The 256,967-nt window shown below is 39.7% G+C and overlaps 5 protein-coding genes across 15 annotated transcripts; 2 read left to right on the top strand and 3 right to left on the bottom strand.

Moving 5' to 3' along the window:
• Window positions 1-14,242: 14,242 nt before the first annotated feature.
• On the top strand, window positions 14,243-29,132 carry LOC120754954 (leucine-zipper-like transcriptional regulator 1). 5 transcript variants are annotated; one of them, XM_040069330.2, is made up of 8 exons: window positions 14,243-14,576; window positions 21,370-21,624; window positions 22,381-22,460; window positions 23,218-23,296; window positions 24,809-24,855; window positions 25,619-25,739; window positions 26,647-26,833; window positions 27,170-29,132. In XM_040069330.2, exons 2-8 carry the CDS (start codon window positions 21,462-21,464, stop codon window positions 27,834-27,836), a joined length of 1,344 nt encoding a protein of 447 aa, XP_039925264.1. In that variant the 5' UTR covers window positions 14,243-14,576; window positions 21,370-21,461; the 3' UTR covers window positions 27,837-29,132. The 5 variants fall into 5 exon arrangements, with proteins under 5 accessions (XP_039925264.1, XP_058277289.1, XP_039925265.1 ...); XM_058421306.1 differs by lacking the exon at window positions 14,243-14,576 and adding an exon at window positions 18,281-20,268; XM_040069331.2 differs by lacking the exon at window positions 14,243-14,576 and having other exon boundaries at window positions 18,281-21,624.
• A 4,774-nt stretch (window positions 29,133-33,906) lies between these two features.
• EPB41L5 (erythrocyte membrane protein band 4.1 like 5) lies at window positions 33,907-86,627 on the bottom strand. 5 transcript variants are annotated; one of them, XM_040069411.1, is made up of 26 exons: window positions 86,499-86,627; window positions 85,329-85,513; window positions 74,981-75,085; window positions 70,217-70,259; window positions 69,034-69,112; window positions 66,506-66,550; window positions 66,138-66,190; window positions 63,469-63,589; window positions 62,976-63,063; window positions 62,279-62,367; window positions 62,036-62,105; window positions 61,194-61,363; window positions 60,643-60,749; window positions 59,942-59,969; window positions 57,652-57,694; window positions 57,248-57,363; window positions 47,689-47,855; window positions 47,214-47,308; window positions 42,101-42,229; window positions 41,489-41,550; window positions 40,728-40,838; window positions 40,076-40,169; window positions 39,088-39,165; window positions 38,242-38,283; window positions 37,745-37,878; window positions 33,907-37,086 (listed from the first exon to the last, which is right to left on the bottom strand). In XM_040069411.1, the coding sequence occupies exons 2-26, from the start codon at window positions 85,506-85,508 to the stop codon at window positions 37,029-37,031; spliced, it is 2,307 nt and encodes a 768-aa protein (XP_039925345.1). In that variant the 5' UTR covers window positions 85,509-85,513; window positions 86,499-86,627; the 3' UTR covers window positions 33,907-37,028. The 5 variants fall into 5 exon arrangements, with proteins under 5 accessions (XP_039925345.1, XP_039925344.1, XP_039925346.1 ...); XM_040069410.1 differs by lacking the exon at window positions 86,499-86,627 and adding an exon at window positions 86,327-86,441; XM_040069412.1 differs by lacking the exon at window positions 86,499-86,627 and adding an exon at window positions 86,314-86,367.
• Window positions 86,628-90,365: 3,738 nt separating this feature from the next.
• PTPN4 (protein tyrosine phosphatase non-receptor type 4) lies at window positions 90,366-198,517 on the bottom strand. Of its 3 annotated transcripts, none has more exons than XM_040069395.1 (28): window positions 198,408-198,517; window positions 157,494-157,648; window positions 151,045-151,152; window positions 150,151-150,193; window positions 149,976-150,054; window positions 146,267-146,311; window positions 145,970-146,022; window positions 143,839-143,959; window positions 142,681-142,768; window positions 142,110-142,151; window positions 141,670-141,758; window positions 136,248-136,311; window positions 129,956-130,128; window positions 126,270-126,338; window positions 119,490-119,624; window positions 118,123-118,281; window positions 113,476-113,635; window positions 110,877-110,960; window positions 110,735-110,791; window positions 109,284-109,440; window positions 107,612-107,778; window positions 106,219-106,309; window positions 106,071-106,132; window positions 105,136-105,282; window positions 102,721-102,849; window positions 101,156-101,304; window positions 97,996-98,131; window positions 90,366-95,540 (listed from the first exon to the last, which is right to left on the bottom strand). In XM_040069395.1, the coding sequence occupies exons 1-28, from the start codon at window positions 198,418-198,420 to the stop codon at window positions 95,454-95,456; spliced, it is 2,862 nt and encodes a 953-aa protein (XP_039925329.1). In that variant the 5' UTR covers window positions 198,421-198,517; the 3' UTR covers window positions 90,366-95,453. The 3 variants fall into 3 exon arrangements, with proteins under 3 accessions (XP_039925329.1, XP_039925328.1, XP_058277298.1); XM_040069394.1 differs by lacking the exon at window positions 198,408-198,517 and adding an exon at window positions 169,853-169,952; XM_058421315.1 differs by lacking the exons at window positions 142,110-142,151; window positions 198,408-198,517 and adding an exon at window positions 169,853-169,952.
• On the top strand, window positions 198,438-199,232 carry LOC120755039 (proline-rich protein 2-like). Its single transcript, XM_040069538.1, has one exon. The coding sequence runs from the start codon at window positions 198,438-198,440 to the stop codon at window positions 199,230-199,232; it is 795 nt and encodes a 264-aa protein (XP_039925472.1).
• A 32,678-nt stretch (window positions 199,233-231,910) lies between these two features.
• Window positions 231,911-244,045, bottom strand: TMEM177 (transmembrane protein 177). Its single transcript, XM_040069777.2, has 2 exons — window positions 243,893-244,045; window positions 231,911-232,952 (listed from the first exon to the last, which is right to left on the bottom strand). The coding sequence occupies exon 2, from the start codon at window positions 232,936-232,938 to the stop codon at window positions 231,988-231,990; it is 951 nt and encodes a 316-aa protein (XP_039925711.1). The 5' UTR covers window positions 232,939-232,952; window positions 243,893-244,045; the 3' UTR covers window positions 231,911-231,987.
• Window positions 244,046-256,967: the final 12,922 nt, after the last annotated feature.

The following is a 256,967-nucleotide window of genomic DNA, read 5'->3' on the forward strand; positions in this document are numbered from 1 at the left end:
TCATCCGAGACTCAACATTAAGGCCACCCATGAGTAATATATTATTGTTTATCATCATTTTCAAGCTCCTGTATTGGCTTTTAGTTTAGTTGCTGGGATTTGGAGGACTCTTATCATATTAAGTCAGTTTAGGGATCGGGCATATTATGTTTCACTATTTGTCAGTACCCTTCTACTGAGCTGCACATTAGGGTGTTGCTCTTGCAGCTCTATTGTTAAAGAAGAAATATTTTGCTGCCAGATTCTTTGTTCTATTTGTACCTTTTGTTAATGGACTTCCAATTTCAGGAACTTGTTCAATTTAAGAGGATAGGGAAAGAACAATACTTTATAAAACATTATTCATTAAACAGATGCTGGTATTATCAATGCTCCTTTATCTGATGGTGATGCATCTCCCAAATAAACCAGCAGCAGTAGTAAAATAAACCAGAGCATAGAATAATTTTTTTTCTTCATAAAGATTCTGGGGACTTTTTAACTACTTGTACTCTGGAATGAAGGATCTGGGGGCAATGACTTCCCAAATTGTTTATGAGTTGGAGGAGTGTGATTTAAGATCATTAATACATTCACTTTTGTAGAATTTGGGAAGTTCTTCTAAAAACACTGTGATAGAATTTACAAGTATTTTTTTGTTTCTCTGCTCTCACTTTGATTTTTAGTAGTACTATAAAACCTGTATAGATGATCACCTGGATTCGAGAAGATTTTCTAAAAGACTTTCCTAAAAGACTTGTCACAGCTCTAGACTTGATTTGGACATTTCATGTATTCACACACTGGACTGCAAACCGTACTTTTTAAGTGTTCCTAAGACAAGGGAGCTGGAACTGCTGCTTGCCATGAAGGAGACAGGGGCACCTCTGGAGTGCTCCTACTCTCTGTGGCCCCGAGGGTTAATCTCCAGTGAACATCTGGCTGCAGCACCTGGGCCATTGCCCAGCCCAAGCTCTGAAGAGGTGGGTACTGCCTGCATCATGCTCCTACTCTGAATCTGCAGCAAATAAAACAGATGGTGCCTTGGAATATTCTAGAGAATATTCTAGAGAATATTCTGAAGACAACACACATATTTCTAACCAAGCTTTGAGGTCAAACAGATGAAAAAAGCCTTGGTTAATCACAGACACGTTGGTGTTCATTCTCTTCTTAGTTCTCTGCAGATTTTAACATCTCTTCTGAGTTACTTCAGTGTGAGCATGAAAAACAGAATAACTGTGCACAGCTCTGGGTTTGGGTTTTTTTTTTGTGTGTGTTTTTTGTTTGTTTGTTTGTTTTTGTTTGTTTGTTTGTTTTTTGTTGTTGTATTCCATTTGCTTCTTGCCAGAAAACACTATTTTTCTTGAATTCTTGTGTGTTCTCCCTCTTCCTCTTTTTCCTCAAGATTTAATTAGAATGATGAAATAATTTTGATTAAAATGAATCACTGGAGATAACCTCATCCTTTACCCACTGAAAACAGAGCTTCAAAGTTAGGTCAGGTTGCTTAGCACTTTGCCTGGTCCAGGTGTGCGGAGATACTTCTCCAAGGGTGGGACATTCCAGTCTCCCTGGGCATCCTGTTTAAGGGTTTGACCACCTTCATATGAAGTGTAACTCACGTTCCTCTGTACATATATAAGGCTGGAAGGTTTCCTTACACTAACATACAGCGTCTGGTAGAAAACCTGGATACAGAAGTCATTTAGAGCTTGGGAAAGAGGTGGAAGGTATTTATTGCATGAGGAAATGAGGAAAATCCAAGATTTTACATTTATAGTAGGAGAGACGGTGATGAGCAGGAGTAAAAGGAATCATGGCAGTGAGGGAGAAAAGCAAGGACTGCTTCACAGGTCAGGCAAGGTCATGTGTGGGAGGAGAACTTGGATGATGACTAGGCAGGACCATAACTGAAGTGGTCACCACCCCCAGATTTGGGTACCTCTTACAACCCTAAATAAATCTTCAAGAGTGTGTCATAGCTAAAAATATCTTGCCAGTTCTGGCATGAAGTTGATTGCAGGAGCTTCCAGAGCATTTTGCTCTCTTGGCTCCCTGTGCAATTTCAGTTGGATAGTACACTTCACATTTAAAATAGTGTTGATCTTTTGGTCTGCTGCTGTTCTGTTCCAGAGAAAACTGTCTTTTTGAAGAAAGAGCTACAGGTCCTGCAGCATGCAAACATAGGCAACACATAATATTTATACAGGTCACTGTTTATAGATAACTCCTGTTTCAATCACAGTTAATTCTCTTGAAGACTGCTGGACTAAAAAATGCTTTATAAATATATGCAGATATTCTTCTTCATAACAATACCAAGGAGTTGGAGCAGTGATGAAAAAATTCAATAGTCAGCAATATGAGGTAAAAAACATTTTCCAATACTGATAAAAAGAAGAACAGAAATTGAAGAAGAATTATTTTCCTTTGCTGACTATTTAATTGTTCAGGAAAATACAGTGTGATTGTTAAAACTGCTCTCGGGTGTATAAAGACAGTGCTAGCAGCAATTTCACTTTGCAATAGCAGAATGCAAGGAAGAATATAGATGTGTGAAAAGAGGGAGAAGATCTTTAAGAAGGGTGAGATGACTTTGTGTTCATAAGAACCGAAGCCTAGGTGATTTATAATAGGAAATCACTTTTAGTGATGTAAACATGTTAACTGATGATTTCTCCCAAGACTGTTGCAAAGCAGAGAAGGATTATGCCTTGTTTTGACAGATGGAGAAAAGGCTAAGTTCATACCAGGAACTTTGCCAGCTCCTTTCAAAGTAGTTTCCAAGGAAGATATTTCCCTTCAGAAATCTTGAAACTACAGACATCTATCAAAGCTTCCCTGAGTTACCATGGGAAAACAGAGATGGTCAGAGGTGTTGAAGGTTCTGTCCTGGCCTTTCTGGAGCTCTGACTGGATTCAATCCGAACAAAGAGCAAGCAGAAACAACCTTTCCTATGTGATGACTCACCTTGCCAGAGGAAGATTAGTCAATGGAAATTTGTGTGTGCCTGTGTTAGTCACTAAATATGTACCCATGCCTTCACAGGGCCAGGGGCAAAGCACCAGGGCAATGGGAGTGGAAGCCTGAGTGGAGGAGTCACAGCTTTTTTGCTGTTGGCACTCCAGCATCAACAGAAGTAGGAGCAGAGGAGTCCTAGGCTGATTTCCAGCATTGTAACAGACCTAACGTGTGAAGGATGTCAGGTGCTGAGTCTCAGCTCTGCCATTTACCCTTTCTGCTCACAATCTGTCCAAGGCATACTCCAATCTTTGCCCAAAACATGCTCTTTTCACCTCATCTGAGGTCAGTACAGGACTATTAATTTTTCCTAGCTCTTTTAACAAGGAAAATTATTCACTCTAAAACTCATGTAACTCTAGGTCCATTTCGTACTGCCCTATTAATCAGTAATGTGGTAGCCAGAATCTCTCACAACGGTAAAGGAAGTAGAGATTTAAGAAGTTCTCATTTAATAGATATTCATTGAAAAGCCATTCTGCTTCTTTTTCTTCATTCTGGTCATTGACCACACTTGCATCAGGATAGTTCATATATATATATAGTCAGGTGTACCTTGGCTTTGACATTCTTTCCCAGACGTTTCTGAAATAGAAATAATTATTTGCCAGCTAAACCAACTCCAGTTCACATCTTCCTAATACTAGTTTGAATGTTGCCAGCAACATGGCATATCTATGTTGGCATCCTAAATGTAGCCTTCACTAGAGAACCAAACAGAAACCTTTCAAAGCTCATGGCAACTTCTCTCTACAATGGACTATTGTTGAAACAAATCTGGAGATAAATGGGACCACAACAGCATAACTTTGTGCCTTTTGTTTCACCTAAAACTTTAGGAGTTTAAAATTCAATCACAAATAAAGGCTGCTAATACCTCACTGTAAAATATTTTCGTTAATCTTAATGATTATAAGATCATTCTGCTGTCATATTCTCTCCACTACTCATTAATTGTAGGACATTAATAAAGTTCCTTCTTCCAGTATATCTTGATGAAACAATAACCAATAACCCCCATGAACACAAGCCTGAACCACTGGACCCAGTTTCCAAGCTCCTAATGTGATCTGAGCAACTTTAAAAGAACTGTCCCTATATTGCTTTAAACACACATAGACTGAAAATCCCTTCCTGACCCCTAGCAGAGGGTCTTCAGAGGGGCTCCACATGGAGCTGGGCTGGGAGAGCCCTTTGCTTACTCATTCCTGATTTCCTTAGCTTAACTACCAATGCCTACAAGCTTCTAGTTTAGTCTATTTAGAGGGGAAAAGAGAGAAAACATCCTCTTAGCAAAGGATTTTCTTCATCATCACTCCTTACTCTTAAAAAAAGTTCTCAAGTTACACATCTTTGCAAAATAACAAGTCATTTGTCTTTTCTCAGTCTACTCTCACTCCCATGGCTTCCAGGTTTTATCAGCATTTCAGGTGAGACAAAATGCCTCCTTGTTGCTCTCTGCAGATTATCTGTCTTAATATTTGGCAACGATTTCCTCTCATTTGCAGAGAAGCCTCCCTCTTTATACGTAGGCTGCTTTCCTTAGTTATATGCCCCAGCCGAAATATTCCAGCTCTGTCTGCATCAATGGAATTTGGATTTTTTTGTGAGGTTAGGATGGGAACAAGACACATTCAGAGATTACACCTTTGACTGCCTGACATTGGTCCCTCTGCTTTAGTTATTGCAGGTTGAGAGGTCAAATACTGCTCTGGTCTGAGCACCATAATAGACTTCATCCAGATTTTTAGTACAGACTAGAAAAAGACAGAATGGCAAACCTAGCACAAATGGGCTCACAATACAAAACCAGTGTATAATTCAATGCAGATACTTTTGCTTCTCTTAAGTTCACTCCATCTCTCATAATAAAACCTATTGGGATGACAAGCAGTTACTGGTTAAGATAAGAACAAAAGGGAAAGAGGAAAACATGACTCAGTGGGTTATGTGTTGAAGAAACTCATTATTTCAATATTAAAATAGGAAACACATTGTAGAGAAAGAAAAGGTTCCATTTACTGCTATTCATATTTATTTCTTGTAATTGAAAGCTATCAGATATCATTTAGTCTAAGTAATCGCATCCTGAATTACCATGCATAAAAAAATTTGGTCATTTGGGTGATCAAAATATATATATAAGGCTGTGTTGTGTGATTTCCTTCTGTTTCTTATCCACATATCCTGTATCTCAGCTTCTCCTAATGCAGAAGGATGATGGTGTCCTCCTGAAATTAGGTACTGAATACATTTAACCTGGTACTTTTCAAAGCCAGCCCATCTTTTCAAAGAAAAGCTTTTATTTTCTTTACAAAAATAATAATAATTTTTAAAAAATCACAGATTGTTTGACTCTTAGCTAAAGCAATTACATATATTAAAATTAAAATTTCAACCACTTTAGCTTAATTTTCACTGAACTGTCTACTTCGCACAACGACGTGTCTTTCGGGGCAGAACATCTTCCTTGGCTACGTTCTGTTGAGCCACTAGATGTCCCTCGTTCCCACGAGGAGAGCTCCAGGTAGGCGAGAATCCACGAAGAAAAGCGGGCCTAAGGTGGAACTCGAGCGGGGCAGAAGCGCGTTTGTGTTCACATCATGCAGGAGTTCTCTGTAACAGGTGCTGGTCGTTTGAATCACACCACTGAGTGTGATTCTGAAAGTCACAGCAGTTCCAGATATCGGTGTTCCGAACAGACAATAACAGGAACTGTGTTCAGACAAATTACAAAATCAAGAATCATCGAGGTTGGAAAAGATCATCAAGTGCAGCCTTCAAACAAGTATGACCATGCCCACTAAACCACATCAAAAGGTGCCGTGCCTGCCTGTTTTTTGAACACATCCAGGGATGGTGACTCCACCACTTCCCTGGACAGACTGCTCCAACTTAACAACTCATTCAGTGAAGAAGTTCCTAATAGTCAATCTGAGCCTCCCCTTGCACGAGGAAGTGCATCTATCGCAAATACAAAAATCAGATGAGACTGAAGAAAGCAGATGAAGATAGCACTGAGGAAAATAGACTAGAAACCCGTGCATCACAGGGCAAACTGCATTCCATTCCAAACTGTACATTGACAACAGCATTTTCCATATACGCGTTATTATTTTTTTGCCACTCATGAAGTAAAATGGCATAGTCTCTCTTGGCAGTCAGACTAGATCTTATTTAATGAAAGCATACATTTTCCTGTAGTCTAGTTGGGATTTGGAAGGTTCAGATCACCACAGAGATTTAGATAACTCCAGTCTAGCCAGGGAATGGTCACGTCAGTATCAGCCTATGAATACTGGGCAATATAAGCCAGACGTGGCAGAAATAACAGCATTTGACTTAGACTGGCAATGATGAAAGCAAAGTCAAATGCTGCTCTGGAGGAAACAAAATGTTTCACCAAGTAAATAGCATCAGGAAGCTGCTTGCAACTGCCCATGAGTTGTACAACTCCCTTTTCCCTTCCTGCACCCTATCTGCATTTTGCAAGTTTCCTGACCCCCATCAGTTAATTGATACCATCAGCACTCTGCAAGACCCTGCAACAAAAAATGCTGCATCTCCAATTCTGTTTTGGAAACTCTTCCTCAGATTAGGACTCACTTCCTCAGTATTTTAAATCCACAAAGTGGAAGGGAAAGGTCACATCTAAGGAAAAAAAAAGAAGAAACCCTTCCTCTGGATTAGTTTTGCTTTTTAAGTCATGTGAATGATGCCAAATTATATCCATATAAAAAACAGGCCTCCAATGGCCTGTTGGCTTTTTTAAGTCACCAAAACGTTCATGACAGAAGGTCACGACGTGTCCTTTTCCAGTTGTTTTCAAAACAAGGGTGCTGTCATTTTTCAGTAAGGATACACATAGAGGGTTCTACTAACTCAGTGTACTTGTTACCTAATTTTAATGCCACTGATTGAATGATACAGATTTTCATTGTCAATTAAATATCAGATCATGGTGCACAATCCCAGTGTTATTCATGCTTTTAACGCCTGATTATTTTAGGCAGAGTATAAGCAGCTAAATGCCTTTATGAGTCTTGAGCCTATTCTTAAAAGATGAAGGGGAAACTGTATGCAGTTCTCAACAATGTATTTGTTTGTCCAAGGCATTGTCAAAGCACAGAGAGCTGGGAATGTAAGAAGGTAAACCTACACAATATCCTTCTGGTCTTCTCTACAGTAGGCCTTTGAACTCTTCTTCTGATTCTCCCTCTCAGCTCTTCTCAGACTGACTCCCCTGGAGTGAGTGATGGTTGAAAAGAGGGCCACTGCTGGCCCTCTGATTGCTGCATCCAGTCTGGAGCTATTCAGATCAGAGTCAATAACCGTTGCAACCAATCTATTGTGTACTGGTGACCAGTTTCCACCAGGCCATCTATCAGCAATACCAGAGAGGGTCAAATCCAGAGCCCAGTGGCCAGCAATGTGAAATGTTGTTTTGTTTTCAGTGGGATCTGTATCAGATTGTTATTTCCACTGATGAAAGATAAACTATTTGGGGGCTAATAAATCTTAGAGCTCCACATAACCCCTGGTGTTCTTTCCAATGCTTAATAGCTCTGCTCTCTCCAGTATCTTACTCGGTCTGAAGCTAAATGGATTTTTTTTCACAGGCCAATACACACATTACACAGAATCTCCCTTCCCCTCCTGCTTACTCATGTTGTTGGCCATCTTTTTAATAGGAAACTGAGAACTAAGAAATTGAGAGAACAGAATGACCTATTGAACCAATTTTGCTCCACAGCAGAGCTGACAGGAAAACGGCTGCCTCAGCTCAGAGTTCCAGGAATGGAAAAACAGATGTTTCTTAACTGCAGTTAACAGATGCTATTCCAGCTTGAAACAACATTTTAAAATGCAGATCTCAAGAGTTTATATATTTCCAAAGTATTCAAAGAATGGGAAAGTAGAAATTTCTTGCAAAGTCTTCAAGTAGTGCCAAGCATGCCTTTTTTTTTTTTTTTTTCCCCTTTATTTTCCCAAACTAACTTCTCCAGTTTAGCATTCCTGTGGCTGATGCATGCACCTAAATATGCATTGGTGCCTACACACCTTAGATAATCAGATCAGGTAGATTAACACTGCCACAAAACTTGCATGTGGCCTTGGGCAAATCCCTTGATTTCCCAGGATCTCTGTTCTCTTCTTGTACTACCTAGACCTTGTAACTTTTCCTTGAGAGCATCTCTCTCAACTACAATATCTACAATAGCTAGTACACAGAAACCACAAACAAGAACACAGCCCTGGGGAATTGTCATAAAATAGATTTTAAAAATTAAATTAACTATTTATATAGTTAACTAAATCAACTGTATCAGCTATTCAGTGAATGGCAAGGGTACATAAACTAAAGCGAGTGAGACTCAGGTTCTTTATAGGGGAATTGCAGACTATGCTGTCAACTAGGAATGCTCTCAGTCCCAGCATCAAAGTGTAATGGTGGAAGGGCAGAAATGTGAGAAGACAATAGTTTCCAGCCTTTTCTCTGAATAGATTCAAGTTGCTGTCTTTTTCAGCCATTACAGTCAATTCTTAATTTAGAATTAAAAACCAGGGAGGGAAGGAAAGGCACCCAGAAACATTCTTACCCCGAGCCCATCAGGTTTGCCTTGGAGTACGTTTAGCCCATGGAAGGAACTCTTCTGTCAAGCATCACAGAATTTGTGGGCTATTATTCTCATATTAAAATAGAAAACTGAAGTGACAGCAAGGAATAACCAAAAATATACATTAAAGATCCCAAGTCCATGGAACTGTGCATTTCCCAAGCTTTAGCCCATATTTACACTGTTTCCTTCTTCCAGTTATGCCAAGTAAATCACAAGAGCTGGCTGTGATAAAACACTCTGAGCACTTCCTTCCCTGGCTGAAACCAGAGATATGTTCCTAGCCCCAAAATAGAAGACACCTCGGCTTAAATTGGTTACAGATCTCGTGATAGTTTTGGTGAAAGTGAAGGTAGAGAAGATGACTTTACTGAAGGAATTCTTGAACTTGTCAGATATTCCTAATGTTTAGAGTACTGTGCAGTCTGGTGTTGGGGAACTGAAGCTCTTAATGGGAGAGAGGTGTGACCATCTGTATCAACAGAAAAGAAGCAGAAGCACAAATTTAAGGAAGATATTTCCCTGATGTTCAAATGCACTTGCAGAAATTTCCTGGTGTTCTCCCATACAACACATTGATACACAACAAGCAGAGAGAACGTTAATCTAAACAGATTATCTTTAGTAAAGAGTTATTGTGAATAGGATTCAATTCCACTGGAGAGCTGAAAAAAATCACCACTTTTTAACAATGCATATTTAGTCCAAAATTGATTCCTTTTCAAAAAACCTAAATACTTTCTGCAAAAAATGTTGACTTTTACAGATTGATTATTCTGTGAGGGAAAAAAAAATTCAAAATAAAAGCATAATATTTGGGATTAGAAATTATTGAAACACTCTCTAAACATTTTTAATACATAGACTGGAAACCTTAAAACAAAGACTTCAAATGTTGACTTTCAGAACTAAGGTAACTCCTTGTTTTAAGCCAGCCACAGTAGAACTTTCTTGTACCTTTAAAGAATACTGTGTATAATACAGCATTCTTAAGGGTAAAACCACTGGTTTGTAACAAGGCATTAAAGGTCAGTGATTAGATTTTAGTGTAGATTGTAACAACACTGAAGAACTGACACTGGGTGCTCTTGGTCTTTCATAGCCAGAGCCTCTATTCTTGCTTCTTGTATTTATGTCTCAAATGGTTCAAAACTTTATCAATTGAATTAACAGTCACAATACCCCTTCTCAGCATCTAGTTCATATTCTTGTCCCAGCTATGCTGGTGCAACTCTAAATTAAATGAAATACTTTACATGGAGTAACTCTAAATTTATTATGGTATTCGGAAGATGTCTATGTTTGCAGCCAAATAAAATCACATGTGGTTACAGCCTCTATGGCACAAGATTGCCATCCAGTGGTAATTCCCAAACCTGTATTTGCTGAAGGCATTCCCGGAGAGTTGACCAGCAACCAGTGTTGCTTTTACTTACCAACCTGTTAGCTGCAAATTCAAACTCCTGAGTAGCTATTGCTAGGCTGAGAGGAACATTTCTGTTAAAAACTGGTAACTTACTCCTGAAAAAAAACCAAACCAAGCCAAAACAGCTTTCCATATTGAACTAGTTTAGACAATGAATGTAGATTTTTGCTTCCTTAAGAGCAGGATCATCCTGAAGGGGAAAGCCCCTGGTAGAGCTCTGTTCACCATCCTAACGCTGCATCCCAGCTACTTTTCAGCCCCCTCTGCTGGCATGGCAATAGTCAGATCTGAGAGGAGCACATCAGTGCTCATTGAAGCATCCTTGGACTGAGCTTCACCACCTGCTCTGGAGTGCCCCGTGCAGGGGATGGAGTTGAGACTGTGAGTGATCAAGCTTTGAGGCTGGTTTCATGTGAATACTTATGCACCCAGACATCAATATGGCTACTGGGATCTCTGATCTGCAAAGAACAGGCCCTGAACTCAGACCTTCCTGAATAAATGCTGTGCCTGCTCTAGTAGATCACACAAATGTCTTTTAGAAGGAACAGGTACAGCTGCAGTTGTGAAGACTCAGCCTGACTGGCATCCTTTAGAGGGGTTTGAAGATTACCTCTTGAACTGAGCCTCTCTGGGGAACTGAACAAAGCAACACAAAGCTTTTAGTTCCTGATTGAGCTGAGATATGAAAGAGTGCCAAGCTGCTTAGCCCTGTTGAACTGGTGCAGATTGAGGCACACAGAGAGGCTCTATAGAGTAGAATATAGCTTCTGTATAAACAGGAAACGTGGTTTGGGAATCTAGGTGTGATGCAAGGTCAGACACAGCTCACTGGGGTTTTTCCACAATCTCTGTTTTAGATTTAGGAACTCAAATTCTGCTCCAAACACTTATTTTTTGGACTTGGCCTATGGCAAATAAAATAAATTCTGGTTAAACCCCCATGTATTTCATACCAATTGTACTGATCTACCATATTCTGTTTCACCCTCCCCCCATCTGTAATGTTTTCCTTTGTACTTAACTATCTCTTGCAATGCAGATGTGTAGGAATGATTATGAGTGATTCATGGATTTGTTTGGCCTGATTGCCCACAGATTAAATAATTTCATACAATGTTCCCATTAGCATTACAGGCATTTTGCTTCTAAACAGGAATTAAGTTATCTGGGGTTGTGGAGGCATGGTTGCTGTTAATACTTGCATGGCAGAGCTCATCCCAATCAGCAGCCATTTCTGCCAGGTCTCTTCAGGAGATGTAGAAACAGGAAATACTTTTCTTTCTAGGTAAAATTCCATTTTGATACATCTCTTGCAGTAGCATGTGAAATTAGATGCTGAAGGTTCAGGCTGCTCCTATGAGCAAAACAATGGTGGAGTTTCTCCCTCTGACTTCTGAAAGAGATCAGTGGGGTGCACATAAAACTGAGAATTTCACATTATTTTTATGATCATTTACTTCTACTTCACATTTCACTCTGTTCAAGAATGAAAAAGTATACGCTAAGTACAAATAATCTATTTTACCTAGAATTGGTCTAGCTGAAGTAGTCATATTGAAAATTATATGAAATATTAACAAGGGTGGAAAATATACGCAAACATTTTGCATTGAAGAATAAAGATTCATATGCTGAAAATGAGACTCATTCTCCAGGACTAAAATTGATGTGATTTGACTTATGAATTTAGTGTGGTACAATTGCTTTGAGACAAGGAAAGTCTGAGACTGGTAAATTAGCTCTTTGTAGCAATCATCATATAGATCTGTGGTGGAATGAAACAATTAGTAAATGATGTGTCTTAATTCCACAGCAGGTAAGTCAAGAAAAACAAAAAAGTATCCTCAAATATTTTCAAAGCAGTTTGATTAATTTTCTACTTACGAAACCCATGCTGCAATCCACAATTCATTCAAAATTTAAAAACAAATCAGAAAAAAAAAGCAGAAAAAATAATTCCTCCTTTCAAAACATAGCATAATCCAAATGATTATTATCAGAAACACAGATATTACTTTGTGCCTATGGGATTGATACCGTTTCCTCACATTTGTCCAACAAAATAGAACAAATATTTTGCCAGTCTTTTCTTAGGTAAGCTGCTTTCTCCTAGATAAAATTTTACCGCTAGCTCCTGTACACAGGCAAAGGAAATTATCTTCTTGGAATGTAAGTGCTCTGTCAGTGCAAAAGGCTGCAGTGGGCAGTTGCAGCAACAAGATTAATGACTTGCCGGCAAGAGAAGCTTTGGAGCAAAGGTGCGATACAGACGCAATCACAAATTACGTTTTCTGACACCTTTGCTGGGGCTTTCTAGTCAGGAAAAAAAAAAAATTGATTGTGGGGGTGTCTAAATTTAGTGAAACCTTCATACTCTTCATATTCGATCAGACTAAAAATGAAAAGACAACTGGCAAAATCTCACCCCTCCAGGGTGCAGACCCCAAAGGAAGAGCCAAAGACCAGTGCAGATCTGCCACCTCCTGTTTCTAGTGTGGACAATACAACGACGGAAATAATTAGCTAATCTTTCGTTTAAATAAAGCGTTTGGGGGGAAAGGCTAAAAATAAACACTGATTCATTCCTTGTCAGGGAAGTTTCTTCTGTCAATTATCACATTGTTACTGCTGTTTTTAATCTAGTCAGATGGTGAGATTGGCAATCCTTTCTGCAGGGGCTTCTGGGTGTTATTTTGTGGAGAATCTTACTTGAAGGACTGATTACTGCTTTTATGGGAGCCAGTGGGAGTTTGGCCACAGTCCTTCACGCATGTTAATTTGAGGGACTTCCAAATGTTAGCTAATGATCTCAGAGTTCTTTTTATGAAATATGTGTGGGTTTGTTTTGGGGTTTGGGTTTTGTTGTTGGTGTGTTTTTTGTTTTTTTTTCTTTTAATTCCTAGGAGAACGCAAGTAAGGCTGGACAAAGTGCTGCACTGTAGCTCTGGACTGGCCTCTCAATAACACCTGAGTTCTAGAATGAATAAATTCAGAAACACACATCACTACTACAGTCAGATATATTATACACATTATATTAAAATAAAATGTGTTCATATTATTTATATGGTCCACACCATATGCTTTGCATTGCTGTGGACTGGGTCTATCTGTTGGCCTTCACTTGCAGATACCTAAGAAGTAATTATGCTCTTTCTCTTTTTTTAGGAACAATACTAAGGGGAAAGCAGTAGCCTCCGCCTCAAAGCAGGGAAATATGTCAGCATGGAAAATAGATGCACGTGTGGGTGGGGGAGTTTCATTCCTGTTTTCCGAAGCCTTATGTAGCTGTAAACGAGAAACAGGCGAAAAAGCGAGCCGGTGGCAGCTGAACAGAAAGCCAAGGACACAAGTCCAAGCAAGCGCTGGGGCTGCGGCACAGCGAAAAGCGTGCAAAGGGATCTTTGCGCTAAACGCTGACTTGAAAGGGCTTGGCACGGAGCGCACCAACAAACACCGCTCTCCGTCCTTTCCCTTCCCACCGCCGCTACCGCAGAAAAAAACAACCAAACACCCAAAAAGTTATAGAGATGTTTGTTTCTTGCTGCCTTCAGGCCAGAAACGAGATTTTGCACTTTCCCCACGACTAACAGGGTAGTTAATGACTACGAGACGTTCCCCCCGCAAGGAACGCAGCCCGCAGCACTCCGCGCATCCTCGGCTCGACCTTCCCGCCGCCGCGCCGGTCCGGCCGTGCCCCGGGCGCAGGGACACGGGCGGGACTGGGACAGGACTGGGACAGGACTCGGACCCGCCCGCTCGGCCCCGGGCGCGTCCCCACCCGCGGGACGAGCGGCCCCGGCGGCGCCGCGCAGGCTCCGGGCAGCGGCCGCGCCTCCGCCCGCCCCGGGCTCAGCGCCGGCCCCGCCGCCCGCGGCAGGGGAGGGGAGGGTAAGGCCCGGGGAGGGCTGGGGCGCCCGGCTGCCGCCCCGGGGATGGGGAGGGGTCGCTGTCGAGGGCTCCCGCCAGGCGGGGCCGCGGCTGCGGTCGGGGATCTCCCTCCTGCCCCGCTGGGCCGAGTGCCTGGGGCGGGGGTGCCGAGGGGCGGCGGCGGGGCGCGGCCCGGCTGGGTGCACCCCTGCCGCACGCCGGCTCACCGGACCGCTCGTCCTTCTCTTTTCCTCGCCCGCGTCCCCGTGGGGACAAGCCCAGCCGTGGCGGGGCTCAGAGGAGAGGGCGCTGAGGCCTGCCCGCCAGCGGGGGCACCTGCAGCAGCCGGGGCCAGCCCGGGGCCCGCCGAGGAGCAGCGCCCGAGCTCCGGGGGGAGAAGGGGAGCCGAGCCGAGGCGGTGAGGGCACTGAGCAGAGCTCATGCACGCCCAACAGCCTGGGGAACACCGGCACAGGCTGGCCCTGCCGGACAGCGGAGCCGTGCTACAGCTGTGTGCAGCTGTGCGCAAAGTGCCTTTCGCTCGGAGGTACGAAAAGAAACAAAGCGCGTGAAAGGAAGGAAGCGCCGTCAGCGCTCGGCAGCCAGGAGACCGCTGGGGACAGGGACCTGCCGCTTCCGCGATGCTGCGCAGGAGGTCTGTGGTAGGAACTGCCAGAGCTCTCGCTGCCCGCTTCCAGTTTAGGGGATTCACCACCCTCCTTTTGCTCGTTCCCTTTTCCACAGTCAAAGAGCATAAAGCACAAAATGCCTTCTATCGAGCAAAAGACAAACAAAGAAATGCAACCATCCAAAACCCAAGCCAAAGTGCGTCTGGCTTGGGATGAATACTGGACCATGTCAGCTGGGAGTGAGAATTTTTCAGAAGGCTGGACTCCACTCCAAAACGGACCTTGTCATTTGGAGTCTGAATATGAAAACAGCTTGCAAAAACATTTTTTCAGGCTTCTGACAAAAGAGTTGGTCCTTCTTTTGCTCTGGTATCTAGGCTACATTGTGCAGGCTCATGCATATCACTGATTTTATTCACATGAGTAATTCCATTTGAATTTGGAGCGACAATGCGTATGTGTAAAGTTACTCATATGCTTTCTGTCTCTTTTATATATTGAAATGATGTGGCTTTGGTTTTTTTCCGTTTGATGGTGCAGCCCAGTAACTATTGGCATCAAGGTTATAATGAACCATCGCAGTTATTATTACTCTTTGTCAGCTGACACCTTTGTTTTCCTTGCCAGACTAAAATGGAGCTATTGCTCTCTATGCAATCTATTCCAGCTATGCAATTATGTCATGTTTTTACGCAAACATCTTTCACCTGATGGTGTAAATTCATCTTCCCTATAAAAGATCTTTTTGTACTCAGCTTTTCCTCCAGTCATGACTGCCAGTCATTCCAGTTGTGCCATCTGAGCCTTTCTCACACAAGTCTCTCATGACTTCTCCCATACAGCATAATCTAAATTCATACTGATTCTAACAGGATATCTGGATGTTTTAATATCTGCCAGCTGGAACTTTTTATTATTCTCGTTGCCAAATGCCTTCTCTTTCCTCCTTGATATTTCTTCAAGCTACAGTTTCTGCTATTCTCATAACCTTGTATGTCTTCTCCATCTCATTGTTGCATGTTTGTCTAAGGGCAAAATGTCATGGGGACAAGAAAAACACAAAGTCTACCTTCCATGAAGTGTGGCATTAAGTTTTAAGTGTGACCGAGTGTTTTGTTAGATGCTTCTTTTCCTCAGTCAGGGCATATTAAAGAGCAACCAAGTAAAATTCAATGCAGGCTTTTTGTTTTTAATGGAAGATAATAGCTTTTCACTGATATACTCTCAGCTGTCAGGTATATACTCCAGTACCTTAATTTGTGCTTGAGGAGAGCAGTCAGGCTGAGCAGCCACTGACTCCTTTGTCAACCAGAGTCTTTCTTCCTAACCTAGAAAATTTTCTGAATTAGTGTGAGTAGAGTCTCCCTTAGGAAATAAAGTATTTTGAAGTTACTTCAGCAGCAGGTCACAAGCTGTCAAGAAGATGCATTCAGTCACACCTAAGGACAGATTTATTATATTCAATCTCCAGGGCACCTGCCTGCTGTATCCTGAAAGAATCCAGCTAGTTAGTTTTTGTGAAATCCCCAGATGATGCCTTCTAGGAACACTGAGAACTGCTATTTCTGGGGAAAGGGTGATGACCTGCGCATCGAAATGACCTGCTCCAGCAGTGACAGTACAAATTACTTCCAAGGAAAGGGTGAAAGGCCAAATACATCTTAAGACTGCCCTGCAAACATGGTGGGGATTTCTCATTTCTGTTATCAGAAAGCCTGAGGACCAGGAACTGTGTTTGCTCATATCTAGAAGATGCAAAATCACCTGTTTGTCTCTGGTAATTTCTGAAGAGCCGCCTTGCTGCAGCAACACTTCACAGTCAGGGTGTCCGTTCCATGCAGGTGCTGAGCCCAAACAGAGACTGAGTTCTCCCTATGGGTGGAGTCACCAACAGCACCCTAAATAAGATTTGAAAAGAAGATTAGGTTCCTGAAGTAAATATCCTATTAAGGACCATAAATAGATAAAACCATACACTTATTGATTTTGAGTACAAACTTTTGATCAGACATGGCTGCTGCTGCCCTGGATTTATATATCCATAGCAGGCTATATTTGTGCCACCCATGGATGTGTATTTATGGAAGTCCTTTCTCAGATACTTCATTCAAAATTGAGATGCAGTTAAATGATTAATTGCAAATCTCAATTGTAATTAACAGATTACCTCGGGAGATCTGCTTATCAAAACTATGTATTCTAATTTTTAGTTTATAAAAAAGCCATATTCTTTAAAAAAAAATCCCTATCAAACAACTAACGGAAAAAAGAAAAAAAAAAAAATCCCCAGCAAATGAAATTTTATTTTACTAAGTAAAATTAAGGTGGGAAAATTGCATTAACTTTCACTATACCATAAAACATTTAAATACAGTGGAAAAGGCAATTTCCTGATTCATATGCTAGAAGTGTATATAAAAATATAAAACCCCCAGAAATATTTTAAATACTAAATTTCTTTTTTCCAGATACCTACTCCTTCACCATATTTGGGAAATAGATGAAATATTTCCTGTATTATTTTAAACCAAGTATTTTTGTATTTGTTTACTTACAAATAAGAAATATACCGAGCATACAGAAAATAAAGCTGCATATATTTATATGTATTTAATAAGTTATTTTATTACTACTAAAGAGTTCACTTTGTAACAGATGAAATGGTGCTACAAAACACTAATTACTAAAGGATTTTCATTTCTGGGTGAAAGCCTCTAGAAAAAAACCAAAAGACAGTACATTAATAATGTCAATTTGCAAATTTTAATTTTGGAATGATACGCAAACATAAATTTATAATGAACTTCTGAAATTAAAGCTTTAATATTAATGCGATCTGAATTAAAGAAAAGCAATATCTTGCCTGCAGAGCTCCAGAAACAGGCAGTGAGCTTTTCCCTGGGTGAGGTTCTCGTCTGCTGTGCAGTGAAGGTGCCAATGCCCCCGGTGCTGTGGCACTGCTCTCTCCAGAAGGAGCAGTTACATACAGAGCCTTACAGAGTATAGAAACTGTAATTATATGTGGCTGTTTCAGAAGAGTTGCCCTCTTTAAAATACCTGTTTTTGTCAAAAAGCATTTTGGAGCACTAAGATATAGCACTGATAATGTTTATGAGTACTGCCCTAAACTTGTTAAAATTCAACTAAAAGCCTCTCAGTTTTTCTGTCAGTTTTTTAGCGTGCCTGCTCTAAGCTTTATTCAGACAACCCGGTTGTTATTGTTTTACTTCAATGTACCTCTCTTTCTCCTAAACCCTGAAATCAGGATGGAGCCACGTCTTCTGCTTTGATTTGTCATTTTACAAACCCCTTTCTGTCCTTCAGCTTCTCCCTGTAAGAAGCAATACCTCTTTCTGTTCCCTTCCTTTTGTCTTGACTCCTGCACTTGTAAGCTCAGTCTTGTGATAATTGCATGTTCTACAACATGTGGCAAAGCCTTATTTCAGTTCAGAATACTAATAATACAGAACTGTCACAGACACCCTACGGTCCTAGAGCCATTCACACTTTAAGGTTGAAACTCTGAAGCTGAGCATCTCTGAAAATTACTTCCTGTATTTTGAAAAAAAACAAAAAAAAACCAAACCAAACCATCACCACCACCACCAAAAAAAGAAAAAACAAAACCAAAAACCAAAAAAAAAAAAAAAAAAAAAAAAAAAAAAAAAAAAAAAAAAAACCAAAAAAAAAAAAAAACCCCAAAAAACCAACCACCACACACAAAAAAACCCACCCACCACAGAGATAGTTCAGGTTATGTTGAGTTTAGGAAAAAAAAATAAAATCGCAAACCAGAGGATACTAAATTTATCACACATAGTGAAGCACTGCAAGTAAACATGATATGCTGAAAAAAGTGCTTTTTTTCTCTATTCTAAACAAGTTGGGTTTGTTTCTAAAACTTTGTAAGGGCTTGCAAGTCTCCAGAGTTTCCTCATTCATGCAGGCAGTCCCATTAGAACAAGACTTACAATAAAACCACCTCTAGAGCCAAGGTTTCTAGGATAAGTACAAATGGGAAGATCTGTTATTATTTTTGAAAAGCAGTAAAACATCAAGTTGCCTAGTGAGAAAATGCAGTGTTCTGCCTGGAAAGGTTCAAGGCTTGAGTTCAGAAAACTGGGTCATTAACAAAAAAGTCTTGAAACAGAACAAGATTTCCTACTTGGACCCCTCCCTATTTGAGTGGTTTCATACCTCATTATATTCCAAAAAGCTTGATCATTTTAAAAGTGAAACTTTTCTGAGTTTATTGAAAACAGATGGAAATTCATCAAGGGGCTGAGATAGAAAAAAGCTTTAATGAAGATCTATTTAAGCAATACTTTAAATAAATCAATCATTTGTCTGAGAAACCACATCCATCAGAAATATAAATAATTATATAATGAACACATAAACTACATTTCCTGAAGTAATTCCTGTCTTGCTACATTTCCTGAATTATTTGTATTATGAAACAGTGGTGGGGCACCATTAATTGATACACACTCAGTGCTATAGTTACTGCAATAACTGCAGCTCTCCAGGCCCTCGACTCCGCTCCTCCAGCCCTTTAACAATTGGGATTGATTGCACAGGAGCTATTTTTAGAATGGAATGGCAGAAGACTTTGGAGAGCAGCAGACATTTTTGTGAGTGCTACAGCTGTTTTGGGGAAAAAAAAAAAAAAAAAAAGTTGAATAAAAATGTTCAGAGTTGTCTTTTTGGATTTTTTTTTTTTTTCCCCTGAAGTCAGAGCTTCCTATTGGATAACTGATATTGTATCAAGTTGAAACTGAGGTCAGTGGTGCGTGGCACAGAGGACAAGGCTCGGTGACATTGTTCTCAGAAGAGGAGCAGCTTTTCTTTGGAAATAGGATTGCTAAGGTTGACAGTAGATGAACTCTGCTGGGCTGGGTTCCGTGGATGGGCAATGTAGGAATCAAGTTTGCAGTTTAAAATACAATGATGAAAGGCAAGATTCACGATTGATTTGATGGGGTTATTTCCCCAGCTCTGAAGTGGAGCAGTTAAATGTTTCTTAGGGATTGTAGGTCTGCTTCCAAGAATGCTTTAGCTGAGAACAAGTGGCAAATATCCACAAGGGACAGCTGATGCTCAAAAGGTGTGACTGGGAGGAAACACCCATTCAGTTCATCCCAGTTTGGCCTTTTGTTATCCCATCCTGCTCCCTGCCTTGCAAGAGTTCAGCTGGGCTAGATAAACAACTGGACAGGCCTTTGTTGCTAATCTGGTATATGAAATCAGGGCTGTCATCGTCTCTGAGTTTGTACAATAGGAGGCAAGGCTTGGAAGAAGGAAAACAAGCAGAAATATGTAGGAAGAAGGATAACCAGCTTTATAACTGAGAAAAAACCCCCAAACCGCAAGGGGACAAGCCTGTTTTACCTTTGTAAAGTATTAGTAACCTATCACCCTTTTCAGAGTTAATGGCATCAACAGCAGTAATACCTTGGCACTGTTACACTGCACTGCATCAGCAAATTTGAAGTGTTGTACTAAGGGAGTGACTGTCCCCATTTAGCTGTGGAAGTGAATGATTTGGCTGTGGTTGCTCAGAAGCTTGGCAGAGTTTGGGAGATAATCCCTGTTTCATGCCTTCAGCTGCTTTTCCTTTTTCAATGGGATGCCAGAAAGCATTATGGACTCACACACCGGTAATGTGTCATTACTTCATATCTGCTAATTCCCCTGGACATGAGAAATGCACCCTTGGTAAGTGCCACCCATCTTTGTATTCCTTCAGAGAAAGCATACAAAGAATATACTTCAGTTTCTACAGTAATAGCTTACAATACTGGTTTGCATTAAAAAAGAACAAAAAAAACCCCCCCAAAATTGAAGTTGTTAATCTTGTCTGAATATGCTGCAAGAAATTCTCTAGCATCTTTCTGTCACTGAATATATTCCAGTCTTTAAAAGGGTAAATTTTAGAAATTATTGGATGATAAATTAAGTTAGGTACAATAATTTCATATTAATATGAAATATATAACTTGTTTTATATAAGCTTGTTTTACTGTAATCTCTGTTCTTCCTCAAGGTAAGTGCAACTTGCCCTAAAACTTACACATTACCATTAGGTAAATAACTCTCCCCTGTTGATTTCCATCTGGCTTCTCAATGCAGCTGGAATCTGGCTTCCACTCAAAAGTCTTGGAATTGGGAGACTTTGTCACCTCATTTGGTGACATGCCACCTCAGAGGCATTACCAGCACAAATTCCAAAATTTGGTCTAATGCTGGAGGGGGTTTTGGGGTATGCTTTGTAAAATAATCTGTGTTACAATGAGCCACTGTTTTGAAGAGAATTAATAGAAGAATGTTTTCCTGGTACTTCTGTCTTCACAGAACACAGTGACATCTTGTGGCATGGGGAAGGCTGGTGTCATTTTTTTCCAGATGCACCCTCATTTCATCAGGTTTATGGATGAAAGTCTAAACAAATTCTGGACAACTGCTAATGCATTATTACTTCCATCTGTAATATTCACTCTTTCCAAAGATTTTTTTTAAATACAGGTTTGTCCTAAGTACTGTTTTAGTTGTGAACAAAGACCAAGCCCTGGTATTGTAAATGTGGTGTGTTTGGAGCTTCATTTCAATTCACTGATATTCCTTGGAGAACTTCCAGCTCCAGGAATGTCCCTGTCCCAACCTCACTGATACAAGAATCCGAGTCAGAATTTCAGGTGCTTTACTCACGTTAGTGTCTTATCACAAAGTTGTCCAATGTTGCCTTTGATGGGATTGAAAAGAAAACACAGCGACTTTTTATCATAAGGTGGAGATTTTTCTTTTTTTGTCTTTTTGCAGACCAAACGGGGTTTAGGCCCTGTCCCTGATATTTTGGGTTCCTCCTGTGTCAATTTGCAAGTTGATCCTTGGCTAAGATCCCTGTTATCAGCATGAAGGGAAGAGCTGCCGGCGGTGCGCGGGGAGCGGCGGGCGCGCAGCAGCCGCGTCCCTGTGACCGGTACAAACACGCCTGTGCTGTGTGCACGGGCTTCCTTTATCTCTACGGAGGCCACGGCAGCACCACGCTGAGGGACTTCTGGAGGTACCACACAGGTGAGCTGGCCCCTTCTCTCCCATGTCAGGGTTAAAGCGATCCTGCATCCAGTCATCGTGAAATTGAGGATGCTCTGTACTTAGCAGATTATCCTCATTTAAAGCCTTTCTGTCCCAGGGATGCATAAACTGCTTTTTGTTCATTGGGCAGATGCGGGGTATTTGCTCCTCTTGCAGGTGTCTCCCACAAAGTTTGGATTTCTGTTCAGTTCCTTTTGTTTTGTTTTTTTTTTTTTTCCTCCACCAGAAATACTGAGTCATTTAAAATATCCTGGTTCTAGCAAGGGGTATCAATGCGCTTTCCTGACTCTCTAACAGAGCAATAGTTATGCATAGAGAGGTGCACAAAGGGAACTTGTGAATACAACACCCCGTAGGTTTGTAGTATCAATGCACTATCAAATACAAGCCTTTGTATTTTTTTGACTTGATGCATGGCTTCCCCTGTTCAGTTGTTACTGGAATATACCAGAATTGTGCTGGGGTTCATGCTCATGGAATTGTCGAGTTTTGACGTAGGTAACAATTAAAATACAAGCAGTGACAATTATTATATTTAAATGTAACTATTACTATTACATTTAAATTTGCTAAATAGAAAAATGCATATATTTAGTTTCTGGGAGAACAGAGGAAAGATGACACAACACTTTATTTTAAGCAGCACAGCCACATTCAAAGCCCACCTTTTCACCTTTTCCCTGCTGTTTATTGTGATGAGTGCACCACTGTCTTAACTTCAGCTTTGGTTTATAGTGAAAAATGAATGGGAAATGTTGGATTGCTCAGGAGGTGGCCCAGAAGAACTGGAAGAACATTCAATGGTGGCTTATAAGGTAGTAGACCAAGATTATATTGTCCATATCCTGAGATTTTATTTCCTACCCTACAGTGCAGTAAAATGCCATAGGTTATTATGTACTGAAATACTATGCCCAGAAAGCATTTTTGTGTTGGTGCAGTTCTGGATGTAGCTGAATCTTTCTGAACAGTAATTCAGCTCTGCATCAGCCCCCCTGCTTTCTTCAGTCAGTGCTCAATAAGTAGCAGTAATACCAGATAAAGACCCTGGCAGCACATTCTCTGACTTATCTGTGCAGTTGTAACAGTTGCTCTGAATTCATTTGCATGATCAGCTACGGCATAAAAACATTCACTACAGAACTGGCGTAGAAGAGGGACGGGGGAGTGAAGGAGAGTAAGAATCACAGCCCTGCCTGTGAGGGGAAGACAGAATTTAGGATTTCAGGAGCTGCATCACAATGAAATATTTCTATAAACATGCATAATCCAGTGTTACCTGAGCAATGCCTCAAGAGAGCTGCAGATTCCCAGCCCCAGGCTGACAAGGAAGGAGCGGTTCTGAAATGCCGTCCCTGTTAAACAGCAGAATGTTCTTCAGGGCTTCCCACTGGGAGGGAATAAAGAGAGAATAATTAAAAGTTTGTGGCTTTTGTGGATTAATTGTTAAAAGATCGTCATATTGTTAACTATATTTTGCTGATAGCAACCTTTGCTTTTAAGAATTGCTTTTAAAATTATTTTCATGCTATGTGCCTTCCTGTAAGTGACAAATATTTGTGCATTTTGCAGGGCAGCCTGTATATTTTTGGTGGAATGGTGGATTCTGCTTTCACACAAGCAAAAACTCCTCTCTGGATATATGACACTGGTATGATACACAATAGCCGGTCTTTTCCATGGGACACTCTAAGTCCCTAAGCAGTAATAAATAGTAAGAACCAAACTGTTTTCTGCTGCTTGTAACAGAGCCTTCCCTAAGCTTTACAACAAGTATTGTGTGTAAAACTGTGTGCATATTTCCCCCTCAAAATGAGGCTGTTAAGCTATCAGAGACACGGGTCTTACTTCAATTAGAGAATATTTTATGGGAAAATTTTACGTATTTTAAAGTATTTCCATTCAGAAATTTCAGAATTTCCATTCCTCCCTTTCTCCTTCTGATGTTTACTATTTGATCATAAGACCTGATAATTAATGCATTATTTAATTTTTATTTTTAATGTCACATATGTTTTAAGAACCAAGCTCTCATGGAACAAAGTAGATCAGTAAAGTATATCTCATTTTGTACTTCTACTGAAGAAACACATAAGCTAGAGCAAGAGAAATCAAATATAATTAAATAAAAAGGTGGGAAATTAACATCAACATTTTATAACACGGATTTTTTTTTTTTTTTCTCCAAAGAACAAGCATTTGGGATCTCCTAAGTGTGTATTCTAATAAAAACAGTGCAGCATTTGAATTTAATAGCAATGTCATACACCATGGATTCTCCCTTTGGAAATCCTGTGTACAATAGCGGCTGTAATTTCGATGTCAGATCGGGAGGGGGGAGAGAGAGAGGCTCGGTTCTTTTTGAGACAGTAAATCTTGTGTCCAGACCAAGATTTAAGTTTCCTGGCTTCTTTTGCTACTTCACTATTAACCTTAAGTCAATTGTTTTTTTTCAAACCTCAGTTTCTGAGATAACCTGCTGGAAAAAAGAAAACCCTCAGAACATATTTTAAAGGAGAAAGCATCTTATTACTCACAGTACTTACCAGCAGAAATTGGAAATTAGTTATTCAACACTGGTTTTGTGTCTAGCTGTTTCACAGTTATTTAAAATCTTTTAGCAAGAATAGCTTTATGTCATGCAAGCCTGCACTGGTTTCTCATTGTACCTCTGGTGCTGGGTTACCTGCTATTTCCTCTCCTTCACGGTGATCCCAGATCTGTGATTGCTGGCTGTTATTTGAGGGCTGTTTAAGGGACCTATGAAAAAGAACAAGAAGGAATAAGTCTGCCATAGTAAGGTGTATGTGGTAAGCAGAAGGAGTCATACACCCACAGGGAAATCTGGGATTCCTACAAGTTCAGAAAATGATGAAAATCACAGGTTACGTCTGCAGTATGAAATTTAGCTTTAGGAAACAGGGGTAGCGTGGTACCTGTGTGATTCTGTATCAGATAAGGATAGAGGAAAACTCTTCAAACTGTGTCTCCTGCAAGTGTCTCAGTGCTGCAGTCTTAGCAGGATTTCTTCAGCCTTGTCAGTAGAAAACACCAGGACGAGACTTCCTTGGAAATGAGCTGTGTACTGTGAACAATTGCTGTGGGAGGAGTGTCCTCTTGCGGTGCGGGATCTAAACTGCGCTTTATTAACTCAATCCCCCAGATTCCGCAGGATGGACGGAGAGCTGCAACGAACCAGCAGAGACGGAGGTAAGGAGCCAGGAAGTAGGGAATGTGTGAATCAAATGCCTGTTGCTTTGTTGATTAAACAGATTGCTTTGAAATATGTTCCCCCAAACAGTTCCAATCTCATCTCTTCAGAGACATGTGGCTATACTTTATTTCTTTGCACTTTCAATAACTTAAGGCTTTTTCCTTCTGCAAAACAGTGTTTAAAAATACTGCTCTTAAATTTTAAGTCCTATATAAGAAGTTAAGTCCTCTCCTCTGCTGCTGCTTCTGTTTTTCTGAAATCCTTATCACAAAAACTAATTTTAAATGGAATATTGCAACCATACGTGAAGCCGGTGCTTTTAAAAGTAGGGTTGTGAAAACAGATTGGCAGCCACGCTAATACGTTTTGGAACGTGAAGTGCTGCAGCATTTTTCATTTCTTCAGTGTGAACACGTGGACTCACCAAGTTGCTGCCACTTCTAATTGAAACCTGAGTGGAAGCATTTATGGCTTGGTCTTTTGAGATCTGTTTTGTATCACTACGCATTAAGAATCACTCATTTTTTGCTACTGAAACTTCATCATCACTTCTATACCTTGAAATTACACCCCAAAATTTTTTTAAGATGTGACACAGTTACCACTTTACTTACCTGAGCTTGATGGAGGAGTCAAGAGAAAGTTTGGGACTGCAGGGTCATCTGTGGGGAAAAAAAAAAAAAAAAAGTATATTTCCAAGACAGACATTGCTGCTGATACGACTTTATAGGTTTTTGTCTTATTTTTGAACTATTCTAGAGCTCTGCACCAGCTAACAGAAAAGGTCACAGTGCAGTTGTGTACCATTCCAGCATGTACATCTATGGGGGTTATTTTGGCATCAAAGGCATTTCTCAGGAGTTTTGGGAATTCCAGTTTGGTAAGTTAAAAAAGCAGGATACGGTTTTGATCCAGTGTGAAACAACAGCTGCAGCAGGAGAGCATGGCTTGCTCTGCTAAGAAAATTCTTATCAGTAGAAATGCTCTAAGTTAGTTTTGGCTTCTCTTTGACAACATTTAATGATAAATTGTGTCAATTCAATTAATTGCTGTCTGAAATTAATTAGACTGTTACACTGAAGTAAGTGTTACCATATTTGCCAGTTTTACAGCTGAAAATCAGGGAGATTGTTTGTTTGCTATTCACTAACATTCTTTGAGGATTACTAAATTCTTTCAGATACAGCAGAGACCCTGATTTCAGTCTATAAATGCCATTTTTTGATCCCAAATCGCCAGCTGACCACAGGGAGCCAAACCTGACAGGAGATAGTTTATTAGCATATTCATTACCAGTCTGATTATTGCAAACCAGATTCCCAGAGATTTCCTAAATGCATACCTTGTTACCTGATGGCCATTCTGTCACTATTTTGAAACAAATGATGGGTTCATCTCATCCTTCCCTCCCTCACAGGGACAATAAACATAGACATTAATGAAATAATGTTTTTGTTGACTGATTTTTCCCCTCTAACAGCCAGGAAAGTATCTTTCTGTGTAAGAGTCAATGAACTGACAAAACTGTAGGAAAATTGCTCTGTAAATAAAATTTCCATGGCATCTGTCACACAGCATCTGACATTTTCATTAAAAGTTTATTTCAATACTGATTTTTTTTAAAATGCACTTGTTCAGTGTCAGAATTTAAGCTGTTAACTCATGATAAGCTTAGAGCAAAAAAACCCTTATTCTCCAACTGAGTAGTTACCTCTTGCAGGAAGTAAACCCTTTCTCAAGAAGTCAGGGTAAATTTGATCCATCTATAAGCAGTATTTTTGTTTCAGATACAAGGAAGTGGTTGTGCATCTCCAGCCCCTGTCACAGCAGCGGCCCCGGGGCTCGGCACGGCCACTCGGCAGTGGTTTATCACACAGCCATGTACCTCTTTGGGGGCCTGATGGGGCTCACTGAGCAGAGGGACTTGTGGAGGTGGGACTTTGGCAGCAGCAGCTGGTCCAGCATCAGAACAAGGTAAACTGTTCTATTTGTTACACTAAAGGAGCAGAGAAAGCGAATTCATCTTACTCTTTGATCCTGCGTGCGGGTGGAGAGGGAGACGATGCCCTCTTGGTAATTGTAGGGATTGTTCAGATCAGGATGCAGTGCTGCTGCCATCCCTGGGGCTCCAGTTGGCTTTGCTCAGGAGAGCTGTTGGCAGGGCGTTGATGCAGCTGTCAGCAGTGTAATTTTGATGTCCCAATGCAGCTGTTCAGCAGTCATCCCTCTGAGTCAAAAGGAAAACAAGCTAAAATCAGCGCTAGGTTTCTTGTTGGTCTCCCCTTAACTGCTGGTCTCTCTTACCTTCAGCCAAGGACCTCCTCCGCTGGTGGGTCATGCTTCGATAGTCTGCAGAGACTCTATGCTGATTTTTGGTGGAGGGATTTCAAATTCCAGCCCTAATGATGACCTCTGGAAGTATCATTTCCATACGCAGACATGGAAGAAGCTTACTAGCGCTACAAAGGGAAACTTTTCTCCTAAAATGTATCACTGCATCTTAGGAATTGGTGTGGATTTCCAATCTACCTCAGATTTCACTGATACATTCCCCAGCCACTGCAAGAGGAAGCAGAAGGACCATGCCCAGCCAGTGCCCATCCCGAGGTACTCTGGCTTTTGCAGCTACTTCTGCCCACAGCCCATGGAGCGGAGCAACGCCATCGAAATGAAAACCTTCAGCCTGCCCCTGAAGCCAGCAGGACTCCCTGCCTTCCAGACAACTTCAGAGGCAGGACCAGGCCCAAACAGAGACAGGAGCCATTTGTCCCAGGACAAGCCTCTCCATCTGTTGGCCTGTTCAGGAGAGGCTTTTGCTGCTGCTCAGGCTGTGGGTGAAGAGGCGAGAACGGACTGTGGGTGTGCAGCCACGGGGGGTGAGAGCAGCAGTACCAACACACTGCTGCTCATCGGGGGCAAACCTTTGTCCAGCTTCTCTGAGATATCCTTCAGGCAAATGGAGTTTGATTGCTTGTGATTGCTTTGCTTGCAAAGTGAAGGAATAAATTTCCACCACCGTGGCAGTAGGTGGAAAACCAACTGCTTGCAACTGTCTTCAGCTTCCTATCAGCACGCTGGGGAAAAAAATAATTAAACCTTCTCATACTTGCTGCGAACAGATTTTTTACAATGTTAACAAAACCTGACATATATTTAAGTCACAACTTGCATGTAAGTTGTGATTTCTGAGAGGAGCTTGTTGGAATGCTGCTCTTTTTGTTACTTTTCTCCTGGTCACTTCATACCCTTTCAAATTGCAATGGCTGATGCTGCCTTGAAAATCGGAACTGCAGTAACCCATACCGGCTCCACAAAATGCCACTTCAGGGGCAAATCTTGCTCATTTTGCACTGGCATAAGAAAGAAACACAGGCACATTTGAGGGATTCAATTAGTCTTAATAGCAATGTTCTCTAAGATTTTAAAGGTTTTATATTCTTGAGTTTTCTTTGCACAATGTATTTGAAACATGACATGACCTACGACAAAGGCACCCAACAGACAAATCAGCAACTGAATTCTAGAAGATATTGAAGGATTGTATGTGACCTTGAGGAAGTGAAACAATGACTGCCTCCTGAAAATTGTCAGCAATGAGCATAGGAAGGGCATTATATCTGTAAGAACAAAGGATGTGCCAAATGAGTGTTGGCTTTAATGACTGAACACAGAATCAAAAGGGTATGATTTCCCACAGCAGGGTGGGGATGGAACAGAAAGAGGAGGGCACAAAGCACGGGCTGTTTTGACTGGTAACTCGTGTTTTAGCCACAAAGGGACTTCTGCTTTTCCAACTCCATCTTTCTTTTATCACCCTATGTAATATTTGTTACACATTTCCCCTCTGTACTTGGAAGTCCTGAGTTGATATATGATTTTTCTTTGCTGAAAAGAAAAAGTGCTTGTTTTGAAGGGTAATATTGTCCAGCATTCAAAGCATTTATTTCCACAGAAGTTACTAAATACCAGCCTTCTGACAGAACATCAGCTGTCTGTAAGAGCTGCTGGTATCTGAAATTATCTGAAAGTGTAAGTTAATGCTTCCAAATATTAGAAAAGTTCATTTTAAAAAAGTTTCATAGGAATAACCACTTTCAAGCCATTTACGGATTTCAAGAATATTTACAGATACTTTCATCATCTCTTCACAAGTAACTGTCACATGAATTCAACAGGAAAATTATAGATGGATTTGCAAAAAGCTACTTAGGAGTTATTTGGCCCATCTGTGACCCTTACCTGGAAACAGAGATGATTGTACACTGCCATGTGAATAAAGCCTGCTCCATTTCCTATCACCGTGTGTTCATTTTCACCTTTGAATCTAAAACATGTGTTTGTATGTTCAAACTGAACAAAGAACTTACCTTTCTGACCAAGGAACACAATTCTGCAAGCCCCAGTCATTTCCTTGCATTTCAGCTGGCCTTGACAGCTGCCCAGGCTTTGAATCTCTCCTCCAAGAACAAGAATTTCCCAGTTTGAGGAGGTTTGTTTGGAAGGGACATCAATACAGCGACTGAGCTGAGCATGTACTCAGCACCGCAATCTTAAATCAGCAGCTTGTTTTCCTTGTGCTGACTGACATGTCTGTTTTGGCATTATCCTGAGAGCTGCCGTAACACACAGCCTTTTATCTAGGATTGACGAGGGAAGGAAATTTAACTGGAAAGGGCAACAATAAACCAGTGACGTTTCCAAGTCACGCGAAGGCCTCCTGGCAGGTAGCGGTATCCTGGGGATGTGCAAGAGCCCCAGGAAAATGCCATCCAGCCTCTGCCATTCCTTTCTTCCTGCCCCCTCAAACTCTCTTCCTTTGGCAGCCCCACGAAGGGTTTAACATTTACTCGGAGCCAACGCAGATGGGCCACGAGCCAGCCCGAAGGCAATGGCTTGGCACGGGCAGGAGAAAGCAGCTTGGAGTGTGCCCATCTCCCCTGTTGCCTCCCCTGGGCTCTGCCCGTGTGCCAGGTCGGGTGGGGGCACCGGCACGGTCAGCACCACACCCACTCCCTCACCTAAAAGATGCCAAACCTCCCGAGCTGGCCCTAAGGGCCCCACTGTTCCTGCCCTGTACAGGGCACAGGAGAGCAGGGGCTGGGAAAGGCCTGGCTGTGCAAGGGGAGAGAGCCCTGATCCTGAAGTGGGGCTCTGTGCTACAGCAGCTTTGCTGAAGCCACTGGAGGCTCTTCCTCCCCTTGTGGCCCATTCCCAGCTCTTCAAAAAACAAGGGGGAGCTCAAGCTGGAAGGGGGTTGGGTGTGAAGTGACTGCATCCCACAGATGCCCACAGGAGTGGGCACCTGAATCCACTCGGGGCACGCACAACCCGTATTTCAGGTACCCTCCAGTGTCCAGACCTAGGGACGCAATCCTTGCTCACAGCACTGAGCCACTTCCTGGGTCATATCCCCTTTCAAACCTCAGCCAGTGCTATCAGCAACACTGAAAGTGTTCTTGGAGCACCTCACTCCTCTTTTCCCATTGCAGTCACCTTTACAGAGAGGGAGAAAGAGCCTTTGTGGATGTGCTTATGATATTTCTCTGTAACTGTAGCAGTTAATGAGAATTGATCCCAGGCCCGAGCGAGTGACTAAAAGCTGCTGCCATCTGAAAGCTCAGCAGTGGCCTGCATGAAACAATGAATGGAATTACTCCAGCTAGTGGCAAATATTTAAAAACAACACAAACCACACCATTTTTGGCTGGGACTGAAGGGGCTGCCACTGAAATTGGCTGTTTAGAATGCCCCTGAAAAGGAGGGAACCTTGCACGTACCTGATATGCTCACAGAAATTCAATCCATAGAACAAAAGCAAAAGGATGCAGCACTCTTGGCAACCTCATCTGAGACACAAGATGCGCTGTTGTATCATAAATTGCGTATAGGGGAACAAATTGATCAGTGCTAAACATCTCAACAAACTCATTGCCTTTAACTGACATTTGGTTTTTGAACATTATATGCAATGCATGAATGGCAGAAATATTTTCTTCTAAAATGCAGATATTCAAAGGTTTTTTCAGTTAATAATAGAAAAACCTAAAGGTTTAGTTGTTTTGAGTTGTAAGTGGATTTGAAGAATAATTCAGTGATTTATCACTGGGATCACAGTTTGACCTACAACACAAATTATACCACAAAAGAAATTATTTCCTATGAGCTTAGTCATTAGGATGGAACAATTTCTCTTCCTTTTGATACTTTCCACATAATTTTTGAGAAACAAAGATGATCAAAGGGTTTAGTAGCCCTTTGCTGCCGCCTTTAGCATTTAGCCAAAGTCAGGGCTTGGGAATGAACCGTTTCCTTTAAACAATCACTAGTGCTGCTGTACTTGGATACACAGCCCAGTCCCTTGCTGGAGACAAGAGTGAGGGTGCTCAGTTAACTGGCCTGCACTGGAACCACACGGGGCAGCTCGGGCTCCCCTTCTGGGCACACACTCGGGACTGGTTTTCAAAGGCACTGGACACCTGACAGTCCTCCTGGCCAATCTCAGCTCTGCTAGAAAAAAAGGAATTTCATTCTTTAGCCTCTACCTGCAAGCTCAGGTGCTGTCCTAAGTTATGCTTTAGCTGACAACAAGCTAAGTTTAGAGCAGCAACCCCGTGTCCCAAGTCCCAGCTGACCCACCCCTTAGTGCTGTGCAGGTGTAACACGAGGCTTAAAGATGACTCTGCAAGACTTTTGCACTGACGTGGTGTATTTAAGACAAAACTATAGTATAAACATTCCAAGACTGGGTTGAGTGGACTACAGATCTACTTGTTCCCATGTACAGTTTCAATACAGATCTCAGTGCAGCGCCTAAGACAGTTCATACGTCACCAGTGTTGGAAACAGAAGCAAGAGGGTGCACGTTGTTTTATAAAAAACCCAACAAATAAATTATACATTGAGAGCTATTGCCAAGCTTTACATATAAAAAGTAAAAATACAGTAGTTAGTGCAGCTTTAACAAAACAAATCTAGCTAAAAAAATATTCTTATATACTTTAAAAATAAGTTTGTCCAGTTTATAGGTAAGGGTGGGGTGTGTGTGTTTATAGAGCAGGGTGCTGAAGCCAAGCAGTCAAAAGGAGGTGAATTCTGCAGAGCAATCCTGTGGCTCCCGGCTCTCTGGGTGTGGCAGCGCTGCCAGCACAACACGGAGCCACTCGTGACACAGAGCAGGGCCCTGGCTTTAAGGGGCCGTGCTGAGCACCTGCATCTGCCCCCAGCTCTGCCGGGAGTCACGGGAGCACTGCCCGGAGCCACTGCAGCTCTGCTGGGAGCCACTGCAGCTCTGCCGGGAGCCACTGCAGCTCTGCTGGGAGTGACTGCAGCTCTGCTGGGAGCCACTGCAGCTCTGCTGGGAGCCACTGCAGCTCTGCCGGGAGCCACTGCAGCTCTGCTGGGAGCCACTGCAGCTCTGCCGGGAGCCACTGCAGCTCTGCTGGGAGTCACTGCAGCTCTGCTGGGAGCCACTGCAGCTCTGCCGGGAGCCACTGCAGCTCTGCTGGGAGCCACTGCAGCTCTGCCGGGAGCCACTGCAGCTCTGCCGGGAGCCACTGCAGCTCTGCTGGGAGTGACTGCAGCTCTGCCGGGAGCCACTGCAGCTCTGCCGGGAGCCACTGCAGCTCTGCTGGGAGCCACTGCAGCTCTGCTGGGAGCCACTGCAGCTCTGCCGGGAGTCACTGCAGCACTGCCGGGAGTCACTGCAGCTCTGCCGGGAGTGACTGCAGCTCTGCCGGGAGTCACTGCAGCTCTGCCGGGAGTCACTGCAGCTCTGCCGGGAGCCACTGCAGCTCTGCAGGGAGTCACTGCAGCGCTGCCGGGAGTCACTGCAGCGCTGCCAGGAGCCACTGCAGCTCTGCCGGGAGCCACTGCAGCGCTGCCGGGAGTGACTGCAGCGCTGCCGGGAGTCACTGCAGCGCTGCCGGGAGCCACTGCAGCGCTGCCGGGAGTCACTGCAGCGCTGCCGGGAGTCACTGCAGCGCTGCCGGGAGCCACTGCAGCTCTGCAAGGAGGGCGCTGCACTCCTGTCTGTGCTGCCAACACCTGGAGCAAACACACCCGGATCACACCTGTGTCACTGAAAGGCCATTAGCATATATTGGTCTACTTTTGGTTGAAGTTATGATTGTCCAGCTGCATTTGAAAGCTGTGACATTACAGTGTCTAACAGCTACATATATATATATATATGTATACAGATACTACAACTTCCTAAAACTCAGAAACACTATGTACCCAGGCAGAGCTTTAAATGCTAGCTGGCTGTGGAACAGAGCTGCTATCACTTCACCAGTAGATCTGGATTGTACCAGAATACGTTCACAATGTGATAAATATATCCAGTGCTGTTTGTGAAGGACACACTTATCCCAACAGTGTGTCTTTGCTTCATGAAACGAGAAGGAAGGAGCAGGGTGCAGACAAAGGGAGAGCAGGCAAGGACTGCAGTTTGTACAGAGACCCGCACGTAGCAGCACTGTGCACCTCAGCTGCTCTAACAGGGCTGCAAATTTTCTTGCTGGAGTTGTGTCAGAAATATTGTCCAAAACTGCCTTACATAGCTGTCTTCAACAAAGTTTAGTAAAATTTAAGTTTAAAATCGAACACATCCATGCTAATTCATTAACCATGGTCATTTACAGGTAAGAAGGTAATTTATGCCATATAACTTACCTAATATTAAACTCTATTACCACTGATTTAAAAAAGAGATTCCCTTGATTCTGGTGTAAGAAAGCCTCAACTCCCACATTTTAACGTCCATTTCCTAAGCCTGGAAATGCAGGCAGCACATGCAGATTCTGATGGTCTTAAATGGGCGAGACTGAAATGTATCTCTCTCAGGTTAATCAGTGTGAGATAAGGGCTGGGATGTTGTTATTATAAATACCAAGATTTTTATAAAACCTTTTACTCCACAGAATGTGACTGGAGTAAAATCACTTTTACTTTTAGATCCAATCACTTAGCATTCATTCATTCATTCATTCCTGTCAACTCTTACAGCTTTTAAGTGGGGGGCAGACCTGCCAAAATCCTGACACAGATTCACACAAAAGTTTTATTTATAAATCTCTCTAAATAAATACTGGAAAACAGACTTTAGAAAATACTTGGACACTATAGCCTATCAGTAGTATAGCAATGGTAGGAAAATCCTTTTGTTCTCAGTAAAACACAGGCATTAACTGATACTTTATAACTGCAGGAACTATTACCATTATTTGTTTCACAAAATGCAGGTGATGAGGGATGCTATGTTACCTGTTAGTCAGCCATGTTGTAACTCAGTACCTCTAGCTGCAAAGCAGCACAGTGATGCCAAATTGCAGATGTTCAGATCACAAACCTCTGTCACCTTGGTCTTGCCAGGCTCCCTATATAAGCAATAATTTGGTTAGCTAAGCAAGCTACGTCAAGATGAATTAGTGAATATTTGCTCCAAGTATCAGCTATTGCTGGGTAGAGTTGGGTGTGCAGCCCCAAATCTATTAGATATTGCAGGTTCCCAATTTACCAGCTGAAATGTTGGCATTTTTATGTGAAATTTCAAATATTAGTCCTCTGAAAACTGAGAAAAGCCTCACCCCTTTGAAGTTTCTCTGTGTGTGCACATGTGTAATTACAACATTCCCCTCCAAGCACTGCTATCCTGACCATGCTGAAATAACAGTTGGTTATTTGGAACCATTTAGATTTTAGGGGACACTTTCACCACACGCTATTTGCTTGTTATTTGCTGTGATGGTTTGGGAGGAATCTAAGGATGGTATTCAACACGCAATGCTGGAAAACTGTGAACTTCTGTTATTCCAGTTTTGGGAGGGATTCAAGCTGACAGTTCACAGAGCTCCCGAACCCAACAGGAAGAGCCAAATATCAAACATGCCTAAGAGAATGCTACTGCATTCTGTCTATTTACAAACCCAACACATGTAGCTGGCGAATGCCAGCTCAGCTGCTGAGCAAACAGATGAATAGCAAGTGCCAAGTTTCCACACACAGTCCTGGCTTTGTGCAGGAAGCAGACTGTTGCAGCCATTGCTTCCCTTTTCCTGCAGGAACTTTGCTGGCAACTGCATTATTAATCCCAACTAAGACATTTGATATTCGAATCAGGAGTCATCTATGTTTTAATAAGCAGTAAGGCTCAGACTCAGAAGTATAACAAAAGCCAATACTCAACTGGAAGCAGCAATGGGAGAGCTGAAGGGCTGGGAGCAGGAACCTGTGCCTGTTCCGGGGCAGCGGCTCCGCTCATGCGGCAGTGCGGGAGCGGGACGTGCCCGGGTGCTGCTCCGGGTGCTGGCTGCAGGCGCACCCACGGCACCGGCCACCACTCCTGAAATCCTGGTTCTCGAGGCAGTGGCTGCAAATCACTGCCTGCAGAGTCACTCTGCTATGTCAGTCCTACCAGCTTTCTCCGGTCCCTACATTGCTCTGTTAAGGCCTTGGGGGTTTTGAGAAGTGGCAGCAGGCTATCTAAAATCCACGTGTCTTCTCCCTTAACTCGCATTCAGCATCTTGCAAGGAAGAACGCAAGAGCAACAGCAGCATGAACACCTTGGTCTGAATGTAGCAGTCTTGCTGAGCACAGCTTACTTGCACAACCCATAGTGGCTTGGTCCAAACTTTGTTTACACTGAGACGTGCACACAGCCAATGGGCAGAAATGAAATTGTGCATACAGGTTCCAATTCTCACATTTAAGTTTGTTTCTAAGAACCACATGCATTTAAGTATCTACAAACAGCAGCACTATGGAGAAAACACTCTCCAACCCCAGTGATATGTACAAACCTCTTCCTCAGAAAGAAAGATCACAGTCGTTTCTTCTGTGCTTCCTTGTTAGATGTGGGATTCACCATCTTACTCTGCGTTACTTTTTTCACAGGCTATATCCCCAGGGTCCATGTGATGATACCCAGAGCTCAAATGATCTCTGAACTTATGCACTGTACCCTAGACTTAACCTGAGCACCCAAAGACCTTCACCCGCTCTGTGGAGCGCATGCTCTTTACCTTCCTTCTAAAGAAAAGTGAATTGCTGACAGGAATTTTTCATCCTTTTTTCCTGTTTTCACCCTAGTCTTTCTATTGTTTTTTCCACATATAACTATTAGATGACATTTGGAACAGGATTCAAATTGGTGTTAAGAACTGATCTAGCTGTACCCTCATGCTGCAAAAATACCTGGTAAGTATTCCTAAAGCACAGCGAATGGAAAAAACACCCAGAAACGGCATGAAGAGAAACAGGAAAATTCTTTTCCTTTCTAATCCTAGAAGACAACAACGCTAACCAATAAGTAGCTCCTGAAATAAGCTGCATCCACACCTTCACTGCTTTGGCTTTTAAAACATACCGATCTCTAGTCTAAAATACATGTATTTGAATCATGTAAGAAATGAAATGATCAGTGTCCGGTGTGGGACCTCTGCTGTATCCTGCTAATGCTACAAGCTGTTTGGCATTGGTAATTTGCATTTTCCTGGTTGCAACCAGCAGCAGCTCAAATCCAGTCTACACAGCTGGCCACTGATGGACTAGATTTTTAAGCTTTCCAGGTACTGTAATAGGGTGTGCAAAGATTATTTAGGGGGTTAAGGCCAAAAAGGAGAGTGTGTGTTGGTAAAACAAAGGAAAACCAGAGGGAATAATCACACAGAAGAAAATGTCCTTGGCTGTATGGGACAGTGACCACACGGAGAGCCCTGTGCAGGGCACGGCCACGAGGTGGCCCCCCGAGTTCTCCTCATCCCTGCGACGTTCATTACTCCACAGCCATCGGGGCTCTGTGCTCACACCCACAGCTCTGTGACACCTTCCAGCAGCACCAGAGCCAGCTCAGGGGAAGGGACAATTAACCCAGCACGAGCAGAACACAACTGTTTTCTTTTCCTCAGTTCAGAACTAGCTCCAGTGTGGTTATTTCGCTTCTCCCAAGGGAGATCAAATGTGCATGTGGTTTTACGTCCTGGTTCAGGCTGCAATTCCAGTTAGATTGTGATAAATGTAGAAGTCTCTTCCTGGATCCTGGCAAACCAGTCGGCTGTCTGACTCCCCTTCAGCACGAGTTTGATCCCAAGCAAGTCTTGTGGAAGGATCCCTTGGAGATATGTTAGAAGATTTGAGTTTTTACAAGGTGAGAGTTTCAGACTCCTTCTTCTAGAGCTCAGTGGTGAGTAAACATTTTGTTCTTATTGTAGCATCCTCAGTAACTGGGCTAAAAGGGGGGTAAAAAAATAAGGCTCTGTAAATACACTCCTTCAAAAAGGTCTGCCATGATGGATTACAAGAGAGTATTGCTTCAAAGAGCATTCCTGGCTGTTCCCCTTGTATCTTGATGAGACCAATGGACAAACCTTTCTAATGGACAGCTGCAGAAGAGCAAATTGAATGAAATTTAAAAAATGCAGCAGTAGCACCACTGTCCTTCTTTCTGGTCACTGCAAGACCTGATCATCACTGCCATTATTCTGCCTCACCAGCATGGCAGAATGCAACAGCAAGGGAAAAGGTTTCTACCAGTTTGGTTTTCTGACACACTTAGAGCTTGGAAATAACTGAGGGGCATCCCTCTCCACTCCCACCAATCCTCTGGCAGGAACTGAAACACTGTAGAGACTTCTCAGAAATTTTTCCTGTACCATGACTTTAGTTGAGCATTAGAACACATAAGCAGGTAAGGAAAGGAACTCAAGTGAAATTATAATATACACACATCGGTTTATCTGTGGTATTTCAGGTGCCATAAACTGAGACAGAAGTACAGTTCATTAGGACAGCAAAACAAGGCACTGTGTCTAAATGGCCACTGGAACTATGCTGGTGGAAGCAATCAAAGTGTCCACACAGACTTGTGGAATGAGCTGAGACCTCACCTCACAAGGACTTCGGGTGTCTGCTGGGATGGTGTCAGTGCAGCTGAGGACATCAGGGTCTCCGTGCTGCCTTTCACTGCCTTCAAAGATAAGGCAACATTATTTCCCAAAGGCCCGTTGGAAATCAGTCCCGTCTGAATGGGGAAGAATGAAACGAGAAACTCAAACACCAGCCACGACAACACAAGACAACTTTTCAATATGATTTACTTAATGGCAAAAACTGGATTAATTAAATTCCGGCCTGGGCTTTACTAAATACAAATTCTTTAAGAAATTTTATGGCATTTATCTGCAGTACAATACAGCAAAAATGGATTTTAGCTGATTCATTCCAGTGGAACTCGTTTGCTTTATTTTTGGTCTGGTACATTACTTTATAGACCTTCAAACTATTAAAAATATTTTTATTTTATTATTTAACTTGAACTCCCATTTCTTAATCATGACAAAAGCTTTCATTTCTTCCTTTGTTAAGAAATGGGCAAGTAACTCACTGGCACTATCCACCTCGGTGTTACAATGGGCTGAGAAGACACCTATAAAAAGCAAACAAAAGCTCAATTAAAAGGTTGAAAGTAGCTGAGAACCTGAGAACGTTATCAAAATAGCATTGCCTCCCAAAGCAACACCTCCCCCAAAACAATCTCAGATATTTGCCCCTCGTTAGCCTTTGAACCACGCTAGTGATTAGATGGAGACGTGGCACCCCCTGAGCACAGAGCCAGACACTCACTGAGAGCAGTTTCAACTCAGTGCCCCCTTCCAAAGGAAAGAATTCACCATCTTTTAGTGCTTTGTGGACAACCTTCATCCAGAGCACACTACTGTGAAGAGTTTAAACGTTCTCTTCCTTCTCCTTTTCTCTTGGCACATACAATGTAACTCCACTTTGCCAGCATAGATCATAAGAGATTTCTTTTTTTCTATATAGAAGGCTTGATTAACATTACAAGTTTACTTTTCAAGTATCTGTGTATCTATATTCATACAGACGTAGAGACATGTACATACCTCTTCCCATATAATTTCTGAATTATGTATTAATGAGCCCTTAGGTATCCCAAAAGTGCAAGAAACAGGCTGGCACTTGCAGCTCTACTAAAACTAGAGGACCCAGTGGCACACAGCTTCACTCTTCAGGTTCCTTCATTTCCCCTGCAAAGCTGTAAAGTCTACACCCCTACCCCAGCCACCCTGCAGCTGGAGGCCATGAACAGTGATCCCTGTCCATCACTTCTTTCCACTGCCGCAGATCCAAGCCTGGGAGACAGACACTAAAGAGTTCATGAGTAAAAATCATTGTTAGGCGCAAAGGAAGTTTGGGTTTGAAATACATTTACCCGAGGTGTGGCTTCTGTAAAGTCAATTAGATTCTCTGTCAGTGATGTTAAGGAAACGTCCTGGTCATCTGGAGTGCTCTATGGAATAAATCAGTTTTGAATTGAATTCCCAGTAGTAACCACACAGGTCTACTGAATACTCTAGTGGCTTCCTGAGTTAATGAACACCGTTTTCTATCAGGCCTATTTTTTCAAGTCTTTCCATTTGATCTTTTTTAATAGCCTTTTAATTTCCTTTATTCTCATTAATGTACTGGAAACAACATCATTGCCCTGTAAGCAAGCAGTGAAACTGTCCCTTCCCCTCTGTGAAGGTGGGGTGCTGCACCATCCAGCAGGGTCTGGAGTGGGGTGTTTGAACTTGGTGAAATTTATGATTATTTAGTGAGATCAACTACACAATACTATTCTGGAGGCCCAACAGCTACAGGGCAGGGTGTTTTGGTCATCCAGAACAACCTGTCAGGTGTGCTCAAGTAAAGGCAGCATAGGTCCAATGCTATTGGACTCTGCTTTTCTTTTGGAGAGGGACAAAAACAAAGTTTAATCCCCAAATTTTTGCTCTTCATGGAGTCCAGTAAAAATTACCTTAAGGTAACTTGAATATAACAAATGAGCACCTAAATTTAAACTTTTCCTTCTGTGGTTCTTTTGATGCGAACTGCCTATGTCAGAATTTCATCCCTGGAGTCTCCTTCCTGGAGCATAAAATCGTTGGGATGTAAGGGGCTCCCCGCCAGTGTGAAATAAACAACCAGTTTAGAAAAATACGAGTTATGCCAAGAACCGGTAAGGACACGCAGAAACGGCCTTTGGAAAGATCTGTGCAGTGTCCCTGCCCGCTTCGGAAAGCACTCTCTGGCATTCCCCAGCGCCTGGCATTCACAGAGTTATGAGAGGCATGCAGCAAGGTCTGCTGGGCTTGCCTGGGGGCATCGGCGGCTCAGAACGTGACACAGAAACCCTCCAGGCTGGCAGGTGGTGATACCTTTGAAACAGCAGCCTCCTCAGCTGGAGCCAGATTAGCTGGAATTAGCAGGTCCTCGTGGTTAGAGTCAGCATTGTCCTCATTCAAGGCGTTACTGAAAGGGGAAAACATTCTCATTAGCAGCCGGCCTGGATAGCATGGAACAGGGCTGCTTCCCAGATAGCTCAAAACCTCACACCAGTTCCACGGAGGCACACAAAAGACTGATGTTGATGTTAATGTAAATGTCTTCCAACTACCTCCACAGATTACTGCTCTCTCTCTCAGTTCCAGCTACAGCTGTGTACAGACCCACCAGTACCGACATCTTCTATCTCAAAGGAGTTTCTTCACCCCTTGTGTCTAATTCGCCTGAAGCCTTTCCTGTCATCCTCTTATCTTCCTTTTTAGAGCCCGGGGCAGCAGGATGTCAGGAATCTCGGTCCTTTCAGAAGATGAGAGAGATTCACTTACTGCTTGCAAGAATACTCACCCCGAGGCCTGGCCTACACTGATTAACTGCTGCAACAGTAATTAAAAATGCATCCCTAAACCTGCTTAGTTAGATGTAGCCTAAATGAACAGCAACCGTTCCTCATCTTTTCAGGCCTTTTCATCATAATCTCCATGTGGTCCCCCTACCCCAGAAACACGTTTCTCCAGAAGCACTTACGGAACAAAGGCGTTTGAAGCGGGGATTGCTCTCAGCAGCTCTCTTGGATCTTGAAATACCGGACTGGTTGCTGGGGGACTGCTCTGTGATTTGCCTGACAGGATAATGTTCCTGGCACAGACCAATAAAAAACAAAACACGAAACAGGTACAACCTTCCATGGAAAGCTCTTTATGAATCACTTGTTGCAACACACTTTTGGGACTGCTAATATATATTTTATAGGTACATCTTATTTAAAGTATCACCATCTGCTCTTTGAGGTCTGCCACACGTGCATCTTCACAAATTAATAAGTTAGACAACGTAACCTTTTAAACTTTTTCAATGCCTGCAATCCCACTGGACCCGGCAATTGTTTCATATTTAGCAATTCTCAGGAAATTGTCATTGTCAGGGGTTTGTACACAATTTTTTTTTCTCCGCTAGTGAACACCTACTGTGAACAGACCCCATCCCCTCTCCCCACACTGAAGCTGTTCACATTTCAGAAATAATTACTGATTGAAATTGCTGTTGTAACAATGGTCATCAAGTATGGGAGAATAATGAGCATCTATATTATCTTGCATATAATAAAACTTAGCAGTTATAACCCTGGTTTTCATCTCAAAACCACTTCACACTCATGAGGTTAAGGTACCCTGTGAAAGGTAAAATGCAAAGATGACTGAGCCACCAGCAGACCACACTAAACTGCAGGTTCTCAGTTCTGTAGTGGGGTAACTACACCACACATTTCTTACAAATCTATTCACTACCTGGCAGCAGCCTCCTGAATATTGGAATTCTTGACACTTGTCATGCTGTCATCTTTTCCAACCTGAGAGGAAAAAATTAAGAAAGACATAAATTTCTGATACCTATTTCCATCTTGTGTCAGTTCTGAGATTCACACTGTCTCTATCCCAGCACAAAAACGTGCTGCTCACCTAAAGCTCAGGGAGTTAGAACATCAATTCCATGTGACAATTTTAGTGCAGAAATAAAAATAATTCACCAACAAAGCCAAATCCTTATTTGCTAAGGATTTTACTACAACATGCAAGAAGCCTGATCCTAGTGACAGAATAATTGCTTGATTAGAAAGCAACCTTTGGAGGTTACCTGTCTCAATGACCTCTCACTAGGGCTTGCACATGGTTTTGTCCTGTTACCTACTGAGTATCATGAAGGACAGAAATTCCTCCTTGGGCAACTATTCTAGCACAGGACTATTATCACTGTGAAGAAAGGCTGAGAAGCTGCCTGACTCTGCCTTGGACAAGGCTCTTGGAACACCCTTATCTGCAAGGCACCTTCTCCAACACCAGGCAATTGAAGAGAAATAAAACATTTGAGAGCGTCACAGCTCTGTTCAGCGGAGTGTTTACCTTGTGCACTGCTTCTGCCTGGGCCTTCAAGATATTGCTTTTGAGATCTGCTGGAAGCCACTTCGCTGCTACAATTGGGCTCTCGATTGCATTGTTAAGACATTTATCTGTCAACTTCACCACTTCATCCTAGACATGAAAACATCTTTATCAGAAGCAGTTTCCACACGGACAAGTCTGGGCTGAAGTTTATCAACATCCCTAAATAACAAAGTTTTGAAGCTAGAGGAAAGTCAGAAGATTTATATTGAAATGAAAAAGCAATTTTTTCCTTTATTTTGGAACTCAGTTGCACTGTCACAGCAACACATAAAGTAAAAGAAGCACAATGCTTAAATGTGGATAAGCAAACTGCTGTGCTAAAAATACAGTGTGCAAGAAATGAAATGCATCGTAAAACTGCCTAATTTACAGATAGGAGATCAATATAACAGCCATTATATCATGTCAGGGCAGCCTAAGTAAAAGTTGGTAATTTACTCTCAAATGCAAGTTGGGAAGATTTTTAATTTAAAATCCACTTATAAGTTAGACCAAGAGTTTAATTAATGTGCTACTAACTACCTCTTCCACCACTGATTATATCAGAGCAAATTGGCACCCAGATACATAATGAAAAGAAGTTAAGAATGAGATACCTTTCACTACAGTATATTCCATTATGAGAATTGCATTTCTTAATTATAAAATGTTAATTAAGCATTCAATCTACTAATTGCTATTTGATTAGTGGCAGAAGTTAATTAGCTGAGTGAAAACTAAACCCTGTGACCTTCCTTCTGAGGGTATGACTCAGCAGGGGGAGACAGAGTCCTGCTTTCCTCACCACATGCCGTGGTCTAGGGCAGGCTCTTCCCCAGAGAGAAGAGCTGCAGGACTGCCCGGAGCAGGGACAATCCTGCTGCACTCCTACCTGCACCAACTGCAGCGTGCCCAGGAGGAATGAAGCCCATTGCAGAGAGAGTGAGCAGAGCAGAGTTAAAAAGAGGTGAACACCTGTCCCTCCACAGCTCTCCATCCACTTTCAGCTTTTTACATTCCCTGGAGCCACTGGTGAGAGCTTGTAGTTACTTGGTCTTTAGAGAGGGGGAAAAACATTTCCTTTTTCTGTCTCCCTCTAAATCACCTTTTGGGATATCCAAATAGGAGACTACCTGAAGGAGAATCCATTTTCAAATTTTGACCCCGTCAGCAATGAACTTCACAAAATACCAAGGGTCACTTCAGCTTAAAGAGCTATGAGGACCAACAACCAAGTGCTGCTAATGACTACTGCCAGCAGATATTAAGAGGTGCACCTTCACAAAATTCATTAAGATTAACAATTATTAAACATTTAAGTATTTTTATTTTAGAGAAGCTGCTGGAGTTGCCAAAAGGAATAATTACAACTGAATTATTATTTGTACAGCTGCAGCAGCCAACTGTGATAATCTTTAAGTCTTTACACTAGACCTCACTGAAGCAGATGCCATGTGTGACAGAACCTGTACAGCATTTTGAATGCATTATTCCACTAATACAGTAAATCTGATCATTTTAACTGAGCACAGCAGTACACTGGTGCTTGAAGTACCATTTTATTGTTTAACTTCCTCTCAGCTTCCTCCACCTGAACAATCGATTTAATTAGGTCACTCTAGTCTATTAATGATTAGACTCCCTACTTTTGGAAAGTTCAATACTATCACAGAATATTTTAATTTAATAGAGTAAAAATTTCATACCACCAAGGACATATTTCCCTCAATATTAATGATCCATTTTTTTCAACCCTATTTTGCACTTGAAAAAAAGCATAGGTGTCTTACAGGTTTTTTAAATGAAAAAAAAATGTGTAGCTGGAAAGAAAAGCATCCAGCACCTGCTAATGCCTCAAGATGTCTAATTTACAAGACATTTCAGTTGTTCACACAAAATGGTAGTTGCTGGGGTTTGTCATTATTCTAGCTCATTAGGAATATTTGTTGTTTCCATGGACTAGGCAAACTACACTTGTACTGCATTCTTCAATCAAAACATGGAGTTAGGCAGTGATGCAAAAAGGCAAGGGAAGATTAAAGGCAGTACCAAGGCATGTGATCCCAATCCTTTGTACTTTTGAATTGTGTTCCCGGTACCATTAAAAATCACTTTGTGCAGGAAGATGAAGCCTAATACAGGCACGTTTTGGAGCAACTTCCATTTATTTACGGAGCACAACAAATTCAGAAAAAGTAAACCCTCATGTCCTTGCATTTCTGACTCAGGAGCAGACTTCAAACACGGGCAAACAGGGTGAACCTTTATTGTTCATTTCCCTTCAGAAGCTGATGAAAGCAGAACGTTGGTGTATTTAAAGCTATTTGCTCTCTTTGTCAGATCTAGTCACTGCAGTAGTGAAAGCTGGGAAAGGACAAAGTCGCATTCTTCCATCCCAACAGATTTTGGCAGTGAGCAGCAGAGAAGAAAGAAGCCATTCATTCCCTCGCTTCCTCTTTTTCTCCAGAAGAACAGGAGTAGCTAGATAAATATTTCCCTATCAAAGAAATCAATCAGGATTGATTGATTGATTGCAAGTATAGAATTACATAAAGATGACTGCCCATCTCCGTGCCCTGACAGAAAACACTTAAAGATTTTTAAGTCACAAAGCCAAAGTGAGTTGGCATTGTATCAGTGTCATGAAGTTCAGGATGCAGCTCTGCCTTTGTAAGTAGAAAGATAACACTTTCCCCCAATGCATTTTACCAAAGCTCTTACGCACTGTTAACAGTTCCTACATGTGCTGAAATTCATAATCACACACATTCAGAGAGAATGCTGCAGTACTGCATTCCCTCTGAAATAATAGCAAGCTCCAGGATCTAAACTTACTGCAAGATTTTAGTGCATATATTGCAGTCCCATGCAATTCTGCCAGAAGAAGATACCACAAACACTTCTTTTACTAATAGATTAAGAAGAAAAGTAAGTACAGGAGAAGAGCCCATAGGTATATTTTAAAATAAACACCATAAATGAAAGCTTCTGTGTTTCCTAAAGTAGCCTTCAAAGGCAGGAAAGAAAGTATTTTTAATAATGACTTTTAGGTCACAATTGTAACCTACATGTCTTTGCAATCTGAAGCATTGGGAATTTCAAGTATGCAGAGAGTATCTAATCTTTGTCTATCTTTTTTAAACAAACACTCTCAAGTGACTACTTGGTAAGCTACATCATAGGCAGAAAAGTTTTATTCTATCTCTTCTACCCTAAAAAACTTCCAACGATCTACTCTTACATTTTCCTAATGTAATTTGCACTCCCTTGAAAGCTGAACTGTGTTTTACCCACCTATTGGCATACTGTTGATCATACATAATTCTGTTATGCAAACGTTCTTGCTCTCTAATGAGGTTGCTGTCCCACCAGTATCTCCCACCTCTAAAGTGAACTCAGCACCTCATGTGACAGCAGCTGGATGACCATGACTGTTCTGTATTGGGAGCTGTTTGTTAGATTAGCTCATTACAGGAATCTCAGCTTGCCTATTATAAATCATGATTTTAAATGGATACAGTTTCGGTCCATTCTCTTCAATGAATCAATTAAATGCTTTTCCCCTCTCTGTCTGAACTCAAGTGGAGCTCAACAGGCTAAAATATTCTTAAATAAGTTATATTCATTTGCTCTAGCTTATGTAGAAGCACTGTTTCAGCATGACAGGACCTACAGTCCACTGACTAATCTCCTTAGAGAGCCGGTAATCTTTGTAATGCACTCGCCAAGCAGAGAGGAGCACCAGGCAGCCCTTAAAGGGGACATGAGCCAAGCAGCCTGCAGCACCACCCACAGCAGCAGCCCTCTCTCACATGGAGGTGGAAAACTCTTAGGAGCGGGCTTAGGTCAAACACACACTGCTGAACACCTCTCCTGGCACCTGGTTCTGTTACTATTGAGGGAGCAAGAGAAATCATAGCTGCCTCACTCGAAGTTAGATAAATCCTCAGGCCTCCCTGCAAGGGAGGGTAACCTAAACAGAGATAACACTGCCAGGTGTTTCACTCTCTCTGCTTGCCCAAAACACAAAAATCTCCCAAAGCTTTTACATCAGAGAGAGCAGAGTAATGGAAAACCAAATTTAATTTTTTAAAGCTCATTAAAAAACCCCAGAAGAATATCCTGTCTGGGGGCAGTTGTCTGATAACCAGTGAATCCATCAAAGCTCACTGCTGTTGTAAGGGAGGATCCTGGCCTCTCCACCCCTTCTAGCAACACCATTTATTTTCACTATGGCTCTGGCATTTCTTTGACCCCTTCCCTGAACCTATTTAACTCACTATTTACCAACTTAAAGAGCAAACTAAAAACCTAAAGAAATCCAGCACCTCAACAAAAAGTTCAAAACAAAGGCAGGAAAAAAAATTGTTTGCCAGTTTGTAGATACATTTGTTCACTGAAACCTGCAATGATTCCTGGCGAGGAGAGAGGAGAGGGAAGCTGGTGAAGAAAGAGTGAAGAGGAAGGAGCGAGAAGAGAGCCCACTCACCCTGTTCAGGGTACTTGGGCTTGTACTTTGGCTCAGCTGCCTGTGACGTGCAGCCTGACTTGCTCAGAGAGATTGGAGAGCAGTAAATCAAAACACATCACTGCTCTTTGTGTAAACACAGAGCACTAATACCTACATCAGAGAGAAGGTACAAACTGGTTACTTAACAGGAGGGATGGATCATCAACAAACCGGACTCAAAACAAAATGTCAGAACAACTTTCTCAGAACTGAAAAATGCCAGGAAAGCAGCTCAGCCCTTCCAAAAAGAAGGTGAACCATTCAACACCATGCAGGTAGTAACCTACAGATAAAGACAACTGAGAAACATTTCAAGCATTTATGCCTTTTACTCCCACCGATTTTAGAAAATCTCACCAGGCTGCAGTCTGCACACATGCACCTTAGCCCTCGTCTTTATCTCGCTGCCCTGTCACACATAGGTTTATACATCATAAAGCATTTGTATTTCCCTTACTATCCCCTAGCATTACTCACTCATAGTCTTAGAAGTCTTGCAAACAGATGAAGGCAAGTGGAGGACTTTTCGGAATGATGTGCACAAAATTCAGGACTGTAGCAGGGGGAATGAAGGCCAATTACCTGTACATTTATGTTTACATTGGGTCGCTCAGTGGGCACGGGGCTGCTGCGCTCTGTCTCCAGCTGTTTCAGTTTTAGGAATGTGTCTTCAAATGCTGAAAAAGACAAAAAAGATATAATCTTCCTAACGTTACCATGGAGTTACTTGACTTGTAAATTGCACTATTTGTAAATACCAATTACATAATTTTGATTCTGTGCAAAAAGCACAGGGATGGGGGAATCTACTTGCTCAAGCTCTGGTGCAAATTTCAAGCCCGCAGACTGTGTGCATCAAATCACAGCACTGCACTCCTGGGAGCTCATCTGCCCAACCATCCTCACAGTGAGTGGCTGAACAGAGTTAATCACTTAGATTTGCTGGCACTTTACTGTATACAGTTCTGCATTTTTCTTAAGGAATCAATCTCATATCAACCTAATTATTTAATCCTGATCTCACACATAATAGGGAAAAATCTGTCAGTTTGCTTACGATCGGAGTCTGCTTTCTTTGCAGCAGTTTCCTTCGTGCCAGGAGGAGGGCAATTAACAGCCTCTTCTGAATCTCCTGTTGCCAAGCCAACAACTGGACGGCCCACAGCATCATCCACACAAGTTTCTGGCAACTCTGTGCTGTCTAACAAATCAACAAGAGGTGTGCTGCAAAGGCAGAAAGATGGGCAGAAAGATGCACAATCATGTTACCACTCTTCCTGTAACAAGAAAAAACTTTAACAAATGCAATCTCTTTTTTCAAGCTGTCTTCTGCTGACCAGCCACAATCTAGAAAAACTCTTTCAGGTAACTAACAGACATTGGCTTTCAGCGAGCTTAAGAAACATGAATAAGGGAGCATTTTGTGTCTGTACAAGTGACTTCATAACAGAACAGGTTCATGTTGCCTGCTGTGTCATCACATAGCAGTTGAAAAAGTGAAGAGAGAAGGAGGGAAGTGCTTTTATCCATGAAATATACTTTTTGGAACAAACATTTGAAGTTTTTTTAACAAACTCAAGGTACCCTTTAGGATTTTAACAAGAGAAAAAGAAAAGTTAGGGGGAGGGAAGTTGGTATCACACAAAGCTGTTTGTGCAGCACTTCACCCAGCACTGGTAAGCTGAACAGAGGGCAGAAGGGTGCACTGCACAGGACTGCACTGATGCTTATGGTCAGGCATACCTAGAACCAGTTTCAGTTTTGTTAATTTAGGCAGAGCCATGAATGAAACCTTAGCAGTCACAGTGTTTTAAGAGAACCACAGCATGTACTCTGTGTCCTGTCAGGATCATCTGCTCCACCTCCTTTGGTTTCTGATGGAAATGTCTCCTTTTAATTTTGCCCTATGAACTGTATTTTTGATGAACAAGGAAAAACAATTATAAAACCAAAAATAATATGATGCTTATGTTGTGCAAGCTGTCAGGAATCTCATACACTTCTCTAGAGCTTGGGAACAGCTAAAGCTATCCTAACAGCAAACTAAGAAACACAGAAACCACGGCTGCACAATGCAATGGTTAATCAGAGAGCCTGTGCATACAACTGCAGCTCTACTGCTGCCCAGTTCAATCAACAATCACTCTCACAATTTGGCTGCAATATTGATTTAAGAAGAAAAATCTATCAATCCCTTTTCCAAGCCCTGTTCCAAACAGGAGAACAATGATATCAAGCCCACACCCACCACAACAGAACAGACCCTACCCTTAAGCACAGACAAGAGAAGTTTTCTACTTGACAGTTTAGAGCAGCTTCTCCCTTACCACTACCAGGTTAGTGCCTCATGCCTCTCTCCAGCCCCTGGAACCTGGAAGCAATGCCACAATTGTCACTAGAGAGGCTCCAGGAAAAACTCCTTCCCCTCCAGCTCATGCACACAAAGAATCCTTTCAATGTTAAATATATTTACCTCTGGAACAGATGACAGGGTATCACTGTTCTAGTGCTAATAATGTACGAATCATTTTAAGTAATGTAAGTCAATTAATTGCTGAAAGGCAAATTGAGGTCACTGCCTTGATTCTCTTAAAGCAGTGCAATAAGCTACAGGCAAAGCAAATAATAGGAAAATTTCTCAACCTCCTATGCAGTCTCTCTCTGCATCACTAATGGGAAAAGGCAAAACAGCACACAGTCTTGCAGAGAGGGAATGATGGATACAGAGATTTAATTGTTAGAACTAACAAACAGGAAGAGATGCTCTTCCAATTAAGGCAACAGAGTAAATGAGACTGAATCCCATATACCTGCATTTACCCCCACACAAAGGGATATTTTGAACTTTGCACAGTAATAAGTGCTGGGCTTTATGTCTTTGAATCAACTTCTACTGTCATATTTTAAGAAATAGTCTCTTGGAAATGCTGATAAAAGATACAAGGAGTTCAAACCATATAAATAATTATGAATATAGAAATAATGAGGAGTCGTAGTGCGTGTAAAGGTTTGTCAACCCATTAATAAGTCATTACATGCCCAGGGAGCTCACACAGTTAAGGGAGTAGATACTGCATGACCCCTTCTTTTTGTCTGGCCCATATATTGGTATACATATATATCACACAGCATCCAATGTATAACATGACTGAGAAAGCTCTCTGTTAAAAGTGGTGTGGGTTTTAACTTTCTAGCTGAAAAGCAAAGCAATACCTCATGCTAGTTTGTGAAATACAATCTTCAAAATACAGTAAGCAAGTCCTACAAAAGAGGTTGTTCTCCTGGAAACATTTGATTTCCAACAGCATGAAGTACCATGCGAGCTCATTTATTTTTTCAGACTAGTAGTGACACAGAAGACTCTCTCACATGGACTCTGCAAAGTAGGACAATAGCATGAAATTCTTTGTTAATTTTCTTAGCTTTAGGGCAACCAATGCTGTACGTGAAGGTAAGAAGAATAATTGAGCCTTTTCAAATTATTTTTGCCTAAACAAAAATGCACAATATTAAAAACAAGAACAAAACCCCCCCCACACCACCAAAAAAAAATCTCAAAAAGCAGCTCCCTTTTCTAAGTGAGGAAAGCAAAAGAAAAGTCCTGGGAATTCAAGATCCTACAAATGGAGACAGCTCACACACACTGAGTATCTAATCAAGTAAGTCCCATATTCCAAGAATTCTGCTGTCTCCCATTTGTTTGAAGATAATTCCAAATACTGACATAGCATAATATATACAAGTTAACAACTAGAGGAAAGGAAAGAAAACATGCTTAGGAAAATATGCTGGCTGCAGAACCTTTGGGCATATTAAGGAAAGGCCTGTCACCACAGAAAAACATCCACGTGCTTCCTCATTGCAATTCATAGAGGACATGACCTGTCCCTGTAAAATTGCAGCTTGGTGGTGCTGGTACCAGTGTGATACAATTTCTCTGGCTGCTGTTGAGAGCTGTCACCCATCCTAATAGAGATTAGGATATTAATTCTCCCCAAGTCATGAAGTCTTACCAAAATAATCCCAGCACAGAGGAAAATGGACTCTCAGGATGTATGCAAGAGTCAAAAACATGCAACACATATTATAATGAAATAAACAAGTTCTAAAGGCAGATGGGTTTCAGGCTGCTTCCCCATCCTGAATCTGTCATGGAAAAAATCTGCTACAAAAACCGGAGCCACAGCTTTGATCACCAAACTCGCTGTGAATTCCAGGGCGGTCCATGACCATCAGCGGTGTCACCAGCCCTCAGCCCTGGTGAGACACCCTGGAGTGCTGAGCCTGGCTCTGGGCTTCCCAGGACAAGAGAGACATGGGGCACTGGAAGGAGTGCAGCAAAGGGCCACAGGAACAACAAAGGGTCTGGAGCACCTGAGCTAGGAGGAGAGTCTGACAGCTGGCTCTGTTCAGCCTAGAGGACAAAGCTCAGGAGGATCTCACCAATGTGTACAAAAACCTGATGGAGGGAGTGAAGACCACAGTTAAACTCCTCTCAAGGGGGCCCAGAGAAAGGACAAGAGGCAACGGCCACAAATTGAAATACAGAAAATTCCACTCTAAACCATAAACCTAACCACACGAAAAAAACCTGACTTTTCTTCCTGTGAGGTTGGTGAAACAATTTTCTGGAGAGTTTGAAGTCTCCATCCTCAGATACACAAAACCTGGCTGGCATGGTCTCCAGACTGCCTGATCTCCAGAGGCATCCTCCAACCTCAACAACTCTTTAATTCTGTGACAGCTACACAAAACTCCTCCGACATCCATGGACTCAGCCACTATTTGCAGTGGCCTGACCTCGACAAAAGCACATCTGAACTTAAAATTCTGCAATAAAACAGTGATTTGTTATTGCAGCAGTGTTCTTGCATTTTGAATACAAAACTATCCCAAATTCCTCCATTCAAATGAGTGGCTTCTTCTCCCTCAACTACACAGATGTTATATGATAATGTAAAGTTAAACAACTTATTTTCGTTTGCATATTCTCAATGCAACATTATAAATAAGAAAGAAACGAATGGGTTTGCTTCACTCCAGAAGTTTACAACATCCAGCGTACAAAACCTAAAGCTAAAAAGAGCACAAGAGATTGTTCCAATCAGCTTGGTAGGTGTCACAGACCTTTAGTTTACAGCTTTTTTTTTTTTTTTAAGCAGAGTTGTAAAATAGAGATTCATATTTCATTAGCAAACTCCTTCCCCCATCAGATGCAGGGGCGAGGAGGCGAAAACATCTCAGGCAATATTAAGTTATGTCCTGGCTGACACTTACTTCTTGGTTCTTCAGGTCAGGATAGCTGAAAATGGTTTTTAATTTTTGGGTTCTGTGTCAATTTGAAACATAGTGAAATAATTTGGAAATCATTTAAAGAACTTCTTTATCCTAAAAGCTTAATATAAATTAACTTTAAAAGCCCTCTGTTACAACGTTTCCTCCTTTTTTTAACAGTAAAAGAATATTGCAATTTTAAAGCAACAAACTTCAGAAAACACCATGTGTTCAAGGGTAAAGGTTTGTTCTTCATGTTGTTAAAGGCCCCTGAGAATATCAATGAGCCATGAAGCTGGAGTCTTAACCTCTGACTTAACAATTAACCTCGTGAATCATATGGTAGGACTGGTGTTTATCAGGAAATCTTTCTGCTTCTTTTCAGCTGGACAAGAGAAGCAAAAAAGAAAGAAAAAATTGTAATAAGCAAAAAATTATAATAATAAAAAACTACTCTTTGCCTTTTTGACAGTTCTGATAAATTTATTCTTTAAAAATTGAAAATAATTCTATAACATTTCCAAACAATATTTCTCAGAAGAGGTCTTCTTGAGAAAAAAAGAAAAAAAAGGTTAGTTTTCCGATCAACCATGTATCTTAAGATACTTTTACATGATCATGGTTCAAAAGGAGAGGCAGTTACATCCTCTATTCCTTTTAAGTTTTTGAAACCATATTATAACCCACTAGTAGCATATGTACTTTTATAACAAACATGACTTCTTGCACGGCTCTCAAACCCAGCCAAAAAAAAAAAAAAAAAAAAAAAAAAAAAAAAAAAAAAAGAAAGAAGAATCTTTTGGTCATTAAGAAAAATTTTAACACAATTTAAAAAATATACCTATCTATACGCACACATAGATAGGTATATACTGTTTTTTAAGAAAGACACGTGCGGCTTCTGGTCTATATGTTGTTTATCTTTAAAGACTCAATACCAACAGCACAATCTGCAAGGCCTTCGTAATAAAAGCTTTTGCCCCTCTCTAGTCAGCTCCGGGTCCGTTGTCCTTATGCCGGAGGGAGCTCAGGAGGTCATTTCCCGGCCTCTGGCGGGAGCAGGCCCGAGCTCCGGCGGGGCGCACGTGTCACAGACTGGTGATGGCGGCTGGCACGGCGCCGTGCAGCCCCGCGTTCCTGGCGTTGCGCTCGCGGACGAACGCGGGGCCCGGTCCGTGCGCGGGGCTCCTCGGCGGGGCCCACGCCTCCCACGCGGCTCCACCACGCTGACAGCGGCCGGCGGCGTCGGGGGGCCTGGAGCGGTGGGGAGCGGGAGGGGGACAATTAGTCGACGGGCACGGAGGAGGGAGAGGCTGGAAAAGCGAAGCGGAGGCGAGGACAAGGAGAGCGACGCGAAAAGGAGAGGAAAAGGGAGGCTCTCGCGAGGTGAGCGCTGAAGGGAAGAGGCGTGCGAGCGCACGTGCACACGACGACACCGCCAAATAAACCGCTTTCTGCGCAGCGTCGTGCGCGCTTTTGTACGAGGCTGAATTGACAAGTTAAGCCCTCTCGCGTATATGCTGATTACGCTTCGCAAATGTAAGGCACTTAGTATTTCAAAACGCTTCGCAGAACGAAGCAAGAATCGCATTTTACAGATGGGAGAAAATAATGTGATGGAGGACCAGGCCTTGAGTACACAGCACCTTTTATTTGCAGAAAACGAGTTTAAGTGGCAGCTCTAAATGTACACCTGAAACAAGCATCTATAAGCACGACCAGTTCTCAAAGTGCAGATTTTAAAGCAAATTTTTCAAAAAAAGGAGAAGAAAAATAGAAACTCAGAAAAAGTGAACATTACCGTGCAGGAGCAAACAGTAGAGAAACGAATCATCCACAATTTAGGTTTAATACTACTGAAGAAGTTGCCTGCAGCTATAACGTGCATTAACTTAAGAATTTAGCTGGAAAAGAACCCTTTTAGGAAAGGTCACAATACAAACTAAGATCCCACTTTCTAATCTTGCATATGAAGACATAATGGTTTGTAAGTTTTAAATTTAGAACTCCTAAAAATCAAACCTACAGAAATGCCGTGCACAGTTATGGCCAGTCTTTGCCACAGTTGGCATAAAATCCTCCAAAAGCTAGAAAGAGGAGCAAGGGAGAACACTCATCACTTTAGAAAGTGTTTTGAAAAATATTATGCAGGAGCACCTAGCTAGGAAACTGGAAGGCCTTAGGCACACACCTCTCCAAAGCGGCAGGGATAAGCAATTAACCAAAAACAGCCAAATTTTAAAATACTTTAGAAATGGACAATGATCTGTTAACTGTTGTCTCTACAGCACTAGGGTCCTTCACCAGTATGTTTTAGGAGAGGCTGATAGACGGTATCGTCACATATCAACAAAGTGCACGGAAAATAGCACTTCATAAACTACTGAAGGAAGGGAATTCCTAAAACAAAGGTATTCCTTCAGTGTAATGTAAAAGATTTGACTTAATGAGCCAAATCTAAACAAAGCAGAAGGACTGTTGCTGTTCACATAGAGGGGTCAGACGGCCTTCAGCTCAAATTCCACCTTCTCATGTTCCAGAACAGCCAAGCAGACAGCTCAGTTGGAAAATCACACGTGTTAAGGCAGGCAAGCAGAAAAGCATGCAGGATTCACAACAGTGGTAAATGATTAACATTTGGGGATAGTCCTCCTTTAGAAAAGAGACAGGATTTATACAAAGGTCACCCACATGTAAATTCAGAATTTGGGTTTTTGTGAAATACACTGAGGAAGTGACCCGTGAATACCGAGGGCTCCAATCCCCAACATTTCATTCTTTTATTTTACCATTTCCCTCATGTATGCTGTTAAGGGAAAGCTACATCCCCTAGCAAAAAGAAAAAAAAAATCCCTTACTTATCACACAGTGAGGAAGTAAATATTAAATCTTCGTCTGCTGTCCTAATTTAGCAAAAAAAGAGCTTATTGGGGAAAGACGGAAAGACTAATCTTAGAAAGACACTGGTCACGTTTTAGGTCTTCCAGATTTTCAACTAATAATCTAGTTAATTTTCAGATCCTGCAGACCAGTACAGTTTTCCTGTACTGACAATTGAATGAAGTAAAAAAAAAAACAAACAAACCCAAAAAACCCCAAACCACCACACAAATACTAAAATGCTTTGTATCTGGCAAAGTACTTAGTACAATCTGGCAAAATTGCTGTTGGCAGCTGCAGCATTAACATTTTAAATTAAAGGAAACACTGACATTAGGAAGGGATCTAAGCTGCAAGGTAGCCAATACAAGCATCTGCCAAGCAGAGCACAGAAAGCCAGGAGGTCGGGACCTTACTTCTAAACCCCTTCAATCCAACTATACAAAATCCACAGTCCAGAAGATTTTGGTGTTCTCAACAATCTTTGGCAAGCTCTCTCTAAAAGAAGACTATTTTTCTGACAGAAAGCAAAGATAATTCATGCAGAAACAGGCCAATTAAAGACAGTAGCAGCTGAAAGGAGATCATGTTAGCAGCACCAAGACACCCTTGCAGGCACAATAGCCAAGTCACATCCCCCAGCAATAAATATGTATGTTCTGGCAATTTCATTAACCTAACCCCACTTCCCATCTAGGAAACCAGAATGTAGCTCAAGTCCTGACTCAGCTCCAAACTGTTGTCTTTGTCCTACAGCTGGATTTGCCCTTTATTACAGGCAGTACTGTTTCCAGTGAACACAGTAAAACCAGAAGACAGCTACTTTCAGTAACAATGGCTCAAAGAAACGTAACACAGACACAGTAGAAGCACTGCACTCTCAATTAAAATGCATCAGTTGCCAAGAAGCTTGTTTTCTTTAGGACACACTGTTTTGGGTTACATGCAGGTGTATTTTGCATTCACACCCACTCTTCTATACAAACACTACATCCTGCAGCAGCTGGCATGTAAGCTGAGATTCCTGGACAATGTTAAGACAGACAGGCTCACGTTCTCAATCTAAAAACAGGCATAACAAACCCAAAACTGAGTGGCTATAGAGCCCTCTCTGCTTCAGAACCAAAGCAGCAGGATTTCCGTAAGCAGCAGCAGCCTTGCAAACGTGAGCAGGAACATTAGCACAAATCAGGTACCCAAGAAGAGTTGATCAGGAGCCAAATCAAACATTTCCACCAAAGGAAATACAGCTGTCTAGCACTCATCTTGCAATTAGGCCAAAAGAATAAAAATAAAACCATATTGAGAATGCTGAAGAATAAAGATGCCACCACCTTTCACCCACCACCACGGAAGGAATCGAGCGATCAACAGGATCCCACCATAGACAAGCACAGATTTCAGATACTAGATAAATCAAGGGCAAAAGAAAGAAAAACAGCATTGATCATATGTTCTGATTGAAATGTCAATAAAATGCAACTCAAAGCAGAATTACCATCCCCTTTATCATTCAACATTGATAGTATTAGAAGTCTTCAAATGAATACAATTTACAAAATTGAAGTACTTTTGTCACAGGATCATTAGAAACAGGTATCATCTACTTGTAAGAAATACTGTAGCAAAGCAGATTCATATGCCTGACAATGGGAGAAAGACCCTTTTTCTTGAGGGCTGAAACTGCTTAGGATAAGAGCTTTGGTGTCATTCCATTCCACCATGACTGCTCCTGATGAGTCTAGCAGAAGCCAGAATTTCCCCTCTTGGATAAGCCATAGGCATCGAGAAGCCAAAGAAATTAAGATGAGCTGTGCACAAGTACTGGATTGATATATGCCAGTTTTGGTTTGAAAATAGCTTTGCAATACACAATTAGTTTAAGAAAAGATAAATGACATTTCTCTATCTTCAAACAAATCCTCTTCCTTTTGCGATGCATCTGATCCATAAAACAAATACTCTGATTACATGAAATCAAAGCTCTTATCTTCAGCTTGTGTCATTTTCCTCAAGCTCCCATTCTACCCAAGCTCATGAGCAAAGTCAGCTTGCCTATTTCAGAAGGTTCAAAAGACAATTCACAAAGATACCAGTTTACAAGATTCTGTATTATCCTAAGGATCAAGGTAAGTCCTTGGGCCCCATTTTACCAAGCAAAGGGTTACAAACTTAGGGCAAACAAGAAGGACCCAACTCTCTCCAAGACTTGAAAATTCTACTCTTTCTTAATTCCTTTAGCCCCTAAAGAAATTCTCTTTTGATTGGCAGTGACTAAGCCTGTTGTCCTCACCTCTCCACACGCATTTCATCGGAAGAAATCAGCTGCATCATCCCTAACTTGATTATCAACTTACATTAGAGATAAAAGGATGGCAGCTTATTTAAGTACAGATAAAGGAAAAGCTACTTGAATCATGCATAAGTAAGCAGAATTCATTTCCCAGCAAAGCTGAACATACCACTTCTTATCTTGCTGGCTGGCTCCTGGGCTCCTTGGGAGGTTTTCTATTTCCACTAAGACTGGCGCAGAAGGAACTGCTGTTAGGACAGGTAGGTTTGGCTTGGCATTCCAGCTCTTTGGAGACAGAATATACACAAGTTATTATACACACATTAATGAAATGATGACACATTAAAGTGAACAAAACATATCAATAGTTCTTAAGCACAAAGCTAAAGCAAGATTCCCTTACTTCCCTAGCACTGGATATCTGTGCCCAGTTTTTTTCAGCACTGTACACAGTTAGTAGTCAACTGTAATATTCAATTGGTCAATCACTGGATTTCAAGAGCAAATAACAAAATCTTCAAATCTGTTGAGACACATGAAAATTGCCTTTAGAAAGAATGAAAGAGTCCTTACTTGTGATCCATTAGTTTGGTTGATAATAGCATTGTTTGCAGCACTGAAAGACAAGAAGAGTTTAAAACTGAATCAGATCAACAAACTGCTTTCACAGGCTGGTAGAACTGTAAGGACTTTCAGAAAGAAACAGAGTCTAAGATATTTCCAAAGTATTAATCTCTTTCACAAAATCCTTAAAAACTTCTGCTTTAGGTCAGTTGTCTCATTCTAGGTAACTAAGGGTATGAAGTCACTTCTTCTTTTTTCAAGCTGTAGTTTGTCTGTAACTCACCTGTTCTTAACTATTCCTTTCCTAAACCAGTTTGATTTTAAAAGTCTTCCTAATTCAGCAGTAAGATGTGGCACTTTTAGGGCAAAAATTATATAATTTTAGTTAAAACACCCAGCAAAATCTGACATCGTCAAAAGTTCACCTACATGCTGTAGATGTTATATTTGTTCCCTAACTAGAACCCTCCTGATTTGACGTTTCACATCATAAAAGCTTATCCAAAAAATTAGTTTCTTCTGCATACAACCTCTAATGGACTTAAAAGCAGCTATTCAAATTTACATGCACAGCAAATCAGCACATCATTAATAATAATTTCATGTTATTAAATATTTACTATATTTGATGAATTAAATAAGACCCATATCCCTATTCTTGATAGTTTCTGAACCTGCAAGAGACATTTCACATTTTTAAGAGACTTAAAAGCATTATAGATTTCATGCAAAGCAAACTTTTCCCTCACACTTCCAGCCTTTTAAAAAAAGCTTCCCATCTCCTACGACCTCCTACATTTCTGATTTATTGTCTGGAGAACAGCTATCTAACCTGGCAAACTGACAATTCAAATAGATTTCTGTATTTACTTCAGTGACTCTTCAGAATTATTTTATTTAAAACATCATGTTGTCAACACTGAACAAGCCGCTCCTTGCCTGTTTCCCATTTCACCCTTTCTCTGTCGAGAGAAGGTGGAGGCTACCCCAGAATTAACAGAAATACTAAGGAATGCCTTCTGACTAGCACATTCCCCTGTGCTGGGTTAACACAAAAGGGAACAACATACATCTTTCATGATGCATTTCAATTGGCAACACTGGAGTGTAGAGTTTCAGAAGCGGCATAGCTTGCTGTGGAGACACAACAGTGCCACACCTAAGTGCAGATCAGGAGACTGCAGTCTTATCAGGAGGAGAAACTGCACATGAGGTTTCTCTTCCCACTCTCAGAATGACCTAAGCAACCTGAAACTCGGAGAAGGGCACGACAACACAGCATGACAAGAGCACTAATTAATCAAACAGTCACATTTTGCATGCAGAGGATCTTAATGGCGCCCAGTTTTGAAGAGTATTTTCCCATTGTATAGAAAGAAAAAACAACACAGGAAGTCACACTGCAGCCTTGTCCCCACACTTCCAGACTTCTCCTGCTCTCATGCAAGAATCAGCCCTGCTACTACAGACAGAAAATGCTGGGCTGTATTAAGCCTGTTGTTTTGAAATATTATTTTGGCATTCCTTACCCACTTCACTTAACATCTATGAATATCTACTTTTTTAAAAAACAATTTGGTTTCAACTCACCATTGCAGTATTCGCAAGTTATTAGGGCAAAGGACAGAAACCAGAACCGAATGACCTAAGTTTTTTCACTACCAGGCAGTTCCTTTTAACCTGGTTTCCTCTCTTCCCTTAAGGAAGGGTATGAAAATTATATGATTCAGATACATCTGAGTAATTTACATTGCAACAACAAGTATGAGCCTCTTCGCATCCAGGAAGACTTCTGGTACAGAAATAAAGAACCAAAAGGCTTCCCTTTCAATGCTGATCATGCATAAAAATAAATGCAAGTGTAATAAAGAATATAAGACCATCAACTTATTTCAAAAATATTAATTTTACTGTATTTTCCCTGTCTTTGACCTTCACTGAATGAGGTATTTCAGTCACACAGCTGGAGCAGGCAGACTTCAAGCAGAAGACCTTCTCTCACATTTCTACCTGATCTCTTTACACAGCAGCACATGCACTACAGCTCTTAACCAGCAAGAATCATAGCCAGTAGTAAACAAATGTCTTTGCTAGCTAGTAAGCAAGTCCAGCAAAATTGTCTGTGTGACAGCAACACAGAAGCTTTGCTTTGAACACTAATTTTCATAAAAAGCAAACAAACACAATACCCATGGCAAAACCACAGTTAAGAGGCCAACACCACATCCTCCTTCTACAGATGTGCTCAAGTACAGCCACGCATCAAAGACAGAAATTCAAATACTGGAATGTGTTTTACCTTGTTTCTTCCAGTTTAGCAGTGTATGCTGCAAGAATATAAAGCATTAATTAAAATTTAATTTATAATTAGGTTATCAGTTAAATATTAATTATATGATTAATAAAAATAGCCTAGCACTGCCTGAAAGTAGGCAACCAAAAGACCAACAGTTGCACACATCTCATGTATAATGAGTGAAAAACAAAATCTGTATCAGGAAATAAAATAAAAAATCTGAAGAGCAAACCAAAGCCAGATTTAAGCAAGTATCTGAAAGCAGACACTTGACCTATGCAAGAGTCAGAAATAAGGTATCACAAGGTATCACATGCTGTCAGATCATGACAACCGAGTGCAGCTCCTAACAACAATGAAAAAAATCTCAATGACAAAATTTTTAAACTCAATTCATAAATTTTAAATACTATCATTAATATATCACTGTTTCCTGGGCCCAAGTTTTCCATCTTCATACCAAGACCTACTGTGTAATTTTCTTGGGTGTTTTACCTGGCAGACAAGCTGGTTTGGACATGCTTTGGACACAAGCTTTTTCTGATAAATACATGAGGTCTCCAAAATTAGTCAAAAACCTCTAATTTTGAAAACTCAAGAGAAGGGCAAACAACTACAGGAGAATTCCTACCCAGAATTTTTAAAGGAGATTATTACCTGATTCTCACATTGGATTATGCTTCTCAGAATGGGAGCTCTTTTACCTTTCATTTGTAGTGTTCGTCTTGAGTATCTCTTGCTGGGCCTTCTTTCAAAGGATGCTGATCTCCTGGCTTTGTTGGTCTTTGTGGTTTGATATTCTGTTTTCCCACTAAAAATGCCATGTAAAAGTGCAAAGTAGCAAAATAAATCACTCATTTTTAATGATGGAATAGAGTTAACACCCTAAAAACATCACATTTCTATTTTAAATTCATAGCTTACTATCTCATGTTAGTTCTAATAAACATCCCAAACTTCACACCTCAAAAGACATTTCATAAAAGAGGGTAAGAATTTTAGAAACAATCTCTTCTCCACCCCATTTCCCCAAGACAAATGGCAGAAGCAACGACTTTCTAAACATTACGTTGATGATAAAGGCACGCTTGCCCTTTGCATATTTCTGTGGTCCCAGCGCACGAGTTTTGGGAGAAGCTGAAAATTCTATTAAGTAATATTCCCCAAAGCCACAGAGAAAGCTGCTAATAGGACTAAAACCCAGGAAAGGCAAGGAACGACAGGAGGTGTGTGCCAGAGGACAGAGGACACCGACCTGTATCGGAAGCGAGATCCCAAGCGAATGAAGCCAGACCGACTGGAGCTTTTCTGGACAGGCCCCCGGAGCCTGAAGAAGGCGTGGTGCTCCACTGCACACTTCCACAAGTGTTTGCAGGCTTTGGGATGATCCAGTCTAAAGACAAAAGTGTGCTCCTGCTCCTTTCCCTTAAAGCACACAAAGCATGCTGATGACTTAGAAGGCACTTGGATAAGTCAAAGCTAAAATTCCATGAAAGTCAAATAAAATTTGGTTTTTATGTTACTAACGTATATATTTTAAAAAATGTTTTAGGCAGAAAAATCAACCTTTTCAGAAGCCATAACGAACAACTGTCATATTGTCTAAAGTTGAAAAGGGCTGGAGTCTCCTCTGAATAACTACAAATTAAATACACTATTACAACAGGAAGGTACTTGTTGATGAGGCTAACACGGTTTCACTTCCAAATCTAATCTTCTCAAATGACCAATGCTCACTTTTTAATTGTCTGAGGTGTATGCAATTTCTTCCCTGTAGGAATAATTCTGAAACCTGCTTAAGTAATTCATTCTACTAAATGTGGTATGTGGGTTTTTCTCTTTAAATTTTTTTGCACAATGCACACTGTTTCCAAAGTATCTGCTCTAGTTTCACCAGGCATTCTCTTTGTAAAAAATAGATGACATAAAAGTTTATCTTTTACTTAAGTCCCTTCATTTCCCTCCTCCCCCACAAGTCACAATCAAAAACTTTTCAGGCATCCACATTAATTCTCAAAACTAAAGGAAAGATTAGGAGTATGTAAACTAGTACTGTATAATCAAGACTGAGATTTAACTAAACAGGTATTTATCTACCTGTTCATCATCTTCAACAACAACCAGAGTGAGTTTGTTCTTCTTGAAGTCAAGCCTTGTTATCTTTGGCCTGCAGGATGAACAGAAAGTGCAGGTTACATCTAACTTTCAGTAACTCACTGAGAAAGTACTTCATATTCATGGCGTTCTCACAACCCAAACATTTTTTTTCTTGCTATCATAAAAGAAACAAAAAAAAACCAAAATCAAACCCAGATTTTAGTGTACAATCAGAGAGCTTACCAGAAAAACAAACCAATCTTTGTGTCTCCTTCAAAGACAAGAACTCCTGTAGGTGTTAGTCCCAGGCTGTAATCATTGCCATCTCTTGCCTAATTGGCACAAAATAAAAATTATATTCATTTTGGTGTTTGACCCTCTATCCAATTTACTAGAGTGATTCATGTAGTTTGTTTGCCCAGTGTTATAATTACACACATATCTGCTATCTTATACAACAAAACTCTTGTGTTTTGATGATCTTATACAATGGATTTTTTTCTTGTTTGCAACCCTTCAATAAGGCTGACTAAAGAGGAAAATAAAAGTTTCTTGATTTGTCTGTGTAATAAAGACAACCTTTTGCACTTGCTGCACTTGTGTCTCCACAGATCTATACTTACCTGTAGATCTTCAGCTGCACCCCAGCAAATTAGCATTACTATGATTTTTCACAAAACTCCTAAATACAAACTGTAGTACTTACTTCCACATCAATCATACATTTAACATGGAGCAGATATGCTTGGACTCAAGCTATACCTTCTAGAAATCTTCTACCAAAGAGTGGAATGTTGACACAAAGCCAGATCACTTACTACATAGATTGCATGAGAACAATATTCCTTTTCTTCCCCCCTTAAAGCAGAACCAGTGTTGAAATGCAACACAAAGCTAACATTATCATTTCCAAAGGTCACCATGCTGTGGTTAAACATACCTTGACTATGTGCATGTCTACACCATACATTTCCAGCCACTTAGCTTTGTTTAAGTAGTTAGTTTCAGCCTGTGCTGGAGTTTGCCCCCTGAAATGAAATTTTTGCTGTTAGGTAGATGTCTGAAAAAGCACAGAAAGGAAAAACTGGTATATAAGAGGAAAAGAACTTCCCGAAAGTTTGTGAAAAATTTAAACACCGGTGACACTTGCTCACTTTAATGAAGATCAAGGTCACTTTTTAAAGTTTTAATCTGAAAATGCTGCTGCAAAAATGATTGTGTTTCAAGACTTTGTACCTCATCATTTTACTCAGACCTTTGAAAAGCTTAATTTTTCACATTATATTATTTTACAAAATAGGTCAGAACCATATTAAAATTTTATTTCTGAACAAGGCCACAGAAGAAGTAATCAGCGCTATCTTTTTAACAGATTCTCTTCACAGAAAAATCAGTGCAAACAGTTGGGCAGCATTCACTGGAAGATCTTGTACCTGCATTCCTTCCACTTCTCAAAAACAGCTAATTCCATCTCTTCAGTCTGAGTGGGAACAAACCTGAACTCAGACACCAGCTCAGGGACATGTTCAGCAGGATCATAGTCTCCAAGCTCAGCTACAAAAGAACAACACTGTTAGGCACTGCCCTCAATATACACAGAAGATATTTCTGCATACAGAGAAATTTCTGCACACTTTTCTAGTTAGTTTAAAATACTAATTTTTTTTTTTTTTTTTTTTTTTTTTTTTTTTTTTTTTTTTTTTTTTTCTCTCCTCTAGGTCTCCTTTAACCTTTTTTTGACAGGGAAATTATGGACATTGAACAAATGGTTGCACTGTCTCCACAAAAGCTCTGTATTAATGTTTACAAATTATTACTGACATATTCCTTAAAAAGCTTCCTATAAAGGGAATTTATCACCATCCTTGAAACTCACCTTTTTTCTTTCTTGCAGAGAGTTTTCAACATTTTAATCACAGAAGTATCTACCAAGATGATAGCTGACTAAAGTTACAATGGAATTTTGCCTTAAAGAATTAAAACAGTAACCCCTAAGATTTATAAAAAGCAAAACCAGTTCGGACACTTTTCAAGAAACTATGTGTCCATTCTACAAGTCAGTTTCTGGTTTTATTACTCCATATGGCCCTGTCCTGCTAAAATTACTCTGTGTCAGGGCACAAACATGCAGCTGTTATTTGTTGCTCTCCTTTTCATCTAAGGACATAATAAATGTCCTCCAGCGTCAGTCAAATGGCTCGAGTCCACTGCTGCATGCTCAGAGGGGCAGTAAGAGATGCTATGTAGAAAACATACTGGAACATACCAGTTGAGGGGTGTGCTACATCAAAAACACAACTCCATCTCCCACAGATGCTAACAAGTCCAGTTTTAAAGACAGATAAATATCTAAAATGCTGAAACTGACAATTAGAAACCTTTACAAAAATGTACTGATTTTCAGAGTCACTAAGCACTGGCTCCTCCTACTAATTTCAAGTTGCTTCTTAATGTTCAGCTCACAGTCAAAAAAAATAGGAATAATTCTGTAACTTGGACTTTGTAAGTTTGATACAGGCCAATAATTACTCTGTCTGAAAAATTAAACTACAGATGTTTATGTAGAGAAAAATAGAGACATCTCTGGGAAGACCTGAAGAAGTCAAACAAATGGCAGTATTCCACAGGTACAGAAACGCCACATGATATAAAACTCCATTTCTTGGATTCTGCATGCTGCAAGCATAACAACAGTCTTTTCACCCCCTCCTTTTTCTCTTTTTTTTAAATGCTGACTGAGGAAGTCTGTAGTTCTATAATAATTTACTCCCACTAAAATGCCTGCCTCTGTTGAAAGGAATGCTGTCAAAGCCAGCTTAGGTTCCAGCTGATTTAAATAAAAGTACACAGCTGTCAGACAGTAAGATTAAAGCCCTGCTAGAGGCCTCACTGTGGAGAAAGGAAAGAAAAGACCTTCACAAAAAGAGTGGATATATGGCCTAATTAGATCACTTTGTTCTTCCAAAATCTTATTTACTGCACCTGTATCTTAAGGCTCTAACAATGCTAATATTTTTAACTGCGGAATGTATTCTAACTGTTTTCCTTCCACACAAAAGAGCAGGTTAAAAAGGCAGGTGTCTTCACATTTTAATCCCAACTCTTATACCTACAAATGATTTAGGGCTATTAGCACTTCCTGCATGAAAAGAAGTGTTTTGAAAAATACCTGTAAGAGAACAAATTTCAGTGACTTAGTCCTACCTCATGTAGAATAAGTACAACAGATTCCTAAGATGAATGTGTGGAGAATTTGCGTGGCTCAGACACAAATGGCACATCAATTGGGTTGAATAAGGCCATATATCCATATATCTATATCCTCCAGTAAGGACCCAAAAGCCTACTCTAGCAGGCATTTTTAAAACTTCAGGCCTCCCCTCTTTCTTTTGTGAGCTCCTCTACTTGAAACCATGGGAAACTTCCCATTTGTTAACATCACACCCTCATCCAAACAACATTCTCATCTGGAATCAAAAGTTAAAGACAACCGATGAATAAAATCTGAGATGACTCAAGCACAGTGCTATACAGCTGAAAAAAATGGGTGTGTCACATCTTGTGGCTGAAGAAGGAACTGAAATAACAACAAGGGCGGTTCAACCAGGAATGCTCAAGTACAAGCATGAGACATGGAGCATTAAGATGCTCCTAAAAATAAGATGAAGTCAAAAGCGGGTATTTTAAACACAATGCAAACAAAACCAATTTTGTACCTGATTTGGACAACGAAGACAACACCTGACAGAAACTATAAGATGAAAAAGAAGTGAGCTGTGTTACTAAATCAAAGTAATTCAGGAAGACTGCAGACCTCGTATTTTCTCTGGAAAGTGGACAGATTTGCACAAAAGTGCCTGAGAAGACAACTTTAGGGCAAAGCTGCTTATGTTCAGAACCTCCTTGTTCTGTTTCTTGAGTAATTTTCTGTACATACTCTCAGCACAAGTACAATCAAAAAGATCTGCATTTCACACTGGATCACTAAGTCTGGGCAGTCTATTTTATGGACATAACAAGGACAGGCTTTTTGGAACAGTTAATGAGAGTCTACACAAAACTGTTTGTGCAACTTCACCCTTCCCTTCTTCCACCTACTCACCTTGCATGTTATAAGCTGCCAACTGGACGGCGGTGTCAAAAGGACATTCCAATCTGCCAGAAGAGAAATGCACTGTTAAAACCTGAACTGACACCATTAGCAGACAACTTATGCAACTGACAGTAAGAACCTGCAAATGTCTGGAAAGAAAGAAAAGAAAATGAAAAAGTATTGGTAGATTTTCAGAAAATTAGCAGGAGATAAGCACTACATTATTTTAGCATTCCTCTCCTGATAGTCATGCATAGAAAAGTAGAATTTTAGAGAAAAAAAAAATTACATTAATAAGCAAAACTTATTAATTATCCAAATATAAATGTAATAAATTCTGTGCTAAACACACTGCAATAGTTTAAAAGGCTGCTTACTTTCCACTAAGAATATCCAGTTTCAGCTGCAGAACAAATAAATACCTGTAGGATTAAATAAGAAATAAGTCATTGAGTAACAGTGCTAATGTGTCAACAGGAGTAAATTAGAACCTGACAAATAAAAATGTTTTCTACTCTTAGCATAGGTTTTCAAGATGAAAGAAACTGCACTGTGACCCTTCAAGGTTTTATCAGTCAGGTCTGTGTGTTTTTCAGGCATTTCAAGCGAAGCAAACCCAAAAGTACAAGTTGTTAAAAGCTGAACTACAGTCTTGCAGGAAAAATAAACAGGATACCCAAGCAAATATATTTTTTATTCTCTTCTGATTCTACTTGAGCAAAGAACAACTTGCAACTCTCGCATTTCCTTCATTATGCATACACATACCAATCTCATAAAAGAATGGTTATTTTTACGTCTTGCAAAAAAAAAAAAGTTTCTACTATGGATTGCTTAGTTAAAATCTAACCTGGACTGTGACTCACCTGCAAAGTGACTAAAAATAGACAGCAGCTCGTAGCCTTTTCAACTTGTTTACTCTTCAGAGCCAGCCTTCCTTCACTGCCTTGCATATTCTCTACTCTTTTTGCTTAGAAATGGGGCAAATATTGAATATAAATCCCTTTGATATGCAATAACAATTCTTCTGATCCAATACCCCCGAAGAGCAGCCCCCTTGCTCCATTACGGTACACAGCTTTCCTTAGCAAGAGAAGAGGTCTCATCAAGTACAAAACACTGGCACCCACCACGGTATCCAGTCTGAATTCTAGCACAGATGCCTTACACACAACTTCTGCTTCAATGTGTGCTTGTGTCTCCTCACTTTCATACACAGACACAAAACAGGTGCAGGTGTTTTTCCTACAGACTCCACAGAAGCCCGCAAATACTTTGCCAAACCATTTATTATCCAAGACCTTTTGAACACTAGCCTCTGCATGGGGAATAAATTTGGTTAGTACTGACCCCAGATATGAAAATAAACACAGGCCTCCAGTGTGCAGCGGGTGTGACCAGTCTGTGCTTATCAGCTACATAACCCTACCAAGCAATTCAAGCACTTCCACGCTGTGTTACATGACCACTGGCTGAGAACATGAGCAAGCTGCACCTGTGGAAGCTGAAAGGTAGCTCCAGCTGGGTGTCCTGCTGTCTGAAGGTGGAACCCTGGGAAAGCCCCTGACACTGAGAACTGTAACCCACAGCAAAGCTCCGCTTCCCACTGCTTCTGCTACTTTCAAGGTGTCACACTGTCTCAAGACAGAAGGACAACATGCTGCTCTCCTGTTCTGGGGGATTGGATTAGATTAGCTTAGCAGGCAGACTGTTTAAAAGCCCTCAGGTTTCAGGTCTGCCCTGCTAAAACCTGCACGGCAAGGTCTGACTGGCAGAACTCAAGTCAAAATGGATGAAAACGTTGCACAGTGGTAGATACAGATATAGGTCTGAATTTTGTATACAGTTGCAGGTTTTAAAGGCAGTTAAATGTTTATTCAGGAACATGAATGGGGAGGTAAAACATTCTTCCCAGATCAGCAGGAAAGCATTAAAAAGCAGCAGTTACCACATTATTTTACCACATGTAAATATGAAGCTGCATAGGGTACATATGGCTGGAAGGGGTAATGCTACTATAATCTTCCTGGTAGCACTCCAAGGGATTTGGCTAAAGTGCAGATTGAAGATCCACACAGACATAAATCTGAACTACAAACAAATGCACTTCACACCCTTACAAATGGCTGAGGTATGAAATGTCTACAGCTATCATGAAAACATTAACTTTGTTTACACTCCAAAAGGGATCAGCAGCAGCGGTAAGAACACAAGGAAATGTTGCCTTTTACAACAGATTTATACTCCTGACAGATGGTAGGTTGTGTTCTTTTTCAATGCACCCCTAGTTGTCTCAGCTGAATCGGAAATGCAGCTTTGTGAATGGATTTGTGAAATGCTTTAATCAAGAGGAACCACTGCTCACCTGATACTACAAACCTACACCTACAGTAGTGTCAACTCAGCTCAACATGGCAGTAAAATATTACTTTCCCTTCCCATAAGCTTTTTGAAGACCGTACATGCTACGAAATGCTAACTGAACTTTTTCCAAAGAGAACCTCTAACTTGCAATTCAATGCTTTTCTGCCTGAACACAGGATGACTGCATGCAGTTGAAACTAACAGCTTAAGAAAAATAAAGACAGAGGAATGATGTCTGTTCTCTTCAGTGAAAACCTCTGCCCATCGACTATAAGCTACTCAGATCAGTTGCCAAAATTGCCTAATGAAAAATGGTGCATTAAGTAATTTATAAATATTTAGATCTCTCTGTGTCATAGCACATTTATTTCCACACAGAAAATAGCCCCGTTACAAAAAGAAAACTACATTTACAAAAAGCCAAGTAAGCAAGCAGTTCTAGAGAATTCTGCAAAACATCGGAATTATTTAAATAAATACCACAGAAAACATTTCCCTGGCCTCATTTGGGTCCCCCTCCCACACACAGAATCCCTCTTACCTCGTTAGCTCTTCACGTAGATTGTTGGGCTCTGATGAGTAAAACTTGACACGAAAATGCAGACAATATGGGGGACCAACTGCAAAGCAGAATTCATTCAAGACAGCAGTAACAGTTACTGGATGAGACAGGCTATTTATTTATTACACAGAATCACATCACAAAACTTGACTGAAATTGGTTGGCTATGTTCTATTCGAGGTCTTAAGGCAGGAATTCCTTTATGCCAGGGAAGTCCGTGAAGAACATCAGGGTGAAAGGACACTTAAATATGCACACAAAATAGTTTTATGTGTTACAAGTCAACCCAATGGTCATATCACATTAACTTGATTCTTCCTGCCAAGAGCACTTGAATCTAGATTAATCCCTATATTTAAGGGCTCTATTCATCACCAAGAAAGCTGTGCATCTTGGCTCCACAGTTGACTAAACCTTCAGACACTCTTGTTGGTCTCTGCAATACCTTCCCAGGGCTCTGGGAAATACTCACTGCTGAAAACTTCTATTCCTCAGAAGTTCAGACATGCTTTAAGAGAATTTAAGAGACTCTTCTATGGAAGAATCATCTCTTCTGGAAACCAACGAGTTAATTCAGCAAAAGGGTGGATTAAGTTCTTTAAAAATGTGCATCGCTCTGCTGATTCTTGTATTTGACAGGAGGAATTTTCTCCCTCTGACTGCTTCCAAAACTGCTCTTGTATTAAAACAACACCACAAATCCCTGAAGACTTCCCACAGTGCAGAGCAAGGAAGCTGCTAAACAACATCTTAACCAAGCACACATCACTGCAACGACCAGGCTGCACTGAACCCTTGCACAGCAGGTGAGGACGTGGTGGACTGACACAGATTCAAACATGCAGGACTGCCCCATGCACGAGGCTCCAAGACAAGTTTTCCTATAGCCAGGATAATTCTCTATACCACTAGAACATCTTCAGCTGCCTTGACTCCACTTCAGCTATAATTAATGAGCGCATAACATGTTTAATTAAGAACATTAGAATAAATTAATGAGAGCTACAGAGAGGAAGATGCCATTAAATAATCAGTAGCAGCACGCAGGGCTTTTGTCACTTGCTGCCCTCACAGGACACTGCCCTCCACCACCCATTTCAACTGGCTGTGCTTCCTGTACGTTAAATACAATGTCCCAAGAGAAAATGGAAAGAACACTTACTTTTAACTTGCTTTTTAATGCTTTTTGTGTTGTCCAGCCAATGCTGAAAAATAAATTAATTTCACTGAATCAATAAAGAAATCTCCCAGGAAGAACAAAAAAGGAATTGTTAGTGAATAACAAGTAGTTTGTTAAAACAATCTAATTCAAAACTTTCACAATGCATAGCTCTTTCTGTGCTCACTGAAGATCTTTTTGCTCCAAATTTACAAAATGTCAGTTTTGAACAACAGAAACATCCTGTAGCACCTTATTTAAACCAAATCTTCAGCACTGACTACTTAAAAGAAAAAAAAAAAAATACTAACAAACCACTTTACTAGATTTTCATTCTGTCCAGACAAACACTTAATTCACAGATTAGTAGGTCAGTCAGTGACAATGCGCCAGAGAAGCATAAATCATAGCTAAAGACTCTGGAACTCAGCTGTGTGTGATGTTTACTTGGGGCAGGAAGGGGGGAGACAAAATAAAATATTGTTGGCTTTCAGGCATTTTCTTTAGATGACTCAAGTGCAGTAACAGCAGAGCTGTGTCCCAACCTCAGAGTCAGCTCTAATTCCCAAAAATCTATTCACAGGTGACATTTTAGCAACTGTCACATGGGAGGACAAGTTACTGCCCCACCTACTAATGCTAATTATAAGCTATATACTGGACAAGAAGCCAAAATAATGGCTTGACTTACACTGTGTACAGCAGCATGTGAGAAAAGCTACACTTGGCAGATTGAAACACCTACACCTATACACTGTGCTCCCCAAAATAATTGCACTTAATCGCTCTGCTGAAGAGTTTACACCAGAAGCTAAAGCTGGAAATCCAACACACATCTAGCAGGACAGATCTCCTTCCTAGTGCTGTGTATGGCCAACAGCTCCCTCCTCCAAAGGAGGTGACACCTAAACAGGAAACACAGCACCGTGACCAACATAATTGCATTGACTCAACAGCCAGAGCCAACTACCTGACACACCATGTCATGCACGGTTCACCGTGCCCAGGGAACAACACATCATCAGATCAGTCCCAAATGTCACCTTGCAACTAACACAGATGAACTATATACTTAGCAACACTCCTTTTGTTAAACTGTGTGACATGAAGTTCCCAGTGAGCCCCAAGGAGGACAGAAAAGCAACACGGGTATGAAAAAGAACCAGTATTTTCAGGTTGCACTGCCAAGTGCACATTCCTGCCTCCAGAACAGCCCTGCCTTCTGCGGAGAGCTGAAGTCAGCCTGTAACACAGCCGGGCTGGGACTGATTGCTGTATTAGCTGCAGATGAGAATGTTTAACCATCTGCTGCTGCTGTGCACACAGCTGAGAATGCTCTCATTGCCTATTCAAACTAAGCAGCTACAGAGAGCTATATGAAATGTATCTAATACATTTTAAAAATAAAGCAGGAAGCTTAAGAAGGAATGAAGCAAATATTTACATAAATTTTGCTTACACTACCAGTGAAATGGGAGTTGACCATTTTTTTTTTTTTCTCCAAAGAAATAATATAATCTTTCTTTCCTATTCCATAAACTCACTTGCTGTAAGAGAGAGTTTACTTACTCCTTCCTCCACCAAAAAAAATATAGAAACTACCCAGGTGGAGGTTTGCAGGTGATTTAGATACAGGAATGGCAAGGAGAGCCCCTTCTAGGCTCCAGGGCTGGCTGTGCCCCCCTGTTTCATCTCCCTCCTGTTTTCTCTCATCTCCTCCACATTCCATGGAAGGCAACAGGGAGGCAGGCCCATGACAGGCACGGGTAGCGTTCCACTCTGCTGGGCTCTGACCGCTGCTGCCCACAGGAGCTCTGCTCTGTGGTGAGGTGTGCAAGGGAGAAGGGAAACAGAACTGCTTTTAAGTGGGGGTGGGAATGAAACAAACAAAAAAACCCCAGCCCCAAAGCCTACACATGAATGGACAGACACAGACGTCAAGAAACTCAAGATTTATTCCAAGTGATTAAAATGGAATTCAAGTGGACCTGGAAAAGAAGTTTACTTTCGATGAGGGTTTGCACAGCACAGTCTGTTGCTGAAAATCAGAGATAAACTTTGCTAAACACAAGACAATACAAACAACAGACTGTGCAGAGTACTGGAAGTCCTTACTAAAATAGTTTGCTGCTGCAGAAATTAAAAACAAAACACATACAAAACCCCCTCAAATCCTGACCCATGGCCACCCAGCAACATTTCAAGAAGTTTGGGCAAATGAGCGTTGTTAAATAAGATTTTGAGGCTAAAACTGGTCTCTTCCTGAACAGCAGACTAGAGTGAACACAGAAATCTCATGAAAACAACAATTCTTTTACTTCACTAATTGTTTCAAGAATGTCTTTAAAAAAGCTATTAGTTGAATACTAAAATACAAAATGCCAGCAAGAGTTTGTTATCTGGGTTTCCCCCACTCACCAGGAAATCTTTAACACCCAACTAGTGATTACTTCAGCAGCAGAAAAGAATGAAAAAAAGCAATCCTTCAGTCCTTCACAATAACCTGCTGAAAACTTACTTGTAGTTAAAACAAGTGTGGGATTTCTAAAACTTTTGTATAACTATGTGTTGCTAGTTTGTATCAGTAAAAGTAACTAGCAAATATGGCAATAATCTTAGATTTAAACTGGGTAGCAGAAAGATTATCTCCTTCATAGCCAGCGGACAATTCTGTGTGCAGTAAGGGACTGGATTCTTACACGATTTATCTAGCAGGTCTCCTGAATTATCTTGGACAAGTCACTTGATTAGCGTCTGTTCTTTGTTTTCCAGCTGCAGATTGGGTTTCTGCTAGAACTTGCCAGTTCCTTTTGCAGGAATGGCTGCTATCGCAACAGTTCTTCATTTCTTAAAGCAATTAATTATCTCTGGCTGTTGCATTCTGCTCTTCTGGCAAAATGCAATCTTTTCTGCTTCATTATACATAGTCCATCATTAAGGTCCAGTTTAAACAGATTGTTATCTCTACTCTGCTGCTTTTCAGTCATACACAGTTAAGAAAATTAAGCAAACCAAGTTTGAAATCCCCTGTACCTGGTAGATTGTGCAGTATCAAATATTCTCTGGACTGGCAGTAATAATCTGCTAGACAAAAGCAGGCATGAGCCACTGCTGTGGCAGAAAAGATTAACTCCTAACACATTTCAAGATGAAATGGATTTCCTAGCAGATCAGAAAGAGAAAAAATTATAATATAGGTAATTCTACCAGTTAAAACTAACCCTCTGAATTCTTATGAGATCCTAGAGACAGCAAAATACATCAGAAGCCACATGGCAGAAACTGAGTTAGGATACCTTAACCATAGAGACCATTGTTTTTCCAAAGCAAAAAGATAAATGCAAAGGAGTCCCTCACTATCAATACTCATCATCCTGGAATGCACATGCTGAGGACAGCTAACATGATCTTGAGAAATATAAAATGGTATGCAATAGGCTGTTTTCTCATTTCTGTTGGTATGCATGGTAATGGCATGTTGGTAATGCCATCCATTTGTTAGTGTAATGGTCTTTTTCTCCTTAGTGTTAAATATGTCTGCTCTGCAAGGGCTTTGAGACCACTTTCACTACCAGGAACTACAGACCATCAGCAGCTAATCTCACTGGCCATGAAGTTTGCTTCAGATGCTGAACACCAACGATTTTCTCTGAGGAACACGTTCTCTACAATTACACGCTAAGCATAAAATTCAAGCACAATAATTTTGGAAAGAAGCCATCAGGTTATAAGAGCTTTGGGGTGGAGCACTGTGTCCAAAGCTGTCAGCTTCTTTCAAAGATTCAAGTTTGTAATTTTTTTTTTTTTTTTACTATGTACAAAGTTGCAACAATTAAGACATCACCTTCAAACTGTTCTGGACACAGGCCTTCACAGAAGTAAAGGAATATAAGTCATGGCCTCCATTTTTATATGCTGACCATGAACAATTTAGATATTTAACTCAACTGTCTGTGCTTCCCCTCTGCCATCCTAAGCATGAAATAATTCTGAAGTGGCCTTGAAACACAAAACCAATTAGGTTACACATCTAACAAATAACATTGACAAATGCAGCAGGAAAATGCAGATCTCATTCTACCCGGGGATGTTGGGCTAAGTGAATTCAAGTTTAAGTTCCAGGGATGCAAAACAAAGCCCACAAGTGAAAGAACTGTGGTTGCTTCTGATTTGAAGATCTGTTACATTTTTAGAAACACACCGTAAAACACCAACAAACTTGGACTTGGAAGAACTCAAACGGATACATACAAACACACCCGTATCCTCCTAAAAAATTACAGTTGCAGGTCTGAGCCACAACTAATTTGAAGGAATCAAAGGCATACCCCTCTTCAAGCAGACATTAACAAAGTGACTTTTGCTGACAAGAAAGCTGATGGCATTTGCAAAGGAAAATCTTCTCCTCTCTGTATAGCACACAACAAAAGGGCCAAGCACACATTCTAGTTTTGCTCCTTCCTTTCTGTATCATCAGCACCGAGTTTCTAAATGACACACCAGGCTCTGGGGTCCGACTGGACCAGCCAACCTAGTGACAACAGGAGGTGTGACAGGAACATGTGAAAACAAGAAAGGGAGAGATAACAGCATGGTCATATGTTAGAGTGCTGCAGGTGGAATTACACTTGGGGACACAGAAAAATCACACACCACAGAGCTTCAGCACAAAATTTAATTCACAAAAGGCAGCTTTCTTGTCAGCATTTTTGTCAATATTAGGATTTAACTTTTAGACTCTTGCTTAAAAAGAGCGTAACTACTCACTGCCACTTGTGCTGAATCCATGAACCTTAATCCAAAGTAGTCGCTTTCTATAAGGTCCAGATGATACATGATTTGTTCAAACAGGAGCTGGCCTTTGGCTTTTTTCTGAAAAGATAACAGGATTTAGTACACAGCAGGGAGATTTATTATAGCATCTACCTTTTTCTCTCCACACATTATATTCTAATTCCAAAAATTTAGTTTCTGAAAATATAAGGTGGACACCTTTCTTTCCCTTCCCCTCATATTTCTGATGGTTGTTTTTCTCTAATGTACACCCCACAAGAAACATATAGAATATCCATAAAGAACTTCCATAACCTCCTTTTTTGGAAAATGTCAACACTGACTTGCCCAACAGAGCGCTAAAATGTCATTTTATCATCTTTCTTTTTAGGCTTTCCTTACTCATTGACATTCAATAGAAATGGAAACACAGCCAGCACAATTGCAATAACCAATGTACTGGAAAACTTTAGGAGCCAAGTACAGCAAATTGCTTATGAATTTACTACTGTTTGGTATCTAGGCCAGTTTAGAAGCAGATAGCAAAGCCTACTGAATTAGGAGATAGGAGATAGCATTCCATTAGCAAGTGCTTTTAACAACTACTAGGAAACAGTCTGGGGCAAGCAACTTGAATAAATAGCACTTAGATATCACATTTACAAAACCAAGTTCATAAAACTAACTTCTAGGTGCAAAAAGCCAGCTCATATGCTCATACACAATTGATGAAAAAAACAGCTCTGGCCCCAAGGAAACATCACTTCTACAGCGATGAGCTAAAAAATTAAACAGTTGTTTTTAAAGAGAAGGCACATAAATAGCGCTGAGAAGTTTCTACATAACATATATTTTTCATGCTAAAAGCACCTTTATAACAATAAATGGAAATAATAGCTTAAGAGTTATTATACCTAAGATGCTTATATGTAATTAAATAAGAATTATTAATATATTAATAACTTATTACATCAGAGTAAAGGTCATATTGTTAAAAAAATTAAATGCAAAGAAATGCAGACATTATTTCTGCTTACTCTGCCAGTAGTTTAAGGATTTCTCTATTTCTCTAAAGCCACCATCTTGCAATCTTTTACCTCAATATTTATAAATTCACAACAAAGAAATGGGGTAACTTTCTAAGCATATATTTAGTAAGCAAGTAATTAGCAGATTTAGTACAGCTCTCAAAATTCTGGGCCAGACAAATTTTTGTTCTCAGAAATAATCTGGTTTAATCAGTAAGTAATATCTAAGTAAGTAAAGTTGCATGCCATAATTTTTGCCACCTTCCTCGACCCTGATCAAGTATTTTATATTCAACTGTGCAATCACCATCATTGGTTTACTTGATATATCAGCTAAATCAAACACAACATATCACAGCTCAAAGAAAAAAAAAAAAAAAACAAAAAAGTTTATAAACTGAGTCTGTCTAAGCAAATTCTCAGTTATTTCCTTCCAGGCACTGGGGAGAATATCAGGAATGGAAGGCATCAGGGCCAGCAAGCAACTTCAGAAACACAGAGCATCTACAAAACGTTGTATAATGCAAATACTAAATGTCAACCTCATCAAATTCATTCAAAGTGTTTTCTGTTGGTCTCAGGAAAAAAATACTTCTCAGGCAATAACAGATTTATTAAACACCAGCTCAAATAGAAACCTTAAGGCTAACCATCTATACATACAAACCCATACTTTTCTTCCATTAATTGAGTCTGTAGCCTCAGTCTTGAAAGACCAAGGCATTGGACTGTTGATATTTTTTTCTCAACACAGGATATCTTCTACTTAAACATTAATATAATAATACAAGTGAAATCAATTCAGCACATGCAACAGCAAATCTAGAAAAACGCTCTATGTTGCATGAAACTTTCAGGAGCTTGTCTAAAACCAGTGGAAAATCTCCCCTTACTGAGCAGAACATTTGAGATCCCTCTCAATTCCTTTGTAGGTCATCTTTAAAAAGAGCAATTAAACCAGTTATCTCAGCCAAATTCCCTGCCGGTGACAGAAGCACTTTGACTCCAGCCTGGAATACTACACATATTACCCACGAGCAAAACTTCAATTTCTGCAGTGTCAAATTAGTTTCACAGTGCGTTCGCCATTTCAAAAAATCTCAGCAGAGAACTCGAAGATTAATTGGACCCAGAATGACTAATGTGGGATAAAGTCCCTAAAGAAGCAGTGGAGCAGCTATGGAAAGATCTGCAGGACTTCTGGTTGTTTTCTAACTTAAATCACCAGGGCTGTCAACATGGAATTAATTATGTACTGCTTTGCATATGACTTAAATCACTAGCAGCTGTATTTGGTGCAAGTCAGCAAAAGTGTCACATGTGCTTTACTTACGAAAGTCCTTCCTCTTAAACAAACAGCAACCAAAAATATTAATGGATTGTAACCAGTCAACTTTTATGAATCAAAATGAACTTCTTTGTATTCCATAAAACTGTGCTCTCAAGAGTTTTTAAAGAGCAAAGACACACTTTTATTATATGTTCTTGTGAAAAATTTCCCCTAATTTTCTAATGGCAACATTGGTGCTAATAACATCAAGGTTGTGGGTTCAATCCCGGTATGGGCCATTAAGAGCTAGACTCAATGATACGCTTGGGTTCCTTCCAACTCAGAATATTCTGTGAAAGTGACATTTTCATCCTGCTGCTGTCCCAAGCTCCCTCCCCGCTTTCTTTCCCTTACAGCAGAGCTCAGGTTACACTCAAAGGACAAGTATTTTCAAACTGTTTAATGATGAACTATTAACAACTCCACTCACACGGTTAGTGCTGGTCCTCCCTTCAGGGCACAAATTAAACTTCTCATGGGTTTGTAGTTCAGTAAAACCCGACTACTTGATTTACAGAGTTTGCTATTCTCTCTAGGAAGAAACAGCAAACATCTCACAGCAGGAGAATCAACAAGAGAAAAACGCAAATAAAATATACCATATATATAGGGCAGGACCTCTCCTGGTTTTACCACACTGGATAAAATCACCTTCTGATCACTCCGGCATGAATCACGGGCCCCCCTCCCCCCAAGGAAAGGGATGCTCCCAGCTAATGACATCTCCCGCTGCTCTCAATAACTGCACTTGCTGGCTGTGGTGTTACACAGGCCGGGCTTAGCCCCGGCAGCTCAGCAACAAGGCTGGGTGTTCACCTCGGCGCGCTGGTTTGTCCCTCCACTGCCAGGGTAAGGTGATCCCGAGACATTCTCCTCGGCTCAGGCATTTCAGTCATAGCCTAAAACCTGAAAGGCAGCATTTAGACCCCCTTCTCACGGTCTCGGAGTATCGGCTATCTCATGGACACGCATCCATGGGGTAAGTCACCAGGTGCTCCAAACCCGCCTGATGTCCAAGCCACCTTTGGTACCAGAGCAGCCAGTAAAGACCAGCACTGGAGGAGCAGCACAAGCTCACAGTAACTGGAGAAGAGCTCAGGCTGGGGGAGCACCAGCTGAATGGATCACTTGAAGGTTTTAATCACAGCAAAGTAGTTCTTTTTTTTTCCCAAAAATTGAAAAAAAACCCCAAAAACCAAAGACCAAAATACACACCTAATAAATTTACTACTTAAAATACTTATCAGAAAATAATCTCTCCTGTTTATTTCTTTCTTTGTGAAGAAATGGAGGGCCCTATACAAGAGATGAACTCTGAAAAAAATAGATGAATAAGCATTACCTTCATGGGACTTACTGTTCCTTGTGCCTTTGCAGCTGTACTTTTTGTTCAGATTTCAAATGATCATGTTCATATTTTTATTAACAATAATTAACAGTAGCTGTTGTCTTACAATAGCTACCAAGTGGCAAAAACATCCCTTCCTGGTTTTTGTCAACTCCTCAGGAGGGTTACCATTCATATGCACACGAGCTTCCTTAGAAATACACCATTTACACACACACACACACACAGAAGGAATGGATCCCTATTCAGGATTTACAGCTACCCAGTTGCTAGGATGTCACCTATGCATATTTGCAGACCACAGCAGCACGGAACCAACAGATGAGCCTGTCCATTTTTTTAATGAAGTAAATCCTCTTCTTTGAAACCACAGGTTTCAAATAACTAAGCCATGAGAAAGCTCCAACAGTGAGCTCTAAAGGAAGAAGATTTCATCTCAATATCATGCAAACAGTGTCAATAGTTAACACCATTAACGTTTGCTAGAGAATTGGAGGGTTAAACCCCCTTATCTTTACAAAGGCAGTGTTAGAAGTATACATTATTTGTATCACCCTGATCTTCTTATGGCTTTAAGTACTGACCTACAAATGGAGCTGCTCCTCTCCTCAAGTTCCAAGCATCACTCCCCTACCAATAACTTTTCCAAACTCTACAGTCAATTTTCCTCATTCATCTAAAGACGCCACTAGCAGAAAACACTAGTTCTGCTTCTCTCTCTGGTTTATCCTCACTTTTTGACAACACTGCCATACACACTTATGAATATAAAACCCGCAGGCTGGAAGGCTGGGGAGAATTTCTACCTCCAAAGACACAGCTTATCAATTATTCTATTTACTCAGTGTCTCACAAATACAGGAAAGTAAGCATTTGGGATTAAATATTTTGTTCTTTTATTCTCAGGAGAAAGAAGGCATTTCCCAAAAATCTTCATAACAAAGAAATTATTTTAATATCCATCCTAACTGTATATTCATTAGAGTGCTATGTAGATTTTAATGCACTGTGCCCAGGCTTATTGACCCTATTACATAAGAAGACAAAGACCCAAAATATTCATAGCTGTCAGTATGTCAGTTTGTTTTGTGGAAGTCTGTTTCAATTTCCTGGAAGTTTTTATCTTCCAACTACCAATTTGATTTAACCAGTTTTTTTAATTCTTTCTGATACAGAGTATATCCAAATTGCTTGTTCAGCATTAAGGTTTACAGATTAAATTCCTTTCCCCATTACATTGTCAAACATTTCAGTTTTATTTGGTGTTCCACCTGCAGGTTTCTCATGAGCACTCTGATTAAGAGCACCAGAGATTCGAAAGCCTTTGAGCACTTCTGCAGAGGCAGTTCAGCAGGAAATCAGGACTTCAAATAAAATTCGCTGTGAGTTACGAATGCTAAACTCTCAGGCAACTAAACCAGCCTGCAGCACCAGCCCCAGAAACACTCTGGCAGCACACTGCAGGCCAATTTACTCTGCAAGCAGCACAGACTGCTGCCAGCTGCTCCCTTCCTCCCTCCTTTCCACCAGTGCCAGGGCATGGAGCACTGCACCAAGACTGAAATGCTGGGGGGCAGGCAGTCTGTGCTGCTCACACGGGCACAGCAGCTCCGCATCCCCCGCTCCATCTCCCCACAATTCCAGTCTGGCTCCCCAGGAAGCGCTGGCTAACCCTGCACTATGGCCGGGCCTCTCACACCACACTGACAGCACTTCTGCTTTGGAACACACAGCTCACGACTGATTTTGTCCAGTTCCAGTCCCCTAAAGCTCTTTTAGAAGTTTAAGCGAACACTCAAAAGCACGTCAATATTTTCAGATAGAAGATCACATGGGAAAAAGAGTTTTAATACTAAACTTTAGAGCCTTAGCACACGCATAAAGGGGCATGCTCAAATGTTTATGCTATTACTACTTTTGTCAGCTGAGCTTTATTTTGAAACTTTAGAGGTCAGCCTTGAAAACTAAGAGCACTCATTTTATTTGATGACTGATTTTTTGACATTTTTAGCAGTATTAGATTTTCTTGTTAATCAGCACCCATGCCAGGAACAGCATTATGTATTTCATATTTGAATCCATAAATATTCAGCAAGTGGCCATAAATATTCTACAAGTTTTTTGATACACCAGAGTGGATTACTGAGTAACATCAACTATCACAACGCATCTCTGATCTTGCAGTTGGATCAACACAAATCATCTCTCCCTAAACAAACTCATTGGCAGTCATTAATGATTTCTGCATTCCAGACAGATTTCTTAATTTTGTTTAAAATATCACTACAGATACAGCCTTTTTAATCCCGTTTTTTACTCCAGAAGTCTAAGCTTAGTTCAACCCCACTATTACACACAGCCTGACCTTGTTTTAATACTTCATTATAATAAGGACAAAACCATGTCATTTTGCAACCTCCATATCAAATTTCATGCATGCGTAAGTAAGGGATATTCCAAGATAAAAAACTACTCAGAGAGCATCCATTCTCATAATTTCTGTCTTTCATCCTAAACCACCAGGAAGTTTTTACCTAAAACTTTGCACGTACAGAAACTGGAATACAATTAACACTCCATTATCCATGAGAAGATTATGTAAATTGTGGGTTAGGCAGGGTCAGGTTTTTTCCTGAAACACCGCTGGCTTCCACGAAGTAGAGTTCTGCTTCCATAAGACCCTACGCTTACTATCTGTCTCTCTGGTAAGGCTGACCTTGCTATCCCACAGAAAGCAATCCAGAAATTATAAAAAACGATGCACATCCCAAGTGCATGTATTTACATTATTTATGTTATCATTTCTCCCCCATCTACATTATCTTTTCCCTCTCCCAGTTAATACTGTGGATAGCTCAGAACTTATGAAACAAATATTCAATTTTAAAATTGTTTGACTTTTAAATTCTCTGAAGATCTCTGTTTCTCAAAACAGCACTTTATTTCAAATTCTTGACCAACATTTTTGTTCCCAACTATTTCATAGTTGCTGGTGACCCCAGATAAAAACAGCTTTCAAGTTCCCCCCAACCAACCTGTCTTTCCTCACAAACCACGAGCACCAGGAGAGCCAGTATTCCAGCTGTTGAGGGCTTCCCTTGACAGACAAGAATGGTATGACTGAGCTGATGGAATCTTCAGGTAATAAACCAGGGCTGTTCACGGCTTTTGAGCTCTGGGAATTCCAGAGGTGCAGTGGGGGAAGATGTAGTTTAGTTTTGCATGGGAACAGGATGAAAAGTAAGATAAGGGATGTCAGCAAAACAGAGTTCTTGTCCTCTAACCACTCATACTACTCAGCAAACATTCCACCCATAGATCTTAAACAATTGGAAGAAAAAGCATAAGGTAACTTTTGTCCTAACTTTTGTTACCCTGAATTCAAGCTAACAGAAAAGCAGAATGTGTAATGAGCAGCATCAACAGCAGCATTTATAAACATGTAGTTTATAAAAACTTCTTAAAGATAAACAAAGTAGCAAGCTTCTTAGTGTTTCACTAAGCACATAAGTCTGTAAAAATGGCTGAACACATCTGAAGAAACATAAAGCTTCAAAAGAATGGTAAGAGATGAGGAAAACTACCAGATCAATACACATCTTTAAATATGAGATGAAGCTGTGGGAAAAAAACCCAACAACCTGACACCTTTTGATCTGCCCCAAAAGAACACTGATAACTTGCATTAAGTTCATGCCTCCCATTTGGAACATACCAAGTAAATAGTATACATGACACTGACATTCCTCAGTCATTGATACAGCTAAAAAAGCAGTCGATTCTTGCAAAGAATCCAGTCTATGTACTGTGTGTGACTTCAGCTTTGGTGAAAAGTTCAAGTCAGGCATTTTTCTAATTAAAAACAGAAGACACAAAAAAGCAGAAAGATTAAGTGGCTTGACAGACACCAAAGATAAGATCAGTGGACAAAAAGCAGAGTTACTGCTCAAGTCCTGGCTCTGTGTCTAATACGTTAAATCCCAACTGCACCATTTACAACCTGACCCTTCTGTCAAATTGGCAATATTATTAAAATATCACTCTTTGCTACTTAATGACTCTGAAATGTGTTTGGCTTACATGGCAACGTCCCTTCTGGCTGCTTCTTGTTTTTGCCTTTCCTTTTCACTTTTTCTTAATTAAGGAGAAATTCAGCAATCCCAGGTTCAACTATATCAATGATTGTAAATCCAGAATACTCTTCTCAGTAAAAAATGCACTGTAAGGATACATACAGTGAATAGGATACATGCTCAACAACATTTTGAGCAAACTTAAGCCTGGTATCTATCACCTCTAAATGCTTCTTCACCACATTTGGGGAGGCACATGGGGAACCAGATTGGAGAATCGCTCCAGCTGGAAACTACATAACAAAATTATACCGATTATTTTCAGCCACAGCATTTTCTTGACTTAGCTTGCTGCCTGGCTGCTAAAAAACTGTTTCTTCTGCCAAGGGGTATGAGAAAACAAGGACAAACGCAATAATGAAAGCAACATCTTTTCTTCCTGTGGCAGCAACAACTTATGCCACTGTAAAGTATTTGTGTGGCCATGGATTTTAAAAAGTATGGCATTCATTCGTGCCAAGACAGCCCTTTCTCTGGCTGTGAACTAACCTGTTTGCTAAATGATTCATTCTATTTCTTTTTTTAATAAAACCATTTCACAGTGCTTAGGTAGACAACGTGACTGTGCACAAATGAACTGGCAGACCAGAGGGCACCTCTTTGAGAGAAAGAGTTCATTTTAAAGCAAATTTACTGCCAACAAAGTAATAGTACCAGCCTTGGAAAAGATCTTAGCACAAAGGTTCTCAAAGAAAAGTTTTGTGAAAGAAAAAAAAAATATTCATATGTATTTTTAATTTAAGCTTTCCATTTTAGAAAGTAATGTTGCTTTCCCAGGATTTTGTACCCCCCCCCCACTTCATCCCCTGCCTCCCTTACCCTTTTTTCTTTCCTTTTTAAGAGTCAACCCCAAATTATGAATGACGCAAGTGGAGAAACAAGAATAAACACTCTAGGAAGTCTGAAATGAAACATTTAATTTACTTTTAATTCATTACATTTTAATCACTGAAGAAACTGGTACACGTCAGCCACTGATGATGCACTAATTACCACATCTGGCTACACTGATTTAGCATAATTGGTTACTGTTAGTCATAACTTTGATGTCCACAGTCAAGGATCTATATAAGTTTTTAAAGAAAAAAGTCTGGAGTGAGAAGAGTTTCTTGTAGAAGTAAATAGTTACTACTGCACCCTGGTCTGAGATTTATAGGCCAGGTGGCAGGTTGTGACACCTCCTCAGGTTCAATTTATGCTCCTCCAAGCCTTAGAAATGTTGTTAGAGCTGCCAGGAATTTGCCTACAGAGCTGACTCCAGCTCCAAAGATTACTGTGCTGGTTATGCAGAGACACCAATTTAAACTTGAGTACTTTTTAAGTGTTAACTCTTGCTATAAAGTGTTTGTGGGCATTCCTGGCTTCAAATCAAACATCCTAGGCACTAAGCAGCACTGGATATGTTCATTACGCTGCTTCTGAGATTTACAAATTAATTTTACCACACTCCATAAATGATGATCTGTACAGTCATTTTGCAAATAATGATGCCAAAGAATTTCTCTAACTTTAGATTATTTGGGGTTCAGGATATCACAGGAGTTAACAACACTACTCAGTCAAGCTGACTTCTTTGTACTACCTAAACACTCCATGATTAAAAAAGAAAGGGAAGAAAGAGGTGTGTGGGACAGCCAGTCTTGAAATGGCTTTTCTTTCTAGTCAGCAGCTCCAGCGGGATAACTGTGATTGCAGCCAAAATCCTCTGGAACTAGCCAGGTCTGGAAGATCCACACCTTCCTAACTTCCTAAAGCTCAGCTCTGTGAGCTTAAAACAAGTCACTAACAACTATAACACATGGTAATAGAAAAACAGAGCACATCACTTCTGGTGCTACTGCTCATCCTGTTGGCCAAAAACAGGTATATAATTAGACAAGCAGAGCAGGCACGTGCATATTAAGGAAGCTTTGGAAATGTAAAACAGTGGCTAACACCTCACTCCGAATAAAGCACCATGCTATGAGACAATCCCTACTATATAATCTGCCCTGAGGAGGGGAAGGAAGTAGATTTTTCCTCTTCCCCTCCCCTTTCAAGTTAGCATTAAAAACTGCATCCATTTCTGACACAAAACCAGACCAAACCCAACCCACACAGAAATTCCTGCTAGAACTTTTGCTCATCCCTCCTCTTCAACAAGTTACACCAAGAGGTTCACCTTCTTCGTCAAGATAGATAGCTCACCAAAAAGAAAATCCAATCCACCCAACAGGTTACCCTCTCTAAGATAAGCCTTAGCACAACAATTACATTAAAACATTAGAAAATGGCCAGTGTGTAAGACACGATGACATCAAGCAAAGCACTCTTGAATTTCAGTGAATTCCAAAGTCAACTATCCTTTCAGAATCCTTCTACAAGCAGTAATTTAGAGGACATCAAGTCACAGGGTCGACTGCCAGCAGCAAAGAGCAAAGCCTTCACCTAACTCGCAAACAGCAATCCACATCAGAAAACACAAACCAAGTGTGTTTCAGGAACACACTTGGATCACCCATACCGGTAAGTCCACGCTGACATCTGTCCCGTCCAGCAGCGCCACTCGGCAGGTAATGATGGATTTGGCGTCCCCAGCTGCAGGGATGTGGGTTGCAGCCCTTTGGGCTTCTCTCAGCCTTTCCTTCTCCGCATGCTTACGCATGGACCGGCGTCCCAGCGTGCGGCGGAAAAAGCTCAGCATCTTTGCTACAAAACCCAAGAGAGAAAATAAACAGGGTTAAGTTTTCTATAGAAGAAAACCCCAAAACCAAAACAAACAAACCTCAAACCCAAACAAAGGGGGGGGAAAAAAAGAAAAAAAAAAAAAAAAAAACGCAAAAAAAAAAAAAAAAAAAAAGCGCCTGCAATAAAGTTCTTAGAAAATCCCAGGCTTTGATAAAGAAAAATCAAAAAGTCCAACAGATTTTCACTTTGATTTAAGGACCCACAGTCTTTGGCTGTGAAAGTCTTTGAAAAAAACCCAGCCCAGAACTTTGGCGACCGTTGGGTGACTTTTTGGGACTACACCAAAGTACGCGAAAGGAAAAAACCGGCGATCGTGCAGATCTCCTACTGTTTCTGTGCAATCTTTCATTAATACAAACGCCACCGCGCGTTTCTCCGAGACGGTGATCTTCCACAGCTGGGAAGCAACTAAGCACTTCATACCACCGGCTCCTTTCCTGACTCACACGCTGCACCTCTCCCATCGAAAACAAGCGATAAGCGACCCTTCCCGCCCCAGAGCCGCGCTCACAGCTCTTCGTGCAAGAGCGGCTCCCGCAGGACTGCCGAGCGCCCCTCGGGCACGGCGCTTCCCGTCGCGCTGCACGGCCCACACCCGGAGCTGTGCGGGGACTCAGCCCCGGGCCCGAGGGTCGAGCCCCGGCCCCGCCCGGCGCCTTCCCCGCCCGCTCCGACCCCTGCCCGCGGCGCCCCTGCCCTTATATAACGCCCCGGCCCCGCGGCCCCGCTCCGGGCCCGCCCGGGGACCGCGGCGGCCTCACCTGCCGGGCTCACCTGCGGAGCTGCGGGAGCGTCCCCGCGGCGGCTCCTCCAGGCCCCGGGGGCGGGCGGGGGGCGGTGAGGGAGCCCCGGGAAGGGCCGGGCCGCCGGACATGGCGGAGCGACGTGGGAGGCCCTTAAACGGGCAGCGACGCGCCGGCCGTTCCCTCCCCCCGCGCTCACTCACCTGGCGGCTCCCCCGGCCGCGCTCTCCTGCTCGGTGGCGGCGCGGAGATGGAGGCGGAGGGCGGTGGGAAGGGAGCGCGGCAGGCGGACGGGAGAAGGAACTCTCTGCTTCCCGCCGCGCCGGGAGCCCATCGCCCCTTTAACGGGGCGGGGCCCGCTGGAGAAGGGGCACCCCCCTCTCCCGTGCCAGGTGGTTTCGCCCGGCGGAGGGGCCGCCGCGGGGGGTGGGGGGGCCCGGCGCGGACCACGTGCTGTCCCGGGGGGGTGGGGGCCAGCGCGGAGCCCGGCGCGGCCCCGTGGGGCTCTCCCGGGGACCCTGCCACCCCTGGGGATTGAGCCTTCGGGACGCGTTTCAGATGATTTCTCAAAAGTTCTGGACTTTTTGCTAATGCGGCGTGGAGGTTTCCCCTCTGTGCTGCCCAGCGGGAACTGGAACCTTTAGGCAAACGCGCGCTTAAACCATAAAATTTGTAAGAAAATCGTATCTTTAAACAGTGCCTGAAAGGGCAGCATTATCAGTGTAATAAAGCGGAGTCGTCTACAAACGAACGCTGTTAGCATTTATATACTGAAATAAGGCTACAAAATGCAGTTTGTATTTTCAAGTCCTTCAAACCCAGACGCACAGCCTGTGCTCCACGCTTCCATCGCTTTTCTTATGTGTTACTCCAGCCCCTGGCGACAAGCCCCGCTCCTCGGCAGCAACTACAGAGGGCTGCACTTTACTGCGTTGGTTTTTATTACACAAACATGTGTCCAAGCCAGTATTTGAGGAAAACCTCAGGAAAGGCAATATAAACTCTCCGTGCGTAATGCCAGCTAAGAGTGACAGAGCTCGGAGTAAAGGAGCTCCAGACACCCTCAAACTCCCAGGATAACAGGGATCGTTAATAGTCTGGGACGGCAGATACTTGGGCTAAAGATAACACAGCATTTTTTATGTTCAGCTCTGAATCGCAGGCAGAGACACCCGGTCAGTCCCTGGCAGGCAGAGGAATTGGCATAGCGAAACCCGCATTAACACCTCAGCTCAGTGCCTGAATCGAGCTCCCTTGGTGAAATGCAGAGGAAAATTAAAAACTGCCAGGTAATTGCTCACCCTTTGCCGACAAAGCAACAAGCTGATTTTACTAAATGTCTGTTGACAACAGATCGCTCTCCTGCCGCTGGGAGGAGCAGGGTGAGCTTTGAGGAAAGGTGAGATTCACGTTCATGTGCCTGTTTATTCAGAAAGGTGAATCACAAAACGGGAGGAGGGATTTAGATATCTACTTTTTATCAGAGGAGCAGGGATTATGCTTGCTGTCAGCAGCTTGTCATGAAATACCTGCGGGAGCTTGCAATAAAGTTGCCAAAGAAACCATACAAAATCTTACTATATTTAACATGGAAAAATAACTTATCTTGCGGATTTGCAGATACCTGATGAATTCTCAGTGCAGATCAACTAACCAACGGTTTGCATATCAAAGACGCTTAGTTTGGAGTAGAGTTGTGTCAGGTAAATGGCTGGCTATTAAGTCTATTCTCTACAAATTCACATTCTCCCAAAGACAAAGAATTCAGGGAATTCCCTGATTCTTGGACATTTCTCCTAAATTTTCTAACCATCTTCAACTATTCCTCAAATTGATCTTCTTTCCACCAAGCAATTCACAAGCTCTCATGTTGGCACCAGGATTATTTCCTTCCCATAGCTTCAGTGACACAAAAACTTAGTTGCTCATTTTTTGCAATTTCTACTTCACATCACCCTCTTGCTACTCTTCCTGTGATTACAGTCTCCTCCTTCCTCACTATTTACTACTCACATACAGTCTGAGTATGTACAGCACACATTCAACTGCATTATCTGTCACTTGTCTTATATCCAGTCTTCCTATTCCATTTTAAACAAATCTCCTCCTACTGGAATGCCTCTTCTTACATCTGTTTCTCTCCTTGAAGTGCTCTCCCACTAGTTTATACTTCTGTCCTTCAAATCCAAACACGCTGTCCTCACTTTTAAGTCCTGTATTTATCAGTGGAATTAAGAACATACAGGGGTGTCAGACCCTCATCCCTGATGAGATTTTTGTCTTGTCTCCTAAGTCCTTTCATCATCTTTACCCACTTTTGTTCTGAACATCTCCTCACTTTTTGGCAGCAAATATTTCATCACAAGCTTCCATCTGGAATTTTTATTCTTTGTATCAGTGTTCATCATCCCCTCAGCTTTTTGATGAGATTATCATCTGTACCGAACACCATCTCCAATGCATTCACTGTATAAAAGGTAATTTAAAAGTTATTATTCCATTAGAGCAAATCTTGAAGTGTTTATATTTTTTCAGCCAAGCACCTCAATTCCTGATAATCTGCATCCTATTCTAATGCACAATCCATAGGGATGTATTTATGTCATACAATGTCAAGAAGGAAAATACAAAGGGAACATTATCTGGCATCAGATACATATAAATGTAGCACAGCCAAATCATATGTACAGTAGCAAGAAAATCACAAAAAAAAATAATTAAACTTTAAATTACTAAAGCACATCTTTATTTTGCAATTAAACAATTAAGATCCACAAGTAAACTATATATATATTTTCAAGTCTGTACCTAGACAACTATTTGTCAACTGAAATTAAATATATCCACAAAATATGCATAACAGCATTTTTTCACATAATAGAATGAAATTTTACTTAAGACTAAAACAAGACTTGTTAAATGTTAATTAGCATATTTATCCTGGGAACTGCTGGTTTTCGGTAGAAGTTAGTGTATAATTTTAATGGCAAGAAATTTCATTTATCAAAATGAGGACAAATACATAAGGCCCTTTAAAGCATACAGTAGCTGCAGTGACAAAAGCTGAATTTATTTTCATATTGTCCAGTGTTGACCAATTTCAAGTTTCCATCGTTTTCCATCAACCGTCCTGGCTGCTTAGCCAAGATGGAGTATTTAGGTTGTTGGTTTGTTTTTTTCCCTCCCCCTCATGTGCTTTTAAACAAATTTATAGGCAGAAGTCTACTTATGGGAAGAGCCTTTGCGTCCCCCCAATATTAATAAAGGTACACAGGAGTTAGTCTAAACAACAAAAGAGCTGTTCAACTCTGAGATGATTTACTCCACACTTGCAGTCCATCATTCAGCAGTATGAAACTGAGATGAAATTTGACAACTGAAAGCCACAGCTGGAAATGCAAATTAATCACCAGAAGTAACTGGCAAAAATATTGCCACCATCTGATCGTTAATAATGATCTAAATAATATTCTTGCCTTTGTATTTACACGTAGAATAGCACCTGCTACAAAAAAAAACCCCCAAACCTTACACAAACAGCCCTGCCAAATTGACTGGTTAAAATGGGATCACTGGTAAATGAAGCAAACCAAATGGAAAACAAATCTGGATACACTGGATAAGATAAAACCTTCACCCTCTTACCTTAATTTTCCAGTAAGATTATTATAGGCTGTTACTGTGGTGTCCCATTGTACTGAGATAATTGCACCGGATCATTCCAAGTCTAGTCCTTGTGGATATATTCTAGTTAAAGAATAAAACAGCTTATCGTAAACTGTTTAACCCTTTCACTCATGTCTCAGGCCCCTGGCCTAGGTACAAAAGGGTGACAACTTCCTAAAATTTTGTTGTGCATTATCTTTAGTTATCAAAATTCAAATAAGTTAAAAAAAAAAAAAATACTGATTTCCAGGTAATTGATCTAATGTTAAAAATAATGCTTAGCAGAAACATTTACAGTAAACATAGTTAATTTGCAGCTAGCTGAGAGAGATCACAGAGGTAAATTTACAAGTACCCTGTAAGTTTCTATTTGCACCTTTTTTTTTTCCTTTTTTTTTGTTTTCTTCCCAAATGCAGGCTTCATATTTCTATTAAGACAAGAAAATTGAGATGATACCATTATCTTATTAATACCTATTTTCTGAAAATCCCTCAGAAATACATCAACAAGAAATGGTTGGAACAATAGAAATCATTCGTACCAGGGTATAATCCGAATCATCTCTGTACAGAAACACATTAAGAATCTCTCTCCAAACCCAATTTATTTTGTCCAATAGTTCAGTCAGTAGTAAGCATGAGATAAAGTGCTACTATTCAAACATCAAAACACTTTGAAAAAAATGATCCTTTAAAATGTGTAAGCTTGCTAAATATGAAATACAAGAACCAACAAGCTGCCAGCCAGTCCGTGAACCACCGTTCTTGCTACAGCGGAATAGAATCAGATATTTTTGTGGCTTTTTTAAAATGAAGCTTCTAATCAAAATGTCTACCTTTTTACAACTGAGTATTTCAGCATTTTTTAAAAGGAAGTCATTTATCTCTCCTTTGTTACCACTGAAATCTCAATGAGGAAAACATGCCAAAGCCAATAGCCAGAATTTACAGCTTATGCACCAGATCTCATACTTGTAGCGGGAGAAGCCCTGTGAAAAGGCAGACACCTGTGGGAGTGACAAGCACAGAGGTAAAATCCTGTGAGAAGGAACTGGCCTTCTTTGCAGACTTCTAAACAAAGAAGTGACTAAGTGCAGTGGGATAACAGAGACTGGACAGAACAGTTACACTGAAACAAACCAACCATTTCCTCCTTCTAACCGTTTCCCAATCACCACTAATTATAAATCCCTGCATATTCATGCAAGATCCACAGTTAATCAACGAGTATGTTTTTACCAGATCTTAATACTGGATCCTAGCACTAGAAGTAGCAATGGAAAGAACCTTTTCAGTCTCAAGGCAAAAGATGGGTACTAAAATTGGCAAATACACCCAGCCCAGCCAACTGGGGACCTGAGATGTCAGCTACAAAAAGACTGCAACTGGTATTAGAGGACACTGATACTGGTGGAAGTCCAAATATGCAAAATTTTTATATGGACCATAACCAAATCACTTCTTTTATCCTCAGGGCTGAAGGGCTTGCTGACTGCCTGCGCAGGAGCTCTACAGTCAAAACTACAGCACATGTACTAGACAACCTTCTTTTGCTTGGAAACTGGTGGATCTGTAGAGCTTTTCATGCTCATGTTAATTCCCTGAGCCATCAAACATCACCCACACACCTGCACACACACTGCATAAGCATAAAAATATCACATAATCCAGCTCCACAGCATACCTGGAGCTCCAACATCTCTATGCCAGACCTTCCCTTGTGCCCGTTTCCCTGGGCAGTGCAACTGCAGCACGTCCGCTGCATTTTGGCCCTTCCACAGGTACCACGAAGTTTTTTGGAAGGTCTCCACTGAAAGTTGCCAGCTACACAAGTTCCTTAACAAACTCCTCATGTTTCTTAATGTCCCAACTGCTTTCTCATCCATTCTTTACTAGATGGTGTGCCAGACTGTAATCAGATATTTTGGGAGAAGTGTTATTGCTTTATCTATATGGCATATATGCTTTTGAGATTTAACAGAGAAACATGGAACAAATGTCAGCTAGCATTAAATCTAGTGAGAAAAAAACCCCAGCCACTCACTTTTTCATAACTGGGAGAAAACAGATAAAAATGAAATGCATAAAAGCAGTATTTTACTGCTTAAGACCTATAAGTGATGAAAATACCAAATGCTTTCAAATTCAAGATAAATGAATTTTTCAGCTCTCAGTTATCTGGATATCTAATGCAGTATTTCTCAAAGTGGACTGGCTGACAATCTGTAGGTGGTTTAAAAAACAATATCTGTATCTTATTTCATATTTAGCAAAAACAAAAAATGCTCCCAGAAAACACTCAAAGCCCCCACTAGAGCCCCATGTCTTTTGACAAAAAAAACCCTCAAGCCTTCAAATCCATTTTAAACAAGAGATGGTAGTGGTAGTTTTCAATCTGAACCTAAAAGTATAACCAAATATCTTAACATTTTACATTGGCACAAAATTGTCATAATATTGCTCTTATTTACAACGAAAACTACTTTTTTTTTTTTTTTTTTCTTTCACTGGATTTGTATCATGGAAGTGTTACAAACATACTCCTTCCCACACCCACCCAACATTTTTCCTAATCAAATGGTATGAAAATAATTATTCATAAAATCCAACAGTCATAACACCAATCACATAAAGGTCTATAAGTCATTATGTCTGAAAGATACATTCATGTTTTGTACAGCATGAAACATACAAAAACTTCTTTAAAAAACTCTTAAAGATGATACAGATCTTCATAACCCAAAGTAAAATATTATGCAGTTTTGCTTTTTTTGGCCATATAAAAATATTTAAAAGGCCATTTATACCACAACAGGTAGAAAAATTTAAATGACTGATTTCTGGTGCAGAAAGGCTTCAGTGCTGTTCTCTTTTCCTTTACCTTTAACCTGGCTTTGGAGATGCCAAAAGCCACTGAGTCGCTGATGCCCAATTAATTAAGAATAGGTACTTTGTTCCAATTTTTTCCCCAGTGCAGATAGTTACAAGTCAGTGCAGAGGAAAATTTTGAAGAGACCTATTATTCTTGCCTGTGTCTGTAATCAAAACTGTAATGGCAGATTACAAATAGATTTCACACACTTAATTGTGGTATAAATGGGACTTTTGAACTTGAACTGCTACGGCAATTTTACGCAAGAGTATTTAAATATGTGACATACCAATGCTATATAATGCTCTGTTTCTGATTTCCCTTAGAATAACAGGGCAAATGCTATTTTTGTTTACAACTTAACCATGAAGAAAATTTTTTTTAGTATAATGGATGAATTATTTTACTTTTTGGACATTAAGTGTTGAGTTCAATATAACCTTCTAACTAGACAGCAACTCGGCTAATAACCTCATCACATGGAAGTTAAAGAACGATAAAAAATACTTTTTATTTGTTGCAAATGGCTTAAAATATAACTGAGATTAAAGCTACCATATTACTCTTTTGCAGTTCAGTTCAGATCCAGATATTCTTGTAAAATTTATTTTTCACTGAGGGATAACATTGCCTTAAGCATCAAATCTAGAAATATAAGTAACAGAGCCACAGCCCTCCTAATATTATTTTGTTTTCTAAAAATATTTAAAACTCTCTCTGACATTTGGCATTGTGGTTCTTGCTCATTACTAAGTCATAAGCCAGGATTTCACTTTGCCTGAATCCCTTTTCATTTAATAGTTCATAGCTGATCTGTTTCAAATGTCTATAGAACATAGTATATTATACAATATAATTCTTCAATAGTTAAAAATTATTTAGCGTAGAACTTTCCATTTTAATTCTATGCTATATATATAGCTTACAACAAAATTTAATGGATAAACATTTTCAGGAAACCAATACAATAAATTAAAACCTTTAAATAGAGGGCACAAAGTTATGCTGTCACAGGGCAGTCAAGTAAGTGACTGTTTTTTTCTTACAATATATTACACCGGGTACCTTGCTTCTGACTTGGTTTCTCCTATACTAGAAAAATACTTTAAAATGGGGACACTTATGCATCTTTAGAATGAGCTCAGATACTGTATCAGACAGACATTTCTTACAAATCTTCTACCTATTTAAATAAGAAGCAACCCATACCAACCGGAACAATTTTGCGCAAGCATAACAGAAGGTGACTGGGGTCATTATGAAATTAAATTCTGGGATAACTTCATAGTGTTCTCCTCCCTTCTCCCCTCCAAACAAAGAAAAGAAAAGGCAGACCTGTACGAACATGGCTTGAAATCAACTACAAGGACTTAATGAGTTAGTTAGAAAGTAATGGAATTAAATCACATCTGATTGTAAGTTCAACTTAATTATCAGTGCTATTAAAGAGTTATAGCTAATCGAGAAAAACAGCTATTCTCAACAAGAGGATAAAACAATGTATCAGCTTCTAATGATCTACCAGCATTTCGTAGTAAGATGCTAGTAAGTTACTAGTTGGAAGGAATGTGTCAGATTTTTCTAATAATTACAACACAGCAGCATACAATGCTCATTCGTTAAGTTGGCAGAGGTGCTTTTGCTAGAGAGAGTAGCATACAGGTACTTGTATAAGGAAAAGAGGGAATGGTATTTCCATGACCCCTTGTGGTAACACATTCCAAGCACCAAGGGCCATTTAAAAAATCTGAACCCATTAAGATAAATATGACAGGACAATACCACCCCCATGGAATCATGAGTGCCTTTCACTGGATGTACGCTGTAAGTCTCAAGGCACTTAAGGGGTTAAGACATAACGCATGCACTAGTTCCCATCACATAATCTGAAATCACACGAATCAGAATACACCAGTGTATGACACACAAGCTGTGCCAAAGAAATGCTGTTTATTTATATGTTGGTTTTTAAAATTTTTTATTATTATTTCATACAAGATGCTGGTAAGTGGGCATTATGCAGCTACTGCTGGGTTAACAGACACCAGCTCTCCTCTAACAACCAGCTGGTCTCTAGTAAGGGTGTAGGACAAAGTGTGCTGCATCAGTAGGCAGTGTGTATCTATCTAGTATTGGCAATATTGCTAATGTTGTAAGAAACAAAACTGTGAGAGTCTGTACATAGGAAATAAACCTAGCACTGGAAAAAGACCATGGCTTAGTGTATTTTTTTCATTTGTTTTTCGTTTTAAGAGACATGGGTGTAAAACAGAGTGAAATAATTCCAAGCCTTGTTTGTAGCAATTCAACCAGAAGCGCAGTATATGGCACTACAATGAAATATCGTAGATTACCCTGAACACAATTAGTTCTTTCAGTTTATGGTTTGTTCGGAGCAAATCACGAAAATAAAGTCTTCAAACAGATGAAGGTCAGAAGTTTCAGAGACTGATTTTGTTTCAACGTAAAGTGCAACAGTGCTGAAGTTTTCAAAGTCCTTTGTCAATTCTTTGCTGTACTTCACTATCATTTCCTGCAAGCAGTATTATGGCACAAAGAATGTTGCCAGTTCATTACAGAGGACAAGATTCCTCAATTGATATCATAGGTTTTTTGCTCTTTACTTATGCAGTGATGCTTGTAAAGGTTTAATAAATCCTTCTTCATACACCTTCAAAATAGCTTCACATACGAATCTGTACTGACTCTGAAAAGGAAAATAGATTCAGTAAATTGAAAACAAATGTAACTGAAAAATATCATTTGGAAACAGAAATGGCCTCTAAGATTTCCCCTCCCCATTCTCTTTACAGGCCAAGCTCTGTGCTTCAAAGTTAGTTTAGGAAAAACAATACAAAAGGAACTTCAGATGAGAGCATTTTGCTTCTCAACAGAAGAACAGGATGAATGGCACTTTGAAGTATATTCTGAAAGTCATACCCAAAACCCCAGTATTATTATTACATCACCTATTTAGTAATTTTCTGCTCTTTATTTCCTTGCTGAAATTTCACCCACCTGAGGTTTCCACGCTCTTGAATTTAGAAGCCATAGTTTCAAAGCACTTTTTCATACTTACATTAACTCACCATATTACTGGCCCCTCCCTGTCAGAATCTGATTTAAAAGAAAACTGTTTCATGTTTTAAAAACCCAGAAAACCTGTTTCTTAGTGTTATATAATGTCTAAGTCTTCAATGCATCCAAGTCTAGCACCTACATACACAGAAGTGACTAAGTTTGTTTTATACAAATAATAGTTAAAACCCCCGACTGTAATTACATTAGAATATAATGAAAACAAACCGAAATAAACGCAAAGCGCCACAACTCACATTGCATCCTGCACAGATGCGTCTATGCTGGTTAGAACTCCAGCAGTGGCAGTGTTGTGGAACAGCCCTCTCTGTGCAGCAGGGAGTGATGTCAGATCTTACGAGGGAGCATTGACATCCAGCACCAGAACCATTATTTGCTATCCTGTCACGCTTATATCAAAGTTTCATTTCTCTCATTTGTGTAAAATCCGCCTTTGTGCCCAGCGCCCCCCTGCGGACAGCGAGCGAACCCCTCGGGGCACACGAGCCCAGCTCCAGGGGCCGAAGGAGGAACGGGAACGGCTGAGGTTCGTGGGACCTTAAAAAACCAATTCCTTTAGACCTGCTCCCTCTGATACACTGAACGCCTGCTTTTCACTGAACCTTGGAATATTTTTTTTTCCTAAGAAAAATGAGGAGACCAGACGATATTGAGCACGCTGAAAAAATTCAGTTTTTTAAAACCCTCACCTCTGCAACTCCTACCTTTACTAATAACATTTTCTTCCCCTCTACATATGGTAGAAAGACAGTTACCCATCCTGGAGAACTGTCACAAACAGCAAGAGCCATCCTTGGCTCTTTTTCATGCATCATCACCTTTCTCATCCTTCCTGTGCTACCTGAATACAACTTTTTACTGAAACGTGAGTACTGCAACATGAATTCAGCGGCACTGAATGACTGGTGACCTAGAAATGGAGACACACAGACTTTCTGTCAGCCTTGATACTCCCTAAAGAACAAAAAAGTTTTATTCCAATTTTATCAGAGGAACAGCAGCAGGGACATGAAATTTACTACAGTGAGTAGCTACCTTCAAGAAATTGTGATTTGATACTGGATCTAGTGTCTTTTCTTCAAGATGCTTTCTCTCTAAATGCTGTATACTATGTAGAACTACATCAATTACTCATGATTACTCTTTCAAAAACAAACAAACAAACAAACAAAAACACCACCACCACCACCAACAACAAAGCAACCAAAAAAAAAAACCCCAAAAGTCAACTCTGGAAGTACCCAAAGTTTGGAACAACTGAAAATCCAAGTCTTTTTTCCAACACAACTCTCAACCTTTGCACCCTTTCTAGGTACTTTCTAAACACATAAACTGCTCTTAGAGATAAGCAATACCTGACTGATGCAGTAACAAGTTTCTAAATCTGTTCTAAAACTCTTACAAATCTGAAATATAATACATTAATTCTCTCATAAAACCCAAACATTACAGCTGCATGAAAAATTCTGGTATCTTAAGGTGTATCAAATGCCATGAAAGTCCTCAAATAATCCTTTAGTAAGTTACTCTTCTCAGACTAAGTGCACTTATGATTACTTTGATGCATCTTGTGTAGATTTAACTACACTAATTTTTACAAAAATTATTTCTCTGATAATTTAAGTTATTACAGGGCATTGTTAAGGCTTGTTTTCATTACAACTAAGGCAACATAAAATCACTGAATTTCAACACTGAAGTTTCTTCTTGCATGTCTTGGTTCTTTCTGTGTTTATTTTTTATACTACTGCCATTTCCTAACACTTGGAATCCTGCTGTCTTCTCTGAGCAATTTTTACACTGTTGAAAATTGACTCCTTTTGTCATTATTTGTCTGAAACAGCTGCTGCCGTTTTTTCAAGTTTTTTTCTGTAGAAATTTAAAGAATTGCTCCTTTCCAATAGCCTTAGGAATTTAGTTTTGCAGGGAGCCAAGGCTACAGCTACACTGGGTAAAGGTGATCTACGCAATTTGATCAACAAGTACATTAAAAATCCATCCAATATGACTGGATCACAGGAAATTATTGTTCTGCGACACAGAACAGCAGGGATGATACTCACAGGTGTTTGGATCATCATGGCTCTTTGATCTCTCATGGTTCTGACAATATCTAGAGGATAAACAGGCTGATTGCACTCAATGAGACACATCGCTGTCTCCATCGTGATCAGAACCCCTGTCCGTCCAATCCCAGCACTGGAAAAGCAACAACAAAACAAAGTGGAAAATGAAATCAGGTGTCTGGAGTACAATTCATACTTGAAGACCTTCCTTCTCCTGGATTCTCAGGGTTGTTCACTCTGACCCCCACACACTCGTTGTGTCTGTCTGGAAGCAGCCTCTGCCCCGCCTGAACAGAGCAAAACCCATCAGTACAGAACTGCAGCTCCTTGGAAGAGGAACCGCCTCACCCAGCCATTCCCCCGAGCAGAACTTCCAGAGGTGTTTGGTAAAATCCCATTATAAACCACAAGCACATCTAGAGGGTAACAAAACACGAGCACATGCTGGACACGTTGTGTCAGTTTGACCATCACTGAAATGATGATTTCTGGAATGTTGGGCCAATAAAATCATATTCATGTCCTTCAAGTGATAAATACCTTCCTATTTCCAAGTAAGGAAAAGAACAATTACTAGAAACCTCTGTAGGGTGACAATAAAGATTATTCTCTTGTTATTAAAAAGTACAATGTAGATCTAGATTGTATTGATTGAAAATACGTATCAATCCCTTTCAAGACAAGGAAGTACCATAACATACACATCTCAGAATGACAAAATTATCAAGAGAGCTTAAAGACAAACTCTTTTTTTCCTTAAAAATAAAACAAATCTAAAGATTCATCTACCTTGTTTTATGTACACATATGCCTTTCCAAAAGCAGCAAGCCTTAAAGACTGAATATTTAACCTTGAATTCAATGAACAGTTTCAAATTTTCAATTATTGTTGCACTTTTGAAACAAATGTTTCCCCACATTGGAATACAGGGCCAAATACATATTTTGAAATGCCAGCATTATCCCAACTCATACAATAAATCAAAGCATTTGTATCTAAAGTGATTATTATAAACATTTCAAATTTTGAAAGTTACTTGTTCTGATTTTAAAGAGTTATTTCAGATTAAGTCTGGCTAAACTACTATTTAAATCTTTGTCCAGGAGGTGGCATTAAAACTACTCTATATTTCAGTGATGTCATAAGAATTTTAAGACAAGATGTAAATGTGCTGGTTATATAAAATGATTCAGTAGTGTTTCATATTTCTAGAATTTATACATATAGAACTTAAATGCAGAATGCTTTATCAAATCCAAGCAGGAACAAACAGTAACTGTCAAAGAACCTAATGACTCATTTTATAATTTCAAAAGATTCAGAGGACAGCAACAACAGAAAATGTGATAACTTTCCTCTGACAAGCATAAGGTAGGATAGCTGGTTTCTCCAGCTTAGAGAAAGAAATCACTGACTGATGGGGTAGAACACTGAGACAGGGCATGAAAATCATGGACAGGATGGGTGGTTCTCCATCTCATCTAGAACAAGAATTAGAAACTGTTCAACAAAACTAGTAAGTCCTCATAAAGATAAAAATAATGACATGACACATGACACAACATCAGAAATGAGTGGTTTATGCAGCTTGATATAACAAAACCCTTTCCAACTCCTTAAGGTCTTTGTTGTCTTATAATCTCTGTGGGTTTGAATCATTTTGTTTTTAAATTATCATTGTACAAAATAAAATAATTTTCTATTAGCTACTTGGATTCCTCTCACAAAAGCTGGTGGCTTAGTCCTGAAAACAAATGTTGTTGCACTAATGCCCTGTCCTATTATACTGAAGAGATGTTAAAAATAGAGTGCCTGCACCATATGGAGGAACACCTGGGCTCCTTCTGCTTGACTCCCTGCTGGAATTTGGTTATACTTCCCAACAGCCACCAAGTTGGGCCAATTAAGTAAATTTATGTTCAACTGTGATAGTCCATCTCTTTTCTTCTGTGAAACATAATTTTTTCATACAAGCTTCAATTACACACAGAAGTTACCAGTTTGGAGCTGAGGTGGTGCCTCCTTGAGATGAATGAAACTGTTCCTGCTCTCCAATGCTGTTTTTCCAGTGTTTCTGCAGACTTGCACACTTTATATCATAGAGGGTGTGTATTTGGCTGCCATCTTCATCTTTTCACAACCATATTAACCAAAAATATATCAATAATGGAAGCTGAGAAGCAGTATCAGTGAAGACACTGGCATTCTGGTACTAGCTTCCCTAGTCATCAAGATTCACCCTGACCTGCATAAAACAACTTGAGAGCAGAACTAACACGATTTCTGATACACAAGGTGTATTTTTCTTTCATCTCCTTCAATAAATGTCTAGTTTACTTGTAGTCTTTAAATTTATTTTATCCCTTACACTTCTCTGCTTCTCTCTGAAAAGAACAACATATGCCTGACTCAGGAACACTGACTGGGGAGTATTCAGAATTGAGAAGTCAAATATTATTCACAGAATTGCTCCCAAAGAATTGTGATAGCACATGTTCATTTGAAAACAGCTGGCATTATTCTAGTTTGCTAATTAGGTATTTCAAAATGATTAAGATCTTGAAATTCACTATAGGAATGGAGAATATTAAAAACTATTGCACAATAAAAAAGAAAAGTCGCATTTCATGTATATGTAAAGATCTAAACAAAGTTCTTTTAATTCATGACAAAGGTAAATTGTAGAGAAAAATGTCTCATCTTAATGTATGTATCAAAATACCACACAGTGTAATACTGCAGACTTGAGAGAAAATGTCCTTTAATAATCTTTTAATAAACCACCCACGTTTTCCACTCTGGATCATTTACACAGCTATTCTAGAGCTTTGCAGAACAGGAACCTATTCCTTGTGGTTACCAAGTATCCTTTGCCATTTCCCTGAATTATGGAGATTGTTACCATGAGCATTTAAATCACAAACAGAACAAAACATCCCAGCAAAATGCACAGATCAACCCACGTTGCTATTCAAAACTTTGCTTATTGCAATGTGATTACCACGTTAAATAATTGTTTTATTTCAATGTTGAGCTTTTCTGTCACCCCCAAGCAAATACTATTAAATATTTATTTCAAGAACAAAGCACAGAAAGGTATTTGATGATAAGAAGTTCACTATGATGATTTAATAAAATTGGAAAAAAATTTGATACCTGCAGTGAACAACAACAGGTTCTTCTCTGCCAGCCCTCTTCTTTCGCACAAGACACACAAAATCTAGGAAATCACTGGAATCATCAGGAACCCCATGATCAGGCCACGCTATGTACTGGATTTGGGTCAGCTGGCGGCTTTCCTCTTTCTAATCAGAAACATGAAATTTAATCAAGGGTAATTCAAGTCCCATTTAAAAAAGTGCCAAGAATAATAACAATAAAAAAATCAATAGTACATTTATAGCAACTTGTACCCATAATTAAAGTGGCTTCAGGCAACAAGCAGTGCTTTATTTGTGTTAACCATCGGTCATCCTGAATTTTGTAATTACTCTTTTTTTTTTCTTAAAAGGAAAAAAGGAAATCCACAAATGCTTACATCTTCAACAGGTGAAAAAAATTACAGAGCATATAATAGCAAAGCACTTCAAGGATACCAGCAATTTAACTGAACACTAGATGTGCAAGAAGGTGGTCATATTCTCAACAAACCAAATTTCACAGAACGAGACAAGATCACATTATCAAATGACAGAATGGGGTAGGAAGGGAGATCAGAAATAAAAGCTTTCCATCAGACCCTATGTGACCAGCAGCAGTTTTGGCTTGATCTGCAGCTCCTACACCTACAAGGCACAATGACTTTGTTTTCCACTCGCTCCTGGCCCTTGATCTGGTATCACAAATATAATCAATGGGCCTCTGGTTAAGGGAGGGGACAGCCCGGGCAACCAGAGTCCAATTTCAAAAGAGGAGCTACTGCATTTTGAATAGCCTTCAGGCATAGAATCATTTACAGAGCTTCCATGGCTGATAGCAGATGAGCAATTGTCTCAACAGGACACAGGGCAGGAATTTGAACTGCAAATTGACTAAAAGGCAGCTCTATAAAACCGGCTTCTCAACCGCTAACTCAAGCAGTGAGAAATAAGTATGTGAACTAAATTCCAGATACTCATTTCCAAACATTTCTGAAATTGAAATACTAGCTGGGGAGGTTCTGAAAATTACACGTGGCCTGCAAATCATGCAATGCATGTTCAAAAAGATCCTTGTTTACATGCAGTCATCACTCCAGATTCATCTCTCAGCAGGATTTATCTTCCACCTTCTTGCACATATTGTTCAAGATGGAATTAGTAAGAACTGTTTGCCTCTACAAAGACTTTCAGGTGTGATGATGAAACACCTCTAATGTTTCATGTTCTGAAAACATCAAGGGAATAACAAGTTTCTCAGCTTCTTTTATTGCTCTTTTTCTTTGGCCAGGTTATGAAAGATACCAGTAAAAATTTCTAGGATAATATATCCTTCATGTGATCCAATTAATATGTTTATGAAAAATGAATCTGTGGTATTTTTGCTTACGTAAGGTTATCATTCTATGGACAGGATTTCTCTTAGGAAAGTACATGACAAGGAGTAGTTTTCTAGAGGGCTCTATAAATAAACAGTTCTATTTACATGGCTATGCCATCAAGCTGAAAAGAAAACCTACGGATGTTTTAGGTAGTATACAAGGATTCAGCAGATTGATACATGAAAATATATTAAGATTTTACCTCCAGATTAGTCAATGTCATTTCTCGAAAGACATAAGCAGGATTTCCTTCTTCTGAATGGCAGGTAATCTGAAAATTCCCATATGATGAGCTTCCTGATGGCTCTGGCCAGTACTGATGGCATTTAACCTAAGGTCAACACATTTTCAAAGATGCCTGTGTTTAAATTCAGAGTATTATTTTCATTTTCTCTAGTTTTTATACCTTTGTTTGTTACAGATTATTTTGACCATTTTGTAATCACTATTTATGTACTTACCAAAGAGACTTCATTACCTAATTACTGTTTATGAAATAAGGTATCACAGAGATTTCCTGTTTCTCTTTTCAAGAGGACACATGCACCAGCTCTTGCTATTAGTTTAACTGAAGATGGATGCCTTTAACTTCCATAACAATTTTTTAAAGAGTTTATCTATAAACATTCCATCACTCAAGTGTGACAAAGATGCTGCTTTATAAACATTTCTGACCTCCAAAATCCTAATCTGATCTTCTCAAAGTACATTTATATGGGAAAAGGAAAAAAAAAAAAAAAAAGAAAGAAAGAAACAACAAAAAAGTTGCTAAGCTAATGCAGAAAATAGGGGGATGAAGATGGCAGACTTCAAAGACTCCCAATCAAGTCCTCAAACGCGAATAAAAACTTCAAGCACTACGATTTTCTGCTATATGGTTTAAATGCCTAATTACAGAGGTCATTTCAGCTCAAGTGTACTTTTGCATTTCCAACCCACCTGGCGAATCTTTAAGAGCAGCCAGATTTGCAGACTTCCTGCTCCACTGAGACATCCCGGCATGCAGTGGGATGGTGATGTCAGAAGCCTCATGATCAGCTTTAGAGCAGGGAGTCTGCCTATGGGTATAAGACAGATAAGTCCTTTTATTTCATTATTAAGCAGCTCTCCAAAGAACTCCACAAATACCATTATTGAAGGGGTGGGGGAACCTCAGAGAACTGCTATTGCAAGTCTGTTCTTAGCAGATTTGCAAAGAACACTCAAAGTAAAAGGGCACTTGTACTGAAATTCCCTCTTATCCTGTTTATTTGGGAGCAGGCAGCATCATGCAGACATTAAGTCACTAAAAAATTATTTTAAAACACTGCAAGTTCCCTTCAATTATTTTACTTCTATTCAGAGTCTTGACCTCAGAACAAATACATGGTTATTAAAAAGTCAGAAAATATACAGACAGCTGAACTACAATCCAAGTTGATCAGAAGAGCCACAACCCAGTGTAAATCCATCTTCAAAAGAAATCCTGATATGGAGGAATTCCACTACACTATTGTTCCAGTCATTACTGTCCACACACTTAACCAGCCAGTGCTACTGTGAATGCTCCAGACTAAATCAAGTAACTCTAGAATTACACTGTATGACCACACTCGATTGTTTTGCCTAACTCCAAAGGATAAAACTGCATAAAATCCAAAGCTATTACGGAGAAACTACATGTTAAACCAAAACCAAACAAGCCATAAAACACATCTGAGGCCTTTTACAGCACCATACACAATTATTTTTACTAATTTGAACTCTAATTACTCTATTACTAGTATTCTAACACATTTTATATACAAATTAAAGGACAATGATTATTTCACATGATTAAACAGATCTTTATAGAAGCAGAACAACATTTTATGGAAAAGTTTAGAGTTCAAGTTTTAAGAAAATCCTTGATAAGAGAGCCATCCTGACATGGGATATTAACACTACAAAGCTATGTTAGGCTGCCTAAAAAATTAATCTCACTACATATCAGAGAAGTACACTATGAAAACTGATGCAACTTCCTGGAGTTCCTTCATTTGAAGTTTTGAGAAAAAAAATCCTATGAAGGTAAATTCTAAATGCTTTTTACTTTACAATAACAAATCAAACAAAGCAGACTGAAAGTATTTTAGAAAATACATGAAGAGTTAAGTGCTTTTCAGCACGGAACAAAGTTTAAATATTAGCTGCATTAACAAACCAGAAGGTTTAAAATCTAAGACTCATCATTGCAAAAGAACTAGGAATGCACTGCTCTTATGAAAAACAGTTATGGAATGATAGAACAGTTCTGGTTGGAAGAGATCTTTAAAGGCCATCCAGTCCAACCCCCCTGCAATGAGTCCATCTCCAACTAGATTGAGATGCTCTGAGCCCCATCTAACATGACCTTCAACGTTTCCAGAGATGGACATTCACTACCTCTCTGGGCAACCTGTGCCATTATTTCACCACCTACATTGTATAAATTTCTTCCTTTTATCTACTCTACCTACACTCTTCTAATTTAAAATGACTGCCTCTTATCCCATCATTATATACCATCACAATATATTCCTCTAATCTTTTAAAGGTTAGTCACTAACAGTTTTTTAGGAGATTCTGGAAGTGGTATTTAAGGAAATGTTTTACTTACTCTGCCCCGTTCTACTTGAGTTGTTAACATTACAACCATAGAAGAGCCTTGCTCCCAAGTCATCTGCCAAAAATCAGGACAAGTGTTCGGTAATGGACCTTGACAAGCAATGTACTGGTTTATTATTGTGGAAGAAGGGATTTCCATCTAAGAGAAGACAAAGTCATTATTTCAACTCCTACAGCAAATGGAAGTCAGGCATCAGGCATTTACAGTTTAGTAACTAATTTTTCAAAAAGCATCCATGACATTAATTCTATTTCTTAAAGGCTAGCAAATATGAATTGGCACAGATAAAAATTCATTAAGTGTTTCACATGCAAAATTACTACAAAGATTCAAATACACTTTACAAATGAACTGACAGTCATGTAGTTGCCATAATGAAGATTAATGGTTGAAAAAAGAAATTACAGAGCAGCTGGCAAATAATTCAGGTGCAAATATTTCTTGCTCTGTGGGTTTTTGACACTAGCTTTTAAAACACAGATCTCAGAATTTAATATCTGGGGTTTCTTCATTGAAGTAAGTAGCTGTAATTTTACTGTTACTAACAATGAAAGAAACAAGGTGTAAAAAACTGATGCCAAATTAAACTTTACTGTTGTTGAACACAACTGTCAGAAAAGTAATCAGAAAAGAAGAATTAATTGCTTTGGAGAGGGCTGGCTTCAGTTTGCATTTTTTCACATTAAATGCAGGGCTAGACTTGAATATTTATCAAAAGATGTGCCACCAAACATTAGGAAGTAAATATAGGAAGTAAATATATCTACAGGAAATTTTGAATCGCTGAAACCTCTCTGACTAGAGGTTTAGTAGCCATTCTAGCCTGAACTAGATTTATAAAAAATGGATTTTTTAAATCAATTTTTTTCATTGAAAAATTATAGAATTACCTAATGTCAGAAGCACTTCTAAAAAATACTACTCACATTTATATAATTTGCATTGATGTAATCTTCATTACTTTTTAAAATAACCCGTGTAGCATCATCTGAAAAAAATGTTTAGAAAGATGTTACTTATTTATTAACCACAGTAAAATACTTTTAGAGCACATATACACATAGCAATACTTACAAGGCGAAATGTCTCTGTATCTATTTTTGGAAATGTTTTGAGGTAATCTGGCACAAGACATTGTCATTCCCGGCTTTTTCCTATACAATTGCTAAAAGACAAAGATGATGTTCAGAACATAACAGATGCAATAGACTCACTGCTATATTATTTGCCTAAAAAGAATTTGTTCTAAAAAGATGGAACCAAATTTTGTTTAAAGACAAAGTGAACACTAAATTTGAAGCTTCCATTAGAACACTGATCCAGAGGAAAAGCAGTTATACAAAACCATTGTATAATGGTAAGTGAATTCACTGATACTGTCATTCCACTTGGTCATTTGGGGCAATTTTTTTTTTCCCCCCATATGTCCTGTATTACAATAACTGTAGAGCAAATCCTGGTTACCTTGCACTTTTCCTGCACAAAATTGCCTTTGAGAGGTTCCTACCCTTTCATGCCTTAGTCATGCATTACCACAACCTTTGTGCTACAAAAAATATCAGTGAAACGATCCAGGTTCAAAAAAAGCAGTTTAAAAATCTTTTACACATTGAACCTGCTAGGGAGAATGAAAACTTATATTAAAGCAGAATTTTAAATAACTTGGAAAAATCTGCTCTTTCTAAATATAAAATGAAATTTTACCAAAGCTCTTAAAGACTAGTATATAAAGTATATTTTATAAATATATGCTGCAAAACATAATGTTAGGTCTCCATTTGGTGAGGAATTCGTGACATTTGCACAGCTGTGTTTTACAAACCTACTGTTTCCTGCTGTAACCCACTTGATCTTGATCTCCTGCATTTAAGATGGATATCACCAAAGCACAAGTCAGTGCTGAAGAAAGACCACGGCTATCAACAGCTTAATGCTCCACAGAAAATGCACTACTGGTCTCAACTAAGTCAACAAAAATCAACTATTTCTAAATTACACAGTTACATTAACCTTTAAAATTCGGGCGGGATTTTTCAGTGGTTATTTTGTCTTCTGTCATTGAGAATGCCCACAGAATATCAACAGCCCAGCGTCATTCAGTTTCTACAGCAACTTAGGTATGGAATGAAGGCCTGAGTACAGAACACATAGTTTGGCAGACATTCTTCAGGCTTCATCTTTATGAAAATATTTTATTAGCATGTCCCTGATAACCACACAAAAAGTGTAAGTAATCAATAAAGCTATCTACAAAACTAAAACCTAGGTTTAGGTATTCTTAAGTTTGCATATGCAATACAGGATTGATTTTTTCCTTGGTTATTTTTCCTTTCAGAGTGTAAGACAATTGTTTTGCTAAAGGATGCTGACTGGTCTGAAATTTAACTGAAAATCTGCTCTCTTTAAAATACCTGTTATCCCAAAAGACTTGGAAGTTGCACCCAGCTCCAGGCAATACTGTACTTACATCAAACTGAGCCAAGACAGTTCCAGTGATAAGCCCCTCTGCTAACTGAATCATGGATTCCCTCAGAGCATTATCATCTTGATGGACACCATCAAGTGGAGATTTCTCAGGGATGTACTGAAAATCAGGCTCGCTCTCCAGCTTCTCTTCCACAACATCATAGACAGCTAGAACAAGCAAAGGTGTGAATGCTCAGACTGAAGATGCTGTTTGACTAAAGTTAGCTGTAACTAATAGAAAAAACACCACATTCCTCCTGTAGAAAAATCCACATTTATTAGCACATTGATTTCAGTCCCCATCAGCAAGGACAGGTAGCCTTTACTGATCATGATAATCCATGATAAAAATATTTTTTTCTTTGGTGTAATAGTAATTTTAAGTGAAAGCCCATCACTGACAGCTAAAATTTTGATCAAAACTCACATTATACCCTGCCTTGCCTGATATAACTCTCTAATCTCAGATTCTCACATCATGCCTCTGATGTCATTATATCTTCATTTACATTTTACTTACAAGTCACTTAGAACTCATTTCAGGCTTCAGTAATCAGGGCAAGATATGCAGACCACCTGAGAAAATTGCATTTAATACACGGCATTATAAAGCTATCAATGCTCTATGTGTGTCTTGCCTATAAGCTCAGAAATAATATGCATCTTCTGCTACACATAACAGGCATATGCTGTTCAAAAGCCTGTCTTTAAATTGTATTACAGCACTACAAAGAAGGAAACTGGCAACTCCTCAATTCTACATCTCACAAGTTTTCGTAGATACAAAGATAATCAACACGCAAGGGGAAAGATAGTTTTAGAAAATTTACAAATAAAGCTCATAATTTTGACTGAAAAGAAAGTAAGCACACAAAAGCTGCAAGAGAGCTTACACACAGAATGACAGCACATGTAAGTGGGGAGTGCAAATCACTGAATAAGGGAAAGTTTTTTATGAAGTGGATGAGACATTCTGCTAAAATAGTACCTCAAATTTTGTCTGAAGTAGTACATCAAATTTCAGTTGATCCAATTAAGATCAATATTTTTCATTTTGCTTTTTCCTCTCCAACTCTACTATAGTTAGGAGGTGCAGCAGAATTAAATCCAGTACCCATCTGCTGGCTATGATCCAACAGTGTATTTTGTGAATACACTGCATAAGCTTTTATTTAGACTGCATTTAGCACTTCTACCAAGACTCCTCAAGTAGAAATGTTATCAGTGATTTTGGATTGTGTTAAAAATGTATGGAAGGATTTTGTATATACACTGTATATACCTCCAAAGTCACCCAAACACTGAATATTTGGTGAGGTTTTTTTGTTTGTGTTTGTTTTACATTTTCCTTAAGGGAATAACAATACCCTTATAAAATACACTCAATATCCAGATAGCTTTCTGGACATTTTTATCAATGAGAGTGAGAACAAAATTTAAATTAGCTCTGTTAAAAATATTTGGTGTCTGACCTTTTTATTAGTTTTCAACACTTAGTTATACACAGCTCTTTAGATTATGGGATCAATACACTGTGTTGTCACAATTCCTTTTCAGGGAAGGGAGTAATTTCTTACAGGTTAAACACTTCACGCCAGGACACAAAATGGAGGTTAGAAAATGAGAGCAGGGTGTGGATTTTCATTTTTAATTATGATGCACGAGCCACTCACCATTGGGTCGAACTAGGAGCACAAGTTCCCCTGAGTGTCTCTCACAGCTAGCTTTAATGAACATCACAACTTGGTCGTGGGTGTGCTCTGCTATGTCCCTGCCGTTAATCAGCACAACCTGGTCCCCTTCATTCAAACGAGGGACACACAGATCAGCCTGCAAGGTGGGGGAAAAAACCAAAACCATCTGTAACACAAGCCACTACCAATTTCTTACCTTAAAATAACAACTTAAAGTAACTCTCCTTGGGCTCTCGAATCCTAAGAGCCCTGTTGCTATGGTTGCTGCACTGTGTTCAAGTGATAAATCCAAGTGTTATACAATACACAGGCAGTGCCATTCCCATTTGCAGCTGGGAGGTGACTGGCACTGTAACGTGTCTTTCAGCAGCTGTTACTCTACCCCTCAGCTGATGCAGAGAGCTCCTCTGTTTGAATCACCATTTGTATAGGAAATTAAAAAGCAGGACGTTTTTATCTTTGAAGGGAGGGGAGAAACGTGGCAAAACCGTGTCCAAATCAATTTCACGGGCTTAAATGCTTCAGAGGTCTGAAATACTGCAATGGTAATGGCAAAAACCAAAGCACAACTCCCAGTAATCTCAGAGAGAGGAATCAGGTGTTAAAAACTGTTATTACAATCACAGTCTAAACATTGTTGCAGAAAAGAAAGTGCACAAGCCATTACTAACTATCTTCTTCCTACAGAGCTAATGTTTAAATCCAAAATTATTCAAGTTATTAAATATTTCAGGGATAATAATTAACAAGATACAAGAAAATTATTTTGGCAAACATTTCAATACTTTCAAAGAGCAAAAAAAAGGAAAAAAACCCAGGAAATAAATGGTTAACTCCACTCTAACAGGTATTGCCAGAGCTGACCTCAGCTGAATACCAGGTCAGTGTTTCTGGTAATAAATTGACAAATATTGTGCCTAGGTTGAAGACACTCTTATAGTCACTAAACATCGGTAACAACACGCAATCAGACCTGATGAATGATTCATAATGTCTGGTTTTAATCTACATCTTGGCTTTACTCTGCTACATCTGCCACTAAAGTAAGACATTTGCTATTTCAGTTATTTTTACCACTCTTTCAATATGTAATTTATGTGAAATTACTGAATGTCTATATCTAAAAAAAGCAATAAAGTAGAAGTATTTTTAGGATGGCACAGCTCGAGTACCAGTACATACTGAGCATCTGTAATGCCCTGTAATTTTCAGAAATTAAACTTTGTTTCAGTAGGAAAAAAATACTTTTGAGGATTGAAGAACTTCAAAAACAGCCCCATCAAATTCTTACTGCACGTAATTTGCTTTGTTCTGATAATGTTATAGCAAAAACTAATTTTCATAGGCAGCTATGAAATAATTTATCATTTTCAGTACATCCTTCGAGATACACAGATATTGCTACCAAGTCTGCATTTTTGATAACTTACAGGTGTTCCTGGAGCTACCCTGGATACTATTACTGGCATCTTCTGATCATATCCACCCTTTAAAAACAAAATAGATTAGTAAGGAATCCCAAATATCAGAAAATAACTTTAATAAATGTAAAAGAAATAGATGTACTGTTACCTTTACATTGAAGCCAAACCTTCCATTTTCATCTGGTTTCATTCTGATCATAACAAGATTGTCATGGGGGACACCACCATTAGGCTAATAGACAAAATTATATTATATTAGTATACATTTTGTTCACAGTTAGAGTTTGAGGATATTGTAATCTAATAATTCTGCAGTTTCCTTATCAAATAATTGCTTCTGGACACTTGAGAAATTATCAAGCAAGAACACAAACATCTTGGGTTTGCATAAAAGGGAAAATTACACATGTAAGAGTTTTGGACATAACTAAGTTAAAGTTCTGTTTTGTCAAAGCAAGCTCAAAGTAAGAAAGAACATTAGAAAAGACTAAATGGCTTCAAAACTCTAATAAAATCAGGTTACTAAATGGAAATGTCACAAATTCATTTTAGACCACAGTGAAGAGCTGCAATAAGAATGTAATACAGTGAAAAGGAAGATAATTGAAGGAATCCTTTTGTTTCTATTAACAGCAATATGCCAGCAATAAGCAAGGAAATCCTGGTTCCCTGTCCCTTACTCTGTTTCAGTCTAGTGGAATATGAGGTGTGACATATGTTCTGCACTGATTGTTCAACTCCGAAAATTTTAGCTGCTTTCTTCTTGTTTATTTTTTTTTTTTTTTTTGGATGACAACAACCTTGTTAAAGGAAATGTCAATAAACTGAGGACTACTAGCTCCCTTTTTAGTCTGAAAAATACCAACTTCGTGCCATTGAAGGGATTTTTAGTTGGTTCCCATCTACATATATTTCACAGATTGAACATTAGCTAGTATTACTATAGTTCCTACAAGGAGGATGCAAAGGAATAAAGAAGTGTGTTTCAATGAAGTTTTCAAAGTTATCAGTTACAGAAAAGCAGAAGACTCATACTCAGAAAAATAAAACCTAAGTTGACTCATTAGAAGTTAACTCAGTTGCAGATGTCTTCACTTCTTGGTTAAAACAAAACAGAATTCGCCAGGGCATTCACAGTAATGAAAAAGTGAAAAATTTGGGAAAGTAACAGCACAAGAAATCTTAATGAACAGGAAGGGTCTTAGGAAGCCTGATCATATGCCAATCATTTCAGCCTATGCCCACTGGCACGGGAGTTCAGACAGAATGAACATCAACCAAGTGCTCACCTGCGGTGTTTGGCAGCTTTTGTGCCACTGCATTCCCCAGTCAGAAAGGAAATGGTGATCTCCTGCTTTAAGATTCTATTTTGAGCAGAAGTTTATAATGCAAAATGTGCAGAGAGCACTGTATGCCATCATTAATGTGTTTGACTGAAGGGACTAACCACATCTGTTGTCAAGTACTTTTGACATTCTCAGACTGGATATTTAGGGATTGCAGATGGAGTAAAAAGTTGCCATTCTCACATGTGTCTTACTACCTTTCTACACACACTCTCCGTACATGCAACAGACAAAGGAAATTCAATAGCTTTATAAAGTCAAAATGGTGAGGGGTTTTCTTTAAAATATTTGAGATGGAACAGCAGAAGACTTTAGTGGTGCAGGAGCCTGAATTCCGGTCAGAAAAGCAACTTTGAAACAAAACGACATTCCAAAAATTTCAGCCATGCTCTGTTCCTTCTTCTGCAATCCCCAAAATAAAAAGTCATCAGCAGACCAAATTAGATGTTCAATTACAACAGTGTGCTGCCTTCAGCGAGACTGCATATATGTGTCCCAGTGGAGCACAGCAAACAATCACACTGACAATGCACAGAGAAAAAATAATCTCATTCATGCAGCTGTGTTGGTTTTGCAGAACTAAAAGGAGTTAAAAAAACAAGTGAAAGTTATTTTTGTGAATTTGGTAAAGATAACTGAATACAGGGCAGAAAAACTTGATGACTGAAGTAGTGTTATCTTTCAAAACAGAGCAGTACTTTAATGTGACTCAGGTAAGCACTGGTTGAAGACAAAGCTGTTACAATTTCTGTTTCATCATTTAATTAAACCAAGTTTTTTTTACAACATTCCCAAAACACTCAAAAGCTTTAAACTTTTACTTTTGAGCCTTTTGTTAAAACCGCAGCTACAAAATTAAACAGGGGTTTTATGGGAATCTTAACCTTGTTATAAGGCCTGAGAGAACACCCTAGGTTTACAATTCAGGATGAAAAGAATAAATAAATAAACTAAGGCATTTCCAAACGTCAGTTTGGGGAGGTGACTCGATTTTGAATGCTTGAGGTTGACAAAACTGTTTACAAAGTATTTGCTACATCTGGATGTTTTCCCATCCTGCAATACATTTCTTGTCCCATTTACAGTTCGCACCAGTATAAAAACTAGAACCACTGGAAAACTTTTGGAGGGACAAAAATCACAAAAATGATCCGGGAGGTTTCACCTCAGTCAACACAATCAACTGTCTTACTCATCTCATGCATGCTTGATCATGGAAAAAGAACTTTTGCTCATATTTTTGTATTTGCTGTCACAGGCCCCTTGACAGTCTCTTTCTTGGAAATTCTTATGAGAAATTAAACCAGACTCAAGAAGCTTTTCCTGATAAAAGCACTTATGTAAAATAGGACCATCATTCTGATGAAAAGCAGCATGGTTCAACTGGGTCAAAAAACTTACAGTGGATTTTTCAGGTGATGCAGGAACATCAAATGTTTCATTAATATGGTTATCCAGTTCTTGCTGTGAGTGTGAATGATGAATTTGGTTCCAGCTGTTCTTTTTAAATTGTTTGGGTGGTAATGCTGGAGGCTGCCCATCTATAGGAGTCTCTTGAGATCTAAGTACCGAAACAGAAGTATGAAGTGGAACAATCATGAGATATTGACAGTTCTTTCAGGGTTGCAAATAAACTGAAAACATTAGAAGAAACTCAAGACTTTGAGAGATGACTATCTGTAGGTATTTTTAGAACCTCAAAAATGTAATGCAGTAGAATATATTGGCAGCCTGTGTTTGCACCTGTTGCAGCATTTTTCTTGACAAGTAACTGTACACAGAACCAGCAAGTTCACCTTTTACCCATGACCTTGGTAAAAAAGTTTCAGCATGCATAACCCACTACTTCTGATCTGCAAGCACTCCATTCTAGATTAATAACAATGTTCTCTGTGTTTTTGTATAATATGGAGGATTTCCTTTTGTTAGTCCTCTTGGAATAAAAGCATAAGTGTGTAATTTGTATTACATAAAGATATGATTCATCTTTCATTACATGGATTTATATTCAAGAATTAGGAAGAACATTTGGAAAAGCTCAAAAGGGCAGCGAGCTCACAGTTCCCATAACTTGCTTTGAATGCCAGATTCTAAATACCAGCAGGATATCTCGTCCTCCACAGGCTCCCCATTAAAAGGTGCTATTAAGTAATTTAACGATTTCAGACAACAGCCCATTGATACCAGATCCATAAACCATCAAGAATGAACTCACAGGTTATAGCTAAATCTAAAGAGAATGCTACCACCAAAAATAGGAGTGTCTGTTCTTTCACCCACATCCCTGGCTGCTTCCTTGAAGATCTGGTGCTCCTCCCTTGGCTAAGACAGCTTACACCAAGCAACCAAAAATACTTTTTGGACAAGCCTGGGCCCTCTGGTTTAACTCCGGGCTGGCCACCATGCAGGGAGGGAAGCACACTCCCAGAGGCAAAAGCAGGACACACACTGCTCCTTTGGTTATCAGCAAGCTGGAGTGGTAACTCAGCACACAACTCCCTCCAAAACACACAGCTAGCCACGTGAGCAGCTCTGCTTTATTTTGTAGTCTTGCCTCAGTGAACTGTTAGCAGGGCGAGAGCCTCAGTAGGAGACTGCACTAGGTTTCAAGTTGCTGCAAATCTGAAAACCTAAGGCACACATCAAACTCCATAGCACATAATTTGGCTCTACGCAATTCAAGGAAGGCAGTTCCCAGATACATGTTCAAAAATAATAATTAAAAAAAAGCTGCGAGCAAAACTTAGTATACTGATTTAAAAAAAAAAAAAAAAAAAGAAAAAAAAGTATGAACCTCTTTCAAAAAGCATGAAAACTGGGAAATAGAACACTTCACTTTGAAATGGCAAACATTTTTTGCTTCAGTTAAAAAAAAATTAGTCAATATTCTTAGAAAACAAAAGTGGTAACTTTTTTGTCAGTGTATGAAAGAAAACAGCACATTCGAAAAGATCCCAACAATATTTCCCTCTAGTTTTCTGCTTTATTTCAACTTTCAGAAAATATTTTTTTCATGAAGTGTTAAAAGAAAAAAAATGTACTAATTATTCAGTCTGATGTCTGAAGAACCTCATGTTCAAAACACAGTTGGGAAGAAAAATAGTATTTCTTAACACTTTTCAGTGCAAGTAACAGAAAAAAGAGCACATTTCATTTTTCAAGATAAGCAGCTTTTCTAAATTCATTTTTGTGGAGAGAAAAATATGATGATTGTCAACATTTGCAAAACAAATCTGCAAGGCAGCTATACTCTATTTAGACTTACAAAGGTCACCCAGAGATTTTTAGCTGCTTATGCATTCATTCAAGTCTCGCCAGCACAGATTACTCAGCCTTTTAAGTTATGTATTTTCCTGAAAACAATTACTCCTGAGAGTTTTAAACCAAAGGAAAAAAAAGGAACAGAAAACATGAACAGAAACACAAAAGAAGTTATTCTGATAAAAACAGAAGATGGATCTTATGTTTGACTAGATGTCTGTACATACGTGTCAACAAACACAAATAAATCCCTACCCAACACACAAACTTATAGAAAAGATTTGAAAAGTTACTTAAAGGAGCATTTTACAAGCAGCAATGCGAGTACTGTAATATATTAGCATAATGAATTGTGAGAACTAACAATCAAGCCTTGGGCATAAACTTCACTGCTTTATATTTGCCCAGTCAGCTTTGAATTTCCTTATGAATGCTCAGACAATGGCAGTGAAAGCAGCCTATTTTGCAGGCAAAGCAGCTCTCCGTTACTGAATTCAGCAATTTACATAATAATAAAATAACACACAAACCCCGGCACTGGCAAGCTTTGGGTATTTTTGTTACAGATATCCGGTCTGATCTTTTTAATATATTTAGCAAAAGTTCCATACAAACCCCCATAAATTTAATACACTAAACACTTACCACTGTTTTTGGAATTTGAGGTTATAATTACCTCAGGGAACTACAAGCACTATCTCTCAATTTAGTGTTGAATAGGACGTGGAGATGGAGAAAAGATTTGCAATTAAAGGGTATATTAGCTAAGCCATAATATCTTTCTGAACTGCATGGAAACTGTTAATTTCTTTTGCTATGTTGATTTCAGACTCAAAAAGATCACTGAATATTGCCAGGCAGGTTAGCTCCTCTTTTTCACACATATAAATTTGATCAATAAATAAAAGTTTCTGACAAATTAGCACATGGACTACTAAAATCTTTTCAGCCAGAAAGGTCAAATTGGTTAAGAAACAGCTTTTTGGACTGTAGAACAGTATAGTTTAAAATGATATAGCTAATATGAACTCCTTGTCTCCTATTTTACTTAATAAATGGCAATTCTTGAATCAATAACATCACCTTAAACCTTCAAAAGACCTTAATGGAGTTCATATAGTTTTGAAAGTCAATGTCCTCGCTCTTTAAAGTACCTTATACTAGAGATCTATACTGGGATATTAAATTTTAGTTTTAAGCTTCCAACAAGAGGAAAAAAAACCCAAAACTGAGCCCCTAACAGTTAGTGATGGAAGAGTGATACTTTTTCTGCAGAAAAAATGCGAAAACGTGAAAACGAACAGCCAGAGTTGTACAAAACCACTTCCTGTCTTTCTAAGACTCATTTCTATGGTGACTTAGTCAAGAAATCAAGTACTAAACAAACAAATCCTAAGAACACTCAGGAAGATCTTGTACAACTTCGCTTAAAGGCATATGAATAAAAAAGAGCATTTAAAAGTTGTGCTTTCTTCACTGTATCACTCATTCAGTAAGAGTTCCTCATAACTGACTTCAGCTGGAAGCCCTGGAACAGAAGCAACCTGACCCTGAGTGGCCTTTGGACAACAAAACTCTAATATGAGAAAAGATTCAGGACGGTTCCAGTTCTGAGAGTCCTTTGATGTATGAATATGTTAAAAAGTCCACCAGTAAAAGGAGAATTTACATGACTAGGTCAAATTAATATTACATAACCCTGAAAGTTAAGTAACTAGCTAAGGGTCAATTTGTAACGATTGTAGCCTATTTTAAAAAGCATCATGCGCCATTCTGTAAAAATTTAGAAGTTTTGTATTCTATTTCCCTTCTAACAATTATACATAGTTGTTGAAACTGAAAGTAAACTCAGTCTAAGCAAGGTTTTAAAACTGTGTTTAAACAGCTTCCCAGAGTAATTTTTCCTGAGACGTAGTATTTGTTTATAAACATGTAATTAGGTATGTGCTGTTCTACAGTTCTCCATTGGTTTTGAAACCATGAGCATGCTTTCCCTGCTAACAGAGATCATTATACAAAATTACGAGGGCATATCTGACATTACACTTACAGCTATACAAAGAAGGTATAGTGGCAGTGATAAAATGGTATATATTGCAATATTTTTCCCAATTAATCTGTACTCTGAACCCAGCTTATTGAGTATTTCAGTATCTTTGAATAACTCAATGGGGGTTTTTTTGTTTGTCTTACTTCTGGACCCAATACACAATAATAGTTCTTATTTTGCCCCTTTTATCTTACAATAATTAAGCTTACAGTGTAAAGAATGATCAGCATAATTGGAAAAAAATAAAGCCTGACAGAGCTTTAAAAAATAAACTCTGTAACAATATACCAGGTACACTAGCAATGTCCAAATGCTGTGGTGCCAAAAAGGTAATTTTGGCTACCTAGTTTGAAAAGCTCACTTCTGCGCCTTGACAAAAAGCAACATTTCCAAACTTGGGGGAATTAAAACTTTTCTTCAATTCTATCAAAAATCCACCTTTTGGTTCCACATCCAGACACCGATGGTCACATTAGAGCAAACCCACAGCTTGGGCTGGTAGGGACGGTATTGTAATCCTGAACCTGGAATATGTCAGACACAGGTCTTCACTTCTGCACCATCTAGCTCTTTCTCACAGACCTAGAGTAATACTCCCTAAATAACAACCACCTTTTTGTTAGATCGCCTGGGTCTCCCTGAGCCCACGTTTAACAAGAAATTCCTCAAAGCCAAGATTTCTGACCCCTCTGCAGAAGCCCTGCAGGCTACAGTGGCGTAGTAAGAGCAGAACTCACGGGGATGATTCCAGTATGATGCTGTTGGCCTGGGTGGAGGATGGAGATCTGTGATTTACAAATACTTCACTCGGGGAGCTGTGAACCACATGATCCACCAAATGCCCGACTGACGAGGGTCGTAACCGCGCTCCTTCTTGAGCGAAGGCGGAGTTGCGGCTAGGAGGGAAAGCAGAGCAGTGCAATGTGACGGGAATATTATTGTTAATATACATTTCTGATACCACCCACTAAAATGGGATGCTAAAAAAATTATTTCCTCTCAGCGCAAGCACGTGTTTGTACACAATTACATTAAAATTTCAAAAATCACTGAAACGATTAAGTTGTCAGATCAACATGTACTGAATTTTTTGTAAGTGTTAAACACTAAGGGCTATTTTATAAATTTATTTACTTTTAATTAAAGAAGCCTGGAACTATTATGGTCCAATGAACAAGCTGACAGCCCAGTCAACAAGAAGAAAAATGGATTCCTAAGAAGACAAGTCCTGACTTTGCTCATGGCAGAACTTAACCTGAATTCATTAAAATGAACAATTTATCCCCTGCATCTTCTCCAAGGCATATCATAGGCTTTGCACTGAGAGTCTTATCACTTCTGGAATCCAGAATTTTCCCATTTGAAAACTAGAATGATAATTTAAAAATTCTTTTAAACATGCATGATTAGGTTTGTTATGCTTTAGGCATCATTATTACACATTTTTCAGTAATTTTTAAATGCTACAGGTATTTACAACATTAATCTTGTGAATAATATGCTGCAGAATCTTAAAATCTTGTTTATGTAATACAAAATTGAGTAATACTGACTCTTTAGCAAGTTTCAGCACACTGAGGAAACTGGTCACCTTCCAAAAGAAATCAGGAATGTTTTTTCACTAACTTAAAACAGAAGGCTCTATCATGTGAAAAGAGTGAACATTGAAAGGAAAGGCAGAAAAATTAAGAGGAATAAACCTGCAAGGATTTCCAATTAAGTAATTTTCCCCAAAGTTTTAAAAAGTGATATTAAACAAAATAAATTCTTTTTTAAATATCATGTAGATTTTATCAAAGGGTCTTTTTTTTTTTTTAAACCAAAATAATAACTTAGTTTTAACTGTGCTTGAGAAAACACAAACTCTCAAATTTTGGGTAGCGTGACACATCCTACATTTTTTTATAGGTCAAGTGACAAGCGCCTAAAACTCACCCCTAAAAACTTTTGAAATCTGAAGCTAAGAGTTACAGAGAATCATTTGGCATAGATTTTTTTGAAGCTATTTTTCTACATAACACATTAATCCCTTTACTACACAAGTAGGTCACTGACATTAGAGGTAAGAGTCACTTGTAAGGAGAGCAGATTTGATGCTACTCACTGATTTGGAGTTCCAGGTGGAGACCGTGACGGGAGGCTCTGGGTTTCCAACCTGTCATCAGACAGGGAGTTCCTACTCACTACTTCCCAATCCATCCCACTCATGACCTTCCGTGCCAAGGGTTTACTGGGGGATCTGGAAGAAGAAAGTAAAATGACTAACCAAAACCTGTGTGATGTAAGAGCAAAATTATACAAAACTCACCACAATGTAACTGATCTTCTATCATAGGAAACCAAATGCTATGTAAGAAAGGAAATGGAATAATGCAAAGCTGTATTTACATGGGCAGTTTGTATTTTCTCCATCTACTGTACTTCATTTACTGTACTTTGAAAAGAATGCCATTGAAATAGTAATAAACTACTGCTGGCTGTGAGGGACACAGGCAAGACAGAATCTGAACTCACTAAACTTCTCATGACTCAAAGACAATCTGACTCAAACAGCATAATCATTACGAGATCTGAACTGAAAAAATGTAGAACAAAACCAAACAAACAAGCAAAAAAATAAAACCCCGAAAAACAAAAAACCAAACATCTAAGTAACACAACTGTTTAGCCACCTCAGGAAAAATAAAGCAGTGAAAACATCAGGCCAAAAAAACTCCCTAAGACTTTGAAGAACTGAAACTGAGGTAATCAACAACACGGCAACTGAGTCAGAAAATTTTGGTTAGACATCAGGGATTTCCATCAAGATGATATTCTTTCTCCCAGAATGTGCCTTGTCACTTGTCAGGCAGATGCAACATTATTTAACTATTTAAACTCCTTTCTGGGTAAGAGAACTTCATTTGGTTTTCTGCCAGAAATGTCCTTCAGGTTAAAGGTCATTCTCAGCAGTGCTTTTATACAACAGGAATTCTATTTTCTACTTGCTGCCCTTTCTTGATATTAACAAAACTTTTTCTTCCCATTCTCCAGTCATTCCAGGATGCCTACAATCTCCTGCTGTTTCTTTCACCTATTTCTTAGGCACAAATGAAACCATACTCGTAATCTCTCATGAAATACATTTCCCTTTTATACTGAAAAGCATCAAATGAATCATCCGTGGCTGTTTTTTTCTTAGCATTGCATTGGATGGTTCAGTCATCCTGCAGCTAAACATACCCAGACTTTCGTGGTTTGTTGTTTTCAACTGAAAATTCTTCAGCTAACAACAAAAATACTTTTGAACAATCCATACATGTCCTGTATAATTTGTGTTATTGGGTTTTTACTTTACTTCTACTGCCTTGATGGTGCTACATAGTTCAGATTTCTCCTCTTTTATTAGCCAACCCCCTCTAGTTCCAGTGATACTTCAATCTTTTGTGATAATTTCATTTCCATTTGCCTCCATTTTCTATCACTAAATTCTCAAGCTTTCCACAATGAGGTAACAATATTATTGTATAAGCAGTACAGCTCCATACCCCCATACCAAAAAATAATTTCTGCCTTCACTGTCCTTGTGACACATAGTAACTGTTCTTTACTGTCATCATTATTACTGGTTTACTAAAAGAGCAACTCCAGAGGGGAACTTGGAGAAATTACGGAATTACCTGCACACAAATGACATCCTCTGAAAACGAGAAACTTGGTTACAAATCTATTTTTGCTTCTCAGAGAACTTAAAACTCAATGCAAGTCACCACCTTAATGTTATCAAAAAAGTCTACGACAAAAACCAACCAAACATTATACTGAATAAGCTTCACATACACAAATAAGTAAGATGTCAAACTGTTTGATACTAATGGAGCGGTGGTGTGCTTGTGGAGGGTTTATCCTTATTTTTACCCCATCAAGCAGTTCTAAACATGTATTGCATTCTGCTTTGTTGCCCTAAAGTCTTACTGTGTAACAGCTGACAAATTTCAGACAGTAAGCAAGATGGGCTATTCTAAATAATACTACTCCAGGTGTTATTCCACCTGGGGAAAAAAAAAAAATCTAATAGTATATTGATATTTGAAAAGAGGGAAAATATCAATTAATTCCTCAGGAGGAGCACATCCAATTTCTTAGCATGCTTCATTATATTTAAGGAGTATTAATTTGATTTGAAAAAATAATTTGCTTGGTATCAGATCAATTAAACCAAAATTCCGATTTCAGTAATTTACTTCAAATGCGAGCGACTCAAACCATTTAGGTATCTTTCTTCACAAACATGTGCATGTGAGCAGTTCTGAACAGCTAAAATACCATGAGACTGAAATGGCAGAATTAAAATGCATGTTTAAATGTAGCCTCTCGTTCTTCTTTTATTGATCAGGGCTCTGATTAGCTGGACCCTGCTGACACCCACATCTGTTTGCAGGCAGCAGATGAGCACCAAGAGGCAGCTCTGGCAAGAGGCACATTCTGCTACCACCCAAAGAACAGTCTGAGGGAGAAATACAGAGGAATATAATATAACCAATGCTGAATTAGGTACACACAGGACTGCAGACACTGTTTGCTGACAGACATGTAAGGGCAACTACCGAATCTCATTTCAGTGAAAAAGCCACAAATGGAATGTAGGAGAGTTGGAGAGAGGGCTTTTCTTTATTTAACATGCAACAACAGTAACAGTGCACAATCCTTGCCTGTGTGAAACTAGATAAATTACAAAGAGAGACACAGGAGCATATAGGGTAGGGAGGAAAAAAGAATCCAAGTTTTTCCAAGAATTATACTTTTGACTGCTTTGAAAACCTCCACTGCTTTGTATCTTAAGTATGTACGTAACTATGTTTATGTAAAACTTCCTCAATCTATAAAACAAACGAACACAATTCCCAAACGAGCAAAGAATCAACTTCTTCCCTATGGAAACATCCAATGTCCAAAAACCACTCACCTTTTCTGTGGATAGGGTCTGATCTTTCATAAGTAATACCTCACCACCATGATAAACAGCTGCAGCGTTTATCACCAAAGCTTCGTTTCAATTATTTTATTAACAGCTCTAACCTCAGAGTCCCCACCCACTCATGTTTGTTGCCCCAATTTCCTGTCTTTGCAGAAATTTCAAAGAAAAAATTACCACACTGCAGAACTGAACTTCTTAGTGCTGTGGCTTTTTGATTTTAGTTCTCCTGTCAACACTTCTAAATCTAAAAATAAGTTATTTTATTTAATTAACATTTAAGATTGGTTGTATAATTTGTCCTGTATCTCTGACTTTAACAATATTAAAATAATTTTCTCATGCCAGAGTGCAGCTGAGGAGATGAGAGAAGGGAACTAAGATGTATCAAACATTGAAATTTTGAAATTCTAAATTCCACCTCTGTCTGCTCAGCCTGGATGCTTCTTTTGCACCCAGCACAGGGCACTGATACTTAACCGAATAAGCGATTCTCAGATTTAATTTTGGTGTACTGCAGAGACATTCCTATGAAAGCTGGAAGCATTCCCATCTATCTGAGTAGCAACAGAAACTGAAAACTTTACCTGCCCCAAGTCTTATGAGTTGCAATGTTACATCAAACACACAAAAAAACTCCCCAAACACCCCAAACTGAGTAGCAGGGATGAAATTATATAATGCAACTAAAAAACCCCCATGACATTATATTACCTCAGCTACAGTACAGAAAAGCCTTCAAAGACAGAATTTGTCTGGCATCCCACAGCTGAAGGGCTAAAATCTTGCAGAAGCTGGGAAAGAACAAAGGTGTTGTTTGGGAATACAGGTGGGAATTTAAAGAATAACTTCTGTCCCAAGAAGAAACATAACCTGAAGCCACAGCCTTGCTTTGTATTTTGACAAGGAGTACAGGGAATGCATTTCTCAGCAAAACTGACAAATACTGCTGCAAACCAAGAGGCTCAAACTACACACAAATCTGCAAGGTACATCACACAAATGACATGTGCAATTTAAAACACCTGAGAAAATATTTAATTGACCTGAATAAGTGCTTAGTTGCAGCAAGATTAAATTTTTTTGAAACAGAGTTTGTATTGTAATGACACGGAGTTTGCAGATACAAATGACTGACACCCACTCACTCAAACTCCTCTCAGTCCCGGTGCACACCAGAACTTAACAGCCCTAGAATGTTTTGCAAGAACTCTATAAGAGAAAGGAGTGAACTTTAAGCATTCTCTAAATTCATGACTTGATTGAACCTTTTTTACTCTTATTATCTACTTTTATTAAGTTTCTGGGAATTCTTATGGGGTTTCATGAATTGTGAATATCCTACATTAAGTGAGGCCAAGAGAACAGCTGCTATGAAAATGATTTAAAAACAAACAAACACCACTCCCCCCCAAAAATCTAAACTGCAGCAACAGTCTGAAGAATGATGAACTTAATGATGCACAAAGATTAAGAAAACAGCACCTAATGTATGCAATTTATTACAGAATATATCCTTCACAGTAATAATTCCATTTTTAAAGATTAAATGTAAATGTTTCTATGATTTGGGAAAAAAAAAAATCATCTAATTTTAAAGTAAAATCCTGGGAACAAATAGCTAAGCCTGCTTCCTGTAGGTTGGAATTGCTTGTTTTATTTAAATGGCTGTTAAAAATTTTTATTTCCCTGTCTCATGCTCTGCACCCACGTTCCACTCAGTGTGCAAAGGCCAGATGAGCTGGTCATTACTTGTGGCAATCAACATTTCTCAACTTAGAACAAACAGATCACTCAAGTAACAACTCAGTGTAATTCTCTGTGCTCATTTTCTTACCATGAAATTATTCAAGGGTTTGCTTAGACAGTATTAGTTCAAATAAAGTAGTTTCTAATTAGATACTATTAAGAAATCGAAGAGTAAATCTGGATAACTCTACAAAAAAAAAACCACTGAAAACATTTGTTTAACTGACCTTGAATAAATCTTCCTATGTAATAATAATAATAAAAGCAACAGCAATTATTTAAATTTATGTGCCCACCTGATTCTCAAGAAAGACCTTGAAAAGCAACCAAAAGAAGCCCACTGCCTGAGAGCTTAAAAAGCTGTTCAACACCACCATGACTTTGTCTGATAAAGACACACCATAAAAGAGAAAGGCAGGTGCCAGGAATAAAACCCACATTATACCTGGAAAATCTTAGAAAACAAAATTTATCCTCTGTCTGAATACAGAAGGGCTGACATCCGCTCAGTATATCAACTTGAAATGTACATATTTAGAAGACAAAGAATTAACATTCTTAGATTAAGTTTCTTGAACAACACTGTGTTCTAGAACTGTCTTCTGTTTCAAGCTTTTTTCACTCTTGAAAATATTAAAGGTATTTAAAATTGAAAATACATTAATTGAACATTGTCATGAGGAAGACAGAAGAAGAAGCAGCTAATTTATTAAAAGTCTTTTGAAGTGTATTTGTTACAATACATCATTATTTAATTTCATTTCACTGATATAAACATATATGCCTCAGACATCAGTCATCAACATTTCTTAGAAACTCAAAATATAAATGTTCTGCTTCTTAATAAAAAAGCAACAGTGGAAAATAAAATTCCTGAAGATAGAAGAGCCAAGCATTTTGTTAACTAACCTCCCCCCCCTAGATTTAAGAATATAAGAGCAGTTCCAGCCATGGCTTTTGATTTTATCAACTTCATTGATTTTATCAAACCATATATTAAAAACTAGAAGTGACCCCCAGCAGCACTTGCTGGGTTTTGCTGCAAAGGGAAGAGTGCCATCTACTGCAGAAGAGTTTCTGAAATGATAAAAATATTCCTCAAAACAAAGTATCAGCTCTCCTCCACTCTCCTGACTTGTGGGGAATTGCTAAGTTCAGCGTGCAACAAGAAAAATAGTTTTTATCTGATTCATAGTTGTCAGTTAGTGAAGTAAAGCTCACTTGTCACAGCACTGAGTCTCCTGAGTACTAAAAAGTTGCTCCAAGTACAAATCTAAATTCATTCATATTCCTGAAGTAAATTAAATAGAGTAAAAATATTTTTACCAAAAAAAAAAAAAAAAAAAAGGTTTTATAAAATCTACTTGTTGAACCAGCACGTTACGGAATTTCTGCCCCCAAACCTAGTATGGAGCTGTCTATCCATGATGGGCTGAGGCAAAACCCAAATTACGTTCTAATGCACAGGGGGAAAGAAAGGGTGGAGACAGGGAAGGAAATCAAGGCAGAATTCACCAATGCTCTTAAAAACAGTGTCTGCAGGCACTTGGAAAGGTTGCTGGGCTTACTACTGGAAGTCTGCAAGAATAAATTTGAACTTCAGAGTTCCTTAAGCAGCAAAAAGACACCTTGGATCTCAGTAAAAGTAGAAGCATAAAAAAAAGACAGAACTGCCCGCTCCCCGTAAGGATTCTACTAATGATCAGAGCAAACTGCCAGGTGGATGTAGCAGCTGTTTTACTTTGGCAAAGAGCATCATAATTTCTGAATAAGTAACTAAATTTATGTCTTGAGTCTTCTATTGTAATCACTAAATTCCTCAGGAGCCTGGAATAAAATTAAGTAATATATTCTTGATTAGCCAACCACTCTGTGACCAAATACCTCCAGAAGCAGCTCACTTTTCATAGTAAAATGCCTCAAGGAGTCTAGAGTGATAAAGTAAGACTCACTGTACTTAATCTAAAGGAAATGCATGTGTACAGTTGCAGGTTATTATCACAGACAAAAATACCCATTAACTCAGCATTTGAATGGAGAATTTTAACAGCAGGAGACCATTCTTTGTAATAAAAACAGCACAAAAAGGGCTAATACATCTAACAACAACCTACATAGACTGAAGGCTATTCTGGGTTTTGAAAATAAAGGGGGAAATATTAAAGAATATAAATTACTTACCTTGCAAATACCCTGTCTTTATTTGCTCTTTCTTTACCATACTGCACAGATTGGACCTCTGTTCTCCCACTGGAAAGCAAAACAAAATCAAGCTGCTAAATCCAACATGATTAAATAGCAATTTCTTCTTTAAAGTTGAACCATCTCAACAAAATGCCTAAATTCTGTTTTCAGTCATGCTCAAGCAATTGCTCTAGCTTCACTACAGCATAACCTTAGAAAGTATTTGGTAGAAATGTAGATCTTCCAAATAGATGTTAGATGTAACAAAAGCTTTCCCTTCTGTTTTCTTTTTTATCCAAAGCAGTAAGAAATATCTGCTTGGATCTTTGGGTAACACTTAACACTTAATAATATTTCCTGTTATAGCTACTGTCAAAAACTTACAGTGTCTCTTCCATACTTTTCCTTAACTATTCCTTGAATTGCTAATAACTTAGTTGCTACTTAGCTTAGCAAAATACCACAAAAAATTACATGATAAGCACATTGGGATTGTATTCCTCTATGCAACTTGTCAAAAGTAAGTTTAGATCTTCTTGGAACTTGCTGACTTTTCATGTAAGTCCAGACGTCTTGTGTCAAATCAAAGATTCTTTATAATATTTCATAATTTCTCTGCTAGAAAAAAAGTACAATTTTTGAGTACCTATCAGCAGTTAAGAATTGGTGACAAGACACCAGCAATGCTTGCTCTTGTAGCCCCTTCCCCATTAAGAACTTCAGAACAAGAACAGAGTCTCCTACAGGGATATTTACATTACCAAACCAAAGAATCAGCTATTTCCATGTTCATATTACAGAACTACCAGATGTGTGAAGACCTCAGAAATGGGTCAGCTGGAATCTCAGGAAAATCAGTGAAGGAAAATGCAAAGATTTGCAACTGAAGAGGAATAACCCCATGTACAGGGTGAGTGTCAACTGGCTGGAGAGCAGGTTTGCCCAGCACAGGTGAGAGCACATCTGGAATGCTTGGTGGAGTTCCAGAGCTCTGCAAGTCAAGCAAAGGGCCGCAAAGACAAGTAAGGGTCTGCAGCATCTGATGGGTGGGAAAAGGCTGAGAGAGCTGGGACTGTTCAGCCTCAGGAAGAAAAGGCTCAGGAGGATCAAATGTCAGAAAGGGAAAGTAAAAAATACAGCCAGAGACTTCTGAAGGCAGCCCAGAGATAGGACAAGAGGCAATCAGCACAAACAGAAATATGAGATCTCTTAATCAGGGCAGGCAGCAAAGACAGGGCTACAAAACAACAGTCTCATCACCCACCAAAACAAAACTAAGTTTTTGGTTTGTATATAGTCTAACACTGAAGCAGGTTACTCAGAAATGGCACAGTTTTCCTCTTTGGAGACATTTAAAAGTTGGCTGGATACTCTCCTAAGGCAACATGCTACAGTGGACCCTGTTAGAACAGGGCACTGGACTCAACAGTGTCCAGAGCTGCCCTCCAACCTCTGCCATGCTGTGATTCCAGGGAATTTATCTTTCCAAACCTGCTGCCAGGTAAATTGCTGGGGTTACACATTTTTAACTCCCAACAAGCAGTAAGTTGGGTGTACTTGCCTCTATTCCTTTCCTATAACTCTATCATTGTATTTGTCCTTCTATAACTGCTGCTAATAACTGATTTAAGGTTTTCAGAAAATTGATGTTCCTGCTCTTTTCTCTCTCTGTGTAATTTACTTCGCATTTTTGGGCACTGAACTTGATCTACTATTTTATTGCCTACTTACCCCTCATTGTGAAATACCACCAAAACCTTCTACTGTTGACTTCAGATTTTACTGCAAAACTCTGTATAACTTCAGTGGTAAGTTCCCTCCATTGTGAAGAAGGAACCTACTTGTTTCCCATCTGGTTAAAGGGGATGCTAATACACAGTAAAACTCTTCATGTTTTTTCATGAGTATTTGGTGAGAAATACTAAAAGAACCACTTTGAAAAATCCAATGACAGTGTACAGAAGTCACCTTTGCTCACTAACAGTTTTCTAGATCTCTCTTGGAAGCCTTAAAAAAAAAAAAAGCTTTAACATTTGATGCATAGAAGTATTTTAGACCAATGGAAATAGCTTATGTAACAATTCAATAGTTCAACAACCCCAATTCTTTCAGAAGTGGAGAGAATTCTGTCTAGATCTATCAGTTCTGTATTTTATTGGCTTCCTTTTGATCATAAAAATGTTGGCCGTAAGTCTCTAGTCCAATCTCCTGCTAACACTAGGTCACCCCTGGCCATGACTTTGTCTAGCTGACTTTTGAAAGCCTCCACTAAGAAAAATCCCACAGCCAGTCCAGGTACCTTGTTCCAGCAACACAGTTCTAAAAAAACCACTTTCCCTCATGTCCACCCAGAATCTTCAAGGTGCAATCTCACCTGCCTGTTACCACCACCTTTGGGTCCATCGGTACTGACATTATCCCTGAAGTAGCTTTAGGACTGCTCTGAATTCCCCCTTAGCTTTCTCCTCACCAGATTAAACAAGCCTAGTGCACTTAATCTCTCATTGTGTGCCATGTTACACCTGTTATGCTGCCTCTCAACAAGCTCTCAAACTGCTTGCAGAAATTCCAGCCTTTTGGCTGTTTCAGCAACTTTAATGACCTCCTTCATTTTTATGCAGTTTCCCTTTTCATCTTATGTTAACTTAAGTCGAATGTCATCATCAAAGAGCTATTCTGTAATAGTAACCACAATGATTCAGCTTCAAAATCCTTACAGAAATGGAAAAGCTCCCTGAAATTCTATACAGCAACACCGAGTCAAGCCTCAAACACTGTTCAGGATCATAAAATGCTGTTTCTCAAATGGGTACTGTGAATGCTGGTCAAAAAAACAGATGCTATAAACAGTTAGCCACTGAATTACTTTCCTCTTTATACATCTATGCAATTTACAAGTGTGACAGAAATAGCCTGTTATTGTGTTTTCTAGCTTTTCATCATGTCCCTTTGTACGTCATAGACACTACTGCCATTCTAGATGGATGATTAGTAGTAGCTCTGTTATTCTCTGTTTCAGGCATGATTTAAACTACTGGCATTATGCATTACTTGCAGAGACAGTTAATGCAGTCACTGAACAGATTTTTTATTTTTTTTTTTAAAGTATTAACCAGCAAAACCCAACACCACCCACTCCAGCATTACAGGGATTATAGTTATTGCACAGTCATTCTGTGCACCTCCAAGCTTTTTGCCTATTGTTTTAAGTTCCTCCTTTTCAGTGACTCGTATTTGGTATTTATTTAGGTCTGTTTTGTTGCTGTTGCTGCATGCAGTATCTGAGACTCGACAGTTTTCAAAAACACCAGGTCAAAGACTTTGAAGCTTTGAGACAACATTTTTAAGATAAACATAACCCAGCAGGAGAACAGGCCAAGAAATGCAGCTTGGGAGATAATCTCAGAGCACGAGTGCAATAATGAGCACTAATAATACAGTAATTGTATTTTAAAGCTACCTTAAAAAATAAGTTGCCTTGAAAAATAAGACAGCTTGACATTATTATATATATTGATATTATTGACATTTGAAATTCAGGCCAACTTGGGAGGGGAATAATTGCAGGATTCAAAACCTACTTGAATTATGTTTTGATATAGATTCTGGATAACTCCCTGTATTTATTGATGAGCTGCCTACTCAATCATATTCTCTTCCATATATTTCAAATCAGCACTTACCAGTACCGGAACTTGGAACCCAAAGTGAAATAATGCGCAAAAAAGTTCTTCTGAGGTGGAAGTGGTCTGTCCAAACGGAAGAACGTGTGATGCTCAACACAAGCTTTCCACAAATTCTTACATGCTCGGTAATTCACCATATTGAATCCCAGTAATGTTTCTCTAGATTCATGCTAAAATATGAAAAAAATATAGTTCAGGTAAGAATTAGTCCAAGTTACTTTAGAAACTAACATAAATATTGTTTGCTTTGGGGTGTTTTTTTTTTTTTAATCGTGCTTTTTTTAAGTGATACTGTAATTTTCTATTAACTTTATGTACAACAAAGCCTTTTAAAATACCTTTACAATTTCTTTGAAGAATTTTTTTTTTTGTTCCCCTGGGTTTTTTTTTCTTTTAAAGAGCCTGCTCAAAGGTTAAGTCTGTTTACTTATATACAAACAAGTCTAAAAGGTATGACATAAATGACATGGAAAGAATTCCATGATTTGGGAGCTCAAAGACAATGCACCTCTCTATTCAAAACTACAGTTGAGTAATTGTCACGCACATGTGGCAGTTGGAGATTGGGAACAGGTATTGGGAACAGTTGCTCAAGAGCAACTGACAGTTCCTACTTCTAAAGGATTCATCTGATTCCTGGGAAATGCAAGAAGCAAAATGGCAAAGCAGGCTGAGCTATTCTGCTTGTTCAGAGAACTTGGTAATAACCTCTGTAGGTCTGAAGTATCAGCAGCATTCTTCTTTCTCTTCACAGTACTAAATTCTCCCCAGCATTTTGCAACCTTAACTGATTTCACTTAGTAGTAAAGTCCTTTTCCAAGTTAAGCTTTTGTTGGTCTGCTCATCTTCAGATATGCTGAGAAACCAAGGCAGAGAGACTTGCAATTCCTTCCCCAGTGTTATATTTGGGAACAACATTGTATTTTCGGCCACAGGACAAATTTATGGCAAAATAAAATGGATTTAAAACAAACAGCAAATTTCAAGTATTTATCGATGAAATTTAAGAAATTATATTCAAGAAACTAAATCCTGATATTCAATATTTGATATTACAAAGATTACTTCTGACTCTGTTTTTAATTTCCAAGTATTGCCAACTGTTCCCCATACTTTCTAGACATGTGAACAGAACCATTTAAAGATTAGAAATCAGAAATAAGATAACAGGAATTAAGTCCACTACCTATGCAGTTATAAAACTATGATCAACAATACAGAAGTCAAACAATATAAACAAGGTAGATTATTATTCTGCAAGAGAGCAACTATGTAGAATTATGGACTGCCTTCATCTGGAATGAAACAGTGAAGATTTTAGATTCTAACAACAAGTAATCATGATGCAGCAAATTTTCATGTTCTGTCGGCCTTTTAAACAGTTGGGAAAGAAAATTTGACAAGTTATATGAGCTGGTGATCATGCATTTTAATGTCACTCAAAGTATTATAATTATGGGTTGGGGAAAAAAACCTAAAACCTGCTGTTTCCCCTAGTTTGTATTCCAGAAAAGGAGCTGATCTGAATCTCATGCCACCATCTGATCAGTAGATCAGACATGAAGCATGAAGGAGGAGCTGGTATGGCACGATGAGACAGAGCTGCAGCAAGATCAACTTAATTGTAATGCAAGACAGCACTTTCACAGGAACTTGGTGTGCTAGAGCTTTAAAGGTACCTTAACAATAGTTCTATTCATAGCTTCTAAAGCTTTCATTGCAGTGCAGGGAGAACTGATTCTCAAGCCCTACCCTTCATCTCAATTACAGCTAGGAAACATTGTTTAAGGCAAAGAATAATATATTATATTGGCTCCTAAGTGCACTCATCTCTCCCCTTTTAATCCTGGAAGGTTCTGTAATATTCTAATGTAACTCGGGAACTTGAAATTCATCTTAGCTGATGATTCTGGCATGCAAGACTTGGTTCTACTGCTGGATTTAGAATAAGATTGCCTCTATATTCCTTGGAAACAGCAGGATTGAATCAATGTCGGCTCACAGCACAAGACCCCAACGTGACATTTGTAATATCCATGGTACTTCAGCTGAAAGCACATAAAGTAACAGGACAGTTATACTGCAGCACTGCAGCCCATGGAATGCTTTTACAGCACAAGGCTCCAGCAAGATGCAGAATGCTCTGTGGTCTGATAATGACATGCAGGCATTTCAGGGGGTTATGTCTGTTGAGATTAGTGTTAGAAGACTACCTCAGAGGTCACAGCAGGATTCTGCTCCAAAACTATTATCTTAGTAATTTTGTCCGTGGTTTTTATTAAAGAGAGGAAAACAGTCTGCTTGCTATGGAGAGGAAGAGTGAAGCAGCTGGGATGCACTGGTAATGAAGCTCTGGGCCTGAGCACAAAAGCACAGTCAGTAAGACAAATAGAGGTAGGGTATAGTGAAGACCAAGTCATCTTTGTGATTCCTACTATTAGAAACACAAAGCAACAAAAAGCAGACTGGATATTGGTACTCCTCTCACACAGAACAGCTCAGTACTTGAATAAGCATCTTGAGTGGGGCCATTCATTCAAACCCACCTTTGCCTGCCTTGAAACACTGACTCCAGAGCAGATCTCTTGAAAAGGAAAGAAACTCAGTTGAAAAACTTATTCTCTAATGAGACCCTTTAGCTTTGGCTAATCAAAGAAAAATCCTAGGGGGAGAAAAAAAAAAAAGCACAAATTCCCTACCCCATCTCAGAATCAAAAAAAGACTTGTGCTCTATAATGGCAGATGCTCCCCATACTCAACATCTTCCAGAAAGAGTGGGCAAAAGTCCTGTGGAAGCTTAGAAGCAGCACAGATACTTCTGCCAGCAGTATCTGCTCCTCGCGAAAAAAAAAAGAAAAAAAGCAAAAAGCAACACACAAACTTTGATCCTTGTGGTTTCAGACCAAGTTCTTTCTAAAAGTCAGTCAAAAAAAGTCATACAAAATTCAAAGCACAAATTTCAGACACACAATTTATAATTAAAAGAAAAAAAATCAATTATCTTGGCCACTCACTGAAACCAGGTTTCAATTATGGCCAGAAACCTATCATAACATTTAGTTCCAGACTCAAGTAATTTTTCAATGGACATCTGGCCTCCAAAAGAGCAAAAGAAGATCTCAGATTCTTTGGCTGTCGAAGAATCAAGATCACAAAACATGCTGGATGGCATTAAGAGCTTGATGCTGGCTATCAACATTACTACAGCCAAGGGTGCAACTAAATAGAACCACAAAAGTTTAGGGAAACATCTAGAAAAACTGAACTACAGGATTATTCTCAAACAGCTTCAAAGCCTGTAAAGGGAAGCAGCATACAGAGAAGACAGAACAAAGTAAGATAAGGTGGAAAAACCTGCTATTGAAGTAATGGCTCAGGGGGCTTCTAATATTGGATGAAGAAGTCCTACACAAGACATACTTTTCTCCCTTAAAAAAACAAAGGCAAAAAAAAAAATCTACTCCAATGGATAAAAGCTGCAGCCATATGATTGTCAGAATACTCCACCAGCTTCCACTCAAGATTGTATTATACTACCACTGGAAAATGACTGTGACATTCAACTGCTTCATCTCACTTCATTTCAGTGATTTATTTGAACACAGATATGATCTAATCAAAGTAGGCAAATAATTCTTTACTTATGTTGATGCCTTTAAGCTATGCCAAGTCAGTGAAGAAATTTAATAGGCGATTATGAGATAAGGCACTTGCACTTTTGAGGACAGTTGCAATTAAAAGCTCTCAACACTCACTAGCAGTATTTGAAAAAATATCTTTTTGGGATTATATAAATGTCTATGTAGCTCAGTTGGGGGAAAAAAAAAAAAAAAAACAGTGGAAAATTCCTTTCCCAAGTCCACTAACTTAATATTCCATAGCATCTCAGCTTTGCTTTCAAATAAATGCAGTTTCTCAGATGTACAATTTGTTATCTATTTACACACCAGTTTGAAACACATCATCAGCATACCATGAATGTTATTTCCCCAGCCATATTGTAAATAGGTGATTTAAAACATGCACTCAAAAGCACTAGACCAGAGATATTTTACATACCAAATGTGCAATCAGAGTCACTTCACCTAGTTTCTGCTGCCTAAAGAGAGCCATTTAGGCTCCCTTTATTGCTAATGGGAGCGAAAGCAAAAGCAAAAGGAAGAATATACCACCAGAGAGCAAATTCATCCATCCTAAAACATACTTCCTGTTCGTGCAAGACATTTCAGCCTTTGCACCTTTGTATGTGACTATTAACAGAGGAAGTCTAATGATGAGCTTTGGTGAGCCAAATATCATGCAACAAAAAAAAGTTGTTTTAACCCAACTTAAGTTGAATATAGGTGAGATTTATCTTATCCTATGAATCTACTCAGGGAAAGCAACTCTGGAAACAGTAATTTTAATATTAGCTGTGATTAAAAAATTAGTTTTAAGTATGACTTCTTTGGAAGCCAAATTTGAGCTTTGATCTTAAGATATTCATGACTTGGAATGAATGAAAATTAAGCTCTTGCCGCCACTTTTCATCTGATACACAGAGTTTAAAGAAAAACACTACAAGGCTTTTTAATTTGTTGGCTTGGATAAGATGTCTCAGAAGAGAAATTACATTAATTATATAAACTACGTTCTCATGCAAGTAACAATATGTAGAGTATTAAAAAGCAAGAGAGAAAGAAGATGAGAAAGCTATCTTTGTATTACCTTCTATTATAAGGAGATTTCTTTCCTGCAGAAAATAGAGGAAACACTCAAGTACACAGTACCCAGTCCTATTTTATAACTAGGTATCTTAACCTTCAAGGTCCTGAACTCTGCTACCATGGCATTTTCATCAAGTTCTGATTCAGAAAACAACTGCAGTTCATAATTTCTAAATTCCAAAAAACCCCCCAAATTCTCCTCTCACATGCAAATACAACTTTCCTGCAACAGTAATGGAAGTTACACACATTGGTATCAAGACAAAATTTGACCTCAGCCTGCCTTTGAGAACAAGCCTGTAGCTCCAGTGGGGTTTTACAAAAATGCTGTATCACCCCAATACAACACTCCCCATCCACCTTTTTTTATCACCACTTTTCTGCTCACGTTGCATGATTTCTGCTCACGCTGACAGACACTCCCGTTCACTTCATGATTTTAAAGGATCTGCTTTTTAGATACACCTGTTGTACACCTGTATGACTCCTGTTCTCAGCACTAGCACCAGTCACCAGACCTGACAGAACAGGTGTTTCTCTTGTTTAACCATATTGTCTTCAAACCTGGGACAGCTCTGTAGTACTCAAGATGTATTTCTGCCTAGAGTCATCTGTTGTATCTAGTCTATACATGTAACTCTGCATTTCAGGTCTTCAAATCATAGAATGATAGAACATTAAGGGTTGGAAGAGACCTTTATGATCATCTAATCCCAACTCACCACCAGACCAGGTCCTTCAGCCTGGCCGTGAACACTGCCGGGGCTGGAGCATCACAACCTGTTCCAGTGTCTCCCCACCCTCACAGTAAATCCTTCTAGATGTAAGAATTGCACAAAACCTCTTAACTCATCTGACAAGTTAATCATGTAGCCATGTTTTTAATAAATTTTTCCATCTTTCCCCAGTGCTATCTCTGTGATGGAAGCTCATCTCCCAGGGGCACAGAACAATCCATTTCTTGCTGAATTAAATGCACAGTGGTCCTGTGGCGCTTCATGGGGTAGCAAACACACACCTCAAGCAGTGAAACATTCAGCTCCAACTTTTTTCAGATGAAATATAGAAGCAGGCATAAAAATTTACCATATATAATTTAGAACTACAAAGGAATTCTTATCTCTTCTGTTTAAATGTAAGCAATAAAGTCAACATGTATGACTTTAATCTGAATAATACAAATCAACATGTTTATCAAACATTATTTACAAGCATATATAAAACTGAAGCAGCATTAAGCACTAACTTTAGTTTTTTATGTACCTGTTTTTTTATGAAATTTCAATTTAATATTTACTTTCAACCTTTTCCACATTTATCTTACATAGACAAGTTACATTTCCTGCATACAAATAAATAAATAAAATAAAAAAAAGTATTTAAACATGAGGCAAATAAAATTAAAAAGAAAACATATAAAGCATTGTAATGGTCTATTTGAAACATGAAACAGCCAGAATGTTGGTGAAACTGGACTTAATTGCAGACAAAACCAAGAATCAACATAGTATCAGTCAGTATAATGCAGACATGCAGTAGTAGAAATTTCATTGCTTTCAAATCAAATTTAAGACAGTACTCACCAATTCTTTCCTAAGCTGAATAAAAAACTGCTTGCACTTGAAAGAAATTTTTACAATCTTCAACCTAAATGAAAAGTAAAACCACAATATTACAACATTTCATATACTGAATCACGGTTAAAAGCTTAAATATACTGAAAATATACTTCCTAGAGAAAACAGATTTCATTTCCATGGACAAAATATAAGATAGCAAAGATTATATAAAATAGTTTGTATAATTTGAAATTTATGAGCTATATATTTACGTTATCCATCAAATTCACTTGTTTACATCCTAAACCCAAGGCAATTGCTATTTTGGTTTCTTTTCCCCACTGCAAAGCCCAAAGAGCTCTTCTATCCCCAGGCCATTCCAGGCAGATGTTCTCTGTTCTGAGGCTGCTTTCATTATCCCTTAGAATATGAAAAAATCCTTTGAACTTCACCTGATCCCTGAAAGATGTTCTTTCTCTATGTTCTTACATGTCTTTAAATATAACCAGAACTTGTTTTAGTAAAATAGCTAAGGTAAGATGTAAGCACAGAGATAGGACTCACAACCTTAAAAAAAAATGATCACACTATTCGGAGGAAAAAACCATTTACAGCATCACATGACATGGAAGAATCTGTGTACAGAAGTGTTCACCTTTCAGGTTATCTATAAACATATGAAATACTGACAGTAATTTTGGATGTTTTGGACGGTCACTCTAATAGGAGTTACAAAAAACGGGAAAAGACAGGCTGTATTTTCATCACAATCTAATGATACACTTTTTCAAAGAAATGTAATATTAGGATAGTCTGCATATTTTATTAAATATACAAGACTATCACTTTGATCAAGAAAAAAGTGAGGTTCAAACTGAAAAAAGAAAAACATTGTAAGTTTTGTTACTTGAAAAATGAACAACTAATACAATACTGCAAATTGACTGGAATTACTACTTGCATATTTATCACTTGCTGAATAAAAAACTCTTTAGACCAGGAAGGATGAGAAGCAAAAACATTAACAGACACCTAAGTTGGATATCTATATATAGAAATTATCTTCTTAACTAAATCAAATAAGGACATTTTTCCCCAGGGGATTATTCAGAGCAGGAACCTAAGTGGGATGTATTAATTTGTTGTGAGAGTCTTTATATGCAGTAACATAAAGACACCCTGTGAACATTATTGCTTAAATTATGCTTATTTACATCTTCTTCCATTCCCTTTTTCTTTCCCAGCCTTGCCATTAGTTTCAGTTAACAATTAAAAAAAAAAAAAAAAAAAAACAACCAAAACCAACAGCAATAACTCTCCCATTTATTAGTTTGTTGGGGTTTTTCTAAAATTCTTAACAAATTCTTGCTATCAGAGTTAATTTCTTAAGGATTTGAAAGTTAAAGGGGAGTTACATCTTATCTACTGAAATCAAATTATTCCTCTGGCAATGCATCAATCTTAGAACCTCTCATCACAAAAAAACAGCTTAAGGGTAACGTAGGATGGGTCTTATATTTGCTATATACACTAGCGATTATTAACAATCTGACTGTGGGAAAAACAGGAAAAAAAATAGACTATTTAGGCTGCAGTTAATCAGTATGCATGTTATTACTATTTTTTCTAATATTTTGGTGTATAATGCAATTAAAAGAACATTTTAATACAAACCTTTTCTAAAAATGGAGCTCCATACACTTTGCAACATATCAGATTTACTTAGCAATTATTCTATTTATAAAAACATTTACTATCTTTCACTCTGCGGGGTTTCCTCTTCTGCTAAAGAAATTACTGCCCTTGGTGATTTACAAACTCAAAGAGAATAAGAATAATACATACAGGGGGTTAATCTCATCCCATAATTTAGGCTCACAGAGTGAGGTCAGCTGACTTTTAAGCCTGAAACCATTTGGAACAGACTCAAAGCTGCAACATAAGCCAATAAGGTCTAACTCAACTCAAAAAAGCCACCATTCAAGTACAAAGAAATTACTTAGAAAAGCGGATTCCCAGCTATTTCAAGAAAATACAGCAGATAAGAGAGTTCCTATGCACTGCTAATACCCTAGGCACTGAATGAGCATACCCATACTCAGCCCAAGGAAAAGGCATGTCTGCCTATGCTTCCTTTCTCTGATTGCTGGCAATGCTGCATATCCAAGGAAAAGCATAACAGGCAGGCATCAATATTATTTTTCTGGTATGATTTTCCCATCTACAGTCACCTCAGACATTCTAAATGATAAAATATATATTTTTAAATGAAGAGATATTTGAAATCCTAGTCTAGAATGCAGATTGTACTCAAACACATGCAAAGAGTGTCATGATACCAAGCCCTGGTTCTCACAAGGGCTCTGCCGCCCCAACCTTTTGGAGGGTGATAATGCAATGAGCAATCCAGTAAATTTCTTGAGCAAGACCTCTTTGACACAGGTTCTGGACCAGTCACCCAAGATTCTCCTAGTAGTCCAACTCACAGGAAAGGATTGTCCAGATTTAGAAGCCAAAGACAAACTCGGCTCCAGCAGCTGCGAGATGGCAAAGCTAAAGATCTTAAAGGAAGTGGAGGCATGCAGCAGACTAAACCATGGGCTCAGGGGAGGGAAATCCAGTTTGTTCAGAGCTCTGGTGGGCAAAATCCTACAGAAGCTGCCTTTGGGTCACAGGACTGAGGACAGGTAGTCAGTCTTAAAGGACAATCTTCTCAATCCAGAACAATCCTGATGTGCTGGAAAATGTGCAAGCGTGAGAAGAGGCCAGCCAAGATGGACTCAGAACTGCTGACTGGGCTCAAACACAGAAGGGAGTGTACAAGATGTGAAAGCAGGATCAGATGACCAAGGAGGCACACAGTACCAGCTAATCATTCAGGGATAAAACTAGGAAATCCACAGCACAACTGAAGCTGCAACTGGCACTGAATGCAAAAGTCAACAAAACTTTTCCAAGACACATCAACCACAAACAACAGGCTAAGGAAAGCTTGTTTCCAGCTGCTGAACTGGTGGTCTAGTAACAAAGGAAAGGCTGACATACTCCAAGATCTCCTTTGGTCTTCAGTTTCCTTGGATTCCCAGGTCTCTGTGCCTGGTAGCAAAGTCTAGGGAAAGGAAGATTGTATACAATACAGGAAGATCAAGTTAGGACACATGGGATAAAAGGCAGTGTCCTTTGTTTTCCCCTATTCCGCACTTGTCTTTCTCCTGTTTCATTTCTCCTCATGATCAAAAGGTTCATAATGAGCAATTTAGATATAACATCAAATTAAAGAGTGAGAGGGCAAAGACATTTTACTTGATTCCTCTCTAAGCAATACAGTTAAATCTTCATTTCCTCCCACATACATGCATTTCTATCCTCTCACTTGTCTTGAAACTCAGGAGTACTGAAAAACAGGTATCCATAAAGCACTGGGAAGACATTACACAGCTCCAGTTACATAGGAGCAAGAATAAGTGGAAGCAAAAAGAAGTATCAGTACTAGTGGCACAAGAGCAGCAGCAAGATTATGGATAGAAAGAAAGGGTAATAGGTCTATTACTGAGCTATACTGTAGAAACTGGTATTTCAGATTATTACTCACAGCAAAAGAAAACCTCTAACAGGGTGGAATGGGGAAAGGTGATTTTTATTTTTTTTGAAGACCAATTATGTTGGTATCTATAGTCTTCACAGCAAGAAATTAATATCCCTGGTGTCAGCTGATATGGTTGAATACAAAGAAGAACTGTTTAGGTAATTACACACACACACAAAAGAACCACACTAAGAATTTAGATCAGCATCCTTGGCATGCAAACAATATGAAGCAGAACTCACAGAAACCTCCAACTTCCATTAAGGACGTGTAGCTTAATCATGACTTAGATTGTACATACTCAGTAATTTACCAGTGTGCTTTACAGAACCTATTTCTGCTATTGCTGTTTTCCCAAAAATAACAGCAGTAAAATCAGACTGAAATAAATCCTTCCTGATTATTACAGCATTCCTTTTATAAAGCAGCCTTAGCCCAGAACTGGCTCCAACATCTCAAAACTCTCAGCACATGAAGGATATCCTTCCTGGAATGTGTCACTATTATAAGGGCAGGTCTGACTGACTGCTATAATAGCTTCAGGTTTATCATTGCAGGATCCAGTTCTAATTTACCCAATAAACTTGAAGACTGGATTTTTACATGCTTTGTAATTGTCTCAGACTTATTTTTCTTCAAATGCATACAGGTAAAATGCTCACCACGTTCAGTTGTACTGGCTGCAGATAACACTTTGATATAGCTTTGTTTTTTCTTTCTCTGTAAAATTCAACTAAAATTTGACCAATGACACTGTTTCTCAGCTTGGTAAACCATAAAATATGTAACATCCCACAATGAACCTTGAGACTAAGCACAGAAAACCAGAATATCTCAGAAATTCACTGGGTTGCAGAAAAGATCAAGCACACATCAGCAGCAAACAAAAATGCAAAATCAGTAGCAAATGAACAGTTCTGATCATTTGTCTAGAACGAGCAGCTTTTGTGCCCTAGTGAACTACTGTCTGTTCTGATAATCTTCTATCACTGATTTCACCCACCCAGAATGCAGCTGTAGCAACTCACAAGAAATAAGGCTGCCAGAGTGGATTCCAAACCAGCAAAGGAAACCAAGGGAAGGTTCCTTCTGCAGAGCTACAAAAGGCATTTCCAGAAAGGTGACATAACTTCTCTAGAGCACCACAGAGGTTATAGAGCACTTCTAAAGAGCATTACAGAAGTCACAGTACAAACTAGGATTTCTCATAGATCTTTCCTGATCTTACATGAATGAAGAACAGGATCCCAACTTAAGCAGACTGATAAATAAGGTAGGACATTAAATGGGAATAACTCCATCATTACAGAACAGCTTTAAAACTATTTCAGTTAAGAGAAGGAATATATGACAGCATTCTCTTCAATAAATGCACTTTTTGATCATACCATGAAAACTATTATTTACAGATGAAGAGATGACAATATCCTGAATGATCCACCTCAGTTATTCACAAGTACCGTAACTACATTAAATTTCAAACACACTACAATTAATTTATAGGTCACAAAACAGGTAAGAGCAGTCAATTTCCAGGTTAATATTTTTCAATTCAACTGTGTCTTTACAGACTGTTAGCTAGACCATCACACTGGCCCTGGCTATATAGTTAATTAAATGTAAAGTATGCTTACAAATTCCTGAAGAAAAAGAGTATTGAAATTCATGACAGTTTCATTAGACTTTCAAAGTTGTTTAACAGCACAGCATGCAGGCTGGGACAAAACTCCACCACAAAATTCCCCACAGCACGTAAGAGAAATAATTTCAACATGATACAATACATGTAAATTTCAGTCTTTTTAAGAGTGGTAATAATATTTTGAAATAGCAAATAAAACATTAAACAGCTGTCCTTACCACTGAAAGGTGTTAATTCGTACTCTGTTCTTAAAAATTAGTATTCCACCTGACATCACTCCAATCATTATTTCATTGCTACTCTGATCCTTTAAAAGAAAAGAGAAAAATACTTAAAAACAGTATAAATATCTTTTGAAACCTCATATATATTCATTCTCATCTCTCTCTAAATACACAAATTAATGTGGAAGGAAATGTGTTTTAATAAGACAAATAAGAAATTAAATTATTCCCTCTTATTTAGGACAAACCCAAATATCTGCTCTGAGTTCCTTGTAAGCTACCACAAAATTTTAATTTCTCAAGTTAGATCTTCTGTCTTTCACCAACTTTGAAGAAATAAATACACAAGTATTCTGGTTTATTAAGAATAGCAGCACTAATAGACAGGCTTGGCATTTGCTACACTAAAAGCAACCAGCAATTTCAATTCCTACCTGAAAGGAAATTGCAATCTCAGAACACAGAGAGGAGAGATTCTAAAACAAACAATATTGTAAGCATATTTAAATAGCACATTTTTCTTGAAATATCTTTGCACTCTAATCAAGCACCTGCTATAGAACTACCAATATGTATGCAATAGCAGTAGATACAGCGAGTTAGGTGGGTACATTTCAAATTCTACTCCAACTTTCTAGTTGGAACCAAATTAAATATTTTCAAAGCTGACAGATCCTTAAATATCAAATGCACACTTAACAAGCACATTTTTCTTATTGACCAGTAGCCAGCTGAACTGGCATTCAAGGCAACAAAGCTCAACCTGATTAACACACAGATAACTAAGCACGAATTTAAGCAATACCCTTACTAGAGTGTAACAGTGGACATTCAATCAGTATCAATCATAAATCCCAGTTAGGCACCTAATAAGATAATATTTTTTTCTTTTATTTTCTTTTGTAAGCAAAAGTCAGGAAGGCTCACTAAAAAGAAAACAGTATTTTTTCATAAATCTCAGAGGAAGACATTTTTACATTGCAACACTAGTTCATCCAAACTTACCCTTGCATAGTGCAATTCAACTCCATAAAGTTCTAAGGTACGTGCTGTATTGAGATAATTGAACTCTGCTTCTGCAGGAGACAACCCTCTGAAAGAAAGCAGCTAAATCAGAAATGTTCTAACATGACCTCCCACATCAGGCTCCCCCAGTGAGTGCAGACAGAAAATCTGCATTCATTTTACTACTCCTATCCCCACCCTGAAATCTGAATTTCCTTTCCCATGACAAACAGACTGTATCCCAAAAATTTTAACAGAAAAGAACTTACGTTTCCAAAAGAACAAAATTCTTGACAAGAGCCCACAACACATTTTATTTTAATGCACTTTATAATTCAAATGTTTGTGGAGCCCTAGAATCTGGGAATTAGTTTTACAGTCCTGTATTTGGCATTGGTAATTCAAACTTAAATTACCATCAACTCACTCAAATATCTTTACCCTAGCTAAGGGAATTTTCTAAGCCTTTATCTGAAATTTAACGTAACAGTCTGTAGTTTCGAAAGCAAACAACATGACCAGATCAAGGAAACATAAATATTGCTTACATTTTGTTAAATTTAACTGACAAAAGTCACTTAAATTCTAAAATACGAAGGAATTATCACTGGAAAGAACTACAACATTACATACTGAAAAAAAAATATTTTCCATTGCTTCATTGCCTTTTCCTCTTTCTGAAAGGTCACAGACTTGCACACAGAAAAGAGCAAATATTGAAGAAAAGGACTTTGTTACTTCTAAAGCAACTCTTTTACTGGTGAGAGCATCATGAAAACAAAGCCCTTATACTCAGAACAGTCCCAAAGACTGAAAAAAAAATCAAAGAAAATATATCCGGCTAAGTTAATATCCTACGTAATACACACAAATACTGTTTTCAGAATACCTTTAACTTAACATGTTCATTATTTCACTAATTTAGATACAGATATTCTGTATAGACCATCAATGGTATTTATTATACAGGTATTTAATCTCCAAAAGAAGAGAAATCACATGATCTTAAAAGAAACAACCAAAAGCAACAAACAAACCAAAAAACACAGCACCCCACCCCAAAACATTTAAGAAAAAATACTATTTTGTTTTATATAATAGCACAGCATCAGCAGACAGGATTTGATAAAGTCACTATCTTCTGATATAAATCCTTACATGTGCTGCTGATGTAATTTTGCTATTTCTTTTTCAAAGTCTTGAGGCTGGCTAGGGATGAAAGAATATTCTGAGAGGTAGCCTGGCAAGTTTTCTGAATGGTTGTAGTCTCCCAGCTCGGCTAAAATATTAAAAAGAGAGGTTATTGTTTATCACTGATGTGCTTGGCATTGTGCAATGCCCCCAAATTCACACGAGTCTGCTCCCACATAATTTATGATCCACAGGAAAGAAAAATAGAGAAGACATTTCAACTCCCGCTTTCCCTTTTGAATAAACAGTCACATTCTCAGTGAATATCATGGAGATTATTTAGAGACCTTTGAATATGCACTTATGAAGGAAGTTTTTAAAATGTTTAATTTTTAACACACTAATTAATCCATAAATGCTGTCATTACAGCTGGCACTAAGTAAGATATATATAGTATAGTATTCAATTTTTTGCTTATTATTTTACATTTGCTTGTTTTCATGTGATTACCCAATTTTATTCTTTTAACACTACAACTGCTATTTTGTCATGAAGATCTGCAAAATCCAGCCACTCATGCTGCACCAAGATACATTCAGAAGCATTAGAAAAATATTTTTTGCACATTCAGTTGTATGTATGGAAAAAAGTACACATACATACACCTACATTGAAACTACTGAAAAGTGTGTTTACATAATTTGTAATACCTTCCTAAAATTACAAGAACTAAACTACAACCACATTCGTCAGAAAACAACATCTGCTAAAATTCTTTGAGGCTTTCCAACTAAGTAAAAAAAAAAAAAAATCAGCTTTAAGTATCTGCAATCCATGTAACAGATCTACAGTGAAAGAAACATAATATGAAAAGCAGATAGATAACAGGAATGTATCATGGTATGGGGTCCTGGGCAGGTCCAGTGGCACTGACACAGTGGATGAAGGCACTTATGGAGTGGAAGGATGATGAAAGGAAGGGAAGGTAGGAGAGACCTCTAGGACACTTGCACCACCACAAACAGATCCTACTTTAAATAATTTAAAAACTAGAAATTTGGACCAGGTTTTATAACAGAATGCACTACTTAGTGAAATCCAAGAGTATGGGACTGAGCTCTGCTATTTCCATGTATCTATAAAGAATCCAGGAAGTTTATTCCTAGGTAGGTACAGGAACCATTAGACAGAGCTCCGCACACTGAAGAACTTCCTGGCAGCAGGAGCTCATGGATAAATGTAAATATAATGCACTGTGCATACCCACCACTTCTACAATATTCCAAAAATCCCCATATTGCATTCTCAGTGCTCTAAAATGTTATCAAGTTTTCACAGCTCCTGTTACCAAATACTTTATCTCTTCTAAGACAAATCCCTATGGCATGACAACATCTGCAGTACATTTTTCAGGCAGCTGAGGTGTGGGAGTTTTGCTTGAGAAAAACTGTTCTATTGATCGACCTAGAAAAAGGTGACCACTGCGCAAAACCATGCATAAAACATGGCATTAACATTACTATATATTTTTTATGAAAATATTAACATGGACACTATTTCTCTGATACATACAAAGTATACAAAATACTAATGTGGATGTAAGTACCTTTAACAGTACAAAAACACATGAATGAATCAATATATTTGGATTGCTTAATTTAAGCTTATGAAGAAAAACTGAGTGAGGAAGAAAACTAAATCTCAGTTTTCAAGACTCATCTGCTCACTGGATGGCTTAAAATTGCCCAGACGGGTATTGGGATTTTTGGCCAGACAGGACCAGAACTCCCTTTCCCACACCTATATGGAGGTTCACTGTATAGTATGCTAAAAACATTTTAGTGTCTTAAGAAATACTTTTTAGTATCATTCTCAAGGCAAAAGCCACAATTCCATGCCTCAGAATACACAGGAATAAAAGAGTATCGATTTGGGCTTTACTAACAGCATGGCTTTAAAGTATTTTTTCCGTATCCAATTCAGTAAAACATTCTGGGGGAGGACAAGCAATCAATTCCCCTAATCATGAGAAAATTAGCACCATGCCCACAAACACCACAATACAACGCTAGACAATGTACATTCTTTAGAAACTAATCAATAAGACTTTTTATGCATTTCAGTACTAACAAGTACGTGAACATTAATTATACTTACATTGAACAGCATAGGAAGCCAGAAGAGCAGCAGTATTATAAGGACAGGGCAATCTGTTTTGTTTTTAAAATGATAAATAAATAAAATTACATATTTCATAAGACATTTAGCTGTTTTGAAAACCCTAGTCTTTTACAGTCTATGGACAAATTTGACAGGTAATTATTATAAACACTTCCACTTGCATACACAGTGATTTATTCTTACTATGTTTTTTTTTTTGCAGGCAAAATCTCATTATTTACTTTTTCTTGACCAGATTTGCATTTAACGTTTGACACAAGAAAATTTTCTTACCTTCCAGTAAGAATGTCCTGCTTAATTTGCAAAAAGTACTGGTACCTTATTTAGAAAAGCAAACAAAAAAACACTGTAATTAAAAATAAAATTATTCCATCATTTTTCATCAATTTAATGTAATTTGCTTTCAGTTAGTGCAAAGCTAACAGTTGACATTTTGTGTGCTATTTCCTAAACTCTAATAGGAAAGAAATTAAACTTTGCTTAGTAAAATAATAACACAGCTTCGGAAATTAAATGACTTACAGGCTATGAAGTTATATATTATATTTCACTAAAAGGCTACAAATTTCACACTCTTCCTGCTTTATACGGCAACCACAAGTTGAAGTTTGCATCTGTGTATGGAGGTACCCTCATAAGAATGACTTGTACTCCAGGTTGACAGAACTAATTTATTCTGAGTATTTGATACTGCTCTATCAAAGAAAAGAATATATTAATTATTCTTAATATTTTGGAATTACATTGTTATTACAAAAGTTGTGGTCTCTATTAGGTCAAACACCTCTCAATTAACTTCCCTTGAGCTTCTAAAGTTTTCTTTTAATTGTGACATGAAAACGTTTGTTTTAGAAATTCAACTAGTTTTTCCATGCCCATTCTTTGAAGTCAGGAAGGAGATGGATATAATGAAAAGAACAGCCAAACATTTTAAAACAAAAACTATTTTCCACAAAACAGGGGCAGCAGAAACACCCCGACTTAAAAACTCCAACAAGCCGGAAAGTACAAACAAATTTCCCTCTAAATTACTTCCTTTGTTTCTCCAACAAAACTCAAATATTTTGTTCAAGTCTCAGAATGAACCTTTTGTTCATTCAATTTAGTTCCTTCATATTTCACTCAGAGGTTTTAGAAAATTTGAAATAAGTATAATGTTTACATCAAGTGACAAATCACATGTGCCACAAAGCTTCACTGAACTAGAGATTGCAGTGGGGAACCAAACAAGATTGATCAAGGTGGCAGGATGTTAGCAAAAGCTTAAATTTTCACAAAAAAAATCCTTGTGACAGAGGATAAAAGCTACTGTAGAATTTGTCTCCACTGCCTTTTAAATTTTTTAACAAAAGTGTCACTGAGTGGCAAATTTAAACATCGTTCCTGCTTTCTTTTACATTTAAACCCTACATTATTACTATTACAATAATCATCTGGTTTCCTTTGTGTAGTTCTGATTTAAAAACTCGGCTATATCCATTCATTATAAACACCAACATTACTTATGAAAAGCACTGAATATTAACTATTTCCCAATAACAACTTCAACTACGAAATAAAGCCAAAATATATCTCTTTATTATACATGACTTCTCACAACTGTGTAGTCTTCAGAAAGTGGATTAGCTACCACTTTAAGGCTTCCACAAACATTTACAAATACACACAGAGAAATCAATTTATTTACAAGCTATATAACAGTAGAAAGGTAAAACATTCCATGTTTGTCAGAAAATGAGGGAAAACATTTGTGAACTGACAAGCAAAGATTAGTCCGTGTGCTCAACTCCTACAAAACCATCTAGAGATTCTTTAACTGAGCAGAAAGGCAAGAAGCTTAGTTTAAAAGGTATTAACCTCAAGAAGTTAAAACTTAGACATTACCCAGGCTTTAGAGATCTCAAAATGCTCTAAAAACTTAAAATGCATATTGAAACAAACAAAAAAAGGTAGATAAAGCAAAATTCTTTACTGATTATTTACAAGTAAAATTTATATATTAAATTGATATGCTTCACATGATTTGCTTAAGCATCTCTGCACAAATATACAGTTGCACCTCCATTTTATTTGCCTTTTTTGCTATAAGGCTTTATATTAGGAATATTTCATGGTACTTAAAGGACATCTCGATTAAAAGACACCAAGCAGAGTTCATCTTTTGCCCACTGTTTTCAGTGAACAGTGAGGTTAATGGCTTGTTAGCCAACCAGCCCAGTTTGAACACTGAAGCCTCACATATTATTGAGCAAAATGGGAAATCAATAGAAGCTTCAGCAAAGCAGATCTGCAAAAGCCTGAACAACAGACTGCACTAAAACAACAAAGGCAGCACTGCATTACCGTGTTTTCATCTTGCTTATAGATAGCTAGAGCCAGAAAAGGGCAGGACAGAAATATTGCTAATGGAGTCAAGGCTAATAAGCAATTCTTCCTGCCATGAGGAGCACTAATGAAGCTTCATTCCCTCCCCAGACAAGTTCCTGAAGCAAAGCTCTCCAGCACACACTGAGCTCCTGCTGACCGCTCCTGACCTGGGGCGCTCAAACCTGCCTCGCTCCCATGGAAGCACAGAGTGCACTGAACCTTTCCCTGCCATCTCCTCATACTGCTCCATGTGTAGAGCCATTCCTCTGTTCTCGTGGAATTTGTAAAAACTGAGCATTTTGGAACAGTCTCAGCTTCTGCCAGAATTGTCGGAAGTTCGCACTTTCTTTTCTTTCCCTTTTTTGAGGTGGGAACACTGATTACGTGAAAGGACATGTATTTGTGACACGATATCCTAAGTTCACTCCAAAAAACCCAGGGATAATATTGCTCTCTTTATAATAATTCCAAATACAAATGAGTTTTCTCAGGGGCAATTAGGCCTATTAGCAAAAAAGGCAGAGCTGACCTAGATACAGAAACCATACATTATTTCTCATTTAAAAGAAAGCTGTGTTTATAGCTTTGCGTTTAGAGAACAGCACTTCTCCGGTCTTCTTTATGGTTTACTTCACACTGATCAATACTTATCTTTTTTTTTCATCTCCTCAGGAGTATTACATATTTTCCTTTAATTCAAAAAACATGTTCTTCATTATTTTGATAATGTAAATTGCCAAATTTTCCTAGAGTAAATATTTCAGTAAAACAAAGTCTCATCCAGAATACTTGGGACTCATTTTAGTGAATTCTGTCTGCAAAGATATGTGCAAAATTTTGTCCATAATTATGACAAATCAAAGGAAATGATAAACAAATGTGGACTGAAATTGTCACTCAAGTTTTGGTAGTTAGATTTCAGAAGCTATCCTCAATATTTTTTTCTGAATGGGGCTGACCTGTTTTCAGAATAGCAGACATCCAAAAATTCCAATCTGTCAATTTATGCCATTTATGTAGAGGGCCAGAAGTAATTAAAAATATGGAAAATTTGAGGCATTTCTTCAGGGTCTAATTGCAATTCACAAGCCTCTGATTTTTGATCCACACTGAGCATTTTCTTCAACATATTTCAACACACTGCTATCAAAATAAGCTTACATGATTCAAACTGCAACTACAACCACAGAGATTAATTTTATTAGTACTAAGCAGAAAACTGGGGAGAAAGGTGTAAAAAAAATGCAGAATGCTCAGCAATCTTTTAGTCACAAAGGAGAACACAAGGAAGGATAGAATTAAATGTGTACTTATTGGTAAATACTGGGATTAAGTTTTTCCTCTTTTCTCTATTTTCCCTTTTCTGTTTCTACTTGGCAGTATTTGCTTCATGTAGTTACTTCACTTTGCATATAAATTCCTAAGTTTATTCACAGAAGCTTTTTGTTGTATTGATTTGGTACAACTGCATAGTTCATATTTGTAATTATTAGACAAAACTTAAAAGCTTGTACATTCAACAAGAATGAGTTAAAAGAAAATTTCCATGTTATACCTTAAAGAAATTAATGACTGTTCTAGAGAAGTATTTTATTGACAAAGCAACCAGACCTACCTTGTATATTCTTCTTGGAGCTTGTTTGGGTCACTTACAAAAAACTTAACTCTGAAGTTCAGACTGTGAGGAGATCCTCCTATGGTCAAGAAAAGTTATTTCTAATTAATCAGGGCACCCTGGAAAAATAGCATAATAACAATAGATGAATTGACGAAATACATACATTACTCACTTTTTAATTGTTTCCTGATAGGTTTGTTTGGATCCAACCACCTCTGGAAAGAGACAAATTATAACACCAATTTCAGAGAAACAAAGTACAAATCACAGCCTTATACATCAAGAAACTGGAGCTTTTCTATTACTTTTTACTTGGTCTTTTACCAAAATGCCTCACTGGCATACACAGGCTTATTACTGATTCTGGAGACATCACCAGCATCATCAACAACTGCTACTGCTCTTCTTTCCCCTGTTTTACAGCAGTAATTCTACTTTGAGTTGCTTCTATGATAGTCACAGGAGCCTGAGAGAGGTCAGAACTGAACTATGCTGTGTTTAACAGCTGTCAGCTACTCTTTAAGAAGAGCTACCTATATGAAGAGCTGTAATCAGGCTCATTTACCCAACTCTGAAGTTAATTTGTTTTACTTCCAGTACTGATTCTGGATTTTGCAGGTCTGCCACATCCAGGGAGAGATCCCCCTGGCTCAAACTGTTGGCCTGAGTGTCATCATTGGTACATCACTAACTGGATTTTGGAAGCCAGAGACTCAGCACTCAGCCTCCTGGATTAAGGACTACAGAATAATTTTACTGAACAGTGCCAAATCTTGATCGTTTCTGCAGGAGAACACTGCTGTGTACAGCAAAGCTTCATAAAAATCAATTGGGCAAATTTCAGATAAAAGACATTACTTCATAAGCACAGAAGTCAATATTTTACTGTGACTATTGCAACGTAGTTTTATTCTAACTACAAGATGGTGCAGACACAAATGACAGCTGGGGAAGACAGCACACTCTTGCAATGGTTTCTATTTACCTTTCTTTAAACAACACAAAGTGCAGTGAGGAACATGATTATGAGTTTTAAAACTGTACTTGTAAAACAGAGTCAACTTACAGGGTTATCAGTAGATTCATCAGCCAACTGTAAACCAAAGTAATCTCTCTCTGTCAAATCGAGATGCTTGAAGACTACGTCCAATAGAACTTGGCCCTGATCATGTTTCTGCAGAGAACAAATACAGACCTTTTCTTTAATCAATAAATATACATAACTGGACACACAGATTTCAGGCAGGTAGAGCACATATAAATTCTCTCAGATGTGCTCTAGCAGCACTATTTTAAGTATCACAAAGTGTATCCCCCCAGCACTATTTTTAAATTAGCTTCATCTCTTTTTGAAACATATGTAAGGAAATCATTTTTCTTCTCAGTCATTTTCTGACAGTAAGAACTTCTCACTTCTCAGCTAGCTATATTATTATTTCTGAAAGCCTTTCATTAGCCAAATTTGATATTTTAAAAAAGCATAGAAAAGAAAAAAAAAGTTCAGGAATTAGTAAAGAACTCTGCGCAAACGAGAATCTTGTTTGGGTCACTGAGTTCAAATGCACAGGTCTATACAAATTATCCTTCCTTATCTGAAAATCTATCCTGACTTAAATGAGCCAGCATATTGAAAATGTTTCCAAAGTTTAATGGCAAAGACAGCTGAAACAGCCAAATATCTAACCAACAAGCGTTATTTACACACGTTCTAAGATAGCACTTCACTCTGAATGAATTAATTCAAAGTAACTGAGTAAAAGTAACACTTCTTTTCAGAGTCAAGTGAACAACCTTCATTTCTACTACAGGGACAAATGTTACCCACAAACTGATATAAAAAGAATTTGTAGTTGTTAGTACCTTGCAATTTTTGCCTAACCTGAAAATACTGCCAACATAGTAATTGAAACTCTGAGTGTGTCATTATGACAGGACTCAATAAATACATTTGGTGAAATCTGAAGGGAGTTTCCCAAAGAAGTTGGAAGTGTCATAGCATCTTGAAATACAAAAGACAAGCAAAATTCTGCAAGAACTGTCAAACAAGAAGAAATATGAAAGAGATGATTGATACATTTTCCACCCAGATTTTCCACTTTTCTGTCACCAAGCAGAGAAGCATCTAATAATCTTCTGTGTTCCAAGTACTATTGCAGCTACAGTGGATTTGATCCATCTTGCCTTGTTTACTGTGGGCAGTAAGGTATTTTAGAGTTTTAAAACAAAAAACACCTGCTGTTCTGCTCCCAAAGGACCCTGTTTTACACAGAGATTATATAACAGCTTACCTTTACAGCTGTTAAAATGGAAGTATGAAACTAAAAGATCAAGACAAGGTTGCAAGAATTTAATTAACACACATACAAGAGAAAAATCTACAAATCTACCTCCAGACATCTGCTAACATCTAAGAGCATCCTATCAAAACTAACTTTTTTTGTTCAGATGAAATTATACTGAAGTTGGATAAACTCCCTTTGAGCCTAAAAACTCCAAGAAACATGGTAATTTATTTCACAATAAAAAAAAAAAGTAGAGAATAGTTATCCACTAATTATGCTTGAAATAATCCCAGGAGGACAATCATACCCATAACTCTGCAAATATCTTTAAATAGAAATTACATAAGGGATGTATTTCAGGTCCCATACAAATTTGGCTAAATTGAAGTGACCTAAGGATTCCTGTATTTACTTTGCAAAAGACCCTTTTTTTTTTTAATGATATAGAGAAAATTCCTTACAAAATGTAGGAGGAACATTGCTAAAAAATCCACCACTGAAAAATTTACTTTACAAATTACTAAAAAAAAGCAAAGAAAAAATAAGAAAAAAAAAAAAGCACAATAAATGTACAACGGCATAAATGCATAAGGCATTTTTAACATACAATCCAAATATAGTCACTTTTATTTTTACTAAATTAGGAGTTTCTGTTATATTTTGAAATAAACCAATAATCAGTACAGTTTTTACAGCAAATAAAGCTAATTTTAAAATTACATAGCAACACTAATTGCCTCTTGGCATTTTTCCCACGTGGATTTAAATAAGAACACAAACTAAGAACTTAGAACAGTAACTACCAGAAAATGGGAGATGTCTGGAACCTAAGTTTAGCCTTGCAATTACCACAGCTGACATGTTACTTCCTCTAACAACATGCAGATACCATCTCTGGAGCTTTCTTCCAATCCAATCCTGCCAATGTATACTGTTTCTTAAATACCAGAATAGATGGTTCCTAACGAAAAAGCTTAGAGTTTTTTGATAAGTTTGAATTAAGAAATCCAGAACATCATTCCATGACCGCAAGGAAGGTTTTTTTCCTGCATTTGAGCAGCAAATTTGGTAAGAGAAGACAGGTTTCAACATGAAGCATGTGTTTGGAACACGATGTTTTACTTTTTATGTGCAAAATAAAGATAAGCATCTAGCAAAACGAGACCTTAGCTTAACCCATCTCTGATATTTATGTAATGATGTTGCAGCTTGCCAAAGCAGGTGAAGGTCACAATTCTGCTTGTTGAGAAAGATCCAAAATATTTGCAATACTATCATAACGTTGGATAGTTGCTCAAAATTATAAAAAGTATGATAGCGAGTTTAAATATCTGATTTTTTAAATAAAAAAGCAAACCCAATAAATGTAGATGAGCACAAAAAGAAACGTGCTTTGTTGCTACAGATACAAGTTAAATATTATTTCCTCATAAAACAAGAAATAATGAAAACATGTACGAAAAATGGGAACTAGGACAAAACCGCAAGAATTAGACATAAAAAGGTCCATTTTTTTTTTTTTCTGAATTGAAGAATTTGAGGATTATATGTACTTACTAGTCACTGCTGGAGGCAGAATATCTCACCAATTTTGGCCTTTTAGGACAAATTTGACATAAACCCTAGACATCAATACATTAACTGCATTTGATGAAGTACTTATTATCTAGTACCACGAGCTATATACAGATTCACTTTTAACTGCAAAATGATTGTCACTTGTTCACAAGCACCATGTGTGAAAATTTAGGCAGACACCTGCGATTACACAGGTTTGATGCCTGCTCACCAACTGCCCCCCTCTTCTCAGTCTGCATCACTGACATTCTGGTTTTGCTGCTGCCAACAGAACTGGCTGCACCCATAGCAAACACCACGAGACACTGCTGGCCCTGTCAGCCCCAAAATATTTGGGCTTCTGATGACAGAGGAAGGGGATGACAGGTTCTGGGCTTTCCTGGAGCAGGTCACAGCTCTGCTGCTCCTTCACTACTGACAACACAGAAACCCTTCCCCTTGCAGCTCACCACCATGCCTGGGTTGCTGCTCCAGGAGGTGCATTCCCCAACAGTGCACAAATGTCTCCTTTCCTTCTAGAGCTGATGCTAGTCTTTACTAAGAAATTTAACTTCTAAAATTACAGCAGAGTGCTTTGGGTTCTTTTTTTTTTGTTTGGTTTGAGTTACTTTACAGGTTTTTAGATTTTTACTTCCATTAGAGTGTAAATTCATTAAGTTTGAAGAGAGTTCTGGGATAGTAAAGGCTCCAAATTGAAACATTTGTCCATGACCATTAATCCTGCTCACAGAACAACCCACCCCATTTATCTTGACTTAGTTTTTCCTCAAGTTTAGTGTTATCCCCACATCTATTGGCTTTCAGGGAACAGAAGTAAGCCAGCCTGCACAGAAAATATATAATTTTAGGTCTTCAAACAAGTAATTAAAACTAATTAAAGTAATTTGATCTCGAAGAAACAGTTATACGGTAATGCAAATCACCCTGATCATGTTGTTAACTCACATCAGCCTCCTTTCTTCCAGCTATATGTTCTACTGAATTCTGCTTTTCAGGATTGAAGGAGGATTTCTCCATTTGCTAAGCAGAGCATTTTAGAGAAAGGGTTTGCACTGCTCAAATACATGCACAGGTTAATTCCAACTGATTCTTCTGCTGGGAACCAATGCAGCCTTTCTCTGGCTACAATCCACAGGGATTGTCTGGTTTGATTTGTTATGCTCTCTACAGGGTAAGGCTTAGCACAAAGGTGCCTTTTTTGCAGATCAATGGAAAGGGCTGGTTGAAATGTGAACTTAGAACATCACGTAAACTATCAAGAGACACTGTCTGTGATCAGCACTTTGCTGTTGGAGAAGAAATAGCATTTGACTACATTTTTATTAACACAGCACTGCATCCTCCAGATGATTAAGTTTTACAATCATTAGCATACAGAATACCTATAGCAATCACCAGGAGAAAAAAACCAAGGTGCTAATTTATTTGATGTTATCTTTGTTCTTCCTATTTTGAAAACAAGCCCATAAATATTTATGGCTAAGTATAGTGTCAACCACAATAAAGTAAAACAAAGCTATAAAACCTGAGAACCTGTATAGCACGTAGGTTACATTTGCTACGAATGAATACTTTATTACTCGCTATTTGTGAGAAAAAAAAGATTGAGGCTAAGACATGAGATCAAGATGTTCAGCACCAAGGAAATTTTTATTCCCTAGACTCAGTTTTAATAGACAAACTTGCAGGCTGATCTGTATAAGCAGTAAAGCATGATCCATGCAACTAAAATATTTAGTACACTAGGGAGGTGGTAAGAACATATTACATAATTTTTCTTGGAAGAGACAGAAGAGACATTTGAGGATTTATAGCTGGTAATTCTGCTTTTCTGAGAGGCACTAGTACTCTCTGAAAACATATTGCTTTTGAACACCTGGATTGAAAAGAAGCACATCTCCCATACCTAATGGCCTACTACTCCTTATTTTTCTCAATTCTTACTTTTTTCATAAGAAAAAAACACGAAACAGATACTTTAATGGAGAACTCATGCACCTGAAAGCAAAGATGACAACATTTACAATTTCATATGCACTTCTAATGCTTTATATCCAGCTACATTTTGCACATACTGTTTTTTGGCAGGCAGTATAGACTGGGAAACTGACAGCAAGGATGAGAAGTTAAGCAGTACAGAAAAGGCGAAAGGATATAGAAAAAAATATCCCAGAACAGAAAGGAGGCTTGATCTTAATAAAATAAAGTCTTTAAAAATCTGACCCTCAGCTCCATCATCCAAAATTCCCACACTTTACTACTCATAAGTCCAGAAAAATTAAACATTTTGGAATGAATTACAAAAATGCCTCAAGAGAATATCCTAAACCCTTCCATCTTGACTGACATAGCTAAAAACAACCACCAGATCTGCCTCTGAACCTTAAGCCTTAGATGTTGAATCCTTACAAGTTTTTGCCAGATAACAGATTCCACTTCTGATCAGCAGCTGCAGGCTCTGATTACAGAACAGAAAAAAACAATCCCTCTTACAAATCTTCCCTGAAACATTTAAATATATCAATATCCTTGCTGAACACTCCCTATGAGAATGCAATATAATTACTGAGCATCAGAACTTTTTCACATGGTATGAATTAGATTTGTCCACATAGATTTGACAATTGCTTCACTTTGTCACTCACTTCCCATCTGAAGTACCACAACTTTATTTGAGACTCCTACACTCCTATTTTCTGAAGTTCAATTTCCTTTCGAAAAAATTTAATTAATATGCCACCTGTTAACTTTCACCATCACATTATTCTATCTTTTAAAGTAAAAGCAGACTTCTACTTCCACAGGAAAACCTACAGCTTCTTTCCTGTTGAGTTCTGGTTCTTCTCACACACAGAGGACTTTAAATGCTTTGATTTGTGAGGTCCTTGCCTATTTTTCATGGGTTTTTATTTTTTTCCCTCAGGAAGCTGAAAGAAAGGGTTGCACTTGTGTAACATAGACACAACACCATGTACATTTTCATTAGAAAATGGAATGAATAACCTATTTTAAATTTCAGGTTCATGTTTAAAGGTGTTGATTTTTTTCCATTAAGAGTTCTCAGTATTCAGCAACCAGCTTTCCACTTTCCTTCCTGTCATTCTCATAAGTGTAGTAGAAGATGGTGAGCTTAGGTGGGGGAAATCAGAACAAGAATATTATCTGGGAAAAGCAAAGAGCAGGGAGACACTCTAAGATGGCAGCTGTGACCAAGTATAACCATATAGGTGATTAAACACAGTCAGCTACACAGCTACGGGAGGAGTTCCCACTCCACCTCACTTGTGCTCAAAGTACAGAAACCAGAGTGCAGCAAAACAAAAGCTTCATTCAACTCAATAGCAAAACTGTCCTCCATTTCCACTGGACAACTTGAATCCACGAAGAGAATTAGTAGAAATAAATTCTGCTTCGTACATTGGATTTTGAAATGAAGATGTGTAAGCAGCACAGAGGATGCCAGAATGACTAAGTTCGCAATAACACTGTGCACGTGTACAAGCCTGCCTGCCTGATCCCAACTTCCCCTTCTATTCTCTGCTTAACGCTGTTTGTAAGTCAAACTCCAGCCATACAAACACAGCAAAGGGAAGCAAGCTCGGGATATTGATCTGCAATAAGCCAGATAGTGATTTGCAATAAGCCCACTACTTACATTAACTCTGAAAGCTTGTACAGTGTTATCCAGGAGTAGGATGTTGCAGACCACCTCTGTATGCTGCCTGTCTCGTGCCAGCTCAGATGCTCGTACATTGTAGGTTCTGCCAGCAGGCAATCGGAAACGTGCGGTCATTACTGTCCACACAGGGTCTGCAGGCAAAACAAACAGAAAATTTAAAAAGGAAAAAAAAAAAAACAGGCAGCAAATGCAAGAATGTCTCACTTCAAAGAAAGGTGAAAACACAGCAAGTCCATTATTTTAAAATTCCATTACAGACAAAAGTAAAATGAATTCTAAATTCACAGTAGACAATAAAGAGGCAGTTATCTTACATGCTACAACACAACCTTACACCAAAACACTCAGTCCTTTACTTTCTGCCCACTGTCCACACCCTCCCTGTTTTAAGGTTGTTTTGTGGGTTTGCTGTTTTCTCATTGAGTTTTTTGATTTGTTTTTAAAGATTCACAACAACGTTTTCCATTCAAAAAGCATTGTAATTGCTGGGCATCACGGCTACCAGCTTCCTGATATTAGATGCAAGTAGATAATTTCAGTGCAAAACAGCAAAAAAATGATTACATAAAAAGCTTGATAGAGAAAAAAGAAAGCAGCAAACACACAAGACTTTGATGCATTATTCTGGAAGGCCTGTGCATTCACTGTGAAATCATAAAACATGAGAATGCACAGTGGTAACAAAAACATTAGCATTGTTTATTTCCCCCCTTTTAGTTCAATGTTTGTCAAACTACTGAATCTTCTGTCTATGTCAATTTATTGGATTTACACACTTAGTTTGGGAGCACAAACAATTCTCATCCTCTCAGTAAGTAACCGTGACCATCACAAGTCTACGCCCTAAGCTGAGAGCCGATATATAATATGCAAGAATTGACTTTCGCTCTTCAGATCTAAGATTCTGATGATTATCATCCAGCCCCAGTCCAGCAAAGTCCTCCTATGCCCACCTGAAGCTATCAGCTCTATCCAGTGACACCAGCAACTTCCTCAAGTGCCTCACAGGATCAGAGCCTGTGATTCACTTAATTACACACTCAGCAAACTATTTCTACATCCTTTGACAAGGGCGTAAGCAAACAGACAGTTTCATAACTTAAGTACAGAATATATTGAGACATAAAATTAAAATACCCTAAGAGTAGCAAAAGAACACAGGTATATTCAAAACCGAATATAAAATGACTGATTTTCCTTATCTTGCATCAGATCATGAAGCCTTCAAACACATCTACAACTTAGCTTCACATTTGAGGAGGATGGGAACATATGATGATTAAAAAAAAAGAGAATTTAGCAGAGGACAGCAAACATCCCAGCAGTGATAAGAGAGATTGAATGGATCATAAGAAGTATCTGTGCTGCAATATACATGAACGAAGAGGGAGAGGTAAGAAATTAAAGATCAATCTCTTCTAAATAGTTGGTAACTTAGATACATAGGCTCTCATGGGAAAGTGGAAAACCAAGGACCAAGCTGGGACTTTGCTGTTCAATCATCTTTCCACTGCCAGCAGACAACCTCCAGAGCAACTGCTCTAAAAATCCCTGAGGTATTTTGCTTTCCTAGATCACACCTGCAGCTCTTTAAGTATGACCACACACCTGAGACATAAAAAAATTCTGCTTCATGATCATCCATCCTTGCCAAATGCTTCAGTTTTGACTTACCCAGCATTTTCAGATTAACAAGTACTTGCTTCCTCACCAGACAGCGTATTTATTTTGGCTACTCAGTCACTGGCTTCAGAACTGAAATCTTGTATTCATGTAGAATTACAGCAAGCTTATTTTCGTTTTGCTAAACCAACATGAAAAACTGAACAATGAAGACACCAGATAAAGCTACCAGCTGCTAAATTTATGACTGTCTTAATGACAAATTTATGAAAAATTGTGGCACAAACATTGAAACTCTCAAGTAAAGCCTAAAACCAAAGTCCATCTGACAACTCCTCATGGAGAGGCTGCTTCTGCTATACCTTCTACAGATCTCAAAAATAAAAAGAAGGAGAAAACCTTTAAACACTGAAGAGGAATTGAACCTCTGATCTGATACCAGTGATCTGAGCCAACCATGTAACATTTCACAGTGTTTTGCCACACAGACACGATCTAAAAGCCTTACCAGTCATAATGGCATAAAGGTTGGCATTATCAGTGCAGCTACACAGCTAGGAACTACAGCCAAAATTTTAGGATGGCATTTGCTGCTGAGCTGAAACTAAGGTTTCAGAAAAGCACACAATTTGATTAAAACCAGTTTCTCCATACCACAGAAACAACAGGTGTATTATACGAGGATCTGAAAAGTAACAAATCAACCAAGAAACAGTGAGCATAATCATCACCACATATACAATCACTAGTGCACAAATGACTGTTCAGCTTTCAAACAAGTATTGCAGTCCTCACAAATCCATTTAGTAGTGAGCTAGGAGAGTCTAACTCAACAATACACAGTTTTGCAGCAGAGGGGAAAAAAAAGACTTGTTAAAAGCTAGAAACCATCATGTTTTAAGAGAAAAAAAGGTAAGTCTTGCCTTTTCTCCTATTTTTGTCTTATTTGCTGGTCAAGACAAGACCAGCAGTACTTTATCTTTCCTCATCACTGCCTTAAACTAGACAGAAAACTAGGTTTCTGACACAGCAATAAATTCATAAGAGCGAGCAATGAGATAATCACCCCTTAGCGGCCCTCAAAATCCTTTAACACCGTGAAACTGTTCACTCTGTCCCTTCAACAGACCCAACCTGCAGATCTATCAAGGTTCTTGCTGTAACACAGATCACCTTTGCTCCAGCCAAACAAAAAACATTGCATAGTTACAGACAACGACTGGATTTTTCTCCGTGTACATAAATGAAATGATCAAATTCAAGAAAGTAGGCACTGTATTATGAGTTTGCTATGGAAATAGGAGCAGCTGTATTGGGCCAGAACAACAGTTCATGTTGCTTGCAGACTGGAAAGGCAACACCTCCACTCTCTTTAAGGAAGAAACAAACAAATAGGACACACACACTTCTGATGCTGTTTCACAGTCTGGAATTTAGCATCTCGCTGGGTGAAGCTCATAGTCCCACTGTGCTGGACATCAGTCATTCATGAATGTTTTCTTCATGGACTTAAGAAACTGGTTTTGTACTTTCAGACTATGCAATGAAACATTATATTCCATGTCCCTCATAAAATACACAATAGTTTGACCCACCATCTCATGGCAGACAAGTTTCTTGCATGAAACTAAGGGGGTTTTTGCAACTACAGAACACAGTCTTAGAAGTATAATGACTGAAATCCTGAAATGCATCTACAAAACTGAAACAGTCATGAAAGTAACAGACAGGAAGGTGACAAGAGACTATCTTCTACAACCCACATTCAAAGTTACTCTTTTCCTGTATGTCAGCAAAGAAAGTATGGAAGTATGTAGGGAATATGTTAAAACACCTTCACCATCACACACACTTTCAAAAATACTCCCCCTTCTAAGATCTGCTAGGGTTATTACACAGAACTGCTTTGTGGCCAATCAGGTGCACACAACCCATATTTAAACCTCTATCAACACATGTACACTTAACAGAAAGGATGTAGTTGTTAAGCACAGATAGACTCTGCAATTACTGGTTTTACTGACACACTTGTTTTACAACAGAATTAGCCCCGAAATGTACCCATATCATCTTTGCTGCTTCTTTCTTTCAGAAATACATGCACCAAGAATAATGATAGTCTCCCAAACACATATTACCATTCTTGCTATATATTTTGAAAACTTTATTAATAGTGAGATGGCTAGCTATTGCAAATAAGATTACAAATTACAGCTGATTTCCTAACAAATATTGACATATAAAATGAGAAAATCTGATAGAAATTCAGCTACGCTCATTGCATACTTCTGCAATAAATTATAGCTAATGTTAGTATGGAACAGAGGACTGCTTCAAGCTCCAAAGTAAAATCTGCATCCCCAAAAGAAAAAAGAATAGAAACAAAAGCTGAGACTTAAACCAAAAAACCAGTTTGAGAACAACTGGCTTAAACAGCAGGTTAACTTAAGCAAGGTACTACTGTGTGTGCATATCCATGTCATGGGCAGTGCCATGGGCAATTAATGCTAAAATATTTTTATACATACAAGTGGATTATTTAAACTGGACTTAATCTTTGCACACGATGAAGGTTTTCTGCTCATAGTTTTTCAGTGTCCCCTGCTAAGCATGTAATACTTAGGTATGTGAGTTAACCTAAAGGACATGCTGCTACAGCAACTGGAGAAGGACAGAACTCGTGCAAAGTAACTCCACTTACCTCTCAGGTCTGTGGAGGGAGTAAGTTGTACATTTCCTGCCTGAGCTCAGGTTTCAAGTGGTGAAGCAATTCCAGGGAGTGTTCCCTATCAAAGGGCAGAACATTCCTGCAATACTGGCTTGGTTAGGGCACTAAAGAGCACACAGAAGCTTCACAAGTGAATTTTCGGCATCCTTTATTCTTTTATGTAAATGTATACAGTGTAACGACAATTTGCTTGGGCTTACAATAAACTAACAGATTTTAAGCAGCTTAATAAATAAGCAGTTGGTTAAGCAGGTAATTAACTGAAATTTAATTTATCCAAGAGTGCAGCCAATTTGCTGACTTGATGCAAACTTTCTTTAGGAGAACTCTTGATGTAATGTACAGAAAAACAACCACCTTAACACATTACTGCATGCACATGTGCATGCAAGGACATGAGAAATTTCATTTTTCATGGCTCATCTAAAGCAACGAAAGAAGCTCGCGCATTGCCAGATTTCCATTTGTTTAGGAGCTCGTATTTTAGCAACCCAGAAGGCACGGATTTGCACTGCGGCCCACCTGCTCATTTGGGTCCAACACAGTACACAAATTTCCTACAAGAAGTAGAAAAGTAGGTCACAGACTCATAGAAGACCCGTGTCCTTATAACATGATGCCACTTGGATATATTAAGTAAAATGCAGATCCCATTGTTACTAAAATTATCCAGACAACTTAATTATACATATATAAAATGAACAACAAAAAAACCTCCTTTTAAAAGTACAAAGACAATTTTGAAGGTTTAAACAGAATGATACAACATACTGCAATTCAGACAAACACTGAGGTACACCTAGAGCCCATCTTCATATAGGTTTATTTGAAAATACATTAGTGACACTACATTAAATGTAAATTACACTAGCTTGAAAATGCTAAACATTAGCTGGCCATGCACTATTCTGAGGGTATTCCCCATTATGTCCAAAGAAAAGATTCAAATTTTTTATCTTTCAAAAATTTGTTCTGAAAGCTTTCAGCAATTCTGATGCAGTGCACAGCTTTGCTTATTGCATTGCTTATAAATAAAAGCAGAGCAGAAATGCATTTTCATTTAAGTGAATCGACCTGTGCACTATAATCCTGAAATTGTTCCAACGAGAGTTGGTCTTAATGATCCTTGTGCATCCCTCCCAGCTCGGGATATTCTATAATTCTGTGATTCTTTCCTGCTTTAATGCTGACCAAATATTGGCAAGTCTTTATTATTCATTAAAACTGATACGTGAACATTGACTTATTTCACTTTGCAGTTACCAACTGCAAGGCTTCCACCAAAACTTCTAGCCAGGCAACAGTCATTAACAATTCCTGTCTCCATCAAACCCTTCTGTTTTATTTCTAAGTTTATTTAATATCAGTTATAAATAAATTGACCACATTCATTCCACTTAAGGAAGAGAACATACTCCTGAGAAGTTATCATAGAGCCCCTTATTAAACTTTTCCTAGAACTTCACTGAAGAAGAGGGATATCACATCTTTAGTGTTGACCAGTTGGGATAGTTACTGTGACCGTACAATGTAACTACAGCCACTGGTTCTTCAGTGCTGCTACCTTCCCAGACAGTGGTGGAAAGAGAGCACTGGATGCAAGGAGATACTGGCTTTGGAAGGTAGGAAGCTGAAGTTCCCTAAACCTCCACAACTTCTCTCCACTGGTGGGTAAGCAGACTGTGCTCTCTTTAGCTGGGTACCTGCACGGGGTTGGCAGATCCCAGACTCCAAACTCTCGTGCTCCTGGCTCAGGGATTCCTGAATCCTTCCTTACAGCCTGGCCCTGAGCAGTCTCCACCCTTCCTGTGTGAAAACAGAACACAAATTTAGCTGATCTGCAGCTGCTTCTACACATTCCTCCAAGATCTCTACTATCTGCAGACACTCAGCTGCTTGAGCAAATCCCTCATGACAGTAAGGGGAATTTCTACTTCACTTCTGAAAGCCACAAAGAGAAACATATTCATTCTCCTCAAAACACCCATTATCTCACCTGCATTTCAATTAATAAGCTACTCTTACATCCTCCTTTTCCACATCCTCAATCCTCAGTCATAAGGAAAGCCAAATCTAACAAAAAATGAGTTTGTTCTTAACGTATACATGACAGTTTCTGAAAATTCTGGGCCCAAAGTTCAACAGCTGAGAGAAAAGAAGTTGAATTTAGCCTCTCTCCTCCACTCTCAGCTTCTCCTATACATGAACCAGTAGCAGAGAACTAATTTAATATTCTAGCCACTTACTCGGATAAATTTCTAAGACTGTTAATACATCTCATGAACACAAAGATTTCATAGGGTTGGTTGTGGATTTCAATGTAGTCTTGACACCTAAATTAATAAGCATTCTCAGTTAAAAAAATTACCAGAGGATTTTTTTTTTTTAAACTAAGATCTCCTTGAATAATGCTTTTGATCTACTTCGCTGAAAAGGGGTTTCAAATTTAAACAATTGCTGTGTGTTATCAAGCAAGATTTTCACTGTTATAATCACATAATTACTGATAGAGACAAAGGTTAAAGATGAAGCACCTTGCTCTGTCACTCCCAGATTTTCATACTTTCTAACACAAAAATAATAATTAATGACTGTTCAGTCACTCTGCATAGGATCTGTTAGAGACAGCTGGAGGCTGTACACACAAACCTAGCAAACTAGTGAGATAGTACAGTAGCATGCTACTGTTTTCTCTGAAAAATAAACTATTTGGACAATTTGACAATTCCCTCTCCTGCTCCTCCCTGCCCCCAAGAAGGGCACAGCTAACAGAGAAGCCTATTATAAATTACACTTCTATCTAATTAAATGTCAATACTCATTATGCTTGAACTGCATGCACCACAGTCACAAAAACACATCTCAAATTCAGCTGATTCCTTTTTGTTTTGAGTGTGAAGTAGGACAGCTCAGGAAGACTGGTATCTACTTTGCTTCACTCCTGTATGCAACATTTCAGAAAACACATAAAAGCAAGATAAAATTCATTAGTTTGAGATTACAACACCTACCGGCAGTTTAGGAGCAATATTAATAAAAAAACCCCAAGTTCTCCGAAACCATGTCATCAACACTGACAATTATTTTGAACCTAAACCCTTTATGTCCTCCCTTTCTGTGCTCAGTCATGTTTCACATGCAAACAATAACCTTTCCATCTTCACTATACAGGACTCTAGATGAGATAACAGCCAGAAAAGATATTAAAATTTCTTCACCAAGGAAAAAAGAAGTGGGGAAAAAAAAAAAAAAAAAAAAAAAAAAAAAAAAAAAAGGCAAACAGACTTATAAATTCCAAACAGCTCAATATGGTTCATTTTAAACCCATTTTTAAGCTTCAAATTTAGTCTTAGTGAACACCTGTCCAAACCACATTACAGTTTCAGAGTGTCAGAGAGGCTGAAGAAACTCAGCCAATACACGAAAAGTCTGCAGTCAAGAAAGAGTTAGAATTAGAACAGTCAGACCCTTCCCCTCACCCCCATCCTACTTCATCAGCCCCCATTTCCCCTTTCACTGCATCAGTCTTACAGGCCAAAGAGTGAGCAAATGCAATGACAACAGAAAGTCTCCTTCCAGCTATTCCTGCCAGCTCATGGCTCAGTACCCACTGAGCTGATGATAACAATACTGCAGAAGAGACAGGACCTTTCCATCACTTTCACAAGACAAAAGAAAAAAGTCCTTTCAGCAAAGCTTCACAGCAAGCACGTATGGTTATTCACAACCAACACAAAGCCAACTGTCCTGCAGGTGACACACTGAAGCCACAATCAGAGTGGAAACACCACAGGAATTTGTGCAGCTGTTTTGTTTCTGACCTGGAGACTTTTCATTTCTAGGTGCTACTCAGGGGAATTTTTATGGAACTAGTCACACACACATTTGAAAAAGATGTGTGAAGAACCTCACATGAGGTTTCAGAGATTACTTTGAACAAAACTGTAGAAAATTTCTCAGTAATATGCAATACATCCAACACACCTTAAAGACCAGAGAAAACAGCACACCTATCCCCCTGTTAAGCAGCGGACTATAGTTGATCTTCACGAACCACCTGATCACAGTGTGACTGCTTTACAGAATGGTTTAGAGAAGCCATGCCTTGGTGTGAAGAAACAGAGAGAAGGCAGCTGAGGCTAGAAACGGCTTTAAATAACAATATTGGTATCATGAACATGATTGGTATCACGAAACATCTTTAACTAATAACATTGGTATCCTAGGCTGTTATATGACAACACCAGCTAGAGCAGTGCCAGCCTGTGAGGCAGCAAGGCCACAGAGAGGGGAGAGGCCCCAGGGCCACGGCCACGGTCCCGCTTTCACCACTTCAGGCGGCCAGGCAGCAAACACACACAGGCAATGCGGCAGCAGCAGCCCACGCCCCTGCAACGAGCCACTGAGCATGGAAACGGCAAAGCTAGCAAGGAAAAAATTAAATGTAACTTTATTTTTAAAAAAGCCAACCAAGCCCTGTCGAAGGGCAGATAGCTGAAGCAGTCAGTAGAGGATAAGTCTGCCAGGAAAAACAAGAACAGGAAGAGGAACGCTGTTTAAATATCACTAAATGGTGACTTCAACTATCCTCCTATATTTAAAAAAATATTATAAATTAAATAAATATGCAAATGCATTTTTAAGAAATAAAACCACCTTGTTTCCTGGTATGCATCTGTCAGTTCCTGACATTGGAGGTGTTTATCATGTGTAGAGATTACTAGGAATAAATAGAAAAGTTTTCCAAGTGAGTTCCATCTCCATTATTTTAAACTTGATTCTATCCACAACCTGCCCTTGTTTGAAAATAGTATTAAAAATGGTAATCCATGACGTTCACGCAGATGATTACTACATCTGTCTCTTCTCCCATTCCTGGAGCTGGATCTCTTATTCTTGCTTTTATGACTCAATGCTATAATAAGATGTAATAAATGAAGACTATAACGAAACATTACTAAAATATCTTGATAGAAACTTCTCAAAATAAATCTGCAGTACTTTTTAAAATGTATTCTTCAACTAGGTTAAACAGATTTAAATAAATCTTTCATTAAAGGAAAATCTGGCTCTGATACAACTCTAAGATCAGGAAGCCTAAATATTTACCTATCAAAAGAAAAAGGGCTGAAATCAGTGCAAGTTCAGATAAAGTACAGAAGTACCAGGTGATAACAACTTAATATTTAATATCTCGCTGGAAGGGGGGGGAAAAGAACATATGCACATTCTCCCCCCCTCCTCCCCCCCTTCAAAACTCACCAAATCCAAACTTTGATACCCCTTTGCAATATGACTTAAAAAACCATTTCCTCACCTATTAAAGAAGGTACTTTACAGACTCAGTAGAAAACAAAAGCTTCTCGGTATAGAAAAGGAATCTTTAAATTTTTGAGCTTTTAATGACAATGCACAATTGCCTGTAGCTAGAACAACCAAGCAGAGTCCCTTTCATGACACTAATTATTAACAGCTCTAAACTTGAGCAACAGCCCGACTACATGCTGCATCGAGAAAAATTAGGTTTTGATTTCAGCTTTTCCATCATCAAAATAAGAGGGTTTTTTAAACACATTTTAAGAAATCAAAAAAAGTCACATGCAAATAACGATTGATGGTCCTTAACAGTTCTACACATTTAAGCAGATAAAACAGGTAAAACACCAAATGATGCAAAGTTACACATTCTAATGGTGTTACTGTAAATGAACACAAGCCTCACATCCTGTATGTTGTCCAAGCCTCAACCACAATTATCTGAAAATGACACTGACAGAAAACATATGATGGAGAAAATGTGTAGGCTAGCCATTAGCCACTTGAGCACCCACGGATCAATACTGCTGCACGCTGAAGGACCTGCAAGCCCAGAGCAGGCAGTGGAACTGGCAGCTGTAATTCCAGCCATGGCATCTGTGTTGTGAAGCCTTTGAAGTTAAAGGCAGCCTGAACTGAAAACAAACTGGCAAAATTCAGAAAAAGCTTTTATTCTACCCATAGCCAACTTCAAGTTGAATTTTGGCTGGCACTAAAACTAAGGTATTAGACGGGGGAGGAAAAGTTGTCTGTATATATTTTGTTCAGAGCTGCTAAACCTAAGCCAAATTATCTTCAATAAATTTAAACACAGCAGATGCTAGTTCTATGGCTCAATGTAACCAATTGGACATTTTCCATCAAAATTAGTTTTTAATCAGAAACACCACTTCCATAAAATAGAAATTTTCACGTGGAAAATTTCAGTTTTGCCAAAACGCACTGATTTTCCACGGGAAACACTGAAAATAATGCCTAGCTGGCTACCTGCCTGGAAAACGCTTGTCAACTCCGCTTCTTCCTCCAGCAGAAAACAAACCAAGGGATGCCTTGTGGCAGCGCTGCCCAGAAAAGTGACCTCACTGCATCCGTGCCCCATGCTTTCGGCCACCCTGCCTCGCACTGGGGGCACTCAGCCTCTCCACAGCGCTGCGGCCCTGGGCTGTGAAAGGCAGCAGGGCACGTTTTGGTTGGTCACGGGGTGTGCACTTGAGAGACCCCAAAGCACACCAGGGAACTGGAACAAGGAGCAAGAGGCAAAATCAGTTTTGTTGGTGCAACTGCCCAGTTACAAAAGAACCATCCTATTTCACGTCGTCCCGAATTTTAATGCCTCCTTTTATTTATTTCTTCATTTACTATATTTTACAACTTCACCTCAGCTTAAGTATTCTTCTGACTTACCTCTGCCTCCTCTCAAAGACTTTCTTATAGGAAACAATTTCCATTTTCAAGCCAGTTCAAGATTAGAAATTCAAAATTATCTGAGTGAATCTGACAATGAAAATACCACACATGTTCAAACAATCAAAACTTAAAATTCCATTGCATGTGAACAATTATAAACAGGAAATATAAAATCACAGTTTTGTGGGGTTAGTTTCTTTAGCTAAGTATCTTAAAGACGCCTATACTCCCTAGATTAGTAAATGGTACAAACCCACTTTGTAACAATTGTATCTGTACTTCTTACAAAGTGAAACTCTGAGCCAAATCAAAAGTTTTCCAAAATTGTGGCATACTGACCTCAACAGTCACACCCTGTCAGAGGTTATAACATGCTCAAACATTAAGGGCAGACTGCAGGCACCCTGCAGTCATCTTCATGCATTCAGAGTTTTGAAAACTGTTAAACTACACTCAAGTTCAGACATAAACAAGTAAGATAAGTTATCTTCATACATATTTCTAAGAGTATCTAGAAATATTCTTCCTTTTGGGATGTATTTCCTTCTCTTGAAAAAAAAACTGACAAATTTACAGAAGCATCTGTAAACAAACAAACAAACAAGGCAAGAAAACCTAATGCAAGAGGAAAGACAAGATTTGAAATTACATAAAAGTTTATAATTCCTACCAGGTCTCATCAAACCAAATTTCTAAAACATCCCTAAAGTTTTTGTTTGTTTGTTTTGTTGTTTCTGAATGTGACTGTTTTCTTCCTTTTAGCTTTTGCTCTTTAGAGAATTACACAGAAATACTTGATAGTTTCCACAAAATTAACTTAACAAAAATAGCAGACACCATTAATGGTGTGAAAAGCAACATAACACTGTCAGGGCTAACTATGAATATACTGTGGGGGGAGAGGGGGAGCAGAAATCTCTACATTACTAAATCCAAAAAGTAAAGGCACAAAGTTGAAGGTATACAATTGGAAAAGGCAGAAGAGCTAAGAAGATGGAGTTTATAATGCACTACAGCTCCAAGAATGAAGACACCATGCTAACCAAGTGAAACTAAAATTCACTGACAAACTGTATTTCTGAATTATACATCTTATCTATTCAACCTCAAACCTTTTATTAGAAGTTAAATTTCTTTCACTAACATATTAGCAAATCACTTTCCAGATATAGGGTATACATTTTCTATAAAGAAAATGTATTAAAATGTACATATGTATAGTGTATTTGTATCTAGTAAAGTATCAACTGAGAAAAATTACCTGACCATCTTGCTTGAAGCTGGAAACTTCTACAATCAGCTGCCATTCAGAACTAGCCAGAAACTTTCAGTTCAGTTGGTCTGAGATTAATTAAATTAAATTATTCTATTATTTACTTATTTATATAAGTTTATTTTTAAAAGGAAAGCAACTTCTACCATCTCCTCTAATGCATTCATGTTCAGGAAGACACAGAGGCTTTAATGCTTGTTTATCATATTGGCTCAGGTTCAGTATCAAGTTTCACATCCGCTGAAAAAACAGGAGCATAACCATGGTACAAATCAGTGTTTCTACTAAAAGCAATAAAAGAAACATCACAACTCCAGTGGAATAAAATATTCCCAAGAAGGGAAGATGAACCCACACATGCAGAGTTTGCGTGTGCTGAAGTTAAAGAGCAAAAGGCTATTAAAAGGAGAAAGTACTACAAAATTATAAAAGGCTATTTATAGGCTTCATGTCATGCTACTATTTAATCACACGGCTATTTATGCTTTCTCTCATGCATTTAGCCCCTCTAAGCAAGAACAAAACCTCAAATGCAGTTTAATCACCTGCATGTCACAGGGCTCAACTCATTGACTCAGTTCTCTGCTGCTCCCAAGGACTTTCTTTCATCTGACCAAACTGATTCCCCTTGGGACACAAGCACACACCTCCTGCCACAGACCGAGGCGGGAAGGGCCCCTCGGCCCCGCCGATGCCTTGACAGTAATCACGTTACCCCTTATTCTTCCTTGTAAGACGACCAGAGGTCTGGAAGGACCGTGCAAAAACAGGTTCTTTGTCACTAAAAGTGCAGTATGGCTCAAATCCCCACCCCGAGCCTCATCACTGTAGCTGCAGCTGAGAGCACACAGCCAGGTCTCAGCCGAGAGGCTGGGGGCAAGTTCAGGTTTTGACCTCTCGCTCTACCACAACTCTAAATGCCAACTTGATTATAATCACAGCCCAATACTGAAGTCCACACGTCATCACTGCAAATCTTCTCCGACTCCTGGTATGAAAGACCGGAACAATTTTTTTTTATTTCCCAAAAAAGCCTAACCCTAAGAAAACCATGCTGCCAGGGATGATAACATATCTAGTCACTAAACTCTGAGTAAGTGTAACACAAATTAACTTTTCTACTGTATTGTCTATAACTGACATCTACTTCTTCATAATAAAATAATCCAACCACAATAGTTGCTCTCAGAAGAAGTCTTAATCCAGTGATTAATTTAGCTCTCTATGCCAGAGAATCATCCTACTTGCACAGAAAGCTACTGTTAAAAATGAACTTATGCTACTGTACCATTCAACTGTATACAGTAAAGACCTCCATGTTCTAGCCTTTAACAATCTTGTCCCACTATAATAAAACTAAGGACACAGCATTCTTTTTCTCTTTGAAGTCAAAGGACTAAAGCTGTAGACTTGATTTAAGAGTCTTGTATGCAAATCAATTCACCTTCCAACACACAGCAGCTTTACAGAACACTTAGCAAAAAGCCCATTTGGATAGTCTCTTCCACTATATTGCAGTTAACAGAGATTATTGTAAGAGAACAGAAGCAGTTATAGCCCGTAGGCTGTTAGAAACCAGAAGTTTGCAGGGCTGTCCCATTTTCCCTGCAGTGAGTTCTCAGCTGCCCCAGGCAAGAGCTCAGTTCCCAGCCCCACCTCTGCTGAGCCAGGGGCTATGCATGGCAGCAGGTCTGAACAGACAGATTTGAACAAATTCCTCAATGCTCTCAGTTGTCCTTTCATTCTACTGAAAAAGTACCTCACGTAATAATGTGTGATTATGTTGGATGTGTCTGTTTCAAATTCGTAACAAACATTGTAAGCATGTGATAGCCTATGAAAATCTCACAGCAGAGACCCAATGAAAGGCTTAGTAAGCCTGCCTGCAGGGAAGTTGGCATGCTATAAATACCAGAAAGGAACTTCATAGTCAAAATAAAAAGGTAATGTAAATCTGAAAGAAAAAGCAAACATCTCACAATTTCCAAAAGCATGTAAGGAACACAAACTTCAAGTAGCCGATCTGCAATGACAGCATAAGAAGCAGTTACAGTACAAAACTCACCCTGGTACCATATTTGTTATTTTTATACAAGGGGCAACATTGTGACTCAAAAGCTACTTTGAGAAGCATCTCAGCTACACAAGTCAATGTACTTTTATGATAGTAGATCTTCAACATTTGGAAATTCATACAAGCTTTATGCAGACATGCTGATGTTATGAAAGCTGCTATGAAAGATGGCAATAACTCCTTGGTCAGAACTAAGCACAGAAACTGAGCTGCAATCCTTAAATCTAGGACATAACTACGTCCTCAGGTGTGATTAGGGCTCAAGCCAAACACAGCAGAGGACTTGTCAGCAGAAGTTTCTGCCCAGCATTTCAGATCTCACGGATGTCGATGACCCATACACGCAGTGTGAACTGCTTTGTGGAGATGCAAATCTCTGACAAGCTAACTCTGAAATTCCTCCAAGCCTGTAGAGCCAAAAAACTTCAAGTCTCTTGACAGCAATCATAAATATAAGTGTCCCTACAGAGAAAAAGATTTGCAGAATGTACCCAAGTTTCTCAGCTTCTTATCCTTTTAGTAAAGGTGAGAATAAAGATTTTTGGCTGTTGTCTATAAAAGCAGAGGAAGGGAAGCTGCCAGCAAGTACAATCACCGCTTCCTTAAATGCCTTTCCTTCAAAACCATCATTAAACACTTTTTTTTCTGCTCAACTGCCAAGCAGTCAACATTCGGGGACAGATTCATTTCTCTTTTCTAAAAGGGAACAGAAGCTATTGTGGGAGAAAAGGGGAAAAAAAGCCACAACCTCTCAAAGTACAGAGCACAAATGACTATCTGTCCAGAGCTGCCCTCTAAATAATGCCATTTGCAGAGGCTGTTGATGGTCAAAGGAAGGAATATCTTGAATTCAACCTGGGGTCAGCCTGGGCCAGCCCCAAATTACTGGCAGTCCTTAGAAGAAAAGTCACCATTAGATCAGGTGTGATTATTCACCACTACTGCTACCTTGAACAAATGAGAAATATTACCTGCAAGAATAATACAGTAAGCAAACCTCAAAAATAATGAATGAAGCAAATTTTGAGAAAGTTTTCCAAAAGCTTTAAAAGAGCTTTCTCAACACATTTTTGTTCTATATAAAGGAAAATACAGTTCCAAAATTTCCCATTACCAAAATTCTTGCGTATGTTCAGAGTTCATTAAGTCACAATATAAAGCTCAAAGGTATCAACACAGATTTGCAGAGAAATGAAAATGAGATACAATAATGAATATTTGAGTTATTTTTATGAATACTTTTACAGTCAAAACCCAGTCCATTAAGTTGTTAATATAAAAAAATACATTTTTTTCAATATACTTTCTTGTTTTTTAAAGACACATGGTCTCCCTTGGGAGAATCATTCTTCTATAAATATTTGACATGAAAACCAAGATTTTTTTGTCTTAGCAAGTATGTTGTGATTCCTGACAGAATAACAGATAACAAAGGGACAGTGGAGATAGCACACTGTTAAGCTGAATATAATATAAAACATAAAACTGTTAAATTCACACTTTTGGGCATGTAAATGGGGCCCTTTAAAAGTCATTAGTCATCATTAGGTAATTTAAATAATACATTAATTAAGTAATCTTTAAATAGCCTGGCTCTTGCTCCTGTTGTTTTCCCTGGAAAGGCATGTACAAATACAGGTCAGATTCACAGGCTGATGATTACTGATTCACAGGTTGATGAGGTAGGTAAACTACAAAGGTAATAATTCATTACTGAAACCTTCACTTCTGTACCATTCACTTCCTGCAAATACTCCAGATCTCTTCCATGTACGTTCTTTCCTTCTCAAGGCTTTAACAGTCCCCTTTCTAACTATTCAATTTCCTTCATCACTCAAACCCTTCCCTACACTATGTCCATTTCTCTAATCACATTTCAACTTTCCTCCGGCTTACTCCGGCTCCTTTGGGGTGGGTACAGAAGATGGAACAGCAATAGAAATCACAAGAATGTGCCCAGAATGCAAACAGGTTCCTCTTGGAGGCAAGAAGAAAAACTAGCCAAGAGACAAGAACCATGCCCAAGCCTGTTCCCAAGGTTAATAAGGAGATGCCAGGTACATCCACAGTCAGAGTAACAGCATAGGTGTCTGATGCATTCTGCTGAGATGCTTTCCATGTGGTTATGAATGGAATCACAACATATTCACCTATGCAGCATTACCAAAAATCATTAAAAGCCTTTTTAACATGTGGAACAGAAAGATTTCCAAATCATTACAAAAATCTATGAAGAACCTGCAGAGTCAAATTTTTTCACCCTAACAGCCTTCTACATACATATATTTTGACTTAAACCTGTGTTTTATTTTTTCTATCATCTTCACCAACAAATTTAATTCAAGCTTGTAATGCTTAGGGACAACCTCCCTCAAAAAAACCCAACAATACAAAACAAACAAACAAACAAACCAAAACAAAAAACCAAAACCACTTTCAGAACAGAAGACCCAGAAGGAAAACTGATTAAGTACAAGTTTATCCTCAACATGCACAAACATGTTGATAGAGGCATGAGTAAGGCCAGCAGCTAAGTTTTCTGACACCTAAAAAGAGAAGAAAGCTTTTTATCTATCAAGCTGGACTTTGATATCTAACTATTGGACTTGATGATCTTTAGAGATCTTTCCGACCTAAACAATTCTAAGATTCTAAGTGTGAAGAGACACTCAGATGATAAAGGACTACACTCATCGTTTCTTTACAGTGGAAAAATTGTACAAAGTGCACTGAGAAGGAACAGTCTACCAACATACAAATGAAGATGGCATTAAAAGGCGACAAGCTCTCTGAGTCAGCACATCTGCACTGCTTCTCTTGGGCACTGTGTTTAAAAGCTCTGTTCATTCATGGGCCCCTGCAGTCAGGCCCAAATGGCTTTCCCACACCTGCTTCTTTAGGCACTCTTTTGTAATTAAACTTAGCTTCCCCAAACTCTTTACATCTATAGCATCCCAGAATTAAAAGGCTACAGAAGCGGGACATATGGCAGGATATGGAATGTGCACATTAACAAAGAAAACCAAGCAACTGGCTTCTGCTATTTTCCAAGTCTATTCACACGCACTTTTCCCTGCTGGCAGCTCTGCACCACAGCCCAGGTCCCCTAGAAGCAGCTGCAGGAGCCACAGGTGGAAGCAACAGCAGTGCTGATCTGCAGGGAAGGTCTCTCTGAACAGTGGTACCATGCTTATCTGAGGACACAAAGCTCTTCCCCATGCTCCCAGAAATGCTCAGAAGAGATGTTTTCCAAAAGTGAAGATGCTAGTATCATACAAGCAATAGCCACCACACTCACCAAAGAGATACAGGCACTTCCTCTCTAAACAGCAAGACAGACTCAAAAGAGTATCACAGATGAGACTCAGTTCTTCTGGGGACCCTTTCACTACAATAAATACTTTAAATCGGGACCTTCAGAAATTCAGTACTTTCAAAACTGCATTGGTAAACCCAGTTAGCAACAAACTTCTGCTCAACAGGGACATACAGGACAGCCCAGAATAGCAAGGCTAACAAAGTGCAGAGCACCACACCAAAAACCACTGGCTTCTTAATTCACTTTTCCCAGCTATGTCTTTTCTGAAACAATCAGTGGGATTAGTGACAGAGATGAACAAGCTTGCCATATTATGAAGAGGCAAAAAATTTCCACCCACAAAAAGGAAAGTATACTTTTTTCATAACAGGTTGCACCTGGGAACAGACATAGAAACTACCGTTTTTAACAGAATAAAAAACAAGATCTGAAGCCACTACATTTGCATTATGATTATGCAGAGCACTCTGTCTGACAAACTCCAGATTCAATTGAACCTTCTGAACTCCAGCCACTAGTCCAGCAGCATTAGCAATGCTGACTTCAGAACAAGTCTGTTGCCATGCAGTAGTCACCTAGGTACAACATGCAGTTGTTGAAATGGGATGACAACAAAGAGAATTCAAGACTCTCAGAACTGTCAGCACACTAACACCAGCGATAACGTACCAAGAAATTGTTAATACCTTCGGTGGAAAGATGTGACAACAACATACAATCTGTTGTCTAAATCACAGGAAGCAGATCCTGGTGACCCATAACTGGAAAAGTTTTAGTAGCTCCAGGAAGTTGCAAAGAGATGAATGAGCCCCTTTACAGTCCAGTCAAAGTTTGCCAAGTTTTGGCTTTGTCCAGTGCTGTAAGAGGTCCTCTCCTCAGAAGTCAGTCTTCGTGGGTCCAAAGCTGGAGTCTGAAATCAGAGAAAAAGCGATGCAGCTCCAGATGGATCACACAATTACTGAACTGAGGCTGCCAGGAATATGCAGTGCCCATGGAAGAGTTGGTGGCCAGTGCCATGCACCGTGTCTCCTTTGGCAGTAGTCGATGGCAGGGTGTCTCAAGCTGAAGAGTATCTGAAGGGTTCTTCAGTGCTTACTATTCAGAGGAGAGAAATGCTTCAAGGCTTGCCCTTTCCAGATGGAGAAACTGGTGTCAGGATGCTCTGGCAACTTTTTAAGAATGACGAGCATGATGCTATGTACATCACAGAGAGAAGCAATGGTAAAGAGCTTAATACCACCACCACATTATCTTTATGAAAAGTAGCTCCCACTCTCCAAGAACCAGCACAGCATGCTTATTTACCAGGTCACCCAAAAATCTCTGAGGGAGCTTCTCAGCAGCTAAGAGTATGAAGAATCTACAATGCCCATCTGAGAATTTGCTGTTCTCAAATTCCTAAAGCTAGAGCCCAGAGAGCAGAAATCCCTGTTATTTAACACAAAATCAGCAAGAAGCTTGTGTCTGCTGCTGACAGGCAGGCAGACTGCTACGAGCTATTCTGATTCTTCATGAAGGATGCAACATGAGCATTATTAAATAACAGACGTGTCCATCTGTCCTCTGGAAATATATAAAGAGAAACACAAATTAGAATTTCTTCACAGCCTTAGATCATCCGCCTTTCTGTACGAAAATCTGCTGAAAAAAACAGAGAGAAATGAAAAGGTGCCAACTAGACTGAACAAGTGCTGACAGAGCTCATGAAAGTGCAGAAAAATCTCATCTAGCTCTCAAGAGATCCAAAATAAGTAACTCAAGAGCACATACACCCAAACCTATAGCCTATGCATATTTTGTGGCAGGCTGTTTTTTAACAGGTATATAGGCTATACTACATGTACATCTCTGTCACATGGTGGTCACTGTGGCAAAATAATTCAAAAAAATATATGACTGACCACTACTATTTTTGCCACTATATATTCTATAAGCCACTTTGTAGGATTACTGTAATGCTCCTCTGAAACACGACATGGGAAGATGTTGGTAGCTGGAGTAGGAGTAGCCATGCCACCATTACATAGCAAGTTTTAACACCGCGACAAATCTGGTTCTTATATCTCATCTTGCAGTTCCATGGACTGATGAATTTTTAGTCTCAACCACAAGGGATGAGAAAAGTGTTAAAATTGTAGGTGTTTGAACATTTATCTAAAATTCACTTTTGTCGTTAGCTTGTTTTCCTGTTTTGTTGGCTTCACTAAGAAGTTTCTTTCAATTTTCTACTGACTATGATTGAGAGCTTAAGAGAATAAAAAATTGCTTTCAAGAGTAACTGTATCAGAGTTAAAGATGATCAGAGAGCTATTACTTAAATGCCTGTTTTCAGAACATTTACAGATAAAAACACAACATCTATGGAAAGTATATGAAACATAGGCAAGGCAATAGGAGACAAATAGCTGAAAATTTGTTAGCAACATTAAGGTAAAGAAAACACAACCATTGTCTCCACTGGCAGCAATTCCAGAAGAATATTACCAGAGAAATCCGAGAGCAACTCCTGGATGAAGATCATGCCTCCCTTTCAGTTGGGTAAAAGAACAGTGTCCAAGGGCTTATGGAAAAGAAAAGGCAGTAGGATCCATGTTACCAGCAGGCACCAGCAATACAGAACTGATACAGGCTAAAATGACATTGCACAACTACTGAGAACAGGAAGAAGATGATGGAAAGAGCTCCCAGAGGAGTGCTGCCAGTCTGATGACATGGGCATCAGATCCCCAAATGTACACATAATAAGGCCAGAGGATATTTTGGGAGAAGATCCAGAGATGAACCCACAAAATGCCATATTTATTTACACCTTATGTGCCACAGACAGTTTGCTTTCCATTTCCAATTTGGGATTATACTTCAAGACATTGCAATTTGGTGGTTCACTTTCATCAGGGCAGTGCATCTCTTCCTGGTATTAAACTTTGGAAAATGACCTATTTACTGAAAAAACCCAATACTGAATGAGCATGTGTAGCCTGACGTGAGTGAGTGAGCTCACGTCTGTTTCAGTGCATTAAGCTCAGATTCTTATTTTACTTCATAGCTCAGTCTGTGAAAGAACCAACATTGATTCTTTTGTGCTAGAAACAAACGGAAATTTGGAAAGCCAGTAATTGGGATTACGATAACCAGAAAGAAGGCATGGACAAGACAATGAACTACAGCTCATATGACTGATGAGAGGTGAACTACAATCATTCCTTTCTGAGAGATTGTACACACCAAGGTGCAGAGACTGTCTCCATGGTGTGCATCACACTGTTAAACAATGCCACTTTTTCTGTTATATTTTTCTGAAAAAGTACAGGAATAGAAGGAACATAATATACATGAATTTTTAAGAACAAAAAGATGCTCTTACATTAGCTGAGACATTTTGAGACTTCAACACATGCAGATACACCATTACATACAGGCTTGGAACAAGTCTATTTACATGGGAGCATGCAGAATTGGATGTAGAAGGGAATTCATATTTTTGTGCACTTGAACCTCAGTTCAGGTTTGAAAATTACCATATTTGCAGGTAACTTAAATTCAGTTGTATATTTCACCATTTTAGTATCAGTTTAATATCTGCAGAGTAAAACTAACATCCCCCAATAAACAGAGAAACAAGAAAAAACACTCAACACTTTTATGCTGCTTGTTAATAACTTGACTGCAAAGTAACAAAGTGCATCTTTGCAGACTTAAGAAAAGGAAGGGATTATTTAGGGCATTTGTTTGACAAGAGCATCTTGTGATTGATTTCAGGGACATAAAATATCTTCTTGTTAAGATATCCAGTCACTGCTAGAAAGACACTAGGAAAGCAGATTAGGTTGCATTACATTTTTTTGTTAGCAATGATTCTACCAAAATGGTTTCAGTTTTTCAAATTTCACAATAGGCACGTACCATACTGTACTACTGGTAGAGTGCATCTACTGGTTGGACAACTACTGATTTAAATAATATTTTTTAAATTTATACTATCTAAATCCAACAGTCTAAACCTCACCGTAGTTATTTTATGGGTATGTACAAATGACAGTACAGGTTTAACTAATGATGGCCACACAAATGATTCAAATAAGAGGTTTTCAACCTATCCTGAGAGCAACAGGCTCCACCTCCTGTGCATACTGAGAAATGGAAGCTTTCTGTTGATGTCGTTATTGATCACTTATTCTACGAAAGAGATAAACAAGGAGCTTTGGGAAACATGTTAAACAGTAAGGGGGAGAGGTAGAGAGGTTAAGGAAAAAAGCAGCAGAGATCAGTATTTCCAGAAGTAGGATGTAACAATATCACAGACAACTAGACTTTACTGTGACACTCTTTTTGTTTTGACATAACCTGGCAGTGTTAGCTAACACAGCATCCCTGACCCACTCCTGAGTCTGGCCTCTAGCTTCCAGCCTTGCATCATCCTCTCCCTACTGCTGACATAGCCATTTGTACAGCCATATGGTAAACCAGAGTGGGGAAATAAGAAGCAACACAATTTTGGCAAAATTATTCTTCAGTCAGACCAATTCCCCAATATGACTCACTGTGCAGCGGCAAAAGCACTGCAGCAGCACAAGGAGGGCAGCAGGTGGCCATCAGGAGAGGAAGGCTTCCTTCATGATCCAAACAAGGAAAAGAGTAAAGGTATTAGCACCCAGCCAAGTGAATATCATTCACTCATTCATTTTGTTAAAAGCTGTTTCAAGAAAAGAACAAAAAGGTGGGAAATGGTGAAAAGGTGAGGAAAATGTGAACATAAATTTAAAACTGAAGCTTTTGACTGTGTATTTACCAAATCTGGGGCAGAACACAACCAGATAAAATGGGGTGATGATAACTAGAATCCTCGATGGGATTTTTTTTTTTTTAATGAAGAGGGTAATGCAAGCATTTCATGTGATGAAAAAGGGATTAAAAATGATGACAAATAGAATGGAAGGAGATGAAGGTGCAAAAACAGAGGGCAAATCACAGAAAGAGACAACAGCAAATTCTTCCTTGAAGCACTGGAGATCAGAAGTTTCATGTATTCCCTACCATTTCCATAGTTACTTATGAACCATCGCAATAAAAGTATGATTTTAGTAAAAAAACAAAGCACACATCAAACCTGTTAACTTCCATATGTCAGTACTGAAATAATGCCCTTCTTTTTATGTTTATCCAAATCATCTTACATATATACACCTGAAACTGTTGCATCATTTCCCTACTTATCTGCTACAGACCTCCCTTAAAATTTTCTGCATTATTTAGGTCCCTTTCACCACAGAACACACAAGGACTTGCACACAATACAGCAAACAATGAAGAATCATTGGAAAGAAACAAGTGGCATTGATTTGTTTTGTGGGGCCTGAATCATTAATTTGTATTTTGTTTCAGGAGGTGCCAGGGGAAAGATTAAGACTATAGTATTAATGCAGACAATCCTGAAAAGGTCAAATTCCCTAAAACACTATGAAAATTCAGTGATAAAATGCAGCCAAAGACATAACGTGACAGAGGGGATGGAGATTGACAGAAAACTACTCTGAAGGGCTCCCTGTACTGTTTCATCTGAAGGCGGTGCAGCGTCTGGCGTATCAAACAAAATGGAATGGTAGTTACCAATGCAGGCACCAGAGAAGTTTTATTGAAGCTGTGCTCAACTACAAAAAGAAACTGAACAGAATAAGCCCTGAAGTGTTAAATCTGACCTAAACCCTTATTTTTGTTTGTGCATTAAGAGGTCTTCAAAAGTACGACGTGGCTTAATACAATCCATAATGAGCAGCAAGACTCATCCTACTGTGTCTACTGGTAAAAGACTTGCACAGAACCTGGTATTTGCTACACTTTCTATCTTCAAATTTATATACTCAGTAGGCGTACAAAAAAAATCTCCTTTTATCCAATGATCTCAGAGTTTTACTGGGAAACTATTTCTCATTTATAAAGGAATAGAACAAGATGCAGAAAACCAAGTAATTTGCCTGTCATTACACAGTGAGTCAGTGGCAGCAGCCCACACTGGTCATACATCTCTTGCTGTTCTTATCAGGTACTGCCATTAGAATAAGGTCTTTTATAATAGTTACATCCATATGTATCAACAATATGATCCTCACAATTTCAGATTTATGCTCGTTCTTTCTTTTTCTTAGAAAATGAACACTAAGCTTATACAATGCACTCTATTTAAAAGATAACACATTAGTGCCTTCCTTTTTCAGCCCAGTATTTCTTTGACTGAAAGATACCAGAAATGCTTTTGTGTTTGGGTTTACCATGAACATTTAAAAATAGTTAAATACCCTACAGAATAAAAGTTATAGGTATCAGTACCTACATGTTAAAACCATACAAACCTGGGAATGGATTTATAATCAGTTCTATGTGGCTACATTAAGAAAGGTTCACTGTATACAGGACATGATCTTATACATCTCCATATTATTCATCACTGTGAGGATTACTGAGTTCTGGATCTTTTATCTGATCCAAGAGCGCACTCCCAATCTTATCTACAGCACGTGCTGTGCCAGCCCTTTTGATGCAAAATTTTTCTCCCTGTGGTATGAAAAGTGACTAGTGCATAAGGGGTGGAGGGAGAGCAACGATGACAGTACAAATGAACAAGGAACAGTAACACATAAACAAAAGACGACTTGTTAGGAAAAAGGTTAATTTATGCAACTCAAAGGAAAAAATCTCCTCTAGTTAACAAGCAATTCTTAAAAACCACAGAACTTGGCATAAATTCTGCGATCCCTTTAGCATATCATCTTTGGCACACAACCGCAGGAAAGATAGGGTTTTATCTTCATCAATGACTTTGGCAGACCCTTCCAAAAAGAGACTCTTTTAACTGGTGTTAATACATTTTCCTACAACTAGTCTCTGCAGCAGGACTTTCACTTAAGTTTCTTACAGTGCACTCCGTTTTATCATTTACCAGAACACTGATGGAGTCTAGACTTTTCATTCACAATTACTCTTCTTATCCTGCACATGTCCAAGTCTACATAGATGAACTTATATCAGAAATCACGATTGTCACTTTTGCCAATGAAAGACAAAGAATGCTATTCTGATGCATGGAAATACGCAGGTTGTGCTGTGAAGAGTTTCATGCCAGTGCATCCAACATAACTGGTTAAAGCCTTCAGCTCAGGCAGCATGGGTGGGTAGGCAAGGCCAAGGTGGTTATGTGGCTGCTTTTGATACATCTCCTCCCACCTGAAAACTGCACAGGGACAGACTCCAAAGACCTGTTGTGGGTAAAGCAGAAAAGCACCAGCAGCTGAAGGAAGAGAGAAAACAGGATCTGCTCCTTTCTTTCCAAACATTTCATTATTGGCTCTTTCAAACAGCTATTTAAATGTAGCCCCTCTGTGATTGTTTCTGCTGCACCATGCCAATCAAAAACCTATCAATCCACACCAGCAATGAGCACACACCTCTGTCACACCCTGGTGACAGAAGATCATGACCTGTACTGAGATGGTGGCACTGGACTTCAAAAGGCAAAGGCAGTTGGGTGAAACAACCTCCCTCCAGGAATGCTGCAGGCTCTCACAGGTGTGGGGTGCAGCCCCACCTGTACACATGCTCTAAAGCTTCTGGTGCATGAATACCACTCTTAAGTTGCCAGTGAATGTATACATTCCCTTGAAAAGCCAAAGTATGTATAACATTTAGAATAATTATATTTTTAAAACACACTTTGGAATCTGCATACCATAGATAACCTTGTTCCACAGGATCTGCAGTGCTCAAGGGATTTATGACTGCCATAGTCAATAGCAGTCAATACAGCAGTGAGAAGAGCTGAGGGGACATGGGTTTAGCTATGCATGGCTAAGTTAACATCTTCTGGAAAGTGACTACCAGGCACAGGTGTAGGTCTTGGAAAAGTAAGTGCTACAGAAGAACAATATTCATACACAGTAGCCAATGTTTAACTGGGCACAGAGAAAGGACAAGGAATATCCCTATATATTTTTAGCTGTATTTGTCTATTAGACAGCTTAGTTAGCTTTAGGTTACAAATTGAAAGATGACTTTCAGAGTGCACATTAACTCATCAGAAACAACTGACTTAGAAACCAATGTTTTCTTTCTAAAACAGAGACTGACACGGAAATAATATTTTAAATTTGCTTTTCACAACATAAGTTGTAAGTCCACGTCATGTACAAGTTTTTAAATAACACGTGATAAATATTCATTTCTTACTTGTTCAAATATTATGTCCCATACATATTGGTATTTTCTGCTTCCCTCTATTTTGATACATGAGATATTTAAGATGTATAAAATGACTCCACGAGATCTTTTTCCTCAATAAATAAAAACAAAAAGGCCTTCTCCAAAAGATCAAAGCAAATGGCTTCAGATGTTCAGCTTTCAATCCAGATTAATAAAAGATAACACAACTTTTTCCTCCTCTCTCTTTTCTTCTTTTCCTTCTCTGACAACATCCAAAACAACACCCATTTTTTCAACTGTAAGGCTGCCTTTATTTCACTTCAGATGAGACTTCAACCAGAAGTCATACTGAATTGTCTTTCCTTCACAATCTGTTTCTGCCTGTGTTTAGACTCATCTGAGCTTACTCAGATCAAATCTATTACAAATCAAAACCAACCAAACAACAAAAATCGACCCCCAAATAAACCATGATTTGTCTACACAGACGTTTCTTGCAAAATAAAATTCTGCTAACAAGCCAAATCATTATGGTGTAACACTCTTCTCTGGCTGTAATTATTTCTGTGCTATAACTTCTTAAATGTTATCACAGAGGCGTTACCACCATCTCTGATGGGCCCAGCCTTGGCCGGCAGCTGCCAGGGAAGGGCTCTGCTGGACACGCCGGGAGCTCCCAGAGCTGCTCCTGCTACCAAAACCCGGCCAGGTAAACCCAATATATATCAGCTCACCTTGGCACATTGTAGGCACTGAAAAAAACACTTAAGACAGTCAGACCAGTCCATTGAGGAGATGTATTAAAGTCTCTAAAGCACATTATCTGCACCTCACAATTAATAAATTACATCGGTTGCTCAGAAACAAAAGGTTTCCCCCAAATTTTAAGCATAAATATAAATAGATAAAGCATAGCAGACGGATAATCTTATTGTAAATGCTGTAAATCTGAATAAGGACACAAATGTTAAGACTGAGCTGTCATTAGTGGTATTGCCACATTAGCTCATTTAGCAGTCAGATCCAGATGTTCCTGTTGATCAGCCTTTTGTCTGTCCTAATAGGGCACCAGGAGCAGCATTCTTTTCCAGAGAAACCGACCTCAGCTGGTTTCAGCATAAACCTCAACAAGTAAGAGGCCATTATTTCAATCTGTTGTCATAAGGTCAGTAAATCAAGATACCAGTATATCAACATATAATATAGATTTCTGTCAAAACCGAGTTTCTAACATTGACACTAAAACTGTAAATGTATCTTATCAGTTGAAATCCAGTTCACGCAATTCCTTTTTAAAATTAAGACCTTTCAAAGCTCTTATAGAATGCTTTTTCTTTTCAGTTGCATTCTCACACAAAAAGAAAAGTCTGGAAAGAATTGCACAAGAAAAACTGTCTTTAAAGACTGAAGTATTTCTTAGAAAGTAGCTTTATAAATACATTTTGTAAAACATAATCTATGTTCTAGAGACAGTAATTAATTTGACTCTACCTTTACAAGTTTGCCAAACAAAAGATTTTAAAATTCTGCACTGAAACTTTTTTCCCCACTATAGTCACAGTCACCCCCAATTTGTGCTGTGGGTGAGACTTTCAGAGCTGCTACCCTCAATTCCCTTTTGTCATCCAAGCCAGCAATAAAGATCATTAGCCAATGCGAAAGCAGGTGCAGAAACTGCTCTTGCTCTACACTTAGCTCTAACAGTGAACCACAGATAACTTTTAGGTGGGTTATCCTTGCTTGTGCTTTCCATCAGGAACTATTACTTACATCCCTATCAGCATTCCCAAATTTCTTTCCTACTCGCCAATTCATGATTTCTAAATTCAGGAAGTTCTTATGCCTAAAATACTTGATTTTGTATTATTAAATTGTATTAATTTTTTGAGTATTCAGATCTTGAGTTTATCTTATTTTCCCTATGGGTTAATCCAGCCCTCTGATACACTAAATTTTTTTCTGAACTCTGTGTTATCTACAGCTTTTAATAAGAAGAAACAAAAATGAGATAGGATTAATTTCAAGACTCATTTTTGAAGAGCATGACTAATAATGCTTTTAGAATATAACAGTTTGCAGGGTTCTCTTTGGTCAGCTTCTGATCCAATTTATGCTTCCTCTATTGATCCCAGTAGTTTTCACGACCCCTTATGTGTTGAAACCCTGGACGCTGTATGCAGTCATTTATGGAAATTTGCATTCCATCTACTTCATTCCCAGTAACACGTGCTTAAATTTAGCAAAAAATTCCACATTTCTAAAGTGTCACCAGTGTCTTCAGAACATAAGAACAACGTTTATTCTTAAAAATTAGGTGGAAAGCTATCTTCTGAAAACGTCCTTTATAAGTTTGGACAATTTCTTTACTCTATCAAGCAGGCACAATTCACAGCAAAAATACCAGACTTGCATATAAGGTGGTTATACACCAATTCTGCTGAAAAGGATCTTAGAAGGTAAGTGGGAAGGAAAGAGAATATTTTTAGTAGGTCATAAGATACAAACATAAACCAACTATGTCATGCTGTTGTAGAGAGGGAATTCCTCATATGAGGATACTGAGTCAGGCGCACAGCCCACGGGACAGATGAAGGTCCTCTCATAATTCTCAGTATTGCAAAACCTCAAATGGATTTGGTTTTAAGCTTCCTAAGCCAGATGCAGGTCAAATAAGAACAGTCAAGAGACTGTTCCAATACCAAGCACTACCAAAAGAAAACACCTGAAAAGGCACAATAATAAACCAGAAAGGGTGCAGGTTACTTCATACAGTACTGAAGGAATTGAATGTATTACAGCTTTCAAGCACTTTGAAACACAATTTTTATCCATATACAGCTGATGGAATGCTTACTAAGACTCTCAATATTACACCTAGATATTAGATTCAGGGGTTTTTTATAATGGTATGGTGGAGTAAAACACACTCACAGACCCTGTCCTGGCAGAAGAAAGCATTTCTGTAAAAGCCATGACAAGTACAAAACACAGTGAAGGATTTAGCTCAAATTCAGGACTATATTTTTGTCCCTGAGATAATTTTTTAACGACCAGTTCCAGAAACAAGGTATATACTTGCACATACTTTGAAACAGTGTTCAATAAAAGCGATTACCTGACAGCGGGGAGCTATAAAACATGTTCTGCTGTATCAAGCAGTAACTTCTTCCTCCATACAAATACTGTATTTTATTATATCCATGTTTCAGGTTTTCTGGCACCTACTTGCATGAGCTGGATACACTGCTGCTTTTCCAGTCTTCCCCAGTTCCTACCCCTCTTGGTGTTTTCTGGGTTTTTTTTCTGCTTCTATTTCTTCCTGTTGCACTCAAAACAAATTACAAACATTTCATGCAAAATATATCAAAATATTTCTGATATATTTGAGGTTGGCTGTCTAACATCAGCACTGCCAAAGAGGATTGGTGATACTCACAAACATTTGACCCAAGTCAAATAAAACATGAGGTATTGGGTTTGTCTTGCTTACTGTCAAACTGTTTTTCATAAGGAAACAGAAGACAGATAAACCTAAAAATACAGAGGGATGCTCACTTTTAGACAGATCTATTTTTTTTTTTCCCCTTTAGCAGAACCAAGCTTCCCTAACCAAACTATTTTTAGATGCCCATTATTATTTCTTCCAGCTTATAAATTTGTTACATTCAAAGCACCTACAAGAACAGAGGAGGGGCAAGAATGTGTTTTAGGAAAAAAGAAAAAGTCATGTTTAATAAATTTCAAACATTAGGCTTACAAATTGTGCCAGCAACATTCCATTATCGTGTTTCGATAAATGCTGAACAGCCTGGGAAATTAAAAGAAGCTTCATGTTGCAGTGACAAAATTAAGATAGGTTTTGGTGTACCTATCAGTCAGTTGAAATGCAGACATTAACGTTCTAACTTTGTGGATCCTTGAATGACACAAGTGTCAAGATGAAAGCGGCTGACTCAAATGCAATCTGAATTAGACAGAAGTGGAAAAGAAAATGGGGAAGAACTTGTAGGAATCAACAGAAGTTCTAACTTCACTTTATTTTTTTTTTTCCAAGATAATTCCATGACAGGATTTAAATCCTAAATGCATATAATTCCAAATGACAACGTGGAACACCAATAGCTCTGCAGCTATGATACTGCCTGTGTTACCAACATTTGCTCCTCACCATATTCTACCTTGCCTCTCCTTCTCCTCATCACCAGCAAAACACTTTGCAAGGTGCAGTGTAAGTTTCATCTCAGGAGTCTTTCCACTCCAAGTGTGAGGACAGGGAAGGACCAGAGACAGGCCATGCTTCCCTACAGCTCCATCGAGCTGAAAGCTTTCTCAAGGGCCAAAACATGCACCTGCTTCTGCAGCAAGGCAGGTGGGGAGGCAACTTGGGTCTGCATCTCGAGGTGACTGGACTGGTGGCAGCAAGTCTCAGCATCAGTTGGTTCTCAAGATGAAATTCCATAAATAAGCTCTTAACACCTCCTTCTCACACAGAACCAGACTGTCTGGTGAGGAGGACTTAAGAGACTGGGAGAATGGGGAAAAGCAACTGTCATCTAACAGGCCCTGCTGGCAGCTTGACTTGGTTTTCTGAATTATCAGCAACAGTGAAAAGTAAAACTAGAACACAGAAAAATCCATTTATCTGAGTACCCTGCTGACAAGAAGAACAAAACTCTTCCCCTTCTAGACGTGCCTCCCACCTCAGGTGGTAACACTATACCATTACCTGAGGGAAACTGCACGAGCTGCCCAAAAGCAGCAGCACTCAAAGGGCTCATTTGTAAGGCAGTAAAGCATTAATGAACAGAGTGCTGTATTTCACAGCACATCATCTTTGGAATACTTCAAAAGAAAAACAGCAATTTTCTGAAGCTTCTGGTGCACTCAAACCACCTCCTTGGAGAAAATATCACTTCCTAGAACCCACCTAAAAACTTCAGGATCACAAGGACTGCTCCAGATGACACGGCCTGAGGTGTAATATGAACTCTAAAGGCTGAAAGCATTCCCAGCATAACCTCACACGATCACAGGTTGGTCACTTCTGTGGTTGTTAGCACAGGGAAATTTTGGAGGAGAGGATATGCTCTACACTGCATGAATTGAACAGATAAAAGTTAACCAAACAACTCCATCCTTTGAAGACTATCTTTATATTTTAATTACAATATGAGAACAGGAGATTATGCTTAACATTTGGTTGACCTCTGAGGAAAAATCCACCAGTGAATATTTCACTAACAACCTTTGCACAGAGTGCAACATGCAAAATAACATGAATAGAGCTTGAGAGAAAAGATAAAAATTACACTGTTTTGGAGAGCCGAATGTAAATACATCATTTTCAAATGAAACTGTCAAACATCTTGTTATGGTGGTAAAAACCAAATCACTATGCAAAATGATAATACAAGAAAAGTCAATTGTATGTTTCTAATAATAAATGCTCTTGTGGCTTTTGAAGTCACAAAAAAACTCTTGGCTGAATTGAAGCATTGATTTCTGTAGTTATTTATGTGCAGTTCCTATTAGAATTCTATTGAATCCCTTGAATGGTGAATGGAAGTGCTTTTGAAAACACACAAAAACTGTTAAACAAGGGACAAAATAAATGGAGAGCGTCGTGTTGCCAGAAAGTTTCAGAAAGTCAACAGAACATTTCAACATTTTTTGAAGTGCAAGCATGTATGTCATGGTTTGACAGAAAATAAGTCTAATACAAAAACAATATTCAAAATACACTTCCCCATCACTCCTGAAGAGGAAGCACAAAGACTAGTATTTGCTTCTCAGAAATTATTTCTAAATAACTTGCAATACTCTTCAAATATAATCTATAGTAAAATATAGTTTTATTTTACAGAATTTTAAAATGCTATCACTCCATCTTTTTTGTCCACTATGTCCACTATACCCAATATGATATTTTACTTACTATGCATACAGATATATCCAAAGTGCATGATATATGTTAATCAAGCCAAGAAAATAAGGATATTTATACACTGCCAAAAGAAAAGGTTTCAGTGTTGGTCTTTCTTAGTACCTACAAAAGACATTTAAGTCTGGAAAGCAGATTTTTAGAATGTAGCTTTCTGTTTACAGCAGAAGAATAACAGTAAAAAGTATCTTCAGAACTTCTCTATCAGCCTATTTTTATTTTAACAGAAACCACATTTTGTTTTCTCATGGAAAGTAATGAGTACTTCTAAAATAATCTTACCAGAGTGCTCTTCAACAACTTAAGTAGTATCTTATTTTGAAGCAACTTAAAATTATTATTATTGTAGCACTACTCAATACCTATGTTATATTTTTTCCTCTATTTTTCCTAATTACTCATGGCACACTCATTCTGCTGAACTACGGCAACTCCTTCGAACCTGCAGTTCCACATCTTTGTCCTTGATGACATGATTTGCTACCAAGCATTGCTCTCCAGGGATGGATCTCTGGTCTTAGAACACATCCCAGCTTATTGTACACAACTGCTGGAGCACACACAATTATCATGGCATACTACAACACAAAATATCTTCAAATGAAGATGAAAGACTTCAGTGGAAAATGCCTTTTGCAGATACCAGAGTAGCTACAATCAGTTAGACTGAATCTATTTGGAAGACAACGGAAAAAAATAGTGTATAGAGGTGGATAGAAAAATGCTTACATCAATGTAACTTAGAAACAGAAAACTGATTTGACAAAGTAGCTTTACTGGCAACATAAGTTCTATTCAAAGGTGGCTGAACATGAACTGAAGTTTCAGATGTTAATCAGGTTTCTCTTTCAAGCTACTCTCTCACATACATTTCATTAGTATAATTTCTACAAAGCACTTTTATTTCTGTTTTCTCAGGACTGCGTATGTGCTTCCAATGCCAAAGAAGTTATTATCTACATCACCCTTATTCAGAGAAGGATGCTTTCTATGAAAATCCTGCAGAAAGCACCCAGCATTAATGAGCTCCCAGATAGCTCTCCTGTAAAAGGAGGGAGAACATATGTAACTGGGGAGGGGACAGCACCATGATCATTAAAAGGAGGCAATGCTTCTGCGAGTAACTACAACGCAGTCTTTTAATTGCTTACTTCAGCTTTATTAAATAGCTTACAGCTATCTAGAGAATTTCTAATCTTTCATTTAATTAATCTCAAGAATGAAGTTCTCCTGCAGGAATTTCCTCTTGGAGGACTTTTTGTCAGACGTTCATTTTCAATCTATTTTCTAGTCCTCTACTGAGGAATTCTGTTTTAAGTGTAACTGTATATACACATCCTTGGTGGTTACTCACACCTCATTTTCTTACTGTAGGTCTCTCAGTCTTTCAAGTGGCATGTTTTTGAAAGCAGCGATATTTTAATTAATATCTTCATTATGTCTGTTATTCAATTCTATAAAATTAACTTAACTATTGCAAAGCTTGAAAATAACACAGACTTTCTGTAAGCATGGGGATTGTGGAAAGTCAAAAACAGCTTTACCAAAAGAACCCAGGGAGCATCCACCACATTGCATCTCCCCAGGCACACATGCACACAGTCACTTCCCCAAGCAGATCCAGGAACTGTAGAATAAAATACTCAAATCTACAGTATGAAAAAAGCGAAGAGAAATTATCACCAATACCTTTAGTCTCTTAAGTAATAGCACACCTATTAGGTGAAGGTGCCAAAAAATCGTAACCACATTACACCACTCAGGAAAGCAAAGCAAAAATAATGTTTTCCCAACAACAAACTCCAAAATTATTTCCTTACTCCAAACTTGAACATCTGAAGGTTTACAAAATTCAAGCCACTTCCAGCCTGAGTAGTTTACAAATCTGATTTACATGGTATATTTTAATATATCACATATTGAAAGAAGAAACAAAATATTAATTAGTGAAGGGTTAAGAAAGGTAAAAACCTTCTGCCACCATAAATATTCTGTCCCTCCTCACCTAGCTGCATGTATATCAAACTTGAGAAGAGATAACAAAACCGGAAGTAGCAGCAAATGTATCAGCACTTAGTACAGAACAATCTCAATCAGTAATCTCATTTCAGCTCACAGGAAACAAGTAAGTCAAATAAATATTCAAATCATTTGGAGGTAAGACCCCGTAAGACACCATCTGGTGTGTTTGTTCCAGTGTAATACCACTTCTGCATTTCAGTTTCTTGCTCCTGTGGTTGTGTGTACCAGGGTTATTTCAGCACAAACTTCCCAACAGGCCAAGAGATTTGTTGACAATTAAAAAAAAAAATTACCTTTCCTTTTTCATTATGTTTACCAAAGCCCTACACATTTTAAAATCACTGCAGGGCAGCTGTCCCTTTCCTCTTGCCCCTCTTCTCTACCCCGACTTAGACAAAGGTGATACACCCCCTCAGTTTTAGAGACAGACACATTCCAGTCTCTCTAAAGCTTTTCATTAACATTACATCCTTCCAAATATTAAAGAGATCTGCCCCATGGAAAGCAGGTGCACTTGGACGAGCTAATAGGATGCACTGTCTTCTTACAGAGTCAACACACAGGCCTAAAACATAATAAGTGGGGAATTACTTGTAGATTAGGATTCCCAAGACACATCCACAGCCTCATTTGCACTCAAGTACCAAAACCAGACTGTGGCATCAATCCTAACTGCAGCCTGCCTCCCAAAAAAAAGGCAAGAGCCTCTTCCAAGGTAAGTCTTAACAGCGGCTCACAGTTTGGAGGTTACAGGCCACAGATTTAAAACTCAAATGCCAAGTTCTATAAAATTTTATTTTCAAGTCAAACAAATTGATACACATCCCCTCTCCAGAAGTAAAGCTTTTCTAAATAGGGTCACTCGATAAACTCAGGAAAACATTTTAGGAGCAGTACTGAGGCTATAAGCAGTTTAGAAACACAATACAAAACTGGCGCATGCAGTACACACACAATTCACATGGGAAAAAACCAACTTACAATGCAACACATCACTGGACATCAGCATTGGTCATCTTTAACCTTATTTACACATCAAAAGACAAAAATATGTCTCAGTTTTTCAGATGACACTAAAAGCTTGTTGCATGTATCAAGACAGACAAATACAAAGTGACATATGCTAATTTTAACTCTGTCCAAAGCCAATTTTTCACGGGAAGACTGCAGGTCTTTTCCCAAAAAACACCTTTGAATTCACTGACAAGGTTAATAGAAGCAAAATAAATGCAGTTTTATTATGCAATCTTCTCCCAAATTATCATTTTTTAAAAAACAAAAGCATTGAAAAAAAGCATTACAGCATAGCTGTAAAATTGGAGAAGCATTTTTCTTTTTCTGTACCAAGAGAAATATATTACATTTTGTTTTTTTTTTTTTTTTTTTTTTTTCCCAAATCAGTTATAAGAGCTTTAATTGCAATTAATATGTTTTGCAACTTCCTGGCTTAGGAGAATATAAGAGAAAGCACCATCAAGAAATTACCACTTGGCCCAGATAAAAAAACCGTGCTAAGCGGGAAGTTTAGAGAACATGAATAGCAATAACTGTTCTTCCACTGAGTGGTACATTTTCCATCTGCTCTTACTGACCATGTGGTAATTTCTTCACCTGAAGGACAGGAATTAACAACATTTCTAGTTCTATTCAAGCCTGAATTAAGTATGAAGTTACTTCAGCACAACATCTCTGCTGGCAATACGAGAGAGCGCAAGCTCTGGTGCGCTCCTTTTAATCTCTCCTTTTAAAAACACAACTCTGCAGTGTTATCAAATCCACCTGCTGAACTCTTGCAAACATCACCTTCCACTGCGTCCAGAAAACACAGAAACCTCATTTATTAACCTCCTCCAAGACAAAGTATGCCAGCACATCTCCAAGACAAAGGAGCCACAGCAGGCTCTTCTACCAGCTGCTGCTCTGGTTTACATGGACAGTGATCTGCTGCAGATACAGTTTCAATTTCTGGTTTTAAACCCGACCCACACCATAAAAAAAGCAAAGGACTTAACCAAGAATCATTTTCTCTTCTAAGAAAACACTGCTTATGTAACTTTCATTGCACTCAGTAATCGACACTGATATAATTTGTTTCTCATTTCTGTCTTTTGCAGCAGACACAAAACATTTTTTACAGGTTTGGTTGGTTGGGTTTTTGGGCTGGTGAGTAGCTTGTAGGTCAGAGAGATGTTGGTACACAAATGCAAAAATCCGGCCAAAGGACTCAGGAAAAAACTAAAGTACACTCAACCGTCTTAAAAGTTAATAACCTTTTGGAGACAAAATGAGGATCATTTGCTTAACCCAAGCACAGCTAACAGCACAAAAACAATCAATTAAAATTGTTACTCCTAGCAAACACCAGAAAAGAACTTACATTATTTTTATTTTCAATCAGCTTATTAAAACTATTAAACAAAATAGCAAAATCACATCGAACTCGACACCTTCAGACTTAAACTGATGTTTCCTAAGAAAAAGCACCAGTCAGAACAAGGTTTTGAGTAGCAGATATTTAGCAATTTTTCATTTAAAGTCCAAAACCCAGCTTAATAAGAGAACTGAATACATCTTCCTTAAATCTAATCTACAACATTATAATTAAAAAAAAAAAAAAAATCCAAGTATGAAAATGTTGATCTCTAGCAGCACTAAATTTGATTGTCATTTGAAGATCTGGGCTTTTGGTCATGCAGACTAATTCAGTTATCACTCTCTAATCTAGTTACCCTGGAAAAGATAAGAAATACCCAGAAAGGCAATGTAAGAATGCACATGCCATAAGAAGTGGATTGTCTGTTTATTCCTCATCAATCTTAGGGTCAGACTGAAAACTGTGAAGTGGCAATGAAGAGCTCTCTTCACACCCAAATCAGTGAAAATATTTCCCAGAGCATTTTTCATTACAGATCATTAATACTCATAATTAAAAGACTGTTTATTTTTAAATGGATATTAGCCATTTCCCCCTTCCTCATGTAACTGTAGAGATGGCAGTGTCTCATAAACCACACAAATGGAATTGCATTTATCATCTAATAGTCACAGTAAACTTGTCCAAGAAGTAATTGCAGTGTGAGACAAAATAGTGTGCCAAGAGAGGTCTATAACTGCATCTTCCTACCAAGTCTTTTTTTGAAGATGCATAAACTGGTTCAAAAAAGAAAGCAGAAGCTGGTTCAATTCTCACATTTCAAAGATAAATTCATCAAGTCTTGTTTGTCTGATCTACTGAGCATCTCTGTGACCACCAGCTGTAACATTCTGTGGGACACTGCATACAACCAGCACAGACTCCAGAGTGCTGTTAACCAGATTACTTTAACCTACACATCTGCACATTGAATTCTGGTATGCCAGCACATCAATAAAACTTCCATCAAGCCTTTAACTGCTATGAACTTGATGCAATTGATTTTTAAGTGACAAACAGCAATAGTTTTCTAATAATTCTGAAATTTTCCAAAATAAAGATAGAGATTTTTAATATGAACCTGCATATATAATACTGTAATAATTACACACATATATATATACACATATACTTAAAAGGAACACCAAAAATTTAGAAATTAAAGGTTTTCAAAAGCCTAGAGAAAATTGTTTTTGTGCTACTTCAGTGGATTACAAGTCCTGAAGGAAAAACAGCCTCTGTTCCCAAACAAGCATATATGAACAGCTGGTCCAGACAGCAAAGACCTGCTGTTGTATTTCCAGCCCACTGCTGAGCTCCTGGGGTTTTGTCTCCTGCTTGGGCCATTCTCCTCTCCCTCTGCTCTTCCACCTTCACAGTTCCTTCTTCCCCCAGGAACAATTCCACATTATATACACACACAAACCATTTTTACAGTTTTTTAGGCTGGAGGACATTAATACCCATGAGAATTTTTGCCTGGCCATTTTATGAAAAGTGACAGCACTAGAGTGAAAGTGTGGTATTAAAAAAAAAAAAAAAAAAAAAAAAAGAAAAAGAAAAAAAAAGGCACAGTCAACCATCTGTTGAAAGATTCTCTTGTTTGACCATTTTATAATTGGTAAGAATGGAAATGAGGTGACACAGAAACAGGATGTGAAGGGCATGGGATTCATATGATCTTGCACCAAATTTAAACCCAAACCGGGGGAGGGGAGGAGCAAGGCATAATCATGATGAATCAGAGGATCAAACTATTGGTAGTAAGAAGACAAACCACAGAAATATGTTATTTATCCATTTAAGGAAAATAGTCTAACATCTATTCCAACACAAAAAAAGAACAAAAAACCCACATCCATGCAGGTGTCTACTGTTTGCTTTAATTAAAGTTTTGACCAGTTGAAAAGTAAAAACAGAATATTCAATCTACTGTAATTTTCAGAAGACATTTACCCAAGCCATTGACTACATCCAAAGTCTAAACTGCCCCGAGCAGGCAGTTCTTTTTCCCACATATAGGTGAGGTTATGGCTGACCCATCCTGGCTACCTTACCCTCCAGTGTAACTTCCACTCAGTTCTGCACAGAGTGTGCACCCCACTTTCCATATGCACACACAGACCAATGCACAAAACTCCCACGTACACTCAACAAAATCCTCATAAGGTAACAACCAGAAATAATGTCCCAGTGAAATGGAACCCCCAGATGCTGCTCAGGACCTTTCAGCAGTGCTGTAACAATATGAAAGCAATCTTTTAAAAGTCCCTTTATCCCCGAGTAATCATGTCACACAGTATTTGTATCAGGCTGCCAGCCCCGGAGCCCCTATGACATCACACAAACACAACCAAACATTCACAGGCGGCAAATGCCCAAACACAAACGACAAACACAGGCCTGATGTCTACTGAACCAATGTTTGAGCTCAAGTTCCTGCAGCAACTTCTGTGCAGGAGGATCCATCTGCCCAAACAGGGGCCACTGCAGTATCTGAGCCAAAATTATATACCCTGAGTATTAATGTACCATATATTTCAAATATGCTAATGGCAGTGACATGTAAATAGTACTGCATGAACTCCGCTCATTAACAGAGAGCTGTCACCCACTCCACAGAGCCATTGGTATTAATTACTTCTAAGATTACAGGACTTTGGGTTTTATTCATGCTTTACAAATATAGCTGCTAATAATTAATTAATTCTAGTCACAGAAAAATAGTATTGGCTGAACTTTCCTGCTGATATAGTGTAAGTGTACCCAGCCCTGAGAGTATTTTTAGCAAGGGTGTTCAATCAATACTGTTATGTACAACCTAAATTAGACATTAACAGGACATGAGCATTGTAAAGCATGGCAACAAACAACACAGTTCACGGACAATTTTGCTGAACAAGAAGTAGCCATCAAAGTAAACTCTAAATAGGTAAATCTGATTCCAAACAAATTTAACTGTAAACATAAGGAAAACATACTGAAAGGTAAAAATATTTAATACATTTCTGCTTGTGAGGAAAATGCATTTGTATTTCAATGTTTAATCTGACTTTAAAAAACTAAAATTAAAAACACACACGTCATCTAAAAAATACAAAGAAACTGTAACGACAACAAAATTATAGCCAAAAAATCAGACCAACAGTACATTTCTGAGTTTATAAAGTATAAACTTGCCTGGGAAACATTTTGACACACATGTATATATATCTGTAAGCTTATCACCCAGAATCATAGTTTATCAACACGGTGCAAGCCAGAGTCATGCCAATACGTAAAAACAACTTTTTAGGTCAGTGAAGCAAGAAATCCATTGTCAAGAAAATGGCATCCATAAGATTAAAATACTGAATATATTATGTTCAAGCAATGAACTGGAAAACTTTCCTACAATATACAACTCTAATCAAAAAAGGGTTTACCAATTCTAATGTAACTCATTCCTGTATTCCTGCAACACATATTTACAATGTGACGAGCACACAATGTCTGCACGCGTGTGAACACGTCGGTGGCTCCCAACAGCACCGAGCACTTATTTGCCAAAACAAGCAGTCAAACGTGCACTCACAAACCCCCTGAACACTGAACTCTGAGTGTAGCTCAGGGCAGTAGAAATGCCCCGTGGGTGAGCAAATGCATGTGCACACTGCAGTCTAACAATTATTCTTCAGCTGAGATCCATTAGCACTTCTGTAATACACAAATCAGACAAATATTTTCTATCTCACAGCTCAAAAAAATTGTAACAGCTTAGCCTGAACACTGAAGACCTGGATGGGTGTAAATAGCAGCATAAAGTTCGTTCACGTGTATTTTACATCTGAACGATGTATATTCTTCGAACAGACCACAGGTGGGAACATTTCACGTACGCTGGCAGCTATCTAGTTCCAGCTACTAGCTCTTGGAGATTTTTGAAAGGAAAAAGACGTTATGTCTCTTCCAGCCGGTGCTGCAACAGCACGCACGAGTTAACCCATCACCAGGTACACGGAAAGCCTCTGTCGCATATAGACACAGCGATTATACAAGCCTTCTGCTCGAGGGAGACACTAAAAATGTACCAGAGGAATGCAACGACAGCATTCAAACCTATTTTCCCTGCCCATAACCAGGGCAACGCGCACATGTGCCTAGAAAGCACAGGATCGCAAAGTTTTTTTATTAAACACGCTAAAATAAAAAATCCGTTTCAGGCGTTCGGCAGAGTTCACCGCATTTTAGAGACCCCGACCTTCCCCAGCAGCTCGTTCCCCTCGAGGCTGTTTACGAGACCCCCTCCCCACCCCCCCAGCTCCACACAGCCCCCACACCCCCCTCGCCAGAGGGGAGCCGGCTCTCCCGTTTTTCGGAGGGGGGAACCAGGGGGAGAGCGCGCACACACACACACACACCGCCCACCCCCGTCCTCCCCCGCAAGGGCTCAGGGCAGAGTCGCTCTCCGCCCGCGGCGACCTGAGCGCGAAGTTGCGAGGGGGAGAGGCACGGGGTGGGGGGGTCACAGCACAGAGACGCGGCTCGCAGCACCCCTCGCCGCCCCCAGCCCGGAGCCCCGAGCGCGCCGGCGGCCGCCTTTACCTTCATGTAACATCCACGTCCTGGTTCCAGATGGAGCGGGGAGCGCGGAGGGAAGAGGCGCGGGGGCTGCGCGCTCGCGCCGCTGCCGCCCCGCGCGACCCCCAACCCGCCTCCGCGGGCGCGCGCGCCGCAGACGCTCGGGCACGCGCGGCGCCCGCACCCCCCGCGGGATCGGGATCGAGAGCGGAGGCGCCGCTTGCCGCCCCCCCCTCAGTCTTCCCGCAGCGCCCGCCCGAGCCGCAGCCTCGGGAGCAGCGACAGCAGCCGCCCCGCGCCCCGCCGCGGCGGCGAGCGCCGCATCGTACTGCGGCGGCTGGGCCGAGGGAGCGCGGGGAGGAGGGGGGAAAAGAGCTGGGGGAGAAGAGGACGGAGGAGCCCCGGGGGGAAGGCGGAGGACACCCCCACCCTCCGGCCTCTCCTTCCCCCCTCTCCTCACGGCGACCGGCCGGAGGGGCCGCACGGGTCGGGGCTCTCCCTCACGGGGCGCGGCACCGCCTCGCACGGACCGGCGGCTGCCCCGCGCGCAGCCCCGGCTGGGAGGCAAAGGGGACCGGGGGGAAGGTGGAGCGGCGGGGCGCTGCGGAGGCGCCTTCCCTGCCGGCGAGCAAGCGAGCGCCCGTGGGGGAGGAGGGGGAGGACCTGCAGCCTCCTCCCCTCATCGCCGCCCTCTCTCCCGCCCGCCCGCCTCACGCGGGCAGCATAGCAACCAACATGGCGGCTGCGCAGTCACCCAGCAGCGGGCGGGAGGCGATGAGAGAGCTCGCGAGACCCGAAGGGGGGCGGGCGTTGTGCTCTCCTTTCCATTGGTCCGTCGTGTATCCGTAAAAGGCAGGGGCAGGACCGAGAGTGCAACTGGCGGTCTGATTGGCTGAGCTTACCACGGCTGAAGGCGGCGGTGAGCACGGATTGGTTAGCTCAGCCGTCACTCACGCCTGTAGCGGTGCGCTGATGCGGACGGCCCTCAGCGGCAGCTGCTGCCTGTGCTTGCTTCCCGCCGCTGTCCCGCCGCCTTCACCTCGCCCGTGGGACGGGGTCCTGCTGAGGGACGGTGTGCCCGTGGGAGCCGCAGGCTGCTCTAATAACCCGCTCCGTTCGGAGGGAAAAATGAGCGTCAGAGGAGCAATGAGGGTGTCTTAATATCGTAACCCTCCGTCTTGGTCACATGGCCACCCAGCCTCACCCTGCAAATGTCCCAGAGGTTCATTACTGCCTGTTAGTCCTTGCCGCAGCTTTCCAGAGTGTGAGATGTGTTGTGCCTCTTGGCCACATAAAAAATTTCATACGGGAAGGTTTACGTTCAAAGACGTGGTTTAAACACAACCCGGTCCTTTGATGTACTTAACACTGCGTATGAAAGGGTTTGGTTAAAGGTGTCTTTAATGTCCACTTATTAAAATAAACCTCTCACAACAAGCTCTTTACCTAATAACAGACACATAGAATATATAGAATCATTTAGGCTGGGAAAGACCCTTAAGATTACTGAGTCCAGTGTTTGGGAATGAGTTCTTGGATTTCACAATTAAATTCCTAACCATAGCAAGATGTGGAGTAATACTGAAGGAGTTTGCATGCTCTCTTCTAATTAGGAAGCTTTCTAAAATCTCATTTGTTTGATGTTTGCAAACATTATATACATTTCCAGTCTAAATTGTTCTTGTGCCAATCTTATACTTTTGCTTGAATAGTCCTTCCCTCTTAGCAGTGTTTTCCCCCATTACTTTTGATAAAGCAATTGTAACCCCTCCAAACCTCCCCCTCCCATCTCCTGAGTGAGTATTAGGATATACAGGATACTCCACATGACCTCTTTCAGGAACAAGTTTGAATCAGGGGTGAGAAGACTGAATTTGGGGAAAGCAGTCAAGCAGAAATTTCAGGTCACAATCTCTGGAGCACTTTTAAATAATAGACTTCTTGATGAAAATGAGTAGAAACCAGCTATAAATTGCTGAGAATTACATTTTATTAACAAAAGTCTAAAAGATCAAGAAACTTGAAATGCAAATGATTTCCCTGGATTGAGCAATTCCTAGACTGATGATTTCATAAAGCCTCAAAACAACACAACATCTGTAATGCCATTTCTTATTTCTTTCCTGTTTCTCCAGCTCTTCCTGAACATCTCTGTAGTTCCATTGACAGGCTTACTGTGGTGCAAGCAGAGACATCCAGCCATTGCATCCTGCATTTGTGGGCTGCTGCCAGCCTCTCGAGCAGGGCATATGTTCTTCTGTGCATTAAAGGCATCCTTGGCTGCAGAGTTGTCTTGGTTTCCTGATAATTCTTTCAGATCAAGTTGAATTTAATCGCAAATTGCACACATACATTTCAATCTGCTTGCATTTAAGATTCCAATTCTGCCTCTCACATATTCATATCCTTGTGCATGGTTTGTGTTAAACATATTGTTATGTTCAATCTGAGAAGTGCAATAATTAATACATTACTTTCAACAGAGTGTGCTGGAGGAGCAGCCCAAACCACTCAATGTGGTGACCGTAGAACTACACAAGCTCGTTTTGGCAGATGTAACTTTGCAGTGTTACAAAGGGATTTGTTTTGGTGGTCTAACACAAAATTGGTGACACATACAGATATTATATATACATTCCACAGTTAATTCCTTGCAATACATTGTCTTTTCTGAATTTTGTTGTTTACAGAAGGCTTGATTCAAAGCCCTAAATCAAGGCAGTGGAAGATTCCCACTTCAGCTCAGGCCTACATTGCAAGAGCACTAAACAGATAGCAAGACAAAGTTCTCCAGCTCATCCTCTTATAACAGCAATGGAGCAAAATGGCACTGCAGAATGTTTGAGTGCAGATATTGCTCAGACCTTTCAATGCAGAATTCAGCAAAAACCTTATTTTGCAGAATTCTGAGTTACATGTTATATCACTTCCCAATCACTGAGCAATCACTTCCCAAAATTATGAATGAAAGAGAGAACACAAACTGAAATGTCACTTTGTCATTATTTACTCGAAAGAGCACATTCCTTTCTCATGTAAAAAGTGCATTCAGCTCAATTCTCTTTCAGGAGCATAGCTCTTTCATATAACAGCAAGTTTCTAGCTGTTGTTGGCCCGTGCACATAAGCAATGAAAGCTGCGTTTTGTGAAGCTATTTTGCATAGCAAGAGTTTAATTTTCAAACCAGTATATAGGGATTTATCTGTACTCTGTTGATGCGTTTTGAAGGATATATTATCTTGTGGCTTGTGTCCTGCTAGTAAAACACCAGTATCATAAACTGTTTTGTACAAGTTAAACCTCTTGTGGAAATATAGAAGCAAACAAAAGCTTCTCCTTTACCTAACAGATCCATAGTATGTGTTTGTGCCAACAACCTTATTACTCATGCAAGACCTGCCAACCAAGCTGTGATAATTTATGTGAGAAAAATGTATATTAAAAATGTGAATGGGATTTTAAGCCTCTCACTGAAATACATGCAAACTGCTTTGTGGCCAAGAAGAGCCACACTTAAACACTGCATTAAAGCAATTCAAGATTAATTGCTCTCGCCACAGGTGGAGTTTAGCTGTGAAAAGAGGAGACAAGGCACTTAATGCTAAATTTGATCAAGAGTAATGTAGGTTTATTAGCAGATACATTTTCTATAAAAGGTCCTAATTCAGCCCTTAGAACATACACACGTTACTTAGGGAACAGCCCTGAAGTTGGCCAAATCCCATGTGGGAAGTGCCACTGCTCAGCATAAATGGCAGAGAAGTTTGTGCTGGAACATGGCATTGGGATCACTTAATATATCCATAGTGCATAGTATGGACATAAATACTGAACATGAGTGTTCAGCAGTGTCCTAAGCTACAGGGACACAAGAATTTTGCTGCTTGGGACAGGGACTCACTTTCTCTTTAAGTCTGTGCAATACGTGGTGCCATAGGGCTCCACAGTACTAAGTTTTAGAATACTGCAAAATAATAATTTGTGGTAAAAAGGTTGTTGCAGCTACCATCCAGTCTGAAGGCTGAATGTATTTCTTTTATAAATATATGCAATAGATAATGCTCAGAAATGTACTGAAACTGAAAGATAATGGAAACATCTGTACTTACAATTTCTGGACAATATTTCACCAAGTCCTTTTTTTCTCCAGCCAGCCTTTGACAAACTTCTTTGCCTTTAATGCACTTCAAAGTACCACAAGACTGAACTTCTAAATACCCACTGCAAACAGACGAGTGATTTTGTGAAGTCCACTTGTGCATTCACTCGTGGAATACTGTTATTTTCTGCTTCTGTCCAAAAAGGGAAGCATAAACTCTGGCAAGTAGCATAAACTGGAAAAAACAAACAAACAAACAAACAAACAAAAAACCACACACACCCCCCCCCCCAATAAACCAGGTTTAAAAATATTTTGAAGCTTAATTTTTTTTTCCCCAAACACATCAAGAACAGATCTGCCTGAGAATGTGAGGAACTAGCAGGCAACAGAGATATAACAGAAGCATTCAGGGAAAATGGGAGAAAATGAAGTATTTTTTTCCATCACCGTTCTTTATGGCAGATTTTGAGGTGATTACCACAACAAAACCTTTTTTAGGAGCATAGTCAGAAAAAACATATTTGCAAAATATGGGCACCCGTGGTTTTGGAGCCAGTCAGTAAACTCTACAGTACCTGACTGCTGGGACAATGTGTTTTTCAACCCAGGGTTCCAAAGGATCTTGGATCTGAAATCACCGAACTATTAACTGTGATTTGTAATTTATGGTTTGGAGTGAATTCAGTTCTGGAGGAATAGAAATTTTTAGACAAGACTTCAGAGAAAATAGAAATGACAACCCAGTCAGTGTTACATACGCCTCATCACCATGTAACGAGAAGAAGCGGAAACTACAAACCTGGTAGTGCTTTAAAAATGTCAGTGAAGTCAGCAAATATTGGTAAAGAGGAGCTGGCTTATGTAGACTTTGTATAAACACTGGGACACTGTGAGTCTTCAGCCATAATCAACTCCCTGCTGGAAGAAGACCAAGTTTGTACCATCTTCTGCTATCTTCCTCCTCCTCGCCTCCTCCCAGCTTGCTTTTACTCTCAGTCTAATTCCACTGAAAGGAAATCCAAATATGTGAGACTCAGGGAGACAGAGCATGTTTGGGGTATCTTCCCAGTCTGACCGATAAAGGAGTGATGGACATGATGTGGAGAACATTTAACATGCAGCCTGGATGAAGCAATCACATCTAAAGATTTCCCCTAACAGTTTTACAAAACCCAGGAAGAGAGCTCTCTTTGTGATTGGCAACTGCTCCAAAGGGAAGATGGATGGCTAAATGATCACAAAGGGAGTAACCAGTGAGATTCCAAAAGCGCCTGAGCTTTACAACCTGTTCACAAGAGGTAAGTGAAACAGGATTGGACAGTATTTTCTAGGGATTCAGTTATTCAGGAAAATCAAAACCAAAACTGCTGACACAAAGTAGCCAAAAGAAAAAACATCGTGATAAAGACAGAGTAGGCAATAAAATAGCAGCTAAAATGCAACAATCACGTCAATGAGAAGAAAACAAAAAAATATCTACTTGTGCAACATAGTAGGCTCTAATTAGGTTGTATCAGTCAGCAAAGATATTTTGAAGTCACTATGGATAGTTTTCTGAAGTTGTTATCTCAGTGCTCAAAGAGGCAGTCAGGACTGAAAAGGACAGAAGAGAATGAAAAAGCAACAATAAAATAAAATGCTGTATAAATCTTCAGGAACTATGTTCTTTCCTTTAATACAAGACAAAATTCTGCATCTTGAAACGTGCTAACATCTTAAGCATTGGAAAAACATAAAAAAACAGGAAAAAGAGTGACCAGATTGATCAGAAGGATGGAATACCTTCAAAGACAGATCAATTACTCTGGAACTACTTAGGAAATAGATGAGAAAGGGGATATGTAATACAGGTATCAAAAATCAAGTCTGACATGGGAAAGGTGAGCAGGGAACAATTACTCATTTCTTATGATAACAACGATTAATCTAATAATATTTTTTTCATATGGAAGTGTAAAGCAAGCAAGAGGAAGTACTGTTTAAACAACATCTGCTTAATTTGGATAATTCATCATCATGAGATCTTTTAGATGCCAAAAAATACTTAGGGCTGCAAGAATTTCCTAGACAAATTTACAGAAAAACAGGCTGCTTTGCAGAGAAATGAAGAGAGCCTCCAATTCTGTTCTTAGATAGTAAGAGGTTGAACTGGTAAATAGGAGGAGAAATTAAACTTCAACTGCTCTGTCCTTATATTTCCACTGTAGGGAACTGCAGGGCACCAGGTTACCTGGACCTTCGGTGTGACTCGGGTCAGCCTTTCTTATATTATAGCTGCAGCAGAAAGATGTCCCCACCTCAGACCTCTTGCTTCCTGTCAAACCCTGTGGGGACTGAACCTGAGAAATCTCAGTAAAACATTTAAATCAATGAAACATCTAATGAACGTTTTTAGAACCTTAAAAGGGATTTAATGAACATTTTGAGATGAGATCCAGTGATCTTAATTTAGCAAACCAGTTGCATAGATACAAAGCCAAAAATGACGGTTTAGTTAGACCTTCATTTTGACTTAGCCCAAAGAACCTCACCCAGTAATTTCTGCAACAGGCCTATAACTTTGGTTTGAGCTGTGTTGCATGTTTTAAAATAGTTTTTTTTTTCTTCTTCTAAGTCCATAATTAAGCAACCCAGCACTAACAACTACCACTAAAGCCTTCTGGATTTGGAACTTTGCAGAAAATTTCTGGAGCATTTGAGAGGAGAGAAAGATACACGCAAAAAGCAGAGTATAAGTGGGCTCCATTTGTGAGGAATTAGTTCAATTCTACTATTGATTTCTTTCTACAGTGATAATAAAATTCAAGTAATGTTTGAAATGAGCAGTTCACACATACATGTTTCAGCTCCACAGGCTTTATTTTACTTTCCCCTAACTTTACCTTGACCTGTACTTGACTGAATTGTAGGGAACTATCAGGAAAGTAGACAGTTTTCTTTCAAAGCTGCAAGTCAGATAGCACTAGTTCTAATAAGAATTATGTAAATGCACACGTTGCTATGTTTTGTACTCGATGCTATTTACATTACTGTTGCTAAGATCCCTGAGTGAAGGCCACAGCACGTTATTCTCTTAAGGTGACAATAGCTTGTCTAGATAAGCAGTACACGCTGGACATTGGTAAAGAAGTTGCTTGAGTTGGTTTTGCTTCCTTGATCGACAAGGCAAACACTGGAATGAGCTCACGCTTTCAGATGGGCAGTTTCATATTTCAGGCTTGTTTCCAGTAGAACATCAAGAAACCTTTTGAAAAATACCAATACAGATAGAAGAGAGGAGAAAATGGTCTCTCTGGAATGGCCTTTTTTTTTTTTTTTTTTTTTTTTTTTTTTTTTTTTTTTTTTTTTTTTTTTTTCCCCTGTGGATTTAAAAAAAAAAAAAAAAAAAGACTGTAGTTCTTGGTTACTTCAGCCTTTCCCAGGTTTCTCTGTGAAAGTTTGCACAGAACTCCTCACTCATGTGAGACACAGTGGAGACCATGTGTCACCTCTCACTGCGCCGCAGTTTCACAGTTGCGGTTTTGAGGTTGGCATTGTCTGCCAACAGCCAGCAGCATGCAGGGCTTTTCCTCTGCTGGTAAAACATAGCCAGAAATGTAATCCCAGTCCTGAAAATGTCTTTCTCCATTGCAGTATAACATCACATGTTTCCAAAGTAAGCGTACTTTACAAATACTTCTGAAGAGAAAAATAAAAGAGCGTTTATTGACTGTTGTGGTTTGCTTGGACCTTGGATTAGAGTGTGGTACAGAAATCTGCCTCATTTGGCGTGTCCTAAGAAAAAGACAAAGATGGCACAGCAGCAACATAGCTAAACAAAACATACCTGCAAAAAATTGCTGGTACACGCACATTCTGGCCTCCCTGAAAAAAAATTGCCGAGACAGATTTTTTGACCAGTTAAGTTCTTCCAGGAACTGTACAACCTGCTCTACATTTTTGATTCATAGAATGTTCACTTTCTGGTTTCCTGAGGTGGTTCCAAAGTTCATGTCATAACTAGAAAATATTTTAGAAATCTTGGGCTGATCATGTACAAATTAGCCAGACTGATCATAATAAAAAGCATCAACATTTACAGAAAATTCATCTCACTGCATTTTCTAATAGGGCAGAAAAATATTTTCAGATCAAGAGTGCAAAATGTCATATGAGTTCCTTTTTATTTAAAAATATCTGTATCCTAAAAATAGTACGGATGTAGCGTACCAGATGACATCTGAAACTTTCAGCAAAGACAAGAGGACCAGAGACCCAGCAGAAGTTTTCAAACTATTTGCCACTTGGTGAATAGAGCCCTGGAAAGATGCTTTCACAGGCATGAAATTGTCTTATGGCTTACCAGAGAATAGAAGAAGAGTAAAGGGTGAGTTGGCAGCCCTATGAACAGACAACATTGAAACCAATAAAGCACAGTATTGCTCTTACACCACTACTCTGCCTGCACCTCCCTTACTCAACCCCAAAGGACCACACACAGAGGACAGGATCTCTCATCACTTCATGGCTCTGGTGACACCGCCACCAAGGCTGGCATTTAGTTGCACATTTAATGTGGCTTTTATCTGATCTATAGCAGGTCTGTAGTGTTACCCACAGCTCATAAAATTTGCTTGTTATCTAAGAATCTTAGCTTTCATGTGCTAGTGTTACAAACAGCCATGGTACTGATTATAAGAGTGATAATGACTATGTTTCTAGTCATAATAGTTGTGGGGACTTGGAAACGTGAAAGTTGAAAAAGTCAGAAATAACACCCAAAGAACAACAGAATGAAAATTAAATGTACCTATATTATTACACAATCTTGGAAACAAACTCTTTTTTGAATGCTTGGCTTTACCAGTAATGTTGTTACTGATACTCCCAAGTCACCTTTAGGACAGTAGAAAGTGTGCATTAATTCCTCTCGGTGTAGAAAGGTAAAAATATGGAGCTCTTTCTCTCCAGCTTCAGGCTAATTCACTGGACTGCAGTGAGAAGGGTTTTTTGGTGATGCCTGCTGCCCTTTCTTAAGTACTCAAAAACAGGACAGTTACCCTCAATGCAGTGAACTTGTTCTGGGATCACCAGACTGGACCCTCAGCAGTTCAGGGGAGCAGGAAAACATCAAGTAGTGAGGGGTTGGACTGAGATTAGGACAGAGCTGAAGGACACTTTAGGAGATGACCTGGGAGGCATTTTGGAAAACAGCTGGACAGTCCCACAGCTTGCAGGCAGCACTATCAGCTCTACTCTTTGCACCAAGGTAAGAAAACAGGAATCCCCCTTTACACCTTCCAGTGAGCAGATCTGATCTATCTTACTTCCAACATTTAGCAAGGACAAATACAGAATGGAGAACCCTTGAATCTGTTGCCTATCGGTTAGTGCCACAAGGCTAATGCAGATTCTTCTGTAATTGCTTGCTAAACATACGTGGCAACATACAGAGGCCTCATGAATTGCAAAGAAATTGTATCTCAGATAATTTTGGATTAATCACAGTGTTCTCTAGAGGTACTGTTAATGAGGGACATACCCTCTACTTTGTATTCTTGCCCAAGGCAGCACATTTTCATGCCATATCATGAGGAACTGTCTCTACAAACCCATCATTAATTTCATAGCTGTCTCCCCCCCTCTAACAGTGGAGGAGTCTCCACTATGAATTGTGCCTAGAGGCAGATTCTGGTGTATGGATTTGTGCTTCTTTGTTCACCTCCCCATAAAATACTAAAGACATTATGCACTTGAAAAGTCACAATAAAGTTTAAAGAAAATAATTATAAAACAAGCCTTCTATTCTTTACTCTGTTAAGGTCACAGTTATTGAAAATTAAGCTTTCTTCTCTTTTACCATGGATATACTACTCTATTTTGTTTATAAACAGGATATAATAATGACATTCATAAAAAAATATATATTTAAAATGTTACACTAAGCCTTTTTTGCTGCTATTAAGTAATTAGACAGAGGACCCCATTTTTCAGGACCTGCTGAGATTTGGTATGTCTCAAAAGCTAAGCCCTTGAAACCCAGATTAAATATGCAAAGGCAGCAGGAACAATTCCTGCTTTGCTTGTGCATTCACAACTTCCCTAAGCCCTGCAAGGGCTGGCTGCACCACGGGCTCTGGACTAGTCCTGAGCCAAGTGCTCTGTGAGCCAGATCTGGCTGTGCTGTTTCCAGTGTGACCAGCTGCTGCAGCTACACTGACATCGTTTGGGTTGTGTAAAGGCTAAGTCAGGACAAAATTTGGGGAACAGCAGCTCTGGCTCTGTAGTTAAATTGGAGAGAGTATTAGCATGAACTCAAAAAACACAAAACTGACAGAAACATTATTGCTGTAGCGAAAACAAATTTAAACTAAGTAGGGAAGTTTCTAAAGGACAATTTGCCTTTAGCAATTGTGTACCTCAGACACAGAGACTCTCCTGAGCTGATTTCAGGCCAGTGATACCATAGTGCTCTGCCAGGATTAGAAGCCCTGCACTGTACCCAGTTAATTGCAGCGGCTTTGCAGAAACCCGCCAAGTGTTCCACTGAATGATTTGAGGGAGTGTTCCCAGTATTCCCCCTCCCCAGCGGGGCACACCTTCATCCCCACTGTGCACCAGGCGTAATGGCGCTCTTCTGCTTTGCTTTTTTTCTGTTATTTACCCTTTCTCCACTAGATGCTACACTGAGACCATCAAACATTTATTGAGTCAAATACCATAAATTTGAAGACTCAGTGCAGAATAGTGTGTTTAAAACAAAACAGTGACAGCATTGCCGTGTGGTGTGAGAGTGAGACTCGTGCATTTCACGTCGGAGTAACTGCTCTGACTTCATCAGAGCTTCTTACTTGGCCCTGCATGAAAGAGGGATAAAGCAAGTTTGTGTTTCCTGGCATTATTGCTCATATGCAATTGTATCAAGAAATTAGCTAGATGTGTGAAATGGTTTACCGAGAGTGCCACAAAATCTAAAATTAACCAAACAATCCGTGTCAATACAATGGGCTAGTCCTTTTTTTTCCTCTTTATATCCTAGAAATTCAAAATCGCGTGCTGAGCTGGAAAATTACACTAGATTTCATTTTTTACGAAGCTTCTTCAAATAATATCAAAGATACACGTTACTTTTCTTGATGTTATGCAAGCCTTTGACCCAGGCAGCCGGGGAAGTGCTCTGCAGTGTGGCTCCCACAGAGCCTGCCAGCCTGGTTTGAACTGGTGCATTGTGCAACGCCCTCTGGTAAACAACCTGAGATCCTCTTACCTCTCGGTGCGGGCGGCCCCAGCCGAGCGCTGCTGCACAGCCTTTCTCGTGTGACAAGTTTATTGGATAAATGTGTTACAGCCTGTCCTGGAGGCTCTGCTTGGACAAAGCCAAGGTCAGAGACTGTTGCAGCTAATTAAGGTCTTCAGGGCTGTGTCTCTATCAGGTCTTTGGTTACCCCCTGTTTAGAGGTCTGCTTATTATGTACCACACTATTCAGAAATGTGCAGTGTGTTACGGCCCAATCAGCAGCGCCTTTATTGTTTTAGGAAAGGGGTAAATATAATTTGGGGAAACTGCAACATGACTTGGTTAAGGTACAGCATCGGTGGCCTACTTCCTTTCCAGCAAAAATCAAAACACAGCTTCAAAACGCTGCTATGTTGGCCTGTCTTGTTGTGACATGCTTTAATTTGCTTATCTGGACTTAATCCGGGAAAAGAACTAGAACAGAAAAGAATGGCTTGTTGAAGCTCAATAGGGCCTCATAGCAGTCAATATTCAGGAACACAATCTGCAATGAGGTTCAAAATATAAATTATATACATCAGCTGAAGATCTAGGCCAGATGCTCAGCAAACTGGGCCCTGGCCTCCTGATTGACCATTCACAAGCTCATCTTCAGATTAGTACAGAGAAAGGTGGATTAAGAGCGTGGGGAGGGGGAATCTCCTTTTTTGTTCTTCCTTTCTTCTCTACACATGGTTAGGCTTAGATCGGTTTAGCCAGCAGCAAGATGCAGCATTATTCTAAGCTATGGACTCTTTACAGTGTTTCAGGCCAGAGGTTTCATTTTGGCAGAATTTCATGTAATACTCTGCAGTGAGGTATAAAACACTTCATCAAGGTTAGGAGTAAAAGCAACAGATTTACAAAGAAGGGCCCAAAATACTTTTACATTACACTGGTTCCAGTGAGAAGCTATTAAAAATAAATCATTAAAAGTATTTTTAAAAAGTTTGTCCTCTGGTAATTAACTTACTATTTACTCCATCTGAAGAGTTAAAAACAAGCACAAATCCCAGCCACAAAGTAGGTCATAATTCTCTGAAAAATCAGACATAAGGTCATGACCTAAATGAAACAGAGTTTGCTTCATAATGATCCTGGGAAAGAAGGGATGGGCCAGTGGTAGGGAATCAGCATGTCAAAGAGAATTGTAAATGGGAGCTGTGCAGAGCTTCTCATCTCTTCCAGACGGGTTCATCTCCACCTCAGGTCAGTATTGACTGAAAACTGTTCCTCTGCACAGTCTGTTCAGTGCCCAGTGACTCTGGGAATTGAATAACGTTCCCAGCAGACAAGCACTTGCATCACGTAAAACCGCTGCCAGACCTGAAATTAATTTCTAATTTTGCTGGCAGCCTTCCAACAGAGAGGTCAGGCCAAGGAGTAGCCGTAAGGATGAGAATTCCTCCCGGCAAAGCTGGAGGCGCACGGGGGGCACAGACCACGGGGAAGGGCGGATGTGGCAGGGCGGCAGCAGGTTCGCACCTCTGCTGTTCGCTTCAGTCCTCTGAGCGCCGCTGGAACAGCAAGTTCAAGGGCTGCTCCCAGGCCTCCCCTGTGAGAGGTGATTCATGGCAAGAGAACAGGCTGGAGACAGACCAGCACAGCAGACATGAGAACCAGCAAGGCCGGGCAGCCTCTCCCACGGCCCTGCCGAGCACCACACGGAGCTGCTGCCGGTACCTGCCCAGCACCGCACAGGTGACTCCGGGAGTCAGACCAACAGAGGCAGCGTCACAAGGGGCGACTCAGAGAGCTCATCTTGGGGCACCTTACTGCCAGTGGGGGAGGCAGCAGGAGTACTAATTTCGTAGGGTACTACGAAAGTTTAAATGATCTCATGTGTGCAGATAAATATTGCTCTTTTTCTGGATGTACCACGAAAGAAAGCAAAAATATCCCCATGTTTCTTATCCACTTCTGCTGGCTTCTGTGTTTGGACAGCGTCAGACTATTTTTGGGTGGAGAAATTTTGCTTGCTAAGGAATACCACGGAGGAAGCATTTAGTTTTCAAAGTCCCTGGTTTGGAGCTTATTCTTGCCATTCGTAAGAAGAAACCCAAACATTATGTGGACATTTTTTGCTCCAGTAAACCATACAAGAAACAGCAACAAAGCCAGGAAGTGTTGCAGTTTGCAGTGTTGGAAAGCTTGCTTAAAAAGAAATAGGAATTACTGAAAGCAAGGTAGTAATTTTTGGGGCCAAATTTCTTCAACACATTTATATTTCTACAAGATTAGTTAATATTCTTGCAGGAGATCCTTTCATGTGATGAATCACACTGCCCCAAGCCATGTAGAACGATGCACTGCTGATACTGAATAAATTTGACTTATCTTCAAATCACAATTGTTGAGTGCCTGACTGTCATTTTATGGTAGAATTAATCCCAGGAAAGTCTGGATGAGTGATACCACTTTCAGGTACCAAGCATAGGAAAATGCATGCACACATAAACTGTCCCTATGATATAGAGTCTGAGCAGGTTACCACTTTTCTATTTAGCATGTTCAAGAAATACTGCACTTTCTTCACAGTAGCTACTACAGGGCTGTAGTTTGGGTTTGTGTGCAAGCAGTGCTCATAATTCATGGTGTTTTCATTGTTGCTGAGCAGTGCTTACACAGTCAAGGCCTTTTCATCACCACCCATCAGTGAAATGGCTGGGGGTGCACAGGGAGCTGGGAGGGGACAGAGCCAGGACAGCTGACCCCAAGTGACCACAGGGATATCCCATCCCATCTGGCATCATGCTCAGCACATAGAGCTGGGGGAAGGTTGGTGAGGAGCCTCTGCTCAGGAGCAGGCTGAGGATTGGTCTGTTGGTGGTGACCAGTTGGGGTTTTTTTGCATCACCTGTCTTTCTGGAGTTCTGTTTCTCTCTCTTTCATAATTTTCTTTTCATTACAAATTCCTATCAATATTATTTTATTTTGGTTATTGAACTGTACCTATCTCAACCCAAGCATTTTCTCACCCTTCCAATCCTCTTCCCCATTCCATGAGGGGCAGTGAGTGAGCAGCTGTGTGGGGCTGATTTGTTAGCTGGGGTTAAACCACAATGTACGACAACTTATTCCCTCTCATTATCCCCTCTCGCTCTCCCAATCCTCCCTGCTTCTCTCCCAATTCCACTCTATCTTTTGCTAACTATCTTCTTGCCTGTAACCTCTTGAACTTGAGCAAGTTCTTCCAGACTTGTTGGGCTGGTACAAGACCATTATTTCTGGATTCATCCAAATGCTGCATAGATCCTGATGCACTCCCTCACCCCTTCTTACCAGCCCTCTAACCACAGCATCTGACAGCACAGCCCTGACTCTTGTTACACTTTGTTCCTTCCAAAAACTTCCACCTTTGGTAGGTGGAGTGTCCAATGTTCCATTTCTGACTCTTTTTGCCATCCTTTTTTGTGGATCTGAGGATCCTAGTGACATACCTCACACATATTTTAGGGAAAGTAAAGAACCTCTGAAGGTGGGGCAGAGAGGAAATTAAAACTTTGTGCAGGATGGCTAAACCACGTGGTGCAACCACTTACCAAGTGTGTCTCAAAAGCAAATTTGCTGGCAGGTGGACCAAGTGGATTACAGAGAAGTTATATTTAGGGATTTAGAAAATGTCCTTACATGGAAATAGGAACTGGGAATGCTCTTTTTCAGGCATGCCTTGGATCAGTGCTTTCATATGAGGGTGAGACAAAAGGCTTCACCCAACCCCAAGCACAGCAGGTCGTGCCCCACATGCAGTGCCAGGGTACACTGGCACACCTGCACTGGCAGCTCCCCCTCTCAGGGGATAAATTCCTCATTTAATTCCTGCCCGCTCTGCAACCCCGACTCCCTTGCCTGCACCGTTCAGGGCGCTGTGGCAGGTGCAGTCTCGCAGATAGGATGTGCTGCCATGTCCCTTCTCACTAGCTGGTTTTTCATGTGCCAAAGTGATAGTTTCTCACACCACTGCAATGCCCCGTGGCAGGGCACAGCACAGGTTGTGAGGCTGTTAGAGGGCAGGCACTGAGGCAGCTGTAACAAGTGACAGATTTTTATATTCACCCACTGAGGCGCTGGTAATGCATCGTACATGGAGTTTGATGCTGTAATGGAAAAAATCAATGCTAGGATCACACTTCCAGCACAAGTGAAATGGCTTGTTGTGTGCATCAGTAATTACACTTCTTGGCGTTTTACCCAAGGCACACAGTATTTTTTGTGGAGCTTTTTATCACTGTATATTAGTGAATTTGCCAAAGCTGAGCCACAAATAAAGAGGGAAATATAGTGCTCAATTAAAAGCAGCCCAGGTGCAGTAATATAATTTGTATGAGGTGAATTTACCAACTGCAGTGGGTGCAGTACTATGATGGTGGTCAGACTGACTGGTCCCTGGAGCCTCATCTGGCCCCAAATGTTGGAACTAACCCTGGAATAAGGTCCACATAAGGAGATGCTCTGAGCCCACCTGAAGGCTCATCGCTTGTGATTTCTACCTTCACACCCCACCTTAGGAGGAGAATACAGCTCCATGCTATCAGCTTCCCCATGCCAGCAGTACTGCCAAAGGACTGCACATCTCAGATTAGCCTGGGGGGCTGCCCTGCCAAAATAAGCGTAGAAGTTTGGCCAAATGTGCCTCAAATCTATTAATTGAATTTCACAACTAAAGGTCAGCTTTGCTAATACTTATAACACACGATGCTATATCTGGTGAGAGTAATGAGGTCTTGGCTAATGCCTCATTTAATGCTTTTAAAATTTTGCTGAAACTGCCAGGCTGGGGTTTTTTTTGTTGTTGCTTTTGTCATTTGTTTTTAGCAGCGTGAACATCTTGGGTTTTCTTGAGTGAAATAAAGAATTAGATCCTGCTAGAATAAAACTTGACCATGGTTTCTGAAGCTGAAAAATGGCCTTAAATTAGGTCTTTTCAGTACAGAATAATTCAGGTTATTATTGCATGAATAGCCTCTCAAGAGAAAATATAAATGGAAAATATATATTTAAGATAAGTGCTCAGACCTTCAGCAAGATAGATGCCTTCTTGCTTTTACAACACACAGCCTGTTAGAGCTGAGGTGACTAAAACACCCCTCAGAACCACGACTTGGCCTTCATAACCTCGTGTCAGAGCCTGCTCAGATCTGCAGTGTGAGCTACCCCGGAGCTTGGTCTGAAGGCACTCTGTCCTGTCTCAGCATGGAGGCTGCAGCTATTTATTCCTGAGGTTGCCAATAGCACCTCATTTTCTCCTAGAGGGGTCTTCAGAGGAAGCCAGGTGCTTACCAAGCAAAGCTTTCCAGAATGAAGGGTGCTGAGGGAAGGGAGGCAGTGTGAGGAGCCAGAATACATTTGCCAGGGGCCAGATACCAAAGATACAAAGGAAAATAGAAAAATGGAAGGAATTTTGCCTGTTTGAAACAGGTCCTTAATGAACATGCTAAGATTTGATACAGCAGAGATCAATGACTTCCTGAAACCCCAGACCACTTGTGTAGATAACATCAGGTATAATACAGGGAAAAAACCCCCCAAACCCTAAACATCTGAGAAGACGTCTCTCAGAGAGTTTTTAAGGGTAACTCCCTCATTTAGAATAGCGTGCAACACTCATTCTCAAAAAGAAAAGGAAAAGAAAAAGCAAGTCAAATCTGGAAAAGCAGTAAGAGGGTCTCAAAATGAAAGGGTAATGCCTCTAGCAATGGGGTGTCAATAAGAGCTGAAGTGTGAAGTTGGGCTGTTTCTGCAGGTTGGAACTTCTGTCTCAAGGGAGGGGTAAAGCAGATTTGCCTTAACGCAGAGCCCTGTGTGATCCCAAGGGAGGCTGCCTGCCTGTTACCCACAGCTGACCTGCACTGTCAATTTCTAGTGGATCAGAATCCTGCTGGCATTATGTCCTAGTCAAATCCTTTATTATTTACTGTCAGAAAAAGGCGGTCCTGGAGTTGTAACACCAGCCTTGTACCAAATGTCTGCACTAAAGAATCATTTCACAGATACTGTTTCTCAGAACTGTCTACAGATAAAAAATGTGGGCATAAAACGAATCTTTACAGGATATCCACCAAGTGGATCCATGGCTGATCATTCACATTTACTGCTGTCTCCTGAGGGGATGCTGCTTAACAAGCTCTCAGGATGGCATGGCTAATTTGTAAGTCAGTGTTTCAGCTTTGTCACTTACAACATGCAGCATCTTTTTATGCAGCAAGAACATCTTTAATTTACATACTCAACATCATCAAGCTGTTCAGGTGTGACCATGCCATAAAACCTACATGATTCTAGTACAGCTTTGTGTGAACATTATTTATTTATTTGCTCTATCAGCCTACGTCAGCACAAAATAAAAGCAGGCAGAAAAGGCACATAAATTTTCTTTACCTTAAAAATCAGTCACAACAATCTTGTTCCTACAAAGACCATATAGGCTGTAAACCCATATTTTATGTCTAAACATATCTGCTTCTTGCAGTCTTTTCCAGTGTTTTACAATGCCAATTATGCTAGAATTGGACATATGGAATGGCATCATCAGGGATGATGAAGGTCTGCAAGCTTTGTATACAGCAAGAGTGTTTTAAGCAACACAACGGTTAGATGCTGTTTCCCAAGAAAAAACAAAATGTACAACTTTCTGCACCCAAATGAAACCAAAGCCTCAAACCAAACAAAAGCAATCCATCACTAGAGCAAATATAATGATGAAATAATTTTACATATGCATTCATAGAGGATATCAGAGTGATCAATTTGCATACCCAATTCTGAAATAAGATTCCTGTGTGACTAGTTGGTTTTCTTGCAATCTTTTGTTCCATCTATAGAAGCCTCCACCTGTGCTGCCAGCCAGCTGCAATAGGCTGTTACACAACTCAACACATGTCCCAGTTAGGCCCTAAAACTGGTTTCACCCAGCTCTCAAGATTTAATTTCTCTTGAGAAAATTAATTTACTACTTGTGATCTGTATTTAAGGCTTCTGGTAATGTCCTGTGCTTTCAAGGCCATAATGTGTGCATCCCCGCTCTAAGGTCACTGGATGTTTCAATGTACAGAAATATGGTCTGTTAGGATATGCATAAAATAAGCAGAGAGATTTAAATAGATACAACGCTTTCTTAATGTTCTATTATTAAGATATCTTCGTTATGGCAATATGACTGCTGGGCTATCAAAACTGCTTTACAACATGCAAACTTTTAACCAGTTTAGAGGTTGACACAGTCCAGAGAACTCTTTGAAGTCAGACAGTGAATAATTGAACCAGCTTAACTTCAAATCCTCTCAGAAAGCACACAGTTTTTGGAATCAAGCAACTGCAGTTTGCTTTAGAATGATGAGCTTTTAAAAAAGCTAAATCTAAAGGAAATGTTATTACTGCTCCACAATCTATTTTTATTCTTTTCTCTTACACATACCTCATATACATCTCTGTGGCTTGGAGCATGGGTTTGTTCACTGCCTGTCCAGAGCTTAACAACAGGATGCCAGATTCACAGCTATTTACATTGCTTGACTCCCACTGCCTGCCTAAATGTCAATTACAACGAAACAGAAGTAGAAACATGGTGAGGAGATCTCTTTGAGTGAGCTTTCTTTTATTGTGTCTTGTTTTTCAGAAGGGTTTGTCATCTTTCATCACAGTGTCCAGTAATCAGTCTCATCCATCTTTTGCTATTTCCCATCAGCAATCTGTTCAGATTCTCATCAGCTTTAAAACACTAAATTGTATCCATTTTAAACAAGCCTTTTGTATTGATGAGAAAAGGATGTTTAGGGTGAAATGAATACACACAGAACCCTACAGAACATGTACCTATTTTGGGCTGCTGCATTATCCCTCCATGCCAGTCCCAAACAGCCTCTCTAACAGTGACTAACATTGCCATGGCCTAATTTACACACAGATTCAGTATCTGCAACTCATTATCATATTTTAACTTCTGGGTGGCTCAACTCCTTTGAGAAATTGGACGTAATAGCATTCTCCACAGAAAAAGATGTAAGTACCTATCAACCTATAGCAATTTACCACAGCATTTATAAAGATAGGAATAATGTGCAGAGTCATGCACATCTTACTAATGCAGACTGAATGATTCATTGCAAAGCTGGGCAATATTTTTATCAAATACTTATTATGGATAAATATTTTCTCTATTCAGTACCTTGATATATGTTTGAATAACACTTTGCAAATAATTCTTCATACAAATGTTGCACTGAAATATTAGCACTTTCTTCCTTTGAATAGTTATTTCCAAATCAATTTCCTTTGTGTTATTTATTCATTACAAATGAATAAATTGTATTCATGGAGCTTGTTTATCTCTAGGCTAATAAACAGACTTGGTGTTAGCCCCCAAGTACTTGTAATTTCAGCTTCAAACGTGCAAGCTCTTGCACACAAGTGGATCTCTATGCTATCACAATATTTCTGGCATCAACATGGAGATAAAAGAAACACAGGAAACTAAGGAAAAGTGACTCAAAAATTCAAAATAGGAAGTCATTGCATATATATTGGTTGATAGTCCTTATTCCATTGACTGTCATTCTTTATGTTGGTTTTGATCTTTCTGCCCTTTTCCTCCTTTAATGCCTAAATACACTCAATCTTGTATTTTCTTGTTTAATTTTTGAGATTGATCAATTTATATTTACTTACAATTAGTCCCCAATTTCTGATCAAATGCTGCTCTTGCAAGACTGTAAACACACAAACTATAAATAATTCTCCAGCCATGCAAATATTGTCCAAGACGTAACCCCAAGGTACGCAACTGCTACTTTTGTCTCCTTTCCTTAAAATTTCAAATATAAACACACCATCACCATGAACAAAATTCACATTTGTAATCAGTGGCCAAAACAGGACAGCCCTGGTAGTTTGTGGTGAAAAACCTTGTGGCCACCTGTACTTCCTAAGTTTCAGGGAAAGTATTTCTTCTTATAAATTATAGCCAAGATGTGCGTACTGTGAGGTAAAATGTGCCCAGTGGTTCCCAGCTCCTGGAGGCACAGGCTGGCTTGTGTCCATAACGATCAGGGCTCCCTCCCTCTTGGAAAGGTCGCACACACATTACAGGATGGCCCTTCTCATTGGGAGACATCATCATTGCTAGCACAATTGCTGTTATTACTGCTACTACGGCAATGCCAACAACAAGGAGCTGGCTTTTCCAAATGCACCGCGTGGAATAGCGTGGTGGCTGTGCCGCAGCCCTCGGGAGCAAGGCTTTTACAGGCCATGCTGCTGGCCTGGGGTGGGGTATGCAGCAGCAGGGGGCTCTGGGGTGACACTGGACAACCTGCCAAGGTGATGGGGACTCAGACCCAGCAGAGTTAAGAGAGATTTCAAAATCAGGCTCCTGAGCCAAACTGAAACGCTGGTGCAGGTGCACCCTACAGCATGTGCACAGATGTGACTCTCCTGCAGCAGATCAAGCTCCCTTCTGCTAGAATGAAAAGCTACTTCAAAAATGCTTCTAACTGCAAATTGGCATTACTGCTTCCTCCCAGTAATGAGGCTCTGGCAAACCATTTACTAGCATTACAATTTACCTGTACTCAGCTTTGCACTCACATTTGCTGATCACTGCAGCTGAAGCAAAAGAAAATAAACACATTGAACACATGCACACATTACTTAAATATAATGCACATTACTACCTTGTCCTCAAAATAAATAAGAAAAACAGAAAGCGAATTCACAGAACAGGGTCTCTGTCAACCCTGCCAGCTACTTAAAAGCCTGTTGTGATCTCTGATCAGCCAGATAAGGGTCAGATATTTATGACTTTGTAATTTTTGAACATAGAAAAATGCAATTCGTAGCGACTTTTAAAAGAAAACACTGGTGTGTCGAGAAAGAAAAGATAATAGCAGCACAGGTTCTGGCCAGATCCAAGTCCCAGGCGATGTAGAGAGAGAGGAGATTAAGATAGGATTCTGTGGTCCAGTGACAGCCAAAGTAAATGGTGATCATCCAGTTCTAGTTTAGGTGATTTACCATTCATCTATATCATGTATTTTAGAACAATAACCATAGGAATTATTTAACATTTTTGTTTACTGCCACTCTTCTGCTTACAGATGAAGGCTACAGCAGTTACCATCATGAAACAGGACCATACGGCTTCAAGATCAGAAACAAATTTGCTAAACCTTGACTTCATTATTTTAATTCCGATCTTGATAATGAAACACCAAATGAGAACAGAATTCTGCCTAAGAGATGAGGTGTCAGAATAATTTTATATCTTGTCACTAGGTAATGACTGTAATGGTATCTCCTACTTAGGTGCCTTCATTAACAACTTAATGGTGAGAGCATGTTTTAGTGATTGTGAACACGTGCAATACTCCATGTTCTGGGGCAAAACATTAACTTAATGAGGAGAGAGCCAATTTCCTGAAGAAGTGCCTTATATAGTTCCTGCTTTTAAAAGAAGAACGGTAACATGGGCAATTTATCATTACAAGGTATAAAAACACTTAACTTCATGGTTTGGTGCATTTATAGCACTCCTGCAGAGGAGAGAGAGATTAATAGATTTTTCTCATGTGGCAAAATAGGTGGAAATTTCTTCTTTCAAATCCTTTTGCTCAGTAGAGAAACATTCATTACCAGGAGATTGGGTTCAAAGAGCAAACTATCACTTAGCCTCTCAGTCACTTCATGTTTCTCTACATGTTTATTATCTTTTTAGGTATCTTTGAAAATATAGCCCACAGACACCCAAACCCTGTGAACAGAGCTTTGATGAATGCTCATATTTTTCAAATACAATGTGCTTTATTTTGTTATAAGCAAGTAGCTTTAACTTCAGTAGTCAAAAAACAATAGCAATAAAAAAATCACAAAACAACAGTGCTGCAATCTTCAGCTGAAGTAAAGAAGCTGCAGCAAGGAACAACCATGAACATTATGTCATCTAGTCCATCTTGCCAACAAATGATGTTTCTCTACAGCCTTGGCAAGCAAACCTGGTAATTGGGCTTGCCAAAATAAAAACTAGCAAGAGCCTTGATACCTGATGTTTAAAGAAAAGAAACGAGTACAAACCTAGTATTTACTTTGTCTGCGTCTTTTTCAGAATTGAAGCAGAAAGGCTTCAGTGTCCTTGAATATCCATCCCCAAGGAAAAGCTGAACTAAATTTGTTGTCCTGGTACTTCACAGTTTATGCCATCTTGCATTTTTCCAGTAAGTTTAAATAGAAAAAAATTCTACAGGGGAGGTTTAATTTTCTTTTCCTATTTGCTCAAATATTTTCTTCTTCTCTTTCTTATGTACTTCTCACCAAAACCATAAATCACTGAGATCTCCTCTGTTATGGGCAATTTCTGTAGTAGGTGGTTAAAACCCTATTTTTCTTCTTTTTTTTTTTTTTTTTTTTTTTCCAAAATGATGCAGATAAGCACAAAAAGAGAGCTGCCTGAAAATAATACACACATCAAGCCTATGGTACCATGTGCTTGGCCAACAGATACCGCAGCGTAATAGCAATGCTGTGCTGATAATTTTTTTCCATTATTGACCAAACAGAAATATTTAGGGACAGAACATGGTAGGCACCTTGGAACTACCCTATTTTTTTTAGTGGCAAACTTGGCACAAATAAAAGTCTTGTCTCTTAGAAGAGGGTGATTCAGTTCTTTCTGAGGGACCAACATGGTGCTAAAGGGCCAAAGCTCCATGAGAAAAAGAAAATGGCTCAGCTGCCAAGACAAGACACCTGCTGTATATACCCTGCACCAGGCTTTAAGCAAAGCCAGATCTCTGACAGCAGTTTCTAGCCAAACCCTCTTGACTCAAATGGCATCCTGTCCATCTGTGGTAACTAAATAATTCAGAGTTGCTGCAGTGTGGAGACTTCATTTTGGTCTTATTAATAGATGACAGCAACCTTGGGCCAGCCTCCCTTCCCCTTGGTTTGACTCTCATTAATCAAGCCCTCGAGCTGGATACTAGTTTTCCTACCAGCATGGCCTTGGCACTTAAAAACCCAGGATTATACATGGCAGATGTAACATTAGGTGAACCAAAGAATCTCAGCCTGCAACTCAATTCAGCCTGTTAATTCCAGGAAAAGCAGTCATGTCCTCCAAGTCTTTGTGCTTTGCTGAATTCCTAAGAAAAGTTCTCTTTCTGAGAGGATGTCAAATGTTATCCCCACTGGGCAGGAGTTAATCAAGCACATATGCTCATCACTGATTTGCTGCCAGTGCTCGTGTGACAGCCTGCCTGCCAAGAGGGACACAAAATGCACATCTGACACACACAGGCTTACCCTGGCTGTTCTCTGCCTGGAAAAACACTGCTCTTTGGTCCACAATATTTATTATCATCAGAAACAGGGCAGGCGAAAACTTCTGAATTTGTCATTTTCCTTAAATTATTTATAGGGACATTGAGCAGAACAGAGTAATTTTTAAGCTAGGGAATCACTGTTTCATAGCTGACAGCCCGTGAACCCATCCAACAACTGCAGGGTGGAAAACTTTTAATAGCTGAGTTACAAAACGCGCGATGAGTTTATGATGACACGGGGGATGCACACATTAAGTGCCAAGAAAATAAAACAGCTACAACATGATCTGTATTTCACACATTGCTTTTCATGGAAGCTGTTCATGCAATAAGAAATTTATATTGCATATTTCATCTTTGATAGTCTGGATAGAAAGTAACCTAAAGGAAATTACAAAGCACTACGAAGTACTAAAAAGTACTGTAAAGATGGAAAATTGTAAAGGACACATGAGGTGATAATATTTCTGTGCCAAAGTCTATAGAAAGGGATTTTTTGATCACAATGAAAAAATTCAGCAATCTTTTTGCGCTCCATAACCTACTTAGTAGCAATGAAAGTTGTGGGTTGTTTTTTTTTTTTTTCCTAGGAAACCAACATAAAAAGAAAACCCAAGGCAAAATAAGACTTGAGAAGGAGGCAGAGGGGACACTGTTCCACACTGCTGAAAATAATCTGTCCAAGGAAAACCCGATTAGTGCTTTGTGGTTAGGTCATCCACCTTGTGGGATTACTTGGTTTCAGTCCCTTATTTCCCAGAGTGTTAAACACTTTCCACATTAGCTATAATGAATATGCTGCAAATGTTCCGTGGATAGCATGATACAAGTATCTCAGTCACCATTCTGTGTAACCTACCATAATATTCTCTCTGTCTTCTTCCAGAGTCACAATTCCTAAATTTCCTCCTGCAGCAGGACACAGGGATCCCCTTCATCCATTCATGCCTGCAACCCCCTCTTTCACATAATCTCCAGAAGATTATGGTTTAAATCTACAAATCATAAGCCTGAAGAGACGATTTAGCACAGATCTATATCCTCGACATGCACGCTAGCATGTTACACAACACAGTGGGCACAATGTCACCTCCTGCAGCCATGTGTTTAAAGGACATCCCAGATCCCACTGGTAATGGGTTTGATGCTAGCAGTGAAGCTTTGGGTGGCTCAGAGCACAGAACATTGCGATCCCCTCCGCAGATGCAGCAGCAGTGACCAAGTGGCTGAGCAGGAATCTTCACTGGAGTCACTCCCCAAAAGAGTCTGGGTCACTCCCAGACCCTCGCTGCCTTCTGCCTGCCCAGTGAGCAGAGGTGCTCGTGCTGGGGTGATGCACCTTCCACAACTTCCAATTTGTATCACAGCATCAGCCATGCCTCCTGCTAGGTCCAGGCAAGCACCTCTGTTGGATTTGGCCATCAGTATTGGCTCTCTCGATACCATTCAAAGCAAAATTCAGTAGAAAATCTTTAATCTTAAAACCAGAGCAACACCACAAAAGAAAACTAGTGCATAGTAGGTCTGTTCTTTCCCAGAAGCTTTCATAGATTCAGCTGAAGCCAACAGGCAGCCAACACCCATAAAAACCAGCTAAGGAACAATTATTTCATACCAGATATCAGATTGGAAAGTCCAAGGTGACGATGTTCAGTAAAAGGACAAAAAATTCAGACGTATCTGATCCCGGAACACGCACACACACATTTTTGCAGAGCTCAAATCTGCATCAAATCTTATTCCAGCCTCAGAAAAAAAAGCAACTTCAGAGACAACCACGGTAAAATTTAGGAAATCTGTGCTAAAGTTAAACTTCCCTTTGGTATCTCCACATAACACTTCGCCAGTGCAAGCAAATTTTTGATCTGGAAAAAAATAAATGAAAAAAAAAAAAATAAAAGGAAATAATAAATATGTGTGCCAGCTGAACTGCTAGTTCAGAACATGGCACCACATTTGAATACTTTTTTTCAACTCCTGGCATAAGCAGAAAAAATGATCTGGTCACCATGTGACTAGAAGAAAATGTACCTTTTTTGATTCATCTATTGTGAGGTTTCAGCAGGGACTTTTTTTTTTTTTTTTTTTTTTTTTTTTTTTTTTTTTTTTTTTTTTTTAAATACTAACTGAAAGAAATCCCTAAAATGTAGAAAATCCCAATTACTCTTTTCATTTAGCTCTCAGATCATTTCCATGGCTCTACATATCCAGTTCTACTGCTGGAAAGTAAGAAAAAAATTTGAAAGAAATGTTTTTACAGTTCAATTTGTAATTGCTAAAGCATTACTTCAATTTGCAACACATAAACTATGTTCTGGCCAGAAAAGCAAGAAGAAAAACCTTTGCCTTTTCACCTGCTTTGCAAGTGTAAAGCCATCATACACACACCAAGTTTTCATCCTGCCATCTGCAACTGTGCCATAGCTGTCTTCAAATATGATACAAGCAAACACTATTAGGATCTCTAAATTGTGATTGCAAAAAAGCGACCTGAATTTATAACTTCCATAAAATGCTGGATTCAGCATTTCCTTTTATAAGGTGCTGCCATGCTTAATGAAAACTTCAATAAAAAGCTTGTCTGGTTCCTGATTTGATTTTTTCAATATTCAGTACAATATCTTTAGGTTAAAATGAAGAATGTGGAAATCAAAGGGAAATAACTGTTAGGGGATGAACACAATTTTCCAAATTGCTTAAAAGAATCTATATAATAATAATCTTTGGGATCACTGGCTTTTATTTTCCTATAGCAACTTCTAGCCATCACAGGCATATAATGAATGTCTGAACATTAAGAATTTATGTATGCTGCCTTAGATGAGCATAATTCTCAACTATTATTAATGAGGAACTGTAAAACACACTTCAAGTTTTATGCCTAAATGACATGAAGTTTCCAAAACCCATAAATACATCTGTCTATGGGTATCTACAGAGAATTATATAACATGCTTTTAAAACACGGTCACTGAGGCAGTGAAACTCATCTCAAATGAGAAAAGATCTTACAAGGAAAACTTTCTACAGAGTAATTCTTAGCCTGCTCTGTTGTCTGAAGTATTTCTATAGATGCCTTCATTCTAGTCAGAAAATAAAGAATAAAAAAATGGGGGAAAAAAGTGTGGGTTTTTTTTTTCCAAACCAGGCTTGTTATTTACATTATGGATTGATCTTAATTTTCAATCTTCCTTGAGAAGTTGATCCAGTATTTCATTATATAGTGATTAATTTAAGAATCAATGTAGCTTTAAAATAGTAATACAGATTATAGTTTTATCTTCACTTCCACATAAGTTAAATCTTTTAATAGCTACAGTGATGTAATTTACTAGGTTTCAGTTCTAAAATTCCACTTCTGATTTTTATATCACAAATTGTGGCTTCAGTCTTAGCCAATTCACCTTGATATTGACAATTATATTTGTGGTAACGGAACTCTGCGAAATTCCATTTTCTCTGGCTGGAAATAAGCAGTAGCATGGACCTTTGGGATCAGCACCCCTGGTAGAGCCAGGGTGGTATCGAAGTGCCACCTGTTGCTTAGTGCAGGCTGGAGAGGGAACCATCACAATGAGTTTCCAACGCCTTTAAATCGGGGCCTGCTCCAGTGAAATCTGCAGTGGCAGAGCAGTAACTGCTTCCAGGGCAAAGGAGTGCTCAGGAGGAGTTGGTTTGGGTAAGGGAGCTGAAGCAGAAGCTTTGTGTTACCTGGAGTACCTGGAACAGGCCTGCATACAGGGAGCTGGGAAGGGATGGGAAAGGTGCTACTTGAGGATGCACTGAGCAGATAACCCAAAAATCAGATTCAGATGGTTACAGAAGTGTATTGCAATCCTTGTGCAGTGCACATTCTGTAGCAACATCAAGACTTAGAGTACGTAAGGAACATGGGATTATTTTCCTTGGTTTTGCCTACGCTTTTCGCCCTCATTCCAAACCCCTCATCCTTGTAAGACTCATTCCAAATATTTTGTCAAAAGTAAGTGTTCTTTTCAGCAGACAAAACCCAACAAGCCCCTCTGCTGCTGCTCAGTGGCAGGTGATTAAAACCCATCAATAAAGTGCTCAGTGTAACTGGCAATATAAGCAACGTAAGAACCCACAATTCTCAAAGCCTGTGGATGTGCCTGAGCTAAGTCAACACCAGTACAAGCAGCTAATAGCACTACATTAGTTACAATTTCTCACCATACCTCACCTAGCCAGAAGTATATGAAATACCCTGCAATTTTCAGGATCAGGAAACAAAGTTTCTAAGGGCTTAAAGGGAACAGCAGCATCTTAAAAGTGACAGAGGCAAATTAAGATCAAAAGTGAACTGGGTGCCATAGACAGCGAAGAAGAAATACATCTTTTAAAGTAATGCTAAATGGAAATTTCAAAAGTAACATTAAATGCTTTTCTTGTGGCAAAATAGGAAAGGTTTTAACCGCAATGCCTATTTTTCACGCAGTCAAAAGTATTTTTCCCTGAAAAAACATGTAGACTAAATGTAGTAAAACACAGGGGAATTGAAGCTGCTGTGGTCTGTGGCAGGTAAGTACTGTAGGAAAAAGTAGGAGGTGCAAATGAAAGTGCAAGTGCAGGCAGCAAGTGAGCCCTTAAAAGTTCACAAATCTTGCTTGAGCAAGCTAAAGCAGCTTGTGAGATGAGTCAGCAGGCAGAAGGGGCAATTAGAGTAACAGAGCAACGGGAAATGCAACAGAGAATGAAGAAACAACAACATTCCCACTGGAAAATTTCCAGCATATGAGAGAAACAAAGCTTCCAGAGGTCAGCAGGTCTGCGCTAAACCACTAAACAGTTACTGGATGAAAGTTGTTTGGATACTGCATTTCCTTTCTTCATATTCACTCCACAAGAACTGCTGGGACTGAACCTGGGATCAGGCTCACAATGTCTTATGTTTTCTAAATAACTCTTAGTCACCCTAATGAGATCTGCTGTTTTGCAAGACTTCTACAGAAGTAGTTTTGCCATACACAAAGGAGGACACAGCTTCAGCTTCGCCTGTTACTCATTTATATTGAAAGAAGCTGTTAACACCTTGACTACATTTACAAGGTAATGCTCCTGCAGACCAAAGTAGAAAGCGATTCTGAGAATCCAGGTCAGGACTGGAAAAGGGACCAACTTTCCAGATGATGGAAGTTCAACCATGGGAGGGGAAAAAAAAAAAAAAAAATCTAAACAGGAGAAAGTTCTCCTGTAAGCATGATTTGGGGGGACAATTATTTTTTCAAAACAAGCAGAGAGCACCACAAATTCCTCTGGCAGTATGTTTTTTCTATGAAAAAACTAAGGTAGGAGTCAAAAAAAACTAAGGTAGGACTCAAAAAACCCATACACCTGGGTTGGCTGTGTTTATCCAAATGCATTTTTGGACACAAAACTGAGTTTTTAAGAGCACTCTTTCTCTCAAAATTGGAGACCAGGATAGATTCCAGCAAACTTAGTCTTACTGTGGAGAGTGAAAACTTCCAACTGCAGAGATACTTGAGTGCTCATTTCTGGCTATGAAGCTTAAGAGTTTGGCTTGTGCTTGCTCAAATGGGAAAAACAGACTCGTTTCTGGCCAAATTTTAGTACTTTTCTCCACTTTATGGATTTGGCAGTTTGAGCAGCCTGAATATACTCACTTCAGCTTAACAAACCAATATATTCTCAGTGAAAAAGATGCCCAGCAAGACATCCATAAGCCATTTTTCAGTGCCTTCAGTTTAATTTGTCTAACATACCGGTGCCTGGAGAATAACGACATTGTTTTCCTGTTAAGTCTGGTTTTGACAACAACCAAATTTCTCTCTTCCTGAAGGTGTCCTCCTTATTCCAAAATCTTAAGTATGTTTTCCTACATTAGCATTCTTCTGCTTGAAAGGCATGCTGCCTTTCAGTAATATGCACTTCCAGCTGGGATGAGTGAAATCAAGGAGGGACTGGATGCATGGACAGCAGATTGTCTGCAAATTACTTACTTTTATATGAATGTAATCACACCTGCCACATGGATTTTTAATGAGCGGGAGCAGATAACAGTTGCAGGATACAGCCTACATACTGCATATAGCAGCACTCCTTGATGGATCCCCTGCATTTGTTCCTCTGGTGAAAGCCACCTGTGTCTCAGTCACAGTGATTTGATTCAAACTTTCAAATTGACACCCCACCCATGCAAGCCACACTTTGTCACTGTGGTTGTTTCACAACTGCTACAGCCAAGGGCAAAGCGACAGCGGTAGGTTCTTCCCGGCATCACCTCTCCCAACACCACCTCGTGCAGGGCAAGAAGCTCCACAGCTCTGCAGTCAGCTCTCTCACCACCTTATCTGTCAAATTCTGGAAACCACTGTAAAATGAAAACGGGTGGCTCTACTGTAATAAAACAGACTGTTTCCTAAAGGACAACTACACTTCAACTGAACCCCTCTGGGCAAGTCCACATACTTTATTAACATGCCACTCGGGTGGAGATTTCCCTCTCTCTGAAGCTCCTGCTTCTGTTACGTAAAGTGCTAGAGAAGCCAGATACCTGTAACAGCTGAATCAGGAATTGCTGTAATCAGATGACTTCCACAGCTTGTTTGTCTTCAAAAAACTGTCTAGCTGTCAAGTCTTGCTCTTTTCTGACAACTTTATGTTTTTGACCATTAAAAACAAGCTGAATGTATCTCCACAATGAGAAACTGCAATTTTTAGGGTAAAGAAATATGTGAGTCAGGTCCTGGAGTACATTTCTTGCACTTCAGTGGGAATTCTGAGCAAAGCACCTTGGTGACCCTCATCTCTTGCAGCATCACCCACTAAAGCTTTATGTAGCTTTAGAAGAATCACATTTATATAAAAAAGAAGTTACAAGGATAATTTTCTTTTCAGTTAGCTAGAACATTCAGGATAATAATGCAAATAAACCAGTCAAGCAAATCCCTCTTTAAACTAGATTGTATCTAAATTTAAACTAGCAAGTCATATTGGTCATTTGCTACTCATACTTCTTCATCCTTTAATCACTTTACCTGACAGAGAGCTTCGTATTTGTAGACAGTAGCCATTTTTATGAGAGCTCATTATTCCACTGACACCTCTTCTTTTAGTTTCTAGGCTTAGACTTCTTTTATCCACATCTCCTAGCAATTCCTTTTAGCTTAACATTTTTTTGTTGCTTTTCTACACAAAAATTTGTACAAAGCCTGCCTTGTCTGGGAAGCAAAAGACAGTTAATACTAAAACAAATTCTTCAAATTCCTCAGATTTTCAGCTTCAGAGCTGGGGGTGGCTGTTCACTGGCACGATTTACAAACTGATTTCTTTGGCCTTTTCTGGGCCACTGAATGAACTTGCTTTTCCACACCAGACCATTCTTTGTATGGAACATTTCCACCTTTAATTCTGGGGTGCCTACTTCTGGTGAACTCTCAAAAGCAGACCATTTTTGTCACCAATATTTGGAGTTCATGTTTGATTTCAGTGATAGTTCTACCTACAGAAAAACATCTGCAGTATAATAAAAGACTTTTCATGAGTACTGTCATGGCCATGTATTCAAGTTGTGCTATTCTTACTTGCCAAATAGCAAGGGTGATCTTGCAAACAACAATTACCTGGCAAGACACACACAAAAATCTTTTTCCAGGACAACCTGCACATTCCCAAAGTTCAGGGAAATCGTACTTAGCAGTTGTGATTGCAATTCCTGTTTTCCCTATATTGACAGTATGACACTGTGCTCAGCTATACAGAGATGGAGGATGTAAGGCCTTGGCAAGAATCTGTTTTTTGAAAGAAGGGGTATGCACCTTGATGCTAGCCAGCCCTTCCTTACCAACACCAGTGTGCCACAGCAAGTTCAAAGAAAACTAAATGGGACACAGCATTTATAGATACGTGGAGCTTCTTGAAGAATCCTGCTGTAAGAGTCAAGGGAAATGCACAACTGCAAAACCTATTAGCATCACTGGGGCTTTACACCCTGACAATGTCAAATAACCACACTATCTGCAGGCATCTTGATGAGAAGCAACAGTAAGGTGTGGTAAAAGACAAGTAGATTAATTTCATTCTGTTTAAACTGCTACTTGTTGTAAATCTCCAAGGCCTTGATTTCCTCTCTGCACTCTTTACAGCAGCTCCTTCAACCACATAAACCAAGCAGGCCAAGTTCTCTCTGAGAATATTTCATAGAGTTTAGACTTGTCTGAAGGAGTAACAGGAGGATGAACTGAACTCACAGGCTCTATAAACCAGGAATTATGTTGCAGTCTTGAGTCACTGCGTCACTCTACCAATAAACTTCTGTCATGTCTTATATTGGATTTACCCGGAAGGCCAGTAAAAAAAAAAAAAAAAAAAAAAAAAAAAAAAAAAAAAAAAAAAAAAAAAATCTGCCCAAAGCCTTTAAAGACTCCTACCTAAAGGTAAAATCTCTTTTTATTCCACAAACCAGGCAATTTTATCAAACTCTTTCACAAAGGACACAAAACAATAGCTTTATGCCTTACAGTCAGAAAAGCACCAGAGAGGCATCTCATGATTTGATTTGATGACAAATGCAAGCAATTGGTGATGTTTCAGAAGCACGTGGCACAGATTACTTCAGCAGAAACTCAAACATCTCACACGCATTGCTTCAGCAATGGAAAGCAACAGCAGAGCTTCAGCAGCCAAAGTATCAATTTTATGTCACCGTTGTCATTCAAAAGGAAAACAGAACTCAGTAATGCTTTGAGCAAACACAGGCATGACAGTTCCTATTGTAGCAGACGAAAAAAGGACAAAGCCAGGGCAGAGAGGACGCTCAGCACATCTCTGACTGACAAGACACAAAATAATCAAAGTTGCTGGTAAGAATGTCCACAGGGGTAAGGAGAACTACTCTGATGTCACCAGGGAGAGCTACTGGAACAGCAATAGAAACATAGAAAAGGGAACCACGAAGTTTCACCTTGAAAATCAAAGTGAGGCTATAGTGGAAAGTTTACTACAAATGCACAAAAGACTCCTCCAGAAGATTAGTAATCCTGGGCAAAGCTTGGCCTACCAGACAAAATCTTCTTAAGCCAGTTGGACACGGAAGAATAATTTCCTTTGGCAACTCTTCATCAAAGACTTCACCAATTTCTGCACCAAATGCCAGACTTAGGTCTCATACCTTGCCTTCACGGACATCAGAGGTGACATACCTCTACACGTATTTTTAAATGAATTGAAAAATTTTACCAAAGCAAGCAGAAAAACCTTTTCTCAACATGCTTATCCCACTTGTGAGAAAACAACCAACCCAGGACAGTCCTGTTACATACTACTGCTCCTGGGAAATGTTCACAGTGATGCTGCAGTCACCATGTCCTGGAGAGAGCAGATTTAAGCAAATGATACATATATTGGTAATAATCTAGTACTAGTAGGAATAGCAGCATAAGAATATACAGAGCACAAGAACTCACACAGAACAGAAGCACTCTGTGTCTTGATATTTATGTAATCACAGAGACTGCCCATACAGACTGCCCATTTTTTAAAATATCTTTGTATTGTTCCATAGGAGAAACAGCAAACACTCCAATTTAAGTGACAATGATCCCAAAACTCTCCACTGGACTTGCCCTTCGCAATTTGCCAGACTGAAATGGCAGGAAGGGAAAGCAGCATATCAGAACTTCCAGATCAGTGTCTGAAAAGTTTCTCTTCTCAGCAGTCTTGTGATTTGAAATGCACACAGAACTGAGCACTTCGGAAGCAAGCCTTTAATATTTTAAGAGAGAATTCTTTATTCAAGAAACGTGCAATAACTCCTCCTGAACTATATGCAAAAATAAACCCCAAAATTCTAATGAAGATACAAAAGTTAAAAAAAAAAAAAAAAAAAAAAAAAAAAAAAAAAAAAAAAAAAAAGCAGCACAGCGGTGTTCCAAAATACATAATTCACAAGTTTAAAATTCAAGCACTCCCATCTGATGTCTGGAACTCTCTTAAAATATTAACAATCAAAGTTCTCCGGTAAGTGTACGGGGTATATTTTATTCTGAACCAGTGCCTTGGGAAAAGGTTACCACTCGGGGCATACATTTTCCTCCCTTGTTTGCCCATCAGACCACGAAAAATCCTGTTGCGGGACAAGATTTTATCATAAAATTCAAGGCCACCTCTGGCGTAGTCCTGGGAAAGCCTGGCTGCCTTGCTGTCGGCCCTGCAGTCCAGGTGATAGGTGACGGCATCGGAGGAGACGTAGTAGCAGAGCAGCCCTCCCATGGCAGTGACGAGGTTACAGAGGCCACGGAGGATGGCGGGGCCCGTGGACAACCCCAGAAGCAGCTTTAGAGCCCTCCCACAGACAAACGTCCCGGCCAAGCAAGTGGGAGCCACGACTGCGCTTGCTAAAGGGCTGCCATTCCGCAAGTACACGACTTCTCTGGCAATGGCAAACTTCTGAGCTTCAAGGGAAAATGTGAGAGCTTCCCTCAAAGCCATGCCTTCGCTGCTCTCCCAGTCTACTTTCTTGCCATTTATTACAACAAGATGGTTGACTATTCCTTTTTTATCCTCGGCTGTGCTATCAAAGTTAGGTGGGATGCCCACCAAAGAGCCTGCGGGCAGCCAGGGAATTCCAGCGCTCACAGGGTGGAAGCCAGAGGCTGCAAAGGCTCTGTAAGACTGAGTGGACTTCACACCAGTATCTTGAAGGACATCCTGAAACACACCACAGAGCGTCTCTGAAAGCTCAGCTGGCTGCCCCGCTGACCAGCACTCGTGCAACAGTTTGAATGTCTGCTCAGGAAACACATGATAGGAAAGGTTAGTGCCAAGCAGTCCCACGCAAGAAACGGCCAACACAGTGATCTTGTGCTTCTCTAACCACACAGACGCCTTCCGCAGGAACCGCACCGCCATAGTCCAATCCTAACCTGTTCGTAACACAAAATCGGGAATTAAAGTGTGCACAGACAGCACTACAAAAAACCCCAAACAACTAAAGCCAAAAACATGAGAAGAAGCAGAGCACAATAGCTAAAGAAACATTTTTTTACATTAACAAAACACAAAACATCTTTACAGAGGAAGAGATATGCGATAATTCTTGGGTCTTGCAACACAGGATGATGGATATGAAGAATTAACTTCTTCCTTTCCTCCAGTAAATCAATTTACCGCAATAAAGACAATACTAAAGCCACCAGACTTCCTCCTCCCGCAGCAATCAATACACACCCTGTATTTACCCAACATACTTGTCTAGTCCTTGCAAGCACAATGCCACTATACAGTTATAGGTATTGAGGTCAGAAAGAGACAATAATTTGATCAGACTATGCCAACCTCCTCTACAGTACAGCTGCAAAAATTTTAATCAGAAACCTGAATACTAAATTCAATAAGCTGAGTTTGACTACAGCTTTCAAAACAGGGTCAAATTTTGATTTGAAAAATTTCAGGAGACAGAATTTTCCTTTAGGAGTTAGTTCTGATGGATAGTCAAGCTCATGATTCAAACAAAAAATCCCAAACAACAAAAAAACCAACCAACCAAAACCCAAAAAGAACCAGTATGTGTTTCTTCTACACTGTTTGTTTTGTTTTCTTTCAGATTTCAACTTCCAGGCAGTGGTTCTAGCTTACTCAGCAAAAAGCTATTTTCAGAGAGCAGCATGCTTTCAGCAACTAGTTTTAAAAATTTGTCTCTGCAATAATTTCTCTGACAAATACTATGTTCAATATAGAGCAGAAACTGAAACATAAATTGTTTCAGGGCCTATATTATGACTCTTTAAATAAGCAAATAAACTTAAAAACTTTCAAACCTGCCAACTCGTTCAGTTCAAGAGTCCTGCTTCTCTTGGGAAGCATCAGTTCTTTTTATGATCCAAGTTTTTATGATCCTGTGCTCTGCCCAGGAAAGATCCAATCTCTTCTTAAAAAAAAAAAATTCTATTGGCTACAGGATTCCCACCTAGAATGATGCTACTATGAAGGTTTACAAGTGAATTAGACACCTAAATCCAACAAAAATCAGTGAAAACTGGATGCCACTCTTTCCATTTGCAGAGTCTCTTCTCTCAGGGCTTTAACACACAAGCGTCATAGAATCTTGCTGCAGCTGTTAAAGACATGAGTGCTTCCAGCTGTCCTCACAGGAAGCTGAGGTGGCAGAAGGAAACTGTGCTTTGATACAACAACTAAAGTCTTAGCGTGGAGCACCATCGAAGGTGGGTGGCAGCTATGTTGCCAGGCTTTGTATGGCAGCAGCTGAAACAGGGACATATGCTCTCCTTCCACATGTGCTGAACAAGAACTTCTCACACAGGGCTGGAGTGGACAAATGGGGTCTGTAACAGCACTGAGCAGCACTACAGGACATGCCAGCATACACCAGTCATGAGCAATAGCAAATGAGCGTTAACCACAGGGAAACAAAAAGAGATTAATTTAAAGGTGGTGTTTTAATGATATGTTATCACTACTCCCCTCCTAGAAAGATCTTTCAGACTGTAAATTCACCAGGGGAAGAATAATCTTGTTTAATGTTTATGCTGCTCTGAACACACACTGAGTGCTTAATAAAAACAATGATGTATGTAATCATACAGTAATTTAATTTGTATTTCTCAGTGTAATAACTAGTGGTATTCTTACATTCTGCTGAAGACAAAGGTGGTGAGGTTTTTGACAATGTTATTTAAGAAAAACATACTAAAGAGCCAAGAGCTTGGATGAAACCAAATTTTAGGAGACAATCTCCTTGATAATAGAAGTAAAAACCAGAAAATGGTAATACTTAAATGACTATTTTGAAGTTTATGAGCTCTTGGCAAATCTGGTAGTCTAGATCTGACTGAAAAAGGTTCTGTCATTTACAGTGCAGGGGGAAGCACTTCCAAGGGGATGATTTTAGGGAGCCTGTCACTTGATCCACATGTGAAGCTGAGGCAGGGATTTTACAGGTTTCTCCTGTCAGAGAATGCCCTCTCATTGGAGCTGGCTAACATCGTTTTAAGATCAGAAATGCTGCAAGTAAAAAAAGAAAAAAAAAAAATTCCTCTTCAGCCTACATCCACACCCATGTGGGAAAGGACAGACCACACTGAAAACTCTATTCTCCTTTCTTGCATATGTGATTTACACGTCAAACGCAAAAGTAAGCAGGAAATGCCAGAGAGTATTTGTCTTCTCATAATAGGAAAATAAAACCGCTCACAATACATTTTAGCATTTGTGCTTTAACAAACCATCCCCCAGAGTCACTGGAGATGCTCAGCTCCTGCAGATATCCCACTGCAATGGGACTGCATATGGCATAATTCTTTTTATTCATTAAATTTGTGCATTTTATGTAAGAGGAAAACAACCGGAAGCTGCAAGGCAATTTATATAGCCCATATCCTGCAAGTTTAATCGTTTAGTAACCATGAAGCCACCACCACGCTTACACAGCGGCCTCCCCCAAACGCTGAAGTACTTTCTATCTCTGTAGTGCCACAGGCACTTAATTCTCACTGAACTCAGAGAACGGTAACAGCTCAAGTTCAGACGTGGATAACTAGACAGGTTTGGCCATAACACGCGTGCGCTACTGCATTTATTGCTTTAAAATCGCACGCAGTCGTTTGGAAAGCCCAGCTTAAAGCACGCTCAATCAGGAAACGGGGCGCGGGCCGGACCCGCCTCCAGGACTCGGGCTGTCACGAAAATTAAAAATTACAGAAGAGGAGGGCGGCAGAAATCCATCACCCCGGGGCCCCGCCGCGGGAACCACCCGACCCCCGCCCCGCGGCCGCCCAGCACCTACCGCGGGTCCCGGGCCGAGGCGGCGCTGCGGGCGGAAGGGGCGGGCCGAGGCGCCATGGCGGGCGGGCGTGCTTCCCCTCAGAGCCGTGCCGCTCGCCCCCTGAGCCCGGCCTCGGGCCAGCGGAGCCCGGGGAGTCTCCTTCAGAGCTCCGACCCGCTGCCGTGCAGGGGAAGAGCGGGAGACACGCACCCCCACCCCTCACGGGGCAGCCGCAGCATCAGGCGGGACTGCCGCGCTCTGCCCGCGGCGTAAATTAGTTCCCTGCGCTTGTGTTCTGTGCTGTAACTCCCAGTGTTCTTCCTGCAAAATACTTTATATCTGTATTATTAATACAGCCCTCTCCAGGACAGGAATGCTTGCGGGGGAAGGCAGCAAGTGGCAGAGCTGGCATCCGTCGTGTAGGATTTGTTTTCTCTTGTCATTCCTTAATGGGAAGATAACACATGCAGGGATTTGTTTTGTTTTGTTTTTTGTCTGCTTTACAGTTCCTCTTTGCTCAGAGCAGATGGCCAGTGTAGTTTCTCGATTAGCCCGTGTGGGTTTGTTCCACAGCCCGGGCACTCGGAGAGCCCTGGAAAGATGGGAAATGCAGAGGTGGGTGGCTTTGGAAGCACGGGCATCCGAGGGTACAGCTTTGCCCCTGCGACGTGCAATCCTTGCAAAACAAGGGTACAGAATAGCTTTTGGCCAGGTTAGGATTTTATTTGGGTAGGGGATAGTTAAAGCTTGGGTTTGTCTCATTTATAGGAAGTTTGAACTGATGGAGGATGATTGTTAAGTGTCCCTTCACACTTCATAAGGTAATAATTTTTCACTATCCAAATGGAAATTATGCTGGGTAGTAGGTTGAAAGGCAACAGGATAGAAACAAAAGCAAGCTGTTCTTACTTTCTACTTATGATTCATTTTGACAGATCTTGCTTTCTTTGTAGCAGCCCCTGATTGAAGCATTTCTTACCAGTAAAGGTTTAGTTCCCAGACATTTTAGCATGACATTTGAATTCACATAAAAGGATTAAGATCGTTAAAATGAATACTTAGAAGTTCCCATTCAAATTCATGGAGGTTTTTAGGACTTTCATGGAAGTATCCTAATGAAGATATATATCCTAGATTTTTCCTGCTAGATGCTCTGATTTTTAGAAATGCTAGTGCTAAACAGGCCTGGCTAGGCATAGCCAGTTGTGAACAGAGGCTGGTAATGACAACCTTGGTTTTAACTTCCAAAAAACGGATTGCTAATTGCTAAGAAAACACACTCCTTCTTCATGACAGTTCTACCCTTAGGTTATGGTTTTATGCAGTATGGCAAGGCAGATGAATAGTTTGCTGCCACCCAAAGGGAGAAGTCGGAGGAAAGTTCCCACCATTTTCACCTGTCTCCCTCTGCTCAAAAAGAGCCACTTTCTGCTCAGACCCTCTTATGCACCACGTTTATCTCACTATTAGCAGAAAACATAGTAACAGACAAAAAGGCATAATTTTCTGCTAGGTAATCAAGCAGAATGGGAGCATTGGAAACTCTGAGAAGTGCCAAGGCTTTAACAGGGTATGAGGCAGCCAGAGGGGAAGAAAGAAAGAAAGAAAAAAAAAAAAAAAAAAAAAAAAAAAAAAAAAAAAAAAAAAAAGCGCTTCGCCTCCCTCTTTATATCTTTGGTCTGCAGCCTCAGCATGGAGCTTCGTCGTCTGCCAAAATTTACAGTTTGTAACAACTTAGAAACTGGATATTCATGCTTCCTGCAAATGTACAAAGAAAAAGTGTATGTAGGTGATGACAGACAACAGACTGCCACTCACTGAAACACACAGAGACTCTCAGGTTTTTAAAATCCCTAATCACACTAAGACTTACTTATCCTGTGGTGAATATAGAGAGAGGGTTGGGTGTGTTAGTGAAATCTGATTTTAAGAGGTCCTTCTGCACCAGCTGGAGGAAATCTAGAAAACAAGGATTTCTCACACTAAACCTGAAAAATCTGGCATTGCATTTTTACTATGGTTTCTCTTAAGAGATTTATAATAAATACGATTATTTAACAGACACCCCAGCTTCACTAATCACCACATTGGCACGGTTCTGGTTTCAAGAAGCAGCTGTGACACCAAGGAAGGTGAAAGAAGACCAACGTGCACCGTTTTTGATGCGCGCACACATCGTTGTAGTCAGGGATCCAGGGATATGGTCCAGTTCTAAATTAGCCTGCTAGGTGGTGCTGCAGGACACGCTCTGCCTTACCCGCTCAGGAATATGTTCCGGTTCTCTCATATTTTACCATAAGACAGAGGCACCTACCATCATCTGCCTCTCTCACTTGCAATCTGTATGTGTGAAGCCTTGTTGTTACATTAGGAAAAAAGAATGACATTTAAATAGAGAACTGAAAATCATTCTGTTTGCTTAATGATTTGTGTGGTCTTGCAGTCTATTTTGGTCATGTGATTTCCAAAGTGGAAATGTGAATGTGGTCAGTCAGTGAGTGTCCACCAGCCTAGAGATAAAGACATATCTCCCCTCAACATCTTCTTCCTCTATAGAGTCTATTTATTTGATTTATCTGCCCTTTTGTGCAAGTTTTTCCATAATCCATTCTCTAGATAGTAGTTTTAATGGAGGTGAGTAAGAACCTTATGATTTTGGCACAAATTTATGCAACACTGCATGTCCCAGGTGTCAAATGAAAGAGGCATTGCAGAAGTCTAGGATTAGGAAAATACCCTGTGTATGTCTGTAGAGCTGCATTGATAGCAGGAGGAGAGAGATTTCAAAGTCTGCAGGACACAGATCATCCTCCAGTTACCTGTGGATGCAATTGAGAAAACCAAGGAACTGGAGTGTGGACATTAGGGGGTTTTACAAGACATGAGGACAGAGAAGTCTGATGAAGAACAGAAGAAACGTTAGAGGGCAAAAAAATCCTGGAGTGAGATGTGTTGGCTGATCTGGGGAAGATCTTACTGTGAAGGAAGGGTATGACTTATGACCTTGCTGTTATGTTCAGCTCCCTGGCCTGCTTTTCAATATTGCTGAGTGTAGCGCTTCCGTAATGAACGCACAGAAGCAGTGCAACGCTCTGAAGCAAAACATATGCCTAGAAAGTACCTGTACTAAGGAGCCTGACAATGCCCTGTGCTGGAACTGCTTCCAACTCAGCAGAAAATGCATTGAAAATTGCTGTATTAAGTGACCTTTGATGTTCTTGACAGGTGCGAAAAGGTTGAGCCTGTTCGTACTTAGTCATTTTACTGCACTGAAGGGGAAGAAGAGCTTGTGGCAAGATGGGCTTTTCAGCCTGTCATTCTGAGCAAGTTGCTTGTCTCCAAATTGCAGCAAATAGCACAGTGACAGTAGGACTGAAGTATGCACAGCATTGAGCAAAAGCATGAAGGTGCAGCTCTTCGGATTTCACCAGTTTATATTGTTGCAAAGGGAGGATAGCAACAAATATTGATAAATATATCCTTGCCTATCCCATTCCCACTGCACCTCTTTGTGGTCTCATGTGTTCTACCCATGGAACATTCACACTCACCAGCTGATGGGGAATACAACTGCAATTTTTGCCTGTATTCCAAGATTTTGCTATTGGCTCAGCCAGTACAGGTTTGAAGCCACATTTTCATTTCTGTATTGGGCTTACGGAGAAGGTTTGGCTGAAATAGCATTCTTATGTTGATAATCAAAGCCATGCGTAAGAAGTAATAGGAATGAGAATAAAGTTCCCACCTCCTTGTTAAACGTCTTCTGTTGAAAAAGACAACTATTTTTCTTATTCCTGGGGTGTGCGCATGTTATTAAAGATAGATACCTTGTGTTTCTTCTCAATATGGGTAAAGTAGACAAGCAAAATAAAGGACAAACATTCAGAAACACAGCCATGGGAAGAGAAGAGGGAATTCTATTTCTGGTCTCAAATCAAACCTTCAACCCCCAGCATCCAAGAAGGATTAAAAAGATGACTAATTTTGTTGTTGGTATTGGCAGGTATATAGATCACAGTAAAGCACAGAGTCTTTAGAGAAGCTGGGAAGATATTTCCTTCCTAATGTATCACAGCTTGGAACTGATCAGGGATGAAAAACTAGTGTTTTAGAAGCCATAAAGAGGCTGCAAGTCATTTGGATGGCTAGACAACTTTGGGACTGACTTTCCTTTCCAGAGTCTTTGAAGTATTGATCTGCTGATTCAGACCTGCCTAAACCTCAGACAGGCTCTCTGTGACAGCAGACACAGAAAAGGGAAAATACGCAGGGTTTTTTTTATCTCTTTGCTACTGCATTTTCAGATCTGGGGGCTAATTGTACAAGCTTCCTCACCTCTATCTGGATGTACCAGAAGCTGATAAAGAGTGAGCACCCTGTGAAGTAAAAGAGAAAATCCTTCCATCAAGCAGGACTCCTTTGAGTATAATCATCAAAAACTCCTTGATCTGAATGTGCTTTGCAATCTCTGCTGAAGCTAATAGACACACATCCACGTTTTTTAGGCGTGACTGTGGTGGTGCTACTTTGTGGTTGGACTAGATGATCCTGAAGATCTGTTCCAACCTTGATTCTGTGATATCCAGGTGAGCATGGGTGCTAGTGGAAAATCTGGATCCCTGCAACAGAAAGCTGAGAAGCAAAACCACCTGCAGATTCTGGTCAAATCAATTCATGCTGAAGTCTGTGGTTCAGCAAGTAGTCTACTGCTATTTGAAACTGCTTCAGGTGTATCCTTATTGTGCAGACAGACCCTATACCACGTGGTATTTTACATTGCATTAGTTGTCGTACAGACACCAATGTGATGTCATTTGGTGAAATCAAAGAAAACTGACAAACATATGTTCATTGTCTAGCCTGGGATTTCTTGGCAGTGCACATGAGCCAAGCTGTTAACCAGGATGATTGCTCACTGTCTATAACTAATACAGCCTTCATTTTTAAGACCTCTGGTCCTGCAATTAGCTAGCTCTCCTGAAAGGAAGGCACTATAGTGAATTAAGATGTCATATCTTCATAATACAGCTAATTAGCACCATTTCCCTTCAGAACTGGAAGAAACGTGTCTTGGGAAGGGGAGGATGCCAATTCTTAGAGGCAATTCTGTAATATTTAACAGATTGAATCGCACTGTCTAACCTTGAGATTATCTAAAGTTACTGCAAAGGCAATGATATTTGAAAGCAAGTAGAAATTGGGGCTGTTTCACTGAGTCGATCAGCCTAGGTGGTCACTGAGCACTGCTCCACGGTGGGAGTACTTCAGAAATGTTGTGACCTTCCAAGGAGGTCCTTATCACTGCAAATAAAGGTAATTTTCCCTGTCTCATTAAAAGCTGTGGAAGCTACAAACAGAATACCAGCTATTCTAAAACACAGTACATCCTACTGTAGCAACAGACCAGAGATTCCACTCTGCCTCAAGTCAGTTGAAAAGACATCCCAGTTCTAGGGAAGAGCTATCACTAGAAATAACAGTATTAAATTATGAGAAAAAGCAAGATGAATGTTGAAGTGTGATCTGTTTGGAACTTTGGATTCCTGTTAATTCAATCTGTTTAAGACTTGCCTTACTCAGTGTTCTTACCAAAGCTCAGATCCACATCTTTACTGTCTAGGAAAAGGAGACTCATGCTGATAATAGTAACAAAAGACACATTCTGTTAATGCAGGAATCATTTTCTTTGGCAGTAGAAATCGGGCATTTTCTTTATGTTACCCTACTGATTGCAGCTTGCACAGGGCTTTGCTGGGAAGCTGGAGACTCAGGCCCAACCTGTTGAGTTTATCATTCAAAGATACTTGGCTACAGTTTCTTTCACCACTCTCAAAGTAGCATCTAGCTTTTTTTCCTCAGTCAGAGGTCTTACTTTAAAATACTTCAGAAAAGGTCATGTTGAGAGGACGGGATCACATATAGCTGTAACACACAGCTTTTTTCTTGGACAGCATATGTAAGAGGAGAAAAATAACAGCTTCTGAGTGGGAGCTGATCAAGTCTTACACAGAGTGCGTGGAGCAGAGAGCAGCTACAGTAAACCAAAGCTGTTCTCCATAAACCAACCGCTCTGCAAGCCAGGTGAAATCTGTCTGCTTTGGCACTGTGGTATGCCTGTGTGTAGGAGGGAAGGGGTCTGATCCCACTCTCTTCTTGGGAAAACGTGTTTGGTCACTGAACAGTCCACATTTCTGCTGCACCAGTCACTTAAGGATCTTCCAGTACTTTAGGAAACTTTTTGAGCTGTTCTTCAGACTGCACAGATCTCTGAGACTGCACATCCTGCAGCTTTATACATGACTGGATCAACTCATGTGTGCTTGCAAATTAATTAAGTTTTGAAGAGATTCCCTCTCAGCTAAAAAGTCTAAGGAAAGCAGTATCACCTAGGGAGACTCATTCCTGTTTAAGCAGTAAATTTGGGTTGAAAGAGATAGGTTTGTTTACATAACTATGTAAACAATCTCTCATTTATCTCTATCTCTTTAATCAAATACTAGCTTTCCAGGTCAATGGCTTTTTAAGGATAGGTACTAAAGTGAAATCTGGATACCATAATATCAAGTTCATTTATATATCGACTGCCACTCCAATTAAATGTTGCTGGTGGTGCCTGATGAAGTTGGGGCTACATACAATTTCCTGTAGCTGCCTTGCATCAAAAGCACCCCAATCTGTAAAGGCAAGCTCTTAAGAAAGGTGTTTTGAGTACCTTTTAAAATAAGCATTGAAGACCTACACAGCTTATGTAGTTGTCACTCACAGTCACACCAGAACAAAATTTTATGTTGTCTTCCAAGAGTTGCCCAAAACTAAAATCATCCAGATCTCATTACTGAAAAGTGAAGAGCCACAGGTTCAGTGTTATTTAAAGTGAAAAGCACGCTCATAGTATAAAACAATAACCGCTCAAATCTGTGGACTTTTTTCACATCCTACAAATAACTCTCCATGAGGAAAAATAACCATGAAAACCCAGAGACAAATCTCAACCCAACCAGTGTCCTATGAAAGGGAATGTACATTGGTTTGCAGAAACCAGTTTTGTTTCAGAGAGCTTGTTGTTTGTATCAGTGGTGTTAAACCCTCTTCAACCATCCTCATGACTTGTTAATAAAGTAGAAACCATTGTTTTTCCCCAGCTGAAGGTGTTCTCCATGTTAAAATATAAACAAGGGATTGAGAAAGTTGGTGGACTATGGTGAGGATAAAATGCTGGGTGCAGATAAACAAGTATGAAACTCTGTGACAAAGAATATGCAAGGCAGGGACCTGTGACTGCTAGACCACACCTGCAAAAGGCTATTAGGACCAAAGTTTGTATGCCACAAGTCACAAGGGAAGACAGAGGAATAATTGATAATCCACATTCTGAAAAAGAAGTTGGTAAATACCAAGAATACTTCTGATAAATGCAAACCAATCTCCCTGCTAATCTGGATCTGATAACAGTGACTGATTGCACAGTTGCATCTGGGGAATCACATGGGACCTGGCAAACTGGAGAGTCAGTCAAAAAGTTGGAAGCTGCATTGAAGGAGCTGTCCATATTATCCATAAAAACAAAGGAAAACTTAACACCTATTATGATAGCTACTTACTGGATAGCTTGTCATAGATAATTTAGTGCTAAAAACAAAGTCGGGAGCAGCCATATCAAGTGCTACAGATAGCCAAAGTGCTTTTCAGAGAGGGACAACATCTAAGAACCAGGTGAGAAGGAGTCATGGTATCCACAGCTCGAAAACAGGGAAAAAAAAAAAAAATTAATAAGCATCTATTTCTGTCACATGATTTCCTCATGCAAAGTTAACAGATTTAAGCTTAAGAGAATTTTCAAAACATCACTATAACCAGCAAGAGCTGACTGCAGCTTACAGATCCCTCAGATACCAAGATTTTCATGCACACAGATATCATCCACAGAAGAGTTACAGGACAGGACTACTGTTCCTCAGTATTCTTAGAGACCACTCAGGTACTTGCTTTTTGCTCCATGCAAAAGAAGAACTGGAATGAACAGTTTACATGGAAACCCACACATAGACAGAAACCATAGTGCAGACCAAATCATCAACCAACCTTTCCAAGCCTATCCTCAGTAATGCAGCAAGTCAGGAGCAGCGTGAAAATCTTCATTTGCACAACAACCAGCAACATAGGGAGAAAAACAACAACAGTATAAGAAAAAACAAAAACACCCTTTCTTCCAAAACAGACTTAATTCACTAGTAACTTCTCCTCTCCCCCTTAAATCCCAGGTTAATTGATTTGTCTCATGATCCAGGCCACCTGAGTCTTGTTTCCTTTCTAATCTGCAAATTTATAAACATTAAGGACCAATTCTAAAGACGTGAACAGTGCTAATTAGTTAGCTATTTTACACAAAAATCAGGATCTCAGTTGTGTGTATAGTGTTGTTAGTATCGAGAAAGTATAATAAAAACTCTAAACCTAACCCCCCTGTTCTGTTAATGACCACAAAGACAATGTAATCCTGGCAGACCTTCTGGCCAAAAGAAACCCTGTGCCTGAAGGGTTCAACCTGCTTCTTTCATCTTTTATTTGGCTACTATATATCTTGCTTTAATCTGTAAAGCTGTCTATGGTACAAAATGTAGTCTATGTGCAATCTGAAATAAAGCTGCTTATTGCACAGAGGATGCCAAAATTATTAGCTCTGAATTTTAATGAAGAGATGCTTGATTTCTATGCCGCTGGGATTGCAGGAAGTAAGATAATACGCATGAAAACAGGGCAGGGGGAAATAAATAGAGTAACCAACTTTGTCTGTATTGGAGTTAATCCATTTAAATGGCTGTAAGAAAACCTGCCTGCAGGTTTCTGTTTTTCAGAGACTGCACGTTTAAACTCTAACAATCTGCATTCCCAAGTTATTCTAGGTCCAGACATGAAATAACAGAATCAGGGTTTGTTAGGGGGAAGTTTGCTGCATTCAGGTCACTGAAGAATCAATCTGTCTGGCCAAATTGTGCCAGATGGACAACACCATTTGAGCACTTATGGTTCTACTCTCTATCCTACCCAAGTACCTCAGGAGTGACCTAGAGAGCCTCTTTCTCCAGTGTGAAAGTCCGTGCTGTGCCCCTGCTGTCCGCAAACACTGTTTAACATCTCGTTGTAAGTCTTGTTTTGATTCCATATGCTAATAGTCAGGCTGTGACTAAACGACTGTTGGCAAAGGTATTGAACTAAAACCTAAAGAAATGAAAACTTTCATGTGGACTCTGGTGGGCTTTGGATCAAGCATAAAAAGAATAAATGCTCTAAAGCAAGTAAAGCAAAACTTCATGTTTCTCACCCTGTCTAGTCTCTTGTAATCAGAGGTGCCAATCAAGGTTGTTCAGCTGCTAGATCCTATCAAATGCTATCTCAAACGAAGGTAATTATAAGAGATTTTCAGAAAAGCAGTGGAGAAAAATAGGTGCATTTTTGTTGACATAATCACTTCTGGATAAACAACACACAGCTGAGTCTCAATTCACAATCTTTCCCAGGAGGTCACTAGGGCTGCATGTGCTCTTCAGTGGTTTAACCTGGGGTTTGCTCTCTTTTTCTAAGCAGAAGAGTGATCTGCTTAGAATTGTCCAAGAGATTTTTTTTCTTTGAAAAACAGACTGTCTTCAGTTCTTCCTCATGCTGGTGTGGAATTAATACTAGTTTAAAGTAGCTGGGGGCTTCATGCAACAACCAAGTGTGTTCAGAGCACTATTTAGATGATGCTGGACGCAGGGCTCTGAAAAGTCAGTGTGCCAAGTAAGATCACCATTGGGGGAAGCATAAGTAATAGGATTATTGGTTATTGTTGCATTATTATAGAAAAGAATGGTTTCAAAACTCATCCCAAATTCCATCTCCATTTCCTCTGCTTAATGAGGAACTTCTGTTCAAGGGGAAATGCCTTACAATAATTTAAAAAATTCTCCCACTTCACTCACCCTTAATGCACCCGTGGCCACCTCACTCTTCCAACTGACCCCTGGGCATTTTACCTGTTCCCTGCAGGACCTTCTGCTGAGCTCTGTACCACTCATGCCCATTTCCACCAGCTGCCAGCCAGCCCTGGGCACCACTCTTCCAAAAACAGGCAGCACTTGCAAGAAGTTGTTCTCACGTTCCACCTCTTGGAGGGTTTCATATGGCACTGCTGGAAAAAGCACCAGCAGATCAGGTCATCCTTGGCACATTTCCGGGTGCTTTTTGGTCCAAACCATTGGAAAAGGTGTCCCTGCACTTCCCAGCTAGTGAGTGAGAGGCATTTGTCTGCTCTGGCATGGACATTGCCTGGTGCATGTGATGAGAGAGCAGAGTGGATCACAAACTGGCAGAAAACAGCATGAACTCAGCCCTGTCACTTCTCCAGGGGTGGTTTCATCTTGTCACCCCCAGTGACAGCACCTTATGCACTGAAAGAATTAAGGCATTTGGAGGAGTCCATAGGGTTTTCTATCTGATAATTATTCTTAGGAGAAAGGCTTAAGCTTGGTACCAGAGGATCCCCTGATGACAGGGAGGGAGAAAGGGCAGCTGAGAGAATGCCCACCTCTTGCTATTTTTCATCCACCAAAGCTGAATTTGATCCAGTTCCCTGAGCCAGGGCTGTTGGACAGGCATTCTTGTCTAATTTTCACCCACCTCTTCCCAAATGGCCTTCTGCCAAAGATGATGAGGAAAGCATCTGTCTCAGCTGCACTCACAGGGAAATACTACCTTTTGCAAACTTTAATTTATCATCATTGAAATGAATTGTTTTCATTTGAATTTAGCTCCAAACTCGGCTGTGTGACTGGGAAGAGATTCGCTGCAGTGCACAACAAACATTGTATCCTGTGCCGCTTCCATCTTTTAATATCCACACACTAGCAAGACCTGGGAAGCAGAAACACTGAATCATCTTGGTCCAGCAGTGTCACTTGCTTCTCTAAGAGCAGCCTGTGGCACCACACATATCACGTAAGAAGTGAGCCCGTCCTTGAATGCACACAACATGGCTCATTTAACTTGCAAGCTCAATGCTTCATAAATGATACTTTCCTCCAGGGGCTGTTGCAGGAAGACTTCAGAGCAGAGAGCTGTGTTTCAGGCCTCTGTTTTCTAAAGCTTTGTGCTAACCCAAAAAATCTCCTCTCCTCCCAAGTATGAACAATAGCTCACTCTAAATCTGTTCTTTACAGTTTTGTACCCCTTTAGATTTCATGGGGAATTCCTCTGTTTGTCAGATGATGGTAAATGGTTTGTAGGGAATTCTTCTGATTTTGCACAGTACTGTGGGAGTCATTATCTTTACTCTGGGATAATGACTGGATGCCAAAAGAACACAGGTTTAAGTTAGATATAAGGAAGAAATTCTTTGCTGTGAGGGTGGTGAGGCGCTGAAACAGGTTGCTCAGAGAAACTGTGGATGCCCCATCCCTAGAAGTATTCAAGGCTAGGTCGGATGGGGCTCTGAGCAGCCTGGTCTAGTAGAAGGTGGAGGGGTTGGAAACAGATGATCTTTAAGGTCTCTTTCAACCCAAACCATCAGACAGTTCATTCAAGAACTAGTGTTGAAAGCACTGAAGGAGTGTATTAGATATCCTAAAAATGCCCTTGGGTTTAAAAGACCAAAACATCAACACATTCTGTCTAAACGCAATTATACAAATCATTTAAATTAGCTGTATGGGTCATGAACAAGTCAAAAATTAAAACCCCCTCCTACTTACACCATCCTGCTGCTCTGTGTTACAGTTCCTTGCTTGCACAGTATGCCTGCCTAGCTGAGAGCAGGTAATGTTATCCACTTTGAAGGACATTCAGTAACTATGTGTAGGAACACAGGCATGAAGCCCCATTTCTCTTTGTTTGAAGGCACTCTATCTTTTAAGGACAAACTCTGAAGCAGAGAGTTCCGTGTTCTCTCACGGAAGTCACGACATCATTTCTATCGTGTGCTTTTGCACATACTTTCCTGGAGAGTCCAATTGTTATTTGGACAAAGTCCTGGGTGCAGGAGGTCCTTCTACAAATTGCCACGCTGGGAGTTGCTTGTGAAGCACCATGGTGCCTCTGACCTGTAGTGTCCATCCCCTGAGGTCCTCCAGCCTACTGCCCTCCAAGGGCAGGACTGACACAAAAATGTGGGTTTGAGCAACATACTTAGGAGTGTGCACTCTCTGCATCCCCCTCTGCCACCATCCCAAAAGATTCTTGATCCTGAAAAATTTACATTGCTATAACCTGAGTAGTGCACGCAGGATCATGTGCTCTGTCTCTTGTATGGAGGATCAGGACAATTCTGCTGTTTTCTTGGCCTTAAATTTGGATCTTTCTGGGCTTCTTTTAGTACCTTTTGAGTGTTACTTGATAAATAACTGAACCGGACTTAGCTCTCATGAAAAAATCTGAGAAACTGTATAACTCCTTAAGTGTATTGCTCTCTGATTAAAAAATTCCCAGCTTCATCAAGAGTTTTAAGATAGAGTACAGATAATTTTTTAATAGAGAAGGGTTCTGCAGTTCTGATAAAATAGCAGCTAAACATTGCAAAGAGAGAACAAAGTGACCTCCCTTCTGTTTTTCCTTTCAGCTTAGAGAGTAACATATCTCATTCCACTTGCTGCTGAGAACCTCCCTCATGGACTAGCCACTTGATCACACCACATCCCACGTTCACGGAACCTTCTCACAGCACTGACAGAGGAGGAGGAGGAGAAACATGCCCAGCATTTCTTTACCAGCCTATTTGCAATCCCACGTTAATCCTGCCTGGACATCCCGGCAACTAATCGGGTTTACTGACTCAGCTTGAACAAAACCTCGAGTGGATGAGCATCCACTTCATTAATCCTCTGCCTGATCCCCCCGTGCACTGTCCTTATGAGCAAGAAGGGGCAGACACACTTTGAAGATGTTAAGCTACAAGCCATTTGCAAACAGATTTTCTCTCTGCCCCTAAACAGACGAGTGCTCAGTGCTGCTCAGCATCCAAATGCAGGATAATTATAGTGACCTCGCAGCTGTCACCGACAGAAGCGCGGGAAGGCGGATTATGCACATGAAGTCCTCTGCAGCTAAAGCTACCATATGTCCAGGTTTCACGGGGCATGTTTCACAAAGCCAACTTTCTCCAGGCTGAAAAAAGACTTTGGCCATTTGTCCTGAACTCGTTTGTGGCTGGAACCCCTCCCAGGCCGGCTGACACTTGGACTGCAGCCATGAAGCACACTCAAATCCCCTGCATATGCTGGCTTCAGATATGCTGGAATCGCCATTTTTGTGCTGCCCATCTGCTGGAGCAGAGCCTGAGGGGCCTTGAAAAGTCAAAGAGAAACGGAGTTTAAACCTTAGTGATGACAATTTTCATCAAGAGAGGGAAGTGAGAGCTCTCTCCTGCCTGCAGCACCTGCAGGCAGCTCCCAGCATGGCAGGAGTGATTTGGGGCGAGAGGGAGAGCCTGAGCTCTTCGACAGGAGGCTGCTTCTCCAACAGGAGCCATGTCCTGCATCATTGCTGTGAGGAGTGCTTGTGGCAAGGCAGGGGAGGCAGCCCTCCTGCACAGCCTCTCTGCACAGCTGCTGTTGTGCTGAATGCCCCGTGCCAGGGCCTGGCAGCCACAAAGACCTTGTGAGCCACAGTTTATTACAGCATCGGTAACATCTTGACTAGCAAATGCCTTCTGCAATACACTGCCTGTAGCTCAGCTACACGTTCAAGAAGGTTTTTGACTGTAACTCTTTGGGTTTAAAAGGCCAGCTGTATCCTTCCACTTCCCTCTGGAAGATGTCCTGCAGACATCTTACCATAAAATGAAATCACCTCCCCTCATCATGTCTGCATTGAAAGATTCAGGTTGGTGAGTTTCAACCGATTTCATTCACCAGGAACTTTTTGAGTGCTGAGTCTGGAGAAATGTTTGCTTAAGCTTTTATTAAAAAAAAAAAGAAACCTATCCCAAGGAAGCTGAGACAAAACCAAACAATTAGAACATGCAGAGCTTGACTTTTTCCCTCCAGTGAAACAACACAGACATTTTAATATTTAAGCAGTTCCATAATGTTTGTAGAGGGAAACAAAAGTTTATTGCCTTTGCTATGTCTATGAAGGCACAGGGCAAAGCGTACGGGCTTGGGGAAGAGCAGACTTAAGGGAGGAAAAAAGTGGTGGTGCTATAGGGGTGAAAGAACAAATCTCTAACTCCCCAGGTAATATTTACAGTACTGCAGAGGGAGTTCAGTTAAGGAACATGTGAGTCAGGGTTTGGGGCCTCATTTGGTAAACCAGTATTTCTGCACACAAGGAACTTGAGTGAGTATGTGGCTTAAGAGAGAGGCTTTAAGCCTAGCCCAATGAAAACTGGGTAGTGCAATTCTGACTCCTATTTTAGGATCACTCATGCTCTAATTTAAACCAATGGGATTTTTTTTATTGACTTGAATGAGAACAAGATTAAGCCTTTACTCCATTGTGATTCCTTCAGAGAATGTGGGGCTAAGGTAAAATTAGTTTATGGTCACTAGAAGCATCAAAATCAAATGATTCCATCTTCCCCTTTCCTCTTCCCCCTCTCAATATGAATTGAGAGAAATACATTTATTTCATTTCTTTAGACAGATGCACCCTTTAATTAAACTCCCTCAAAGTTAGGAAGATTATTCTGCCTTTGTATCTATGCAAGAGAAAGGCAGAGTTGATTCAAGACATACAAAGCTAAGATATTTAAACCCTGACAGTTCCTATGTAGTGCTGAAATTGATACAATATGTCTGGAATTGATTTTTCCTTGATGCTTGCAGACAGATTTCAGAGATGTGTTGGTGCCTCCTCTGTAAATGAAGGAATGGCTGTAAATTTACAGATATCTGGTTTGTACTCACAGCATTTGGGAACAAAGAGAGGGAAAGAAATATCCAAAACACGAGCAGCAGATCATATGAAAAACAGCAAAAACACAGAGTGGCAACTGACAGTTATAAAGCAATTATAAGAGCCTGCTTCTACCCTGTGGTGGGAATACCACACTGCTCAACACCAAATTGACTGAAATAATACATAACATCATAGGGAAGATGAAGGAAATAAAATCAGCTAGATCCCAATAGAGACTGGTAATGGTGGAAATTTAAATTTTTTCTAGCTTTGTTTTTCTGATATAATTTCTAGGTTTTGGATTTTGTTAGTTTGTTGTGGGTGGTTTTTTTTGTTTGTTTGGTTTTGGTTTTTTGTTTTGTTTTTTTTTTTTTTTTTTTCCATACAGTATGCTAGAGAAACTATTGCTGAAATAATAATTTCATTCCCAGCAAAAGAGATGACAGATCCCAACAAATCACATTTCAGATACAGAACTGCTTTACATGTGCCCTCAATTGCCCCACCGACTTTCTTGTACTTCTGTGAGGGGTTTGTTTTGTTTGGGGGCACTGAGCACCCAGCTCCTGGGGCAGGGTCAGGTGTGGAAGTGCTGATGGACAACTGTGTCCTGTGACAGTGCCACTGAATGCAGTTAGGAACGGGCACAGTGGGAATAGCTGAGCTGAGTCCTTCTTAGATCCTCTCATATCCCTCTCATTCATTCTGTGCTTGGCAGAGTAAGTTCCTATATGCACATTCTGCTATGGAAATAAATATACTTTATTATAGAGTAGGAAGCACAGGAAGAAACCTAATTTAGTAGCAACATAGGAATAAACTCTAATTTAATAGAAGTTTGATCAGCCTCTCTTCCATCCAAAACATACAAAATGCCATCAAATTCCTTTTTTTTTTTTTTTTTTTGTGGTAGTGGTGATGGTAATTATTTTTAAAGTCCAGGCTTCACTGTGTGTGCATTAGTATTTTATAGCGTGGCGTAAGAGGAACTCTTACTTGCTTGGCAAGAGTAGTTGGATCTCTGCGAGATGCTACATTACAGTTTCCCAGAAGCAAATCCACTTAAAAAAAACTTTGAAGGCATAACCACAGGAAAAAAAATTGTTAGCGCACCTGAATGAGGTGAAGCACCTGTAGGTGCAGGCTTGAACTCAGCCAGGCTTTGCTGCCAGTGCAATCCTGATGGGAAAACTTCCCCTCAGTAGCAGAAGAGCCTTGTCACGGGGGCAGCAATGAACTTTCTGCTGTGAAACATGATGAGGTGACGAAGCTATAGGGAAACACAGATGTGCTTGCCTTGCAGCCTCGGTAAGTGAGATCGTGCTTGCATTGTAGTGCCAGATGTCAGAGCAATGGTGAATTACCAAGCCCAGCTAACTAATGTGGGGAGGTGGAGGGAGGAAGTGTGAAGTGCTGACATGCAAGCGTCATATAAAATGCAATTGCTCCCTAAAGGATAGGTCTCCAAAAGCCCATAGCAAATGCATGCACCTGCTTGGACAACATGGTCTGTGCAAGGATGCACACGCTTGTTCAGGTATTTTATCTTGTAGGAGGGGATCTGCAGTGAAAGAGTATTTGGAGTACTTCTGTTGTAAGCATCATAATGCATTTGGGATTGGAGTGAAGAGAGGTGGTCAGTGGGGTTGCTCACAATGATCACAGCGTTCATGCTTCTCTGGGGAAGGAAGAGGAGGAAAGGGCTGTTACTGCTGACAGGGGAGGGAAGCGGAGGAACAGAAACCCAGATGAACACATTCACTTGTTCATGGTCCCATCAGTGATCTGTGGAAATAGTAGAGATTATAGCCCACATTAGGAGGATACGTTCTCAACTAAAATGTTAAGTGGGATGGGCAGAAAGCCATGCACAGAGGCATCAAAGCCTGAGCGATGAAACCACAGACACGTTGTTCCTGTGGGTTCATGTACAGGCAGAGTTCCAGCATGGCCCCTCCTAGGTCTAGGAAAGGTCATCTCCATCCCAGCCTCCCCTTGACCCTATGCAGCCAGGAGGTCCTTAATAGAATTTGTCTTCTCCCCTCATTTAATGAAATATGTGTGCACTCAATACATTTCAGATTCTGTTTTCCTCCCCTGATGCAGCTGATGGTGATAGGACTGGGAGAAGAAGGATGTGGGTGACAGTGTTGTCGCATAAGACTGTTTTCAAATGGTAACATGGCTAAAAACTGAGCAGCCTGGTGTTTTGTGTTGTTAGTTATAAAAAGGCACCATCAAATCACTGCCAGTGAGGAGCACTACAAAGTGTTGAAATTGACCGTGATTTTATCATCACAAATATCAGTGTAACAAAGTAGCCACTCTAAGTGTGACTTTTGCTTGTTTAATTTTGCTATCAGCATAGTTTTTACATAGGGGAGGGTTGAGTTAATTATTAAAGCAGGTTCCCTTGCTGCATGTTCACCTTTGCAGAGAGATTATTACAAAAATACTGGAGAAAAATTTTGAAGCCTGACGACCACCCTATTTTTCATGCCCTAATTATCTGGTCATAAATCCTACTTTCCACTGAGTCAGTCTTTGCTGAGATTAGTGGAAATGCTTTTGGTTTACAGTGAGATACGAATTATCCAGAACGTACCCCGAGGAGAGAGAGTGAATGCTATTTAATATCATTAAAAAATTAGAAGGAAAAGCTCAAATAGCTTTTGTCAGTGGCATAATATTGTTCCCAAAGAGTTGTGACATCTCTGTATTTCCCAGGGCTAGAAAGGCCCGGTGTTTTGATATTTTCTCCTTTAACTCCCCTTCCCTGCTAACAACCTTTTTTCTGGGCTATAATAGCTCCATATCCACTTCAAATTAGTTGAGACCTACTGGAAGGCAAAGCACTCAGGAGGGACTTGGAGCCTTTAAAGCTCCTCCTTCATCAGCAATCCAGGGATCCTGGCAGTGCAGGGGTTAACCTGAGGCCAGGGAAAGTGCTGGGAAGAGACAAACTGCAGGAGTCTTGAATACCAGGAAAAGCCACAGCTCAGAGAAGAGGAAAGCAGCAGCAGTGTGGGCAGGGTAAGGGTGTCTCACCACGCAGCAGCAATACCAACCCTACCTGAGAGCAGCTCTGACAGACCCCCAGGCCCCTACCAGTGCTACAGCATCCCTGCAACAAACTGTGAAATTCAAGCACAGAAACAAGGCCTTCCCATTTCAGGGCCAGCTGCTGGGACATGCTTACACCTTTCAACCAAATGGCAAATGAAGAAATAAGAAATCCGAATGCCATGGCTGAAAGAGAAACATTGATTCTTAGAAAAATTCCTGAGACTTTTCTGATTCTCATTTGCTTGGGTCTGCTCCCCTCATAAACTGGGCAACAGCTGAGCAATTGGGGAAGAGAATGGAAGCCTAGATTACACAAAAATTTGCCTTAAGGATTCTGATTTGAGACCTACTTCAGCCTCACCCTTGCCCTTACTTCATTTGCTTCCCCTGGTTCGTTTAAGCACGTTGCCTTACCAATGCAGCCAGAACAAGGGACTCGCAGTGGGTTGAGAGGTTCCTGTTTTTTCCCTCTTTTGGAAATATCTCAGAGCAACCATCTGTCAGTTCCCACCAGTCTGGAGAGCTGCTCTGACAGCAGATATACACAGCATCTCCCTGCTCAGCACTGGCACTGTGAGAGGAGGGGATGGGGGAAGAGTTGTGCAGGGCTTGGGAGCAGAGCTGAGGGTTGCAGCTGGTGTGAGAGCTTTTTGCTGAAGTGAAAACCCACCAAATGGCTTTTCTCTTCCACATGTACCTGAAATGGCTTGTCTGCTACAGTCAATGAGTAGAGATTTCATTTACTGCTTTCTGTGAAGAAGAGGAGGGCGGTATGGCTGTCTGACAGCCACCTTGAGCAGATCTGGTGAGATCCCCAGGGTTAGTTGGAAAGCCTCTCAAGTGAGCAGCATCCTGTAAGAAAGGGGCTGGTGGTGGCTGTCTCAGTGGTGAACTGACAGGAGATGAGAATCACAGCTTAATGATTTCTTGCCTTTTAATGGGTTTTAAGTGGGAGTTTGCCAGAACAATGGAGAAATAACATAACAGCAAAAAGCCAGTAGCAAAGCCAATAAGCACCAAAACATGATGAGTTTCTGCTGTGTTTATAAGACACATGAACAGTGAGTCTGCTGTGCAGGAGTGAATGCCACTGCTGCACATGAAATATCAGAAATTACATCCTTTATCCATCTATGCAAGTATTTGTTCTGGAGGAGTTGTTGTAGTCATTCACTCAGGAAATGGAAATCTATCTTGCATATTCTCTCTACCCCATAAAACTGCTTTTGAAGAGCTTGTAGCAATATGCTAATGGAATATAATACTTCCAAAATTTTGTTACAAATAATTTACCAGCAGCTTTACCTAGTGCCAACAACAGGTTGGACATTAAAAAAAAAAGCTCATGTTTTATATTTCAAAGTTTCCCCACTAAAGTTTTAGCCAAACTCTTGACTCCAGTGATTACACTAAGCCTTTATGCATTTTCCTTCCTGCCTGGGAGGTGATACCCATTTCCCTCCCTGGCTTCACATTCTCTGCTCCAACTGCTGCGTGAACAAATGGAGACTACAGTCGCTCATTTAACATATTCCAAGTCCTGCATCCAGACTAACAAAATTATCCTGAATTATCTTTGGCTCTAGGCTGCAAACAGTCAGCTGGTGCTGGCTACCAGTTGCTGGTCCTTTTGATCTAGGGCTCGCACAGGTAGAGTCAGAGTGAATATTGCTGTGCCCAGGTGCTCATAGATGCCACAACTGAAGCCCAGATAGCTTTTTTCCCAATAGAAGGTGAGAATACACACGCATTTTGTGTGGCAATACGGCTGCATATGGTCAGAGGCTCTAGGTAAATGCAATTTTTAAATCACTTTTCTCTTTAATGAAACTTTAATGCTGTGGAAATCCATGGAGGAAACAGAGGGAAAAGATCGTACTGGATACAAGAAAAGCTCACTCATGTTTGATCTGTCTCTTGTACCCTTTGGAAGCAGATATATTTATTTGCAGCACAATCTCAGCTCCGCTGGAGTCAGCAGGAAGTCTGCCACCATCTTCCCAGGCAGCAGGCTGGTGCCTCGGAGGGCTGATCAGCTGAGCACACCCTCCTCCTCTGCTGCAGATGGAGCCACTAATGCTGCCCTCGGCTGCTTGCTGTGCTAAACCCATTTATCTGAACCATGGCAGCAGAAGAAGCAGTTTTAGTGATTAACCCGCTTTTACTGCTATAAAACCAATCAAGCTTCTTTTTTTTATTTAGTAGTGGAGTCCGTTTTAAGTTCCCAGATGCTCAGCTGTAGTGGGGGAAGGTGAGTTTTGCACGTTTAAAATGGAGTATTGTATTCATTTAAGGAACAGGAGGGGAAGGGAACAGCAAGCGATCCTTTCCCTGCCTGGAGACTGACAGCCTGGCTGCCCCCAAAACAGAAAAGCCTTTGTTTGCTCCTTCATGGCCACAGTGCCCACAGCTGTCAGGTCCAGCGCTCCCATCCTGGCCAGCTGCTAATATTAGGAAGAACCTCTGTATCCAAGCCATCAGGGGCAAGCGGAGCAGATCCATCAAAGCGGAGTACAGAGACAAGCCAACAGGTCAACAGGCTGTTAAAATCAGGCAGCTGATTTCTTGAGACGGGAGACCCTGAAAATCCGGGAGGGTTAAGATGCTCAGCACATCTATAAGGCTGTGGAACAAATCTTCAGGGGAAATAACAGTGCAGGAATGCTGTCAGATGTTATGGAGGAGGATGGTTGGAAGCGACTGCTTCTCTTTGAAGTGGGTGAGCAGCATTAAATGTGCACTTTAAAGATCAATTATAATCTGAAACTGTAACAGAACTCACCTCCAACTGTCCTTTGCTGGCTGGGGGGCATGAGCACTGCTCCCTCCAGCAAACTGTGTGTGGACAGAGGGAGAGGTCGGGAGGTGAGGAAGTCCTAAACCCTGTGCTTAATGTTCGTGTGAAAAAGTCCCAAGAGGTGCCAAGCTGAGTTGTCCCTGCTGCACTGACAAACAAGAAGCACTGCTCTCAAGTTTCAATAATAAGAGGCCCTTAAAGCACAACACATTCTATCCTCTGGATTTCTAGCAAGAGCAGGTCAGGTGAGCACCCATGGGAATTAACAGCTCCTTTAAGGCCACAGAGCCCACTTTCCCCTGCTTTACAGCCTAGAAGAGGACTGGTGATTCCTCTTGGCTGTAGGTGGTGGCCTGCTGCAGGGGTTAAAGCTCTTTCCTCAGCTCTGGTCCAAGCAGACCTTGAGCCAACATCTAAACAAAAGAG

The sequence above is a fragment of the Hirundo rustica genome, chromosome 7, assembly GCF_015227805.2.
Source record: "Hirundo rustica isolate bHirRus1 chromosome 7, bHirRus1.pri.v3, whole genome shotgun sequence".
NCBI lineage: Eukaryota > Metazoa > Chordata > Aves > Passeriformes > Hirundinidae > Hirundo > Hirundo rustica.

Bases quoted from the DNA above. Each gene is read 5' to 3' on its own strand.
- LOC120754954 (XM_040069330.2), top strand. From the start codon at position 21,462: ATGAAGGGAAGAGCTGCCGGCGGTGCGCGGGGAGCGGCGGGCGCGCAG. The intron at 22,461-23,217 runs GTAGTAGACCAA...TGCATTTTGCAG, and splicing joins ATTCAATGGTGGCTTATAAG to GGCAGCCTGTATATTTTTGG. The intron at 23,297-24,808 runs GTATGATACACA...TCAATCCCCCAG, and splicing joins TCTCTGGATATATGACACTG to ATTCCGCAGGATGGACGGAG.
- EPB41L5 (XM_040069410.1), bottom strand. From the start codon at position 86,426: ATGTCCGGCGGCCCGGCCCTTCCCGGGGCTCCCTCACCGCCCCCCGCC. The intron at 61,364-62,035 runs GTAGATAAATAC...GTGTGCTTTAAG, and splicing joins TTGTTGAAGATGATGAACAG to GGAAAGGAGCAGGAGCACAC. The intron at 38,284-39,087 runs GTAAATGTATTT...TGCTTTTTATAG, and splicing joins TTACAGAAGCCACACCTCGG to GTGTCTTCTCAGCCCATTGT.
- PTPN4 (XM_040069394.1), bottom strand. From the start codon at position 169,898: ATGGCAGCTGATTGTAGAAGTTTCCAGCTTCAAGCAAGATGGTCAG. The intron at 142,769-143,838 runs GTAAGGATTTAT...GCTTTCTTTCAG, and splicing joins AAATTACATCAGCAGCACAT to AGGGTTGTCTCCTGCAGAAG. The intron at 110,792-110,876 runs GTAACAGTACAT...TTGTTTTTAAAG, and splicing joins GGTTTGGCTTCAATGTAAAG to GGTGGATATGATCAGAAGAT.
- LOC120755039 (XM_040069538.1), top strand. From the start codon at position 198,438: ATGGAGCGGGGAGCGCGGAGGGAAGAGGCGCGGGGGCTGCGCGCTCGC.
- TMEM177 (XM_040069777.2), bottom strand. From the start codon at position 232,938: ATGGCGGTGCGGTTCCTGCGGAAGGCGTCTGTGTGGTTAGAGAAGCAC.